The sequence below is a fragment of the Triturus cristatus genome, chromosome 4_1, assembly GCF_964204655.1.
Source record: "Triturus cristatus chromosome 4_1, aTriCri1.1, whole genome shotgun sequence".
NCBI lineage: Eukaryota > Metazoa > Chordata > Amphibia > Caudata > Salamandridae > Triturus > Triturus cristatus.
Window position 1 is genome coordinate 88,546,007 of NC_140585.1, and position 288,358 is coordinate 88,834,364.

Below are 288,358 nucleotides of genomic sequence, written 5' to 3' on the forward strand. Positions count from 1 at the left end.
TGTTGAGCTTGGAGCTCAGCTGGGATGTCGCAAAGCAATAAAGTATTTTGAAGAACATTGCTGTCTTTCAATCTTTACAGATGCGCCTGGTGATGCTCCTCACTCATATGAGGGAGATGCACCTAAGTAGCCATCAATGAAGATGATATATTTTAATTTCCACAGTCAACAAATGATGAAACAGAAGGACATCCTTTAATGTTTTTATCCAATTCAAACTTCTCATTAATAATGCATGGTCTCCAGCTGCCCTCAGTTTGTGCTGTTTTCAAATGTTTGCTGGATGCCTTTCCCTTCCATGTCTTTAGTGCATTTGTGACTTGTCTCCTAATCTCTTGACCATCCCATCTCTTTCTGATCACTCAGCTAAAAGGTTTACCTCATTTTGATATCTTCTAAAAGATGATCAGCTGATTGGGCCTCTCCTTCCTACCCACACCATTATGATGCTTCAATTAATAGTTTGTTTATTTTCACAGTGTTGTCCCTTTGTTTGTATCCATGTACGGCACATTAACAAATGTATTTTATAAAGTTATAAAAATGAAATAAAAAACAAGAAAGCAGATGCAATTTCCATAAAGCGGAATAAATATTAATATATTGAGTAACATTATAAAGCATAACTTTAAAACACACTAATATTACTACTCTCTTGAAAGTGGGGACCGGATTCACAAAGGCAAACTTACAATTTTATATAATTTAAAAAGAAAATTGGTACTCACAAACTACGACTTTAATTTTGCTGATAGTAATTTTATGACTGCGGAAGCCCATCACTCTTAGCTGAGACTTCACACATAAAAAAGATAGGGATGTCCTATCTTTGTATTTGCATAGTCTCCACAATCGTAAAATTACTATTAGTAAAATTAAACCAGCAATTTGTGAATACAAAAAAAGAGTACACTTTTACAAAAGTGTAAGTGTACCTTTGTGAATCAGGCCCATTGAGTCTCCTACAAGCCTCTCCATCCAAGGTGTTCCTGCCATGTATGAATCCCTGCCCACCCTTCAGTCATTAATCTTCACCTGTGTGATCAGGACGCCATCTTAGTGGAAAAGTTCCTTTGTGCAACATGATTCCGTTAATACCACGAGGGATTCCATCTGAGGCAGAGTCTAGTGTTGCGGGTCAGCAAAAGTACACATTTACCACACAGAGACTTTCCTACCTCTGGTTTAAGTCCCTACTGGAAATGGACCTCAAGGTGTGTCTCCTGCTGATGCCTTTCGGGATCCAACCTACCTGGCTATACCTTGTCCTGGTGATGAATCTCAGATACCGAGTTGTGAATGATGCCCTAGGGATGAAGTGAGGGGGTAGTAGTGTGAGGGAAAGAAGACACGAGCAATAAGATCAACTCAGGAAAGCAGTCACAAAAAATAAATAGAATAGGCATAAATGATACAAAGAATAAGAGTTGCTATAAAAATCACCAATTATTTTCTAGGCACTATCTGATTTGATTTGATTTGATTTTGGGTTTTGTAGAGCGCACAGCTACCCTTAGGCATCCCGGCGCTAGTGAACACAGTCCTGTAGGGTGGGAAGTCATGTGGGGGAGTGCTCAGGGGAAGAGTAGGGTCTTCAGTCTTTTCCTAAATCTGAGGTGGTTTTGTTCCAGCCTCAGGGAGAGTGGGAGGGCATTCCATAGTCTGGGGGCATTGTACGAAAACAGGCGACCACCTGTTCTGGACTTCCTAATTCTGGGGACTTTTGCCAGGGAGAGGGAGTTGGATCTAAGTTGTCTGCTTGATTGTTGATGGGACACAAGAGGCCTGAGGATGGGAGGGCCTTCATTGTGCAGTATTCTATGGGCAATGCACAGGGTCTTGAAGTTGACCCGTTCCTTGACTGGCAGCCAGTGCAGACTTCTGAGGGCTGGCTTAGCCGAGTTCCTTGCTGCGGTTCCTGTGAGTATTCTTGCCGCAGCATTTTGTGCGCATTGAAGTCTGTGGGCTACAGAGACTGGGGCCCCCAGATATAGGACATTCCCATAGTCCAATCTGGAGTTCACCAGCCCCTGCATCAAGAGCTTCCTGGATTGAGGGGGGAGTAGATGGAGGATCTTTCGTGCCATCTTCATAAGGCCGAAGCACGTTCCCGCAGTTTTCCTCGCTTGTGTTTTAAAACTGAGATCCTGGTCCAGCCATATCCCTAGGCTTTTTACTTCGGATTTTGGGGATGGTGGAGATCCCATTCAAGGTGGCCAGGGAAGAGGTGTGGGGATTTTATTTGGGTTTCCTAGGAGGAGTATTTCTGATTTTTCTCCGTTCAGTTTCAACCGGGACTCGCACATCCATTGGTGCACTTTTTCCAGACAGCTAAATAAATTGGTGAGGGCGTTGTCTGATTGGTTGAGGGAAACGACGAGCTGAGTGTCATCGGCGTACATTATTGATTTAATCCCAAAAGGTTTGACAACATCCTCGAGGGGAGCCATGTACACGTTAAAAAGTGTGGGGCTCAGGGAGGACCCCTGGGGCACCCCACACTTGAGTGCCTGAGCCTTGGAGATGGAGTGCCCATCTGTCACTTGAAAAGACCTGTCTTCAAGGAAGGATGAGATCCAGGCTAAAGCGGAATCCGCCACTCCTATCAGTTCAAGACGGTGAACAAGGGTTGCGTGGTCCACCGTGTCGAAGGCGGCACTCAGGTCGAGGAGGATCACTGCCACTGATCCTCCAATGTCTAGTATGCCCCTAGCTTCTTCGACCACGGCTAACAATGCGGTATCCGTCCCTTGTCCTGGTCTGAAACCTGTCTGGGTTTGGCGGAGGAGATGGTTGGTCTCTAGGAACTCAGAAAGGTGTTGATTCGCTACTCTCTCGGCGATTTTGCTCATCGCCGGTAGCAGTGAGATCGGTCTAAAGTTTGATGGGTCTGTGGGGTCAAGATGCGGTTTTTTTATGAGAGCCTTCACAGTGGCTTTTTTCCAGTTTGCTGGGACTGTGCCATGTTCGAAAGAGGCGTTGATCAGATTGGTGAGAGGAGGGGCTATAGTGGAAGCAACTTGCTTCAATTTACTGATCGGAGCTGGATCTGACGGGGCGCCGCTTTTGACTTTGTGTAGGACGTTGAGAAACGTTTCGGTGGTGATTTGGGGAAAGGAGAGCAACCTCGGGGTGTCTTGGGAGGCCGGGTGGTAAGGGCCTCTAAGTGCAGTTGGCGCCGCCGGGAGGGAGTTGAGGATTTTTTCGATTTTTTTCGAAAAGAATTCGGCCATCTGGTTGCATTTTGTGCCATCCAGGTCTGGCGGTGGAGGGGCTTCCTGTATTTTGGAGAGGAGTTTGACTATCCGATAGGTCTCTTTTGCGGAGTTGGTCGCGGCTGCTATTTGATCCTCAAAGTAGGCGGCCTGTGCCGCTTTTAATGCATTTTTGTAGAGCCTAATGTGGGCTTTGTATCCACTTCTGTCTTCTGTGTTCCAGTGCTTTCTCCATTGGCGTTCAAGCCTTTTGCCTTTCCGTCTTAATTCACGTAGTTCCTCAGTGAACCACGGTAGTTTGGAGGATTTCCTGTTGGGAGGGAGGGCTTTGAGTGGCAGGACTGTATTGAGAGAGTCGCTAATCCAATTATGTAATTGAATTTCGGCTTTGGAGGGGTCAGGGTCGATTGTGGGTAGAGTGGAGGACAGAGAGCGTTCCCATAGGCTAGTGTCTAGTTTTTTCCATGGGCGTGACGGGGCCCGGGGGCGAGGAGTATCCGAGATCTTCCCTGGAAGTTGGAGTTTGAGAGGAACCAAGAAGTGGTCAGACCAGGGGAGAGGGAGAGGAGTTTGGACAGAAAGTTTGGAGAGGTTAGAGAAGATGGGATCCAATAGGTGTCCTTTCATGTGGGTGGGATCATTACTGAGTAGTTGTAGATTCAGGGAATTTAGATCAGTTTTTAAGTCTGTGGCAAGTTTATTGCCTTGATCATCGAAGTGGAGATTTAAGTCCCCGAGGATTGTAAAGTTTGGCGTCCCGCACGCCAGGGAGGAGATGGCATCAATGAGTGAGTTTATGAAACTCCCTACCTGTCCTGGCGGACGGTAGATTAACACCCCAGTTAGTGTAGTAGAAGGTGGCAGGTGTAAAGAAAAGAGGACATTTTCACTGTCGAGAATGGGGCTGTCTTTGAATTGACATGCGAGGTTGTCACGATAGATAATCGCGATGCCCCCTCCCGTTCCTGTCGGTCTATTGAGGGTTTTAATGAGGTACCCAGGAGGTAGTGCTTGGATGATGTCCGGGTCGGAGCTCTCGGACAGCCAAGTTTCTGTTAAAAACAGAACGTCCAAGTTTGACTCTGTTAATAGTAGGTTAATTTCAATGTGGTGTTTAGGGAGTGACCTGCAATTCAGCAGGGCCATCTCCAGACAGGCAGGTTCGGAGTGGGATAAGGGCGTAGCCCTGTAGGCGCAGATAGGGCATCTAAGAAGCTCCTGTTCCGGGGTAATAAGTCCGTTACATCTAGTGTTTAACGGATCTCTGAGTTGGTACAGAGTTTCTTGTGAGTATTTGATTCGGGGCGCATCAGAACCGGCCAGGGGTATGGGCTCTAGGCTCGGTCTGGCGCGGACGGGCGCAGACGGGCTTGCCTTAGGCGCGCCTTAGGCGCGCAAACGGCGCTCCCGCTGCGCTCGTCCGCTGCGCTTCCGCCATAGGCACATTTTATGGAGGTTGATTGAGGGAGGGGAGAGGGGGTTGTGGCCAAACAAGTGGGCGTGGCCTGAGTCCTCGCGCTGCAAGCGTCCGAGGAGTGGAGCAATTTAGGAGTCAGCTGGCAGCGTTAGAGTCCGCTACGTGAGCTGGGTAAAGTGCTCGATTGTTTAGCAATTGCAGGGTGCTGTGGTGAGTTTTCTAAAAGCTAGCACACGTTATTCAGTGACAGTTTTTAAATTTTAAAAGCAAAAGCAATGCGCTGCGCGCTCTCCCGGCTTCCGCCTCAGGAGTGTGATCAATGGCTACCTGGCGCTTTTATTCAGCGTTTAAGTAGTCGTCTCGGGGGGCGTGGCCAAACAAGTGGGCGTGGCCTGAGTCCTCGCGCTGCGAGCGTCCGAGGAGTGGAGCAATTTAGGAGTCAGCTGGCAGCGTTAGAGTCCGCTACGTGAGCTGGGTAAAGTGCTCGATTGTTTAGCAATTGCAGGGTGCTGTGGTGAGTTTTCTAAAAGCTAGCACACGTTATTCAGTGACAGTTTTTAAATTTTAAAAGCAAAAGCAATGCGCTGCGCGCTCTCCCGGCTTCCGCCTCAGGAGTGTGATCAATGGCTACCTGGCGCTTTTATTCAGCGTTTAAGTAGTCGTCTCGGGGGGCGTGGCCAAACAAGTGGGCGTGGCCTGAGTCCTCGCGCTGCGAGCGTCCGAGGAGTGGAGCAATTTAGGAGTCAGCTGGCAGCGTTAGAGTCCGCTACGTGAGCTGGGTAAAGTGCTCGATTGTTTAGCAATTGCAGGGTGCTGTGGTGAGTTTTCTAAAAGCTAGCACACGTTATTCAGTGACAGTTTTTAAATTTTAAAAGCAAAAGCAATGCGCTGCGCGCTCTCCCGGCTTCCGCCTCAGGAGTGTGATCAATGGCTACCTAGCGCTTTTATTCAGCGTTTATCTGACGTTCTCTCACTAGTTCTCATACTACATAAAGTGTGACCCACGTCCAGAAGCAGTTTTCACCAACCTGTGTAATAAACAGTAGTAACAATGGGATCTGCAAGTGAAGCTTGATAAGTGTATTCAAACAGAGAAATAATATGAGACCTAATGTAGAGAGATTAGTAAAGATATAGTATATTGTAGACGTACACTTGCAAGAGAAAGAAGATGCAAAGACTATATAGTCATGAAGCACCTGAAGGGGAGGAAAGGTGAGATAGGGTGCAGATTAGAGATGCAACAGGAAAGGGGACAATGTAATATGCAGTATTTTCAACAGGTGCTGCAAGACTTATTGCACAGGAAAAAAAGGTAGCTACCAAGGTCAAAGCATGGCAGATGTTGTGAATCCATTTGCTCGTTGCCTACCATAACCGTTGAATTTCATTTTTTTAATGAATTTGCCTTCTATTAGCTGAACCATAACTACATGTAACTTTACAGTAACTTAAATGAAAACTCAGAAATTCATGGAATAAACACATGTTAAAGTGATGCTATAGTTAGGTGACAATGTCAAATTCAACTCATGACATGTTTAATGACCTCCTTGCTGAACTATTTGATAATATTAGTAGTAGGTTTCACATCTGTATAATGCATGCATAGATGCAGATAGACACACAACATCCACATGCACATTGACATAGATAACATATGCATGCAAATATGCGGACAGGATAGCAAACTTAGATGCCCATTTACATCACTGAAAACAATTAATACAGACCTGCAGACAATCATGTATCCATATGCAGAGATCTACATCGACCCACTTATACATATCGCCAGACAATCAGTCCCCTATTTACATATATGATAAGAGGTTATGTTAGTTGCATATAAAGCACTTTATGGTGCTGTGAAGCTAGATGTGGTAGGACTGTGACAAGCAGGAAGCATTGGAATGAAGAGAAATTCAATTAGTCATAATGTGTTCTAGTATTCTGCATTCCATATCTTCTCCCCCTTCTCACCCCACTTGTGTAGCTTGGCCTATCGTCTGCTTCAGGAGAGGGCCCAAAATGCTATGTGGAAACATCAAGTTTTCGGCTACAAAATTTACCCATTTTGGCGATGCTGTCACTGTGGTGTTTTTTTGTCAAAATTGTATTTATTAGCAACAAACCGAAAATAGAGGTCATGACACATGTACTACCACAGAATGGACCAGCAAGCGAGGAATAGAAGAGCAAAAGGTACAGACCCAGACCCAGACGTAGAAAGGGCAGGCTTCACCAACCATAATGAATGCTAAAGTAGGGGTACAGTAGTGCGGAATATGAGGCGAAGCAGTCCTTGAAACTACGCCCTGGGCATCACCCACGGGCACAGCCGACAGTCCAATAGACCGGTGTCCGCAGTCTGTGTAGAGAATAAGAGTCCATTCAAGCCGCAGCCTCTGTGCCATTGAATATCAAACTTGTTTTATAGAAAACCCAACTCCCCACAAACCCTCCCACCCCCCACCCCCCATTAGGAAAAAGAGAGAAAGAACAGAAAGAAAAGCGAAAGCAATAGAGAGAGAGAGAGAGGAGAGTCGCAAGGAGGGAATCCGGAGATCCAGGGCCGGAGGCACAACCATCAAGGGTGGGGATCCGGGTATGGCCCCATCCAGGCGGCGCCATGCCCCCTAGTTGGACTACCAGGGAGGTCTCACTAGTGGCGACTGCAGTAGGCTACAATTGGAATAGCCGCAGCCCCCTAACCTGGGGTGGGCAAACAGCCGCCGGCAATCCCCGAGAGAGGAATGTCACCAGCGGGCCCCAGTTAAGTTCAAAAGCAGCATAGGCATCCCTAAAAATATCCGCCATTCTCTCCAGACTTAGAAGCCTCCAAAGGCGGGAGTGCCACATCGAGGCACTGTGGTGTTTTGACCCAGGGTCAGCTGCCACGGATCAAATCCTGCCAATCCCAGTCATGTCTAAAATCTAAATGCCCTTTGGAGTCCAGGGATGTGTGGCTTGCGTGTAACCCACTATGTTTTCTTACCCGGAATGGCTGCAAACGTCAAACTTCAGCTAAATTCGCACATTTTCCTCACATATCTGTGAGGGTAAGTTCTGGAATTTGTAGGGATCCACAAACGTCCATCCACCCATCATTCCCACAGGTACGGTGACTGATGTGCCAAAGGCTGGATAGAAGTCCGGCTATGAGTCACCTGCGCTCAGAGTTCAGAAGTAATGTTAGGCTGATCAGGGAGCAAGGTGCAATCTGGTGCCACACCGCTGAAGATGGGCATGGAAGGACATTTATTTTGTCTTGGGCAGGGGAAGACCGACATCATGTTTTATTTATTTATTTATTTATTTATTGCAGCTTTATAATGCGCATGGCTGCCACAGCAACGAGGCGTCCCAGCGCAGTACAAGGACCAGAGATGAGAAACTAAGAAAGAGTCGAGGCAATTAGATGGTAGAAGTGGGGAAAAGCCATGTCTTCAAAGCTTTACGAAATGCCAGGTGGTTGGGAATAGTTCTAGTAGGGGTCGGAAGTGTGTTCCACAGTTTTGCCACCAACCAGCGGAAAGAACGCCCCCCTCCCCTATCCCTCCACACTCGGGCAGTGCAGACCATAGCTAGGTCGGCAGATCGCAACGGGCGCTTAGGCACATAGGCCTCCAACAGATGAAAAAGGCCTGGCGGAGCTTGTCGTGAGAAGATCTTGTGTAAGATGCACAGTACCTTGAATTGTATCCGTTTGTCCATTGGCAACCAATGGAGTTTAGGGAGAACCTGCGCTACTGAGCAGTGTTTAGGTAATGAGACCAGAATCCGTGCTGCCGCATTCTGAACCCTCTGGAGGCGCTTGACGCTGGCCCTTGTCGCTCCCAGGTATAGGCAATTGCCGTAGTCCAGTCTTGACAGAACAGGTGCCTGGACAATAGTCTGGTGCACCGAGGGAGGGAAGAACCCGAGCAGAGGTTTTAGACCCCGCAGGAGTCCGAAACAGACCCCCGCAACAGCTTTTGTTTCTCGAAGGTCAATCCATGGTCAAACCATACCCCAAGGTTTTTTACAGTTTCCTGAGGAAGTGGGGCAGGTTTGAGGCGATCCGGCCAATATTGATCGGACCACAACTCCATGTCCTTCCCGAATAACAAGATCTCTGATTTACCGGAGTTAAGCTGTAGGCAATTAGTTGCCATCTAATCGGAGATAGCTAGAAGATCATCCTTAAATTTGTCTAGGTTGGTGGTGCATTTCCTTGAAAAGGATATCACCAATTGGGTGCCGTCAGCGTACGACACCAACGACAACCCCCTCCCCTTAGCCAGCTCTGCCAAGGGGCTGACATACAGATTGAACAGTAGAGGGCTCAATATGGATCCCTGTTGTAGCCCCTGATGCAACGCAAACTCCTGTGAGGAAAAAGGGGGTGCCAAGACCTGAAAAAATCTTTCCGTTAAAAATGATTTAATCCAGGCCAAGGCTAAATCCCTAATCCCAATATCCTGTAGGCGTTTAAGAAGTATTTTATGGGACACCGTATCAAAAGCGGCACTTAGGTCCAAAAGGACCAAGGCCGCTGAGTCCCCTACGTCTAGACTGCTCCTAATAGCTTCCGACACTGCCAAAAGCGCGGATTTAGTGCTATGCCTGGGCCGGAAATCATGTTGAGTAGAGTCAAATATGGCATGTTGCTCCACAAAGTTAGCCAAAGTGGAATTCACATGTGCCTCCACCACTTTGGCCAGGAAAGGCAACTGGGAGATTGGTCGATAATTACCCAGTTCAGCAGCGTCCAAATAAGGTCTTTTTAACAGAGGGACAACTTTTGCATGTTTGCATGCCCGTGGAACTGATGCCGTCAACTAAGACAGTTTAGCCAGATCCAAACTCACGTCCAAAATCGAAGAATAAAACAGGCAGAAGTGAGTGGGGGTCACTGGGTCAGCCAGGGAGCCTGATTTGATTTTTAAGCATAACGCCTCAAACTCCAAAGGCGTTATGAGAGGAACGGGCTACCATATTGCGACCCCCCAAAGCGTCTACCCCTTTTGGACCCACCTCCTCCAACAAGGGAACTGCCTTTGGGAGAGCCAGATAAATCTGTTCCACCTTGTTAACAAAATACTGGGCTAGTTCATCACATTGGTGGTTGGAGGCAATATGAGAAGCCCTAATGGCTCCTGTATTCTTCATGCCATCCAGCTAAGAGAAAATAGTCTTGGCAGGGTTAGAGCTGCCCAGAATTTTACTGGCCACAAACTCCGCCCGTGCTCTCCGGATACCCTTATGATATTGCTTGAGGGCCATTCGATATTCAAGTTTTGCTGTTGCATCATATGAGCGTCTCCAAACACGCTCCAGCTGCTTACAGCCCTTCTTAGCTAGAGAAAGGGCATCGTCAAACCATGGGTTAGATGGCCCGCGTCCTTTCCTTCTCCATTTAGCTGGAATACAGCTATCCAGGCCAGCAGTCAGCCATTCATTGAAACACCGGTTAGCCGCGTCCACATCCGGAGATAGCTGAGGTTGATGGCCAGATAGCTAGGCAGAGAGAAGCTCTGGATCAAGCCTGCGCCAAGGGTGTTTAAAATTTCTAGCGGTGCAAGTAGGGTCTGCCTTATTCTGCAATTGCAGAGAGAAGGAGACCAGGAAATGGTCAGTCCAAATCTGCGGGATTGGAGCACACACTTTTATCCAATGAAGATTGGAAAAAACAGGATCCAGCAAATGGCCGGCCATGTCATTAAATGTATCTCATGGTGGATCTCTTGGAGGGGTGCTAGTGGACCCCCCCCCCACCTTGCTTGTACAAATGTCCTGTACCATCAATAATAAGGGCTCTTTACATTGTCTATACGTGTAACTATGATTCATAAGGGCTTGGTCAAGCATACATGCCAACAGACCCGTTTCAGGTGGGAGATTCCCAAGACAAAAATAGCCTTATTTTAGCTGTCGCCCACCTACAACAATATAAATCAATGGGGAGAATACATTACCCCAATTTTTGTTTCAAAATCTCCCACTTGGCGGTTGTAAAATGTTGGCATGTATGCTTATCCAAACTCTCTGTATCAAAAATAATAAGTGCTCCAGGAGCAGTCAAAAGGGAGAGCAGCTGCATGAAGCCACCAAAAGAGGTTTTCTTTGAAACAGCCAGCATATTGTCTTTTTGGGCACTGAAATGAAGACGGGCATGCCCGTGGCAGCAGTGGGGAAACAACCATTACAACTCAATCATTACAACGCACTACCTTTACAATGCAGTCATTACAACGCGACTGCCTTTACATCTCATGCCATTACAACGCATGTCACTACAATGCATGCCATTACAACGCATACCATTACAATGCATTCTAAGGTAAGTAATGGGTATTTTTTTGTTTTAGGGTGGGTATGGGTTTTGGGGTACATGGGGATAGTAGTTTTACCCCTACACTATCCAACACTTACCCTACTGTTGCACTTACTGGAGAGGGAATAGTCATTTTTACCCCTACACTAACCAACACTTACCCTACTTTTGCACTCACTGGAGTGGGAATAGTAATTTTAACCCCTACACTATCCAAGACTTATCTCACTGTTAACCCAGGAGTATTATGCGTTGTAATGGTATGCGTTGTATGGTATGCATTGTAGTGGTATGCATTGTAATGATATGGATTGTAATGGTAGTTTCTAAAAATGCGTTGTAATGGCATGCATTGTAAAATCATGCGTTGTATTGGTAGTTGCAATGTAAAAACCACGTTGTAAAGGCATGCGTTGTAATTGTTTGCGTTGTAACATCATATATTCCAGCAGTGAGGCGTCAGTTGTCAGCAAATGCCTTCCTTGCTGGTCATGGGGTGACAGAACCTACTAAGGACTTTAAATTAAAAAAGGCCAAAGGGGTGGGAGCATTTAGTGTTCACCAGTTGGGACAGCAGGAGATTGATTGATGTAGCTAGAATATATTAGCTTGTAGGTGTCTTATCCAAGGTCTGTTCTTTCCCCTTTGAGGTCCTGCTTTTCAGATTGGCTTATTACCTGCCCTTCTTCAGAGTATTCAGATTTTCCAGTTTGGTAGCTAGGTCACAGGCTGACACACACGCGGGGGTTACAAAAGAATACATGTTACGTGGTGTGCATTCACTGAGCCTGTTATTCAGGAGATCCAAAACTGATGTCAGGGCAAGTTCCTAAGGGTACAGCTAGGGGAGTCAACAATTCATGGCTACAGTTGTTCTGGCCAGATATTACCTGCGAGTCAGACCACCAGAGGGACACCCCAATTGCCTGGTTCATGTATATGGGGTCCCATGGCTCAGGCACAGTTCTTACGAGCCTTCCAGAATGTCCTGGGAGTGTTGCAGGTACCCACTGTAGGTTTTACATCACACTCGTTTAGGATTGGCGCAGCTACACATGCAGCAGGTATGGAAATGTTGCCATAGGCGATGAAGACTATTGGGAGATGCAAATTCAGTTGATTTGAATGCTACATACAAACTCATCTGGCATAAGGTCAGGATGGATAGGGTCCCAATCCTTCCTTCCCACCTTCACCACTTCTGTGGAGGGCAGTAAGAGGCAGCCTATGTTTGTTTTATTACAGGGATTCAATAGTTGTCAGGACAGCAAGGAGATTTGATGACAGTATCTGGGAGGTGAGGCCTGAAATGGAGCACCATTGGTTGGGTGTGGCTGACCTTAAGTTGCAACCCCTGCCAGTGCTGCTGAGTGAAGCTCTTGAGCTTGACTGGCTTCCCAAACTGGATGTTCTACACATTCATGTCAGAGGTAATGACTGATCCCAGTGGGGAGGTGAGGAGTCCATGAAAGACTGAAATCTATGTTTTTGAAACTGCTCCATTTGCTGTAGGGCGCCCAGTTACTGTGGTCCAAGTGTTGTGTTTTGATTTAGATGCCCGTACATAGGTTTCCCTAAATCATGTCCTTATATAGGCACAATTCGATTTGCCCCTATTTGGACATAGAATACCAGTCCTTATTTAGGCATTAGACATGCTATCCTAATATAGGCATGGTTACCTACATCCGTCCATCCCACGTCACAACGAGTTCTTAGAAACCAGACCCTTAAGCCATCGGGACTTTCCCTAGCTAGGATTATTCATTTGTCAAAGAATTCATCTATTATGCATGAACTACTATTCCTTAGGGGTTCATCCAGGACGTCATCCTCTGCTGAACTTTACGTGAATGCTAGCATTCCTAAGAGCCTTCCAGGTATAAATATACCTTCCATTACCACAGCAAACCACGGCAGGGCTCAGCACGACTTGACTGCATGGTTCGCCATGGCAAGTTCGGAAGAGACCATATCCCGGCCTGACGCACTGACCAGACGCTGTCATCCCTGCTCGCATAGAATCCAGCTTCCAGTGTTCTGACTCCCTTCGTGCGGTGTTAGAGTTTGAGACCCGGAAAGAGATTTCCACCTCTCTCATTCTAAAGGTATGGAGCTGACTAGAATCTAGAGGGACTCTTGGTATACAAACTTAGTATATACCATACTATAGAAAACAGCACCTACTTTTACCTCGCACTACACTTAGGTTAGGTACACCGGGGTAAAAATAGTTAGAAGCATCAGGCGAGTATTCACTTTTTAGCCTATGTTATTTATGTATGTGTATATGAATATATGTCATAGCTAAAAGACAATGCTATTGCAGTATTATTTCTTCTTACTGCTTACGCTGTGCATATTATATCTTGCTTACTGTCTAATGATTGTAACAGCTCATATCTCTTACACGAGAAACAAGACTGTTCAATAAATCCTTTTATTGAAATGCCCGTCTATCTATTTCTGTGTGACTCTGAAGAAACTAAGCATGCACGATTGACTGAGTGAAACTGTTATCTATTGTTTCTACGATTCTGAGACGCGTTCCAAATCTAAGGGAAATAAAGTTGTCATGTTTATGCGGTTGTCAGAAACTAATCCCTTCTTGTTTATTCGAGAAGTTTCTAGTGACCTCTGAGTTAGCTGGCACACACAAGTAATTAAGTTTGATGTACTCGATAGGAGCATACTGACCTTAGTCCTACGCAAAAACTATAGTGTATATTATTCCAATGAGCAGGGAAATAGGAACTACAGCACATGGTGCCCAACATTTGGTAAGGCACTAATTTAACGCTAGATACTGAAGTAACTCAGTCGTGCTTTTCTCAGAGACCCCTACTCATAATACTCCATAAGACCTCTGAAGTGGGTAGGGATAATATCCGCCATAGCCGAGTAGGACGAGAATCCTATGTATTAGCTGTATGGTTTGTTCAACGTTGAAGGATACAGTGTTCCAAAATATTGTGCACCTTATCCTTGTTTCCTTGAAACTTGTTCTATATTTTTCATTCAACAAATGTCTGATACAGAGGCTGTGGCTGACCAAGTCGTAACAGCTTTTAATACTACAGGTAGAAATGAAACCGATGTGGGTGTTATACACATCCCACCAAATTTAAGGAGAGCCATCACTCTAAAACTTATAAAACATGGCCTAACGCCAAGAGGTGGTAGAGCAGTTTTTGTGATAGAGGCACATGAATCTTTTCAGACAGAGGTATTCTCTTCATGGATTACATTCCCAGAATCAAATCCAGTAACACATGTGTTTCACTTCTTTAAAGAAGATGAACCACCTGAGGAATATGTTCCCTTCGAGGATGTTGAAATTCCACTCACATACCAGGAGCATCACCTCAGGTTTAAAGGCACCCTAAAACATTCGATCACATTACCAGGCTCGGTCCACTAGGTAGACCAGGAGCAACATGGCCGATTTTAGCCGGCTACACACCTCATCCTGACATTGAAGCAATGTCAGACGATGAATTACTCACTCAACTTGAAGAGTTAATAAAAGTTTACAGGCAGTTAGTGCAATATGTCATGTGGACTTTCACAGTCCAACCACCATTAACTATTCCGAATCAAACCCCTCACCAGGGAAATACACCAAAAATTACTCCACAGACTTTACACGCAGTCATGGGTAAAATGCCCACAAAATGTGAACAAATTCCATTCTGGATAACTAAAAAATTACTCAAATCGAAGCAGTATTTCCTAATACTAGCCCTTATGAGAAACACAGAATTCTAACAATCTGTTTAAAAATGGGGATCACACCACATCTGGAAGAATGCACCACTTGGGGAACAGTCTTTGCTGCCATCTATACTAAAACACATGGCGTTCCGTCTATTGCGGTAATACCTGATGTACTAAAACAAATTCAAAATGAATACGGGACAGAGCCTGCTCTGAATTTAGGTATGAAATTACTAAAAAACTTCGACCAGGTCTCAACAATAATATTAAAGAGGAGGCAGCATCAGTGGCAATCTGCCAACGCCTAAGGGAACATCAACAAGAATGTTAGAAATGGGATTTCTGGTTGGCTGAGGCTTGCGCCAAAGCCAGACAGAAACCACCACTCTAGTCAGGGCTGGGGAGTTACACGCCAAAGATAACCCCTGCTCACCCCCTTGGTAGCTTGGCACGAGCAGACAGGCTTATCCCTGAGGCGATGTGTAAAGCGTTTGCGCGCGCACCCAGCAACAACACCCAAGGCCCACCACAAAGGAAACTCCACACAAGGTATTCTATAAAAATAGCCTTTGTATTATACACAACACATTAGATAAAAACACACACTCTACAATGTGCCAACAGGCACGGGCAGAATTTACAAGGGATTATATATACAGGGGACAGGGCCACCTGGACCACTGTCAGGAATTAGCACTTTTTAGAACATAGGAATAATACTGTAGTACAAAATAGCAAATGTAGCACACAACCAGTAACTACTGGTAACCAGAAAGTACCACCTACGCAACCCTAACCACCTTAGGAAAATATTGCGCAGGGAATCAGGACCTCACTAGCACCACCTGTGTTAGGGAGAAAACAACCACCTAAGTATCACAATACCTGTAGGGGTCTAAGCACATAAACACATGATGCATAACATTCAGAGGTGTAAAGCAAAGCACATGACGCATAACCACATTCAGAGGTGCAGAAAAGGAACAATAGCGCCAAAACTCACATCAGCCACTATCTGTGGCAGTCCCTAGGCCAACTGGCCTTGAAGGGGCAAGGCTGCCCTGTGTCAATGTCAGGGGAAGACTGCGCATGCAGTCAGGGCAAAAGCGTGAACCAAAACGCAGAGGCCACAACCTAAACGTTGCAGCTGCCCACTAAGTGCTGGGCAGCTGGGAAAAGGAGCAGGGGCACCACCGTGCCTTGAACACGAGTTTGTCCGCCCTTGGAGCCTTCTAGGCTCTGTACAACTATCTGCCCCGTCGTTGGAGTCCCTCTGGACTCGAAATTGCCAAAAGAAATGCCCCCTGGGAGCCTTCTAGGCTTCTAAAGAATGCGCCTGATTGGAGCCTCGTGGGCTCTGAGAACAAGAATGCCCCCGCTGGCTGAAGCCTTCGCGGCTCTTACACCAAATGCCCCCGAGCCTCGCAGGCTCTGAATCGAGATTGCCCCCGTTATGGAGCGCGCAGGGCGCTCTGACCAAGAAATGCGGGGGAGCCAACGTTGGAGCGGCCCACTGCCTTCCGGGGCCGCTCTTGTTCTCAAAAACTGCCCCCCTATGTGGGAGCGCCTCTAGACTGAGGCCTCTCTTGGGGGCGAGGGGCGCTCTCGTTGGTGGGCTCCGTCGGAGCGGCCCGCAACTGCGGCGCCGCTGGGGGGGGAAGAGGGGCAGAGATTCCACTCACCCGGAGTCCCGCTTACCTGGGACTTCCCGCGGTGTCTCTGCTCGGTCTTCCTATCGGGCGCTTCACCAACAGGCACAGGAATACCGGAGCCCGGCTCACCGGGCGTGGCCCGCACTCCTCAGGTCTCGGTGCTTCTCCGGAAGGCCCCGGGGCGCAGGGTAGGCTCCTGCCGGCTCTGGATCCCGCCGCGAGTCTCAGGTGGGAGGCGGGGTAGGCTCCCGCCTACCTACTTCCGGTCCCTGTTGTCCCGGAGGCCCGCCCCCGGCCTGCCTGACTTCCTGGTCGGGTGCCGGAGGGCGCGGAGCTCCAAATCTCGGTGATGAGAGGGGTAGGCTCCCTCGTAACCAGGGATATAGGGCGGGGTGAGCACCCGCCGTGCAATACCACAAATAAGCGGGGTGGGCACCCGCAAACACGCACAGCAATGTCCCTGGCAGGGTAGGCACCTGCCAGCGGACGTAGGAATCGGAAAAGACGGGGCAAATGCCGGGTGGGCACCGGCTCGTGCAAAACAAAGCGCTCCTGAGCGCTGAAGGAAAATAGAAGCGCTTCCAAGCGCTTAGGGACACAGGAAGAGCACTCCCAGCGCTTTAGCCTGAAAAGCACCACAAAGTCCAGCAAAGTTCTTCCCTGCCTACAGCAGGGCAGGGGTGGGGGCAAGGCTGGACCCAGAGCCAGCTCACTGGGCCTCCAGGCAGGGAGGTAGTCCAGGTGGCGGTCCTCTGGTCCAGCAGCAGCAGCCCCCTCAGGTAAGATCCTGGCAGAGAACAGTTTCTGTGGGGACACAGCCCCATTTTTATACAGACAAACCCTTTGTTCTGGGTTCAGGGTGAGGGGGAAAACCAGTCGCAGCTGGTTGGGGAGCACCCTTGATGTGCTCAGCCCCTCACTCTATTCATTGGCAGGGCTAGGGTCGTCAGTCGCACCGCAGGGGGCGGGGCCAGCATTGTGTGTGGAAAACCCTGTCCTATTCAGGACCCAGGTGTACTCCTCCCACCCATCTAGCTGCTGATCTCCCCATTCACCACTGGGTGACTCATCCTGACTCTGGGGAATCCCTAGCCCGTCACATGACATGACCAGCCAATCACGCGACAGACACACTGCACACAGAAGTGCCCACTTCTAGAAGTGGCACTTCCACACCAGGTACATGCACGCCGCACACATCATCGCGCAGCATTCACTCCCACGAGTCCGCACATAACAAACTCGGGCCTGCACACCCCACGCATCAGGAACTACTAGGGACACATACATTCCCCATGCATTCCTATGGGAGGGCAGGCCTATCTCACCACATGCACTCAGAGTGTGCACGCACTTTACCCTGGGACACAGGGAAAGTGCGCAGGAACCAAACAAATCACCACACCAAGTCACCAATAAAAAGCAAAAAGTTCAGGGGTGAACCTGCCAGAAGGGCCAAGTCCAACACAACCCCCTTCCAGCCAAAACGCAGGGCAGCCCAATCACCACCGTGATGGACTTCCCTGCTTGGGGCGATAGAACACGGACGCGGGCCCGCAACTGCAGGGACACCCTCCGGTTCTACGCCATGGTGAACCCATGGAACTCTTTCTAACACCACTGTCTGGACCAACTGGGCTACCCCACTGGTACTCCCAAGCTGTCCGCGGCCAAGACCAGGCCCTAGGCCACCCAGGTGCCACCGGTCTTTGCCTAACCACAGAGTGGGGGGTAGTAACCCCTGGCACATAGCGGCCATTCTCCACTCTTCCTCTCTGAAAGACAGGACTAGACTGCCACTGGTTCTCCAGCCTAGGGTCTACACCCTCAGGCGGACCAGGAGTCTCAGGGAAGGCTCTCCTCCCCCTACCTCTTCTCCTAGGGTTCCTCCTCCTCTGGCGAGGGGTACACCTAGAACGCCATTCCAACCCAGGGTTTAACCCCTCAGATTGTACCGGGGCCAGAGGTGGGCTCTCCCACCCTCTGCACCCCCTTCCAGAACCCTGCTCCCTACCAACTGGGGCGGTACCTCTGGAAGAAGAACCGGTCGGGACGCTGATTACAGACGTCCCACCCTTCAGGTCAGGCTGATCCCGAACCTGGCCTTCCAACCTCCGGCCTAGAACCTTTGGTGGAATAATTGCCTGGCACTCCAGGACTTCTGGGGATTTCCACTCCATCCCTCTGAGGCTATCAAATGACACATATGTCGAGCGACTGTCTGTCTGGCGCTGATCTCCCGTCCCCTGTCCACCTGACAGTGCGCGGAGATCCCCCAGAACAGAAGTGGTGCCACCCTGGTCACTACACGGGATCCTAGCCCAACTGGGTAGTCCCTGACCCACAGGCTCTTCCACTGGGGAACTCATCCCCCAATCACTCCTCACACTGGACTCCTGTACCCTCCCTACCGGAGCGGTACTGCCAGACTCTAGAACCACAGGAGCCCTGGTTACAGGTGCTCCAGGTCCTCTACACACCAAGAGATCTTCCTCAAGTGGAGTAACAGGACAGCCTAGGTCCCCAACTTGGTGTTCCCTCAAGAAACCATCCAAGTCCTGAGGCAGGGTTTCGTGCATCTGGGGACCCTCGGTCACCCTCTCACTCCTGCTCCACTGAGCCAGGCAGTGAGCCCCTACACCCTCCTCGCTATCCTGGGACCTAGCTGGGCTACACTGAGCCTCCTCCACCACGCTGGGCTGGAGGATCTCTGAACCACTACTGTTGGAATTACTCTCTAATGACACTAGAGGACCTCTAGCACTTTCCCAGTGCTCTGCTTCCTCTGCAAGCTCCCAAGGACAAAAAGAGTCGTACCTCTGCAGGTGTTGGCGCAACCCTGGAGAACAACTACTGAGCATCTGCTCTTTGATAATCATTTTGATCACTGCCTTCAAATCCTCTTCCGGGTTAACCATCAGCCATTCCACAAGTGCATCCTGACAGTCATCCACAAACTCCTCCCAAGACTGGTGAGACAGCTTCCTACTGCCCCTGAATTTCAACCTTAACTCCTCCTCCTGGGAAACAGGTACCAGACTGGGGGAACTGGGACTGGGATTTCCTACACTGGAATCTATCTGGCTGCTACCACTGGACTCAACCCTCCCTGAGGAGTCCAGAAAACCACAACAGCGCTCAGGGGATAACCTACCCTCCAGAGCTAGTTTCTCTCTGGCAAAGGCCCTCTCAGCCTCCGCCATCTGTCTTTTGACCTCCAGCTGCGCCATTGCCTGGGCATGCTGCAACCTGAGCTTTTCTAACGTCAGCTGGTGCTCCCTTTCTTTCCTCCTATCTTCCCACTCCTCTGGGGACAGGGAAAGGGATGAGGAGCTGCCTCCTACGCTGGACCCAGCAAGGGACTCCCTACCTATGGGGTCTTCACTCTCTACTGGCGTCCAGGTATTGTCATCCTCTACCTCCTCTTCTGACTCTTCAGGGCTCCCCACAGACCCACCACCCTCCAGGTGTGAGGCCCGGGCCCTTTCCATACTGTGCTCAAGATCCCATGTACCCTTTTGCCATAGGACCAGGTGGTCCTGAAGTTCGTACAGAGTGTTGGACTCTCTCCCTGTACAGGACCTTTCTAACTCCTGCCTCTGGCCAACTGGTACCAACTCTGGGCGCAGGGTGGGGGACAAATGTACTGGACACTATTACGCTGCCACCACTGGATCCCACCCTCTGGTGAATCCAGAAACACAATGCACTAAGGGGGATGATCTACCCTCCCGAGCTAGGGACACCTAACTCACAGTGCACAAAAACACATTTCCAAAGAAATGACAATTAAAAACAATTTTAAAACAATAATCCCTATACCATGTGATTTATCTAAATGCAGAGTTTTGTAGTGCGGCCAGTTGCCGCTGCGGTACAGCGCAAACGCAAGTCCAAATCCCACCGCTGATCACCAATAAAAAGCAAAAAGTTCAGGGGTGAACCTGCCAGAAGGGCCAAGTCCAACAAAGAACTACCCAGAATATTAGAAAAATCCTATGAAGAATTAGGCAGAGATAGTTTGCGTGGAAAACCAGTTAAACCACAACTGTCTGAAGGTCCTGAGAAGGACTCTATTAAACACAATCCTACATCTTCTAAAAAGAAGTGGGAAAATAGCAAACAACATTTAAAAGAGAAACGTTCTCAATCCTGTGGTAGGTCTCCTCAAAAGGAGCCCTCTGAAAGGAGATATACCCTCAGGAATAGGGATAATTTAAGAAAACCTGACCGGTATCAAGATAATGATACACGTTCCTCTCGTACCTCTCAGATATCGTCACAGACATCCGAAAGAAGAGGACAGTCAGATCACAAAGAAGAACGCGTAAAGTTCAAAGACGATCAACACGTTCAGAAAAACAAATCAAAACCTCGATTCACTAAGAAAAAGGTAGCAGGTCTGAAGATCAGACATGCCGAGAATTCTGAGAACACAACTCAAGAACGGAGAATGGGCTCAGACAATGCTGGACAGTGCAGCAGAAGTAACAATAGCTCGCCAGAAGGAACTTCTGGAGATAGTGGACTTGAATGAGTACATCACAGTTGACACTGTAGACACCAGGGTTAGTTCTCCACAAAAGTTATATGAAATAACACTCAGTATGGAGGGAGACATACCAAGAAAAGTGAGAGCACTCTTTTGGGAAAAACTTTCAAGGGGTTATGATATACTTCTAACAGAACAGGACTGGCTACAAAAATATGTCAGGGAGTGCCCACATGGCGAAGACATCATAATGCCTGCCTTCTCCAACCATGTTCCAATACACCTAAAATATACATATGCCAGGAAATGGGCAGTTGCCCAGGCCCCAGCATTATACAAAAATCATGTGGGATGGGATGAGGACTCACCTCACCATAAAATCCAATTAAAATGTCAACCTAATGCACAAAGGCAGTACCCAATTAAGCAAGAAGCTAAAAAACAGGTCAGGGAGATCTTAGATTAACTTGAATACCAAGGGGTGATTGAAACATGTACCTCTTCAATGAACAATCCTTTGTTTCCTGTTTCCAAACCAGACAATACATATCATCTAGTTTTGGATTACAGACACCTGAACACTTGTTCTAGGACATTTGCAGTGCAAAATGCACACAGTACAGCATTAATGAATAACATTGTGCGTAAAAAATATAAAACCACATTAGACATTTCAAATGGTTTCTTTTGTCAAAACATAGCACCTGAAAGTAGGTACTTGACAGCTTTGTCAATAACGGGGACACAGCGTCACTTTTGTTGACTCCCACAAGGGTTCAAGAACAGCCTGGGATTATTCTCAGCAAGAGTAACAGAGTTACTACAAATGTATGATGACGAGGTATTGTCATATGTCGATGATATCTATCTGACAGACGATGACCTGGATAGCCACTTTAACAGGGTGAACACCATTGTACTGGGCTTCGCCTCTGAGGGCTATAAATTCAACTTTAAAAAATCTAGAATTGCTCATCTCAATGTCCTTTTCCTAGGATATGAACTTTCAAGTGAAGGCAAAAGCCTGGCAGCTAACTTTTTAGAAAAATGTGCGCTGCTCCAACCTCCAAAAACACTGAAAAATGTACAGTCGATTCTAGGTTTCCTAAATTTTGGAAGAACTTACATTCTAAATTACGCAGAAAGGGTTAAACCTCTCTACAAATTAATCAAACCTGATTTCATAAACAAAAATTGGACACAGGAACACACAGAAATCATGCGTTCACTTTAAGCTGACATGTTAGCAACAAATCACTTACAAACATGTGTAAATACACACAATTTAGTGATCCGAATAATTTCAGGTCAATGCGGATTCACCTACTTAACTTTTAATGAAGGTGAAAAAGTACCAATTGCATACAAATCACATTTGTATACACAAGCGGAATTGCGCTACACTGCGACAGAAAAAATTCTGACAGCAGTTCAAACCGCTGTAGCAGAAGAAAGAGCTCTAGCTCAGGGGAAACGCATTATTGTCGTGACTCCGGTACCAGCCTTAGAGGCAGTTACAAAAGCGAGCATTCCAAATGCAAAAGCTTTACATCCAAGATGAATACAATAGGTTAATTCTCTTGCTGCAACAGATGTTGAATATGTTTTTGATCCTAATTTAAAAACACAAGCATTCCTGCAATACGAACATGAATGTCCTCTGCCTATTGAGATTCTCCCTCTTGACCAGTATGAATTTATAATTTATACTGACGAATCAGCACAACCCTCTACAGGAAGTAAGCAAGCTTACAGTGCAGCATGCATGATCGTTGAAAGTCGTATGTGTAATGGTAAATTCCGATCGATGGTCACTAAACCACAATCTCTAGGAGATTGTACAGCTCAGCGAGCTGAACTGCAAGCATTCAAATTGGCACTTGAAAATATGGATCGCGAATTCCCCACAATGATAGTGTGCGATTCTTTTTACTGTGTTCAATCATATAATGAATATTTACAGAATTGGCTTCAAAATGGTTTCAAAGATGCAAAAGGTGGCACAATCAAGCATAAAACGCTTTGGGAACAAGTAGTTCAGTTGCGAAACGGACTACAAAACACTCATGTGATACACACGCTGAGTCATCAACGTGATGACGTTCACGTTGTAGGGAATTCATTGGCTGACGAAGCAGCAAAGGGGGCTGTGCAAACGGCTTCCGTAGCTGCGATCACTCGTTCAAAAACGAGAATAGACAGTAAGTTATAGCTGGCTGTCAATGCTTCAAGCAAAGGCAGTGGTGCAGCGTTACCTAAAAAAATTCCACTCAAATATTCGTATATAATTGATGTGAACAACGTTCCGTTGCTCGAATCCCTGGAGTGGGGGATAGGGTAATTCCAAACATGGAACGTAGATTAGGACTAATCCTAGCAGGCACATGAAGGGATAGCCTCTGCCCATGCAGGTGTTTCCGCCGCAGTATCGTTATTAAAACAGAGATATTGGTGGTCCGGCATTAGGAAACAGACCAAAAACTATGTTTTGGAACGTGAAATATGCCAAAAGATGAAAGTCTCTACAGTGAAACGTCCTGCGCAGACGCCCCTGTTAATTTCAGACAAACCATTAGCTTGTGTTTACCTGGATCACTGCGGTCCCTTGCAAAGGGATGGTAACTATAAATATATCATGGTCGCAGTGGATTCGTGCTCAAGGTTCCTATGGATGTGTCCTCAGTGCTCGGCTGACGCTCAAACTGTTATAAAAGATTTGTGAGTCTTTATCGGCACATACGCAATAGGCACGCTACACTCTGACGAGGGCCCTGCGTTTAGCTCTCGGGCTTACAAAGAAGACATGGCCAGTTTGGGCGATGCATTGCGGTATTCCTCTCCATTCCATCCTGAGGGAAATTTGGTTGGGGAAAGGAAATACCGGGACATAAAGCGGTCTATAACAGCTAGGGTATTAGGTTCGGGTGATAGGTGGGTCAAACATCTTTATGAGGTCCAACGCTCATTAAACAATTTGCCAAGAAGTTCTCTAGGAGGGGTCACTCCATATGAGGTCCTATTTGGGACAAGAATGTGGGTTCCTGATCTCAAATGTAAAGGCACATTGGTGGAAAATAAACTATTTGCTATCAAAGATCGTTTGGCTGTTTTACAGGACGGACTTAAATGAACTAAGATCGAAACAAAGCAACGTGTTCCTGAAGCCAACCACCACTGGGGAAAATCCAGCTGTCCCAGCAAGGCCTGTCTGGATCCCAAAGCTTGGGGATGTAGTCAGAGAGAAGATCGCGGACAAGAATGAATTTGGGCCTTCTTACAGACAACCGGTACCTGTCCTAGCAATCCACGGATCAAGAACAGTACTTCTGCTGCCCCTTGCTAGAAAAAAGGAGAAAAGATTTGTGTCCATTGACCTCATCAAACCACACTTTGTGGCCGATACTAAGCAGTAGGCCATGTGGACTCCGACCAAGTAGCAGATACACTCCTCTAGCTACTATCCAAGAGGTTCAAACTAAAAGACTCATCACCATTGAGAAACCAACAGTAAGAAATGAAGGTCTAAGCAACAATGCTATGGAACTTATTCCCCTTGAAACCCAAATAACAGTTCGTCCTGATACACCTGTCTACACCAATGTAGAAAGTGATCCACTGGTTCCAGCGATTTCAACTAATCCTGATGCACTTTCAACCATTGACAGAACTGCCTCTGGCTATTTCATTAACTGTGATACGTTTTCTGAGGATCCCAGCAAGCCTGAAACAACGCCAGCCAAAAAAACTTTCAAAGAACAAGCACAAGACTTCTTTCATCATGTGAAAAAGACTTATCTGGTTTCACCATGGATTGAATTATGGATTATTTCTGCAATATTTTTCTTTCTGCTGTGGCTAGCTTTAGTAATGACTCTGAGCATGCTGATAAATGGAAGATATATTCATTTGGACACAGAAAGTAAAAATGTGAACTTACTTTTGAAACCACACAAATCATCCCATCGTGAAGCAAGAGACTTGTCAGCAGTGAACATCACAGCCGTTCCTATACAAGATGGTATAGTTTCGGACAAAACGGATTATGATATATTCGGTCCGTCAGAACTTTTGAAGATTCCACACTTATTTAAGATATCATTAAGTGACTTTATTACCTCCAGTACCTATTCTGATGATTGGGACTTTAAGACTGTTAATAACATGATGTCTGATCTGGAAAGGTCTGCTGCATTCTCTAACCAAGAATACTTAGAGGGTTCAACAGACTATGAACAGCTTTTTTGTTTCAACCACTATGGTCATCATTTCTTGCATAAATCTGCAACTTGTAGAAATGTATTTATGTATAACCAATGGGAACATTGTCCTACACCACCAAGGGGTAGCTCAAAAACGTTTGAAATGAAGTTTCCATATTTTTCAGGGTACAATACATCCAATCCAGAAAGAAAAATATGTTAACAAATACCAAACAGATTTGTTCTGCAGCCTTTATTGCCCAACTGTCTAGACAGGATTTCGACTTTTGGAAAGACACAATCGACACAAAATCTGCCTGGGGTACAAAAGATAGGCCAGTACAGGGGATAGAAGCTTTGTTTAGAGCCTGCATCATCCCACGGCAGATAATGTTTTTGAATGACACTGTCCAACAAACGTCTTGCCTTGGGTTAGCCAAGATCAAAGACATGAACACACCGTCCATACCTACACCTGCAAGTAATATCACTACACAGGGGGTGATCAACGTACATACTATTTTACAAAACAACAGATCAGATTCCGAATGGAAAAAATGGTTGCTCTGGCCCACAGACACAAACATCTGTCAAGAAAGATTCCTGAACAAAATACAAGGTTTAACCATCAAAAGGCCAGACCCACGCTATGTTCAAAGACTGCATCCAGGGGTAGTAACAACATACAGTGTAGGAAAATTATGCCTTGATTGGCTACAGACATCTACACTAGAGGATGTGAAACAACACTTTTCTTTACTTAAAGAGGCGCAGACCTTAGGGAATTCTTGCTAGGTCCAAGAAAACTGTGTCAAAAATGTTTCATATATGCCGACATCTATGCTGCTTATAATGAAATATGGAAGGTTTCCCAAGCAGACGTTGCAGAAAGAATATGAGAAATTGATCGTAATAATTTAGATAAATCTCTCGCTGTGGTCGACAATGGGTTAACGACTCTGTCATTGAGGATATATTCATTGGGCAACATTGTATCCTCTGCTATAGACATTGTGTAACAAGATTTGGTCCTGCTGCTTCATGGCCAGTCTCAATTAAGTTCTATTCTGTTATTAGGCTGGACACTACAAAACTTGGGCGCAGGCTATGTGCCATGGCGTTTCATCAACACGTCTTCTCTGTTTTCTGATTAGAATCTCACTGATAAACAGATTGAACTGGCACAAAGGGGAGTAAAGTATACAGTGCTGAGCTTTGAAAACCTGGAAAAATTGCCATTTATGGTAGCAGAAAAACCAGCTACAGAATGGAACATACATGGCAAAATAACTCTGCCTGTTACAACTTTCCATTTTCAGTATTGCCTTAAACACAGGCCAGTAGGCAGATATGAAAGGTTGGGTAAAGAATACATCAGTACATCCTGGGATTTACCTTACACACACAGATGTTGGAGTGGGGGGCGTGAAGTGTTTATTAGTGGTACACACTGTGAAAATGCACTGAGTGGTTCACTCATTTGCCGGGATATTAGTTTACACGGGGCCTGTAGCGGTTCCACTGCAAATTTATCCTGCCACTTGCAAGGTTCACCAGCTGCTGTGATTAATCCAATGTTTGGACAACTTTCAAATGAGAGTTACCTCATGTTGAATGATCAGAGCTGTTGTGGCATGTTGCAAGGTATCCCATATCTAGTAACGGTTACTTCCAGGGTCAATTGCTGTATGCAAGTCTTGTTCCCCCAAATAGACACAGTCGGGGAGTCACCTTTATGGCCTTCACTGAACATCTCTTCTATACGAATTGATACTTTAAGCAGAATAAAAGCTATTCTTTTACAACACATCGTGCCTTTGACCTTGGCCAAAGAAAGCTATGATCTACAAGTCTCAAGGACTTCGGCTGAGATACAGGCTCTGTTAAGGACAAATTGCCCTACACATTTCAAAGAAATGTTGGGACGTATCTTAAACATGTCTGATACGAGCGGTATTGTGCATGTATTTAAGACCACATGTTCCGGACTGTTAACACCTTTTCAGGCAGTCCTCAGAATCATTCCAAACTTCATGCACTCTGTGTTTGTCGATCTGCCACTAATTCTAGCAATCGTCGCAGGAATCCTATTTTTATTCCTACTGCTACGCTATGGCAAGCCAATCCACCAGCGTCACTCCCTGCAGAATACAGGTTTTTATGGAGCCCAACTAAGGATAACACATACAGAGAGATTTCCCTTCATCCTCAGAATATTCAGACTCCTTTATGTTTGATAAGGAGTCTTTGCTCTAAAGGAATTAAGATAAAATTACGTTGTTGGGAGATATCATTTTTCCTGAGGAAGGTGGATGTTCAATCAAAGAACCCACCGAAACGCTTCGATGCTATACAGTTTGACACGCTAGATCTTTGGAACATTTCTTAGAACTAGAGAATCAAGTCCAAAAGCACTTCGGTTAGACAGATGATTTGTTACCGATTGGTGTCCCTTTAATGACATTATTAATTTTTGAATGTATTCTCCCGCTATGTTTTGTGTGTTGATGATGTTTTACCAATGATGTTATGTTTCATTTCTCTTTCAATTTACTTGTGTATGGAATGATTTTTTATGCTCTTTTTTATGATTAAATCATGTTTATTGAGAGGAAGTCAAGCTAAAGGTACACAGATTACTGCCTACATCCAGTGGCTGGCAGAGTGAGTCATCAACAGCAAGACACAGCGATCATGCCACAACCCGGAGGCCGGTTGCGTGATAAGCCAAATTGCTGTAGAATAAATTTGCCACTTCCTAATTTTCGTGCAAGAAGCGAAGGAAACCAAAGCAAAAAGTAACAAAAGAGAAACAGTACCCAACCAGAATCCCACTCCCACCTTCACCTCCCAACCTCACCCACCACCGCACCAGTTATTAACCTCGATCTATGTTCTGCACCTCTAGACCTAGGGCGTGCTAACCCACCACATTCACTGCGCCGCTTTCAGATCAGTAGCTGTCTTCTCCAGAGGGAGCAGTTTAAGGATCTGTAGATACTTAGGACAAGTAACTTCCCTCATGTCTTTGGACAACAGTTGTATGACAGGCTCCCATAGCTTTGCATACTCCCCCCCTTGCCCTCCACCACAAGAGACATGCGTTCCAAGGCTAAAAGAGACCAAAGGCGATGCACCCAGGAGAGCACCTCAGGCGTTACAGTCGTGCCCCAGTGCACCAAGATAACCTGTCTAGCTGCTAGCAGCGCTAACGCTATTTGCCTACCATGTAGGGATCTTAATGGAAAAGCCTTAGGGTGCGAGAGGCCAAGAAGGGTGTATTCCGGCGAGCGAGGCAAATGAATACCAAAAGCTTCATCAATATTGTCTAGGACCTCAGCCCAGTAATGCTGGAGCTTCGGGCAATGCCATAGCAGATGAGCTAGCGTGCCAGACATGCCACATCCTCTCCAGCAAAGGATTTGCTTTTGTCCCAACTGTGGATTCGTGCAGGAGTGTAGTACCAATAGAACAACACTTTAAAAGTGGACTCGGCCCCGGGGGTGTTGTGTGCAGTGTGATGTGTTCTGTAAAGTATATGTTCCCATTCCTTAGGGGTTAGTGGCCGGCCTAGCTCAGTTTCCCAGCGAGCCTGCCCCTTTGTGTGCTGTTCAGTGGGGCACGCGGTGAGCAACCATTGTTTTTAAATTTGGTTAGAGGCCTGGACATATGTACATAATTGGAGGGTGCCGTGATCCAATGATACAATTGGTGGTAGGGATAAGCATCAGACGCTAAGAGGCCATAGTCCCGCTTAAGCTGAGCAAACGGAACTAGCCCTTCCGTATCAAAGAGGGACCCCACTCTCTTACATCCCTCCTCGTGCCAGCGCTGGATCACCACCGAGTCCCGACCCGGAGGAAAGTCCGGATTATCTACAATGGGAGTCATAGGTGAAGGTAAGGAGGTCCACCCGTTTTTAAGGGCCACCTTGTTCCACACCTTAAGCGTCGGAGAGGTAAAAGGGGAGGAGTAGAGTCCCCAGGCCCTGTGCTTACAGGGTAACCACAATTCCCTCCAGATATTGACTCCCACTACAGACTGATCCATGAAGTTCCTGTGCTTGCAGGAGAGCGGTCTGTTCCATTCTACTAGGTACCGGAGGCAGGCTGCCTGGTAGTAGCAACTGATCAACTGATCAAAGGCAAGCCCACCCCCCCTGAGCTTTCAGACACGCCATATGGATGATTGAGAGACGCGGCTGTTTCCCCCATACAAACTTATTGATTAGAGTCTGCAATTGCTTAATCGCCCGAGGTGGGGGACCCATGGGAAGCATTTGGAAAATGTACAGGATGCGCGGGAGGATTGTCATTTTCACTGCTGCGATCCGGCCAAACCAACCTAAGCGCAGCCACGACCAGGCGTCAAGCGCCTTAGTCGTTTGTTCTAATAAGGTTGTATAATTAAGCGTAACTGTACAGGCGATGGACGGGGCAAGTCTGATGCCTAATGCCTAAAAACTGTATGTCATCCTGGGACCACTGGAATGGAATTGTTGTCTTAAGGTATCTGTCAGGTCTGGGCGAGAGATTTAGAATATTAGATTTACTCAGATTAACCCTGAACCCAGACACGGCACCAAACGCATTGAGTTCAGCAAGCAGGGCGGGCAGAGGTGAGAGCGGCTGCTCAAGGGAGAGAATCACGTCATCGGCATAGAGACTTATTTTATGCACATCAGCACCAAATTTCAGGCCTACAATGCGCTCATCCGCTCGTACACGCTGGGCCAGAGGCTCCGTATAGAGCGCAAATAAAAGCGGGGATAGGGGGCACCCCTGTCGTGTCCCACGAGAGCTGGGAAAAGGATTTTGATCTGCTACCGTTAACCCTCACAAAGGCCGTGGGCACACTGTAAATGCAGCGAATCCACTAACAAAAGTTCTCTCCAAACCCGTAGCGCTGCAGTGCTTCAAATAAATAAGCCCACCCTACCCTATCAAATGCCTTCTCGGCATCAATAGACAGTAAGAAGGCCTGCCTACCCGACCGTTGTATGCTATCAACAAGATAGAAAATCCGCTTCATGTTGTCGCCCCCCTGCCGAGTGGGTATTAAACCCAATTGGTCAGGATTAATGAGATCGGCCATGAGCAGGTTCAATCGCGCCGCCAAAATACCCACGAACATTTTTGCATCGACATTGAGGGAGATAGGTCAGTAGGAACCACACTCTCGGGGATCCTTCCCGGGTTTCAGGATTACAGAGATCGCCGCCTCAGACAAGGAGGATGTTACTTCTCCCTCTTCTAAAAAGTAGTTAAACAGTTTGGTTAAAAAGGGAGCCAGCTCCCTGCAGACGGCCTTGTAGAATGAGGCCGAAAACCCATCGGGCCCGGCGACTTAGCCAATTTCAATGTAGAGATGGCCGTAATCTCCTCCTCTATATGGATAACGGAATCAAGCTCCTCTTCCATGGCCTTAGGAAGAGGGGAGAGCTCCCACGTATCGAGATAAGCACTCGGTGCCTGTGCCAGCGGGTCTTGCCCCATGTAGAGAGTGCTATAAAATGTGCACAATGTTTCAACAATGTGCGCATCCGCGAACCGTTCTTCCCCAGTTTGGTCCATAATCTACTGGACCAAAGTCACTTGCTCCTTAGCGTGCAACCTATGGGTCAAAAATGTACTGCACTTATCACTGCTAAGGTAGAATTTGTGACCGAGGTGGAGAAGGGCATATTCGGCCTCATCGAGGTCAAGATGCTTCAGCAGACGCCTACGATTCTCCAACTCCTACCACACCCTCGGAGCCCCCTCACGCTTATGGATCGACTTGAGTTCCCCCACTTCTTTCTCAAGTTCGCTGCGCTTCTCCTTACGGAGTTTGTTATGCACTGCTGAGATAGCAATGAATTCCCCCCTAGTGACAAATTTCAGGGCTTCCCATACCGCCGACAATGCTGTGTAACCCACATCGTTTAGCTCTGGATAGTCCTTTATTGTCTGCCTGATGCGTTGCACTTTGTCCTCAGACTGTAAGAGAGTCTCTCGTAGGCGCCATCCGGGGGGAAACGCCCACGAACGCTGCGCGGGGATGCAAACTGTAATAAGGGCATGATCCGAGAGGGAGCAAGGCTCTATCACAGCCGTATGTAGGTGAGGTAGCAGGGATGTAGAGGCCAGGAAGTGGTCAAGTCTAGCGTATGTTTTAGAGGCCGCTGAATAATAAGTGTAATCCCGTTTAGCAGGGTGCTGCGCATGCCAATCATCGTGTAGCCCATTGTCCCCTAACCAGCCCTTGCCCATAGATGAGAATGCCCCTGTGTGGTGTGTTCGGTGACCTGACCGGTCTAAATCTGTGTTCATTACTAAATTGAAGTCACCTCCTACTAAAATCTCCGCATCCGCAGACGAGAGAACCTCCGTGAGAGCTGTGTGGATGAAAGTTTCCCGTTGCGTGTTTGGAGCATATAGTGATGCTACTGTAGGCGTGTGTCTCCCCACTTCACTCTAATCGCTAGTAGGCTCCCCTTTATCTCTGCCACAGTTGCTACAACCTTCCCTGGAAAGTGCGCCCCTATCAGGATGGCTACGCCATTCTTTTTAGATGGGCCTGCCGACCAAAATTGTTGTCGGAAGTGCCTTTCGAAAGGAGGTGTGTCTCTTGAAGGCAACAGATATCCCCCTCGGCATTCTCAAGTAGGATTAGGAATAGCACTGCCGCTCTCTTCACTGGGTTGTTGAGGCCCCGCACATTAAGGCTAATTACCTTAAGGTCCCTTCCCATCCGATACGTGTAGTGAAAGGCTAAGTAGTGCGGCTGCCCAATGCTTACTATGTCTACATCGGGAGACGTGTCCCACTCTATCTGAGAGAGTTAAGCTCAAAGTGTCAACTAGTGCGGTAGTCCCCAACAGAAAACCCAATCAAATTCAACCCCTAAAGAAAAAACCCCATTCAGAACAAATACGACAACCGGAACATGACCAAAGTTCGTCACATAAAAGGAAAGGATCCAAGGAGGCCAGGCTCGAGCAGCCGTCCGGCCCATTGCAGGCCCAGGTCGTGCCTACCCGCCCATGGAGAGGTTGTCAAGAGTCTTTTCAGGACCTCCATCCCAGCCCCCCAGCACCCCTCTAAGTGTCCATCCCCTTGCATTCCACTGAAGACCTCAAGGGGAGGCTGAACGATCCGACGGCTGTGAAAGAGATCACTGCCTCCCTCTCCTTATCCATTGTGACCTGATCAGGTTTCAGGACAGTTGTGGCCTTTCCAATGCGTTGCCATCTTGAGGAGCTGTTGGCGCCCCAATCTCCAGGCCTATTCGCTTGCTCCGTCGTGTGCTCAGTATTTAGACCAAGGACCTCCAATGCCTCAGTCATCGAGCGGATCTGGTGCAACTTCCCTCGTAGCTTGAAAATAATACGAAAGGGGTGGCCCACTGAGTAAGGGATGCCTTGATCACGCAGGTTTGAGGTGACTACCTTAAATTCACGCCTCTTGAGGAGAGTGGGGGCTGCTAAGTCCTGAAAGATGGCCGGTGTCTGACCCCTGAACTGTATCGGATGAGCCTCTATCGCCTTCCATATGATGCGCTCTTTTAATTGGATATCGTGGACACACAAAAGAATGTGCAGTGGCGGAGCTTTGTTACCATGGGGGAGACCGACTCTATGTGCCAGGTCCATTCTGATGTCGACTACCTCGTCCCCACCCACAAAGTAGCGCCGAAGGAGGCACAAGCTGATTCCGGTCAGTAATCTGCAATCTGGTGACCGGGGGATGAGGCTCCTACAAAGCTGAGAGTCGGTGGGGCCAGAGGGATGAGGATCCACGTCCCACCGTGCCACCATCTTGGCCACGCCCCTTATGCTCTTTTTAAACATTGATTATGTTTGGACAAATAATGATTTTTTTATGCATTGTGATTTTGATGAATACACATTACATTTTTAATAGAAAAAATTAGTTGGTACTGTGTGTGTATATATATATACATATATGTATGGTAGTCTTGAAAATAACAGTCACGTGTTGCACCAATTTAAAAGCAGGCTCCAGCGCACCTGGGCGCTTGTAATCCAGTCCGTGAACAAGGCAACACGCCGAAACGTTGGACTAATGGAAACAGGCGCTTGTAAATTTCGAATAAATTCATTCCCATCTGTATTGGGTCTCACCTTGTGTGTCTTGCGAAGAGAATTTAATGGGCTGCCCCGTGCCCATCTGTGAGGCCACCCTGAAGGGCCAGGAGCTCCGGTAACAGGGGAACGCCTTGTGCTTCTTTGGAATGTTTAATGAGGAGCTTGGTCCACTCGCACCCCCCAGCCTACAACAGGAACGCTACTGAGCAAAAAAAGGTTGGTGCGTGGAAGGGAGTCTGGCAGAGTTACATGCTGTCAAGATCGTGCAGTATGTGGGTGACTTTTTCCGAATTGTAAATAACTACATGAGAGCAGCGGCAAAGTTTTATTCACCTGACTGTTTGGCATAATATTTCCACTACAAAAGTGTGCTTGTGCGAAGTGACTGATTATACCACCAAGGATGAGTACAGGCGTGATTTTCACCAAGCAGAACAACATCACGCACAAAGCACTATGGGATTGGTAGTCTTGAAAATAACAGTCACGTGTTGCACCAATTTAAAAGCAGGCTCCAGCGCACCTGGGCGCTTGTAATCCAGTCCGTGAACAAGGCAACACGCCGAAACGTTGGACTAATGGAAACAGGCGCTTGTAAATTTCGAATAAATTCATTCCCATCTGTATTGGGTCTCACCTTGTGTGTCTTGCAAAGAGAATTTAATGGGCTGCCCCGTGCCCATCTGTGAGGCCACCCTGAAGGGCCAGGAGCTCCGGTAACAGGGGAACGCCTTGTGCTTCTTTGGAATGTTTAATGAGGAGCTTGGTCCACTCGCACCCCCCAGCCTACAACAGGAACGCTACTGAGCAAAAAAAGGTTGGTGCGTGGAAGGGAGTCTGGCAGAGTTACATGCTGTCAAGATCGTGCAGTATGTGGGTGACTTTTTCCGAATTGTAAATAACTACATGAGAGCAGCGGCAAAGTTTTATTCACCTGACTGTTTGGCATAATATTTCCACTACAAAAGTGTGCTTGTGCGAAGTGACTGATTATACCACCAAGGATGAGTACAGGCGTGATTTTCACCAAGCAGAACAACATCACGCACAAAGCACTATGGGATTGGTAGTCTTGAAAATAACAGTCACGTGTTGCACCAATTTAAAAGCAGGCTCCAGCGCACCTGGGCGCTTGTAATCCAGTCCGTGAACAAGGCAACACGCCGAAACGTTGGACTAATGGAAACAGGCGCTTGTAAATTTCGAATAAATTCATTCCCATCTGTATTGGGTCTCACCTTGTGTGTCTTGCGAAGAGAATTTAATGGGCTGCCCCGTGCCCATCTGTGAGGCCACCCTGAAGGGCCAGGAGCTCCGGTAACAGGGGAACGCCTTGTGCTTCTTTGGAATGTTTAATGAGGAGCTTGGTCCACTCGCACCCCCCAGCCTACAACAGGAACGCTACTGAGCAAAAAAAGGTTGGTGCGTGGAAGGGAGTCTGGCAGAGTTACATGCTGTCAAGATCGTGCAGTATGTGGGTGACTTTTTCCGAATTGTAAATAACTACATGAGAGCAGCGGCAAAGTTTTATTCACCTGACTGTTTGGCATAATATTTCTACTACAAAAGTGTGCTTGTGCGAAGTGACTGATTATACCACCAAGGATGAGTACAGGCGTGATTTTCACCAAGCAGAACAACATCACGCACAAAGCACTATGGGATTGGTAGTCTTGAAAATAACAGTCACGTGTTGCACCAATTTAAAAGCAGGCTCCAGCGCACCTGGGCGCTTGTAATCCAGTCCGTGAACAAGGCAACACGCCGAAACGTTGGACTAATGGAAACAGGCGCTTGTAAATTTCGAATAAATTCATTCCCATCTGTATTGGGTCTCACCTTGTGTGTCTTGCGAAGAGAATTTAATGGGCTGCCCCGTGCCCATCTGTGAGGCCACCCTGAAGGGCCAGGAGCTCCGGTAACAGGGGAACGCCTTGTGCTTCTTTGGAATGTTTAATGAGGAGCTTGGTCCACTCGCACCCCCCAGCCTACAACAGGAACGCTACTGAGCAAAAAAAGGTTGGTGCGTGGAAGGGAGTCTGGCAGAGTTACATGCTGTCAAGATCGTGCAGTATGTGGGTGACTTTTTCCGAATTGTAAATAACTACATGAGAGCAGCGGCAAAGTTTTATTCACCTGACTGTTTGGCATAATATTTCCACTACAAAAGTGTGCTTGTGCGAAGTGACTGATTATACCACCAAGGATGAGTACAGGCGTGATTTTCACCAAGCAGAACAACATCACGCACAAAGCACTATGGGATTGGTAGTCTTGAAAATAACAGTCACGTGTTGCACCAATTTAAAAGCAGGCTCCAGCGCACCTGGGCGCTTGTAATCCAGTCCGTGAACAAGGCAACACGCCGAAACGTTGGACTAATGGAAACAGGCGCTTGTAAATTTCGAATAAATTCATTCCCATCTGTATTGGGTCTCACCTTGTGTGTCTTGCGAAGAGAATTTAATGGGCTGCCCCGTGCCCATCTGTGAGGCCACCCTGAAGGGCCAGGAGCTCCGGTAACAGGGGAACGCCTTGTGCTTCTTTGGAATGTTTAATGAGGAGCTTGGTCCACTCGCACCCCCCAGCCTACAACAGGAACGCTACTGAGCAAAAAAAGGTTGGTGCGTGGAAGGGAGTCTGGCAGAGTTACATGCTGTCAAGATCGTGCAGTATGTGGGTGACTTTTTCCGAATTGTAAATAACTACATGAGAGCAGCGGCAAAGTTTTATTCACCTGACTGTTTGGCATAATATTTCCACTACAAAAGTGTGCTTGTGCGAAGTGACTGATTATACCACCAAGGATGAGTACAGGCGTGATTTTCACCAAGCAGAACAACATCACGCACAAAGCACTATGGGATTGGTAGTCTTGAAAATAACAGTCACGTGTTGCACCAATTTAAAAGCAGGCTCCAGCGCACCTGGGCGCTTGTAATCCAGTCCGTGAACAAGGCAACACGCCGAAACGTTGGACTAATGGAAACAGGCGCTTGTAAATTTCGAATAAATTCATTCCCATCTGTATTGGGTCTCACCTTGTGTGTCTTGCGAAGAGAATTTAATGGGCTGCCCCGTGCCCATCTGTGAGGCCACCCTGAAGGGCCAGGAGCTCCGGTAACAGGGGAACGCCTTGTGCTTCTTTGGAATGTTTAATGAGGAGCTTGGTCCACTCGCACCCCCCAGCCTACAACAGGAACGCTACTGAGCAAAAAAAGGTTGGTGCGTGGAAGGGAGTCTGGCAGAGTTACATGCTGTCAAGATCGTGCAGTATGTGGGTGACTTTTTCCGAATTGTAAATAACTACATGAGAGCAGCGGCAAAGTTTTATTCACCTGACTGTTTGGCATAATATTTCCACTACAAAAGTGTGCTTGTGCGAAGTGACTGATTATACCACCAAGGATGAGTACAGGCGTGATTTTCACCAAGCAGAACAACATCACGCACAAAGCACTATGGGATTGGTAGTCTTGAAAATAACAGTCACGTGTTGCACCAATTTAAAAGCAGGCTCCAGCGCACCTGGGCGCTTGTAATCCAGTCCGTGAACAAGGCAACACGCCGAAACGTTGGACTAATGGAAACAGGCGCTTGTAAATTTCGAATAAATTCATTCCCATCTGTATTGGGTCTCACCTTGTGTGTCTTGCGAAGAGAATTTAATGGGCTGCCCCGTGCCCATCTGTGAGGCCACCCTGAAGGGCCAGGAGCTCCGGTAACAGGGGAACGCCTTGTGCTTCTTTGGAATATATATATATATATATATAATTATATATATATATATATATATATATATATATATATATATATATATTCACTGAAGAAACCATAGGTTTCAGGGGCGTTATAGTTAGGAATTAGCATTTAAAAAACCTTGGAAATTCACTGAAAAAAACATAAGTTTCAGGGGCGTTATAGTTAGAAATTAGCATTTAAAAAACCTTAGAAATTGACTGAAAAAACCATAGGTTTCAAGGGTGTTATAGTTAGCTGGACATTTCACTCGTACAAAACCATAGAAATTCCTCCGTTATAGTTAGTTCTGCTAACTATAACTCGTGCGCCCGCAATCCACTGCACACCTATTATTAGGTCACATATTACATCATTCATGACATGGTCAGTGACATCACTGATGACATCACTGATTACATCTCAAATGACGTCACTGATGACACCATCCAGTGAATGTGGTTTGGTTTGTTATTTAAATATGTATCATATATATAGCAATCTGCATTGATGAATGAGTGGATATATAAATATCTGGATGGAGGCTTTAGTAGCAGTGTGATTGCCTGTTTACATGACTATTTTATAGCGCCTCACTAAATATATTGGATAGTGACTAATGTGTGAATATCTCTATCACTTTGTCAGTTGTTGTGTATACTGCTGCACCAGTTGGTTACTAGCTACGTGAAAGTCTATATTAGTTATTGATTAGTTAACTGAGTATTTGTATGGGAGAGTGAATGTGTCTGTGGTTTGGTGGATTGTGTGTGACTGCCCAAAGATGTGTGAATAGTTGATTCAGTAGGTATATGAGGTTAAGACTGCATGTTATAACTGTTGTTTGGGTGAGTGAATATCTTTATGGGTGTGGTGTTGAGCAAATATACCTCTCAATGGTACATGTCCAACAAAGTAGAAAAATAAAAGGCAGTGTATGTGACAGTTGTATTTAAATAAGTATACATAACACTCAGAGATTATATGAATGACTGTATGGATAACTGTATACTTGTAATAGTGATTTTATAACATACTAAGTATGAGTTACTATGTACATGAATAATTAAGGTGGCGTTTGTATAAGTGTGTAGCTGACTAAATGTAAGTATGATCCATTGTTTGCATAAATGAGTAGGATAAGTACATAAGTGAATAGGATGTCTGCTGGTGTGTAATGTCGATATAGGTGTTTAAGTATATTTGATAGTGTTCAATTAATCTTTGTCAGCATGTATGAATGAATTTATAGGTATGTGTTTAGATGTGTGTGTAGATCTAGGAATCACTGAGTGGGTTTTTAAAAATGTATATTGGTGTATCAATGGATTCAAATATGGTACTCTGTATTTTACAGTGAGTGATGAAAGGTTATACTAGTGTATGATGGGGTGTATCTGATTGTCACGTGGATGATGTCATCAGTGATGTCATCAGTGATGTCATTTGAAATGTCATTAGTGATGTCATCAGTGATGTCACTGACCATGTAATGAGTGATGTAATATGTGACATCATCAGCAGTGGATTGCGGGTGCGTGAGTTATAGTTATAGTTAGTTGAACTAACTATAACAGAGGAATTTCTATGGTTTGTACGAGTGAAATGTCCAGCTAACACCCCTGAAACCTATGGTCTTTTCAGTGAATATATATATATATATATATAATCCAACAAAGTTGCCTGCTGTAGGAAAGGACCACCATCAGGTAAGTTTATGCCTTCAATTTTATTGCAGGAAGCGGTGCGGGGGACAACCAGACCCGCTGTATATCACACAGCCCTCCCGATGCGTTTCGCGATGTCTCGCTTCTTCAGGGGCTCAGGCTCGAACATGGAGTCATGGAGGCACGCCAACCGGCGTGTCTTGGAAGGACGTTGGGTGCTGTATTGGAGGAGTAATCAGTTGGTGCGGTTCCTGACAAACTGCACACCGCAACCCACTTGGATAAAACTTTAATTAATGAGCAGGACTCAACGGCAGCTCACTTGAGAATACCAACGCACCACAAGTACCACAGGCCACTACGGTAGCCGCGCCCCAAGAGGCGGAGTATTTGAAGACAGCGATGATGCCGAGAACATTGCCGATGACTCCATGTTCGAGCCTGAGCCCCTGAAGAAGCGAGACATCGTGAAACGCGTCGGGAGGGCTGTGTGATATACAGCGGGTCTGGTTGTCCCCCGCACCGCTTCCTGCAATAAAATTGAAGGCATAAACTTACCTGATGGTGGTCCTTTCCTACAGCAGGCAACTTTGTTGGATTGTATTTTGCGGCTTGCCTGAGCCGCGGGAAAGTGACCGGCTGCTGTTTCAGCAGTCCTGGAGGCACGCCAACCGGCGTGTCTTGGAAGGACGTTGGGTGCTGTATTGGAGGAGTAATCAGTTGGTGCGGTTCCTGACAAACTGCACACCGCAACCCACTTGGATAAAACTTTAATTAATGAGCAGGACTCAACGGCAGCTCACTTGAGAATACCAACGCACCACAAGTACCACAGGCCACTACGGTAGCCGCGCCCCAAGAGGCGGAGTATTTGAAGACAGCGATGATGCCGAGAACATTGCCGATGACTCCATGTTCGAGCCTGAGCCCCTGAAGAAGCGAGACATCGTGAAACGCGTCGGGAGGGCTGTGTGATATACAGCGGGTCTGGTTGTCCCTCGCACCGCTTCCTGCAATAAAATTGAAGGCATAAACTTACCTGATGGTGGTCCTTTCCTACAGCAGGCAACTTTGTTGGATTGTATTTTGCGGCTTGCCTGAGCCGCGGGAAAGTGACCGGCTGCTGTTTCAGCAGTCCTGGAGGCACGCCAACCGGCGTGTCTTGGAAGGACGTTGGGTGCTGTATTGGAGGAGTAATCAGTTGGTGCGGTTCCTGACAAACTGCACACCGCAACCCACTTGGATAAAACTTTAATTAATGAGCAGGACTCAACGGCAGCTCACTTGAGAATACCAACGCACCACAAGTACCACAGGCCACTACGGTAGCCGCGCCCCAAGAGGCGGAGTATTTGAAGACAGCGATGATGCCGAGAACATTGCCGATGACTCCATGTTCGAGCCTGAGCCCCTGAAGAAGCGAGACATCGTGAAACGCGTCGGGAGGGCTGTGTGATATACAGCGGGTCTGGTTGTCCCCCGCACCGCTTCCTGCAATAAAATTGAAGGCATAAACTTACCTGATGGTGGTCCTTTCCTACAGCAGGCAACTTTGTTGGATTGTATTTTGCGGCTTGCCTGAGCCGCGGGAAAGTGACCGGCTGCTGTTTCAGCAGTCCTGGAGGCACGCCAACCGGCGTGTCTTGGAAGGACGTTGGGTGCTGTATTGGAGGAGTAATCAGTTGGTGCGGTTCCTGACAAACTGCACACCGCAACCCACTTGGATAAAACTTTAATTAATGAGCAGGACTCAACGGCAGCTCACTTGAGAATACCAACGCACCACAAGTACCACAGGCCACTACGGTAGCCGCGCCCCAAGAGGCGGAGTATTTGAAGACAGCGATGATGCCGAGAACATTGCCGATGACTCCATGTTCGAGCCTGAGCCCCTGAAGAAGTGAGACATCGTGAAACGCGTCGGGAGGGCTGTGTGATATACAGCGGGTCTGGTTGTCCCCCGCACCGCTTCCTGCAATAAAATTGAAGGCATAAACTTACCTGATGGGGGTCCTTTCCTACAGCAGGCAACTTTGTTGGATTGTATTTTGCGGCTTGCCTGAGCCGCGGGAAAGTGACCGGCTGCTGTTTCAGCAGTCCTAGAGGCACGCCAACCGGCGTGTCTTGGAAGGACGTTGGGTGCTGTATTGGAGGAGTAATCAGTTGGTGCGGTTCCTGACAAACTGCACACCGCAACCCACTTGGATAAAACTTTAATTAATGAGCAGGACTCAACGGCAGCTCACTTGAGAATACCAACGCACCACAAGTACCACAGGCCACTACGGTAGCCGCGCCCCAAGAGGCGGAGTATTTGAAGACAGCGATGATGCCGAGAACATTGCCGATGACTCCATGTTCGAGCCTGAGCCCCTGAAGAAGCGAGACATCGTGAAACGCGTCGGGAGGGCTGTGTGATATACAGCGGGTCTGGTTGTCCCCCGCACCGCTTCCTGCAATAAAATTGAAGGCATAAACTTACCTGATGGTGGTCCTTTCCTACAGCAGGCAACTTTGTTGGATTGTATTTTGCGGCTTGCCTGAGCCGCGGGAAAGTGACCGGCTGCTGTTTCAGCAGTCCTGGAGGCACGCCAACCGGCGTGTCTTGGAAGGACGTTGGGTGCTGTATTGGAGGAGTAATCAGTTGGTGCGGTTCCTGACAAACTGCACACCGCAACCCACTTGGATAAAACTTTAATTAATGAGCAGGACTCAACGGCAGCTCACTTGAGAATACCAACGCACCACAAGTACCACAGGCCACTACGGTAGCCGCGCCCCAAGAGGCGGAGTATTTGAAGACAGCGATGATGCCGAGAACATTGCCGATGACTCCATGTTCGAGCCTGAGCCCCTGAAGAAGTGAGACATCGTGAAACGCGTCGGGAGGGCTGTGTGATATACAGCGGGTCTGGTTGTCCCCCGCACCGCTTCCTGCAATAAAATTGAAGGCATAAACTTACCTGATGGTGGTCCTTTCCTACAGCAGGCAACTTTGTTGGATTGTATTTTGCGGCTTGCCTGAGCCGCGGGAAAGTGACCGGCTGCTGTTTCAGCAGTCCTGGAGGCACGCCAACCGGCGTGTCTTGGAAGGACGTTGGGTGCTGTATTGGAGGAGTAATCAGTTGGTGCGGTTCCTGACAAACTGCACACCGCAACCCACTTGGATAAAACTTTAATTAATGAGCAGGACTCAACGGCAGCTCACTTGAGAATACCAACGCACCACAAGTACCACAGGCCACTACGGTAGCCGCGCCCCAAGAGGCGGAGTATTTGAAGACAGCGATGATGCCGAGAACATTGCCGATGACTCCATGTTCGAGCCTGAGCCCCTGAAGAAGCGAGACATCGTGAAACGCGTCGGGAGGGCTGTGTGATATACAGCGGGTCTGGTTGTCCCCCGCACCGCTTCCTGCAATAAAATTGAAGGAATAAACTTACCTGATGGTGGTCCTTTCCTACAGCAGGCAACTTTGTTGGATATATATATATATATATATATATTCATATTCCTTTCTCTCCACGGTCCAATTCTCGGAACCAAAAAAGGCACGAACTACAGTTTAGCAGTGCAATTCTTATTTATCTTTTCAGTGCATGGCCGCCATGACGCGTTTCGAACCTTCAAGGGTTCTTGATCACATGACACACCACATCATTTCTCCCCATTTTTAAAGTGACGAGTGCATTTTTTTCTCCTTTACCTTTCTCTCTTGGTTCACCTTTATTTTTTCTCTCAATGAATCATTATGTAAACAATTTAATAATTTGCATAAATACAGCATATTATATGACCAGAAATATTAATTGTATTTTGTACTGATTAATGTTATTTGTCCAATAATCAGTGCCAATTAAGCTCTATGCGTTCTTACTACATACTGCTTATTCACATACGCGCATAATTCATAAAAATCATGATTAAAACAAGCAAACCATCATCCATTTTATAAAATAAACAATCAGTTTCTAAAAATAGTATAAATACATATTTTTTTACAAAATACATTTTTTTGACGTGCTTTTAATATATCAATAATTAATGATTTTATTATCAATGTGCAAAATGCGCTATTGTATGTAAACATTTCCATTTTCAGTAAACAAACGATTTCATTCATTAGATGAATGTTGTATATGTGCAAGATGTAATAAAAAGTGCTTAGTGCAATTATCTCCACCCTTAATCTGTGTTTATAACTAACTTGTCTAAAAGGGTGTTGTTCACATGAGCCCATGTTTTCCAACTTCACTTAAAAAAAGGAAAAACAAATATGGGGGATTTTTTTAGGTGCAGCTAATTAAAATCGATGGGCCCGATTCACAGAACTAACTTAAGACAAAATCCTAAACTTACTACCATTTTGGTATTCACAGAAGGCACTTACTCATTTTGATATTCACAGAAGGCACTTACTCATTTCGGTATTCACAGAAGTTAGGAGTCCTAACTTTAGGACTCCTAAATGCCGTCTGTGAATACAGAAAGTCTTAAAATTAGGATTTTTCTCAATTTAGTAGTAGTAAAGTTAGGACTCCTAACTTTAGGACTCCTAAATGCCTTCTGTGAATACCGAAAACCTTAAAATTAGGATTTTTCTCAGTTTAGTAGTAGTATAGTTAGGATTCCTAACTTTAGGACTCCTAAATGCCTTCTCTGAATACTGAAAGTCTTAAAATTAGGATTTTTCTCAATTTAGTAGTAGTAAACTTAGGATTCCTAACTTTAGGACTCCTAAATGCCTTCTGTGAATACCGAAAGCCTTAAAATTAGGATTTTTCTCAGTTTAGTAGTAGTAAAGTTAGGAGTCCTAACTTTAGGACTCCTAAACTGAGAAAAATCCTAATTTTAAGACTTTCGGTATTCACAGAAGGCATTTAGGAGTCCTAAAGTTAGGACTCCTAACTTCTGTGAAAACCGAAGTGAGTAAGTGTCTTCTGTGAATACCAAAATGAGTAAGTGCGTTCTGTGAATACGACAATGGTAGTAAGCTTAGGATTTTGTCTTAAGTTAGTTCTGTGAATCAGGCCCATAATGATTAACAGATGAGATCCTGTATGTGTCATTCATGTACCCATATAGATTTCATATGGCCTACAACTAACAGTATTATTTTAAATTTTTAAAGCCAGGTATGTAGATCCTCCGTCGTGTTAAGACCGTGCGGGCTCTTACTCTCCATTTCTAAAATGTATTTTGTTTCTAATCACCTTAACATAGCTTCCCTGTTCCCTCCTCTCCTTGGGGGAGGCACACTTTCAATTGTGTAATACTTTAAGTGGTCCAAACTGCTAGAGTGGACCTCCTTAAAGTGGTGGGCCACCGGATAGGTAATATCTTTATTGGTGATAGCCCACATGTGCTGGAGTATTCTCTTGTGGACCTGCAGTTTTGTGCTTCCCACATACCGCAGTCCGCAAGAGCACTCCAGCACATACACAGCGAACTCTGATTTGCAAGTTAAAATGTATTTATGACAGGGGGCTTGTCTCTAAAAGCTGTTAAAAACGATGTTCTACTCTCGCCATATTTGCATGCCCTACATGTTACACAGCGGACAAACCCTTTGCGGTTAGCCAGCCAGTTGGCACTTGTAGTAACCTCGGGACTGCTGCTAACTAAATAGTCTCCTGTGCTTTGTGCCTTTCTGTATGTTATTAGGGGAGTAGCTGACATTTGATCCCCTATAATTCAGTCAAGTTGCACCAAGTGCCAGTTATCCTTGACTATTTTTCTCAGGTTGTCCTTCTGTTTGTTACATGTAAGTATTAAACGAGGGCTGCTTTCTGTGACAGAGCGTTTCATCTGTTTGAGCTTACTGGCTTATGGTTTGAAGAGTAAATCTTCCTGTGTCTTGGCCCTAGTTTGTTTCATGGCATCGTCAATCACTTTCTCTTTATACCCTCCTGCTAAGAAACGGGTTTTACATTCATTCTGTGCCTTGATTAGATAGACCTCGTTACTGCATATGCTGCGAATTCTTAGCATCTCCCCATAGGGGATGCTAAGAATTGTGTGCCTTGGGTGAAAACTATTTGAGTGCAGTATGGTGTTTCCAGATGTTGGCATTCGATGTACGCGAGTTTCCAGAGTTTTGTTGGTAATATATACTTCTACATCCAAGAAGCAAATTGTGCTATCACTGATTGTATATGTGAGCTGAATATTAACATTGTTGTTATTTAAACATCTTATAAATTCCTCAGCACTTTGTTTATCACCCTGCCAGATCAAAAATAGATCGTCTATGAACCTGTTGCACTTGATTATGTTTTTGACCATATCTCTGCATATTCTTTCATCACTACCACTTCCTCCCACCAACCCATGTGGAGAAAGGCGTAGCTGGGTGAGAAGCTCGCACCCATAACTATGCCTCTCACTTGATGGTAAACCTCTTGCTGAAATAAAAAATAATTATTATACAAGCAAAACTTAGTCAGGTCTAATATATTTCTGTTGTGGGTGTGGAATTCAATGGATCTCTTTCCCAGGAAAGGTACCAAAGCTCTTATTCCATCTTGATGATGGATAGACGTATAAAGGTTGCAGACATCCATGGAGATCAATAAAAAATCTTGTTGCCACTGAAATCCATGTATTTGCCGCAAAAAGTCAGTTGTGTCCTGTATGTACGACGGAAACCCTTTCACTTGTTCCTGTAGAAATGAATCCATATATATTGAAACATTTTCTGTCAAACTTTGAATAGCAGAGATTATTGGTCGGCCCGGTGGGTTAGTACGGTCTTTGTGTATTTTCGTAATGAAAACCATCACCGGCAATGTTGGATAATCATTTTTCAAGAATTTCAGTTCATCTTGGTTAATTAGGCCACTGTTTTTCCATGCTAGTAACGTCATGTGTAATTCATTCTGCGCTATTTTTGTTGTCAATTTGTTGCTGATCCTATAGCAACCACGGTCTCCTAGCTGTTTTGATGCTTCTTCCAAATACATGGTCTTTGGCCAAATGACCACGTTACCACCTTTATCCGAATTGCGCACTACCACATTTTCATGCAATTTCTTGATTAGTTGTTTGTATTTTAATTGGTACGCATTTTGTTTCTTCCTTTTTGCTTGTGTTTTGAAATTCAGAGTTCTCACTTCCCTTATTAAAATCTCATTGAAAGTATCAATTGAATCTCTTGTTGATACTGGAATGAACCTCGATTTGGGTTTGACTTTGGTTTTCGGTGCTATATTGATATTGATTCCTTGACGTGTCATTCATTGTTGTGTGGTATCTGAATCCAAGGACTCGTTATTTTCAGTTTGTAATTCCTGAAGGTCACATAACAAGCTCACATCAGAGGCCGCTAGCCGTCCCTCAGTCTCATGTCTTGATTCTGCTGCTGTGCAGGTGATGTTTTTTTCCTGCTTAAGCTGATGATGTTTTTGCAATTTTAACTTTCTGATGAATTTATATATATCTGCACGTGTTTGTGGATAATCAAAGTTACTCTCAGAACAATACGTGAGTCCTAATGCCAACAGTTGTTTTTCTTCTGCATCCAAATGTACTGTTGGCAAATTAATGACAGTGTTGGCATTTTCATTCATTGGGATTGTTAGCGGCGCCAACCCCTGTTGTTCTTTTTTTGTTGGTTGTTTTGGCACCTCTTTTTCCTTCTCTCTTTTCGTTTTGGGTTCCTCCGTTTTCTGTTCTGGATTTTTCTTTCCGGTGACGTAGGGTCTGTCGTCTTGATTCCCTTAAACAATTCAATTCTTCCCCTATTGTGCGTTTGGGAATATGTTGGTTTGCCCCTAATGTTGATCTCATATTGAGCTCTGTTTCTGACTCTGTTTCCACAGAAGAGCTTAAATCCGATACAGATGTAGTCGTCAATAGATCAATAGATACTTATATTTGTATTTGTACTTTTGTTTTGGTGATATTGGTTGATCCTTGGTTTGAATGCGTAATAGCTGAACTGTTTAGTTGCCCAAAGGGGGCCTTACTTTTTGACTCTGTCTTATTGGTGCCCTAACAAAAGGGCCCCTCCCCTTTTGTTGGGATCATGCGGAAATGCCAGAAGAAGCGAAAAGATATTCTTTGAACAGCTACGTCATGACGTCAGCCCTCCAGCCTCAGTTCACCTTTGTGTTATAGGATAAAACTCATGTGATTTCTATTGCTGTTCAGCCTTATCTTTTGCTGATTTATAACTACCATGATGAAGGTTCACTTGGCTTGTATTTTTATGACCTGGGAGTGTTTTTGTTCTCTGACGCAGGTGCATGATTCAGTAGGAAGTGAGGCAGTGCGAGAGCAGAGACAGAGAGCAGCCGACAGGTGAGACTGAACGTCTTTATAGAACATTTCAAATGATGAATAGTTTTGATCATTCCTATATTCATAATAACTCATATTTATATATTTGTGTGCTTAATATGTATATGCATATCAGTAAGTGTTCGCCAGTGGTCCCAGTGACAACGTCCATAGTGTCTTTTGTAGTTCTCGAGCTCCTGAGGCACGCTGATGTCACGGACCCATCTCCTGGGCCTCAGCGCCCAGAAGAGCGGGGACCCTGGTGCTCTTGTATCTGCTTTATGTTATTTCATCAGGGCTAATAGCTACTGTCATTTCAATAGGTATCCCCAAACCATGTGAGGTCACATCTTCCACCTCAGTCATGTGAGGTCACATCCTCCACCTCAGTCATGTGAGGTCACATCCTGCACCTCAGTCACGTGAGGTCACATCCTGCACCCCAGTCATGTGAGGTCACATCCTCCACCTCAGTCATGTGAGGTCACATCCTGCACCTCAGTCACGTGAGGTCACATCCTGCACCCCAGTCATGTGAGGTCACATCCTCCACCTCAGTCACGTGAGGTCACATCCTGCACCCCAGTCATGTGAGGTCACATCCTCCACCTCAGTCATGTGAGGTCACATCCTCCACATCAGTCATGTGAGGTCACATCCTGCACCTCAGTCACGTGAGGTCACATCCTGCACCCCAGTCATGTGAGGTCACATCCTCCACCTCAGTCACGTGAGGTCACATCCTGCACCCCAGTCATGTGAGGTCACATCCTCCACCTCTGTCATGTGAGATCACATCCTCCACCTCAGTCATGTGAGGTCACATCATCCACCCCAATGAAATGGCTGAAATGTTGCTAATGGTTCTGCTCTTGCTCGATGATGACCATAGAGTCAGGTAGTGGGAGAGCGCTCTATAGATTTGATGACAGATGCCTCAACAATCTGACGGGGTGCCGGGTATTACCGCTGCAGGTCTGGTTTCCCCACCGTTGCACTATACCCCTTTGCAGGATGGCACTCATTCAGATATGGTTCTTTTCGGCACTAACCTGTGTAGGAGCATTCTATGGCAGAATATCGACCGCAAAAATATCGTGGTATAAAAAAAGTAATGATCAAAACTACCAAACCACCTTTATATATAAGTAGGGCCATATTTATTACCCAGTTTGCGACGCTCTTGCACCACACAACGTTGTGCAAGAGAGGCGTGAACATTAAGTCAGATTTTTGAAGCCTAGCAAAGGCCACTTTGCGAGCTTTAAATGACTCCACAAATTGCTTTGTTGCATTACTCTGCCTTGAGTAGTCAACCCATAGGTGTTGCATGGGTGTTCCCATGCAACTCCATGGTTTTTGATCATCCATCCCCAGATTTACAAGTCCTTGTAAACCTGGGAATGCACCAGAAAGATACTCCTCCCCATGTGAGGCTTAACAAGGAGAAATATCTTTATTTCGCCTGTTACTTGCTCTTTCTATGTCTGCTGGATTCTGTAGCATCCATACAAAGAGGAACATGCCACTCAGGATTGTTTTAGTGCTGGAAAATGTCCCTTTTTGCACAAAAATAATCCTGCATCTAACTCAGGCACCATCATTGGCGCTAACCTGCCAAATTGGCACCAGAGCAGGGGTAAAAGTCAGGAATACGCCGTACTGCATAAATACAGTGCATTCCTGGCCTTTCCCTGTGATGCAGAGCAGCGCAGCAAGGGGGCTTGCTTCGCTGCCCTGCGGTTCAAAATTCATAACTATCCCCCGTAATGTACTATTGAACACAAAAATATCATGGGCCAAAATATTGACTCTGCATAGGTATATGCATTTAATTGTATCCCAAAATTTTGTAACTCTGTAAAAAAAGTTATGTTTTTAAAATATGTTATTCATTTAAAAAATAAATAATGTATAAAATAACATAAACAATAATTTACTAAGTTTAAAAAACTAAGGGGCATATTTACAATAGAATGACGAAGTGTGGTCTTAAGCAAAAGTTGCTAACACCATGCTTCATTATTCTGAAATCGCAAGGATGTGCAGTATTCACAAGAATGCAGTGCACCCCTACGTTTTCCCTAGCTCTGGCACTAAATCTAGCTGCCTAGCGCCAGTACAGGCACCCTTGCACCATAGTGCAGGGGTGTCTGTTTGGGGAGGAATGATTGTTTATGTGCAGTAAGGTGCCCATTCCTGCACATAATAAATCCAGAATGCCGATTCGAAACGGCTGTGTGCTGTCTTGTGCAGCACGCATAGAAGTGGTAAATCGTCATTTGTTTAATGATTGTTTATGTGCAGGAAGGCATACCTTCCTGACATACACAATCATTCATGGTGATTTTCTATTTATATGTGTTTATATGTGCTGCAGCCTGACCTTTTGAGGTGCATCAAACTAGGGCTTAGTGAGAACCCTTGGGGAATGCTGCAGATGAATTCCTTTGGGACACAGTGTCGAAGGCTGCCGAGAGGTCAAGGAGGATCAGGGCTTCAGTTTCTCCCTGGTCTAGGAGAGACCTGATGTTGTCAGTGGCAGTGATTAGGGCGGTTTTTGTACTGTGATTTGAGCGGAACCCGGGTTGGGATTGGGATGAGTCCAGGAGGTCGTTGTTCTCTAGGTGGTTGGTGAATTGGCGGTTGATTGCTTTTTCCAGAACTTTAGCAGGTAAAGGGAGCAGGAAGATGGGCAGGTAGTTCTTGAGCTCTTCCGTGTCTGATGTAATGGAGGTGTTGAGGATGCTGGTGAGCTCTTTGCTGATGGTGCTGTTCCGCAGGTTAAACTTATGGTGGGGGCAGGGGTCCGTGGGTACTCTTGAGTGGATGGAGCTCATGATGGTGGAGGTGATCTGCATGGTTAGTTGGTCCCAAGTTGTAATCCTTGGGTCTGAGTGGGAGTCAGTGAGGTTGGGGAGGCTGTGGATGTGGGCGATGGGCGACTGGAGGTCGAAGTGTTCGTAGATGGTGGAGATTTTGCTGAGAAAGAAGTCTGCTACGGTGCCGCATATATCTTGAAAGGTGGGGACGGTGTTCTCGGTTGCTGAGGGATTGTAGAACTGTTTGACAATGCTGAAGAGTTCTTTGCTGTGGTTGTAGCTGGCTTCAAGGTGGGTGGCCAGGGTGTCCTTTTTAGCGTCTTTCAGGTGTTGGTATTAGTTTTTAAGAGCCAGTTTGAAGGTGGCTTGGTCGTTTCGATCTTTGCTTGTGTGGCAGATCCTTTCCATTTGTTTGCAGTTGCGTTTGGTGAATTTAAGTTCCGGTGTAAACCACATATTGTATTTTGTGGGTCTGACTGGCTTGGTAGGTATGAGGGGGGCAACTGTGTCGGCGCTTTCGGAGATCCATAAGTTGAAGTTTTTGATGAACACATTGAGGTTGGAAGTGGCATCCTTGGGAGGCTCTGAAAGTGTTCGATCATAGGTTTTCGGTTACCTTCTTCTAGCTTCTGTGGGAAGTGCTGGTCTGGTGACTGGGGGTGTTGGGGTGCTTGTGATTGGGAAGTGGATGATTGAGTGGTCAGGCCAAATTATTTTGGAGGCATGGCAGCACCTAATTTTGTTGCTGTCTGTGAAGATAGGGTCCAGCGGGTGTCTGGCTATGTGCGTGAGATCGGTGACAAGTTGGGTGAGGCTGAGGTTGTCCATTCTCTTGAGTAGGCTGGCTGTGTTGGCATCATTTGGGTCATCAAGCAAGAAGCTGAGGTCTCTAAGGAAGATGAAGTTCTTGTAGTTGATGACCTGAGGGGCGATATCGTTGGAGATGGCCTCGCAGAAGGTAAGGTGTGGCCCTGGTGGTCTGTATGCGAGGATGCCTCTGATGGTGGTCTTGCTGTCTGTGTTGAGTTAGAAGTTGAGCTGCTCCATGATGGGGTTGGTGTCGTAGTTGGCGGCTGTGCAGTGGATGATGGCTATTCCACCACTGTGTTTGCTGAAGCAGCCCCGGTGTATGATCTTGTATCCATTCGGTGTGGCAGTGGCGATGTCAGGTGCTGATGCGGGGTTGAGCCAGGTCACAGTGAGTAACATGACATCAGATGTGAGGGAGGTGATGGTGTCCCAGATCTCTGTGGTTTGTTTGTGGACTGATCAGGAGTTGTTCAAGAGGCATTGGAGTTCTTCTGGTTCAAAGATGGTGAAGGGGCCTGTGGGTGAGCGATCTGTGTTGCAGGAGAGGAGGCATTGCCGGTAAAAGAAGGGTTCTCCAATTGAGCGCGGGGACGCATGGCTACAGATGTTCCTGCTAGGGATCTTCTGTTCAGGGCTGTTATCGCAGCGCTGATGTAGCTGTGAGTGGGAGGAGATCTAGAGATACTGGCACTGGGCACGGTCCAGGCATGGACCGGTGCAGACGGGCTTGCCTTCAGGGTGCCCACAGCGCTGCAGCCTCCATTAAGTAGGTTCATGGGAGGGGCCTGGGCGGGGTCAATAGTAGGCAGGAACAGGGAGGGAGAGCAGTGCTGAAGGCTCTGAAAACTAGCAGGGAAAGCATGGGAAAAATGCAGTTTACAGAAAACAGTTGAGAGAAAGGAGGCAAAAGTCGGATCAAAAGCGCACAGTTAAGGGAACAAAAGTCAGATAAAAAAGCACAGTTAAGAAGTTGCAAAAAACGGATAAAAAGCACAGTTAAGGGGGAAAAAGGAGGCAAAAGTTGGATAAAAGCACAGTTAAGAGGAGGCAAAAGCCATATAAAAAAGCACAGTTAAGAGGAGGCACAAGTCAGATAAAAAGCACAGTTAAGGACGCAAAAGGAGACAAAATTCAGATAAAGATGCTCAGTTAAGAGTAGGCAAAAGTCAGATAAAAAGGGGGTAAAATTAGACAAATGTCAGATAAAATGCACAGGTTAAGGGGCATAAAAAGGCAAACATCAGATGCAACAAGGGTTAAGAGAACAGGTGTGGAAAAACAACAATGTAAAAAAAACTGGCAGAACAGTGTAGGCTTGAGCAGAGAGTTCAGTCTGCAGCAGTGGTGGGAAGCTTGCCCGGGGACCTGCTCTCCAGCCTGTCGATTAAGCTCTGGTAATCTCAACCCAAAAGGGAAGACCAAAACTTCAGATCCTTTACGACTTTTCCATTGACAAGCTTGACAAGCTAATATATTAACCTATCTTTCAACCTGCCAACTGAACACGCCCTTCCAAATGACTTCAACTATATTTTGGAATACTATGTGAACATCCACACTCCAACTGAAAGACCAACAACTTCAGCAACCTGTATCTGTAAAGACCTCATTGACAATAACCACCCCATAAACAGACAGGAAAGAAAATGAAGAAAAACAGAACTTATTGTGGCCTCGTGATATTGTAGTCCCACTTTGAAGCATGCATACAGCTCATCACATCAGCCAAGAAAAGCCATATGCTAACACTATCAATGAAGCCACCAACAGATGCAGAACACTTTAAGATGATAAAGTACTACATCACCCCCCACCTGATACACTTATCCTACACAGGCATATGTAGTACCGTTAACTTCTTCTTCAGTGAAAAATAAAGGAAAACCAACAACAAGAAATTACAAATGCCATGTCTGCTTTTCCTCTTAAACCTGCCCCTTCTCATAGACCCCACACCAGTTATTCTTCAAAGCCCTGTCTTTCATAGAGCTCACCAATATACTCATCTACCTCAAAGCCACCTTCTCTCAAGATGAAGTCTTACCATCGCCGTTCATCAAAGTTCTCTACAGGGAAGCTCTCTCATCCCTACTTACTACTGTCAACACCTCCCTCACTTAATGCATCTTCTTGAAAGCTCTCAAGATAGGCAAAATCATCTCACTGCTAAAACAAAACCTAGATTAAGCCCTGATGACCTCTCCTATTGCTTACCCGTGACTTAACAGTTATGTTCCAACATCATAATTTTCCTGATTTTGACCCTCTAGTCTTGTACCATAATGGTGACTCATTAGTAATTAGGGAAAGTGCAACTAATACAGTAAATACTTGGATTCATAATTCTCTCTCTCAATCAGAGCTATACTAAACTTTTCTGGATTTGTTGGAATGTCTCTTCATTTTACAGAATTTAGAATAGGCACTGTTCAATCAATCAGGGGATTGTAAGCACACTACTCACCTGTGAAGGTCTCAATGCGCTGAGGGGGGCGGGGGGCCAACAGATCTGTTTAGCCGAAGAGAGGATCCTGCTGAAGGTGTTCGGGGAGGGGGCGCGTCTGATGTCTGCCGGTAGCTCGTTCCACGTCTTGGCTGCAATGTGGGAGAAGGATCCTCCACCTGCTCTGGCTCTGTGGAGGCGTGGAGTTTTGGCCAGTGCGAGGTTGGCAGATCGGAGGTTTCTTTTGTGTATGTGGAAGTTGATCCTGTCGTTGAGGTATTTGGGTCCGTTGGGTATTTGGGTATTTGTTGTGTAAGCATTTGTAGACGTGAGTGAGCATCTTGAAGGTGACTCTTTCCTCCATGGGGAGCCAGTGGAGTCCGCGTAGGTGTTGGCTGATGTGTTCATGCTGCGGGATGCAGAGAATGAGTCTGGATGATTGTCTGGAGTTTGCGGAGTAGGGACCTGTTGATGCCGGTGTAGGGTGCATTTCCGTAGTCCAGTCTGCTGGTGATGAGTGCGTGGATGACTGTCTTCCTTGATTCTGGGGGGATCCATTTGAAGGTCTTGCGGAGGATGCGGAGTGTGTTGAAGCAGCTGGAGGTGACAGCGTTGATCTGTCGGTTAATGGTGAGAGATGAGTCGAGTACGATGCCAAGATTTTTGGCATGGTCTGAGGGGGTAGGTGGATTCCGAAGGCAGTCAGCTACTAGGTGCTGTCCCATGCCGAGGGGGTGGTTCCGAGGACGAGGACTTCTATCTTCTCGTCATTGAGCTTCAGGCAGCTGTTGGTCATCCAGACTGCAACGTCCTGCATTCCTATCTCGAAGTTGAGTTTGGCGTTGGCGGGGTCTTTGGTGAGAGAGAGGAAGAGCTGGGTGCCGTCTGCGTAGGATACGATGTTGAGGCCATGTTGTCGGACGATGGCAGCAAGGGGGGCCATGTAGATGTTGAAGAGGGTCATACTCAGGGATGACCCTTGTAGGACTCCGCAGGTGATTTTTGTGGGATCGGAGAGGAAGGGTGGCAGTCTGATCCTTTGGCTTCTTCCGGTGAGGAAAGATCGGATCACTCCCAGGGCTGTTCCTTGTGTGCCGGTGTCCTGTCGTCTTGCGAGTAGTGTGCGGTGGGAGACGGTGTCGAAGGCTGCTGATAGGTCAAGTAGGATGAGGGCTGCAGAGTGGCCTTGGTCCAGGAGGGTACAGATGTCGTCTGAGGTGGCGAGTAGGGCGGTCTCAGTGCTGTGGTTGCTTCTGAATCTGGATTGTGACGGGTTGAGGATGGTGTTCTCTTCGATGTATTGTGTCAGTTCCCTGTTGACTGTCTTCTCTGTGACTTTGGCTGCAAAGGGGAGGAGCGAGATGGGCCGGTAGTTCTTGAGGTCGGTAGGGCCAGCCGTGGCCTTCTGACTTCTGCGTGTTTCCAGTCGTATGGGAAGGTGCCTGTTTTGAAGGTGGTGTTGATGGTGTGCTGTAGTTCGGGTGCGATGGCGGCTGTGGCTCCGTGGTAGATGTGTGGGGGCAGGGGGGCAGTTGGGGCCCCTGAGTGGATGCTTTTCATGGTTGAGGCAGTGTCTTTGGTCGTGATCAGTGTCCAGTTGGAGATGGCGGGATGGCTGGTGTCTCTAGGAGCGGGGGTACGTTTGTGGCGTCTGGAGGGTGGTCGAAGAGGTTTTTGATCTTGATCTTAATTAATTTCCCACCCTATAATCCTACAAACCCAAGAGCCTGCACCTAAAATGAAACACATATATGATCATTACTCAATTTGCATCATTATTAATCAATTAAGTAATTAATAATACATTTAAAATGAATTGGTAATTATTTATTACCTAATTAATTTTCCACCCTATACCCCTACAAACATAGCAATCTGCACCTAAAATATAATTGAATCAGTATTACATAATTTACATAATTAATATCAATCACATACTTACTTAAAAATTATAAAATAAATAATATTTAATTATTAGCTAATTAACTTCCCAACCTATCACCTATAAAGTCAACTACCTGCTATGATAATATAAATTACTATTAAGAATTAAATAAAAAATTCTAAATCACTTAAAATTACAAACTATATTTAATAGAACATAAAATTAATATATGAAGTAAAGAGCATAAAAATAACTAAAAAAAGATATTCTAATCAACGATATTTTTTAAAATAATTATAACAACAATGATATTCCTAATAACGATATTGCTTATCTGGAATAATATTTCTGCATCACAATATTTTTGTATCAAAATATATTTTTTCCGATATTTCTGTCTAACGATATTAAAAACTTGATATTTCATCCAAATATAGAGGGCTATAGCACCACCTTCCACATGTGAACTATCTTTTGTGTTGGGCTTCAGAAAGGTTCACCATGTGACTTGAGTTGTGCATCGACTGCTGGAGGAAGGTGTGTAGTCACCCTGATGGTGCAGAGTAGTGAGTTGCAATATCCTGCATGATGCACACTTAACTAATACTTAACTATTTGATTACTATAAAGTACAGTACCCTGCCAGATGTTGCAATTGAAGTTGAACATAGGGTGTTGTTTGACTGGTGTGACCTGGATGAGGAGGACAGGGCACTGGGACAATCTGATCTTTTAAGGATAAAATAAAAAATTAATTAAACACCATCTTAAGGTCAGACTTGAATTGAGTCCTGACAACTGCACTGCAAAGTAAATGACAAAAATGATTGCTTACAATGCATGAATGAGATAAAGATGTGACTGTGTGATGACGGAGCTGGTCATGGCATTTGATAGAGCAGATACACCACCATAAATTGGCAGCTCACAAAGCCCGCCATACTCATGATTCCCTGCCCCATTTAGAGGTGAACGAACCACATTGTTTCTACCAATGGATCTTCTGCTACCACTTCCAGTGGAAATCCTTTACCTGATTTTCCAAACATTACAATACCGTTTGCTCCATCATATTTAGGGGCCAATTATGATCTTGTCCGGAAAGCATTCCTACCGAATTGGTCACGGAATGTTTTCCGGACGACTTGAATCATGTGAGTCCGACTGAGCAATTTAGATGTATCCTGATGCTTCTGGATACGATTAGGTTGGACTCCCATTAACTTCAATGGGAGCTTGTGTCGTGAACGAGAACACAGGCACCAATGAGCAAAAGGGGTGGCTGGGGAAAATTGTGCACCCTGTGGCAGGCACCCTGTGGTGCCTGCCACACTGTGCATGGTTGGAAAGGGGGGCCCTTGGGTACCCCCATGGGCCCGATTCAGAGGGCCATAGGTGAAGGGGGCCCCCTACGGACCCCCAAAGACAGATTCCGGCAGCCGATTCGTTCCGAAGGTACCCATTCGGAACAGCTGTCCAAATCGTTCATTGTAATCGCTCGCTCAGAAACCGAGTCCATAGAGCTGTACGATTCAGCTCCGAAAGATGCGACCTGTCAGAATGCCTTTCAGAACCGATTCGGACAGCCATAACAGGTTACGGGCATTGTAATCAATTGTTCGAAAGTGTGTACGATTCAGTCAGAAATTAGGATTTGCCGAATCCGATTCAGATCCCTTCCGAACAGAATCGTAATCAACCCCTCAGTGTGACTCAACCATGGCTAGATTGAGGAATGGTGGTTCCAGCTATGGAAATCGAACAATGTTTCTGAGAAAACTCCTTGTAAGGCAGGACCACTACTTCTTTGATTGTCAAAAACAAACTCCTCTTTGAGCAGGTAGGTATCTCATTACAGAGCAGGCGGATCTCCACCAGGCAAGTGAAGACTCTGGCTTCCTTTGATCTGACTGTTTGGCGGGCAGCCCTTCCATCTTTGAACAAACCTCTGAGGGTTCTCTTCTGTAGTAATTTAGTCATGTATAGTCATATCATGTATTGCAATTAAATCACTTTCCCTGGGGTAGAAAGATACAACTGCTGGCAATAGCATTATAGCTCAGGGATGTTCTAAGATGTAATTGATAAGATCTCAAATCATTAACCCCTTCGCTGCTAGGCCTTCGAACTCCCCGTGCTAAGCCTTTTTTTTGCTATTTGGGGTAGTTCGCGCTTAGGCCCCTGTAACTTTTTGAACACATAAGGTATCCATGCCAAATTTGCGTCCTTTTTGTCCAACATCATGGGGATTCTAAAGGTACCCGTAGTTTGTGCAGTCCCCAGGCGGGGACCCAGAAATTAGCCAAAATACAGCTACATTTTGGTTTTGGTTGGAAAAATGGGAAGAAAGGGCTCCAGATGAAAGCGTCTGTTTTTTTCACTACAAATGGTATTAAAAAAGGGGTTGTGGTGCTGAAATCACCATCTTCCCAGCTTTCAGGGACAAGCAGACTTTTGTCGTCAGAAAAGCACAATTTATTACACAGTTTTGTCAATTTTCTGGGAAATAGCCTATTTTTAAAAATTTGTGCTTTCAACCTCCTTCCAGTTAATGGTAGAAATGGGTATGAAAGCAATAATGATCCTGGGAAACTATACATTTTAGAAAAGTAGACAAAATTCTGAATTCAGCAAGGGTTCATCTGTGTAGATCCTTCAAGGTTTCTTCATAGAAACTAACATTTAAATATAGGAAAACTTGAAAATTAGATGAAAAACACAGCCATTTGTGTTAACGTTTTCAACTGTAACTTCTTCTAATCATGACAGCTGTTTGAAAGCAATATACCGTTACATTTGCTGGACCATTCTGGTTGTGGGGATATATAGGGTTTGTAGGTTCACCAAGAACCCGACAAACTCAGAGCCAATAACTCTGTAGCATCTTGCAATGGTTTTTTATTATGTACCGGGTATATAGCAATTATTTTAGGAAAATGTATACATGGAAAAATCGGTATGAGAGACACCTATGTATTTCTGAAATGGGAACAAAATATAGAGTTTAGAAACAGTAGATATTTGCACATTTCCAAAATTGGGAGTACCCATAGTAGAATTAGAATAATAGGGCATTTTTTTAAATGACTTCTTTTTTACACAGTCTTTCATTTGGAAGGCAGAAATGCATTGAAATAGACTAGGTAATAACAGTTGCTCTACAATTCTGTGTTACCCTATGTCTCCCGATAAAAATGGTACCTCACTTGTGTGGTTAGGCCTTGTGCCCACGACAGGAAAAGGCTCAAAACGCAACCTGGACACACCACATTTTCACAATGAAAAATTACCCTTTTTTTGCAAAGTGCCTAGCTGTAGTTTTTGAACCCTAGCTCTGCCTGCACCTAAGGAAACCTAGCAAACCTATACATTTTTTAAAACTAGACACCCAGGGGAATTCAGGATGGGGAGACTCGACTGGCTCTCACCAGGTTGTGTTACCCAGAATCCCTTGCAAACCCAAACATTTGTCCAAAAAAACATTTTTTCCTCACATTTCTGTGGTGGAAAGTTCTGGAATCTAAATGGATCCACAAAATTCCATACACCCTGCATTCCCCAAAGTCTTCCGAGAAAAATGGTATCTCACTTGTGTGGGTAGGTCTAGTGCCCGCGACAGGAAACGGTCCAAGGTGGACACACCACATTTTCACTGTGAAAAATGACCTTTTTTTGCAAAGTGCCTAGCTGTAGTTTTTTAACCCTAGCTCTGCCGGCACCTAGGGAAATCTAGAAAACCTATACATTTATTAAAACTAGACACCCAGGGTAATGAAGGATGGGGTGACTTGGCTGGCTCTCACCAGGTTCTGCTACCCAGAACCCCTTGCAAACCTGAAAAATTGTCAAAAAAACAAATTTCTGTGGTAGAAAGTTCTGGAATCTGCGTGGATCCACAAAATTCCATCCATTCCGCATTCCCCAAAGTCTTGTAAGAAAAATAGTACCTCACTTGTGTGGGTAGGCCTAGTGCACGCGACAGGAAACGGCCCAAAACGCAAGGTGGACACACCACATTTTCACAGTGAAAAATGACCCTTTTTTTGCAAAGTGCATACCTCTAGTTTTTTAACCCTAGCTCTGCCGGCACCTAGGGAAACCTAGCAAACCTATACATTTTTGAAAACTAGACACCCAAGGGGAATCCAGGATGAGGTGACTTGACTGGCTCTTATCAGGTTCTGTTTCCCAGAATCCCTTGTAAACCTAAAAAAGTGTCCAAAAAAACACTTTTTCCTCACATTTCTGTAGTGGAAAGTTCTGGAATCTGCGTGGATCCACAAAACTCCACCCACCCCGCGTTCCCCAAAGCCTTCAGAGAAAAATGGTACCTCACTTGTGTGGGTAGGCCAAGTGCTTGCGACAAGAAACGGCCCAAAACGCAAGGTGGACACACCACATTTTTACAAAGTGCCTATCTGTAGTTTTTTAACCCTGGCTCTACCGGAACCTAGGGAAACATAGCAAACCTATACATGTTTGAAAACTAGACACCCAGGGAAATCAAGGATAGGGTGACTTGACTGGCTCTGTTACCCAGAATCCCCTGCAAACCTCAAATTTAGCTGAAAAAATCACTTTCTGCACACATTTTTGTGTGGAAAAGTTGTGGCATCACTGGGCAGACACAAATTTCCTATCACCCAGCATTCCCCGGGTCTTCCGATAAAAAGTATGCCTCACTCGTGTGGGAGGCCCAAGTACCCGCGACAGGCAAGGGCCCAAAATGTATTGAGGCGACATCAAAATTGCCTATCACAAAACAACCTGGTTTTGCAAGGGGGTCACCTGTGTTTTTGGCCCCATTCTCGGCGGCCAGCAGGGAAAACTTACCAAACCCACACTTCTGAAAACTAGACACCCGGGGATTCCAGGGAGGTATGGCTTGTGTGGATCCCCCAACATTTTCTCACCCAGAATCACCTGTAAACCTCAAATCTAGCTGAATAAATCACTTTCTTCACATATTTTTCTGTGGGAAAGTTGTAGCATCACCGGCTGACACAAATTTCCTACCACCCAGTTCTCCCCCAGGTTTCCCGATAGAAATGGTGCCTCACTCGTGTGGGAGGCCCAAGGACCAGCGACAGGCAAGGACCCAAAGCGTATTGAGGCGACTTCAAAAATTGCCTATCACAAAACAACCTGGTTTGGGAAGGGGGTTGACCTGGGTTTTTCGCCCCGTCCTCGGTGGCCAGCTAGGGAAACCTACCAAACCCATACATTTCTGAAAACTAGAGGGGTGGGGGCATTGGCATGCCCATCTTGGGCAGCCCCCACTCCTAAATTAAATGTAAAAAAAAAAACCTGGCATCTAGTGGAGTTTCTGCTCCCCCGGGAGGGCAGATTTGGGGGCTACTGCCCCGTCTGCCCCCCAGGGGGGGCAGAAGGACTCTAATTGTGTGGGGGGTGGGGGCATTGGCTTGCCCATATTGGGCAGCCCCCACCCCTAATTTACTTAGTAAAAAAAATCCCTGGTTCTAGTGGGCTTTCTGCCCCCCGGGGGCAGAAAGACTGAGTTTAGCCCCAACAATATGGGAGGAGCAAAGGCCCTTGCCCAAGGGGCCTCTCCCCCTCCCTGGTGCCTAGTGGGTGGATCCCTGCTTTGGGATCAACACCCGGGGCGATCCCCAAGCAGGGATCCACTAGGGAGGGGAACCATTGGAAAGGGGACATTCTCCTCTTTCCAACGATACCTCACCTAAGTGTTTCAGTGCTTGGGGGCTGAGATAGCCCCACGAGAACTGAAGCACTAAAACTGAAACCAAGTTTCAGTTTTATTTTCAATCTAATGACAACAGCGCACCATGCACGCTCGTCATTGGATTGAAAACAAGTGAGGGGCCTCTGGAGGTTGGGGAAGCTCTTCCCCACCTCCTGAGGCCCAGAGAAAAAAGGAAATCCCTCTGCTGTTTGCAGCAGAGGGATTTCGTGCCCCTGTCCTCATGACGGAATGGTTCCAACATGAGCACAGGAGCACCGGTGCTCATGACGGAACCATTCCGTCATGAGCATCAAAGGGGTTAAATTATGGGGAATCACAAAAAAAAGTGAATTGCTGAAGGGAGCTGACCCAAAACCCACTCAATATCTGTACATTGGAAACATTAGTTTTTGCAGACCGCTGCTTTATCATAGCCAACATGAAGAACAGTAAGTGCAATGCTCTAATTACTTTCAGTCACTGGTACTTACTCAGACTGCATTCTGCTCCATAGTTTTTTGCAAATGTCAACATATTGAGGTCAATAACATCAACCTGCACTTATATTGTCTACAGAATATCAACTACCAATATATCTTCAAGCTAGACATACATAGGGAAGTGTAGACAGTTAAAAAAAAAGTTAAACACACATATATATTTATATATATACATATATCTAGTTTAAAAAGTCGTATTAAACTAATAATTGTCATTAATATTGTATTTTTTTTTAATAACGTAATAGAATTATATATATAAGTGCTGGATTACGGAGGGTTAAAAGTTACTATTCCCACTCCAGTCAGTGCAACAGTAGGGAAAGTATTGGATTGTGGAGGGGTAAAATGTACTATTCACACTCCAGTCAGTTCAACAGTAACTAAAGTGTTAGATTGTGGAGGGGTGAAACTCACTATGCCCACTCCAGTCACTACAACAGTATGCAAAGAGTTGGATTTCAGAGGGGTAAAATTTACTATTCCCACTCCACTAGTGCAACAATAGGAGAAGTGTTGGATGGCGGAGGGTTTAAAATATACTATTCCCACTGTAGCCAATGCAGCAGTAAGGAAAGTGTTGGATTGCGGAGGGGTAAAATTTACTATTCCCATTCTAGTGCAATAGTAGAGAAAGTGTTGGATTACGGAGGGTTAAAATGTACTAATCCTACTCCAGTCAGCGCAACAGTAGGGAAAGGGTTGGCTAGTGGAGGGGTAACATTTACTATTCCCACTCCAGTCAGTGCAACATTAGAAACAAACTAATTAACTGTACCATAATAACATATTTTCCAAGACATAGTAAACAATTAAAAAAAGGAATATGTTAAAAGAGAAATATAAATATATATGCATATATTTTAAAATTAATAAAATAAATACGTATTACATTATTAAATACATATCAGAAATTATTACAAATATTATTAAAATTAAAATACAAAACTATATGCTCAAAATAATAGCACCTAATAAATACAATATTATTTACATTTTAAAACACAACACAATTAACATATCCAATAATATATTCATAATTAAAACACAATAATTACCTATTTTAAAATGTATTACTTAAGTAATAATAATAACCCCATATTTGTAAAGCGCAAACTAATCACCCCTGAGGATCTCAAGGGTCTGGGGCCGTCGAGAAGATTAAGCTAGCTATTGCCCCGAGTCACATGGTGCTGTGCTGAGCTGCCGCCGGCCCCGGAGTTCGAGCCGCAAACCACGTGCTTCGGACTCAGCCGCCCTGGCCTCTGTGCCAGGGCAGCTGACTTCGCTATACTCCGTTATGCTTCAACAAAGTACAAAGCACATATCTAAAAGTCATTATTAAAATAATGTTATGTACACATGTTAAATAATGTAATATTAGTTAAAATATTAATAATTAATATTTATTTTTAAAATGTTTGAAGTTAATTACCACCCCACCCTTTATCCAAACAAATATTTCAACACAATCCAAGTATATAAATGTAAAAATTATTAAATTCATCATTTTCATAATTAAATCTTAATTAAACATGTATTATTAATAATTAATGAATAATATATTATTCATATTTAATTAACTTCCCACCATTTACTCCTACAAATTCAACAACTGACACCTAATATATAATAAATAAAACAATGTATTTACATAGTTAACATAATTATTTATCATTTCTATAATTATTTTATTATTTTGTATAATGAATCTCCTACACACACTTTACAAATACAAAAACAACAACTCACACCCCAAAAAAACATTTAATCTATTACAGACTTTGCATAGTTATTTGTCATTTAAAGAATAATAATATTTAAAAATTAATTATTAGGAAAAAAAATTTATTATTAAATAATTCTTATTTAGGGCCTGATTATGATTGAGTAAATTAGTCCAAAACCTTTGTTCTAGCCACAGAATTACCGCCCTCTAAAAGAATCCCATCTTTCCATATTGGAAGTCAAAAAGTGGAAGTAGTGAAGACTTTTCCATACCCAGGGGTATCTTTTGACAATAAACAATCTTGGTCACACATGGTGAATAACAGGGCATTAATAATGGAGCAAACAATGGTTGCGATTTCCAGTTTTATCAAGGAATTGGGCTCAAAAACATCGCCAACATAAAGAAGATCTATACTGCTAAAACAGTCGAGGCCACAACATATGGGGCATGTCTATGGGTAACAGCATCAATAGATTCTCTCCTAAAGTTAGAGGATGTGTTTTTCAAGAAGGTAGTTTCTCTCCCTGGTTCATTTTCTAACTATGTCTGCCACTTAGAATTAGACTTACCCTACGTGACTGACATTATAAGACTTACCCCTATTATGTTATGGCACTCAATATGGAAAAGAGGCACAGTAGACCTAACTCAGACTATCATAATAAATTGTCTGTTACTGGATAAGGTACAGAAAATTGTCTGGTTGTAGTATGTTAAATCTATGCTGTTATCCTTAGATGTACCTGAATTATTTACAAATCGGAGTTCCTGCTCTAAATTTCCAAAAAATTGACCCAAAGTACTTTTTCTAGCAAAGGGAGCTTATGAAAGAAAGGAAAGGTATCATGCAAAATCCATTGTAATGTTGTACCAACTGACTCCGCACCCAATGAAGGGTGAGTAGTTAGGAATTTACAACACAGATTCATTCTTCTGGGGTTTCACATTAATTGAATTCCTTTGATGCTTGATTTCCCTGCTAAGAAGTACTCCTTTAATGATCTGACACCCTGCCTCTGTGATAATTCCTCAGAACAACCTGACCTTCAAGTCCTTTTTTCTGTCACTTTTATAAAGAACAAAGATCTAGATATATTCTACCGCTCTTAAAACGATATATATTTGCACAATGTCGTATTGCCCGGTTTATCTTGAAAAAGCTTAATGATCCCTTTGTCTATTTCTCTGTCACCTCATTTCTTTGGGGTTGTAAGCGAAGGAGACAATCTATAAAATTAAGAGCCGTCTAAATTTAAATAACTAATTAACTGTGCCTTAGGAAATTATGTAATTGACTTAAGAATGAATCTTTGGTTCTTTTTATTGCTTTTATGACTGTGTCAGTCATTTTGGCTGTAATTAATTTTTTGTTATATACTAATTGTGATTTTTGTAGGCAATTGTGATAGTGGAATTTGCACTGTGTTTACTTTACTGATTAACGACATCACATATATAAACTCTGTATATTGGGGAATTGTTATATTTTAAGTGCCACTGATTAGGGTTTGTAATAGGTGCTTTTAATATTCATTTATTTATTTCCCAGTAGATTTTATTGTCAGAAACATTGTTTTAATGTATGTACGTTTATGATCCATGCTTTTTAACTAGATTGAATAAAGTTGTTTTGTTGATTGTTGTCATTGATAGCGGTTGGACTTTTGTCCGACCGCCATCCTGGTGTGAAATGGGACTGCCTGACTAGCGCTCGGAGGTTCCACAATAGTAATTACAATGTGACTGCCTTCAAGGTTGTCGCAAAGTGTATCTTTTGCATTGCGGTGTGTGCTGCGGGCTGCAGCACACGGCGCAGTACAAAAAAGTACACTTTATGCATATCCCTGCACTAAGTTGCAGGCACCATTTGGTGCATGCAAGATGGTTCAGGGATATGTAGGGGGGCACAATAGGTGCCTCCAGGCGCCATGTCATGGGTCCAGAGGGGAAGGAGGGAAGGTGGGCCAGCCGGGTTACCTGTCATGAAACGGCCGGCGGAAAGGGACACAGTAATTTGTACGGCTATGCCTGAGCAGGCACCGCCACTGTTGTAGGGATAAATCTCCCTCCGACACCCGTCGGATGAGTGGCAGTTAGTCTCTCCGACTGCCAGATATCCGCCCACCATCCTAATATGGCGGGCAGTAAACACTATTACGATGGCGGTGGGACTGCCCCCTGGTGGTCTCACCATCATCGTAATCAGCCCCTCAATTACATCCCACCCTATAACCCATGTAAAACCCACAACTCTCTCCTAAGATTTAATATAAGAACAAATGCTTTACTCAATTAACATACTTAATTATCAATTAAATAATTACTATTAATTGAACACTAATTATTAATTAATTATAATTAAATTACTTCCCAACCTGTACCCCTATAAACCCGCAACCCTCTACAGTACTGGAAATCACAAAAATGTATTACATTTAATTGAATAACTACTACAAATTTAACAACTATATTAAAAAACATAAACAATAATTATACAAAACATTTACAACATATGCATTTAATTATAAACCAGAATACTTAACAAGAATTAAAAAACATTATTATTAACAACTATATTTTTGTAAACAATGACTTAAATATTTTCAAAATCAATGTTACTTTCCTTAAATCGATATTCTTGTCAAATCACGATAGTTTTGTTACACAATATTTTTGTTTCAATATTTTGTCTGAATACCCCCTTGCTTAATAAAAGTAGTTTGGTGATTAGATGGTCTCTTTTGTAATAGTAGTGCTCTAGGTAAGAAGGATCTTGTTTAATTGGATTATTTTTTTTTTTTTAAATAGACAGCATGAATTAATTTTCTGTTTACTTGCACTGACTATATTCAGCTTGAGCTGAGCAGAACGTTTTGTATGCAGCCTTGCCAAGTGCCATGCATCCAGTGCTAAACTAACACATATTAGAAATATTTTTACCATTATTGTGTAAAATAAGTCACACACATAAGGTGAGTTGAGCCGACATCCTGAAAGCGCTTTCATTTAATGTCTCCATGCCCCTAACAAGCACATTACCTGCCTCGTAATTCGGGTACTGGTTTGTGGGATCATGCTCCCTTAGTGGGTCTCATGCACTGCTGCTCGCACCAGGTTGTGCATTGTGACTATCTCTCCCAGTGCCAGTCATCGAATAGGACCTTGACTCAGAACCCATAACTCACCACGCACTGCACCAGCTAAGGTGAGGCTTCTCTGATCTCTCTGAGAAACCTCTGACAGCTCAGCTGAGTCATCAAAGCCTTGTAACTTCTTTTTCCTTTCCTCTTTGGGCGTTTGGGCTAAATGCAGACATACTCTCCACTGTGCAGGACCGCAGCAGGTTTCTCCTGGCTTAGCATATCAACTGCTAAGATCCTCTGCTCTCCTTGCCAGCTTGTAGACTGATGTGATCATTTAGAAACAGGTGGTACATCAATAATCATCAGAGAGATCAGCTGGCAAACTAAGTTTATCTGACAATGTGTGACCACAGGCAGCTATTCAGTGCAACAAGCATGTCAACACTAGTGCAAGATGAGGAACTCAGGCAAAATCTCTAGAGTCACTTCAGTAACCACTGTTAATTACTTGGGGCCATATCCCAGTTCATCTTTATTTTGCATACCAAGCAACCTCAGTTTGGACTTAGCCTTATGCAAATCACTCTTGACACTGCTTTAATTGGAACAGTGCAGCCCAAACTGCCAGACCAGTTCCTCTGTGAACCGGAAACGGGCAACTCAAGACTGGTATCCCCTTGATTGAAGCTCTGGAGTGGGGTTAACTTGGTTTCAGTTGAGCAGTGTCAAAGTTAATTAGCATATAGCTGGGTCTAATGTGAGGTGGCCCGAGATTAATTCAAGCATTCCATCTAAAACTTTTTTGATGCTAAACGTTGTTAATTAAAAATACTTTCTGATGTATTCACCGCATGAAAGAGAGAAATGGGAAATACATTATCTATTGCTGAACGACATACATTTCAAGTTACTTTTTAATTTTCCAACATCAGTGACACAAAAGAAATGCAGTATCTAGAGGCTTTTTGGCTAAAGACACTGTGTGAGCGATGGTGGCAGGTCCCTTTTGGGGAAACGTTACCAGTCCTGAAGAATTCGCACTTGAATAATTCTCGCTGTTGAAAAGGCAAGACCTCTGCTATGGGGAAATGATGACATTTTACTGCATGTGTCATTGATTACATTTGCAATTTAGGGCCTCATTATGATGTTGGGCAGAAAGCCACTGTCCGACAGTTGGAATTATGATTACAATGTTCACAGTTGGATTGTAAACCGTGGGGTGCCAGCTACAGGGTGCAGGGTTTTACAGACACACCTCATTTCCCCATTGGAGCCTGCGTTGTCGGGCGGAGCACGGGCTCCCATAGAGAACAATGGGACTCTGACCGAACAGTGTTCGGTCACATTGCAATCGGTTGGGCGGTTCCCAAATCCGAGATGGTGTTGGCTGCAAAGTTTCCGCCCAACATTGTAAGGAGGCCCATAGTGTCACTCAATGTTTTACACCTAAGACTGAGAAATATCACACGTTACCATAATTCATATAAGTGCCACACACATCAGTCTGGAAACCTAGCAGCCCTGTGTGCATACATAAATGTGTGCATTTTGCTCTGTGCACGCCTATCCATTGTTGTTAACTAACCACCTAGGTTGTGAGGAACCAAATACATAAATAGGTTTTCACTAATGTTTTTTATTCCTTTAATAGGATCCTTAACAAGATGGCAGCACTATCAGGCAATGGAGTGTTTGTGGTGACGCAGTACATCCCTGCTGCTAGTTCCAGTCCAGTCCACCAGGGGTCACTGACGAGCCAAACACCATGCTTCCTGCAGAAGTTCATTAAAGGAGAACCAAAGGCTTTGGGAGTAATTTATTTATGATAGCCATAGCTCATTTATGCTTATCAGAAAATGATAGCTAATTTAAATTATTTACAAGGCAAACAACATACTTTAAATTACTGTTTGAAATATGCATGTGAAGCTTCCCCTTAGAAAACGTGGTCCACTGTCTTGAAAGGTACATGGTCTGGGCATGGTAATGTATTACCTTATGTTCTCTTTCCTCCCCTCTTTTAAAGAACAGACATTGAAGCATTAGCTTTAGTCACTCTTTGGTCTGTATCAAATGTGAGAGAGCACTGCAAGTTCTATACACCATTTTAGTGTCATTTGTGTCTTAAGTAGTTGAAGAGCTGGGGATGTTCTGTTTCAGCACTTCGTGCAGTGGTAAATGGTTGCTTGTCTCTTGAACTTTAAAAGATTGTGCTGCATGTAACTGCACATACAACAACATTTGTTGACGTACATAAGTATATAACAGAATATCAAACAACACCATACACACAGCAAAATAAAAACATAGTTAAAACATGATAGGGCAAAACACAACAGGATAGCTAAAACATAAACACAATCACAATACAGTACAACACTGTATTGCATCAATGTGACAAAACCACACAGGAAACAGCAGAACCTACAGCATGCATAATAAATGCAACATAAAAATATGCATTTCCATTATTTTCCCACATTACCACCTCCAGAAATTTGTTTTCATAATACAGAGGCAAAAGGTGTTTGCAACAAGTTCTACCTTAACTTACCACTGAGGAAATGAAATAGCTCCAATCAAAAAAAAAATGTTCTAGCCCCCTAGGTCCTGGTATACGTCTTGGATGCCCTTTTTCTAACCACTTTTTGGCTTACTGGAGAATTGATTACACCCAAGGGTAACTGTACTTAATATTAGCAGTTTTAAAATTGTAATTTCAAATATGACTTTACGATTAAGGGGGAATTTTAATTACAATTTAATAGATTGCGACCATGAAATGCGTATCTATCCCAAGTCAAAAATTAGCACTTATTAAATATAATAACGCAACCCAAAGTTATCCTATGGGGCAGGTAGGCCTCACAGTGCTTAATAAAAGACCTTCACACTTTAAATGTACAGTCCATCTTTTTAGTTACAATGCACCCTGCCCTGTTGGCTACCTATGACTTACCTTAGGGGTGACATATGTAATAAAAGGGAAGATTTAGTTTTGGCAAGGGGTTCATATTGTCAAGTCTAATTGGCAGTTTCACACTGCATTCAGGTTGCAATGCCAGGGCTGGGACATGTTTTAAGGGGCTACTGAAGTGGGTGAAACAAAAAGTGCTGCAGGTCCACTAGTCACATTTAATTTACAGGGCCTGTGTAATGGTATACCACTCTACAAGGGACTTAAAAGTAAAATAAATGTGCCGATTAGTTGTAAGCCAGTCTTACCATGTTTAAAGGAGTGAGCATAAGCACCTTAGAACTGGTTATCAGTAAGAAAATTACACAGAGCCCAAATGCCAACAAAAAACAATTCAGACAACAAATGGAGGGTCAAGGCAAAGCTTTTGGGGGTGATCCTGCATTGAAGGCCAGGTTCACCGTGAACCCATCCAGAATAAAGCGTGGGAAGACTAATCAATACTTTGATGGGCTACCCTGCTTAGGCGTTAGAACATGGACATTACAGAGGCCTGTGCCAGTTCTATGCCCTTCTGAATTCAGTTGGATCCTTCTTTCCACACTTTCCTGAGCTACTCAACTGAACCCTCCAACTTAAAGGAAGTGTAGACTAAACAATACCTTGAGGGCTTAGGGTGATAGAAACTGGACAATGGCCCACTACTGCAGGGAAACTTGCCAGTCCTTCTCCTCTGAACCATGTCTATACTCTCTGGGGCCTCCGAGCTGATCCAGTGGGAACAATTCTCCTTACCTGTGGATCCCAACTGTGTAGCACCTAACTAGAACTTGCTCACAGATGCATACAGTGCATGCAGACAGTTCCACCATAGGCAACAAATTGATGTGGCCCATTCCACCCCTTGGATAAGAACCCAAATCCAAGGAAAGCTCTGCTCATAAGGACAGCAACCAACAGAGGCCACTGACAGCTGTAAGTATCACAAGCCAAGCCCTAGGCCATCAAGGAATCTTTAGCCTCAGATTTCTCAGAGTGGGGGGCAACAATCCTGGGTCTTGGGCAACAATTTTCCTCTCTCATTCCTACCATTCCAGGGTAGTAGTGTGTGACTGGTTACTCAGCTCAGGCTAAGCAGGGGTCAGGGCTGAGTCTTTCCTCCCCGCCCCTCCATCTATGCCTCTGTACCCTCTATTTGGGTGTGGTATCGCCAGAAATTCTCACATTTCAGGGCACCCTGGGTGGCCGCGCCCTCCTAGTGCTTTCACCACCAGTGGCAACTCATTCCCCAGATTACAGTCAATGGGCATCTTGGGGCTAGATATGACCCTTCTCTAGGTCACCTACCTAATCCACTCCAGGGATATCAGGGTTATGAGGTGGAGAAAGTCCTGACATGGGCCTGAGTTACCCTACACTCTTGACCAGTGTATTGTGTCACCATGGTCTGGCTGGCCCCGGTGTCCCTCAGATCAGTGTTAGGGAACCTGGTGGAAGTGATGACTCCCCCCCTCAGGGATCACCAGCCCACCCTCTGAGTTCACCTCCCGAATATGGGAGACTAGGGCATGATCTACTTCCTGCACCTGGGAACTACCTATCATCCCTGTAGAGATCACAAACGTGGGTGGTTTCTTAGGACAGACAGGGTCCCCCTGCTTGTTAGGTAGCTGAGAACAATCAAAGCAGTGGGATTGGAAATGGGCGCTCTAGCCCACCAGAATCTCCCGCCTTCCTCTTAGAAGGGGCATGGAAACCATTTCCATGCCCCCTAGTCTGAGACTTGTCTGGGTCTCCCATGATTTTCCCCTCACCCTGCTGGAGGGTAATCTGACACAAACGTCTTGGGTTCACCCCAGGTACCTTTGTCGATATGCTTTGGTGATCCAGAGGTCCCCCTCCTCAGCAACCTTCCTAGGGTCACTTAGCTTGCTATCTAACAGGTATTGGTGCAGGTCTATAAAATAGGTATTAAGCATGTGCTCCCTCAAGATCAAGTTGTATAGCCCAACATAATCATCAACCTTTCTGCTTTTCACCCAACCACTCAGTGCCTTGCCGGAGTAGTCTAAGAAGTTGACCCAAGCTGGCTTGGGAGTTTGTGGCTGTCCCTGAACATCTGCCAGTATTTCTCTGTGTTCAGGCCAAATTTGGAAATAAATATGGCTTTCATGGGGGCATACTCTGTCTGGTCATCTTACTCATGTGTGAGAAGTGTATTCCTCCCCACTGTAGGCATGTACTTCACTAAGCTACCCCCAGAAGTGTGTACCCAAACAGTGCTTCCTGCCCCATCCAGGCCATCCGCTGAATTAGAGTTGGGTTCTCCTTGCAGCTCAGGACCCAGGACTGGGTAATCAATTTCTCATCCTCTGAGAGTGCTCCTCCCTCATCATTATCATCATTTCCTGAGGTTGATTGTCAGCTATGCACTTCCTCCAAGGCTCTGAGGGTTACATGGAGTCTGGCAGCCTTCCGGCCCTTCTGTTTGCAACGCTTCAGCAGCTTAGCACTGCTGAGGGTGTCAGAGTTCCACAGCTCCATCTCTATGGTAAACAAAAGGATAGAAGGGCTCTAAGCTGGTTGCAGGGACAAAGCAGTGGTGACAAGCCCTTTGTGCAAAGGCAGAGCACAGCCTATTCAGTTGCAAGGGGGGCTGCGCCCAGCTCCACTACAGTCCTGCCATCAGATATCCTATTCAGGCACACCTAATCCCTCTATTGTTTGCTTGTCTTAGAGGAATTAAAAATGTCCTAACTGCCAACTACAACCAGTCATGTGACCCAGAGGAGACTACAGGCACTAAATAGACGAAGGTCAGGAAAATGCCCACTTTCTAAAAGTGATACCAAAGGGGATCATGGATGGAGCGTTTGAGCAAATCAAACACTCACCCCCAGTCAACTGATCTGGGTTTAATCCATCATCATTCTTTATCTCAATCCACCACCCCAGTTCAGACATGGCCATATGCAAATCAGTCTGACCCAGTGCCTCATGGGAACAGTCCAGCCCGAACTGCCAAGCCAGGTCTTCCCTGGGCTGGAAACAAACATCCTGGGACCGAATTCGGGTTCATAACCCACATCAGACAGGCTATCTTGAATCCAGTGGCAAAGTGAGAAAGGGACCCACGTCTGGGCATACCCTGCCAACTTAGGGCGAACAAAGCAATACCAAAGGGGATGATGGACGAAGCGTTTGAGCAAATCAAACACTCACCCCCAGTCAACTGATCTGGGTTTAATCCATCATCATTCGTTAGCTCACTCCACCACCCCAGTTCAGACATGACCATATACAAATCAGTCTTACCCTGTGCCTCATGGGAACAGTCCAGGCCGAACTACCAAGCCATGTCTTCCCTGGACCGGAAACAAGCATCCTGAGACCAGACCCCAGTGAAATGTCCTATGGGACACATAGACCTCATAGTAGTGAAAAGAGAATTTTTGAGTTTTGCACTACCAAGACATATAAAACTTGAAATTGCATGTACAGCCATTTAATTATAGCTGCTAACATCTCAGTATGAATAGCTTCAGCCTGGGAAGAGGTAAGGATTAGGGTTAGACACATTTAATTTACGTATAAGTCCCTTGTAGAGTGGTATAGCATATGCCCAGGGCCTGCAGCACATATTATGCCACCCACTTAAGTCTCTCCGTGAAACATGTCTCAGGCCTGCCACTGCATCCTAAATGTGATTTCAAACTGCAAATTCAACTTAGCAATATAACCCCCTTGTCAAGTCTTAAACCCCTATTTTACTGCATATAAGTCCCCCCTTAATGTAGGCCTTAGGTAGCCCATAGGGCAGGGTGATTGCAATTAAAAGTTTGGATATGTACTGGTAGTGAAGAACTCCTAAATTCATTTTTCTCTACTGTAACGACTATCTGTTCCATAGGATAATATTGGATTGCCTTATTACCTATAATAAGTGATAACTATTAATAGGTAAGCAGTTCATGTTTGAAATATATGAAACTGTAATTAAAAATCTTCTTTAATTGTGAAGTCTGATTTTAAGTTACAATTTTGAAAATACCACTTTTAAAAAGTTAACACAGGGAGATCATAGACGGAGCGCTGAAACTTTTCAGACACTCACCCCCAGTCACAGATCAGGGTTGAATTTATCATCATTCTTTAGCTCACTGTGCAACCCCAGTTTAGACCTAGCGATAGGCAAATCAGTCTTGACCCTGTGCCTCATGGGAACAGTCCAGTCCGAACTGCCACGCCAGGTCTTCCCTGGACCAGAAACAAGCATCCTGGGACCAGTTTCGGGGTAACACCACTCATCAGCCAGGCTAGCTGGAATCTAGTGGCAAAGTGAGCAAGGGACCCATGTCTGGGCATACCCTGCCAACTTAGGGCAAACAAAGCAAACACAAGGAGATGATGTGTTTACTTTTAGAAAGTTGTCATTTGCCTGGCATTTGCCGTTTGATGCCTGCAGCTTGTTCTAGGTCACTTGACTGGTCATAGTTGGCAGTTGGACTTTGTGACTTTCTCCCAGACAATCACACAATAGAGGGATTAGCTATGCCTGACTCGGCCATCTGCTATCAGGATGGGGCGGAGCTGGGCACAGCTCCACTTGCAACTCATATCATTGGGCTGCTTCGGAAGGTGTTTCCGTTACTCCCAGACGCCACAAGAAAGGCCTTGGTGCAAGCGTTAGTGTTAAGCAGACTAGATTATTGTAACGGCCTGCTATTATCTGCTAACGAAGGAGTCATCTCACGATTGCAGGTGGTGCAGAATACTGCTGCCCGCCTTGTACTAAACGCACCTCCTCGAACACCCTCAAAACCTTTGCTGATTAAACTTCACTGGTTACCAGTGAAACAAAGGGTGAAGTTTAAAATATGTTGTATCATACATAAATGACTGACGGGGTCAGGCCCGGCTTACCTGGCCAACAAGTTCATTCCATATGTTCCCACACGCTCCCTTAGATCTGGTGAACGGGCTTTGCTATGTGTCCCCAGAGCTAGGAAAGCAAGACAGGGGTTCAGAGCTTTATCTGTGGCAGGTCCCATGTTGTGGAACAGCCTCCCCATAGCTATCAGAGCGTTTAGAGAACATTTTCCTTTTAGGAAACAATTAAAAACCTTCCTCTTTCAAGACTAACATATTTTCTTAATGTTATAATGTACACGGCCAGTATTTGTCTTGACATTGATGATGCTAAAGGGCGCGGAGATACTCCTTAGGGAGTCGATTCTAGCGCGGTACAAACTTGCAAATAAATAAATAAACTGAACACAAAAGGGGCTTGTCACCACTGCATTGCCCCTGCAGCCAGACTGGAGCCAGGACAAGGTACTTAGGAAATTTCAAACACTTCAAAGAGAAACCTCTAGAAACTTCTCCTTCAAAGAAAGCACCAAGTATAAAAATGAGACCCTCAGAGTCACTCTTCAGTTCACTTTCTGGACCTTTGGACGGACTCTCATAAGACTGTCTGCGGCTGTGGCCTTTTGTGTTCTCCACAAGACTCATTAGCTGCACCAAGAAGAACTGCTTTGCTGCCTTGAGTCTGCCTTGAACCCTTCACCCACTAAACCCACGACAACCAAAGTGACTCAAAGTGATAATTTGATGGCCTTCTGTTCAGAACCATAGGGATATAACAGGCGCAAACCACCTTGAACCTGTACCTGGACCCGAGCTGAGTGAGTCCTAACCCCCCTCCCCCAAGTGCTGACACTTCAGTTTTGGACCCTTGATGGTAGTGCTAAAGTTGGCCAGATTAACAAAATCTAAAACTTAGAACTTAATACTTTTTTGGCTAAAAACTGCTTGGAGAACCAAGGGAAGACAATGACCAACCTGCTTGTCGATTTGCCTGAGGTGCATTGCCAGTCAGACTGACTTTGTGGTAGCTCCCACTACATTTTTATCCACAGCAGTAAATCCTGTTTAGCTGTTCCACACCAAAGGGGATCCTGCCTTCTGGTACTTTCATTGGCTACAGCCTCCTCCCTCATCCCTCTGGATATTTTCTAATTCCATAAAAGTGACAAAGTCCAAACGTAGAAATCTTCACTGCAACTTCCAGTGGCTCCTCGGTGACGAAGCTCTGTCACTGCACAACACCTGCAGCATTGCCCCGCTGAAAGGTACCTTCTCAGAACATTTAGCTTTAAATTTCTTCTAAGTCTAAAGGTAAGTGTCGACCGGGCGCATCTACTTCTTGTATTGACACCACACTCCATTGTGGTCGACCATATATTTTGACTTTGACCCGGTCTAAATTAGATGTCTGCAGTTGGCGCTTTGATCTTTTAGGCACTGCTTTTTGCTAAAAATTTTAAAAATGTATAACTCCTGTTCTGCTGATTGGTTCCTTTTTTCAAATCATTTATTTTCTAAATTGGTGTGGGATTTTTCTTGTGTTCTGTTTTTACATTATTACTGTTTGTGTGTTGCTTTAATACTTTACTCATTGCCTTTAAGTTAAGCCTGACTGATTTTTGTGCCAAGCTACCCAGGGTTAAGCACAGGTTCATTTACTGACTTTCTGTGTTTCACCCTGTTAGGGATTGTGGCTGTTGCTTTACCGGGGTTCACAACCCAGTCAACTAAAAACACAATTTCTCACAGATAGATATTTCCAAATTTCGCTGCACCCACCACGTTTGAGAAGCCGAACCATGACCTTGGGGTGTCCTGCTAGGTTCTACCATGTATCTACTGCTATTCAATCTCTTTATGACCCTATTTTAGATGTGTTTTATATGGCGCTGGCTAGACCTGGAGTTCTCAGAGCGCTTTACATAAGGATCTACAAAATTACATCAGTTACAACAGTTCCAAGAAAACTTTTCAAGAGTGTCGGAAGATGAGGTAAATGGAGCTTAGACGGGTAAGGGGGTGGGGTAAAGGTATAGGAGGGAGAAAGGATGGAGATAGACTGGATGGAGAGACGAGGGAGAGTCTGCCCAAAGTCCGGCTGGGTAGGTGACGGCAGAGGGGGAAGTCCACAGCCCATCTCATCTATAGCTATCAAGTAGTTCCACCGGGCATCGGTCAAAAAGTTAGGTCCCCACGGTTAGAGGTAGGTTCACAGATTCTGTAGCATTTTACCACAGGATCGTTACGTTACAAGTTACATCAGTTATAGGATCATAGTAGGGTACAGTAAACAAAAGCAGAGTAGTGAGAATTTGTAAGAGGGAGGGGGGGAAGGAGTCAGAGCAGGGAGATGAAGATGATAACTGTGCCCAATGTCCGTCTGGGTGGATGACAGTCGAGGGGGAATCCAGGGCCAATCTCCTCAATAGCTGTCTAGCAGCTCCACCGGGTATCAGCCATGTTGCTCAGGTCTCAGTGTTCAGGAAAAGCAGTTTAGAGTAGAAACAGGGGCTACAGTTGCATAGTCAGGTAGCGGAGGAACATGTCCCCCATTAGGAGCAGAGGTAAAAAGGAGCTGGGGAGGGGTGTGGGGGAGTAAACCAGAGAGGGAGATGGGGCTGCCAAGGCTGCGGAGGGAGCAAAGGCATAGGCGACTTAATGCAGTGGTTTTGAATCAGCCTTTTCTATATGCTGATGGTACCCAAATAATTGATAGTGTTGCTGGGTATACTCACCACAAGGCTTGAGAAATGTCTAAGTGCCTCTCTAAAGTGGAATGTTTGATGTCATAGCCACCTAAATAGTGACAATAGCAACATATTCTGTCCTATGAAACCCCTACTCAAATTGTGGCCTACATCCCTAAACCCCAAGCCTACACTTGTGCTGGTTGTTAGAAATGTTAGGCATAAAAATTGACTCAGCCTTGATCATGACCATGAGAGATCCAATTACAGCAGTTTTCAAAGCATGTTTATTCCAACTTCATTCAGTGAAATGAATTATTTTTCTTTTTTATTATTTTTTATAATTTGCGTAATAAAATACAGCTTTAAAATGAGCCAACAAGTCTGAGCCACTGCAATGCCATCTGCCATCTGCCTCTGGGATGATGCAGTGATATCACTCACGTTTGATCCTTAAATTGGAGTTTATGCCTGAAGAATCAAGCAACCGCTGCTCTGATTCTTCTTCATCAGCTGTCAATAAACAAATTGTTTTTAAGTCTATGTACCTGGGACGAAAGGTGTTTTTACTCCTCATCAATCACTAATGAGCCATCACTGATACTGTCCTCGCCATGAACTGAGTTCCAGCAGTACATTTCTGCTGGATGTACCTAGAGTTCCTTTAAAGATAGCCTGTGGTCAAACCTTCTCGGTGCCAGGAACTATGAAGTGGAATTCATCCTGTTCCCTTTTTCAAGGGTTGACTCTGCCTAAACCGTGCAATCAGAAACAATAAACGTCATCTCTTCAGGAGGTTATGGAGATTATGTGTGACAATTCTGCACATATATCTTCCAGACTGACACAGGCATTGATAAGTAGACCTGGGGGTCATGCGGCAAAGCTTAATGCTCTGTGCTTTGGTAATGGGTGATGGACACCCATTGCATGCTTCTTCCAGAAATCATCAGGCAAGGAGGAATCACTGGAAGTATAGCACTTTGGTTTTGACAGAGGCTGGTCCATTAGGCAAAGCAGCAATACAAACATATAATTATATTTAAGAAGCAACTGAACAAAAAAAAATCTCTTTTGATTTTGCATAGAATCTGAGAGGGGTGCTCGCATCAAAAGGATTTTCTCCACTTGCGTGGAGGATGAAATGTTCTCACTTTCAGCATTGCAGTGGCAATGCTCAGAATGTCAATGTCTCACCCTCAACAGTCAAGTGGTTAAAACGTTACAAGAACGTAACTATATGTTGGAGCAATTTGGTCTGAATAATGAATTTAATACGTGAACAGTACACCAATCATGATTTAAAGTTGCGGTAGGCACTCACCTCAATAGGCACAGGATATATGCAGACATAGTCCTGTGTCAGGGCCAACGTACTTTCAGTTTGTATCACCTCGGATTTCACAATACTTAAGCTGATCCTTATCAGCCTGTCCCATAAAGCACATCATATTAGCATGACGTTTAGGTTAGGTATTCTGCCATTTCTAGAGATTACCAGAGTTTGTGCTGGAATTAACAGAGATTGCAGAATCTGTAGGATGTGTTAGATGAGGGTGGTATCATCTAACCATATGACAACAGATTTCTCTTCTTTTTCAACCTCTAGAGAGTTGCCCTCTCTAGAGAAGGGGGCGTGCAAGCTTCTGTAGACTCTTCTATACCACATTACTGTAATGCTGTAGAAAGCAGGTACACACATGTTCGTCCCCCGGGACACTTAGTGTAATACGGTCCCCGTGCATTATTTGGTCATTGTGTGCAAATCAGATCTGCAATCGCTACACTTCTTTTCACATAGACTCTCAGGATACCTTGAGTAATTGCCTTGCCCAATAAAAAGATGTTCTTATTTCACAGATCTCACCAAATGTGCGTGCTGTGTGCATTCCAGTGTTGTAGTTCCCCAACAAAATGTGTGATCCTAAATACAGACACAACACATTGGGCGCATGGTTTGGACCTTGCTATATCTCTAACGCTCCCTTGTCTTCTCTCATAGGTTGTGCAGATCATGATTGGAATAGTCAGTATCTGCTTGGGTGGCATTCTGTCCTCCAGTTTTGTGGCGGTTATGATTTACAGCGGTGTACCATTCTGGGGTGCTGTGTTTGTAAGTATCTTTCCACCAGAACCTATGTTAAGCTTCCTGAAATAAATTCTTGAAAGTTAAATGTTTGTTTTGAGTGACCCCTACCACCAAAGACTGTTGATATCAAAATGGTATATTAATTATTTCCCGGCAGACCTCTGGTCTGTAATTGGTGTGAAAGTAGGTAAAAATTGTCCATAATGAGTGGGAACTAATTAAGGAAAATGGAGACCCTGGAGAAGCTGAGCTACAAGGTCCCAGGAAAGGTTTTCTTGAACACAATAGGGTCCTTTAGGAGTCCATAACCCCATGGGAACTGAAAAAGGTGTATATAACAAAGTGTTAGAAGCAAGATAATAGTGCATACTCATAAATAGTACTCACAACAACCACAAAATATTGTCAAACAGAAAACCTGGCCCTCTTGTGGCCTGGAAGTGCTGCCTGTCATCCAACAGCACTGTGCCATGACTCTGTCTACCGCTCAAACCCTCCATGGCTCCAATAGCCGTCTTGACCATCAGCTGGGACCTCTCGCTCACATCGGAATCCATGGACTCATGTGTGAATGTGCGCTTGCTGATGGTGCGGACATGTCTCTGTTGCCCAGCACCATCCCGCCTCTATTCATGTAGGACAGGTCAGCTGACTTTCCGCCCCTATCTGAGATCTCCTGAAACTCTTTTTTGATGCATGTACTACCTTCAAACCTTTTAGGCACTGTTTACACTTTTGAGCTCTGTGTTTCATAACCTTACACTCCCTACACACAAGCATGCAGTTGCGTATTCCAGCTTCCTGCCCCATTTCATTGGAGTGTCATCTGCTGACTCTTAGAGCTAAATCTCCTCTCCTGCAATCAAAACTGTGAGTTTTCCCTTTATGAGATTCCTACATTTACTACTGTGATCTCATACTACTCCTCCCCACCCCTACACTTCCAAGAATCAAGGAATAATATATAATATGCATCGCCTTCATGGTAGCCCTTTTGTGATCTATGGTATTAACTCAATATTCTCATTATCTTCATATACAGAGTTTCTGTGAACTTTCAGCTGATTGTGTTCTTATGTAATTGTTGGCTACTCTGTAACCATTTCTACTTAAAATGTATTATGAAAATACTACATTAGGTACAGAGCATCCTTTGTCAATTCTAAATTTGCTACCAGATGCAAAATTTATCATTACGTGTATTGCAGAAGGTTTGCAGCCTCTTTGCAATAAAGAAAGCATTAATACCATTAAAATAATTCCATCATAATGGTGAACATTGCTCTCCAGTGAAAGGTAGACTTCAATGTGAAGATTAATTCAACACAGCTTTACAGTGAAAGTATACTAACAGAACTCCACATAGAAGAGTTGTTACCACAATCACCACCAATGCCAATTCATGATTCTGGCCCACGCCTACAAAGCCCTACACAACTAAGGACCAGCATACATCAACCACTGTCTGAGCTTCCACCAACCCTCCAGGCCCCTGTTCTCCGCCTCCGTCTCCCTCGCTCACACCCTCCACCGAAGCAACAGTGGAAGGCGCTCCTTCTCCTTCCTCACTGTACAGTCCTGGAATAGCCTTGCCCTCCATCCCCAGACCTCACCCTCTTTACAGGAATTCAGAACAAAACTCAAGACCTGGCTACTCAACTGATGCCACCAGAGCAGCTTGGCTCTCAGTGCATGGATACCCTCATGGGTGAGTTGCTGCACTTTATAAATCCTGTTTGATTGATTGATTGACCACCATTACATCCACCATCATTAATAACACTATTACCACCATTTAAATTACCACCACAAGTGGCATTGCAACTATCAGATATTTTTATGAAGAGTACCACTAGCAATATCACTATCAGATCTTTGTAGTAAAGACTAAAGTAGCAGGAATTCACAGTAAAGAACACTCAAATTACAGTGTTCTCCAATAGAGCTTGGCAGTGAGGAATATCCTAAGAGAGCTTTACAATGAAGCGTACCCTAAGAGATCTGTTCTAAATAAATAACCAAGCCTGGGCGTAGTGGACGTAGTGGGGCTACGTGGAGCAGCACGTAGTGTGCCCAAATCTACGCACACATGTGCGCTCCGCGTAGCCCCACTACGCGCCGCCCGCCTCCCGCCCGCCCTCCTTTTAAAATAATGAAAACTATTATAAAAACATTAAATATAATGCCTTACCTGTAGCGCGGCGTCTCCGGGGCTCCCTCTTCCTAGTTGACAACTTCTTTCCAAAAATGCGCATGCACGGGTGTCCGCGCATGCGTATTTCTCGTGAGAAATGCGCATGCGCGGGCGCATGCGCATTTACGGAAAGAAGTTGTCAACTAGGAAGAGGGAGCCCCGGAGACGCCGCGCTACAGGTAAGGCATTATTATTTAATGTTTTTATAATAGTTTTCATTATTTTAAAAGGAGGGCGGGCGAGAGGCGGGTGGCGGGCGGCAGGCAGCTCTGCTTCGCCCTGGCGTGTGCGTAGCGCTGCCTGCTACGCCTACTTCAAAAACTGCGAAGCAGGCAGCGCTACGTACACTCCGTGGGCGAAGCGGAGTACTAAGCCCGGGATTATAAATAACGCCTGGTGAATGTAGATTTTAGGTTGGTTTATTAAAAACGATGTTATCATCTAGAGCCCCACTAGGAGCAGCCTTCCTGCTGCTCAGCCCATCCTCCAACTGACTCTCTCACTCACCAACATTCCGCAGCATCCTCACTGTCAGGATCACTCAGCTCTCCCAAGAGGAAAGGCTTCTAAGTTAGTGTAATTAGCCTCAAGGCTTCTTTGAAGGCAAGGAAAGCCTGTTTCCTGCATAAATTCGGGACGAGTAGTACCTCGAAAATGGCCGCCAGGAAGCGACCTCTTGAGCAGCATACTAGCGTTCAGACAACCCTTAGCACTTTGGAATGTCCCGGTGAAGCGCCCCCATTAGCACGCACTTCACCTGAAGATTGATGAAAGAAGGACGTGCCTTAGAGTTGTGCGGTGAAAGATTTAGTCAGGGGACTTTCGTCGCGTATACCTCAACGTTAATTCGACGTGTATCAGTTCCTGAGCCTGAGGGAGAGCAGTTGAGTCTTCATGAAGCAGTCTGTAAGCAAAATATCTGTGTTAATCGGGGCATGCGTAGTTGAGAACAGAAGGGACTCTCGGTTCCCAGCCTTGCGCATGTCCACGCAACAAGTTGTTTATTTAAGCATTTGAGTAGCGTTTGGAATAACTGGGCAGTGTCAGCACAAGTTTCACTAGTGTTTATTTTACACTTGTGAATTTAAAGCAGTTCCATAGTCAGAGTTTGGAGTTCAAGGAGTAGCTTCTGTACTAATAAGGTGAGAAACTCTATAAGAAGAGAAAGAGAACAAACAAGAAATTAGCCTAAAGAAAAGAAGAAAGAACTGAACAAAATTAAAAGTAACATTTCTATATTGTATTGAGTTACTGTAAGCAAGAAAAATAAACATCAAAAGAAGAGAGGCAGGAGGAGCCTAGCGCTCAACCAAGATGGCCGCGTAGGCTTACGGCTCTCGAGGGCCTCCGCAACCTCCCACGTCTATCCTGACTTCTTCCTGATTTCTTTGAAGGGCTTTTGCAGATGAACTTGCGCTGAGGTGCCACACGTTTTCCAAACTCGGATCGGACGCCGGGAACCGGAATGGTTGCACTCCGAAGTTTGCGGCCTGCTCTTGCCTTGGTCCCGATCTCGAGCTGGTGAAATACCCGGGTACGAAGTGAACAACAGCGGCTGGCTGGGCTTGACCTGCCACGGACCCCGCACTTTCACTTTCGTTTTCAAGCGTGTTCTCTGATATCGGCTGAGAGACTTTGGTGTTTCAGAGGGGCGCGGACGGCGAAGTGTTTGGCCTGACTCTCGGACTATACATGGGCTGCCTGTCGGTGACGGCTGTGTTCCATTGAATTAGCTACCTGGTCCCTTTTTCCCTGGTGCGGGCGGGTGCTGGCCTTGGTGGCCTCCGGACGATGGCGGTGAGACTAGACGGAGACAAGTCGAAACCCAAGTCAACCCGGAGGGGTGCCTATACCCAGGTCAATAACATGGATCGATATGCGCAGACAAAGGGATCCCCTGGTGGATCGCATAAATCGCCTGAAAGGTCTAAGGAGGTCTCAGGCCCATCGTCGGAATTGACCCTGCTGGACGTCATGGGCGCCATTGAGGAGATGAAGACCGCTGTGGGTCAGCAGTTTGATACCCTGGCTCATAAACTGGATGCGGTCCTGATCGATGTGAATTTGGTCAGGGCAGACCTGTCCAAAACTAACGAGCGGGTCGACTCCTTAAGTCAAGCGGCGTCGAGCCTAACTGTGGACGTGGCTGCCCTGCAGACGGAGGTCCGTAGGTTGCGGCTAGCCAGTGATCTGACGGACCGTCGACTTGGGGACTCCGAAAGCAGGGCTAGACGGAACAATGTTCGTATCATTGTAGTGCCAGAAAGATCGGAGGAATCTGCTGCGGATCTTTTTGTTGAGGATCTGGTGACCAATCGTCTCGCGCCCAAGGGACTGAGCAAGTTCTTTGCGGTGTAGCGGGCCCACAGGATTCCGGGTGGTGCGCCCAAGGTGGGTGCTCCCCCGCGGCCTATCATCGCCCGACTCTTTAACTTTCGGGATAGGGATGCTATCCTTCAGGCGTCGAGGGTGGCCGGGCCGCTGAAGTTTGAGAACTCCAATGTCAGCTTTTACCCGGACTTCACACAAGCGGTCCAGAAACAACGGCTGGGATTTTTGGGCGTCAAACGGCGCTTAAGGGACATGGAGCTGAAATATGCAATGTTGTTCCCGGCGAGGCTGCGGGTTGAGTTCCAGGGTCGTTCCCACTTTTTCGACCGGCCGGAGGCGGTTGGAGACTGGTTGGATGCCCTGCCTCGGGGACAGGATCGAGACAGTCGGATGGCGGAGAGCGGATTTGGTGGAGCAGGACTAGAACTTGGTTCCTGGTGATGAACTGGACTGGTGACGTTTTGTACCTTGGCTCAACTGGACCCTAGTTTGGCACAATATGCCCTCCAAATGCTTGGGGGTTGTGGGGAGCTTATTGGGGTCCTTTCCTCCTTCTGGGGTTCTTTTTGTGGTATATGCTAGGGCGACAGGCACACTGCGAGTTGGGGGGGCTGTTTGGGCTCAAGCAGGGGTGCAGGGAGGGGGGAGTTGTGGTTTTGGGATTGTGGGGGAGGGGGGTTGTTGGGGATTGTTTGTTTGTTTCGCAAGGCAATGTGAAGTTCTCTGCTGACTTATCCGGGTTGTGCTTTCCGGGATGTGGGTATCATGCACGGGAGTGGGATGGGGGGTAGGGGATTGAGAATCCTTTCGTGGAATGTGAATGGACTGGGGGACAGGATCAAGCGCGGGGTGGTGTTGCAGTTTCTGAAGCGGATTTCGCCCGACATTGTTTTCTTGCAGGAGACGCATTTGATTGGGAACTCCTTCCATGCCCTAAATAGGAGGGGCTATCGCCTTGCCGCTCACTCTGGTTTCACTTCTGGCTCTAGGGGAGTGGGCATTCTGGTTAGGGCCTCTCTCCCATTGGAAGTGGACGAGGTGCTTCACGATGATAGGGGGCGCTATGTGGCACTAGTGGGGAGATGGGAGGGTAGGACTATTTCGCTCGTGGCTGTTTATGTGCCTCCGGGGTTACAGACGGCTTCATTTGCTGATTTGGGGCGTTTGGTCCTGGGACTCCCTGGGGGGGTTCTGGTGTTGGGGGGTGATTTTAATGCCGTTGTCTCCGGGTTGGAGGACCGTCACCCCCCCAGGGATCTTCCTAGGGCTCAGGCCTGGTTGGGTGGCTTTTTGGACACTTTGGGACTTGTAGATTGCTGGAGATTGATGCACCCGGGACAGGCGCAATATACCTTTCACTCGGGGGCCCATGGGAGTCTCTCGAGACTTGACTACATGCTTATGCCGGCGATCCAAGCTGGGATGATTGGGGAGGTGCGTCATTTAGCCCGAGGTATTTCTGATCATTCCCCTATATGGTTGCAACTGAGGGTTGTCCCTGGGCGGAGGGGAGAGTGGCACCCATCAGCCCCTGGTATCTACGTAACCCTAAGATCCGCGCGGGACTGGTCAAGTCCACTGATTGCTACTTCAATGATAATGTGGGGTCGGTGCCGTCGGCCGTCTCCCTATGGGAGGCTTATAAAGTGGTGATCAGGGGGCAGGCCTTGTCCCTTATCTCCCATGCTAAGAGTTGCGAGAGAGCAGAGGTGGTTCGCCTGCAAACTGAAATAGCTGAAAAGGAGGAGGACTTGGAGCGGGGAGTTACTGATGAGAAATTGCATGTTCTCAGCCTCAAACAATCAGATTATAGAGCGCTAGTCACGGAAGCCGCTAAAGGGATGAGTAGAGAGCAGCAAGGACGACTGTATGATGTGGGGGATAAGGCCGGAAAGTTGATTGCCTGGTTGGATAAGAAGGAGAGAGCGAGCAGGGTGGTGCCCGTTGTGGAGAGACTGGATGGAGTGCGTGTGACTGATCCGGTGGAGATCGTTGACTGCTTCGCGGCTCACTTCCGCGGGGTCTACTCTCCAGTTTCTGTGCGTTCGGAGGAGGATTCCCATCTGTTGCTTAGAGACATTGCATTGCCAACCCTATCGGAGGCTGAGGCAGTATTGATGGAGGCGAAGTTGTCGTCAGATGAGATCGCTCTGGCCACTCGCTCGATCGCATCGGGTAAAGCTGTGGGTCCTAATGGTCTTCCCATCGAACTATATAAGTTGCGTCCCGATAAGATAGCGCCGTATCTTCGGGACATGTTTTGCGCGGCACGTGCGGTGGGCTTCCTCCCCCCTGACCAACGCCTTGCCAACATAGTTGTGATACACAAAGAGGGGAAGCCGCGAGATCGCTGCGCCTCCTATAGGCCCATTTCGCTGTTGAACGCAGAACCCAAAATTCTGGCTAAGGTATTGGCTAATCGACTGGTTCGGGTCGTGGGCGACTTGATTCATCAGGATCAGTCCGGTTTTATACCCCATCGGAATACCGCTCTAAATCTGAGGCGGTTGCACGGCGTGCTTGCTAGAGCGGAATCTATACGTGAGCCGGCCATCTTGGCATCTTTAGATGCCACTATGGCGTTCGACACTCTGGAGTGGCCATATATTTGGGCCGTGTTGGCGAAATTTGGGTTCGGCCCTGAGTTTATTGGTTGGGTAAAATTACTCTATGCTGACCCACTGGCTCAGGTGGTGGTGAATGGTAGGGTGTCGGCTCCCTTTGCACTGGGGAGAGGTACGCGGCAGGGAGGCCCGTTATCACCCCTTCTCTTTGCACTCTCTTTGGAGCCTCTCGCCGCCTGGTTGCGTTGGGAGCCGTTGTTGCGAGGCATTAGATGGACGCCGGAGTTTGAAGACCGTGTCTCCCTTTACGCGGATGACATCCTTCTGTATCTCACCTCCCCCCGACAGTCGCTAATTGTATTGGTGGACGTACTGAGTTCCTTTGGTCGCAACTCCGGCCTGGTCATCAACTGGGCCAAGTCGTGTGTTTACGTCCTCACGGGTGAGGCCCCCCTCTTGCCACGGAATTGCCCTATCCAGATTGCTACCCTGGGGTTCAAATACTTGGGAATCTTTATCTCACTGGATCCCGCGGTTCGCTATGAGCGAAACCTTCTCCCTCCCCTCCAGCGATTGAAGGCCGACGTCGCGAGGTGGCGACGACTTCCGCTCTCACCGCTCGGACGGGCGGCATTGTTTAAAATGATGTCGCTACCTCGCTTCTTGTACGCTTTGCAAAATACTCTAGATGTCGTGCCAGCCCGTTATTTCCGGGAGGTGGAGGGTCTTCAGCGCCAACTGTTTTGGGACGGGCGGCCGCGGATTGCTCTCGCAAAGTTGACACTCCCTTGGTACGATGGGGGGGTCGCCCTCCCCGATATTAAACGATACTATTGGGCGTCTCAGTTGGCGGCGGTGAATCACGGGATATACAGTCCTGCCTTGAATCCGGCCTTCGAGATGGATAAATTTCTGCTCCCGGGTGGGGACTGTAATAGGGCGCTGTACTCGGTGACCCCGGACACGCGGTTGACAGGTCCCACGCAGGTTGCGGTACGTGTGTGGCACGTGGCGAATGCTGCGATGGGGTGGAGAGATCGCTTGACTCGGGCGACGCCGTTGTATGCCTCTGGGCGATTGGGTTGTTTGTGGAGATCGAAAGGCTTTGAGAAATGGGATATGATTGGTATATGTAAGGTGGGTGATCTTTGGGCGAAGGGGTCTTTCAAAACGTTTGAAATGCTTAAAGCTGAATATAAATTAAACGATAGAGAGTACTTCCGGTATGCTCAAGTCTACCATGCGCTGTGTTCGGTTTTTCCGGACATTGCTGCTATCCCCGAGTATTCCCCACTGGAGGATAGAGTGTTGGATGGCTACGTGCCCGACAGCACTATTTCTCTGATTTATAAGAAACGGATCACTGACATAATATCGACTACAAAAATATAGACTTACAAAAATATCGATGCCAAAATATAGAATACCAAAATATCGACTCCCTATCTCCAAACAGGAAAATACAAAAATATAGAATCCAAAATATCGTTGTAAATAATAGTTAGTCAAAATATCGAATTTTTTAAATGTTTTAAAAGTAATGTAAAATTAATGAAATAATACATATAATTAACTGACACATACTTAAAAATACTTAAATAACATTAAAATTAATAAATAATTAATGTAAGTAAAAAAAAATTTTTAGACATATATATTAACGTAATATTTATTAAAAATATTCAATATTTTCTGCGTAGGATAACAGGCGGGTAAAATTTACTATTACCACTCCAGTAAGTGCAACAGTAGGGAAAGCGTTGGATAGCGGGAGGGTAAAAATTACTATTCCCACTCCAGAGAATGCAACAGTAGGGAAAGCGTTGGATAGCGGGAGAGTAAAAATTACTATTCCCACTCCAAAGAGTGCAACAGTAGGGAAAGCGTTGGATAGCGTAGGGGTAAAAATTACTATTCCCACTCCAGAGAGTGCAAACGTAGGGAAAGCATTGGATAGCGGGAGGATAACATTTACTATTCCCACTCCAGTGAGTGCAACAGTAGGGAAAGCGTTGGATAGCGTAGGGGTAAAAATTACTATTCCCACTCCAGAGAGAGCAACAGTAGGGAAAGCATTGGATAGCGTAGGGATAAAAATCACTATTCCCACTCCAGAGAGTGCAACAGTAGGGAAAGCGTTGGATAGCGGGAGGGTAAAATTTACTATTCCCACTCCAGTGAGTGCAACAGTAGGGAAAGCGTTGGATAGCGTAGGGGTAAAAATTACTATTCCCACTCCAGTGAGTGCAACAGTAGGGAAAGCATTGGATAGCGTAGGGGTAAAAATTACTATTCCCCCTCCAGAGAGTGCAACAGTAGGGAAAGCGTTGGATAGCGTAGGGATAAAAATTACTATTCCCACTCCAGAGAGTGCAACAGCAGGGAAAGCGTTGGATAGCGGGAGGGTAAAAATTACTATTCCCACTCCAGAGAGTGCAACAGTAGGGAAACCATTGGATAGCGTAGGGATAAAAATTACTATTCCCACTCCTGAGAGTGCAACAGTAGGGAAAGCGTTGGATAGCGGGAGGGTAAAATTTACTATTCCCACTCCAGTGAGTGCAACAGTAGGGAAAGCGTTGGATAGCGTAGGGGTAGAAATTACTATTCCCACTCCAGTGAGTGCAACAGTAGGGAAAGCATTGGATAGCGTAGGGGTAAAAATTACTATTCCCACTCCAGAGAGTGCAACAGTAGGGAAAGCGTTGGATAGCGTAGGGATAAAAATTACTATTCCCACTCCAGAGAGTGCAACAGTAGGGAAAGCGTTGGATAGCGGGAGGGTAAAATTTACTATTCCCACTCCAGCGAGTGCAACAGTAGGGAAAGCGTTGGATAGCGTAGGGGTAAAAATTACTATTCCCACTCCAGAGAGTGCAACAGTAGGGAAAGCATTGGATAGCGTAGGGATACAAATTACTATTCCCACTCCAGAGAGTGCAACAGTAGGGAAAGCGTTGCAAAGCAGTAGGGTAAAAATTACTATTCCCACTCAAGTAAGTGCAAAAGTAGGGAAAATAATAAATTAATATTTTGTTAACAATTAATTAATTATTAATACCAAAACAAGTATTACAATTAATTACCAATCACACAAGATTTAATAATTGATTATTTATAAATACCAATATATTTTTGTTTAATTAATTACCTATTAATAATTAATTAACAACCAATTGTTTTTCAATAAGAAACATTAATAAATGCTAATAATACCAATTAATCATTAATTAATAATATATTGATTAACGATATACACAAATTATTTAAATAATTAATTTTTTACAATTATATTACTTCCCACCATATTCCCCTATAAACACACTACCCACTACAAATATTAAATAAATACAATTAATATAATTATCAATTAAACAATTAATACAAATTAATTACCAATTAATACAAATTATTTACCAATTAATAATTAATCAACCACCAATTAATTTTCAATACCAATTAATAATTAACTAATAACAATTAAATTACTTCCCACCCTATTCCCCTATAAACCCACAACCCGCTACAGAAGTAAAACGCTAAATTAAATTAAAGATATATTAATTAACAATATACACAAATCAATTAAATAATTAATTATTTACAATTATATTACTTCCCACCATATTCCCCTATAAACACACTACCCACTACAAATATTAAATAAATACATTTAACATAATTATCAATTAAACAATTAATACAAATTAATTACCAATTAATACTAATTATTTACCAATTAATAATTAATCAACAACCAATTAATTTTCAATACCAATTAATAATTAACTAATAACAATTAAATTACTTCCCACCCTATTCCCCCATAAACCCACAACCCGCTACAGAAGTAAAACGCAAAATTAAATTAAAAATTATTAATAATTCCAATAAATTATTATTTAATGTATTATAATTAAATTACTTCCCACCCTACTCCCCTATAAACCCACAACCCGCTACGGAATTAAATTACACAAAAATAAAATAACATAAAATTAATTACTTTAAAAATATTCTAACATACATTACAATATTAATACATACTTTTAACACATATACTAACTCTTAAAACACTATAAAAAATTCGATATTTTTAACAACTATATTATGACTGTCGATATTATTTACTTCTATATTATTGCAATCGATATTTCTTACCTGTTTTTCGATATTCTTCACCACTATATTTTGGTAATTCGATATTCTGTCCATTCTATATTTAAAACTCAATATTCTGTCCACTCGATATTCTTTTTTTCGATATTATGTCTATTTACCATAAGAAACTCATTAATGATCGCGCGGACTTGCTGCTCCGTCTGCGGGAGGCATGGACGGGCGATGGCCTGGAACTGGACGATGAGGACTGGGTATCGGCGGTGGCCTCCCCGAAGGAGGTGGCGATCCCGGCCCGCTTACGATTCGTACAGCTGAAGATCCTTCATAGAGTGTATGTCACGGGGCTCGGTTTGCTGCGTATGGGTTACTCGATGGAGGGATTGTGTAAGCGTGGATGTGGCCTGCCGGGTACCTTTCTTCATATCTTATGTGAATGTTTGGAGGTTGCGCGATTTTGGAACGGTATCCACACCGTAATGGAGGAGGTCACGCACGTTGCCCTTTTGCCAGAGGCTAGGAGGTGTTTGTTGAATGTCTGGGAACCGAATGATTGTAATGCGGCACAGACGCAGTGGGTGACCTTGGGGTACATGGTGGCTAAGCGTAACATTGCACAGCTGTGGGGCTCCCCGAGGCCGCCCACGATCGAGGTATGGAAGGAGAATATGGACTGGTGTATGTTTCAGGAAAAGAAGACGGTGTATGTGGCGAGAGGCAAACCCGGGAAATGGACTAAGGTATGGGGTCCATGGAATTTATATCGTGGACGTATCTGCACCCCGCCTCTGCCGTTAGAGGTCGATATTTCTTTGTCCCCCTAGACACACATTCTGCGGGATGGTGTGAGGTGTGTTCCATGCTTTGCTTTCCCGTTGCCCCCCTCTCCCGCTTCCAGACAAGAACTGCTTTGGACACTGTACGTTGTTCCCCGTCCTGGGAAGAGCACGCTGCTATTTCGGACTCTCATTGCCTTGAGTGTTTTTTATATTTAATAGAAAATGAAACTGGTTTTTCCGATTGCTCCTGGCCTATGGCCACAGCCTGTTACATGTGCTCACGAACTGCCAGGAGCTTTGCCTCTGGTTCATTTGAATGTGTGGCGTTGCATTGCGGGCCCTCGGGCTCTATAGCGGCCGGCCCTCGTGGTTGTAGGCCCTTGTCTGTATTTTATTGTGTACCAACGGTTTCTAATAAAAAAATATATAAAAAAAAAAAAAGAAGAGAGGCATAGGTCAAACGAAAACTGGGTCGGTACATTTAGAGTGATTTTGAGACATATAAATTTACTGTAAGTTGTTTAATGGCATTTTTTCTCACAGTTCCACTTCCAGCTAAGACTAAAATTACAAGAAATGAAAAGCAAGAAAGATCTAATTGTTGGAGGAAGAATTAGAATTATATACTGTGGCTGTCTCTTCTGGTCCATGCCCCCCTGTGGTTTCCGTGGTGGTTCACGTGATCATACTACGTGAAGACTGGGAAATCATAGTGGGACATTGGGAACTGATACTGTTCTGCTTCCGTGCATATTTCTGTAAGGCACCCTTGAAACTCACACACTAACATTCCACCACCACGTTCACACTGGTCTAGCAGCAGGTATAACACATCTCCTTTCTTTACACAGAATAACTTTGGAACTCTTGAAATAGTAACATTAGAACTCTTGCATGCATGTATACAATGTAGCAAAAAACGAATGCGTATGCATGAAAATAATAGGTGGAAACATTTCACGCACGACATGTTGTAACACAATAATTTCAAATGTGGATACAAAGACAGATGGATAATATTGAATACAATTTGCATAACATATCATAAAATAATGCTTGAATACAAACCACAGTAAATAGAATACACTCATATACATCATCTCCCTTTCTAACCAAACAAAAAACACAAGCTACCACACCACAAAACCTCAATCCAAACCCTGATACCACAAAAGAATGCCAGCTGGCCAGGTTAACATAAATAGCAGTATGTAGGGTACCGACCACAGGGCGCCTTAGGGATCCATCCAAACAACAGCAAAAATAAAAGAGAGGTGTAACACCATATAACATCTACACTGCCTTTCACCCAAACACGTAGTAAGGGTGGTAAGTGTGGAACACTACTCCACACCAACTAAATGGCATCTCTGCTGCCCTTCACCCAAACCTGTAGTAAGGGTGGAAAGTGTGGATAACCACTCCACACCAACCATATGGCATCTACATTGCCCTTCACCCAAAACCGTACTAAGGGCGTAAATTGCAATCACAGGCAATATGGCTTCACTCACACTTCAAAATTTGGCTTCCTCTCTGTCCTTCACTCCATAGGAAGGGTGGAAAAACTTCAAAATTTGACCCTCCAAACACCAGTCATTCTGCATCTACCCTGCCCTTCACCCAAACCAGTAGTAAGGGTGGAATCAATTTCTAATAGCACACCACCTTCAACTCCAAATCATCACAAACGTTACATCAAAAGTGAGTGATATTACTGCATCATCCCACGGACTCCACAGTAGGTGGTTTTACTGCACCATCCCACAAACACCACGGTGGGTGGTATTACTGCACCCTCCCACAACCACATGAATGTGGTATACAACAACACAATAGCAACAGTGGGCGGCATTACTGCACCATCCCACATATTCCACAGTGGGTGATATTACTTCACCATCCCACATCCCAGGAGACGTGCTCTCCAAACAGTCATCTCACTGCACACCAACATAACAGATAATGGTAGATGTACCATTTAAAATGAACGACTCAAACACCATGGCTGCATATTAATAAGCACTCAAACACTATCCAGTCACGCTCCCCCACCTCAAACACAGTCATACCAAAATTGCCAGCAGCACACCATAGGCAGATCAGGATACTCAAGTGTAAAATCTTCGTTGTTCCATCAACTTGACAACAGAAGTCTCAAGAAGTGTAAATAGACCACAATACTCCTCCAATAGGCAGCAGGGAATCACGTAAAAGTGGGGATGGTACACTGCTTACAAACCCCCAAGTCAAATCATTGCCTTACTGAAAAACTCCACGATGAACCGAAACTCGTTTTTTTAATGCAGAGGTTAGCGCATGCAGAACACATGAAGAAGTGAACATTAAGCGCCTTTCGCTGAGTTGATCATCCAAATACTAAACGGCTCACCAAATCCAAATGCTCACCGGCGTATGGCACAGCAACATTTTCACCATGACTCGAACGATGAAGGGAAGCTCACCGGCAAAAGGGAACACAGCCCCTCATCATAGAGTGACGTACAGGCGGAAAACAGAAGAATATGGCAGCACATACAGAAGATACAAACCGAGTGGCTCTAGGTGCTGCTAAACGTCCTTGAGCAGCTTGTGTTCCTTGATGCACTGTAGACACCACAGTGTTCTCCGCAGCACCTTCACACGACATCGTTGACGAGGTAAGGTGTGTGCGAGCCCCTTTCAAATGCTGCATCGAGTAATGGCCTCAATTTTTGCACTTTCAGCATTTTTTCTGTGGGACAAACATCACTTTCAAAGATGGAACAGACTGTAGTAACCTCTCCAGATAACATAGATGAATTGCGGATGGGTCGAGCCTACTGTTTGACAAAGTAAAGCTGCTTCGCTTTCAAGATTTCACTGCTTACATAGCTAGGACCCATAAAGAAGATGATAAGCCTAGCCACCTGCTGGCATGACTGGTGATTCCTCACCAAAGGGAATCTATACCTCTAGCCATCTCTTTCCCATCAGGGGACTCTGGACACACCAATTAGACCAGTAACTCCACATTTCATTTATTACAGTGCAGTCTATGCAGCTCCACCGCCAATATCAGACAATCAATTTGTTATTCATATTCCCCTTCCCCCCTTAGCTCAAGAGTCCTGAACATCACTGGATGCTCCAATCACAATCCAAGCATCACCTCAGTTTTGAAGGAACTTCCCCATGAGAAGGTCCCAGGGACATTCGTTTTACCAGCCAAGTTTTATGCCCAGTTCACTCACACCCTTGCACCCAAACTGGAGTCACTCTACAACACCATTTACACGATAGGATCTTTTTCCCAACCCTTAGTTTCTGCACTCATGTCCACCTTATTGAAATCACATAAAAACTCAATAGACGTAGCTGTGTATCACCCATTGTCCATTTGAAACATCAACTATAAGATCTTAACTAAAATATTTGCCTGTCATTTGCTCCCTGAATTACTGGACCAATTTCACGAGAATCACACATGTTTTGTTGGGTCAAAACACTTCTTTCACACTTTGGCAACTGTGGCACATTAAGGGCGAATCTGCAATTCAATTTCCCAATGCAGTCTGTATCGCATTGGACCTAAAGAAGGGCTTTTATTCCCTGCAATGTTATTACATTTTCAGAGTGCTGTGATTATTTGGCATACGCCCCGCTGGAGGAAGTAGATACAGATATTATGTTCCACAGCCAAAGCTAGTGTAAAAGACGACAAAAGCATATGTGCTCCATTGCCCATGTGTAGAGGCACAAGACAGGGTTAACCCCTCTCCCCATGCAGTTACCAATAACATGCCGACTTTGCGGGAATGGCAAAGAAAACACAGTACATCTCATCGTCATCTGCAGCGAACTTACTCAAGAACGTCGCTCCGTCTTGAGACCACTTTTCAACAACCGCAGGATATGGACCTGCAGGCAAGCGGCGCTGGCCTGCTTCAAAGGTGACGACATCCAATTAAGCTGCCGAATGGTAAAACTCCTTGAAATAGCGGAAACCAGCTTCAAAATGCTGAAGGATACCCAAAAAAACCTAGCAGCACCATAGAGGACAAGAGGATCAATTCACTCTTATCCTCAAAGAACAAGCATCAGTTGGCACTGGCAAAGAAACAGGCAGCATTATGTCGGCACGTGGGGCGTCCACATACTCCTAAGTATCCACAAACCAATTTTAGGAGAACGCGGCCCAGGCAGGGAATCTGACAGGCCCTAATGTTTACTGCTTAAACCATTAGGTAAAATAGTAGTAGCACCTAGAGAGAAACACTCTTGCAGCCCACCCAAGATGCAAGTGGACATGGATCCAACAAATGGATTATCCAGCTTCCTTTAAACCATCTACTGAGAATGCTCAGGAACACCGCACCGCAGTTATTGCACCAGCTCCTTGAGCAACGAGTTCCAAAATGCACTTGCTCTAAGGTTGAGCCAGAGCCAGACATTTGGAGAGGATGAATAATGAGCTGCATCTCCTGGCCCAGCTCAAGCAGAAGGGCCAAAACCAAGGTCCGTGAATGTTACCAAAGCCTCAAGTTGCCATTTGCCAAGCTATGACTCTCACTAGGTGGAGGACAATACCAGAAGCAAACAGCCATTTTGAACTATGCTGAATAGCGCTGACCAGATTACAGGGAGAGCTCGAACTGTCACCATAATTAATCGCTTTTTCTTTTTTAACGCAAACACGTTCTTACTGAAGTGACATTTAAAAAACAAAATGTTTTAAATGTTCTTATTGCATTGGTATTTCAGTACATTATCCCTCGGCCTGCAACAAGGACTAACTTACTGCACATCTTATCACGATAAACACGCTGCCTAACTGAAATCCTACTTCATTTTAACTCTGCTGCTGCTACTTCAGTATGTGGTTTTTTTTTTACTGAAGTATTTATTGTCTTAATATGTATGGATTTGACCTTTGTTTTATACTGAATTTTTTTCTACATTGTAAAAGTTTTAAATAACCATGTACAATAAAGCATTACCTTACCTTACCCTCTCCCCTTTGTTATTTGCAATGGCCATTGAACCTTTGGCACCTGCTTTCATCTCCATGGAGCTAATTGAGGGATACTGATCTGGGGTCTTTTGCACGCAATATCACTATATGCTGATGACCTCCTTTTGTGTGTTTGTGACATGGATTCAGACTTGCCCACTCAAGTCTGTGCAACAGTAGGGAAAGTGATGAACTTCGGAGTGATTACATTTATTATTCCCACTCCAGTCAGTACCACAGTAGTGAAAATATTGGACTACGGAGGGGTTAAATTTACTATTCCCACTCCACTCAGTGCAACAGTAGGGAAAGCGTTCAACTTCAGAGGGGTAAGATCTACTATTTCCACTCCAGTCTGTTAAACAGTAGAAAAAGCATGGGACTTCGGAGGGGTAAGGTTTACTATTCCCACTCCAGTCTGTGAAACAGTAGTAAAACTGTAGATTTTGGAGGGGTTAAATATACTATTTCCACTCCAGTCTGTGCCACAGCAGGGAAAGCATTGGACTTTGGAGGGTTTAAATTTACTATCCCACTACCGCCTAAGCTATAGTAGGGAAAGTACATCACTTCAAACACATTACATATTTGAAAAACCATATAAATTTAGAACAAAAATAATTTTTTTAATATGAAGATTAACTTACTATCCATTAAAAAAAAAATATATATATATATATATATACCTTAAACAAACAGTTGCCCATTAGGAAACGCCACACAGGTAAGTATCTCCATCTTTTAATGTGGGTACAGAAGATCGTGCTCGCTCCTCCACTCCAAAGTACCATACATGTTTCGGGCCGACGGCCCTTGATCACTGGCAATGAGCGCAGCTGCACAGATTTCAGCGAACTTAAAGCAGTAGGTCCCGCCCCAATGGGTTTTCAGGCTCTCAGCATTCTGGGACATATAGTTCATAGTGCCACAGTGGGTACTGCAATAACTGCGTTCATTTAATAATCCTTTCCCCAAGTGGGTCGCAATGGAGGGCAATTCAACAAAGTCCTGCAACTACACAGTCCCACATTGTAGGAATTATTACCTCCACATGGCCCCAATGCTTCGGAGCCGTGGTCCGCTGTATCAGCGATGGGGCGTCTCCGCGACGGGGCGCGCCGCAATTAGATTCCTTAAACAAACAGTCGCCCATTAGGAAACGCCACACGGCCCTTGATCACTGGCAATGAGCGCAGCTGCACAGATTTCAGCGAACTTAAAGCAGTAGGTATGAACTATATGTCCCAGAATGCTGAGAGCCTGAAAACCCATTGGGGCGGGACCTACTGCTTTAAGTTCGCTGAAATCTGTGCAGCTGCGCTCATTGCCAGTGATCAAGGGCCGTCGGCCCGAAACATGTATGGTACTTTGGAGTGGAGGAGCGAGCACGATCTTCTGTACCCACATTAAAAGATGGAGATACTTACCTGTGTGGCGTTTCCTAATGGGCAACTGTTTGTTTAAGGAATATATATATATATATATATATATATATATATATATATATATATATATATATATATTCACTGAAAAAAACATAGGTTTCAGGCACGTTATAGCTAGGAATTAGCATTTAAAAAACCTTAGAAATTCACTGAAAAAACCATAGATTTCAGGGGCGATATAGTTAGCTGGACTTTTCACTCATACAAAACCATAGAAATTCCCCCGTTATAGTTAGTTCAGCTAACTATAACTCGCGCGCCCGCAATGCACTGCTGATGACGTCACATATTACATCACTCATGACATGGTCAGTGACATCACTCATGACATCACTGATGACATCATCCAGTGAATATGTGTTTTTCTGAAAATTATATATGTTTTATATATGTATATCTCAAGGTCGATGGAAGAATAAATGGGTATATAAATGTCTAAATGGATGATTTGTTTTTGAAAAATTAATTGTATTACTGACTGATTAAGTGTATCTTAGTGAGTAATGTTTAAATATGTAAATATCTGTATCAGTCTCTCACTTTGTGTATAAGTGGCTGCATGGGTTGGTGAGTAGCTACATGAGTGTCTATATAGGTTATTAGTTGATTTTTTGAGTATCAGTATGAGTGTCTGATGTCTGTATGGTTCGGTGGGGGGTATTACGTAGTGCATAGGTGCATGAATGAGTGACTCACTGTTTGTATGTGTTGAAGACAGCATGTGTGCAGGACTGTATGGGTGGATGAGTGTGTGCATGGGTGTGTTAGTGAGTGAATGACTGTCTCAATAGTGTCTCTATGAGTAACTACATATGTTTTAAACTAGTATATGTGACTATTGGTGTATATAAGTGAGTATCTGTGAGAGTGAGAGATTGAAAGAGTTCCTGTATGAATAAGTATGTGTTTCTATAAGTGATTGTTTAAAAGACTAAGTATGTGTAAGTTTCTGTAGAAGTAAGTGTGGTGGTGTGTGTATAACTGAATATGCAGGTAAACGGATGTTTGATTCTTTATTAGCATGAGTGACTACGTGTGTGAGTAACTTTATGGATGAGTGGTGTTGTGTAACAGAATGTATAGGTGTATTAATACATATGATGAGTGAGTGCATGGATGAGTGACTGTATAGGACTGTTGGTGAATGAGTGGATGTGTATGTGGATCTTACAATTACTGAATAGGTTGTTGTAACTGGTATTGGTATGTCCATTGTTTTGAAAATTTTAATTTCTATTTTTGAATGTGTGTATAAAGGTTATATTAGGGGGAGAGGAGGTCTGCCACTCTATCACAAGGATGATGTCATCAGTGATGTCATGAGTGATGTCACTGACCATGTCATGAGTGATGTAATATGTGACGTCATCAGCAGTGCATTGCGGGCGCGCGAGTTATAGTTAGCTGAACTAACTATAACGGGGGAATTTCTATGGTTTTGTACGAGTGAAAAGTCCAGCTAACTATAACGCCCCTGAAACCTATGGTTTTTTCAGTGAATTTCTAAGGTTTTTTAAATGCTAATTCCGAGCTATAACGTGCCTGAAACCTATGGTTTTTTCAGTGAATTTCAAAGGTTTTTTAAATGCTAATTTCTAACTATGCCTACAGAGATAGGACATGTGAAGAAAGAAGGAAAAACGCTCAGAAAGAAAAAAAAGAAATGCAGAAAGAAGCAACAGAAGTCCTCAAAGACGAAGAAAAGTGCAGGAAGAAATATTACGTGCAGAAAGAACAAACAGAAGAGCAGAAAGAAGCCTTGTTGCAAAATCATCCTGTACCCTCAACTTTTTCAGACGGATACTGGTGGTAACTGAGTCTGCCTAAGCAGTCCTAGAGCCAGTGCTATGTTAAAAGACACTCAGAATACAGTGAAAACACCTACATACACTAGGGCACACTATGCGTTGGGGTCCCCCTGTGATTAGCATGACCTCCTCTGTAAGCCCCTAGTATATAATAGGGCAGGGGATTAAAACTACCTCTTAAAACACACCACAGGGCGTGTTTGAACACGTCACCTCATGCCCCGTCCCCTCCTTTCCCCACTGTGTAAACACACCCTGTAGCCATTTTAAGTTGGGAGATTAAGTCCCCTTGAATCCTGAGGGTCCCTAGGGTCCAACTAGACCACTAGGTACCTCCAGTAAGCGCCACAGAGCTGCGTTGCAGAGAGGTGTAAAAAGTGGCACAGCCTGCACCACCTCTCTGCAACGCAGAGCAGTGGTGCTTACTGGAAGCACCTGGTGGGCTAGTTGGACCCCAGGGTCCCTCACGATTGAAAGGGAATTATTTCCCCAACTTAAAAACGCGCCACAGGGCGTGTTTGCACACGTCACCTCAGGCCCCGTCCCCTCCCTTCACCACTGTGTAAACGCGCCCTGTGGCCGTTCTGATACAGAGATTAAGTCCCCTTGAATCCTAAGGGTCCCTAGGGTCAAACTAGCCCACTAGGTACCTCCAGTAAGCGCCACAGAGCTGCGTTGCATGGAGGTGTAAAAAGTGGCGTGGCCTCAGAACACCTGTCTGCAACGCAGCTCCCTGGCGCATACTGGAGATACCTGTTGGGCTACTTGGCCATCAGAGACCCTCAGTATTGAAGGGGAATTAATTCCTCAACTTACAACTGGCCAGGGGGCGCGTTTGCAGAGTGCTGCAAGGAGGGGGCATGGCCTCCGGCGCGATGCCTGTCTTTTATTTATTTATTTTAAAGAAGGAGGGCTGTGTGGCCCCCTTTCTTTTTCTAATTTATTAGCCCTGGGGACCCCATCCCCTAGGGCCTGCACCCTAATTTTTTTTCGTTGAAAAAAATTAATTTGGCCCTCCCAAGGCCTTAATCGGCCCCGGGGACCCCAACCCCCGGGTCATGGCCTTTTTTTATTTTTTGTTTTTTTTATTCTTTAGGAGGGGGGCTGTGTTGCTGGACAAACCGTATGTACCTATCACCATAACGATTTGCGTGATATTCATTAAAAGGCGACTATGCATACAATGAATCCACGTAGAATGTATTCACACTGCTAGTGAAGCTCTGACATGTCAGACACCCTACCGTGCCTAATCCCGGCGCCCCCGCTGGTGGGTACTCTCCAAGTAGACACCCTTGTCGTTTATTTATACAAACATGGGTAGCTATTGACGGGCACATTTAATACACATGCACACCAAGCCATTCAAAGGGGATTCGACAAAAATTCGACCAAACTATGCAAGAATCCCCCTCACGGTTAATAAAACACACATCCACCGACGGATGTGTAATACTTTTTATTTTACTCTCTGGAAAGGAGACAAACCTCACTTGAGAGTCACAGCGTGCTCCTGGCTGAGCCCAATGCTGTGTTACACCCACCATTGCCTGCCGAGTGCCACACACCTCTGTGTTGTATTCCACCATCTAGTGCATATGCTATGACACTCTCTATAGCCCATGTGCACTGTAACACCACCCCGTGAATATGTCATGCCACACTTGCCTTCGCACGGGTTATATTGCCCCATCTAACGTGCCTTCCTCGATGCCTATGTTATAAAGCACAGCGCTATGCCATACTTATTACAATCTGGGATCCATATCTTTGGCACAGTGCATATGCAATGTTACACTACCCAGCACATATTTTATATTACAACTTTAGAGACTACTTAGGTTACACAACACTGCCCTGTGCATATTACACTCCAAGGCGCATATCACATAGCAAGCGCTAGTGCCTGTGCTATCTCGCGCTCTCCAATGAATCTGTCATTGCGCACAATGTATTGCATATTATATTTCACGCCCCGGTTCATCTTATATCACACTTTTTGGTGCATAGTTTATACCATATACTATATCTAGTTTTCATTTTCAATCGTGCTCTCAGGACTATGTTCTATATAACACTGCGTCCACCTACCCTTTTCACGGGCATTACATTTTGCGATGGGGGGTGGAGGGTCAGGGGAAGTTTCTGCCAAGTGAGCCCGGAGTCACAGTCCCAAACGTCCTCTTCTTCCTGAATAAAAGTGACTTTATGCTGCATACTTGTTCATATATTAAGTAGTTCGCACAGACACACATTTTAAAAACAATAAAGTTCCTAATACCCACCTTCTATGAACAGTTAGCTTGCTGCCCCATCCACCTCCTCCCTATCCTCTGTTGTCCGAATCCATGGACTAGCCTCCTCCCTCCTGCCATGCATGGTCTGATGTGCTGCCACTGCCCTCCATTTAGCATGATGTACCAGTCCACTCCTCCTGCCCTCCATTGCCCAATTCTATGGGCAATCATTGACCTCCTGCTTAGCCTCTGTGCTTAGCTTGATGCCCCTATTCTCCTTCCCCCTGCCCTCCGATGTCTTTGTGCATGCCCCTGCTCCATCCTTTTTGACCACCATGTTCCATGGACCTGCCACTCCTATCTACTCTGAGTGTTCTGTTGAGCTGCGACTCCCCTCCCACCTGCCTAGCATTGTCAGATGACTGTAACCTGTCTCTGCCATCTCCCCCCTGCCTGTCCACATGCCATGCCCCTATCCCCTTCCTCCTGTCCTTCATGGTCCATTTTACTGCCACACCCTTCTGCCCTCCCTGGTCTGTTGTGCTGCAACTGCTCCTCCTGCCTGCCCCGCGCGGCCTGTTGTGAGGCCCCTTCCCCTGAACTCTCTTGTCTGTGCCCAGGTCCTGACGCTCCCTTCTATCCTCCATGGTCCTTTGTGCATGCCCCTGCACCCTCCTTCTTGCCCATCATAGCCATTGTGCTGCCACTAACCCTCCCGCTTGCCATGCATGGTCTTCTGTGCTGCCATGGCCCCTCCCACCTTCCCTGTGTGGTCAGCTAGCTGCTCCTGACCCCCTCCCACCTTCCCTCCATGGTCTGTGGGTATGCCATCAGTCTCACTGTTGCTCTCCATGGTGTGTCTTGTTTCTAGTGCCCATCCTGCCTGACCTCCATGGTCATCTTGCTGCTCCTGCCCTGCCCCCTTGCCCCCAGCCCTCTGTTTCCATGTGCAGACCCCTATTCCCTCCTTCCGGGCTTGTCGGTTCCATTGTAATGCCCCTGATCCGTCCCTCCTGCCCTTTATGGTCTGTTATGCTGCAGCTTTCTCTCCTGTCTGTCCATTATGGTCACCTAGCTACCATTGCCTCTTTCCCCTGTTGTCTGTTGTCCATGTGCATGGTCCTGTCCCCTCCCTATTGCTTTCTATGGATTGTTGTGCTGCACTCCCGTCCCGCATGCCCTGTGTGGTGTATTGTGCTGCTGCAAACCCTGATGCCTGCCCTGTAGGGTCAGTTTGGTGCACCTCTCAATGTCCCTCCTGTCCTCTGTTATCCGAGTCCATGTCCCTACCCCAATCCCTCCTGCCTACCATGATCCAATGTACCATACTTGCGAACATTTTGAACTTGGTAAGAGGGAGATTTTGAAATAAAACTGGGGTATTGATTTTCCCCTTTGAGTTACATTGAAAAAGAGAAGATTGTAGACAGGAACCAGATCAAGTAAAGCCCATTTGAGCTTAAAAACATTGGACGTTTCCTGGCTGAAACGGGTCTGTTGGCATGTATGGTTGTATGACCACTGCCTCTTCCTTCTGCCCACAATGGTCTATTACATCACCACAGCCTCTCTTGCAAGTCCTGTATTGTTGGTTTGTAGCCCCTGCCCCCCTTTCCACTGCCCTCCATAGTCTGTTGTGCTGCCACTGCCCTTCCTGCCTGCCTAGTGTGGTCAAATTGTTGCCTCTGCACTCTCCTACCTAACTTCAATTTTCAGAGTCCGTGCTCCTGGCCTCTGCCTCTCAACAGTATCCCAATGAACAACTAGATTGCTAACATTCTATATTTATTACAAAAGTGTGGAACGCCTGACGTCATCTTGATGTAATCAAAACTGTAATGCCTAGAGCATTTCCTTTAGAAATTACATATATGAGATGGTCTTATTTGCATCAAAACTATGGTTAGTGCTCTAAAAAACTAAAATGAGGACATATTTTCTGAGTTTTCAAATAGCGACAAAGAACTTTTAAATTATTTGTAATCTTAGTTTTTTTATCCAGTTGACCACTTGGTTAAATGTTGCATCCAAGGGGAGAGGGTGTGGTGTTACTTCCAGAGGTGCAGACTTTGCAACTGGGGAACCAGGTTGGAGTTTCTGCTTCAGCACAACATTCTGTGATTCTGGTCAAATCACTTAATCTCCCCATGTCTACAACCAAAATGAATTGGATCTTGTGTGATGTAACCAATGCTCATGTAAAGCACTCCAATACCTGACAAGTCTGCACTACATAAAACTGCAAATACACAAAAAATAAGAGTTTTGCACACTTCGGTCATTGGGCTACATTTGGGCTACATTTGGGTGATATTTGGGCTACATTTGGGCTCTTTTGTCTCTGGTGGCCATTTTAGGAGATTTATTTGTTATGAAGTTTCCTAATTTCCTCATTTACTGCAGTCTCCTCAGTAGGAAATACTTTCAATTTTTTACTTTGATTCCATCGAGAAGGTATTCAGATATGTCACACATTTGCCATAAATTCTGAATGTTAGCACTCTAGTTGCTCATTAGATCACTGTAGTAAAGCTACTGCTCACAACGGAAGTCTGCTGCTAGTATTAGAAGTGCATGTTTCAGTCTGCATATCAGAATTTTTTAATGAAATAGAAGAGGATTTGAGAAGTCACTCAAAATATGCCCTAATTTTTCTTTCTTCAGCACTAATCATAATTTCTATGGCAAAATGAACCCCCTCATTGTGTTCCTTTTTAAATTAAATGTTTTAAGTGTTACCAGTTTATTCCAATCAAGATGGCTTCAGGTATGCCATACTTTTGTCATAAGTAAGACAGTAAGCGCTCTAGTTGATCTTAAGAACACTCTGGGACGTTCTGTCATTGGGCTACATTTGGGCTACATCTGGGTGATATTTGGGCTACATTTGGGCTCTTTTGTCTCTGGTGGCCATCTTGGGAGATTTATTTGTTATGAAGTTTCCTAATTTCCTCATTTACTGCAGTCTCCTCAGTAGGAAATACTTTCAGTTTTTTACTTTGATTCCATCAAGAACGCATTCAGATGTGTCACACATTTTCCATAAATTCTGAATGTTAGCACTCTAGTTGCTCATTAGATCACTGTAGTAAAGCTACTGCTCACCGGGCAAATCTGCTGCTGGTATTGAAAGTGCATGTTTCAGTCTGGATGTCAGAATTTTTTTATGAAATAAAAGAGGATTTCAGAAGTCAAAATGTGTTTTTCTTTCTGCAGCACTAATCATAATTTATATGGCAAAATGAACCCCCTCATTTTGTTCCTTTGTAAATTAAATGTTTTAAGTGTTACCACTTTATTCCAATCAAGATGGCTTCAGGTGTGCCATACTTTTGTCATAAGTAAGACTGTTAGTGCTCTAGTTGTTCTTTAGAACACTCTGGGAAGCTGCAGTAGAACACAAAGGAATCAACTGACAGTCACTGCCCTTGTTGGATGTACATGTTTTACTGAGAATGTCAGACTTCATTCTCACATGACTGAGAAAGATAATGTGAATTTACAGAAAATATGCTCTCAGTTTAGCTTATAGATCACCTTCCAAACCTCTGTGGGAAAAGCATGAGAAAATAGTTTTCTCTAAAACATGGTTCATGATATCACAGCAGAAGGCTTTTTCACATGGTAAAATCACCTTAGAACACACCACAATTCCTTAAATGAGTATGGTACCATCAACAAATGATTTATAATGTAACTAAAGTCTTAAAACCTTCTATTAACTGCAATGCTTTTTAATGAGGTGCTATCATGTATATTGGTCCCAAGATGGCTGCCAACACTTCTTGGATGAAGTGCTGACAGCCAATCAGATCTCAGGATGAGATGTGTGGTTAGGCTCCGCCCAGATATATATATGATTTTACTTTTGATTTTCTCTGGAACTACTGAACAGATTGACTCCATATATGCAAAAGGCACATCCCTGAGCTGAGGACTACCTCTTTGCCAAATTTCAAGTAATTCTGTTCAGCCGTTCGGGCTGTACCTTGGACTAAAGGTCCCTATGGAAAATTGCATGGTGAAAACGTGTTTTGGGACCCCCCTTTTTTCTCAGCCCCCGCTTGACGAATCCCCCCGAGACTTTCAGGGTAGGTGCAGAGCGGAGCGCCCCACCTATTTTGAAAATTTCGCGAGGATTCGTCAACCGGCGCTAAAGTTATTCCAAATAGAATGTTGCGGATTTCCTATGGAAACAGGGTCCTAACTATAACTATCCACTGGCGACCGCCAGTAGATAATATATATATATATATATATATATCACACAAAGAAATTGAGTAAAGCGCACACTCAGGAGGTGTAAGCTTAATGCAGGTTTAATCACCAGAAAGACTGGTGATTAAACCTGCACTAAGATCACATCTCCTGAGTGTGTGCTTTACTCAATTTCTGAGTGTGACATTACGTCAGGCTTGTTCCGCCGGCTTTGTGCACCTCCTGACCACGGGCCTAGGATCCTGGAAGGAACATTGTGTGTTTTGTATGTGTATATGTATATATATATATATATATATATATATATATATATATATATATATATATATTCACTGAAAAAACCATAGGTTTCAGGGGTGTTATAGTTAGCTGGACTTTTCACTTGTACAAAAGCATTGAAATTCCCCCGTTATAGTTAGTTCAGCTAACTATAACTCGCGCGCCCGCAATGCACTGCTGATGACGTCACATATTACATCACTCATGACATGGTCAGTGACATCACTCATGACATCACTGATGACATCTCAAATGACATCACTGATGACATCACTGATGACATCATCCAGTGAATGTGTGTTTTTCTGAAAATTAAATATGTTTTATATATGTATATCTCAAGGTCGATGGAAGAATAAATGGGTATATAAGTGTCTAAATGGATGATTTGTTTTTGAAAAATTGATTGTGTAACTGACTGATTAAGTGTATCATAGTGAATACATGGCTTAGTGAGTAATGTTTAAATATGTAAATATCTGTATCAGTCTCTCACTTTGTGTATAAGTGGCTGCATGGGTTGGTGAGTAGCTACATGGGTGTCTATATAGGTTATTAGTTGGTTTTTTGAGTATCAGTCTGAGTGTCTGCATGGTTCGGTGGGGGTATTACGTAGTGCATAGGTGCATGAATGAGTGACTCACTGTTTGTATGTGTTGAACACAGCATGTGTGCAGGACTGTATGGGTGGATGAGTGTGTGTATGGGTGTGTTAGTGAGTGAATGACTGTCTCAATAGTGTCTTTATGAGTAACTACATATGTTTTAAACTAGTATATGTGACTATTGGTGTATATATGTGAGTATATGTGAGAGTGAGAGATTGAAAGAGTTCCTGTATGAATAAGTATGTGTTTCTATAAGTGATTGTTTAAAAGACTAAGTATGTGTAAGTTTCCGTAGAAGTAAGTATGGTGGTGTGTGTATAACTGTATATGCAAGTAAATGTATGTTTGATTCTTTATTAGCATAAGTGACTATGTGTGTGAGTAACTCTATGGATGAGTGGCATTGTGTAACAGGATGTATAGGTGTATGAGTACATATGATGAGTGAGTACATGTATGAGTGACTGTATAGGACTGTTGGTGAATGAGTGGATGTGTATGTGGATCTTAGAATTACTGAAGAGGTTGTTGTAACTGGTATTGGTATGTCCATTGTTTTGAAAATTTTAGTCTCTATTTTTGAATGTGTGTATCAAAGGTTATATTAGGGTGAGAGGAGGTCTGCCACTCTATCACAAGGATGATGTCATCAGTGATGTCATCAGTGATGTCATTTGAGATGTCATCAGTGATGTCATGAGTGATGTCACTGACCATGTCATGAGTGATGTAATATGTGACGTCATCAGCAGTGCATTGCGGGCGCGCGAGTTATAGTTAGCTGAACTAACTATAACGGGGGAATTTCAATGGTTTTGTACAAGTGAAAAGTCCAGCTAACTATAACACCCCTGAAACCTATGGTTTTTTCAGTGAATTTCTGAGGTTTTTTAAATGCTAATTCCTAACTATAACGTGCCTGAAACCTATGGTTTTTTCTGTGAATTTCAAAGGTTTTTTAAATGCTAATTTCTAACTATGCCTACAGAGATAGGACATGTGAAGAAAGAAGAAAAAATGCACAGAAAGAAACAAAAGAAGTGCAGAAAGAAGCAACAGAAGTCCTCAAATACGAAGATAAGTGCAGGAAGAAGGATAACGTGCAGAAAGAACAAAAAGAAGAGCAGAAAGAAGCCTTGTTGCAAAATCATCCTGTACCCTCAACTTTTTCAGACGGATACTGGTGGTAACTGAGTCTGACTAACCAGTCCTAGAGCCAGTGCTATGTTAAAAGACACTTAGAATACAGTGAAAACACCTACATACACTAGGGAACATTATGCGTTGGGGTCCCCCTGTGATTAGCATGACCTCCTCTGTAAGCCCCTAGTATATAATAGGGCATGGGGATTAAAACTACCTCTTAAAACAGGCCACAGGGCGTTTTTGCACACGTTAACTCAGGCCCCGTCCCCTCCATTCACCACTGTGTAAACACGCCCTGTGTCCATTTTTAGTTGGGAGATTAAGTTCATTTGAATCCTGAGGGTCCCTAGGGTCCAACTAGCCCACTAGGTACCTCCAGTAAGTGCCACAGAGCTGCGTTGCAGAGAGGTGTAAAAAGTGGCACGGCCTGGACCACCTCTCTGCAATGCAGCTCAGTGGCGCTTACTGGAAGCACTTGGTGGGCTAGTTAGCCCCCAGGGGCCCTCAGTATTGAAGGGAAATTATATCCCCAATTTAAAACGTGCCATAGTGCGTGTTTGCACACTTCACCTCAGGCCCCGTCCCCTCCCTTCACCACTGTGTAAACGCGCCCTGTGGCTGTTCTAAGTTGAGAGATTAAGTCCCCTTGAATCCTAAGGGTCCCTAGGGTCAAACTAGACCACTAGGTACCTCCAGTAAGCGCCACAGAGCTGCGTTGCAGAGAGGTGTAAAAAGGGGCTTGGCCTCAGAACACCTGGCTGCAGCGCAGCTCCCTGGCGCATACTGGAGATGCCTGTTGGGGCGCGTTTGCAGAGTGCTGCACGGAGGGGGCATGGCCTCCGGCACGATGCCAGTCTTTTATTTATTTTAGTTTTTTAAGAAGGAGGGCTGTTTGGTTCCCCTTCTTATTCTAATTTATTGGCCCTGATGACCCCATCCCCCAGGGCCAGTCTCCTAATTATATTTTTTTGACCCCAATCCCCAGGGCCGGCCACTGTTTTTTATTATTTTTAAAAAATATATATTTATAGACACACCTAGGACATGCTGGACAAACCGTATGTACCTATCACCATGACGATTTGCGTGATATTCATTAAAAGGCGACTATGCATGCAATGAATCCACGTGGAATGTATTTACACCACTAGTGAAGCTCTGACATGTCTGATGCCCTACCGTGCCTAATCCTGGTAGACACCCTTGTCGTTTATTTATACAAACATGGGTAGCTATTGACGGGCACATTTAATACACATGCACACCAAGCCATTCAAAGGGGATTCGACAAAAATTCGACCAAAACTATGCAAGAAACCCCCCCTCACGGTTAATAAAACACACATCCACTGCCGGATGTGTAATACTTTTTATTTTACTCTCTGGAAAGGGGACGAACATCACTTGAGAGTCACAGCGTGCTCCTGACAGAGCCCAATGCTGTGTTACACCCACCATTGCCTGCCGTGTGCCACACACCTCTGTGTTGTATTCCACTAGCTAGTGCATATGCTATGACACTCTCTAGCCCATGTGCACTGTAACACCACCCCGTGAATATGTCATGCCGCACTTGTCTTCGCACGGGTTATATTGCCCCATCTAACGTGCCTTTCTCGATGCCTATGTTATAACGCACAGTGCTATGCCATACATATTACAATCTGGGATCCATATCTTTGTCACAGTGCATATGCAACGTTACACTCCCCAGCACATATTTTATATTACAACTTTAGAGACTAGTTAGGTTACACAACACTGCCCTGTGCATATTACACTCCAAGGCGCATATCGCATAGCACGCGCTAGTGCCTGTGCTATCTCGCGCTCTCCAATGAATCTGTCATTGCGCACAATGTATTGCATATTATATTTCACGCCCGGTTCATCTTATATCACACTTTTTGGTGCATAGTTTATACCATACACTATATCTAGTTTTCATTTTCAATCGTGCTCTCAGGACTATGTTCTATATAACACTGTGTTCACCTACCCTTTTCACGGGCATTACATTTTGCGATAGGGGGTGGAGGGTCAGGGGGTGTTTCTGCCAAGTGAGCCCGGAGTCACAGTCACAAACGTCCTCTTCTTCCTGAATAAAAGTGAGATTATGCTGCATACTTGTTCATATTTTAAGTAGTTCGCACAGACACAATGTTTTAAAAACAATAAAGTTCCTAATACCCGCCTTCTCTGAACAGTTAGCTTGCTGCCCCATCCCCTTCCTCCCTATCCTCTGTTGTGTGAATCCATGGACTAGCCTCCTCCCTCCTGCCATGCATGGTCTGATGTGCTGCCACTGCCCTCAATTTAGTATGATGTACCAGTCCACTCCTCTTGCCCTCCATTGCCCAATTCTATGCCCCATCATTGACCTCCTGCTTAAACTCTGTGCTTAGCTTGCTGCCCCTATTCTCCTTCCCCCTGCCCTCCGATGTCTTTGTGCATGCCCCTGCTCCATCCTTTTTGCCCACTATGTCCCATGGACCTGCCACTCCTATCTACTCTGAGTGTTCTGTTGAGCTGCCACTCCCCTCCCACCTGCCTAGCATTGTCAGATGACTGTAACCTGTCCCTGCCACCTCCACCCTGCCTGTCCACATGCCATGCCCCATCCTCTTCCTCCTGTCCTACATGGTCCATTGTACTGCCACACCCTTCTGCCCTCCCTGGTCTGTTGTGCTGCAACTGCTTCTCCTGCCTGCCCCGTGTGGTCTGTTGTGAGGTCCCTTCCCCTGAACTTTCTTGTCTGTGCACAGGTCCTGACCCTCCCTTCTATCCTCCATCGTCCTTTGTGCATGCCCCTCCACCCTCCTTCTTGCCCATCATAGCCATTGTGCTGTCACTAACCCTCCCACTTGCCATGCATGGTCTTCTGTGCTGCCATGGCCCCTCCCACCTTCCCTGTGTGGTCAGTTAGCTGCCCCTGACCCCCTCCCACCTTCCCTCCATGGTCTGTGTGTATGCCATCACAGTCTCACTGTTGCTCTTCATGGTGTGTCTTGCTTCTAGTGCCCATCCTGCCTGACCTCCATGGCTATCTTGCTGCTCCTGCCCTGCCCCCTTGCCCCCAGCCCTACTCCCTCCCTCCTGGCTTGTCTGTTCCATTGTAATGCCCCTGATCCGTGCCTCCTGCACTTTATGGTCTGTTATGCTGCAGCTTTCTCTCCTGTCTGTCCATTATGGTCAGCTAGCTACCATTGCCTCTTGCCCCTCTGTTCTCTGTTGTCCATGTGCATGGTCCTGTCCCCTCCCTCTTGCTTTCTATGGATTGTTGTGCTGCACTCCCGTCCTGCATGCCCTGTGTGGTATATTGTGCTGCTGCAAACCCTGATGCCTGCCCTGCAGGGTCAGTTTGGTGCACCTCTCCATGTCCCTCCTGTCCTCTGTTATCCAAGTCCATGTCCCTATCCCATTTCCTTCCATGATCCAATGTACCATACTTGCGAACATTTTGAACTTGGTAAGAGGGAGATTTTGAAAAAAAACTGGGGTATTGATTTTCCCCTTTGAGTTACATTGAAAAAGAGGATATTGTAGACAGGAGACAGATCAAATAAAGCCCATTTGAGCTTAAAAACATTGGCCGTTTCCTAGCTGAATCGGGTCTGTTGGCATGTATGGTTGTACTACCATTGCCTCTTCCTTCTGCCCACAATGGTCTATTACATTGCCACAGCCTTGAAGGAGGGTAGATTTTGTATCACAGGGGGCCCCTGGCCCGTTCTGTCCACACCTGAAGTATGAGACCCTTGTCCTTGCCCTGCCAGCTGCATTTGTAGGCCGTATTAAATTGACCAGCGGGTCCTGTGTTGCTATATAATTATCCTGAGACATCCTTACCACTCAGCCAGCATAAAACCCCTGTGTAGGCCCTTCTGTTCAATATGTAGGCCTCTTTGTTAAATTGACCATAGCTCTGCAATTTTAGTGTATAGCAGTCTGAAGGCACGTCTGCGAGGCCTTCTGATCCAAACTAGTAGCCCCCACCCTACCCGAGTGCTCCGTGCTCGGTATCAAAGTTCAACATCCCCCTGAAGCTGTCGACATACAGTAGGCTGCATCCTGGACTGGTACTTGCTTCCTGGGCAGGTTTCCCTCTTTTAAGGAAGTGGCAACCGCAGAGCGTCAAGTTAGGAGAACTGAGGAGATTTTATACATGAATATATTGAATTCCCGTACAATACCCATTATTTTCTGCTTGCTCTATGGAACTTACGATAAGCGATTGGCCTGAGAGACTGACCTTTTCACCCAGTCCATTGTCAGCATTAAGTGGGTAAATGACGAAATGTCTGGTAAAATCTGCAGACGAAGTTTTTGGGTAGCATACGTAGGTAGATGTAGCGTGCCAAGGAGCCCACAAAATGATATAAAAAGGGAGCACCCACAGATATCGACGGACTACCTCGCCGTCTGTATGTAGGTTAACAGGCAGTGCAGGTTTTCCCCAAGAGCTGGGAGCTCTTGTCTTCCTTTGCTTAAAATGTCTTGCTCTGCTTTGCTTGAAGTATCTTATTCTATTTTACCTATATGAAATGTCATGTTATGTTTAACCATTGTTCTCTTTACTTTTGCATTTAAAAGATTTTGTATTGTAATTGCAGGAATGCTTGCTCTAAGAGTAAACGTGAGTGTTCCTAGGTAACATTTTCCTTGGTGTAACTTGTTTCTCATGATGCATTTATAGATGTGTTTTCTCTCTCTCTCTGTCAGTACATTAATTGAGATACAGAGAATATTATGACAGCTGTATGATTATCTGGATTCTGTATTTTGTACTTTATGTCTCTATTCTGCGGTTTCTTTGAAGTTGCATCTTCTCATTAAACTGCCATTGTATTTTGCCTCCAATTCCATGTCTCATATGTCTGTTTTCTTCATTTTTGGAGCAAGCGTTCCTAGGCACCCCGGCTCAAATTAAGGTGCCCCTTTTGTCCCTGACTCACTCTCCTGCTCAGTTCTGTGGTGGCTCCCGGGGATCTGGGGACTGCCCCTAGCTTCCTTGACCCGTAATAGATCTTCCCTCCAACAGCCTCTCTTGCAAGTCCTGTATTGTTGGTTTGTTGCCCCTGCCCCCCTTTCCACTGCCCTCCATAGTCTGTTGTGCTTCCACGGCCCTTCCTGCCTGCTCAGTGTGGTTAAATTGTTGCCTTTGCACCCTCCTACCTGCCTTCAATTTTCAGAGTCCGTGCCCCTGGCCTCTGCCTCTCAACAGTATCCTAATAAACAACTAGATTGCTAACATTCTATATTTATTACAAAAGTGTGGAACGCCTGACATCATCTTGATGTAATCAAAACTGTAATACCTAGAGCATTTCCTTTAGAAATTACATATATGAGAGGGTCTTATTGGCATCAAAATTATGGTTAGTGCTCTAAAAGACTAAAATAAGGACATATTTTCTGAGTTTTCAAATAGCGACAAAGCACTTTTAAATTATTTGTTATCTTTATGTTTTTTTATCCAGTTGACCACTTGATTAAATGTTGCACTTAGGGGAGAGGATGTGGTGTTACTTCCAGAACTGCAGACTTTGCAACTGGGGAACCAGGTTGAAGTTTCTGCTTCAGCTCGACATTCTGTGATTCTGGTCAAATCACTTAGTCTCCCCATGTCTACAACCAAAATGAATTTGTTCTTGTGTGATGTAACCAATGCTCATGGAAAGCACTCCAATACCTGACAAGTCTGCACTATATAACACTGCAAAAACACAAAATAATAAGTGTTTTGCACACTTCTGTCATTGGGCTATATTTGGGCTACATCTGGGTTATTTTGGGCTACATTTGGGCTCTTTTGTCTCCGGTGGCCATCTTGGGAGATTTATTTGTTATGAAGTTTCCTAATTTCCTCATGTACTGCAGTCTCCTCAGTAGGAAATGCTTTCAGTTTTTTACTTTGATTCCATCATGAAGGTATTCAGATATGTCACACATTTGCCATAAATTCTGAATGTTAGCACTCTAGTTGCTCATTAGATCACTGTAGTAAAACTACTGCACCATGGAAGTCTGCTCCTGGTATTAAAAGTGCATGTTTCAGTCTGCATGTCAGAATTTTTTAATGAAATAGAAGAGGATTTGAGAAGTCACTCAAAATGTGCCCTCATTTTCTTTCTTCAGCATTAATCATAATTTCTATGGCAAAATGAACCTCCTCATTGTGTTCCTTTTTAAATTAAATGTTTTAAGTGTTACCAGTTTATTCCAATCAAGATGGCTTCAGGTGTGCCATACTTTTGTCATAATGAAGACAGTAAGCGCTCTAGTTGTTTTTAAGAACATTCTGGGACATTCTGTCTTTGGGCTATACTTGGGCTACATCTGGGTGATATTTGGGCTACATTTGGGCTCTTTTGTCTCTGGTGGCCATCTTGGGAGACTTATTTGTTATGAAGTTTCCTAATTTCCTCATTTACTGCAGTCTCCTCAGTAGGAAATACTTTCAGTTTTTTACTTTGATTCCATCAAGAAGGCATTCAGATGTGTCACACATTTGCCATAAATTCAGAATGTTAGCACTCTTTTTGCTCATTAGATCACTGTAGTAAAGCTACTGCTCACCAGGGAAAACTGCTGCTGGTATTGAAAGTGCATGTTTCAGTCTGCATGTCAGAATTTTTTAGTGAAATAGAAGAGGATTTGAGAAGTCACTCAAAATGTGCCCTAATTTTTCTTTCTGCAGCACTAATCATACTTTTTATGGAAAAATGAACCCCCTCATTTTGTTCCTTTTTAAATTAAATGTTTTAAGAGTTACCACTTTAATCCAAGCAAGATGGCTTCAGGTGTGCCATACGTTTATCATAAGTAGGACTGTTAGCGCTCTAGTAGTTCTTTGGAACACTCTGGGAAGCTGCAGTAGAACACAAAGGAATCAACTGACAGTCTCTGCCCTTGTTGGATGTACATGTTTTACTGAGAATGTCAGACTTCATTCTCACATGACTGAGAAAGATAATGTGAATTTACAGAAAATAAGCTCTCAGTTTAGCCTATAGATCACCTTCCAAACCTCTGTGGTAAAAGCATGAGAAAATATTTTTCTCTCAATCATGATATCCCAGCAGAAGGCTTTTTCACATGGTGAAATCACCTTAGAACATACCACAATTCCTAAAATGAGTATGGTACCATCAACAAATGATTTATAATGTAACTAAAGTCTTAAAACCTTCTATTAACTGCAATGCTTTTTAATGAGGTGCTATCATGTATATTGGTCCCAAGATGGCTGCCAACACTTCTTGGATGAAGTGCTGACAGCCAATCAGATCTCAGGATGAGATGTGTGGTTAGGCTCCGCCCACATGTATATATGCTTTTAAATGCTATTTTCTCAGGAAATACTGAACAGATTTACACCAGACCTGCAAAAGGCACTTCCTTGACCTTATGGCTACCTCTCTGCCAAATTTCAAGTAATTCTGTTCAGCCGTTCGGGCTGTAGCTGTGTCTAAAGGTCCTATGGAAAAATGCATGGGGAAAACGCGTTTTGGGACCCCCCTTTTTTCTCGGCCCCTGCTTGACGAATCCCCCCGAGACTTTCAGGGTAGGAGTGGAGCGTAGCGCCCCACCTATTTTGAAAATTTCGCGAGGATTCGTCGACCGGCGCCAAAGTTATTCCAAATAGAATGTTGCGGATTTCCTATGGAAACAGGGTCCTAACTATAACTACCTACTGGCGACCGCCAGTAGGTAATATATATATATATATATATATATATATATATATATATATCTTCACTGAAAAAACCATAGGTTTCAGGGGCGTTATAGTTAGCTGGACATTTCCCTCGTACAAAACCCTAGAAATTCCCCCGTTATAGTTAGTTCAGCTAACTATAACTTGGACATCTCCTGTAAACAGTTGAGTAAAAGCGTTTTGGTTACATTCGTTATTTTTAAGGAATATTATTGTATTTTAAAAGTTGACACTTAGAAATTTTTTCACATAGAATCACCAATGTTATCCTATGGCAGAAAAGTCACTTAGCAGATAAGTAGTGTTATCGTTACTTTTTCTTACTCAGTGGTGGATCCTGGATCCAGCACTGACCAACCTCCTGTAAACAGTTGAAAGAATGTGTTTAAGTCATACAGATGATTTTTTAGGAATAGTTTATATAGTTTGTGAAAATAGACACTTAGAAACTTTTCTGCTGAAAACCACACAATGGATTCCTATGGAAGGAAATACAAGTTACTGGTAAGTACGCTTATAATTACTTTTCAGAGTCAGTGCTGGGCTAAAAGATGCAGCCCAGGGTTCTCTCCTGATTACAGGTGAGTAAATCAGAATTTGTAGTTCGGCTGATTTTAGAGGAATATTTGTACAATGGTGAAGGAAGGGGGCGGGGCCTGAGGTGACGTGTGCAAACACGCCCTGTGGCGCGATTTAAGTTGGGGAATTAATTCCTCTTCAATCCTGAGGTCCCCTGGGGGCCAACTAGACCACCAGGTACCTCCAGTATGCGCCAGGGGGCTGCATTGCAGAGAGGTGTTCAGAGGCCACGTCCCTTTTTACCACACTCTGCAACGCAGCTCCGTGGCGCTTACTGGCGGTATCTGGTGGGCTAGTTGGTCCCCAGGGACCCTCAGGATTGAAGAGGAATTAATTCCCCAACTTAAAACGCGCCACAGGGCGTGTTTTCACACATATCACCTCAGGTCCCGCCCCCTACCTTCACCACTGTGCAAACGCGCCCTGTGGGGTGTTTAAAGTTGGGGGATTAAGTCCCCTTGAATCCTGAGGTCCCCTGGCGTCCAATTAACCCACCAGGTACCTCCAGTATGCGCCAGGGAGCTGCGTTGCAGAGAGGTGTTCAGAGGCCACACCCCTTTTTACAACACTCTGCAACGCAGCTCCGTGGTGCTTAGTGGAGGTACCTGGTGGGCTAGTTGTCCCCTAGGGGACCTCTGGATTAAAGAGGAATGAATTCTCCAAATTAAAACGCGCCACAGGGCGTGTTTGCACAGTATCACCTCAGGCCCCGCCCCCTACCTTCACCACTTTGAAAACGCGCCCCGTGATGCGTTTTAAGTTGGGAGATTAAGTCCCCTTGAATCCTGAGGTCCCATGGTGGCCAACTAGCCCACCAGGTACCTCCAGTAAGTGCCACGGAGCTGCATTGCAGAGGTGTAAAAAGGGGCGTGGCCTTATTACACCTCTCTGAAACGCAGCCCCCTGGCGCATACTGGAGTTTCCTGGTGGGCTAGTTGTCCCCCAGGGACCCCCAGTATTGAAGGGGAAATCGTTTCCCCTCTGCAAACGCGCCAGGGGGTGCGTTTGCAGAGTGATGAAAGGAGGGGGCGTGGCCTCCTCCCGATCCCGTTTTTTTTTGTTTTTTTTGTTTTTAAGAAGGGGGGCTGTGTAGCTCCCCTTCTTTTTCTTATTTTTTGGCCCTGGGGACCCTATCTCCCAGTGCCTGTCCCCTATTGTTTTGTTTCTTTTAAACTGTGCAGGGGGGCCGCGTGGCCCCCTCCCGAGGCCTTAATTTGCCCCGGAGACCCCATCCCCCGGGGCATGGCCCTTTTATTTATTTTATTTTTTTTGGAGGGGGGCTGCCTTGCCCCCTCCTGTTTTCGCATGTTTAGCCCCCCACACACTACATCTTCATTGTCGACCCTCTCTCTACCATCTCTTAGCGAACACTCCGTGTATTTCCCAGGAGCTGTTTGCTTGTGAGCGCCGTCTTTACCGCCACACCAAGGATAACTGCATTATAACTAAATTACACTTGGATTGTATTTTATCTTCTTAATTTCCAAATTGACATTTTGACAGTTCTCTTTGCGTTGCCCAATCGTGGCGTTAAGGGCAAGATCCCCGTCCTCAGCTAAATCATCGTTCCCAAAGAAAGTTAATCTGCGCGTCTTCGACGTTGTTGTGGAGCCGGTATGAATGAGTGTGTTTGAAAACATTACACGTCACATTAAAAGAGATGCGAAACACTAGCTGTTATAACCAGACGTGCAAATACATTACTATGCGCAAAAAATAAGATTCTCCGGCATTGACGGTGACAGCTTGCTGAAAAATAAAACTACGCAACAGCTGCACTCAGACGCGACCAATTAAGCTGTTTTTCTTACTCTCTCTTTTCCTGCCCAGGCGTAGAATAAAAGGACAGTGTGCTGCACAGTGCGTTTGAGAATCGGGACATGCTGTTTGTGGCCTCGGGGGGAAAGGGACTCAGACACGCGTGGGAACAGAGGTTGCTATTAGTGTTTAGTGGAAGCTACCGTGTGACATAGATGTTAAACTTTGTCCCTACCGGGTCAGGACCCTGGTGCTGTAGGTAGTGCTGGCTCAACATGACAAGAACCGTGCAAGGGGGCTACATAAAGATAGCAAGGGATATGAGGGCTGCTTGGGAGATGGGGAACAGCTGTGTACAGATACGGTCACCAAATGAGAAAAGGCGAGAAATGCCCTGCATAAAGATGTCAAGGGTTTTGAAGGGCCTGCATGAAACTGTGAAGGTGGGTCCCAGGACTGCATAAAGGGTATGAAGGGGAGTGCAGAACGGGGTTGCAGAAGCTGCATAGAAGATTAGGCAAGTGGTATATAGGGGGTGCCTTCTCCTGGGTGGCACGTAGGCAGGAGCTCCATATAGATTTGATGGGGTGGTCAGGGGCTCTGTAGAAGCTGGGGAATGGCTTTATGCAGAATGTGAGGCAGAGCTCTATGCAGAACCTGTCTCACTCAGCATGATACAAATTGTGCAGACGCTGTGTAAAGATCTGAAGAGGTTTGCATAGCCTGCACAAGTGGCATAAAAATATGAAGGGAGGCACTGGCCACCACTGCGCAGATTTGCAAAAATTACAGACCCATCTCACTCCTTCCAGGATGCTCCAAAATCATGGAGACGCTGATAAATCACCAATTGTCGGTCTATCTAGAGCAGCATGGACTGTTGGATCCCTCGCAGTCGGGCTTCCGGTCTGGGTATAGCACGGAGACCGCTTTGGTGGAGGTAACAGATACCATCAGGTGCCTAGTGGATGGGGGGACCCTGACTGTGCTGGTCCTGCTTGATCTGTCAGCAGCTTTTGACACCATCTCGCACAGAATTCTTTTGAAGAGGCTGCGGGAGATAGGTGTCACTGGAGGGGTATGGGAGTGGCTACAGAGCTTTCTGTCTGACAGATCACAGTGTGTACGGATGGATGGCTTTGACTCGCAGACTACAGCCGTAGAGAAGGGGGTGCCGCAGGGTTCTATTCGGAGTCCCACATTGTTTAACATCTATGTGGCCTCGTTGGCTACCATTATAGAATCCTGTGGTTTTCAAACCATCTCCTATGCGGACGACACTCAGGTGTTAATCCCCATAGAGAAGGACCATCTGTTGACCAGAGAGAGATTCAGGGGCTGCATGATTAAAATCGCTAGTTGGATGAAAAACAACTTTCTCCAACTTAACTCCAATAAGACTGAGATCCTACTGTTCGGCAAGGCAGAAGAACTCTGGTCGGATGAATGGTGGCCCGAAGCATTAGGCTCTCCCCCCGTCCCAAAAAAATGGGTAAAAAATTTGGGTGTGATTATTGATAACAATCTGTCCATGGAACAACAGGTTAAAACTTTAATAGGAAAGTGTTTGGCATGCTGCGCACATTGAAGAAAATCTTCCCCTGGTTTCCTCTCTCTGCGAGAAGAGTTCTGATCCAGTCGCTGCTTGTCAGCAGACTGGATTATGGGAACGCGCTTCTAGTAGGAGTGAGGGAGGATTTATTGTCGAGGCTACAAGTCGTGCAAAATACGGCGGGCAATTTTGCACTGAATAAACCCCCCCTCTCATCATCTGCCCCGCTTTTGAGAGACTTACACTGGCTGCCGATCAGAAAAAGGGCTCTCTTCAAACTTCTCTGCCTACCCTTTAAGGCACGGATAGGTCAGGGACCTGCTTACCTAACAAGGAAGTTGGTCTGGTATGCTCCGGTCCGTTGCCTTAGATTCAGTGGCCAAAGGTTTCTCCAAGTGCCCAGAATCAGGAAAGTGAAGATCGGGGGGCGCGCTTTCTCTTTCTTGGCACCCAAACACTGGAATCTGCTGCCCTTACATCTGCGCTCTTGTTCAGATCTTACCATCTTTAAGAAGCATTTGAAGACCTGGCTATTTAATTGAGCTGCAGGGTCGGGCGAAGCTTGCCTCCATTAGCGCCGAGAGATCCCCTTGGGGATGATTTGTGCGCATTACAAATATAAATAATAATAAATAAGTATTGGCACGCGTTTACAGAGGTGACATAAAGATGAGGAGGGCAGAAGCTGTACGGGGCTGGGTAAAGGTGGAGGCTTTACGTGTGCAGTAAAAAATGTAAAGGGGTAGCGGTTCTAAGAACGGGGTGGGGGAATGCCCCCTTTGGCTACAGCTGTCTCTGGTAGTAAATTCAGCAACTATCGGGGCTCAATGGGCTCCTTAATGGTTCTGGTTCCCGCCCAGCACCATTGTACCTGCTACAGTAATGATAACAACCCCCTGAACTCGAGGGGGCACGTTACATGGGTTAGACCTGCTTCGCCTGCACCTCTCTCTTCTCCATTGTTGCCTCCTGCCAAGCGACGGGTCAAGGGAAGGATGCCATGGAGCATGTCGGGCTGGAGAGGGATGTGAAAGAGTTGTTAAAAGAAAGCGAAGATTGGACTACGCATGTAGTGACAGAATGAATGACAGGGGGTGTGTCTGGCAAGAGGGGAGAAAGGGTGATGCCCAGGGCGGTGGTGTCCCTACCGATTGGTGGGGGCGGTGCTGTTACCTAGCAACAGCGCCCGGCGCAGGGCAGACCAAGAAGCGGAGCAGCAGCTGACAGGCAGAGTCCGGCGAGGAGCACGGCCGCCCCCAGCGGAGCCCCTGCAGCCGGGCATGGAGAGCAACACAGCTCGTGGAGCACAGCACATAACTCCGGGTCTGGAGACGCAGCAACCGCTGCCGCCGATGAACGCTGCCAGGCTGCAGGACGCACGGGTGCTGGATCACCGCTGAGCCGGGCGCCACCGAAGCAGGAGCCGATGACTGCCTCGCAGGGGCATGGTGCATCGTGCACGGCGCTCCTCCCCACGGGTGCCACCTCCTCGCCGGGGACCCTCCTGTGACCGGCAGCCGGAGCTCGCGTGGACTAGGGCTCCGCGCTCCTCCCGGCTGCTGGGATCACGTCTGCTCGGGGGCAGCGTCGTGGCTGCCATGCTGGCTCTGCTGTGCCGCTGGACGTCCCTGCTGCTCCCGGCCTGGGCGCCGACCCTGCTCCCTCCAGATGTCCTGAACGCCCGCGCCCTGAACCCACCGCGGTGAGTGAGTTCTGCGCTTGGGGCTGGGACCTGCGTGCGCCCCCAATGCTGACACGCTCAATCAGCGGGATCAGTGGCCTGCTGAGTCTATGTGTGGGCGAGGCTCTCGCACTAAATAAGCTGTCACTGTCAAAGGCGATGCGAGCTATACTAGCGCCTAGTGAGAGCCCAGGCACACTTGTTACTGCCGCAAAGCATCACTTGATGTGCGCTGGCAGCACCACCGGCCCTACTGCACCATAATACATGTGCGTCAGGCAAGTGCGGCACCTACATCTCCACAGGCCAGTACTACACCTTCGTGAGTGTGACTATGAAAAATTGCCCCCGGGACTTGGCCCCCCCGGGGGCTAATTGCAAACGAAGCGCAGGAGCCCGCGCTTCGTTTTTTTTTTCCTCAGCGGGGTGCGCGATTTAAAAAAAATAAATTTGGCCTTGGGGGTCCTTGTGGGACCCTCTGAGCAGGCCTAGGGGGGTCAGGGTGTTTCTACCCTGCCCACTTGTCGCATTTTGCGCCTTTTTTTCGGTTTTCTTGTGCCTCGGTTCTACCGAGGCACAAGATGGCTGCCAACACTTCCTGATTCAGAGTGTTGGCAGCCAATTAGCATTCAGCTCGTGCTCGGGAGGGTTCGGGGAGGGTGCACGGATCCTCCCCGGCCATAGATATCACTAACTTTTAACTCTAATTTTCTCAGGAACTGCTGAACGGATTTACACCATTTAAGCAAAAGGCACGAGTCTGAACTGAGGACTACCTCTTTGCCAAATTGGGTCTAATTCTGTTCAGCAGTTCGGGCTGTAGCTGCGACAACAGGTCCTATGGGAAATTGCATGGGGAAAACGCGTTTTGGGACCCCCCTTTTTTCTCGGCCCCCGCCTGACGAATCACCGCGAAACTTTCAGGGTAGGAGCGGAGCGGAGCTGGCCAAAAGTTTCAAAAATTTCGCGAAGATTCGTCAATCGGCGCCAGACTTATTGGGAATAGAATGTTGCCTCCTATGGAAAATAGGTCCTAACTATAACTAGCTACTGGCGACCGTCAGTAGATTATATATATATATATATATATATATATATATATATATATATATATATGTATATATATATATATACATATATATATATATATTCACTGAGAAAAACCATAGGTTTCAGGGACGTTATAGTTAGAAATTAGTATTTAAAAAACCTTAGAAATTCACTGACAAAAACCATAGGTTTCAGGGACGTTATAGTTAGTTGGGCATTTCACTTGTAAAAAAACAGAGAAATATGCCCGTTATAGTTAGCTCAGCTAACTATAACTCGTGCCCCCACAATGCACTGCTGATGATGTCACATATTACATAATTCATGACATGGTCAGTGACATCACTGATGACATCTCAAATGACATAACTGATGACATCATCCAGTGACTGTGTGTTTCTATAAAGTTTAAATATGTTTTATATATATATGCCAAGGTGTATTAAAGAATGAGTGGGTGTATAAGTGTCTGGATGGATGATTTAGTAGGTGCGTGACTGACTGTATAAGTGAGTGATTAAATGTGTCTTACTGAATGCATAGGTTAGTGACTGATACAGACATGCACACAGTTTAGTTTGTCAGTTGGTGTGTAAGCGGTTGCATGGGTTGGTGAGTAACTAAATGAGGATCTATATGGGTTATTGATCGGTTGTCTGAGTATCTGTATGGGTGCCTGAGTATGTTTGGGTGGGTGGGATGGTGTGACTGTGCATAGATGTGTGAGTGGATGATTCACTGGGTGTATGGGCTCAAGGGTGTATCTGTGAAGGGCTCTATGGGTGGGTGAGTGTGCATATGGGTGTGTTGGTGAGTGAATGGATGCCTCAGTGGTACATGTGTGAGTGACTGCATATGTGAAAGGCAATATATGTGAGTGTTGGAGTGTATAAATGGCTATATGTGAGAGTGAGTGATTGTGAGAGTGGCTGTATGGATCAGTGTGTGCTTGTATTAGTCATTGTATAAGAGTGTAAGTATGTGTTAGTATATGTTTGAATAAGTGAGGTGGTGTGTGTATAGCTGTATAGGTGAGTAAATGGGAGTGTGATTGATTCTTTGCATGACTGACTAGGTGTGTGAGTAACTCTAAGGATGAGTAGCGGTTTCTGAGTGTCTGTATAGATATCTGAGTGCATATGGTAATGCCGTATTGATGGTTGACTGCATGCATGAGTGACTGTATGGGTGAATGAGTGGATGTGTGTGTAAACCTAGGAATTAGTGAGTGGGTATGGACTAACTGGTATTGGTGTGTCTATGGAAAATGGTAGTCTGTATTTTAGAGTGGGTGTATCAATGGTTATATTATGGTATGAGGAGGTGCATCAGATTATCACATGGATGATGTCATCAGTGATGTCATCAGTGATGTCATTTGAGATGTCATCAGTGATGTCACTGACCATGTCATGAATGATGTAATATGTGACATCATCAGCAGTGCATTGCGGGACGCGAGTTATAGTTAGCTGAACTAACTATGACGGCCGAATTTCTCTGGTTTTGTACGAGTGAAATGTCCAACTAACTATAACGTCCCTGAAACTTGTGTTTTTTTCAGTGAATTTCTAAGGTTTTTAAATGCTAATTTTTAACGATATCGTCCCTGAAACCTATGGTTTTTTCAGTGAATTTCAAAGGTTTTTTAAATGCTAATTTCTAAATATGCCTACAAAAGGTAGGACATGTGAAGAAAGAAGAAGAAAAGTGCAGAAAGAAGCAAGAGATGTGCAGAAAGAACCAACAGAGGAGCAGAAAGTCCTCCTGTGCCACCAACGTTTTGCTGACGGGTACTGGTCATAACTGACTGAATAACCAGACCTAGAGCCACTGCTATGCTAAAAGACACTTAGAATACAGTCGAAACAGCTACATACACTAGGCAACACTATGCGTTGGGGTACCCCTGTGATTAGCATGACCTCCTCTGTATTTGCCATGAGTTAATGCCTGGGTCATCGCATGAGTACATGAGTAGTGACTGGATGATTAGTGTGCGACAAGGAGAGAGCATGGTGATTTTCTAAGTGATTGGATAAGTACATGGTGCTGGCTAGCTGATTGGAGAAGTGCATGGGTAGTGACTAGGAGATGGCTGGACTGCATCAGTAGTGCTCAGGGGATTGTAGCAGTGCATGTGTTAGTGCCTGGGTCATTGCAGGAGTACATGGGTAGTGACTGGATGATTAGAGTGCTGCAAGGACAGTGCATGGTGATTTTATAACTGCTTGGGTTTTGGCGGAATGATTGGATAAGTTCATAATGATGGCGGGTGATTGGAGGAGTGCATGGGTAGTGACAGAGGGATTTCTGGAGTGCATGGGTACTTCCTGGGTAATTGGAGGAGGGAATCAGTAGTGTGTAGGTGGCAAGAGGTCTGCATGGGAAGTGCTCAGGGGATTGTAGCAGTGCATGTGTTAGTGCCTGGGTCATTGCATGACTACATGGGTAGTGACTGGATTATTAGATTACTGCAAGGGTAGTGCATGGTGAATTTAGAAACGCTTGGGTTTTGGCAGACTGATTGGATAAGGTCATGGTGCTGGCAGGGTGATTGGGAGAGTGCTCAAGGAGTGACAGGGGGATTGCTGGACTGCATGGGTAGTGCTCTAGAGCTTTTAGCACTGCATGAGTTAGTGCCTTGGCCATTGCATGAGTACATGCGTAGTGACTGGATGATTGGAGTGCTGCAAGGACACTGCATGGTGAATTTATAAGTGCTGGGGTTTTGGCAGAGCGATTAGATAAGTATATGGTGCTGGCAGAGTGATTGGAAGAGTGCACAGGGAGTGACAGAGGGATTGCTGGACTACATGGATAGTGCTCTGGGGATTGTAGCAGTGATTGTGTTAGTGCCTGGGCCATTGCATCAGTACATGGGTAATGACTGGATGATTACAGTACTGTAAGGAGAGTACATGGTGAATTCATAAGTGCTTGGGTTTTGGCGGACTGATTGGATAAGTACATTGTGCTGGCTGGGTGATTGGAGGAGTGCATGGGTAGTGACAAGGAGATGGCTGGACTGCATCAGTAGTGATCAGGTGATTGTAGCAGTGCATCTGTTAGTGCCTGGGTCATTGCATAAACACATGGTTAGTGACTGGATGGTTAGAGTGCTGCAAAGGTAATACATGGTGAATTTATAAGTGCTTGGGTATTGGCAGTGATTGGATGAGTATACAGTGCTGACAGGGTGATTAGAAGAGTGCTCACGAGTGATAAGGGGAATGCTGGAGTGCATAGACACTGCTCTTGGGATTGTATCAGTGAATGTATTAGTGTCTAGGCTATTGCATGAAGAGTGCACGGGGAGAGACAGGGGTATTGCTGGACTGCATGGGTAGTGCTCTTGGGATTGTAGCGCTGCATGAGTTAGTGTCTGGGCCATTGCACGAGTACATGGGTAGTAACTGGATGATTAGAGTGCTGAAAGGAGAGTGCATGGTGAATTTATAAGTACACATGTACTCATGCAATGTCCAAGGCACTAATACATTCACTGCTATATTCGCTAGAGCAGTACCTTTGCACTCCAGCATTCTCCCTGTCACTCCGTGAGCACTCTTCCAATCACCTTGTCAGCACCGTGTACTTATCCAATCACTGCTCCCATACCCTAGCACTTATAAATTCACCATGTACTCTCTTTGCAGTACTCTAATCATCCAGTCACCAAACCATGTACTTGTGGAATGGCCCAGGCACTAACAGATATAGTGCTACAATCCCTTGAGGACTACCTATGCACTCCAGCAATCCCCTGTCTGTCTTTGACCACTATAGCTGCTATAGTTGTTTGGATTCGTACATGATAATGGATGGGTGACTGGAAGAGTGCACGGGGAGTGACAGTGTGATTGCGGGTCTGCATGGGTACTACCTGGGGAATTGAAGGAGCAAATATGAAGTGTGTAAGTGATTAGAGGATTGCATGGATAGTGCATAGGAATTTGTAGCAGTGATCAGTTAGTGTCTGGATCATTGCATGAGTACATAGCTACTGACTGAAACATTAGAATACTTTGAGGAGAGTGCCTGAGTGAATTTATAAGTGCTTGGGTATTGACAGAGTGTTTGGATTAGTACATAGTAGTGGCTGAGTGACTGGAGGAGTACACAGAGAGTGACAGTGTGATTGCTGGACTATATGGGTACTACTTGGGTAATTGGAGGAGTGAATCAGTAGTGTGGAGGTGATTAGAGGACTGCATGGATAGTGCACATGTGATTGTAGCACTGCATGTGTTAATCCCTGAGTCATTGTACAAGTACATGGATAGTGACTGGATACTTAGAGTGCTGCAAGTTGACACCAAGGTGAATTTATAAGTGCTTAGGTTTTGGCTCAGTGATTAGATAAGGACATGGTACTGGCTGGATGATTGGAGGAGTGCACGGAGAGTGACAGTGTGATTGCTGGACTGCATGGGTACTACCTGGGGAATTGAAGGAGTGAATGAGAAGTGTGGAGGTGGTTAGAGGACTGCATGGATAGTGCACAATTGATTGTAGCACTGCATGCGTTAATGCCTGAGTCATTGTACAAGTACATGGATAGTGACTGGATACTTAGAGTGCTGTAAGTTGACTGCATGGTGAATTTATAAGTGCTTGGGTTTTGGCGCAGTGATTAGATAAGGACATGGTACTGGCTGGATGATTGGAGGAGTGCACGGAGAGTGACAGTGTGATTGCTGGACTACATGGGTATTACCTGGGGAATTGAAGGAGCGAATGAGAAGTGTGGAGTTTTGAAATCTAAAGATATTCTTTAAAAATCATGTGAATAACCAAAACATAATTACTTACCTGTTTACAGGAAATGTCCCAGTGCTGGATCTAGGTATCCAGCACTGAGTTAGAAAAGTAAAGTGAAGTGTAAGCCCGGCAGTAACTTACCTGTAATTTACTGAAAACGCCTATTCATTTCAATGTACTGCATCCCCTGTAAATCAAACAAAGTACAATTTCTATTGCATTTGCAAACTGTTCTATATCCAGTAACTTATTACTGAAAAGTATTTAATGCTTACCTGTGCCAGGCTTGCTTGGTTCTAAAAATAAAACAGTATATATTTTTATACAAACACAATTGGCCTAGAGTCGAGTTATTGAGTGTGTTAATTCATTTGATGACTGAGTGTACATCAAATGCTTAACACTGTCCTCTGATACTGCTTTACTGCTTGACCACTCTACCACAATTGGAGAGTAAGGTTCTATCTACCTTTAACCTCTGCCTACCTCTGCGGTCACTTGTACTCTATACACACTATACCTCATTTTGGTGTAGTATATTTAGAGCCAGTTTCCTACACACGCTCACTGAAACAGAGCCGGGAAGGGGCCAGTGACTGAGGTGAGGGGCCACTGGCGATTGGGAAGACTTGCTCACCAGTGCAGCCAGAAGAGCGACTACCCCGCAGCATGAGGTGAAGCGCGCCACTTCCAGTGCGTGTGGCCTGACAGAGGACTGCGGAGAACCATACAAAGGTTTACACACCTTAATCCACAGGCACTTCAAGTCTGACTCTGCTTTCACTAACGGGAATAGCTGTCACTGGTGCAGCAGGTGCAGTGGCACCGGAGTCCTGAGGGTGCCTACTGAATCCTGAATATTGCTGCACTTCAGAGTTCAACCCGCAGCCAGGAGAGACATTTGCTTCCGAACTAGGGCCCATGTCACACTGGTTATGCCACTGCTTCACCAACATTTCGCCATTTCCTGAACCAGATAGATGTGTAACAATAACAAATAATGCCCTTGATTAAAAACATGCTTAAACAGATTCCCAAAGGGGATCTGCGCTTTTAGAAGTAAAGCCACATCAGCAGTGTTACATTTCACCATAATACTATTAAGTGATTCGCTAGCACTGTTCGATTTGGGTCTTTTAATTTTACTAGCTCGTGACTTAAATTAACTGAGTTGCTGCTTTTCGTTTTTTTGTAAATAATTGACCCTTTTACTTCTTGTGATAGTATTTTATTGTTTTTGGATATGTGGCTTATTTTTTACTTTTGGTAATTAACCACATTTTTACTATTGGTGACTTAGGACTATTACTTTTACTGCTGGTTCTAGCTTCCACTTTAATCGACTATAATTTTCACTTGCTTTATGGCTTCCATTTATATTGCTAGTCAATTTTACATTTGAATGAATTGTCTTTTATAGTGATTTACGTTTGGTTTTCTTTTTACTACAATGCTGCTTATACTTTACGCCACTGTGGTTGTTATGTGCTTGATCTCCATTCCGAGTGTTTTTTTAACTTGGTTTCAGCCTTTACAGTGCATAAGTCCTACTCTGTGGCTTTCAACTCTTGCTACAACCTTGTAATATTAAGTATTGTCATAGGCTAAAAGGATGGAACTGTTTAGGTAATGTGGTTGTTGCGTGAGTGTTCGTATGAAACAATGGAGCAGCAGCGAATTAGGACCCTTTAGGGAAACCGCGTAGGTAAGTGTTAACAAGCATTTGCAATGCAATAGGTCTCACATTGTTGCAGGGATTCTGCTTTTGCACAGAACTATGCGCAGGAGACCAGGACCTCAGAGAATTGTGGTGTACCAGAAAACTCCACTCAGAACCCCTTATCCGACTAGCTTAGTATCCCATTCGTTAACCTAGATCTAGCTAGGTGGTCCCAATGTATAGACAAACCAGAACAAGCGACTTAGATATTTCTCAGGAGTGGTGGGAATCTGAAATACCTGTTCGTACTTATTTATTAGTCCACAACGGAATAATACAGACACGGTAAAGTTTAAAGAGTTTATTTTATAAACCTCGCGTCCTAAGATGCAGTACTTTGGCTAACACTAGCAGACTAACAATACAGATCAGAATCATGAGCATTATTACAATACCATATAGAATGAAAGGAGCAATCATACTATTAATGACAGTGGTATACGGCCACACTCCTTTCACTATAATCTAATACATTATTATTATTAGACTATTAGAAGGACTCTTAGGCTAACAGGGGGGACCCCATACCGTATAGATCAGCTTAGTCGAATCACATCAAAGGATCAGCTCTCACAGCATGCATCAGCTCTTCTTGTTCAAATGAATGTAAAACCAAACTGTTCTGCAATATTAAAGACGCTTGTCCTTCAAACATTGGCAGCTGTATGCATGATATGTCTAACAAGTGTCTACGATCAATCTAAACACAACACTCTGTACCTTCTAGTGACCCAGACGCGTTCTTTGCATGATGTACAGACCAAGGGCACATTTCACGGTTAAGAATGTATAACAACCGTTTGTTATTCTGTAAGGCAAAGTCGAGTAAGCATTTTACAAAATGAATAACACCTAACAACAGTGTCGTGTGCAGCGCAGCAGAAACAACAAGCTAGCTTGTTAACTATGATCTTGGTTATGCTAACTTAGTGTTGTAAATAGGGCGTGGCTTAGTCCATCTCACACCCCCCCATGATCGGAGCACTAACCAATAGGGATACATTTATCAAGAACGCAGAGTTCAAGTGATTTAGAACGGACTCAAGGGCATATAAGATAAGTGTAAAGTCCGAGAATAAAAAAATGTTCGTTTAAAAAATGAAAAAATGATATGATAAAAGGTAAGCTAAATTTTCGTAGAAATTTAACAACTCCGGATGCAAGCTGCATTGACAATGTCAATCAGTCAATCCATATAGGTATATGCACCGTAAGTTGCGACTGCTTCCAAGAGGAAATCATTGGAGCGTCCCGCAAAAGTATCAGCCATCCAGTTGAGCAAGTGAAAGGAACATACATGATTCGTCAATTATCGGAGCATCCAGCACCATGATAGGACAACTGTCAGTCTCCTCAATATAACTCCTTTCAAGGAAATCAATAGCTGCCTCTCCGATATCCCAGTTTCCACGGACTCCGTGTGCCGCACCCAAAGCCATAAACGCGACACCAGAACAGTCGAATTCATGAGCCACTAAGGGACACATTAGTTCATCAAAATCCGAGTCAGGCGACGCCAAGTTTGACAGGCACAAGTCCAGAGCCCATTGGAAGGGACAATCTAGGCAATGAAAAACAGGTTGCACACACGTAAAAAAGGGAAACCGGAAAGACAATCCATACTTGACGCTTAATACCGCCAGTGGTAAGGTGCCGTAGAAATCAAGCATCCGGCTACGAAGATGGAGCAAGCGCAGCATTCTGTCTTGCAGCTCCCGGTGTGCAGCCATAGCGAAGAGCGCAAATCAACAAAAGGATCCCAGCCACCAAAGCGAGGAGCACGGGGACACTCGAAAAAATAGAATGTAAAAATGCGGGGATCACACCAAAAACAGTCTGGAAAGATGTCACGAGGCCGGAGCCCACAATTTTAAAAAAATGAACAAGGCCAGTCGTAGACGAAGCATTAAAGATAGTTTGAATCAAAGTTCCAAAATGGAGGGGGAGGTCAGTATTTAAAAGCGCTTGTACCTCAGTGCGTGTGTTTGCAACATTAAGAAGAAATGTTTCACGGGATGAAGTTAACGCAACCTCTTTTTTAGACAAAAGAGCCCTTATTCTGTTCATCCTATTGAACTCTGCGTTCAAGGTTGGAATCGCTGGCCAGATGGATATATCGAGGCGGCCTTGCGGGGGTGGGAAAAGGACGTTATTACAGCAAACTACTTTTTGTGAAACAGTCACTATGTAAGGAATACCCACTAGCATCCCACAGCAAGCTTCACTATTTAAAAGCAAATAACTACCGTTGGCAAGCAGCTTAAATGAAGACGTTATAACTGGCATTGGAATCCCCTTTAGGACACAAGCTAAATTAGGAGCGTGTATATTGCAAGCGCCATGTAATTGTATATGTCTGCAAACCACAGAGTGATCAGGAGCTGAACTGCATTCTTCACCTTTTAAGTAAACTTCCTTGCCATCCCTCACGCATCTGTAAGTGAACGGATGTGACCAAACTTCATGCAGAAACACATCACCAAGTTGTTCGTATCTGCCGATAGCATAATGTTTCATGCACGAACTAAACTTGAACAAACTGAACTGTAAAGTTACTAATCCGTGTACTAACCACACGGCTGAATTTAACTCAGCTACAGAAAAAGGTAAAGGTTCTAATTTTTCAATGTGGAGCAATGCATAAGTAGCATCTTTCATGGACATGAACTGCTGTTTGTCAGTCAAATTAAACGGAAGGAACAACGATGAAATATTCATGTAATCCCAAGGGACTTTCCCTGCCTTTAACGTTTGCAATGTCCATGCAAACTGCATAATTGAACGCAATTGATTTTGACCATGATACAACACAGATACATCATCTTGCACAATGTCTACGACAGAAGAAACAATATTATCTAATGTATAAATTCTTGAAGACAACGTGTTAATACTATTATCTATCACAGCCAATACTTTTTCCATATTGGCCTGGTCAATAGCACGAAGTCTAGAAGCAGCCTCAATTTGCGATAACTTCCAAACTTCATTGTAAATAGCATAAGCCCATCGTTTAGACCTACCATTAACAGGACCCTTCATGAAATCATTCAAATCTATTTTTTCATTTAAACGTGACAAATGAAGTTTAACTGAAGTTAATGTGGAATGTTGCAGCCATGACTGACATAACTTACCTACAGAGTAGGTAGTCACCGTGTGTGAAGATGTGAAACGAGGGTCAACCCTAAGTTGTGTATACCCCGGGGTCAAATCTAGAAATCGACGTTGGCAGGAATCTGAGCTTGTTTGCCATACCAGCCAACCCTCAGGATTCAATGTAGAAATATTGAAGGTGCCATTGGAAACAAGCGACTGCAACCCAGTAAGGGACAGATCTGAGTGATTTTCCCAACCAGGATAAGCACCCAGATCAGGGATCGAGGGGGAAATAAATTTTTTAGATATAGCCAATCCAAAACAGGTTGTCTGAAAAATAGATGAATTTAAAAATAAAATATGGTTAGGGATAAGACAGGCACGATGCAAAGCTTCTGTTCCTTGTACCTGCCACGGTTTAGTTCCCCAAACCGATTTAAGATCGATAGTAGCTTTCCATACGTCATAACCTCCAATAGCCAATTCCTCCATAAAGGCTTTGGAATATAATAATTTTGTGTGTGTCAGTCTGACTTTAGAAGAGGGTTCTTCCGTTACCTTAAAGTAAAAAGATTCAGGGGTTGACACACTAAAATCCGAAAAGTATGTGAATTTTTTAAATAAAGTGGCAGAGCTGCCAGGCATAGGGACAGGACAATGTTCCCATTGTGTGAAATTAACAAAATTTCTGAAAGTATTTGCTCTGTGTAGGAAATGTGTGCCGTAATGTTGAAAACAAAACTGGTCCTCATAATCTGCAGTATTTAAATACAGATCCTCAGCATCAAATGCAGCATAATATTTTAAATCAGAAAACAGTGCTTCTATTGCTTGTACATCCCAATCATCTGAGCGGATGTTTTGTTTAACTACATTACCCATAGAAACACGAAAAACAGTTGGCACATTAATAACTTCGGTGGGACCATGAATTTGAAAGTTCACTGCATCCCAAGCAATCCCATCACGTACAGGCCAGGTGGTGATGTTCACAAACGTCTGGTCTCTTTTCATGATGTGTGATGAAGAATGGGGGGCCAAAGTTCCATCAATTAATTGAATTGTAAAACGCTCATTCAGGTAGTGTCCATTGATAAGTCTAAAAAACACTACCACAAAGCCAATTGTCATGAATAAAAAAATACAAATCAGCACCAACCAGATGTAACTCCAAGGTGCAACCAAAAAATGTCTCTTGAACCAGGCAAAAAATATAGAGATTTTGGAAGGGACAGTGGAAGTCAATGATTCAGTTTCAAAGGAAGACTGGGACTGGGCAAGTGTTGTTGTATTTAAAAGGGGCAAAGCAACTTCTGTAGGATAAGCATACTCAGGATCAGCGGGCAAACCACCAGCAGTAGGTGGCGGATCATTAACTGTGATCATCTCAATGGATACTTCAGGCACGATGACAGAGGGTGGCACCACAACAGAGTTTCTCAGCATTGAAGGGCAGGAAACCGAAGGTGTCATACTATGGAGAATCGGCCACCCTGTGTAGCTTGACATTTTCAATTGAAATGTACCTTTTTTCTTTGCGACCAGGAAGTGGTGGTAAAACAACTGTACGTGTACCAATACTCCAAGCACTGGGACTGGTGCACGATAAGAGGGGCCAAACTCCTTCTTGTTCTCCACCTTCTCACGGACCAGATCACCAACTCGAGGCAGCCAGCCGACCACCGGAATCAGGAGCGCTTCTTCTGATGCAGGGGGCACGTGTTCTTTTGCCAGAGTGTCTCTTGCTTCTTGTAGATTCTGCAATACAGCACAGTGGTCATCAAGGTCAAAAGGGGCGGCAGCCGCCGCCATGTCTAGACCATCAAGGTCCGGAACAAACATTCTCACTCCAAAGAGCATCATGTAAGGGGTCCTCCCACCCAGAGACCTTCTAGGGAGATTATTAAGTGCACGTTGGACGTCATACAAGTGGGCAAGCCAGTTCCGGCCTGTACCTAACACCTTGGCTGTCAACGATTGCTTTAGGTCACGGTTCATCCGTTCCACAACACTATTGCCCTCAGGCCGGTATGGAGACGAAAATTTGACTTAGACCCCCAAACTTCTCATAGCCTCTTTGTAAGCCTTAGAGGCGAACGCCGGGCCCTGATCAGAGTGAAGGGTACCACACGCAAAACTCCCTATAAAGACACGCAATGCTTTGATGACAGTCCTGGCATCAGCACTCCTTTGTGGCCACACCCACAGAAAACGTGTGCACGAATCCACTGCAACCAAGATGTACTTGTACGCAGTATCAGAGGTAAAAGGACCGCAGTGATCTAAATAAACTCACGCTAGTGGTTGATTAGATATATGCAGCTGCGTTGGAGGTGGACGCGCAACAGAAGAAGGCTTGATTTGCTGGCAAATGTCACAATTAAGTACATAAGCCTGCGCTTGTTTATACAAACCGTACCACCAATAGCGTTGCTGCAAAAGAGAGACAGTTGCTGACACTCCAGCATGCGCAGAGGCAACACCTTCGTGGGCAGCTGTTATCAGATTTGGTCTGCAGTCCGCGTTGGGAATCAATCTATCACCAACGTCGTTAATCCTCACTAACGGAACGTTATCAGGACTTAAGTGATAATGGTATCGAGAAGGGAAACCTCTAGGGAAGTTTTTCCCTGTCTCTGATGCCGCAATAGCTGCTAAGATGTCTGCATCTATCTTTGATTTTGATCTTGTAACTGCTGCTACTAAATATGTTGCCACTGCTGTTTTAGCTGCCTCGTCAGCCAAACTGTTACCGACAGCATGGACACCAACTCGTTGGTGACCAAGAGTGTGAATTACATCCACAAGTGGCAAACTCCCTTTGAGTTCTGACACTCAAGCCCAAATTGTCTTATGCTTTACTGAGCAACCTTTGGAGTCACGAAAACCATTCATAATCCAAAAAAGTATATTGTCGTTGTAAGATTGAACACAGTAGGAAGAGTCACTCACTATAAGAGTAGTGACTCTGTGATCAGCAAACTCAAGTGCAAGCACCAGAGCACGGAGCTCCGCCAGTTGCGCGGTACAATCACCCAATGACTGCGTATGCACTGCATCAGATTTGAACTCGCCATTCACGACAGTACCGACTACAATTGCGCAAGCCGCTGAATAAGCGTGCCTTGATCCAGTTGCGGGTTGCGCCGACCCGTCAGTGTATATGACACAATGGTATTCCTCGATGGGGCGCAATGACTGTGGAGCTGGATGAACGAATTCATACTCCAAACTCTCTTGAGTCTGCAACGCAGCGTCAAAGATGTATTCGACGTCGGGCGAAGCTAAGGAGATCGCCCATTGGGCGCCATGTTGCAGGGATTCTGCTTCTGCACAGAACTATGCGCAGGAGACCAGGACCTCAGAGAATTGTGGTGTACCAGAAAACTCCCCTCAGAACCCAGAACCCCTTATCCGACTAGCTTAGTATCCTATTTGTTAACCTAGATCTAGCTAGGTGGTCCCAATGTATAGACAAACCAGAACAAGCGACTTAGATATTTCTCAGGAGTGGTGGGAATCTGAAATACCTGTTCGTACTTATTTATTAGTCCACAATGGAATAATACAGACACGGTAAAGTTTAAAGAGTTTATTTTATAAACCTCGCGTCCTAAGATGCAGTACTTTGGCTAACACTAGCAGACTAACAATACAGATCAGAATCATGAGCATTATTACAATACCATATAGAATGAAAGGAGCAATCATACTATTAATGACAGTGGTATACGGCCACACTCCTTTCACTATAATCTAATACATTATTATTATTAGACTATTAGAAGGTCTCTTAGGCTAACAGGGGGGACCCCATACCGTATAGGTCAGCTTAGTCGAATCACATCAAAGGATCAGCTCTCACAGCATGCATCAGCTCTTCTTGTTCGAATGAATGTAAAACCAAACTGTTCTGCAATATTAACCCCTTCGATGCGGCGCCGATTCCCGCTCAGCGCTGACCGTTTCTTGCGCGGGCGTGGTCATGACGGAACGGTTCCGTCATGAGCACAGCTCAACCGACGCTCATGACGGAACCGTTCCGTCATGAGCGCCGAAGGGGTTAAAGACGCTTGTCCTTCAAACATTGGCAGCTGTATGCATGATATGTCTAACAAGTGTCTACGATCAATCTAAACACAACACTCTGTACCTTCTAGTGACCCAGACGCGTTCTTTGCATGATGTACAGACCAAGGGCACATTTCACGGTTAAGAATGTATAACAACCATTTGTTATTCTGTAAGGCAAAGTCGAGTCAGCATTTTACAAAATGAATAACACATAACAACAGTGTCGTGTGCAGCGCAGCAGAAACAACAAGCTAGCTTGTTAACTATGATCTCGGTTATGCTAACTTAGTGTTGTAAATAGGGCGTGGCTTAGTCCATCTCACAACATTTACGCGAGTTTGAGCTATTGACATTGCAAATGACAATGCCTTTTATTTTTGTTTTCATTTTTAAAACATAACTAAAAGGCATTGTCATTTTCAATGCCAATAGCTTAAACTCGCGTAAATGCGAGACCTGTTGACTGCAGGTTGAATAATTTGATGCCACGGGTAGCTGGAGAAATGGCTGGTCTTCAGCCCACGCGACGTTTGCTTTGGGGACATATTTCAAAAGCCTACACATCTGGCCTTCGAAATGAGGCCTGACGTCTTGTTGATTCTTTCACGTCACGAAGTCAAATCTGACTATTAGCCCCTAACATCCATAATCAATGATGTTATATTGTTCACTGAAGCGTCTGGGCAAAACGAGAGAACTTGGGGTGAGAGTGGGAATTGGACCCTACAGAGTTTCGTGCTCATCTCTACTATTCCCACATTTTAAAATCAATGGTTTGCTCTGAGCCGTGAATAGCAGCACTTCATTCACTACTGAGTATCAGTTTGATCATTGTTTAAGCAACACACAGTCAGAAACTATTGCATATGTTCCTGGTGCGGAGAAAAGAACCACACTAACACAAGATGTGTCACAGGCAGGATTTTTGTGGCGGATCACCTGTTCTGGGTGATATAAATCAGTACTTCGGGTACTGAACGCGATGGTTTGCCAGCGCCAATCTTAGCTCGGTTTAACTGTGACGTCTAAGTCTAATATACGCGTCATGTAGAGTCAGACGAGCATTTTACGCAGGCTTGGAATTGCAGCCCGAATTTCAAGACACCATTATATAAAGTTCACTGTAAAACAAAAGCCTCTCAGGCATCTGAAAAAAGAGTGGGGGTTGGGGGGTGGCTGAGCCAAATTGAGCTGCCTGTTATCAGGAGGACGCTTGCATGTTATAACAAGATAAGCCCGGCGGAGCGTGCGGCGCGCGCTTGGCGGGGGAGGGCATTCCAGGCGGGGGAGCGGACCCTTTGAAGTACGATGCCAAAAGCGGATTGCATGGCGGCACGATGCACGTGATTGTGTGCGTGCTCGCCATGCAATCCACTTTTGGGAGCACTTTTGGGAGCCCCTTACTAGAGTCTCGCTGAGCGATCGCTTACGCGATAGCCAGCGGGACCTAAAAACCAAGTGTGGGTAACATCAGAAGCAAGTGGCTCCTACAGGGACAGTAAACAAAAAATATTTTTGTGTGTTTTTTTCACGAGCTTAGTTCTTTACAGAGGGCATATTTTTACAGGAGGGGATGGGGGTGTAGCAAGGATTAAACCGCCTACCTCATCCCTGCTATGCTCTTCATATTATCGCCAACAGTGTGTCCTTGTGTCATCAAAACAAGCTCGGCCTCCCTGCCAAGTGACAAAAAAACAGCTTGACTGTTCATCCTTCCAGTGTCAATTGTACGCCTTTTATCTAAAGCACTCCAAAGCTAAAAAATAAACCACGAAAACCCTATATACAGTTTGACATTTATTTAATACATTTATTGATTTTAATTAGGATCCAGTATTCAGCTTAAAACTGGGTCGAAGTAGGCACCTAGAAAGTTCTTGGCATGTGCAAGAATATTCATAGCAGGTCGGGGTGACCAAATTCAGTCTCTAGACGGGAACTCTAAATACGTGTTAGCCCCAGAGACACAGGTGTTTCTGGCAGCAACCCCAGCCTTAGTGTGTGGGTAAATGCCTAGCAGCCCAGGAGACATATCTATCTAAGGGGATTTCTGCATGTGCGGATGGGGGGGGGCAAGGAAGGTGAATATTGTTCGGTGTGCCATGAACTGTCTGAGGGAGGGGATGTGGTAGACAGTGGGGTTTAGGTTCCGAGGTGCCCTTGTTGTTATGAGAGGGTAGAGTCCATGAGGTGCTGGTTTTGGTGGGGGCGGGGCACGGTGTCTGCTGAAGCTGCCTTCAAGTACAATATAGTGTGAGTGAGGGGAGGCACAGTGTAGGGAATATGGACGGGCAATAGATGCTATAGTATAGAGGCGGGGGTTTCCTTACCATACCTTTCATGACCACGTTCAGACACATGCTGGCCCCTGCCTCTGCTTGCTTCATAGAGGAGCGGATCCCATGCGCCAGGGAGCTGCATTACAGGACATGCGGAACTGTGCCGAGGGCACCTCGGCTCCCTGGCGATTCTAGTGGGGTATAAAAGAGCCTCAAAACATGCCGAACCATGCGAAGAGAACCCTGCATCCGTGAGGACGCTAATGGGGGTACAGTACATGCTACACCATACCGAGGGCACCCTGCCTAGGAGGCGTCTAAAGGAGCTAAGGTACCTGGTGTACCATGTCGAGGGTACCCTGCTTCCGTGAGGAGTATAATTACAATACAGCACAAGCCGTACAAAGCAGAAGGTATCCTGCCTCCGAGGGTATAGTTTCGTTGGCATACAATACTAGCTGTGTGTACCCTCCTTCCGGAGAAGTCTAATGGGGTATAATGGTGTAAAATGGTGCCACAGTGCATGCAGTACCTTGGCGAGGGCACCCTGCCTCCGTGAGGAGTTGACTGAGCCGGCGACAGTGGCGCTGCAGTGCATGTTTCACCGAGTGAAGCATGCTTTAATTCATTCAGCGAGGGAGAGTGTTGCGGAGTTTGGCGGGGTACAGTGGTGGCGGGAGAATGATGGGGGGTCCTCCTACTCAGTACGTTACACCGTGCCGATGCTGGCATCTGTGAAGAAGGTATTGGGGAGTACGGTTGGGTATAATGACATTGTGACAGATGCTGGTGCTACAGTGCGTGCAACAGCATTCACCAGACTCCCCTCCTCCCTGGCACCTTACAGAGCACATTCCCCTGGCCCTGTAAGAGCAGTACCACAGGAGGGCATATTACAGAGTATGGTACTGTTGGATGACAATTACAGAATAGGTCACATAACTCTGGGCACCTCTTCTTACCTTGCTAACCACGTTCTGCCACAGGCCAGCCCGTATTGGGTAGCTCCATTCGTGGCACTGGCAGTCCTCCCCCCAGCTGAGGGTCCTCGGCATGGCCAGGGTGCTCCAGGAGCCAGCGGCTGTTGCTCAGGTTGTGCAAGGGGGCCATCCTGGGGCCCCCGTGGGCCTGAGCAGGCGGTGCGCCGTGATGTATGTAATGTCCCGCAGGGACAAGGAACACAGACACGCTGTGTGTTATGGAGTTTCTTTATTTGCGACCCACGCAGTACCCCGGACACCGGCTTACTTCCGTTCCTGGTCCCTGGCTCCTCCCTTTTCCCCCGCCCTCGTTCTCCCTCGGCAGGGTCCTAGTGCCCCTTACATCATTACATCTCCCCCCCTTGTAAACAAACAAAATAGAAACAACAAAATAAAGTATTTTCAACTTTACAGTTCTTCAATCAGGCAAGACAGTTTCTTAATCGTACGATGGGGGCGTGATTGATTGTCAGTACTGCCTCGCTCATGTTCGCCAGTCATTTCCATCAGGGCCTGACTGCAGCGGGACGGTGTCTCTGGTTCTCTTTTCTCAACTCGCAGCTCAGTTAGTAGTTCCTTGACATTCGGGCTGCACTTTTTGAAGTATGTCACATTCCTGGTGACTCGTCTTCCGTCAGTTTCCGCAGTGATCATAGTCCCTTTCTGTTGCACCACTTTCAGTGGAGTTTCATGATATCTGCATCAGTCTTTCGGTGTTGCTCTTGTCATGCTAACACCCAATCTCCTTTTCTGATCTCAGCGGGAGAGGCATGTCGCCGTTCATCCGCGTAGTCCTTCATTTTCTCTTTTTTCAGCCTGTCTGTGGCTGCAATATCTTCATGGTCAGAGTCACGGTATTGTTCACTCGCTGAGACACCTATCATTGGTAGTCTAGTGCGCACGGGCCGTCCTAGCATGAGGGCGGCCGGACACTTGCCCGTGGTGGAGTGGGGTGTGTTTCGATAGGCTCTTAGTACCTCGTTCAGTGCTGTCTGGATGCTCTTTTGAGTGAGTTCTGCCTGTTGTATTGCTTTCTTGATCGTGGACATGAAGCGTTCAATCATTCCGTTCGCCTGCGGCCATAGTGGTGTGATCTTCCGGTGTTTAAAGTTGAGGTGTTGGGCAAAATCAGGAAAGTCGTGGCTGTTGAATGGGGGCCCGTTGTCGGATTTCACCACTTGCGGAATGCCCCACGCAGCAAAAACTTCCTCTAGTATTGATATGGCGCTGGATGCTTTTGTGGATGTGCATAGTTGTGCAATGGGGCATCTGGAATATTCGTCCATGATGACCAACACATATTGACCTGACTTGAATGGCCCAAAGAAATCAATGGCAACGTTTTGCCAGACGCCCCCCGGTAGTGGAGACATTTGTAGCAGTGCCGGGAGATCTGGACGGCTCACCTGTTGACATTGTGGGCAGTCCTTCAGTGTTGTTTCCACCATTTGGTCCAGTGTTGGAAACCAGACTCTTTCGCGGAGTGCTCTTTTCGTTGCTACTATGCCTCGGTGTCCTTCATGTGTTAAGTTTATGACCCCTTGTCTTAGTTGTCGTGGGATCACAATTTGCATGTCCCTTAAGATGAGACCGTTGGTCGCTTGGACAGTTCTTCATGGACGTGCTTGAACGCTGCCATCTCTTGGTCATTTTGTTCCTTTGTGTGCGCCTGTCGCCAGCTGTTCGTTTGTATCCTGCTCTTTACTTCTTGTAGGGTGACATCAGATTGTGTCGCTTCGCAGATGGCTTCCAGCGGGACTGCAGGGGGTCTAGCCTGATCTACCACGAAATGAATGTATTCGTCCGCAATCGATTGCTCGCATCGGCTCGTCTTGGTCGGGTGTCTGGACATATAGTCGGCAGGGTTTTCAGCTTTTCCGGGCTTGTGTATGATGGTGTACGTTTATTCTTGTAGCCTGAGGCCCCATCTCTCTATCCGTGGCGGCATTTTTGCTCGAGGGTTTCCAAATATTGTAATCAGAGCCTGATGGTCAGTGACCTGGGTGAAGTGTTTTCCGAAGATGAATATGTGGAAATGTTCACACACCCATACGACAGCCAAGCTTTCCTTTTCTGGCTGGGAATATGCTCTCTCTGTGTCTGTTAGACTCCTGCTGGCATATGCTACAATGTGCCGTCGGTCCTCCTCTCTGTCATATTGCGCTAAGATGGCTCCTAGCCCCACTGGGCTGGCATCCACTGTAATCTCTGTCTTTCTTGTTGGATTAAAGTAGACCAAGTTGTTAGCCGACTCTACCGCTTTCTTGATCTCTCTGAACGCCCCTTCGCAGTGAGTGGACCACAGGAACGGCTGCCCTTGTTTGGTGAGTGTTCTCAGGGGGTGACTTATTGTGCCGTAGTCTGGTATATATCTGGAACAGTAGCTGGCCATGCCTAGGAACGAACGTACGTCGCCAACGTCCTCTGGGCTCGGTGTGTCATTTAGCGCTGCTACTTTTTCCGGATCTGGCTTCCTGCCATTTCCGGAGAATATGTGTCCAAAGAATTTCAGCGTTGGTTTGTGGAATTCACACTTGTCCATGTTGAGTGTGAGGTTTGCCTCCGTCAGTGCATGACAAACCTGATCAAGCGCTCTGTCATGTTCTTGAGTTGTTGCTCCGTATACCAGGATGTCATCGCTATAATTTAGTACATGGGGCACATGATGAATGGTTCTTCTTATTGCTTCTTGAAATATTTCTGCTGCTGAGGACACCCCAAAACGGAGTCTTTTGTATCGGAATAGCCCTAGGTGCGTCGAGAACGTCGTGATGTATCTGGACCGCTCGTGCAGCTCTAATTGGTGATATCCTTTGTTGGGGTCTAGTTTTGAAAATATTTTTGCTCCGTTGAGTGACGTGATCATGTCGCTGATGTGGGGGCCTGGGTGTCTCTCTCTCTCTATCGCTGTGTTAGGTGCTCTCATGTCCACACACAGGTGGACTTGGCTTGTCTCTCCTTTCTTTGGGACTACTACGACAGGGGAGACCCATGGTGTGGGCCCATCAGTTCTCTCTATAATGTCAGCCTCTAGTAAATCCTGTAGCTCCTTCTCTACTGCTTCTTGCAGGTGGAATGGGATCTTTCTGTGGTGTTGGGCCACTGGTGTGATTTGTTCATTGATGGGCAGTCTGACTTGGCAGTTTTTCATTTTTCCGAGACCTTGGAACAGTTTGGGGAACTTTTGAATGACATCTAGTTTGTCATCCACTTTGTATAGTATGTCGATCAGCTTTAGTCTTTCTGCAGTGGGCAGACTTAGCAAACTGTCTGCCTCCGGCCCTTCAATAACGTGAATGTAGGCTTGTATCGTGCGATCGCGATACAATAGATCCGTTGCGAACTTCCCAAGACATGATATTGGTTTCTTTGACATCCACGTGTACACCTGCACATGGGCGTCGACTAGTTTGGGAGGCGGTTGCATTCTTTGATATTCTGCTACTGGTAGGTAGTTTAGTGACGCCCCACTGTCCAGTACGAACTTGGTGCAGTGAGAGCCAACTCTGAGGTCTAGACGAGGGTATACTTTTAGCCGGTCAGGATCAGCCACGAAGTGGATATATTCGTTTCGGTCTTGGGCGATGGGTTAGAGGGAGCTGGATTCTCTCGATGACGACCGTCGAGATTGCCAGGCCCGGAAGGAGTGACAGCTGGATTGTGACGACCCTGTGGATGAGTCTCGTCTATCCTGAACTGCTCTGACGTGATGACGACTACCCGAGGGATGATGTTGCCGGGGCTGTCTTCATTGGTCATCCTTGTGTGATGTGCCGCACATGCTTTCAAAATGGTTGCTCCTGCCACATTTCCGACATTGTTGTCCTAGTGCCGGACAAGCGTCTGCATGTGGGAAGTCGTAGCCGCACCTGTAGCATTTCAATTGTCTTTCCGATCGTTTCTGAGTGTGGTTCGCGCTTTGGCGTGAGTTGGTTGACGAGTGGTATTGCTTCTTGGATCTGGAAGAGCGCACTTGAGGTGAGGACCGTCCATATGCTTGTCGAGACTGCATTCTGAATGCCTGTTCACGCTTTTCACTTCTCCCAGCTTCCATCTTCTTTGCGTGTTCATCTGCTTGCTCCTCGACTCTTGTCATTTCTTCAATTTCTTCTAGTGGGTAGCTTTTCTTTAGCAGTTTGCGCCTCAGCGGTTCTGATAGGCAGCCTTCTATTATCCTTAGTCAGAGTGCATCTTCGGTGGAGAAGTTGTCAAACTCACAGTATCTTGCCAGACGTCTCAGACGTGTGACAAACACACCCATTTGTTCGCCTCTTTCCTGTGAAGCTAGGTTGAAAGTGTATCGCTCATAGTCGACATTTGTTTGTGTAGGAACTTGTGGTTAAGTGTGTCACGGACTTTGTCATATGAGCTAACGGCCTCAAGAGGCAGTTCTTTTATGATCTGTCCAACTTCTTTGCCGACCAGATTCTTGAGGGCAATCATTTTCTGTTCCAGATACGTTACATGAGACCCTTTCATGAAGTCCGTGAAGTCTTCTAGCCATTCTTGCCACTGCAGGCCCATGCCCCTGCCCGATTCAAGAGTGAGGGGCTCTGGAGGGCGTAGGAATGAAACTCCCAGCACACCCATGGGAGCCGCAGCGACATCCATTATCTCGTTGTTTGTTGCGCTTGTCGGTGCTTGTTTATATTGTTTGTTGCACTCGCCAGTGCTTGTTTGCTGTGTTCGTTGCACTCGCCAGTGCTTGTTTGCTGTGTTTGTTGCACTCGCCAGTGCTTGTTTGCTACGTTCGTTGCACTCGCCAGTGCTTGTTTGCTATGTTCGTTGCACTCACCAGTGTTTGTTTATAATGTTCGTTGCACTCGCCAGTGCTTGTTTGCTATGTTCGTTGCACTCACCACTGCTTGTTTGCTATGTTTGTTGCACTCGCCAGTGCTTGTTTGCTATGTTTGTTGCACTCGCCAGTGTTTGTTTGCTGTGTTCGTTGCACTCGCCAGTGCTTGTTTGCTATTTCAGGTTCTCTGCCTGACTTCAAAATGGCCGCCAAATATCCCTGACAGGGGATTGGATAATACTGACTGACTTCAAAATGGTCGCCGCAAGAGTCTCGTGTGCAACGAGATTTGGCCGTTTCTTCACCGGGGAACTATATTATTTATTCACGCTCTCTCTCACTCACCGCTTGTCAGTTTCGATCGGCACTTTCTCTGGCCAGGCACCAGGTGAGGCAGCTCTTTCTTCGGCTCTCCTTTTTTTTTTTTTTTTAATGAAGTTACCGCCGGGGTGGGCTCCCGGCGGGTATGCAGGCAGCAGGCTCTAACCCTCAGTATGTGCCACACGCACACGCGGTGTGGCGGGGCGAGCTCTGGGCAGTTCGACACACTCCCGGATGGCTGGGGTGGGCTCCCAGCGCGCGAGGACGATCGCACTGTTCATTACTTGCCACGCGGTTTCCGGCTCCACCACGCAGCTAGGTGCTTCCCTTTCCAAGGGGCCACACCAGGTTAGCCTTCTTTCACGTGTTGCGTCTCCCAACGTTCGTCGCCAGATGTAATGTCCCGCAGGGACAAGGAACACGGACACGCTGTGTGTTATGGAGTTTCTTTATTTGCGACCCACGCAGTACCCCGGACATCGGCTAACTTCCGTTTCTGGTCCCCGGCTCCTCCCTTTTCCCCCGCCCTCATTCTCCCTCGGCAGGGTCCTAGTGCCCCTTACATCATTACAGTGTAGTCCCGGCATAGGGATCCAGGTGAGCAGTACCAAACACCTCATGCAGGGCCCCAAGCCGCCCACCACGGGCATCAACTCGTGGTCGAAGTCCAGCAGCAGTGGGCTGTTGGTCTCTGCCGCGGATCCTCTTCTGGAGCCGTGCCCCGGGAAGGAGGCGGCCAGCACCGAGCCATTCTCTTCCAGCCGCAGGAGCTCGGCTTCTCTCCGCTCTGTGGCCATGCCGCCGCCGGACACTCACATGTAGGGAGGGCCGCTCTGCTGCACGAGGACTCCCCCTCTGAGAGATGCGGCACCGGGATCACTCGGACGACAACAACCGGTGCAGTGTCAGCAGAGCCCCGGAGACCGGGGGGCCGCATCTGGAGGGGGCTGGACAGCTGCACCCAGGACTGGTCACTGCGCCTGTAGCCTGTGGAGTACCCCCGTTTATGTTTTTATTTTTAGAGTTTTAATATAGCGCGAACTAGGCCCGAGGGCCTCAGAGCACTTTACAAGGGTTAGATATACACAGCAATTACAGGTCATATACAAAACAGTAGTACACAATATATAACAGGGTAGAAATGTACATTGGGTTGAAGGAGAGGGTTGCCAATGCAGTTCCAATGTAGTGACTTCTGGTTCCTTACTCCTGGTGACGCCATACAGAATGCATCACATTTCCCACTCATCCTGGGGTTAAGCAGCTTCCGCATAAAGTCTGCGTCCTTCCAACCTCTTTGGATAGGACCCTGCAATGTATATACTTCATGCACTACACAACACTGACTATATCTTTTACTGGGCCCTCACTGCTCTCCCAGTGCATACAGTACACTGAGCAGCACCCCCAGGGGTCCTGGAGGCAGCCTGGCATCATTATGTACTGTTGTGCATAAAATGGGTGGTGACGCGCATGCGCACTCACTGAAACAAGGCAATAATTAATAGTAAAGAAATAATAACAAGAGATATGAAGGTTTCATGGAATTAAATCATGCAAGGTAAAAACTGGCGTGGGCTCTCACAAAGGGGCTACCACATATGACAGAGGTGGTTTGCAGGCGCCCTACCACAAACCACCTTCCGCAGCATTTCATGAACATATCAAAACAGATCACTTTAAAAGCGTGCTTCCATATATCATCTCGGTGCCGCCCATGATACGCTGAACAGTTACCCAGTTATGCGGCTATCATGCCTCAGCTATGCAGCCCACACAGTGCATGTGCGGATAGCCTGGTGCGGTCCACGTGCCTTGCTTCTGCTTGTTGCAGTCATTTCACATTTGTGACATCACTACTAACCATCACGAACACCCAGGAGTGAACAGATACACCCCATCAGAGGAGCTCCGATAGGGGGTGCTGTCCTTAAGTAACCCAACTTCGAAACAACCCGCCCCTGCCGTCATATGATCCCTTCTGAAAGGGCCCATGACAGACAGTGAAATATCCACTGCTGACACTTGGCCTGACAGTCGGGCCCATGACACTTGGCCTAACAGTCGTACCCATGCCAAGTGCACTCTGAAAGACCAACAGTGGGCGCATGATGCGTCACTGAGGGGCTACCTCCAAGGAGAGCTGAGGGGCGGCCCCCACAACAAGCAGCAGCCCAGGCTGTTTGCGCTGAACCTGCCTTCACTCCCTCATACATCCAATTCCTGTCCGTTTGAATCATCTCCGAGTGCAAGGTCGTCCGGGTGAAGTCATTCTGCACAGAAGGACCTCGGGGAGCCCCGGCCCATATGGAAAGCACAGTGAAAGCTGATCTTTTCCACAGATCTCGCGCATGCTTTGGAGAGCGCCTGCCAATCCTTTGGCCTGGCTGTCAGTGACTCCACCTATTGTAACGGAAAACACACAGCAGCCACCAAGCACACAGGCTACCTCATCGGAGAGGAAAACGGTGCCACTGCCCCGCAGGCACAAACAATCACAATATTAATATTCAGGAGAAATAAAATGCACTCGGCTTCTAGTCATGTGTCCTGTCGCTTTGCTGGAAGCAGCGGTGCTTTACAGGCGGAACCAGATCGGTTTAATAATACCCATGAATCATTTGTAACAGACAAACTGTAGCTGCTGCCTGTGCCCAAAGTCCACGTCGTTATCCAATATCACCAACATTGCGACAAACACGGCAGAACGTGTACCAAAAGGCAGACAAGAACATCCCCGAGTTAAGGGACTGGGGGGGTCCCTTGGCCATGTTCCCTACATAGAAGGAGTAGGTCTGGAGTACAGGTGACTCGAGCCTATATTCCTGCCCAGTGACACAGTATCCTGTGTCCTGCCTGCAGCGCCGCCTGGAATAAATAGTCCGCTTGGGCGGCAGCTCCTGTCCGCAGTAGGGAAGAGGCTTTTAAAGGGAGGGTGTCACTGGGTGTCACCTGCGCCTCAGCCGCCCACTTGGTCTGGAGGTGTATGGGAGTTGTGCCTGCCTGTATCTGCCTGCTCTGCCATGGCTGTGATTGCTCGGGGTGGCTGTGTCCGCTGCCCCGCTGGCCATATACCATGACACCTGTTTATAGGGACTTTTTTAAGGCAAGATGCTGCCTCCGTCAGCTGCGCTGCTCTGCTCCTTCCTTCATCCCCCCCAGCCTGGTGACACCCCCCTTCCCCTACCGTACCGTAGCATCGCTGTGAAGAGGACCACGGCTTCACTCCCTGGGATGTTAAGCCACTGCTTATTTCCAATGCACGGGGTCTGTCACAGGGCCGGCGTCTGCCTCTGGGCTCACCGAGGCATTGTGCTTTCCTGCCACTCACTGCTCCTTTCCAATTCACGGGGGTCTGTCACAGGGCCGGCGTCTGCCTCTAGGCTCACCGAGGCACTGTGCTTCCCTCCCGCTCACCGTCACTGCTATTATTCCGGGGACGGTGCCTGATACTGAGCAGTGTACGTGTTGTCAGCAGCCCGCGGATACTGCCTGTACTAGCCTGTTCTTGTACCCGGCCACTCCGCTGCTTAAATACTACATAATTCCACAATGCCCCCAGGACCTGGCCCACCCAGGGGCTTATAGAAAACGAAGCGAGGAGCCCACACTTTTTTATTTTTTTATTTTCACATCCCGATTCGCGCACCCCCAGCGCGAATTCGGGCGATTTAAAAGAAAATGCTTTTTTTGGGCCTGGGGGGTCAGGGTGTATTTACCCTGCCCCCTTTTCTTGTTTTTAATATTTTGTTTGACCTTTTTCCCTCTCCCTCAGTCTGAAGCACAAGATGGCTGCCAACACTTCCTCATTTGAAGTGTTGGCAGCCAATTAGAGCCAAGCTCGTGCTCGAGGGGTTAGGCTCCGCCCACATATATAAGGATTTTTTTCCTTTAAGATCTCAAAAACTACTGAATGGATTTACACCATTTAAAAAAAAGGCTCTTTCTGAACCATGGACTACCTTTTTGCCAAATTTGGTGTAATTTCGTTCAGCAGTTTGGGCTGTAGCTTTGTGTAAAGTTTCCAATGGAAAAAGACATGGGGAAAACATGTTGAATCACCCCAAAACTTTCAAGACAGGAGCTGACCGGAGCAGTCCACTAGTTTTGAAAGTTTTGCGAAGATTCGTCAACTGGTGCCAAAGATATTGAGAAAACAAAAAACGCTTTTCCTATTGAAAGTAGGTCCTAACTATGACTACCTACTGGCAACTGACAGTAGGTAATATATATATATATATATATATATATATATATATATATATATATATATACGTTAACCACAATCCTGCAGATGATCCCGATCTCGATCACAAAAACAGGTACGGACCCCAATATGGAGATAAGTTCTTCTTTATTATTGCAGATTTTAAAAAAATGCATGTGCAAAGTCTCTAAGAAAGCAAGTGCCCAGCCTGGCGCGTTTCGTCTGCCCAACGGCAGTCTTGATCACATGACGTGCTGGACCTATCAGTGCGCATATATAGTTAAAGTAAAGAAAGCACATGATACATTTTGTCCAATTGATTTAAAGACAGAGTGCGAGCATAAACAGAGGTCCACCGACTCAGCCACAATATGTAATAATAAAACACCTCATATATACTTATTTTGTATTACACGGAACATAAAATAACAGCATAGTGCTCCTAGTTCCTTGGTGTTAAATTAACGAATGATCAGCTCATAAATTTCAATTTAGTCCTTTAGACAAAAAAATAACATACTAATAGCCTAGTGCTATTATTTAATTTATGATGGCTTGAGTCAACCATTAAATATAAAAAAATTACAGATATCAATAACTGGCCTTATGATATTTTAAAGCTAGCACTCATAAAATGAGTCTATTTAATCACTAAATGATAATTCATTATGTGCAAAATGTGCATAAAGGTGCTATCGTGAAAGTGCATAATTATAAACTTAAACTATATACTGTCAAAATACATAGCAGCATAATTACAGATGTCCCTTAAATTATCTCTTCGTTTCGATCTCTTAGTCAATTTCACAGTTGCATTGTGTCATGTCCCAATCTTCAGATTTTGTAACCAGATGTATCTAATGACAAAAAATTATATATATATCAATAAACATTTGCAAATCAGGGCAACCCATATTTAAAAAATATAACAGCAATGACACTACAAATGTCCCATATATACATTTTAGATTCCCCAAATATGGGCAAATGTCCTGGCTTTCTGATGTTAATCTGGTACATTGATGATAAATAGCTGGCAAAAGTCCCGTAAAACTCAATAAAATCGAGGAAACCTCAGATAAAATCAAGTAAAAAAGGAAATACCACCGAATAAAATCACCAACCAACCCGTTAACACGTGGTATACCAATATAGACCATAAATAGAAAACATAAATATAGCAGCCATCAATTTTAAAGTGCAGTAACAATAAAAGTATTTGCTGTGGGGCAATCTCTGTCTGCCTCTTGCTCGTTTGACAAAAGTACTTGATATTTATTAGGGGACTCCATTGAGGACAGAAGGGAAGATGATATGGCTAAGGGTGTTTCTGTAGAGGACAACATTTCTGATACTAATATTGGGTTGCTTTGTATTTTGAAAAAAGAACGCAATGAGGGTGTAGTTTTGATAAAAGGGGCCGTCTTCAATTGGTCCTTTGTTGCTGTTTTGGCGGCCCTTGTAGAGACTACCGCTGCTTTGGCTCCCGTATTTTGGGTCCTCTGGTTCTTATTAGTTTGTTTAATGGGGCGCTTTGGAATTAAATGTATTAGGTCCCAACCATCTTCTGTTTTTTTTTCTAAAGAAGGAGGAGGGTTCTCATCCAAAACTGGAGAAGACCCCCCAGTTAATACTGGGAACAACGGAGCAGAATCCCTATGACTGTCGTTAACCCCAGGGAGATCAGTTTGATAGAAAGTAACAGGCTCCTTAGGATCTAAAGGGACCACGATTAATTTAGTGTCTAAGGTAGTACTTTTATCCTGTAATGATACTAGTGATGTCTTAGGTTGAGAGAGCCCCTTCTTATTACCACGACCCTTTTTCCTGAAAGAATTCATGCAGGCAAAACCTTCCAACTCGTTTTTAGGGAGGTATGGACAATAAATGAGATCTGTATAATGAGGTTTCGAATCTGGATGGTTAGAAGACTCAGGAGGTTCGGAGTTCAGAGTACACCTTAAAATACTTTCGTAATTATGTTGTTTGGAAACTTCGTGAAATTTATAGGTGGGGCCTCTAAATATTTGCTTAGACGCCAAAACTCGCGTTTGGTGGTAAGATCTTGCCGCTTTAAACCAGAAGTCCCTCTTAATTAAATGTTTAACAGTTTTATCTGCCAGCCGGTGACTCATGGAAAAAACCCCTCCTCAATGCCCCCACGCGAATCAACACAAAAACGCACCTCCGGGAATCCGACCCCCCCACTCACGCGAACCCAAGGGAAGCCAGCGCTATTCCTCCCCTTTGGAGAGAAACGGCAACACGGAGGAAACTCGAGCTCACGTAGTGCCGGAAACCAGGCAATCGAAGAAACAACCTGGCCGAGCGAGAGTTTGAGGTCCCACAGCAATCCAACCAACCTCTCGTGTGTCTTCCCGGACCAATACTCCGTCCGCCGGCAGCGCTCCGGATTTCCCTCTCCCATTGGTACCGATGCCCCCTCCAGAGACGCCGGCGTCGGCAGCCCCAAACACGCCGATACGCCGATCGGCAGCAAACAGCAACAACGCTGACTCAACGTCCCCACAGTCCAAAAGAACATACAAGAGAACAGCACAGGTGAGCCATTAATGCGAAGTTAAAATGAGGTAATCGCCATCGGTTTAGCGGTGCTCGCGACTCGGGCTTTCAGCCGGCCGCCATGTTCTCCTTCCCACCAATCAAAGCAGGTAGCTCAGCCTTCTCAGATGGAGAGCCATATATCCTCACCAATCTCATACTCTGGTATCCCCTCACCAGTATTAGACAAAGACTATCCCATGAGCAGTGGTTTGGGGGGTGATATTGGAGGTCTAGTGGCAACACTTTTAAATGAGATGAAAATAGGTTTTGCTAAATCAGAAAGGAATCAACAGAAAATTCAGGCTACTTGCGAAACATTAGAGGGCAAATTTAATGCATTATTGGAAAGAGTAGTAACTGTAGAGACGGCCCTGGAACAGATCAAAGAGGAAGTGAGACTCTGCCAGAGTAGCAACGAAAAAGCCTCGGTCACTGAGAAAGAGCTACGTGACAAAATTGAGATCTTGGAAAATAATTCAAGGAGGAACAACATTCGAATAATGAATGTTCCAGAATTCCAAGAAGGGCAAAATATAAGGTCTTTTGTTATAGACCTTTTGAAACAATTCATTCCCGAAATAGATGAAAAAGATCTAGATAACGACATCCAGAGGGTCCACAGAGAGCCATTTAGACTGAACAAGGATAGAAAAAATCCACGAAGGATTTTAGTAAACTTCAAATCCTATACAATAAAAGAACGCATTCTGAACAAAGCTTTAGTCCCTGGAGTCCTGACCAAAGATGGCTACAATTATAAAATTCGTTCCGATATCTCTAAAGCTACATCAGATAGGCAATGGGCTTTAGGGAAATACATGCAAGACATAAGGGCAGAAGGTGCCACGGTACAAATGAAATTTCCAGCACTCCTCCGCATAATGTGGCGCAATAAAACATACAATTTACGAGATCCACTGGAGGTGGAATCGTTTTTGGAACGTATGAGATCCAATAGAAACGCATAGCCTAATGAGCCAATTTGTAAATAAAGCCTCAGTGGCGGTTCTCAAATAGGGCAACTAGGATTGCCCAAGACAGTGGGGAGGGTTCTCCAGGGAGGGCACAGGGCAGGGGTGCGCACTTAAAATGTAATAAAACAAGGCTTTTATTAGAACACTGGGTGGGGGAGCATGTGGGAGAAAAACAAAAAAAAAAGTCCTCATTTGACAAGGTCAATTAAAAAATCTCTAACCTTTTTTCTTTTATATATACAATTTCTTAATAAAGGCAATTATATAAAAATCTATGCCTAAAAAAGATGGAGCTAAAGACCTGGGGATCATGTCATGGAATGTAAATGGATTGAGGGTTCCCTCGAGAAGGAAAAGAATATTAGAATATATAAAACTATCAGATTGTAAGATTTTCCTTGTTCAAGAATCCCACTTATTGAAAGAGGAATGGACTATGATATTAAAACAACAGAAATGGATTGAATACTGTATTTGCACAACACAATCTTGTACAGTGCAAGGTGTAGCCATCCTAGTTAAAATAACAGCATCAGCAATATTGGGGGAATGTATAGTTGATACGCAGGGGAGGTGGGCTATTGCCAAATTGAAAATTAATGAGGTGTGGATAACTTTTGCAAGTTATTACGGACCAAATGTGGATGATCCAGCCCCCTTATATACTTTACTTCTACAGTTAGCCGAAGTCAGTGACTCTATAGTATTAGGGGGTGATTTTAATCTGGTTCTAGACCCAGGCCAAGATTCCACCTCACGTAGAGGAGCCTCCAACACAAAAAAAATGAGAACAGCTATAAGACAACTAATGACTGATATAGGATTGGTTGACATCTGGAGGGAGATGGCTAACAGATATAAAATAAATGGAGGGAAATTTACATTTCATAATAAAAAATGCGGACATCGGTCAAGAATTGATTTTTTCTTAGTGGATACTGTAGTGAGTAGGAATGTTATTCAAATAAGTCATGCTCCTGAGCATATGTCAGACCATTCGGCAGTTATTTTAAAAATAGCTATACATAACGCTCAATTAACACGGAGGTGGACTATTAACAGGACACTACTATTAGAAAGCACTATAATCGAAAAGCTAAAAGCAGAGACTAAAGAGTTTTTTGATATAAATCTTAACTCTGCCCCAATACAAACAGTCTGGGATACATACAAGGCTTTCTTGAGGGGTCTATTAATAGCTATATCCTGCTCACAGGCCAAGAAAACAAAAGAAGATATTAAGAAATTAGAAAATGAGATACAAGGATGTCAAGAAAACTTTGAAAAGGAACAGGGAAATCTAAACATTCTAAAAAATTTAATGAATGCAAAACATAAACTCGCTGACTACCTAGAGATCATAATAAAAAAAAAGTGGGATGCTAGTAAACTAGCTCACCATGAATACGGAGAGGGGTGTAGCAAACTTCTCGCCTGGAAGACAAAAACTGACCAAATGAGAAATCATGAGAATGGTACTGGCTACTTGTCCAAAATGGAGAAGAGGAGCAAGTCTTTTTCATGGAGACATGGAAGAAAGACCTACCGGATGAAGACCTCGAAAATATTAGGCAAGTATCTATGTCTTCTTTATGGTCTTGTATAAATGCTGCTCCCTTCAAAAAGAACCATCTTTTCACAGTCCATAAGGCTTATTGGACTCCTCGGAGATTATCGAAAATGGGAAGCCGTGAAATCAAGAAATGCCCTAAGTGTGGAGAAGACAGGGCAAACGAGGTCCACATGTTCTGGAGTTGCCCGGTAATACACGTTTTTTGGAATAATGTGGGTAAGATCATATCAGATATTATGGGTTTGGATATCAAATTAACAACTATGTCGGTCATTTTCGGGTTATTCCCAAGGGAAGCAGTTGGAGGGGTAATAACAAAAAGTCATCAAGCCTTGTTTTTTACTTTGATTCTACTAGCTCGAAGGGAGCTTTGAATTAAATGGATTTTGTCCTGCCCTCCCACGAAGGAGGAATGGATTCATTCCATTCAGAGGGTATCTTCCCTAGATCAAGCTGGTAAAAGTACAAAAAAAACAAAATATTGGGAAATCTGGGATAAATGGATGGAGACAGAGTTAGCTATATATAAAGTTCCTTTTTTTTTTTTTTTCTTTTCACTTTACTGTTTTTTTATTGTATTATCACGACATCTGTTCTTGTTTGTGATCTTTGGGTCCAATGATTAAAAATATGCCCCACAAAAAAAAACCCTAGGGAAGGAAAAAAAAAGGTTTTTTTCCCTGAGGAGGGAATTGTGGCTCTGTCAAACTCTCAAGATAAAGGTTGAGACCCATATGAGTATTTGAAGGTTCGGATCTGGAGTTTCAAGTCATCCTTTCCTCCCCTCGGGGCATGACCTGACCGGTAAAAACTTGCCTTTAAATGTTCTAAAATTGGGTCAAAAAAAAAAAAAAAAAAACAATAAAAGTATTTAATCAAGATAAAATCCCAGGGCTCCAAAACCGGCAAGATCCTCTGTCACTACCAGTTAAAATCTAGATAAAACCAGACTAAAACTTGGCCATAAAAAAGGGAATAAAAACCCGTTCAAAAGCAAATCTGAGTTCCACAATCAAATACTGTTGAACCCAACTGTTCTTAAAGAAAATTATGCAAATCATCACTGTTATTGAGGCCATTCAGCATTTTAGTATCAAGTAGCATGATAAATTCAGATTCTACATGTCTCAATCTCTTTTCTCTATTGCCCCCTCTGATGTTCTTGGGCACTGAGCTGATAACAAAATATTTAAGATCATTGAGATTATTGTTATGTACAAGTTTGAGATGCCGCGCCACAGGATAGTTAGGATCGGAATTAACCACCGCTCTGAGGTGTTGTAATATCCTGTTGAAAACTTGCAGTTTAGTACTACCTACATACAATAGATGGCAAGTGCATTCTAAGATGTATATAGCTAAATCTGTTCTGCAAGTATAATATCCTTATATTTTAAAAGGTTCCATGCTAAAGGCAGTGACATATTCTGAAGTGTTTTTTCCAAATTTACATGCACGGCATGAACTACATTTGAAGTTCATTGATCTTGTTGAAAGCCAGGAATTAGAGACTGTAACTTCAGGGCTATTTCTTACAAGTGCGTCCCTCATAGAGGGTGCCCTTCTAAATGTTAGACTAGGAAGTTTTGGCAAGATAATTGGCCAATTTTTATAAAGGATCTTGCGGACCTGTCTCTCCTGTCTGCAAAAGTTAGTTATCAGTCTTATGTTGTCAATTGATTCAACAGTAGTTATATCAGTATCGTCTTCAATCTGCATGGATGTTATTGGGATCTCAGATACTTCATGTACACAACTATTGTCACTAACACTGTTAGCTTTATCTCTTGCTTTTGTTAACTCAATAGCTTTATATACTCTAATTAAAAATCTTTTAAAAGCCTCACTTTGGCACTCTTTGAGATCCACATCATGACTTAAGAATTCACCATAGGAAATACTTTCTATAAGATGTTGGGGGTGTGCACTGGGGGTTCGCGCCGTACATACACGGGTGGGGGTACGGTCCGTACCTACACTGGTGTACATACACGGGTGGGGGTACGGTGCGTACGTACACGGGTGTACATACACGGGTGGGGGTACGGTCTGTACGTACACGGGTGTACATACACGGGTGGGGGTACGGTCCGTACCTACACTGGTGTACATACACGGGTGGGGGTACGGTCCGTACCTACACTGGTGTACATACACGGGTGGGGGTACGGTGCGTACGTACACGGGTGTACATACACGGGTGGGGGTACGGTCCGTACCTACACTGGTGTACATACACGGCTGGGGGGGGTTCGGCGCATACATGCGGGGGCTGGGGGGGTTCGGCACGTACATGCGGGGGCTGGGGGAGGGTTCGGCGCGTACATGCGGGGGCTGGGGGGGGTTTGGCGCGTACATGCGGGGGCTGGGGGGGTTCGGCGTGTACATGCGGGGGCTGGGGGGGGTACGGCGCGTACCGGGCCCCCTATTCCGCTGGCAACGCGGCGTACTTAGCTTTTCCGGCACTTTTTGGGTGCCGTAAAAATATTGCGGTCCGGACTGCTGTCGGTTCGAATCGTACTTCCTGGTTCGTGAAACGCAGCCGGAATGCGTCCCGACGTCACGTCGGCGCTTTCCCGGATCACATTTGTATGGATATTTTCGTCGGTCGGTGCTTTTTACGGTTCGTACGGAAATGGTGTTTCCGTGCGAATCGTACTTGCATGTTTGTAATTTTTTTTTCCCGGGTACGAGTCGGACGGAGAAAACACTCCGACCGACGGTTCGTACCCGGTTTTTCCAGGATCGGAATCGGCACCCTCATGTATACTTTTTTTGAATTACATGGAACATGCCAGTAGGTAACATATATACATATATATATATATATATATATATATATATATATATATTCACTTAAAAAAAAACATAAGTTTCACACATGTTATAGTTAGCTGGACATTTCACTCGTGAAAAACCATTGAAATTCCCCCGTTATAGTTAGTGCAGGCAACTATAACTCACGCGACCGCAATCCTCTGCTGATGACGTCAGATATTACATCACTGTATTTAGACACTTATTTACCCATGTCTTCTTCCATTAAATTTTAGCCATACATATATTACAAATATTTTTTTTTCAGAAAGACACATATGTCATCAGTGATGTAATATCTGACGTCATCAGCTGAGGATTGCGGTCGCGTGAGTTATAGTTGCCTGCACTAACTATAACGGGGGAATTTCAATGGTTTTTCACGAGTGAAATGTCCAGCTAACTATGGTTTTTTAAATGAATTTGCAAGGTTTTTTAAATGCTAATTCCTAACTATAACGTGTGTGAAACCTATGGTTTTTCCAGTGAATTTGTACGGTTTTTTAAATGCTAAGTTATGTTTTTTTTTTATTTTGATTTTTTAAGGTTTTTCACCGTGCGCGCACCGTGCGCGCGCTGTGGGCGCCCACGTTACGCAGTTCGCGGAATTTTTCCGTTTCTACCGTACGCGCACGCTACGCATACTCCACGATTTTTCGCAAAAAAATTAAAGGCAATTTTGGCCCTTGGGGATCCTTCTGGGACCCCCTGACAAAGGCTAGGGGGTCAGGAACTGTCCACCCTGCCCCCTTTTCACGTTCTCCACCTTTGTTTTTCACCCCCTCAGACTGCGAGAGACAAAATGGCGGCCGACACTTCCTGGTTTCGACCGATTCGAATGTTTACTAAGATCTAACAACCAATCAGAATCGCGCTCGCGCACGGCAGCGTGCGCGTACGGTAAGTTTTACCGTACGCGCACGGTGCGCGCTTATAGATATATATATGCTTTTAAATGCTATTTTCTCAGGAAATACTGAAGAGATTTACACCAGACCTGCAAAAGGCACATCCCTGACCTGAGGACTACCTCTCTGCCAAATTTCAAGTAATTCTGTTCAGCCGTTCGGGCTGTAGCTTGGACTAAAGGTCCTATGGAAAAATGCATGGGGAAAACGCGTTTTGGGACCCCCCTTTTTCTCAGCCCCCGCTTGACGAATCCCCCTGAGACTTTCAGGGAAGGAGCGGACCGGAGCGCCCCACCTATTTTGAAAATTTCGCGAGGATTCGTCAATCGGCGCCAAAGTTATTCCAAATAGAATGTTGCGGATTTCCTATGGAAACACGATCCTAACTATAACTATCTACTGGCGACCGCCAGTAGATAATATATATATATATATATATATATACATATATATATATATATATATATACGTATATATATATATATATATATATATATATATATATATTACCTACTGGCAGTCGCCAGTAGGTAGATATAGTTAGGACCTATTTTCCATAGGAAATCCGCAACATTCTATTTGGATTAACGTTCGCGCCGATTGACGAATCTTCGCGAAATGTTCTAAACTTTTGGCCATCTCCTATCCTGAAAATTTCACGGTGATTCCAAAAGCGGGGGCCGAGAAAAAAGGCTGGTCCCAAAACACGTTTTCCCCATGCATTTTCCCATAGGACCTGTTGACGCAGCTACAGCCCGAACTGCTGAACGGAATTACACCAAATTTGGCATAGAGATAGTCCTCAGTTCAGACTCATGCCTTTTGCTTAAATGGAGTAAATCCGTTCAGTAGTTCCTGAGAACATTAGAGTTATAAAGATAGATATATCTGGGCGGAGCCTAACCACACATCTCATCGTGAGATCTGATTGGCTGTCAGTACTTCATCCAAGAAGAGTTGGCAGCCATCTTGGGACCAATATACATGATAGCACCTCATTAAAAAGCATTGCAGTTGATAGAAGGTTTTAAGACTTTCTTTACATTATAAATCATTTGTTGATGGTACCATACTCATTTTAGGAATTGTGATGTGTTCTAAGGTGATTTTACCATGTGAAAAAGCCTTCTGCTGTGATATCCTGATTCAGGTTTGAGAGAAAACTATTTTCTCATGCTTTTCCCACAGAGGTTTGGAAGGTGATCTATAAGCTAAACTGAGAGCATATTTTCTGTAAATTCACATTATCTTTCTCAGTCATGTGAGAATGAAGTCTGACATTCTCAGTAAAACATGTACATCCAACAAGGGCAGAGACTGTCAGTTGATTCCTTTGTGTTCTACTGCAGCTTCCCAGAGTGTTCCAAAGAACAACTAGAGCGCTAACAGTCCTACTTATGATAAACGTATGGCACACCTGAAGCCATCTTGCTTGGATTAAAGTGGTAACTCTTAAAACATTTAATTTAAAAAGGGACAAAATGAGGGAGTTCATTTTGCCATAGAAAGTATGATTAGTACTGCAGAAAGAAAAATTAGGGCACATTTTGAGTGACTTCTCAAATCCTCTCCTATTTCATAAAAAAATTCTGACATGCAGACTGAAACATGCACTTTCAATACGAGCAGCAGACTTCCCTGGTGAGCAGTAGCTTTACTACAGTGATCTAAAAAGCAACTAGAGTTCTAACATTCTGAATTTATGGCAAATGTGTGACACATCTGAATGCCTTCTTGATGGAATCAAAGTAAAAAACTGAAAGTATTTCCTACTGAGGAGACTGTAGTAAATGCGGAAATTAGGAAACTTCATAACAAATAAGTCTCCCAAAATGGCCACCAGAGACAAAAGAGCCCAAATGTAGCACAAATATCACCCAGGTGTAGCCCAAGTATAGCCCAATGACAGAATGTCCCAGAGTGTTCTAATGAGCAACTAGAGCGCTAACAGTCTTACTTATGACAAAAGCATGTCACACCTGAAGCCATCTTGATTGGAATAAAGTGGTAACACTTAAAATATTTAATTTACAAAGGAACAAAATGAGGGGGTTCATTTTGCCATAGAAATTATGATTAGTGCTGATGAAAGAAAAATGAGGGCACATTTTGAGTGACTTCTCAAATCCTCTTCTATTTCATTAAAAAATTCTGATATGCAGACTGAAACATGCACTTTGAATACCAGCAGCAGACTTCCCTGGTGAGCAGTAGCTTTACTACAGTGATCTAATAAGCAACTAGAGTGCTAACATTCAGAATTTATGGCAATTGTGTGACACATCTGAATGCCTTCTTGATGGAACCAACAGTAGCGGCCCGTGGTGGGAGTGCTGCTGGGCGCTGACGTGGGGCGGGGGAGGGGCAGGATGGGGGGTAGTAAACTACGGATTATGGCTGATAAGAGGTAAATAAACATATAAATAAATAAAACGAAGTTCGTTGTGTGCGCTGCATCGCATTTGGCGATGCAGCGCACGCAACGAAATTCGTTTTATTTATTTATATGCTTACTTACCTCTAATCAGCCATAATCCGTAGTTTACCATCCCCCACCCTGCCCCTCCCCTGCCCCACGTCAGTGCCCAGCAGCACTGCCACCACGGGCCGCTACTGGGAACCAAAGTAAAAAACTGAAAGTATTTCCTACTGAGGAGACTGCAGTAAAAGAGGAAATTAGGAAACTTCATAACAAATAAATCTCCCCAGATGGCCACCAGAGACAAAAGAGCCCAAATGTAGCCCAAATATCACCCAGATGTAGCCCATGTATAGCCCAATGACAGAATGTCCCAGAGTGTTCTTAAGAACAACTAGAGCGCTTATTGTCTTACTTATGACAAAAGTATGGCACACATGAAGCCATCTTGATTGGAATAAACTGGTAACACTTAAAAGATTTAATTTAAAAAAGAACACAGTGAGGGGGTTCATTTTGCCATAGAAATTATGATTAGTGCTGAAGAAAGAAAAATTAGGGCACATTTTGAGTGACTTCTTAAATTCTCTTCTATTTCATTAAAAAATTCTGATATGCAGACTGAAACATGCACTTTTAATACCAGCAGCAGATTCCGTGGTGAGCAGTAGCTTTACTACAGTGATCTAATGAGCAACTAGAGTGCTAACATTCTGAATTTATGGCAAATGTGTGACATATCTGAATACCTTCTTGATGGAATCAAAGTAAAAAACTGAAAGCATTTCCTACTGAGGAGACTGCAGGAAATGAGGAAATTAGGAAACTTCATAACAAATAAATCTCCCAAGATGGCCACCAGAGACAAAAGAGCCCAAATGCAGCACAAATATCAACAAGATGTAGCCCAATGACAGAAGTGTGCAAAACACTTATTTTTTGTGTATTTGCAGTTTTATATAGTGCAGACTTGTCAGGTATTGGAGTGCTTTGCATGAGCATTGGTTACATCACACAAGCTCAAATTTATTTTGATTGTAGACATGGGGAGATTAAGTGATTTGACCAGAATCACAGAATGTTGAGCTGAAGCAGAAACTCCAACCTGGTTCCCCAGTTGCAAAGACTGCAGCTCTGGAAGTAACACCACATCCTCTCCCCTAGGTGCAACATTTAATGAAGTGGTCAACAGGATAAAAAAAACATAAAGATTACAAATATTTTAAAAGTTCTTTGTCGCTATTTGAAAACTCAGAAAATATGCCCTCATTTTAGTTTTTTAGAGCACTAACCATAATTTTGATGCAAATAAGACCCTCTCATACATGTAATTTCTAAAGGTAATGCTCTAGGTATTACAGTTTTGATTACACCAAGATGACGTCAGGCGTTCCACACTTTTGTAATAAATATACAATGTTAGCAATCTAGTTGTTCATTGGGATACTGTTGAGAGGCAGAGGCCAGGGGCATGGACTCTGGAAATTGAAGGCAGGTAGGAGAGTGCAGAGGCAACAATTTTACCACACTGGGCAGGCAGGAAGGGCAGTGACAGCACAACAGACTATGGAGGGCAGTGGAAAGGGGGGCAGGGGCAACAAACCAACAATACAGGACTGGCAAGAGAGGCTGTGGCAATATAATAGACCATTGTGGGCTGAAGGAAGAGGGAGTGTTACAACCATACATGCCAACAGACCCGTTTCAGCCAGGAAACGTCCAATGTTTTTAAGCTCAAATGGGCTTTATTTGATCTGTCTCCTGTCTACAATCTCCTCTTTTTCAATGTAACTCAAAGGGGAAAATCAATACCCAAGTTTTTTTTCAAAATCTCCCTCTTACCAAGTTCAAAATGTTCACAAGTGTGGTACATTGGATCATGGTAGGCAGGAGGAATTGGGGTAGGGACATGGACTCGGATAACAGAGGACAGGAGGGACATGGAGAAGTGCACCAAACTGACCCTACAGGGCAGGCATCAGGGTTTGCAGCAGCACAATACACCACACAGGGCATGCGGGACGGGAGTGCAGCACAACAATCCATAGAAAGCAATAGGGAGGGGACAGGACCATGCACATGGACAACAGAGAACAGATGGGAAAGAGGCAATGGTAGCTAGCTGACCATAATGGACAGACAGGAGAGAAAGCTGCAGCATAACAGACCATAAAGGGCAGGAGGGACGGATCAGGGGCATTACAATGGAACAGACAAGCCAGGAGGGAGGGAATAGGGGTCTGCACATGGAAACAGAGGGCTGGGGGCAAGGGGGCAGGGCAGGAGCAGCAAGATGACCATGGAGTTCAGGCAGGATGGGCACTAGAAACAAGACACACCATGGAGAGCAACAGTGAGACTATGATGGCATACACACAGACCATGGAGGGAAGGTGGGAGGGGGTCAGGGGCAGCTAGCTGACCACACAGGGAAGGTGGGAGGGGCCATGGCAGGACAGAAGACCATGCATGGCAAGCGGGAGGGTTAGTAGCAGCACAATGGCTGTGATGGGCAAGAAGGAGGGTGCAGGGGCATGCACAAAGGACCATGGAGGATAGAAGGGAGGGTCAGGACCTGGGCACAGACAAGAGAGTTCAGGGGAAGGGGCCTCACAACAGACCGTGCGGGGCAGGCAGGAGGAGCAGTTACAGCACAACAGACCAGGGAGGGCAGAAGGGTGTGGCAGTAAAATGGACCATGGAGGACAGGAGGAAGGGGATAGGGGCATGGCAAGTGGAGAGGCAGGGTGGAGGTGGCAGGGACAGGTTACAGTCATCTGACAATGCTAGGCAGGTGGGAGGGGAGTGGCAGCTCAACAGAACACTCAGAGTAGATAGGAGTGGCAGGCCCATGGAACATGGTGGGCAAAAAGGATGGAGCAGGGGCATGCACAAAGACATCAGAGGGTAGGGGGAAGGAGAATAGGGGTATCAAGCTAAACACAGAGGCTAAGCAGGAGGTCAATGATGGGCCATAGAATTGGGCAATGGAGGGCAGGAGGAGTGGACTGGTACATCATGCTAAATGGAGGGCAGTGACAGCACATCAGACCATGCATGGCAGGAGGGAGGAGGCTAGTCCATGGATTCAGACAACAGAGGATAGGGAGGAGGTGGATGGGGCAGCAAGCTAACTGTTCAGAGAAGGTGGGTATTAGGAAATTTATTGTTTTTAAAATGTGTGTCTGTGCGAACTACTTAAAATATGAACAAGTATGCAGCGTAATCTCACTTTTATTCAGGAAGAAGAGGACGTTTGTGACTGTGACTCCGGGCTCAATTGGCAGAAACACCCCCTGACCCTCCACCCCCATAGCAAAATGTAATGCCCTTGAAAAGGGTAGGTGGACGCAGTGTTATATAGAACATAGTCCTGAGAGCACGATTGAAAATGAAAACTAGATATAGTATATGGTATAAACTATGCATCAAAAAGTGTGATATAAGATGAACCGGGGAGTGAAATATAATATGCAATACATTGTGCGCAATGACAGATTCATTGGAGAGCGCGAGATAGCACAGGCACTAGCGTGTGCTATGCGATATGCGCCTTGGAGTGTAATATGCACAGGGCAGTGTTGTGTAACCTAACTAGTCTCTAAAGTTGTAATATAAAATATGTACTGGGGAGTGTAATGTTGCATATGCACTGTGACAAAGATATGGATCCCAGATTGTAATATGTATGGCATAGCGCTGTGCGTTATAACAAAGGCATCGAGGAAGGCATGTTAGATGGGGAAATATAACCCGTGCGAAGGCAAGTGTGGCATGACATATTCACGGATGGTGTTACAGTGCACATGGGCTAGAGAGTGTCATAGCATACGCACTAGCTGGTGGAATACAACCTAGAAGTGTGTGGCACTCGGCGAGCACTGGTGGGTGTAACACAGCATTGGGCTCAGCCAGGAACATGCTGTGACTCTCAAGTGAGGTTTGTCTCCTTTCCAGAGAGTAAAATAAAAAGTATTACACATCCGGCTGTGCATGTGTGTTTTACTAACCGTGAGGGGGGTTTCTTGCATAGTTTGGTCAAATTTTTGTCGAATCCCCTTTGAATGGCTTGGTGTGCGTGTGTATTAAATGTGCCGGTCAACAGCTACCCATGTTTGTATACATAAACGACAAGGCTGTCTACTTGGAGAGTACCCACCGGCAGGGGCACGGTAGGGCGTCAGACACGTCAGAGCTTCACTAGCGGTGTAAATACATTCCACGTGGACTCATTGTATGCATAGTCGCCTTTTAATGAATATCACGCAAATCGTCATGGTGATAGGTGCATACGGTTTGTCCAGCATGTCCTAGGTGTTTCTATAAATATATATATATTTTTTAAATAATAAAAAACAGAGGCCGGCCCCGGGGGATGGGGTCACCGGGGCCATACGTAGCCTGAGGAGGGGGGCAACGCAGCCCCCCTCCTAAAGAATAAAAAAGAAAAATAAAGGCCATTACCCGGGGGTTGGGGTCCCCGGGGCCGATTAAGGCCTTGGGAGGGCCAAATTTATTTTTTTCAACAAAAAAAATCAGGGTGCTGGCCCTGGGGGATGGGGTCCCTAGGGCCAATAAATTAGAAAAAGAAGGGGGGCCACACAGCCCTCCTTCTTGAAAAAATAAAATAAATAAAAGACCGGCATCGCGCCAGAGGCCACGCCCCCTCCTTGCAGCACTCTGCAAACGCGCCCCCTGGCCAGTTGTAAGTTGGGGAATTAATTCCCCTTCAATACTGAGGGTCCCTGTGGGCCAACTAGCCCAACAGGTATCTCCAGTATGCGCCAGGGAGCTGCGTTGCAGACAGGTGTTCTGAGGCCATGCCCCTTTTTACACCTCTATGCAACGCAGCTCTGTGGCGCTTACTGGAGGTACCTATTGGGCTAGTTTGACCCTAGACCCTTAGGATTCAAGGGGACTTAATCTCTCAACTTAGAACAGCCACAGGGTGCGTTTACACAGTGGTGAAGGGAGGGGACGGGGCCTGAGGTGACGTGTGCAAACACGCCCTGTGGCGCGTTTTAAGTTGGGAAATAATTCCCTTTCAATCCTGAGGGAACCTGGGGGCCAACTAGCCCACCAGGTGCTTCCAGTAAGCGCCACTGCTCTGCGTTGCAGAGAGGTGGTGCAGGCCGTGCCCCTTTTTACACCTCTCTGCAATGGCGCTTACTGGACGTACCTAGTGGGCTATTTTGCCCCCAGGGAACCTCAGGATTCAAGGGGACTTAATCTCCCCACTTAAAAAACGGCCACAGGGCGTGTTTACACAGTGGAGAAGGGAGGGGACGGGGCCTGATGTGACGTGTGCAAACACGCCCTATGGCGCGTTTTAAGTTGGGAAAATAATTCCCCTTCAATCCTGAGGGCCCCTGGGGGCTCACTAGCCCACCAGGTGCTTCCAGTAAGCGCCACTGACCTGTGTTGCAGAGAGGTGGTCCAGGCCGTGCCACTTTTTACACCTCTCTGCAACGCAGCTCTGTGGCGCTTACTGGAGGTACCTAGTGGGCTAGTTGGACCCTAGGGACCCTCAGGATCCAAATGAACTTAATCTCCCAACTAAAAACGGCCACAGGGTGTGTTTACACAGTGGTGAAGGGAGGGGACGGGGCCTGAGTTAACGTGTGCAAACACGCCCTGTGGCGCGTTTCAAGTTGGGGAAATAATTCCCCTTCAATCCTGAGGGACTCTGGGGGCCAACTAGCCCACCAGGTGCTTCCAGTAAGCGCCACTGCGCTGCGTTGCAGAGAGGTGGTCTAGGCCGTGCCCCTTTTTACATTTCTCTGCAACGCAGCTCTGTGGCGCTTACTGGAGGTACCTAGTGGTCTAGTTGGACCCTAGGGACCCTTAGGGCTCAAGGGGACTTAATCTCCCAACTTAAAACGGCCACAGAGCGTGTTTAAACAGTGGGGAAGGGAGGGGACGGGGCCTCAGGTGACGTGTGCAAACACGCCCTGTGGCGCGTTTTAAGAGGTAGTTTTAATTCCCTGCCCTATTATATACTAGGGGCTTACAGAGGAGGTCATGCTAATCACAGGGGACCCCAACGCATAGTGTTCCCTAGTGTATGTAGGTGTTTTCACTGTATTCTGAGTGTCTTTTAACATAGCACTGGCTCTAGGACTGGTTATTCAGACTCAGTTACCACCAGTATCCGTCTGAAAAATTTGAGGGTACAGGATGTTTTTGCAACAAGGCTTCTTTCTGCTCTTCTGTTTGTTCCTTCTGCACGTTATCCTTCTTCCTGCACTTTTCTTCGTCTTTGAGGACTTCTGTTGATTCTTTCTGCATTTCTTTTTTTTCTTTCTGTGCGTTTTTTCTTCTTTCTTCACATGTCCTATCTCTGTAGGCATAGTTAGAAATTAGCATTTAAAAAACCTTTGAAATTCACTGAAAAAAACATAGGTTTCAGGCACGTTATAGTTAGGAATTAGCATTTAAAAAACCTTAGAAATTCACTGAAAAAACCATAGGTTTCAGGGGCGTTATAGTTAGCTGGACTTTTTACTCATACAAAACCATTGAAATTCCCCCGTTATAGTTAGTTCAGCTAACTATAACTTGCACGCCAGCAATGCACTGCTATTGACGTCACATATTACATCACTCATGACATGGTCAGTGACATCACTCATGACATCACTGATGACATCTCAAATGTGGGACGTCGTGCTGGGGGTGGTGTTTTAGGGTTTAGGGCATTGCAGTGGTGTTCATGCAGAGTGGGGCGTCGTGCTGGGGTAGTGTTTTAGGGTTTATGGCAGTGCAGTGGTGTTCGTGCAGTGTAGGGGGTCGTGTTTTAGGGTTTAGGGCAGTGCAGTGGTGTTTGTGTAGTCGTCAGCGCATGCGCTGCATCGCTAGGCGTGACCTAAAAAAGCATTGCACCAAGATGGCTGCCTACACCTGGATTGAAGTGTTGGCAGCCAATTAGAGCCAAGCTTGTGCTTGTGTAGTTAGGTCCTGCCCAGATATATAAAGGCTTTTTTCCTTTAATATCTCAAAAACTACTGAACGGATTTACACCATTTTAAAAAAAGGGCGTTTTCTGAACCAAGCACTAACTTTTTGCCAAATTTGGTGCAATTCTGTTCAGCAGTTTTGCCTGTATCCGTGTCTAAAGATTCCTAGAGGAAAAATGATTTTCCGACCTCTATGTTTTTAATTTCTCAGAAACTACTGAACAGATTTACACCATTTAAAAAAAGGTCTCTTTCTGAACCAAGGGCTAACTTTTTGCTAAATTTGGTGTAGTTCTGTTCAGCAGTTCGGGTTATAGTCGTGTCTAAACTTTCCAATGGGAATTAAACAATTTTTGAATAAAAACAAGGTCCTAACCAAGGCGGCAAGTCCGTCGAAATGCGTTTGGCTTTGGTGTGAATTAAACACATTTTTCTTGACGAAATCCCCCACGGTGTCAGCGCCTTTTCAATATTGTTTGAATTGGATCATCGAATATATATATATATATATATATATATATATATATATATAACAACAAAGTACTGTGATAGCAGCAACAGTACACATCCCGTCTTGATAAGTTTCATAAGTTGTATTTATTATTTCTTCAAATTCATTTTTCATGAAAGTATAACATCGTATCAGCCTCAAAACGGCCAACACGTGTTTCGCGCTCCGCTGCGCTACCCAAGGGCTGTCACAAACATAGAATGATACAAATTAATATCTAAATACAATCAAAAATCCTAATGGGAAAAACATATATATTATTCCTATTTCACAACACAATTTACAAAATTAAAAAAACACAGATAATCATCAGTTATAGCCAAGGCTACAAGGAGTATATAAACTACATGATCTTCATTGTCTCCTTTACACATTTCCTATGTATTTGTTCCATCTCATGTTATTAGGTAGATGGTTCATTGCAGCAGTAGCCCCCATTTCATCAAGCCCCAAAATTAATCATAATTTTGAATATCATTCTTGTATATTCTCTAAACATTCCATTCCTATATTCTTTCTCTTATTCAAGAGTATAAAGTACCTCAATCCCATACAATCCATGAATTACTCTGGATATAAACTTCCTATACTGGTTTAGCTTATTAAGCTGTTTAGAGCAACTTGACCCAATACATCATATCTAGTGCGCATCCTCTGTTTTCTTTTTCTAATATATACTAAAGCATAGGTCTTGAACTCTAATTACCTTTAGATTGTGCTCTTGGATTCTCATTCACTCTTTACCATTACTCCAATTACATATTTAAGCTTCATCAGTTATTTTTCTCTGTGGTAAAAAGAAAAAGGGATAATCTTGATGTATATTAGGCCTGGGCGAAGCACTACGCTACGCTCGCGTAGTTTGCGAAGTTCGCGCTACTTCGCACTACGCGAACTGCACGTAGCACAGTGCGAACACGCGTAGCGTAGTGTTGCGTAGTGCTGCGGTCATTTTTTGCTTGCTCGCGGTCCTCAACGTCAAGTTGGCGACCGTGAGCAAGTAAAATGACATCCTGGCGAGACTTTTTCCTTGTTCGCGATCGCGAGCATGGAAAATAAACCTCCCGGCGAGATTCCCAACGCGAGGAGGTCAGGTTTCTCATTGCGAGGGGTCGCGTATGCTCGCGACCGCTCGCGATGAGAAACTACCAGTTCGCGTTGAGAAAGCTGCAGCTCGAGTAAAAATCTACTCGAGCAGCAGAAAACTACAGCTCGCACTGTGCAAGATGCCATTTTCAATGATTGCACAGTGCCGGTTGCTTGTCCGCACTGTGCAATCATTGAAAACAACATCTTGCACAGTGCGAACATGTTACTACGCAGTTCGCGAAGTGCTACGCGTAGCTCGCGTAGTGCGAACTTCACTTTGCGTAGCTTCGCGAAGTGCTACTTCGCGAACTACGCCCACCCTTAATGTATATACACAAGAAATTAATTGACCTGTTATTTTCACATTCTAATTGCTCTCACCTCCTTCATTCATTAAAGGCTTGTAGTTTATCATCTGTTGTATCCCCTCAGGTTAATATATTTCAGCATAAAGCTCTTCTGATCACCCCTTGATATGGGTCTTAAACATTGAAGACAACATTGAGGAGAACTCTGTGCTCTCTCAACTAGACCCGCAGTTAAGTTATTACCACAACTTATACCTTCATAGTCAACCCCTACTGTTGTATAACCCAGTCAGGCTTTCCCCAAAATAAGAGCACTCTTCCAACTGCAATGCCAGTGCTCCCCGGGATTAGCTGCTGCTCGTAAAGTCTCATTGCTTACCTATTAACAGCTGGAAGCCTCCTGATCTGTCTCCTTCTGTTTCCATACGCTAACTGGGATCTCTTACCAACGTCTTTTTATACCGTAGCAGCACTTAATGCAAGACACCTGGAACGGCGCGAAGATTATCCATTTGAAAAAAATAACCAAGAAAGCAAATCTGCGTGCATCCTCCGCTGAATAAAATAAACATAAATATCCACTCCAGATAAATAGTAACAGAAATACAGCAATCAAAAATTATTTTCAAATTAATTTGAATCTTCAATCAAAAATGTCCCACCTGGTCAGGATTTGAACCTCTGTTCTCCACATCAATCAGCCTTGGTTCAACACTATGCAGCAACACTCCCTCACGTTACACGTATGCAGAAGAACTCGAATACCTAATTCCTCCATGTCAGATTTAATGTAGAAACACCAATACTTTTTTGCCTCAATCTAAAATGTACTCACTTAAGTTAAATCTTCAAACAACAATTATGAACGTCACGCCTGGTGGGGATTCAAACCTCCATTTTCTACATCAATCAGCCTCCACTATACACTCTGCTCCATCGCTCCCTTCCATAATTTTTTCCCCAACGAACTCCAATCACTAAACCAATGTTATGCTTCCTACACACTTCTCATTACACCCTCAAAAAAACTTACATTAAATCAGATAATTACTGTTGAGATACTGTAGACGCCCAAAAACCAATATAAAGAGTATTAATTTGCAAAGTTTCCCAGAAAGGCCAGACCAAGACTCGAACCTGCGTACATCACCGCTACATTAGTCTCTCTTAATAGCTTATGCTATGGCATCCTGTTGGCTTATCCTCCGTTATGACCTATACTTCAATATTTACTCATCTGATCAATAGCCTCAGGCCGTAACATTCTCATTAGTCAAAGATGTTAGTCCCTGGTAGATTCATGTAGCTATTAATCACTTCTTCTAATTAGTACTCTTGTCATTGGAGGTATTTCAGTCACTATTACTCCCCTCTGCTGTGAAGCTTTAACGGATCCAATATAAAGTGTTGTGTTCTACACACCCAATATCAACCTCACACGGTATATACCCTTTATTCCGCTAGCACGAATACCTATATTAAAAAAAAATTCAAAATTTAGAATGTAAAATACATTATATTGTTTTATTCTCTTTTATTTTTGCAAAAACCTCATTGGGATTCATACCCATAACCTACAGATTCCTATCCATAGCACTTAACCATTGTGCCACCATTCCCTCTCCTCTCCCTACAGTATATTTCTACTCTTGTCACTCAAAAAAAAATCAGTCATTCACTATGAGCTTTCCCTGTCTATAAAGCATTCATTGGTTATCGGCACACCATTCATATCTTCTCATAAATTAAATACTGACCACTACTGCTTAGTTGCAATCCTAAACTGACTGTCCCACACCACTCTGGTGTCTATTAACTGGCATCTAGGAGGAGGTGTATGGTTAGACGTTCTATACTTTATCTTATTGAATATCAATTTAACAATCCCAACTCACAAATTGTCCCTATTCCAGAGGGCACATTTCACAAATGTCTACTGTTCAATAGTAGTCATTTAGAAGTTCCCTTCAAACAAAGATAAATCTAATTGCATGTAGCTTCGCTTTCATCCTAGCCGATTCTAAATTACAGTGTACAATTCCCTATCTATATTCAGACCATATTGTACCGTCAATAATGTATTGATCCAAAAGGACTCCCTAGTGTGCAGTCTCCTTTCCAGGTACCCACCTCTCCTGCCTAGTGCAAATTGTTCCAATCCCATAAACCGGATTCTTCCTACTTCTGTAATTTTGTGGGTATCCCTGGAATGCATAGCCAAAGGGTATTTCAAAACACAGTTCTTGATGGCACGTAAATGTTCCATCCATCTGATTTTCAGTTTCCTCACAGATGACCCTACGTACATTTTGTCACATATTCATGTCAACATATAAACACAATTGTTCGTGTTACAATTAATAAATGAACCAAGACTTATGATATTTACTATCATGGAACACCTTTGTCTTATCATTAACATGTTTACAACAGACACAATTATTGCATCGATATGAACCCGGTGGTAACATACTTCCTGTCCTAGTCATCAGTTCACTACTTACTTTGGGAATTTCATAATTAACTGTATCACTGGGGCTCAAAAGGCTCCTCAGAGTGGGTACTTTCTTATATATAATTGTAGGCTTGTTTTGCAGTATTTGTGCCATTTCTTTACTAGAGGTAACGCATCCCAATGTTTACAAAGAGTGTTAAACACTGTTATTTCCTTCACTATATGTAGCAATATAGCGTACTTCATCATCTTTACTTAATCCAACCTTATTACTGTCCTGAAGCAGTTCAGTCGTTGTGACTCTAAGAGCCCTTTTTCTCACACTATTCTTGTCATATCCTCTTCTCAGAAATCTCTGTGTAATGCCCTCTGCTATCACATCATACTGCTTGGATTCACTACAGTTTCTTCTAGCAAGTAGGAATTAACCATACAGAATGTTATCAATTTGCCTCCTGAGCTGTCCTGAACTTGCATGTAATATTGCGTTTGCAGACGTAGTTTTTCTATGTAGCTTTGATTCCAGCTGTCCCTCTCTAACATATGTTTCTAGGTCTAGAAAAACAATACTCTTTCTACTGTATTCTAAGGTTAATGAGATGTTGTACTCATTATCATTGAGATATCCATGAAGTGATTTTAGTTTTTCCTCATCTCCCTTCCAAATCATAAAAATGTCATCTATGAATCTTCCCCAATATGCAACATTATCCTCATATGCTTCACCAAATTTCCATGCGTGTTCCCTCTCATAGTGCCCCATGTAAAAGTTAGTGTACGATGGGGCGAATTTTTACCTCATCGCATTACCTCTGAAATGATGGAATAGGTCATTCCTATAGTTAAAAAAACTGTTCTCAAGTACTAATTCCAGCAAATCTAGGATCATATTTGAATGCTGTAAATAACTTGCTAAAACAACAGTTGATGGACAGAATGCAGAACAATGTCATACATTCACCCCAGTACAGAGATCTGGGCCCAAATCCATCGTTTTTTTGCTCACCATGCCGTTCCAGTTTGAACCCAGCCATATGCAAATCAGTCTTGACCCTGTGCCTCATGGGAACAGTCCAGCCCGAACTGCCAAGCCAGGTCCTCCCTGGATTGGAAACAAGCATCCTAGGACCGGTTTCGGGGTTTCACCCCTCTTCAGCCAGGATAGCATGATTCCAGTGGCATGGAGAGCAAGGGACCCACGTCTGGGCATACCCTTCCCACTCGGGGTGACAAATGGAAAAACAACAATTGATGGACAGAATGCAGAACAATGTCATACATTCACCCCAGTACAGAGATCTGGGCCTATATCCATCGTTTTTTTGCTCACCATGCCGTTCCAGTTTGAACCCAGCCATATGCAAATCAGTCTTGACCCTGTGCCTCATGGGAACAGTCCAGCCCGAACTGCCAAGCCAGGTCCTCCCTGGACTGGAAACAAGCATCCTAGGACCGGTTTCGGGGTTTCACCCCTCTTCAGCCAGGATAGCTTGATTCCAGTGGAATGGAGAGCAAGGGACCCACGTCTTGGCATACCCTTCCCACTCGGGGTGACAAATGCAAAGACAACAATTGATGGACAGAATGCAGAACAATGTCATACATTCACCCCAGTACAGAGATCTGGGCCTAACTTGCTGACTTGATTTCACAGCCTCTATTCCTTTCACATGTTCTATGCTGGTATATAAACTATTTACATCCATTGTTACCATGAAAATATTTTCTTCCCAACTTATGTCTCTCATTTGTTTAAAAAAATCTTTGGTGTCTTTACTATAAGAGGTGAACATCTTGACAAATGGTGCCAGGTACATATCTATATATTTAGAGATATGCTCTGTCATACTTTCTATTTCCGATATTATGGGTCGTCCAGGAGGCATCCTCCTTCACTTGTGAATTTTCAGTAGAAAATAAATTATTGATACCTTGGCATTTTCAACCCATAAGTAACTGTATTCATCATTATCTAGCAGTTGTTTCTCTAGATAAGTTAACAATCTTTTCTTTATTAAGTCCTTTGAAGTTACTAACTGTGTCATGGTTACCTTTGCATAACTCTTATGGTCTCTCAATTGTCGCAATACTTCTCTTTTAATATTTGGATACAGTATTTAGGGCAGAAAACTTGTTTGTAGCAAGGAGTTAGTAGCCATATAACCCAGTAATAAAAAAGACTTCGAAATGAAACCAAATAGTATTCCTAAAACCAGCAAGATGTTTATTGCTTGGGCGAGCCAACATCTGTAGTTTTGGTAGAAAAAAGGCAAAGTACGCTTTAAAACCTACTTTTGTATATTATATAAGTGTCTTTGCAGAAGAACCAAACATTATTTCCTACTATACGCCTCATAAACAAAGCGGCCTATTTGTCAGCATTCAACTTCAGCATGTGAAATACCTTTTTATAATAAAATCACTTATTTCTATACACCCTAACAAAAAGCGAACTGTTTGTAAACAGTATACTGTCCGAATTACCCATATACTATTACTAATTAGCTGCTCTGCAACCACTATGCAAGTAAAAGCTACATTAAAATATGCCGCTATTGCAACATAGAGCATAGCCTAGCACACTCAGGCCTTAATTTGTAAACACTAAATGTCGCACCTCATATAAATAAAAAAATAAAATAAATAAACACATTACAAGCACGAAAGAAGCAGAGTTTTAAATCCTACTCTGCAAAAACGACTTTCCAAACTATTTGCTCCAAAAGCAAATTTTGCTTTGTACAATGACCCCCAGAACAAACTGCTATATTTTTGAGCGTTAATCTTCTCCACATACTATCCTTGTTTAGCTGCCCTAGAACAATTATTCAACTAAGAGCTGAATGAACGTAAGCACATATTGCAACATAGAGCCCAGCCTTTGCCATCCATGCCTTAATTAGTACAACGATCAAAGGTGGTGTTCACGTGAAAAGTAAACAAAAAAAATCACATTACTATCGGAAAACCAAACAATACCTTAAATCCTGATTTATTATAAAAGTACTTCTTTCTATACCTCACTTCCCTATGTACAAATGTACTATCTCTGTTTAGCTGCTGTGCAACCATCTTGCAATTAAAAGCTATATTCAAAATGAACGCTGTTGCAGACTAGAGCATAGGATTCCACACCCAGCACTGCACAGAAATGTATGATTCATTTTGAACCCAATAACGCAAACACGGTTGATTTGGAAATGTTCTTCTTCTTCGCGTACTATGACTGTGTTATTACTGAGTAATAATATGCAGTAGAGCTACATTTATATAACCAATTATTGCAACATGAAGCCAAGCCCTTCACTTCCCAGCCTTGAATTTGAAACACATCAATTGCCGGAACTCAAATTAAAAACGACAAATAACAGCACGTTACACCTGTGAAAGCTAGCACTGTAGAACACATTTTGCAAACTACAAGTCACACAGTTTAAGTGGCAGGTCTAAATGGTCACTTGCAATAAAATATTTTAAATATATGAGTACATAGATTAAACATTACATGTTTCCATACACCAAAAATAAAAACAACGTAGAATAATTTTACCTCGCCACACACTATCCCTATGTAGCTGCTCTGTAACAATCATGCAGACGAAACCCAAATATAGATATATCAGCTTTACCAACATAGAGCAAAGCCTTCCATCATTATGCCTTAATTTGTAAACATTCATGCTGGAGCTCAATTGACCCCCACACCCCAAAAAGTTATGCCTGTAAAAGCTTGCCCAACTTTCAACCCTCCCTTGTAATAAATCCTTTGCTATTACCACTTAAATACAAAATTACATTTTGCCATACCCAAAACAATCAAACGGGACTGTATAAAATATTTCATTTCGCCACTTTGTATCCCTACGTAGCTGCTTTGCAACAATTATACAACTGAAAGCTACATTGAGATAGGCCCCTATTGTACCATGGAGCACAGCTTTTTACACCCTGCCCTTTATTTGTAATCCATTAAATGCGGGGGTCATGTAAAAACATAGAGAAATAAAGCACATACTAGCACTGTTTTGATGCTTTCAATAATGAGGCACCTAAAATCAACATTAAGATATCAGTAAAAAAAGTCACTTGTGTTGGCAAAAGCTACACGTACTACTAAACTTTCTGTAATACACGCTCGCTTTGCACCTGAGTAAAAGGAGATGGCAGCAAACTCAACAGTGTGAAGTGAAGCCAGAGAGCAGACTAAGAGAGGCCAGACACAGTGTTTGTAATGCGCGCTCGCTTTGCACCGAAGTAGACGCAGATGGCAGAAAGACAAACAGTGTGAAGTGAATGTATAGAACACAACAAAAAGAAGGCAGACAAGATCGTTATCAACATAGAGGCCACATGACTTACTAATTCAAAGTGGGCTGTTAGATGTTAGCCATCAAACCCATAGAGAAGGCTTACAACCGAAAGAAAACAGTATCCTTAAGGGAAGCAAGTTATTTTTCGCTTGGGCAAGGCAACATTTGTTGTGTATTCTCTTAGTTTGTTGCCGAACAAAAGCAATGTAAGCTTCAAATTTTCTTTTGTACTAAAATAAAAGCTATTTTTGAACATTACACTTCCTCAGGTAACCATGTAGTATCCCTGTTTACCTGTTATGCAAGAAATATGTACCCAAAAGCGACATTTAAATATGCCACAATTCCGACATGGAGCATAGCAATGAACACGGTACAGGCCTTATTTTGTAAAACATTAAGGGGCATATTATCAAGCCAGGCGATAAAATTATCGCCGCTTTAGCAGCAGAAAACTGCCGCCAAAGCGTTGATAATGGGCTTGATAATATGCCCTTGAGAATTTCCACAGAAGCCCATGTTGACACTAGAACATGGGCTTCTATGGGAATTCTCAAGGGCATATTATCAAGCCCATTATCAACGCTTTAGTGGTAGTTTTCTGCCGCTAAAGCGGCGATAATCTAACGCTGTTTCTTGATAATATGCCCCATAGAGCGCATGTTTTTACACACCGCCGGTTTTTTTATAATACATAAAATAACGTGGTTCACATGAAAACATAAAAAATAAATGCCCCATACTATCACTGTTTGAAGTTTGAAGTTTATTTATTTGCAAAGTTACTTAAAACCAATGCAATACATGCTAAATTAAAAACCATATGTATAATATAATATACGACCTCCGTAAAATATCACCACTCTGTTAATAAAAGCGCTTCTATTATCTTTACAAGTTAAAATACAAATTTAAATGTACAGTAGCCACCTTTGCAAGTATCCCAGATGCCTACATCAATTGGATCACCCCCAACAAAAGCTGATGGGCCTAAGGCTGTGGTACCCGAAGATCTTGATGTCAGTTTGGTATTTTTACCCGGGCTGCTTCAAGAAATTTGATTAGTCTAATGTTCAATTGTGGGGATGCTGGGTCAAAGCAGGCCAATACAGCCTGCCTCTTTGACCGAATCCCCCTTTGATTAAAGGGAATTTTTAACAGTTGCCTCCTTTCTTGAAGTGTTTCCGTGCAAGAACAAATGGTATGGGTAATGTCCCCCTGTCCTTTTTTACATAAACTGCATACTGTAAAGGTCGTGTCCCTTTTCCATGGGGGGAGATGCTTTTGAATATCCCAAATTAAAATATTGTTGAGGGGCTAAAGTCCTGCACGAATTCAAAGTCATCCATGAATGCGCTCTGGCAGAAAAGGCAGCTTTGTCCTCCACCAATGACTGTATTTTCAATGCCTTCCACACTAATTTTTTAAAAACTGAGTGGTGACTGTGTGTATCCCATAGCGGCAGTAAACCAGTGTTGGCCAGAGCCTCCTGCAAGTAACGTCTAGCTGGCGAGTTCTCCCTCTGCTGTAATTCTTGCCACAGCAGGTGGTTTAAGGTTTTAGGGTTTGATGTTCTAATTTTGTTCCAACAGTTAATATATACTCCGTAGCTGGCCCAAGTTTGCTTTCTAAGGCCGAACTCCAATCGAAATTGTGCCTGGGAGGTATAAGTCGGGAGGCTGAACATAGTTCTGTAGGCTTTTACGAGCGTTTTGTCCAAAAGGTTGGTGTCTCTCCCGCGCAATGCTTCACTGCCATAGGTAATAGTGGGAAGGATTTTAGCCTGTGCTACCACCAAGAGAGGACTCAGCGTAGGGCCCAGTAGTTTGGCTGATAGGCCTTTCATGGTTAGAGAAAGAATCATCCCTTTCCATTTAATCTCTTCCTGTTGGCGCTTGAATGATCCTTCTTTGTCAAAGTAGACTCCCAAGAACTTATAAACCTCCGCTGATTCAATGTGTTTGTCACCCAGGTACCATAGATGGTTCTTTTTTCATTTACTGTTGAATGTCATGGTCACTGTTTTTATGTTTTTAATAAATATGCAGCTCTAATCTACATTAAGATATCAGTAAACAACGACACTTGTGCTCGCAAAAGCTTCATATAATATAAAACTGTTTATAATACACGCTCGATGTTCATCCGAGTAAACTGAGATAACCCAAAATAAAAGTGTGAAGTTAAGGTAGACAGCAGACTAAAGAGAGGCCATACAAAGTGTTTGAAATGCGCGCCCGTTTTGCCTCTAAGAAGACGCAGATGGCAGCAAGACAAATAGTGTGAAGTGAATGAAGTCAACAAACTAAAGAGAGGCTAGACAGAATATTTGTTACGCCCGCTTGCTTTGCATGTAAATAGAGGGAGATGACAGCCGAAGGAATAATATAACGCAACTGTACATAACAGACTAAAGAGAGGCCATACAAAGTGTTTGTAATGCGCACTCGCTTTGCACTGAAGTAGACGCAGATGGCAGAAAGACAAACAGTGTGAAGTGAATGTTGACAACAGTCTAAACAGAGGCCACTCAAGATCCTTATCAATCTTGCCTCCACATGACTTACTAATTCACAATGGGCTGTCAGTTACTAGCCATATAAACCAGTAATAAAAAAGACTTAGACAGAAACCCAAACAGTATTCCTGAAACCCACAAGATGTTTATCTAATTATTGCTTGAGCAAGGCAACATCTGTTGTTTTCACTCTTAGTTGCTAAAAAAAAAAGAAAAAGGCAAAGTAAGTTTTAAATACTCCTTTGCACTAACTTATTTAAATGTATTTGCAGAAAAAACACACATTACTTCTTACCATACACACCAAAAACAAAGCGGCCTATTTGTAAGCATTTAACTTCAACACATCCAATCCTTCTTTGTTATAACATAATTTCTTTCTATTTCTTAACATATATTTTCCCCGAAACCCATATACTATCCCTGGTTATCTGCTCTGCAACAACTAGGCAACTGAAAGCTACATTTAAATACTACGTAATTACACCATGGAGCAAGGCCTAGGACACTGAGGCCTTAATATGTAAAACACTAAATACCAAGGCTCACAATAACTGTAAAAAAAAACACATTGCGAGCACAAAAGGAAGCAATCATTTAAATCACCCTTTGGAAAATATAATTTTAAATCTCTTTGCATCAAAACCAAATATTACTTCGTACAATGAGTCCCACGACCAACCTTGCATTGACCGTCTTGTGGCGTGGTGACCTGTGTGCTGACTCTCTGCCCCTCAGCGGTGTCCTTTGCTTCATCAGCCTGGTTTGTTTGTGTCTCCCTCCAGCCGCCGCGCTTGTCAATCTCGCGGCCGCGGTCTGGAGGGAGACTTTATTTCCCAGATACACCTGCCTCTGAGGCCGGAAGCCCCCGCCCACCACCCGCACCTGGAGGCGACTTCAAAAACAACCTTACCCCCCGCGTCGCGGGACCGCGCGCGGGTGGCGCCGGGATAAGCCCGGGCAAAGGGTGGGCCCTCTGTGGCCCTCGGTGGCCGGAGTAGGCTGGGCTGGGCCATCCTCCTTGGCTGGAAAATCAGGTACCGCGGAATATTTGTGTGTAAATTACAAACATTCTACTCTCCAATTGGGATTGGTGGACATAGTACATTAATCTTATAAGTCGGACAATGGACTGCTCACGCAGGGGATTTTAAATGATTTAATTTATGTGTCCTAGAATGTTGGGCTGTTAAATATTATCTAACCATATTGTTGTGAGCACATCGGGAGATAAGGGAATATTGATACAAACTGCACTATGGCCACTAGACCAAAAACACGCTCTACTAAGAAGAAAGCATGAACCCCGCTTATTACTACACAAACAGGGCCTGATACTCTAGTAGGACACACAGCACCACCAACTGCAATAGATTTAGTGTTAAGGAAGGTTATCGGGTCGGTTAACGGGGAGATTGAGCGTACTCAGAGACGCTTATAAATGACACCTACAAACACTTCCCACATACAAACAAAAATTAGACCTCCACAAATCCCAGACATAAATCTCTGTGAAAGTTTACAAGATGATTGTCCTGACGTCTCACTTGAAACTGTCCCATGTGGTCAACAGGTAATAGATACTGGGTCACCCCTTGGTAGGGCAGAAAAAAGACCAAATAGAACAAAAAATAGATTGTATAAACGGGGTGGAAAGAACACATATGCCAGGAAACTGAAACCAACTAGTGGGGGTGGGAAGATACATTTAATAGAGGATGAGGTTATGGAAATTGAAGCACAAAGTCCGTTAATTCCTCCAGGGTGGCTCCACCCGGTAATCATTGACCTCCAAAAACACATTGAGACCTTCATTACTTCCCAAATAAAACCACTAATTAGCAAATTAGATAAAATTGCTAATGAATTACAAAAACAGGCTAGGATGAAGGAATCTATAAATCCAAACCCTATTGGAAACCCAACATCATCAGTGACTCCCTCGTTAAGGCAAATTCCTGCGAACAACAACTGTACAAGTAACGAGCCATGTACTATTGTACAAGTCCATGCACCACCTAAAGTTGCAGCGCATGAGGAGGATAGGATTACCAAAAAAAGTGGGAATTATTACAATCACAAAAACCAGGTGCAGCCTAACCCGACCCAGACTCAGATAGGGCATGTTGCCACTCATACCCAGAACGATAGTCAGCAGAAAGGATATGAGCGCAAGGATAAAACTCACTTCTCCCCTCCATGAGTAAATTTACCCCCTCAAGCAAGCCCCTATGTTGTGGTGTTTGCAGGGGTACCCGAACTTAGGACAGGGCAGAAGGAGTCACATACGGAACTAAAAAACAAGATTATCAACTGGTTAAATATACATAGGCAATTACAAGGGCAGGAAACTGGAGAAATTATACATGTGAGAAGAGTACCTTGGTTGGGAAGTAGAGGGAAAGACATTGAAGGGGATTGTATCATTGCAAACTTCAGGAATCCGAACCTAGTAGAGTATATACTGGGTAATTACAATAAAAACATAACCAGTACTATACGATCTATGCCACTAGGCTATTTCTATCCTAGAAATGGTGTTATCCATCCCTTAACTTTATTCAGGGAAGAAAGGAAGGAGGAGTAGACGGATACAGGGTAAGGAATCTTGAATATAGTGGCCCACCGTCAATAAATCAGGGTGGCCTGCAATGGACGAACAGATTCAGTCCCCTTCAATTTTTGGATGAAAATGACTGACCACCTAATTTAGAGACACAATTTGAGGGGAAGGAAAGAAGGATGCCTATAGATATCATTGAATTACCATCTGAGGGAAGGCATACATTGAATGGCTTGGAAGAAACCCCGCTAAAGCAGGACGGGGAGATACAAGATCTCCTGCCAGAGAGGAGGGATGTAGATAAGCTAAATGCCCAGGGTTTAAGTGTGACAGGGGTGCTGGGGGGAAGGGTGAAAATAACATCCTGGAATATAGCAGGATTAGCTGGAAAATTCGAAAATGCAGACTGGAGGAACCAATTAAGGGGCTCTCATATACTAGCCTTACAGGAGACCTGGGCGGTCGAGCCTGATCTCTACCATCTACCAGGAGAGCAGGGTAGGAAGGGCAAAAGGAGGCCTAATACTGTATGTTGATATTAACCTTAAGGGGAGATGGACATTGCCATCTTGGACCTCATATAATCTGCAAGCAGTAACATTCCAAGGACAAGGGTTGAAGGTACAGATATTTAACATTCATAACTCAGGTTCCGTAAACGGCAGAAATGCCGTTTTTGAGGAACTAGATGTCAGACTGAACCAGGAAACTGATCTAAGGAAAGGGGGGGGGAGACCCATTTGTGCTATTAATGGGTGATTTAAATTGTCACCTTTGTTCAAATCTGATACCGGTAACTGCAGACTGGGATCTTTGCCCAGTTATGAAGGGGCCACACTTTGAGCATAGCACTGAGGGCACATCACTAACTAAATTAATAGGTACTCATGCACTAGTACACACCATTGATTTGGTGATTCCAGGGCCAGAGGGTACTCTTGTACCAACTTTTAAAGGCTGAGGATGTTCGTCTATTATAGACTATATATTGATATCCCCCTTTGCAAAACAATGGATCATAGAGGTTAGCACCAAATGGAGTACCTTTAGTGATCACAATCCCCTGATTATAGAATTACCCTATAATGGCCATTCCGAAATGAATAAGCAAGTGGGTATTATCTTACGGCCAACAGACCAGGGAAGGCGTTTAAGGTGGGCGAAAATCAATGCCCTGAATTTTATACCACACTGCTTGTAAAGGGGAAAAAGTACGTTGAGGACTGTTTAGATTTTAAGATAGAGGGAGTTGACCTAGTTGCTGCTTTCAGGGAACTAACCAAATTAGCCGAAAAATTATTAGAAGCAAAAGGTCCTAGGAAGTTAGGGACACAGCCTAGATGGTTTGATACCAATTGCTCTCGAGCATTAAGAAATTTAAAATCAAGCCTCAAGGCTAACCCAAGAGATAAATTGGAAGTGGCAAAATATAGACAAATTTACAAAATTAAGATTAAAGAAAGGAAGGCCACCTTACAAGCAGAAGTTTGGGCCGATTTAAGAGAGGCAGGAGAAAACAGGGATTTTACAGAATTCTGGAGGATTATTAATAGGCCCTGTTTTCATGATAGTAGTGCTCCGGTCCTTAGCACAAACATCCTCCCGCAGCAATGGGTGACCCACTTTGAAAGTCTCTATAATCATTCTAAAAACACAAAGCAAGAAGGGGGCTGGGATGGCATAAGGAGTCTGATATCAGATTTTAAACTTACTGAGATTATACAGGCAATTAAAGGGTTGACACCAAATAAAGCTCCAGGGCCCGATGGTACTCCCCCAGATTTGTATCGAAGTAACATTGACCTGTGGGCGCCAATTTTAACGAGGGTGCTAAATGCGGCTATTAAAACAGGACTCCCGAGATCGTGGTCTACCGCTCTGATTGTGCCCATTTTTAAGAAAGGAAATAGGGACAATCCCCAATGTTACAGACCAATATCGCTGATCGATGTTTCAGCCAAAATACTTGGGCGGGTGGTTCTGAATCGTCTTATGACTTGGACTGAAGAGCACCATACAATAGCCGACATACAGTATGGTTTTAGAGCGGGAAAATCGACCAGTGACCAATGTCTAAATCTATATTTATTGGTTGCCAAGTATACTAAAGCAAGCAATGGCACCATCTATATGGGTTTTATGGACCTGGCGGCGGCCTTTGACAACGTGAACAGAAATAAACTGTGGGAAAGGATGAATACCTTGGGTATAGACCCGGGCCTTATAAACATCTTGAGAGAGTTGCATTGGAACACCACAGCTAGGGTCCGCTTTAGCACGGAGGGGGGGCAAACTGACTCTTTCCCATGCACTAGTGGAGTAAGGCAGGGGTGCATCCTTGCTCCCTTTTTGTTCTCATTATACATTAACGATTTGGAGACAAGCCTCATTGCTCAGGCTGTAGACTGTCCCAAAGTAGGGAAGCGTCAAATACCGGTACTCTTGTACGCGGATGACGTGGTCCTGCTTGCACGGACCCCGAGAAGCCTCCAATCACTAATCAATGGATTTGTAGAATTTATGGAAAATTTAGATTTGTCAGTCAATCTGAGCAAATCCTTTACGTTGATTGCAGGCAAAAAAAACCCTAAGAAATCTGTGTTTAAAATCGGGACTCACACAATGGGCACTGTAAGCACCTTCCCCTATTTAGGCCTTCTGTTTGATGGTAAAATTCAGTTTGATGCATTGATTGAGGAACACTGTACTAAACTGGGTTCCTCATGTGGTGCAATTATAAATTTTGCCCAAAGGTTGGGACGCTGGTCCCCAGAACAAATAATGAGCTTATACAGCTCAATAAGTACCGCCAAGGCATTATATGGAGCCGAGGTGTGGGGCTTTAGGGATGCTAAACATTTACAACAAGAGGAAGACAAATTTCTCCGTAGAATCCTAAAGATCCCACAGTCAATCCCAGCAGAAATTGCACATTCAGAACTCGGGATCCCATTTATAACAGATCAGGTGAAAATTAGGCCGGTTATGGCTTGGCTCAGTATTTGGGCCAATCCTGAGGCGGAACTAAGTAGAGAAATTTTCACTGACTGTATACAAAGGGATAAAGGGATGCAAATCCCTTGGCTGAAATATGTTAAGACAACTCTAGAGGCTATAGATCAGCATATCCTCTTCAGCAATCCGGCTCTAATTTCCAGGAACAGTAAAACACAAGTTAAAAAATTGCTGCTGGAAAAATTGGAAATGGTCAGAGCAACTAAAGCTTTAACATTAAAACGGTCAGTAGTAGCGCATTGTTTAGTTAAAGACGTAGAGGGAATGGAACCCTACCTATTTTTGATGTATAATCAGCAGGATAGGTTTTTAATGTGTCGTTTTAGGCTCAATTTGTTACGGAATATTTTATCTTATCCATCTGGTTTTACTGTAACTATGGAGCAGAAGGGTGCCTGCGGCTGCGACAATAAGTCTCCGCAGGACACCCTTCATTTTGTATTATTGTGTCCATTTTATCGTTTCCCTAGGCGCATGTTTTTGGTTGACATCTTAAAAGATGGAAAATTCCGCCATGCTAAATCAGCTTTGTTGTTCCTTCAAAGAGCAAGTGACATGCACACTTTATGCTCAGTAATAAGTTTTTTAAAAGTAGCAGTAAGATTAAGGAACACAAGAGATTAAGCAATTATGTATGTAACATTGCACCTTACATGAATTGTATCAGTTTGGTTGATGGTTGTTTTTTATGCTAATTTAATGTAAAATCATGTGTGTTGTTTTGCTTTTTATAATATGGATTGTTATGATGATTTTTAACCATCGAAATAAAGAATAACTGAACTGAACTGAGTCCCACGAAAACTGCCCTATTTGTAAGCATAAAACACCCCCACATACTATACCTGTTTAGCTGCTCTGCAACAATTAGTCAACTAAAAGCTAAATGAACGTATGCAGACATTGCAACAGAAAGACTTGCCTTTCACAACAATGCCTTAATTTTGTACAACATCTGATGCCGGGGCTCACTTGAAAGTAAAACAAAAAGTCGCATTACCACCATAAAAACAAACAAAACAGTAAATCCTCCTTTGTAACAACATTACATTTTTCTATCCCCCCCACCCATCAAAAAGCGGACTATTTGTGGACGGTATACTTCTCCATGTACAAATGTACTATCAAAAAATCCCAAAATACGGCACAAAATCGTTATACACATTGCGCGCACATGATTTAATAATTCCCAAACTATTAGTTATACACATTGTGTGCACACGACTTAATGATTACCAAAGTGTTTGTTATACACATTGTATGCACATAACTTAATAATTCCCTAAGTGTTTGTAATGCACGCCCGCTTTGCCTCTAAGTAGACAAAAATGGCAGCCAAACGAAAAGGGAAAAAGTAAATGTAGACAGCAGACTAAACAGAGGTCACACAAAACCATCATACACATTGCGTGAACGTGACTTAATAGCACATAAAGTGTTTGTAAGACGCGCTAAATTTGCAGTATATTACACGGAGATCCTAGCTAAACGTAAATACATTTGCTCGATTTGCATTAAAGCACACAAAGATCGCAGACCAACGTAAATCCCTTAGATAATGAAGCAAACAGAAGCCACAGCAAAATGCGAAAGCAAAAAAGGTTCACCCAAACAAATAACAGCTGAACGTAAATACCTTTGGGAATGAAATAAACTGAATCATTAAAAAAAATGTGTGCTCAATTTGCCTCAAAGTACACAGAAATCGCATCCAAACTAAAATACCTTCACTCAATTTGCATTAAATTAACACGAGATCGCAGCCGAACATGAATACGTGGGATAATGAAGCAAACAAAATTCATCACAAAAATGCGCACTCGGTTTGAAGTAAACAAAGATCGCAGCCAAACGTTAATCCCTTAGCTGGAGTTGCTTTAAAGTAAACAGACATCGCAGCTAAACGTAAATCCCTTTGATAAAAAAAAATGTGTGCTCAGTTTGCATTGAATTACACAAAAAAGTACTTGGAGATCGCAGCCAAAGTAAAACACCTTCGCTTATTTTGCATTAAATTAGACTAAGATCACAGCCGCACATGAATACGTCTGATAACGAAGCAAACAAAATAAATCACAAAAATGCGCACTCGGTTTGCATTAAAGTAAACAAAGATTGCAGCCAAATGTTAATCCCTTAGCTGGATTTGCTTTAAAGTAAACAGACATCTCAGTCAAATGTAAATCCCTTCGATAAATATAACCAACGAAATCCCATTACAAAAATGCGTGCTCGGTTTGCATTGAATTAGACACAAAAGTACACGGAGATCGCAGCCAAACTAACACACCTCCGCTTAATTTGCATTAAATTAGACAGAGATCGCAGCCGCACATGAATACGTCCGATAACAAAGCAAACAAAGTACATCACAAAAATGCACACTCGGTGTGCATTAATTAAAGTAAACAAAGATCGCAGCCAAACGTAAATACCTTCGCAGAATTTACATTAAAGTAAAGAGAGATCACAGCTGAACTTCAATCCCATCGATAACGAAATCCATAAGAAAAGTGGAAAGCAAACAACGTGCCTAAAAAAAAACACGAAATGCATTGCCTTCGGAAACCAACCAAATCAAAGCCAGAAAAAAAGTCCAATGACACGTATCTTTTCAAACAACGAAGTAATACGAGTAAAGGGGCCAATAGATCTAGGCGTGAACAAGTCTCAAAAAGGAGGGACTTATAACACATTTCACCAACCACAATTCAAGACGGTTTAAGTGACATACGAACTAATGAATGGAAAGTTCGGAAAAAAAAGAGGCGGTTACAAACATCGTATAGTGTATACAGCATCTTTCGACGAGACAGCGCATGCGCTGCCTAGGCGAGACCTAAAAAGGGCTCTTTCTGAACCAAGGGCTACGTTTTTTGCCAAATGTGGTGTAGCACCGCCTATTAAATAAGCCAAAACGCGTCTCTTTGTGGGCAGACTGGATGCATTTTCTCTCGATGCGAGGCACAAGATGGCTGCCAACAGTTCCTGGTTGGAACTGTTGGCAGCCAATTAGAGCCAAGCTTGTGCTCGGGGGTTAGGCTACGCCCACATATTTAAAGGTTTTTTTCCTTTAATATCTCAAAACTACTGAACGGATTTACACCATTTAAGCAAAGGATGCTTTCTGAAGCAAGCACTACTTTTTTGCCAAATTTGGTGTAATTCCTTTCAGCAGTTCCAGCTGTAGCCGTGTGTAAAGTTTCCTATAGGAAATGCATTTTTCAACCACTTTTCTTTTAATTTCTCAGGAACTACTGAACGGATTTACAACATTTAACAAAAAGGGCTCTTTCTCAACCAAGGGCTACCTTTTTGCCAAATTTGGTGTAATTCCGTTCAGCAGTTCGGGCTGTAACCGTGTCTAAAGTTTCCTATGGAAAATAGCATGGAGAAAACACTTTTTGGGACCCCACTTTTTTTCTTGGTCCCCACTTGGTGAATCACCCAAAACTTTCAATATAGGAGCTGACCAGAGCGGGCCATAAGTTTTCAAAATTTTGCGAAGATTCGTCAACCGGCGCTAAAGTGATTAGGAAAACAAAAAATAAGTTTCCTATGGCAACTAGGTCCTAAATATAACTACCTACTGGCAACTGCCAGTAGGTAATATATATATATATATATATATCCAACAGCAAAAGGGTGCCTGTGAAGGAAGGGGCCACAGCAGGTTGGTATCGCTTAATTTCTTTATTGGGAGTTGCCGCCTGCAAGAGAAAGCCGCTGTCACTCAAATTTGCCAAAAGTCCGACGCGTTTCATGCTCATCGCATTTCTTCAGGAACTGAGGCTTTTGACTGCGAAAATGGCAAACGCTGAGTTCGAGCACCTGTAAATAGTTCAAGTCCCCGCCTCTGTGGGCGTAACCACTCCTGTGGCTTTCTGGTACTTGTGGTGCCATTCTTTTACCCCAGTGGGTCGTGCGCCATCTGCAGTGATAACAAACAATGTTTCCCAGTGGATTGCGGCACACAGCTTCCTCTTAGAACCGGCACCTCAACACCCCCAACATCGCTCCTGCTCCGTGTGCCGTCATGTTGTTTAACATAACAGCCGCTCTGTAAAACAGCAGGGCACCTTCCGCGGCTCAGGCAGGCCGCTAACATCCAACAGCAAAAGGGTGCCTGTGAAGGAAGGGACCACAGCAGGTTTGTATCGCTTAATTTCTTTATTGGGAGTTGCCGCCTGCAAGAGAAAGCCGCTGTCACTCAAATTTGCCAAAAGTCCGACGCGTTTCATGCTCATCGCATTTCTTCAGGAACTGAGGCTTTTGACTGCGAAAATGGCAAACGCTGAGTTCGAGCACCTGTAAATAGTTCAAGTCCCCGCCTCTGTGGGCGTAACCACTCCTGTGGCTTTCTGGTACTTGTGGTGCCATTCTTTTACCCCAGTGGGTCGTGCGCCATCTGCAGTGATAACAAACAATGTTTCCCAGTGGATTGCGGCACACAGCTTCCTCTTAGAACCGGCACCTCAACACCCCCAACATCGCTCCTGCTCCGTGTGCCGTCATGTTGTTTAACATAACAGCCGGTCTGTAAAACAGCAGGGCACCTTCCGCGGCTCAGGCAGGCCGCTAACATCCAACAGCAAAAGGGTGCATGTGAAGGAAGGGACCACAGCAGGTTTGTATCGCTTAATTTCTTTATTGGGAGTTGCCGCCTGCAAGAGAAAGCCGCTGTCACTCAAATTTGCCAAAAGTCCGACGCGTTTCATGCTCATCGCATTTCTTCAGGAACTGAGGCTTTTGACTGCGAAAATGGCAAACGCTGAGTTCGAGCACCTGTAAATAGTTCAAGTCCCCGCCTCTGTGGGCGTAACCACTCCTGTGGCTTTCTGGTACTTGTGGTGCCATTCTTTTACCCCAGTGGGTCGTGCGCCATCTGCAGTGATAACAAACAATGTTTCCCAGTGGATTGCGGCACACAGCTTCCTCTTAGAACCGGCACCTCAACACCCCCAACATCGCTCCTGCTCCGTGTGCCGTCATGTTGTTTAACATAACAGCCGGTCTGTAAAACAGCAGGGCACCTTCCGCGGCTCAGGCAGGCCGCTAACATCCAACAGCAAAAGGGTGCCTGTGAAGGAAGGGACCACAGCAGGTTTGTATCGCTTAATTTCTTTATTGGGAGTTGCCGCCTGCAAGAGAAAGCCGCTGTCACTCAAATTTGACAAAAGTCCGACGCGTTTCATGCTCATCGCATTTCTTCAGGAACTGAGGCTTTTGACTGCGAAAATGGCAAACGCTGAGTTCGAGCACCTGTAAATAGTTCAAGTCCCCGCCTCTGTGGGCGTAACCACTCCTGTGGCTTTCTGGTACTTGTGGTGCCATTCTTTTACCCCAGTGGGTCGTGCGCCATCTGCAGTGATAACAAACAATGTTTCCCAGTGGATTGCGGCACACAGCTTCCTCTTAGAACCGGCACCTCAACACCCCCAACATCGCTCCTGCTCCGTGTGCCGTCATGTTGTTTAACATAACAGCCGGTCTGTAAAACAGCAGGGCACCTTCCGCGGCTCAGGCAGGCCGCTAACATCCAACAGCAAAAGGGTGCCTGTGAAGGAAGGGACCACAGCAGGTTTGTATCGCTTAATTTCTTTATTGGGAGTTGCTGCCTGCATGAGAAAGCCGCTGTCACTCAAATTTGCCAAAAGTCCGACGCGTTTCATGCTCATCGCATTTCTTCAGGAACTGAGGCTTTTGACTGCGAAAATGGCAAACGCTGAGTTCGAGCACCTGTAAATAGTTCAAGTCCCCGCCTCTGTGGGCGTAACCACTCCTGTGGCTTTCTGGTACTTGTGGTGCCATTCTTTTACCCCAGTGGGTCGTGCGCCATCTGCAGTGATAACAAACAATGTTTCCCAGTGGATTGCGGCACACAGCTTCCTCTTAGAACCGGCACCTCAACACCCCCAACATCGCTCCTGCTCCGTGTGCCGTCATGCTCGAACTCAGCGTTTGCCATTTCGCAGTCAAAAGCCTCAGTTCCTGAAGAAATGCGATGAGCATGAAACGCGTCGGACTTTTGGCAAATTTGAGTGACAGCGGCTTTCTCTTGCAGGCGGCAACTCCCAATAAAGAAATTAAGCGATACAAACCTGCTGTGGTCCCTTCCTTCACAGGCACCCTTTTGCTGTTGGATGTTAGCGGCCTGCCTGAGCCGCGGAAGGTGCCCTGCTGTTTTACAGACCGGCTGTTATGTTAAACAACATGACGGCACACGGAGCAGGAGCGATGTTGGGGGTGTTGAGGTGCCGGTTCTAAGAGGAAGCTGTGTGCCGCAATCCACTGGGAAACATTGTTTGTTATCACTGCAGATGGCGCACGACCCACTGGGGTAAAAGAATGGCACCACAAGTACCAGAAAGCCACAGGAGTGGTTACGCCCACAGAGGCGGGGACTTGAACTATTTACAGGTGCTCGAACTCAGCGTTTGCCATTTCGCAGTCAAAAGCCTCAGTTCCTGAAGAAATGCGATGAGCATGAAACGCGTCGGACTTTTGGCAAATTTGAGTGACAGCGGCTTTCTCTTGCAGGCGGCAACTCCCAATAAAGAAATTAAGCGATACAAACCTGCTGTGGTCCCTTCCTTCACAGGCACCCTTTTGCTGTTGGATGTTAGCGTCCTGCCTGAGCCGCGGAAGGTGCCCTGCTGTTTTACAGACCGGCTGTTATGTTAAACAACATGACGGCACACGGAGCAGGAGCGATGTTGGGGGTGTTGAGGTGCCGGTTCTAAGAGGAAGCTGTGTGCCGCAATCCACTGGGAAACATTGTTTGTTATCACTGCAGATGGCGCACGACCCACTGGGGTAAAAGAATGGCACCACAAGTACCAGAAAGCCACAGGAGTGGTTACGCCCACAGAGGCGGGGACTTGAACTATTTACAGGTGCTCGAAATCAGCGTTTGCCATTTCGCAGTCAAAAGCCTCAGTTCCTGAAGAAATGCGATGAGCATGAAACGCGTCGGACTGTTGGCAAATTTGAGTGACAGCGGCTTTCTCTTGCAGGCGGCAACTCCCAATAAAGAAATTAAGCGATACAAACCTGCTGTGGTCCCTTCCTTCACAGGCACCCTTTTGCTGTTGGATGTTAGCGGCCTGCCTGAGCCGCGGAAGGTGCCCTGCTGTTTTACAGACCGGCTGTTATGTTAAACAACATGACGGCACACGGAGCAGGAGCGATGTTGGGGGTGTTGAGGTGCCGGTTCTAAGAGGAAGCTGTGTGCCGCAATCCACTGGGAAACATTGTTTGTTATCACTGCAGATGGCGCACGACCCACTGGGGTAAAAGAATGGCACCACAAGTACCAGAAAGCCACAGGAGTTTTTACGCCCACAGAGGCGGGGACTTGAACTATTTACAGGTGCTCGAACTCAGCGTTTGCCATTTCGCAGTCAAAAGCCTCAGTTCCTGAAGAAATGCGATGAGCATGAAACGCGTCGGACTTTTGGCAAATTTGAGTGACAGCGGCTTTCTCTTGCAGGCGGCAACTCCCAATAAAGAAATTAAGCGATACAAACCTGCTGTGGTCCCTTCCTTCACAGGCACCCTTTTGCTGTTGGATGTTAGCGGCCTGCCTGAGCCGCGGAAGGTGCCCTGCTGTTTTACAGACCGGCTGTTATGTTAAACAACATGACGGCACACGGAGCAGGAGCGATGTTGGGGGTGTTGAGGTGCCGGTTCTAAGAGGAAGCTGTGTGCCGCAATCCACTGGGAAACATTGTTTGTTATCACTGCAGATGGCGCACGACCCACTGGGGTAAAAGAATGGCACCACAAGTACCAGAAAGCCACAGGAGTGGTTACGCCCACAGAGGCGGGGACTTGAACTATTTACAGGTGCTCGAAATCAGCGTTTGCCATTTCGCAGACAAAAGCCTCAGTTCCTGAAGAAATGCGATGAGCATGAAACGCGTCGGACTGTTGGCAAATTTGAGTGACAGCGGCTTTCTCTTGCAGGCGGCAACTCCCAATAAAGAAATTAAGCGATACAAACCTGCTGTGGTCCCTTCCTTCACAGGCACCCTTTTGCTGTTGGATGTTAGCGGCCTGCCTGAGCCGCGGAAGGTGCCCTGCTGTTTTACAGACCGGCTGTTATGTTAAACAACATGACGGCACACGGAGCAGGAGCGATGTTGGGGGTGTTGAGGTGCCGGTTCTAAGAGGAAGCTGTGTGCCGCAATCCACTGGGAAACATTGTTTGTTATCACTGCAGATGGCGCACGACCCACTGGGGTAAAAGAATGGCACCACAAGTACCAGAAAGCCACAGGAGTTTTTACGCCCACAGAGGCGGGGACTTGAACTATTTACAGGTGCTCGAACTCAGCGTTTGCCATTTCGCAGTCAAAAGCCTCAGTTCCTGAAGAAATGCGATGAGCATGAAACGCGTCGGACTTTTGGCAAATTTGAGTGACAGCGGCTTTCTCTTGCAGGCGGCAACTCCCAATAAAGAAATTAAGCGATACAAACCTGCTGTGGTCCCTTCCTTCACAGGCACCCTTTTGCTGTTGGATGTTAGCGGCCTGCCTGAGCCGCGGAAGGTGCCCTGCTGTTTTACAGACCGGCTGTTATGTTAAACAACATGACGGCACACGGAGCAGGAGCGATGTTGGGGGTGTTGAGGTGCCGGTTCTAAGAGGAAGCTGTGTGCCGCAATCCACTGGGAAACATTGTTTGTTATCACTGCAGATGGCGCACGACCCACTGGGGTAAAAGAATGGCACCACAAGTACCAGAAAGCCACAGGAGTGGTTACGCCCACAGAGGCGGGGACTTGAACTATTTACAGGTGCTCGAACTCAGCGTTTGCCATTTCGCAGTCAAAAGCCTCAGTTCCTGAAGAAATGCGATGAGCATGAAACGCGTCGGACTTTTGGCAAATTTGAGTGACAGCGGCTTTCTCTTGCAGGCGGCAACTCCCAATAAAGAAATTAAGTGATACAAACCTGCTGTGGTCCCTTCCTTCACAGGCACCCTTTTGCTGTTGGATGTTAGCGGCCTGCCTGAGCCGCGGAAGGTGCCCTGCTGTTTTACAGACCGGCTGTTATGTTAAACAACATGACGGCACACGGAGCAGGAGCGATGTTGGGGGTGTTGAGGTGCCGGTTCTAAGAGGAAGCTGTGTGCCGCAATCCACTGGGAAACATTGTTTGTTATCACTGCAGATGGCGCACGACCCACTGGGGTAAAAGAATGGCACCACAAGTACCAGAAAGCCACAGGAGTGGTTACGCCCACAGAGGCGGGGACTTGAACTATTTACAGGTGCTCGAACTCAGCGTTTGCCATTTCGCAGTCAAAAGCCTCAGTTCCTGAAGAAATGCGATGAGCATGAAACGCGTCGGACTTTTGGCAAATTTGAGTGACAGCGGCTTTCTCTTGCAGGTGGCAACTCCCAATAAAGAAATTAAGCGATACAAACCTGCTGTGGTCCCTTCCTTCACAGGCACCCTTTTGCTGTTGGATGTTAGCGGCCTGCCTGAGCCGCGGAAGGTGCCCTGCTGTTTTACAGACCGGCTGTTATGTTAAACAACATGACGGCACACGGAGCAGGAGCGATGTTGGGGGTGTTGAGGTGCCGGTTCTAAGAGGAAGCTGTGTGCCGCAATCCACTGGGAAACATTGTTTGTTATCACTGCAGATGGCGCACGACCCACTGGGGTAAAAGAATGGCACCACAAGTACCAGAAAGCCACAGGAGTGGTTACGCCCACAGAGGCGGGGACTTGAACTATTTACAGGTGCTCGAACTCAGCGTTTGCCATTTCGCAGTCAAAAGCCTCAGTTCCTGAAGAAATGCGATGAGCATGAAACGCGTCGGACTTTTGGCAAATTTGAGTGACAGCGGCTTTCTCTTGCAGGCGGCAACTCCCAATAAAGAAATTAAGTGATACAAACCTGCTGTGGTCCCTTCCTTCACAGGCACCCTTTTGCTGTTGGATGTTAGCGGCCTGCCTGAGCCGCGGAAGGTGCCCTGCTGTTTTACAGACCGGCTGTTATGTTAAACAACATGACGGCACACGGAGCAGGAGCGATGTTGGGGGTGTTGAGGTGCCGGTTCTAAGAGGAAGCTGTGTGCCGCAATCCACTGGGAAACATTGTTTGTTATCACTGCAGATGGCGCACGACCCACTGGGGTAAAAGAATGGCACCACAAGTACCAGAAAGCCACAGGAGTGGTTACGCCCACAGAGGCGGGGACTTGAACTATTTACAGGTGCTCGAACTCAGCGTTTGCCATTTCGCAGTCAAAAGCCTCAGTTCCTGAAGAAATGCGATGAGCATGAAACGCGTCGGACATTTGGCAAATTTGAGTGACAGCGGCTTTCTCTTGCAGGCGGCAACTCCCAATAAAGAAATTAAGCGATACAAACCTGCTGTGGTCCCTTCCTTCACAGGCACCCTTTTGCTGTTGGATGTTAGCGGCCTGCCTGAGCCGCGGAAGGTGCCCTGCTGTTTTACAGACCGGCTGTTATGTTTAACAACATGACGGCACACGGAGCAGGAGCGATGTTGGGGGTGTTGAGGTGCCGGTTCTAAGAGGAAGCTGTGTGCCGCAATCCACTGGGAAACATTGTTTGTTATCACTGCAGATGGCGCACGACCCACTGGGGTAAAAGAATGGCACCACAAGTTCCAGAAAGCCACAGGAGTGGTTACGCCCACAGAGGCGGGGACTTGAACTATTTACAGGTGCTCGAACTCAGCGTTTGCAATTTCGCAGTCAAAAGCCTCAGTTCCTGAAGAAATGCGATGAGCATGAAACGCGTCGAACTTTTGGCAAATTTGAGTGACAGCGGCTTTCTCTTGCAGGCGGCAACTCCCAATAAAGAAATTAAGCGATACAAACCTGCTGTGGTCCCTTCCTTCACAGGCACCCTTTTGCTGTTGGATGTTAGCGGCCTGCCTGAGCCGCGGAAGGTGCCCTGCTGTTTTACAGACCGGCTGTTATGTTAAACAACATGACGGCACACGGAGCAGGAGCGATGTTGGGGGTGTTGAGGTGCCGGTTCTAAGAGGAAGCTGTGTGCCGCAATCCACTGGGAAACATTGTTTGTTATCACTGCAGATGGCGCACGACCCACTGGGGTAAAAGAATGGCAATACAAGTACCAGAAAGCCACAGGAGCGGTTACGCCCACAGAGGCGGGGACTTGAACTATTTACAGGTGCTCGAACTCAGCGTTTGCCATTTCGCAGTCAAAAGCCTCAGTTCCTGAAGAAATGCGATGAGCATGAAACGCGTCGGACTTTTGGCAAATTTGAGTGACAGCGGCTTTCTCTTGCAGGTGGCAACTCCCAATAAAGAAATTAAGCGATACAAACCTGCTGTGGTCCCTTCCTTCACAGGCACCCTTTTGCTGTTGGATGTTAGCGGCCTGCCTGAGCCGCGGAAGGTGCCCTGCTGTTTTACAGACCGGCTGTTATGTTAAACAACATGACGGCACACGGAGCAGGAGCGATGTTGGGGGTGTTGAGGTGCCGGTTCTAAGAGGAAGCTGTGTGCCGCAATCCACTGGGAAACATTGTTTGTTATCACTGCAGATGGCGCACGACCCACTGGGGTAAAAGAATGGCACCACAAGTACCAGAAAGCCACAGGAGTGGTTACGCCCACAGAGGCGGGGACTTGAACTATTTACAGGTGCTCGAACTCAGCGTTTGCCATTTCGCAGTCAAAAGCCTCAGTTCCTGAAGAAATGCGATGAGCATGAAACGCGTCGGACTTTTGGCAAATTTGAGAGACAGCGGCTTTCTCTTGCAGGCGGCAACTCCCAATAAAGAAATTAAGCGATACAAACCTGCTGTGGTCCCTTCCTTCACAGGCACCCTTTTGCTGTTGGATATATATATATATATATATATATATATTACCTACTGGCGGTCGCCAGTAGGTAGTTATAGTTAGGACCCCTTTTCCATAGGAAAACCTCAACATTCTATTTTGAATAACTTTGGCGCCGGTCAATGAATCCTCGCGAATTTCTCAAAATAGGTGGGGCGCTACGCTCCGCTCCTACCCTGAAAGTCTCGGGGGGATTCGTCAAGCGGGGGCTGAGATAAAAGGGGGGTCCCAAAACACGTTTTTCCCATGCATTTTTCCATAGGACCTTTAGAACGAGCTACAGCCCAAACGGCTGAACAGAATTACTAGAAATTTGGCAGAGAGGTAGTCCCTAGGTCAAGGAAGTGCCTTTTGTAGGTTTGGTGTAAATCTGTTCAGTAGATTCTGAGAAAATAGCCTTTAAATCAATATATATATCTGAGCCCGCTTACGGTACGCTTACCGTACGCTTACCGTAAGCGTACGGTGGCGTGCGCGAGCGCGATTCTGATTGGCTCTTAGATCTTAGTAAACATTCGAATCGGCCGAAACCAGGAAGCGGCGTCCGCCATTTTGTCTCTCGCACTGAGTGTTGTTTATCAAACATGATGACCAAAAACATGTTACGGGGCTGTTTTGACAACTCCCTCCCACATAGTCATGTTGAGGGAGTCCCCAAACATCCCCCAAGAGCAAAAACGGTTTAATTTTTTTTTCGGCAATTTCGCCGAGTACGCTTACCGTACGCTTACCGTAAGCGTACGGTAAAAAATAAAAAATAAAAAAAACACTTATCCCTACCCCAAGCACTGTACATTTGGTGGCCGTAGGCCACCAAATGTACAGTGCTTTTTTTAATAGGTAGAAATAACTTAATTTTGGCAACATGAAATTATAAAATCCAAATAAAAAAAACACTATCCACATTGACCCCACCCCCTGTGCTTTTGGTGGCCGAAGTCCACCAAATGTACAGGGCTTATTAAATTTGATAAAAACCGTGCACGGAACGAACTGCGTTAAGTGGGCGCGCACGCCTCGAATGGCGTAAAGTAACTTAGCATTTAAAAAACCGTACAAATTCACTGAAAAAACCATAGGTTTCACACACGTTATAGTTAGGAATTAGCATTTAAAAAACCTTGCAAATTCACTGAAAAAACCATAGGTTTCACACATGTTATAGTTAGCGGAAATTTTACTGATAAAAAACCTGTGAAATTGCCCCGTTATAGTTAGTGCTGGCAACTATAACTCACGCGACCGCAATCTTCTGCTGATGACATATGTGTCTTTATGAAAAAAAAATATTTGTAATATATGTATAGCTAAAAATGTATGGAAGAAGACATGGGCAAATAAGTGTCTAAATACAGTATTAGCATCAGCAGAGGATTGCGGTCGCGTGAGTTATAGTTGCCAGCACTAACTATAACGGGGCAATTTCACAGGTTTTTTATCAGTAAAATTTCCGCTAACTATAACATGTGTGAAACCTATGGTTTTTTCAGTGAATATATATATAGATATATATATATTTTCAAACAAACTTGGCACGGTCCCCACCAGAGTATCCACGGCACAGAGGGAGTCCACAGTTGTTTCCTTTAAGGTACTTTTATTCTTTAAACACCATCAGTGCAAAGCATGAAAGGACGGTCAACGCGTTTCGGCAGATGCCTTCAACTGGACCATAGAGTCCCACCGTCTAAACTGTCTATTTAAAGTGACTAAGTGCATGAATCCCTTGTTTGTTGCTATTAAAAAAAACAGACTAGACTATTAACCCATGTTTAGGAATGGTTACATTTGGCTTTTGGCAGCTGCCATTGTTCCTCTTGCATTTTTACATTTTTTACATTTTTGACATTGCCGGTAAAGTACCTAAGTCAAACAAGAAACTAGTTATAAAAACAGCCTGTTTGAAAATAACTGTATCATGTTTTCTGCTCAAATGCACAGGGAAAGAGAGTGGAGCAAAAAGACCGGGAAGGGCAAGAGGGGAAGAAGGGAGGAAAAGGAAGGTTTTGCTAGTTTGAAAGAAGGAGGGGGAGAAGAGAGAAAGAAAGGAAAGAGGCGGTCAGAAGTTTTTTGGGGGGGGGCGGTTTTCAGGTGGAGAGAGACCTCTTCAAGAGCAAGGCAGAAGAACCTTAAATATATTACTTGATAAGCAAGATCATTTCATCTCTGTGAAGTACCTTTTATACATGATCTTAAAAATCCAGATTCTGTCCAATATTAAGCGGAAAGCAGGTTAAAGCAACATGCAACTAAGAACCGAAGTCCCAAAATTACATTAGCTACCCCCAAGGATTTCTAAGTTTAGGTTCTTATATGGAGAGTAAAGTGAAATGTGCTTTGTGCAAAATATATTGTGCAAATTAGTATTCCAAGAGTCTATCTCCAAGATCATAATTCTTCTGAGATATTTTTCAAAGTCAGGAGAAATAGTGACAAATGCATTGTGCAAATATATTGTGCAAAGTCGCAGTTCCAAAATGTCTCTCTCCAAGGTTTTTAATACTTCTAAAGTAGAATTTAATACATACTCAACCCATATTCCATTGGGGGGTCTAAGCAATTACTTCGATTGTTCTTGTTGAGTCCATGGCCCTGGCTGTATATAAATCTTTTACTTTTAGTCTTCTCCTTTGTTGCAAATTCTCTTTAAAACTCTTTTCTCCACCTGTCTGCCAATAATACCAACTTGGAATTCTTCCTCCTCTATTCATTCTTGTTGTGTATTGTAGATCTTAAGATTACTTGATGGATTGTCCAATAGATTTGTCAGGGACCATCATGGAGATGTTTTTCCTACGTTTTTCTTTTTGATTTCCTCTTATCAGGTTTGCACTGTAGATTGATCTTCTTGTTCTTATAAATGGACGTGCAGTTCAGCATCCAAGTTGTGCCCAAATGGTTTTTCTGTTCCCAGCACTAAAATAAACCTTGACTCATCTCTTCTGAGGTTCTGTCCCCTCCTCTTTCATTTGTTTTATATATATATATATATATATATACATACATATATATATATATATATATATATATAATTTGCTGAAAAAAACATAGGTTTCAGGGGCGTTATAGTTAGCTGGACATTTCCCTCGTACAAAACCCTAGAAATCCCCCCGTTATAGTTAGTTCAGCTAACTATAACTCGCGCCCCCGCAATGCACTGCTGATGACGTCACATATTACATCACTCATGACATGGTCAGTGACATCACTGATGACATCACTGATGACATCTCAAATGATATCACTCATGACGTCATCCAGTGACTGTGTGTTTCTGTAAAGTTTAAATATGTTTTATATATTTATAGTGAAAGGCCTGTGGAAGAATGAGTGGGTGTATGATTTTCTAGGTGCGTAACTGACTCTATAAGTGAGTCATTAAATGTATCTTACTGCAGACTAGTGACTAAACTGTGTGAATGTCTGTATGTGTCTGTGTGTTGGTGTATAAGTGGCTGCATGGTTTTGTGAATAGCAATATGAGTGTCTATATGGGTTATTGAGTGGTTGTCTGAGTATCTGTATGGGTGCCTGAGTGTTTGTGTGGGTAGGGTATGTGTGACTCTGTGCATAGATGTGTGAGTGGGTGATGCTATGGTTGCATGGTTTTAAGAGTGCAACTGTGATGGACTGTATGGTTGGGTGACTGTATGTAAGGGTGTGTTAGTGATTGAATGTATATCTCAGTTGTACATGTGTCAGTAACTACATATGTGAAACGCTGTGTATATGTGTGTAAGAGTATATAACTATCTATATGTGAGAGTGTGTGATTGCGGGAGTGGCTGTATGGATGAGTGTTTGCTTGTATCAGTAATTGTATAAGAGCATCAGAATTAGTTAGTATTTTTATGAGTAAGTGAACTTGAGTGTGTTTAACTATATAGGTGAGTAAATTGGACTGTGATTAATTATTTGCATGACTGACTAGGTGTGTCAGTACCTCAATGGATGATTGGCGGTGTGTGAGTGTCTATATAGGTGTATAAATGCATATGACAGTCCTGTACGGAGTGACTGTAAGTATGAGTGACTGTACAGGTGAGTGAGTGGAGATGTATGTAGACCTAAGAGTCAATGAGTGGGTATGTAGTTATTTGTATTGGAGTATCTATGGTTTTCAAAATGGCCATCTGAAATTTTGAGTCGGTGTATCAAAGGTTATATTAGGGTGTGAGAAGATGCACTAATTTATCACATGGATGACGTCATCAGTGATGTCATCAGTGATTTCATTTGAGATGTCATCAGTGATGTCACTGACCATGTCATGAGTGAAGTAATATGTGACGTCATCAGCAGTGCATTGCGGGGGCGCGAGTTATAGTTAGCTGAACTAACTATAACGGGGGAATTTCTAGGGTTTTGTACAAGGGACATGTCCAGCTAACTATAACGCCCCTGAAACCTATGGTTTTTTCAGTGAATTTCTAATGTTTTTTAAATGCCAATTCCTAACTATAACGTGCATGAAACCTATGGTTTTTTCAGTGAATTTCAAAGGTTTTTTAAATGCTAATTCCTATCTTTAACTTATCTCTGAAGATATCATGTTTAATTATTTTGAATGGATTTCTATATTTTTCAAATTCAGTGTGTCAATTTCATTAATTTTTCTTTTTTTAAAATACTTTTTTATCACCAGTTTTTTAAACTTGTTTTTTCAATTAATTCTTTTAAAAATTAAAAAATATTATTTGAATATCATGGGTTTTTCAAAATATTTTTTTATATTTTTCAAAATATTTTTTTAACTATATGCTCAAAACTTTATTTTATATTTTTTTTTTCCATGTTTTTGGATCCGCGCACCCTAAGCGCACCGTTCCCGATCCCTATACGATAGCATCCGTGCATGGTATGCGTCGGGTACGTGTTTAGTGCGCGATTGCAATGCGACCGGTACGACTCCCAGCCTATATGCGACACGTTCGATGTACGTAACGCAACGTTTACGCGCTTCCGCGATGCGTCATCTGCGTCTATGACGCGGTAGGTGCGCGGATCCCGCGAAATATTTTACATTTTAAATAACATATATATATGTATTTCATGTGAATATTAATTGAAGACAAACTCTAAAGTAGTCTTAAAACTAATATATTTTTACATCTAATCCTATAAGTTGTTTTAATTCAATTTCGCGGATGCGCTCTGGGTGCGTGCTGCGTAAGCGCAGGGTGCGCGGATCCCATGTGACCTGCAAAAAAAGAGATTTGATTGGTTCATTACACTTCCTCTTCTAACTATTGGAAGACCCCACCCAATTCAATCATTCTTCTTTGACCTTATTTGGAGGAGCATCTCTTTGCAGAGAAGAAGATTTTTTAGACTAAGATTACACTTAGCTCTAATTTTTTTCAACAAAAAATGGCTTCAGGGCAGCAGGCATCAACTGCATCTCCTCATACATCTGAGGATTAATTTTTGGAGGAGGCACCACGCAAAGAACGTTTTTCTTCAGTGGTGTGGAAATTTTTTACTTTTCCCGAGGGGCAGAATAAGACCAATGCCACCTTGGTCGCGTGCAAGATTTGCAAAAGAGTGCTGTCACGAAGGGATCCTAACAAGAAATACTCGTGCGGCACGGCAAGTATGATGAAGCACCTGAGGACCCTTCATCCAAACAATCTTGAACGACAAGAGTGCAAACGGATGAGAAACACTCCTGCTCCTGCGCCTTCCACCTCATCGCAGCCGAGCACCTCAAGAGTGCATCCATCAGCCCAAAATTTGGACATCCGTCCTCAATTTCAATATTTAAAAATACTCTAAGTGCAATGCGACTTTGTGCTACGGTGAGCAGTCGATCGATCTGAACTGCCGCTAGCAAGAAAGTCACATTTGCTAGTGTTTTTTGTTGTTTTTTTTATTGTTCCCTGAAGTTCATTGTTTGGTTCCTCCTGTTTTGTTTTTTGGGGGGTTTTTTTGCAGAAAAACCAAAAAAAATTAAAAATTGTTCAGAAAACCCCCAAAAAATATAAAAGAAGAAAGAAGAAAAAAAAAAGTTCTTGTAAGAACTAACTTTCCTGGTTTAAAAAAAGAGCTAAATTTCTTTGTTAGTGTGTGAAAGTTTAGATGAATGTATGTGTAGTACGTAATTGACTGAATTAATGCATTAGTAGCGTATGGTGAATGTATAAGTGCAAAACTATGAGGATGTGCTGCAGCATCACACAGTAACCTCTTTAACTGCAGTGTGCTGTAGTACTTCCGAAGGACAGGGATGCAACATATGTACATAAATATGTTGCAAATCTATGCTTCTCTCTGCATGGCTGCTTAAACTGCAGCCATGTGGTGACACAGGCACCCTTGCACCATAGTGCAAGGATATCTGTGTCATGTGCTGTTTGTTTTTCTACAGGAAGACACACCTTCCTGCACAAAAACAATGAGAAAATGCATTTTTCTCCTTCAATGTATGCTGAACATTTCAGCATGCATTGAAGATATAAAAATGTGGAGAAATTAAAACAATTCTCCTTGTTGTGCTTTCCTACACCAATTTTAGAATGGTGCAGCATTCACACACATATCGAGATTTATGATTTCTGATAAATCTAGACATGTGTCTTGTTCTATGAGTATTAAGTGCAATCATGCACAACAACACTTATAGAACACCCTTTCAACACAAAGTGGTGTGCATGATGAGGTTGTATTTACATGGAGTATAAAAAGTGCACAGAGTGCCTTTTCCTCTCTTTGTAAATATGTAAGAGTGTCTTGCGCAATATCTATGTTACAAAAAGTGACATATTTCCATTTTTAAAATTCCTTGCGAATGATAGAAGGTAAGCACAGAGTTTTGTCTGCAAAGATGTTCAAAGAAGAATGATTGAAATAATTGCGGTCCTTCAATAGCTAAAATGGGAAATATTATGAACCCCCCAAATCTCTTTTTTTGCAGGTCACATGATATCTGATTATGGTCATATTTCAAAACTACATAGGTATAAACAGTGTTTTTAGAAACGTGTTTCAACTTTGTAGCTTCTTGCAGACCTCCTCATTCTGCATATTGAGACTTAGTTAAACTTACCTTCACAGTAATAGGAATAAAAAATGGTATACATTTTATTCAGATTTTCATTCCAATCTAAATTCATATAAATTGCTTATTTTAAAATCTGGATCTGTGAAAGAAAAGGAAAAAAAAATTATAACATGTAATAATACATTTTTTACAACACAGCATAATTTCCACAAAGTAATTTGTTTGCCTTTTTTGCTGTTCTCAGAATATATTAAATTTCACTAAAAATAGTGATTTCAATCGTACTCATCACTTAACAGCAGGCAAAAAAAAAACAATCACAAAGATTGTTAAAAAAAAAAACCACATGCTATTCTCAACAACATACCACAAGATACAAATCACAGATATATAAAATGCTTACAGCTAACAAAATTTTATAAGTTTAACTTACAAAAACTGTAAATGTTGTCGCTTTAAAATATTCACTGAATCTAAGGATGAATTTTTGGAGGACGCACCACGCCCACAACGTTTTCCTGCAGTGGTTTGGAAATTTTTTACTTTTCCCGAGGGGCAAACAAAGACCAATGCCACCTTGGTCACGTGCAAGATTTGCAAAAGAGTTCTGTTGCAAGGGGATGATAACAAGAAATACTCGTACGGCACGGCAAGTATGATGAAACACCGAAGGACCCTTCATCCAAACAATCTTGCACGAGAAGAGTGCAAACAGATGAGAAATACTCCTGTTCTGTATCTGTAAAAAAGAATCACAAATAAATGTATATTAATACCTTTCAAATGTATACTATTCCATTACTGTACAAACACATTTTATATAAAAACTGACTAAGAAACTATAGCCCTGAACCACAAGTGTGACGATCGTTAAAACACTACTTGCATAGTGCATACTACTTTGAAGCAGTTCATGCCCTAAAGCCTACCTCACTAAAAGACTACATGCTAACTGACTAAATGATTACAGTACTATAAGGAGGCACACTGGGTGAGTGACAGGGTGTTTGCTAGAAGTGTATGAATACTGACTGGGGAATTGAAGGTGTGAAAGACTACTGTGTAGGTGGTTAGAGGCCTGCATGCATAGTGAATATGCATTTGAAGCAGTCTATGTGCTAAAGCCTGGCTCATTGCATGAGTACTTGGGAACTGACGGAATGATTAGAGTACAGCAAAGAGAGTGCCTGAGTGAATTTATAAGTGGTTGGCTTTTGACACAGTGAATGGATTAGTACTTGGTACTGAATGGGTCCCTAGAGGAGTGCAAAGGGGGTGACAGGATGTTTGCTGGACTGTATGGATACTGACTAGGGAATTGAAAATGTGAAAGACAAGTGTATAGTATGTTAAAGACTGCATGCATACTGCATAGACATTTGAAGCAATCTATGTGGTGATGTATGGTTCACAACATGAGTACTTGGAAACTGACTAAATCATCAGACTACTGCTAGGTTAGTGCCTGGGTAAAACTTTAACATTTTGCGTTCTGGCACAGTGAAGAGAATAGTACATGGTACTGCACTTTAGTGTCAAACCCTGACTCATTTTATCAATGCATAAGCAAAGAATAGCTTCTAAAGTTATTAAAACTTGACAACATGACCGATTTTAAAACAGTTATCTGTCAGCAAATACACTATGTTACTAAATGCTTCTCTCACAATCCTTACCCAAATGTACACAGACTCACAGTGTGATTTTAGACAAGCAACACTATCCCTAGCAGTTTACCAAAACTCATTCACTAGTCTAGAAGAGGTAATGGTACTGCACACAATCTACATATTTAAGTACAGCACATTAGTGTCAAAGCATGACTAATTTAATCAACGCATAAGCAAAGACTGGCTTCTAATGCTACTAAAACTTGACAACATGACAGGTTTTAAAAGAGTTCTCTGCCCAAAAATACACGATGTTACCAAATGCTTCTCTCATAGTGGTTCCCAAATGCACACAGACTCACAGTGTGATTCTAGACAAGCAACACTATCCTAGCAGCTTACCAAAACTCATTCACTACTGTGGAAGGGGTAAGGGGACTGCACTCAATCTACATATTTCAGTACTGCACTTTAGTGTCAAAGCATGAATCATTTTATCAATGCATAACCAAAGACTGGCTTCTAATGCTACTAAAACTTGACAACATGACAGGTTTTAAAAGAGTTATCTGTCACCAAATACACAAACACACATTTCTATTAGTTAAACATTTCAACCCTTTCCAACTGAAATACATTTCAACCCTTCCCCCAATCTGCCTTCTGCCTGTTACCATAGAAACAGGTCATGGAGCACTGCACTGAGCACACAGGTCACAAGTTCAGCACACAATGTTGCTAAACAAGACAGCAAGTGTGCTTGACTTTTCAACATATCAGCTTATCATATATAATGTTCCTTACAATCTGTTTTTGTTAACCAATAAGAATCATACCTTTAAAAAACAGAAATATACACCCTACTCATAGTACGGCCCGCGGGCCGCCAGCGGCCCGGCAAGCCTTCCTTGGCGGCCCGCGGAGCTTGCAGACAATATACCTTTGTTCTTTTCTTTTTAAAAGTGTCAGCAAACACTGCCGTTGCAGCAGCCTGGACTCCGAGAGGGGGCCGGCAATTCCAGCGATAGAAAGAGTGGAGCTGCGGACACTAAGAGATGAAATACAACAAAGGCTTGTTAGCAAGTGAATGGTCTTTTAAAGACCTGTGAAGTACTGGGGGCGGCTGTGTGTGTGCCTGGGCTGCCACACAGGTGGGGGGTGGGTGGAATATGCACTGCCAGCAGCAACCTGCCAGGCCAGTGAGTGCACAACACTTGCATCACCCTCTCTCTGCCTGCCATTGCCTCCATGCTTCTGAAAGGTAAGAACAAAATGTGCATTTGCGTTTCAAATGTCCGTTCCTGCAGCAGCACACTTCCAAGGCCCATACATGACAGTAACCCGATTCAAGGCCCCATTCTCACGATTTTTTTTAAAAAAGAATCTCCCACTTTGCTCTTCTGAAATGTTGGCATGTATGGTAATACAGTGATTAATAAATGAGCGCAACAGGAACCACCTGCACCAACAGACTACGCATTTTTCCATGGGTGCCACAGATAGAGACAGAGAGGCAGGGACAGATAGAGGCAGGGACAGACAGATAGAGGCAGGGACAGACAGAGAGGCAGGGACAGACAGATAGAGGCAGGGACAGACAGATAGAGGCAGGGACAGACAGATAGAGGCAGGGACAGACAGATAGAGGCAGGGACAGACAGGGAGAGATAGAGAGAGAACGCGAGAGAGAGAGAGAGCGCGAGAGAGAGAGAGAGAGAGATGTGCATGCCGGGTCTGGTGGCTCAGTGGACGAAGGCATCCGCTGCAGGGGCCTGTGTTCAAGCTCATGGTCACAGTTTTTTTTCTAGCCCCGCCCCCTCCCCCACTGACCCCGCCCCCACTGGTGCGGCCCTCGGCCACAAACCACACTCTAAATTTGGCCCCCGAGAGAAAGTTTGTGAGTACCCCTGTGCTAAAGTGTAGGGAGTATTTTTTTTCTCTACAATCTTATTGACAGTGTGTGTGCATGTAGAAACCATTCTGTGATAAGCATTTGTGTTTTTCATGTGTTTGCAGACAGATAACGGTGCTGTTTTTATATTTTGGTAGAATTAGAAACCAGTCATTGTTTATGAATTTGTGAAATGAGTTATGTTTCTATATTAAAATGTAGTACTCCTTCTAGATGAAGAAATGTGTTTTGGTATAGTGCAAGGGAAAGTGTTGTTTGTCTAGAATCACACAGTGAGTATGTGTGCATTTGGGAACCACTGTGAGAGAAGCATTTGGTAACATCGTGTATTTGCTGACAGATAACTGTTTTAAAACCAGTCATGTTGTCAAGTTTTAGTCATGTTGTCAATGCATAACCAAAGACTGGCTTCTAATGCTACTAAAACTTGACAACATGACAGGTTTTAAAAGAGTTATCTGTCACCAAATACACAATGTGACCAAATGCTATTTCACTATAAATTACAATAAGCAATTACATTTAAAATTATAAATCACTTAAAATGAGAGGCTATGTTTAAGAATATTATTAACAATTATTCAAGCAATATTGACACATAAAATTAATATATATTAACTAAAACACATGAAGATAATTAAATAACAATATTTTTACAAATATATTAATGAAAACGATATTAATAACAGCAATATTCTTAACAACAATATTACCTGAAAAAAACAATATTCTTGACAACGATATTTCTGCATCACAATATTTTTGTAACATAATATTTTTTCCCAATTTATTTGCCTCCCGATATTTACAACTCAATATTTTGTCTAAATAACACAACAGACCAACAGGTCACAAGCACCTCTTAGAACTGCTTGGGAGGGAGACTTAGCTAAACTGCTTCATGACACGGACTGGACTAAAATACTGTAATACCCTCATAAAGTATCTATGGGGGTCCTGTTTTAAATATATTCAATATATTCCATGTAATATTCTAAAGAGGACATATCTTACACCAGCTAAGATCAGCAGACTTCTCCCAGGCTCTGCAGCAGGCTGCCCCGTTGTTCGCTTCCTAGCTCTGACCTCCATCATATCCTGTGGGTTTGACCCTTGCTCTTGACTACTGGTCCCAAATATTGCAAACATTGACCACCACGACTGGCCTTTCAATACCAATCTCACCTGAACAAGTGCCTCCGAGTCTCTTCCCTCACCCTTCACTTGAAAGATTCCTAGACCTCGACCTGCTCCTCGCTGAGCGATCTATCACAATGCATTGGAAACAGTCCTCTGCTACTACAGTGGCTACTTGGGCTGGATCAGTGGTCTCCTGGACAGGCTAAGAGTGCACTGCTTTACAGGGAGGAACAAGCAGGCCTGAGAAAATATTTAATTGCCCACGTTTGGGACATGCTCCTAGAGAAATTCAAGGATGGCACCAAAGACAATATCCACCCGCCATGATCGGCTCCTGACACAAACATCTATTCTATCACTTCCATTTCTATTATATAGTAATTGTTGGTTATAACCAGTGGTTAATTTGTAAAAACATAAGTGCTGGGGCTTTCCTCAGGAGGCTGCTTGCACAAGCCCATTTCTCCTGTTAGCGCCGCCTAAACCTGAACCAACTACTAACCATGAAAGTGGGGAGAGGATGTGTAATGGCCAGAGCTGGCCACTTTATAGCTGGGGAACCAGGTACAAGTCTCGGCATCGGCTCAACACTGTGTGATTTGGGCAAATCATTTACTCTCCCGGTGCCTGCCGTAATAGAATGTGTCCTTAACTGGTGTTCATGAAAACCCGGTGTTGATGATTAAGTGCCGGGGATGAGCACCGGAAACCAATGGCTCAAATTAAGCAGTGGTTATAACATCCACCAAACAGACTGAGATATGATGATGGGGGTACTTCTTTTGTCCATTTACCTAAGAGTTACATAAATGAGTACCTACTGATGACAAACATTGGCATCTGAGCATAAATGCATTCATCTTAGCACATCAGACAGATGGAAGGGGCAGGGCATTAAAAAGTTCACAGTTTGGCTTCTTTGTTTAAATAAAGAAACTGTACATAGAATTGTTATATTGCTGATTCTACACACTTTTTACTGAGCTGATGATTCATATGTAACGGTGTATTTACTATGTACATGCCACATGAATTTCTATGTGCAAATACTGTCAATTTTTTGCGACCAATTCCTACTGGGTTGCAATTCGACCTACCTCATGAATATTATTCGGGTAGTTCGCAAATTGTGACTCACTAGGAATTGAACCCTTCACAGGGTTGTTTGCCTGCTGTGATCAGCAAATCACCATGCCTGTGCTAGCTTTTAAATTAAGCAGTTTTCTTTAAAGGAAGTTTAAAAACAAAAAATGTAAAGTATAAGTTTCATTTTTTAAGAGTAGGCAGTGATCTATTGGACCAATAATTCCTACACTTAAAAATGTTTTGGACAACTTCCCATTTGCGAATGTCTTACCACCTCCTGTGAGAAGGTGGTAAAAGATTGTTTTTTGGTCGTAATTTAAATTGCAAAACATAAATACATACCATTACATTTCAGTATTTGAAGGGACAGCCTAAAAAACTTCCCTTCCAAATACCAACCTGGTAATGGACCACAAACCCAAATTGCAATTTGTTAGGCCTGAGCGGAGTTCGTGGAGTTTTGCTACGTGGAACTCCACGAAGTTACAAAAAAACTCAGCGAAGATCCGCGAGTGGCGGAGTGCAGTGTGAACTGCAGTTTGTGCTGGTATTCATGCCGCTCAGGTAGAAATTCTACCCAAGCGGCAGCTCGCGCTCGCGAACTTACCGTTCGTGATCGCGAGCGGAGAAAAAACTCTGCTGCACACGGCAATGCGGAGTTTTCTGCACTCCGTGAGCTCCACGGAGTGTGGAGTGCAGAAAATTCCGCAAACTCTGCGAACAGAGTGAAGTTCACCATCCAGGCCTCAATTTGGTACCTTGTTACTGAATCAAAATTTAAGGTTTGTACACAAGAAAAGGCATTTTTGCGACCGAATAAATGCTTTGTACATCATGCCCATGATGTAAATAGTCACCTCGTTTTGAGTCCCACATTTAAAATCAAGGGAATGATTTTTCCATTCTCTGCAATATTTCAGGGTAGCTAGGAATTTGCTTACAGATTGACTCTGTGGGAGTTCAGAAAGAAACAATGCATAGCTTCCCTGTGCGGCCTCAGAAATGAACAAAATAACAATTGTATTGCAAAAATGTGATGGAATCCCACTTCCTCCTTGAACACAAATTGATTAAAAATGTGAAAAAGACAGTAGCGACTGAGGAGAAATTACAGGTAGCTGGAGAGAAGCTAAAAACAGGGCTCAGGTTTGAGGCCTGTTGGCTTTTAAGGTATGCAGGAAAACTACATGACTGAGCAAATATGATACTTAATTTAATTCAGCAAGCTGTGCACCGACTTAATTTAATAGAATTGTCAATTTCACTAATAGGATTAATGATTGTGTAGATGCTTACTATTAGTGCGATCATTTTTATTCATCTGATTTACAGGAGCATAGTACACAATACAATAGAATACATTAAGCAATAACAGAATGTGTATATGTATTCATTCTGGGGTTTAGACTAAGGCTTTGTTATTGCACTGCAGAGGTAAGAGATTCTCTGTTAGGCCTTCCCTGACTCCTACCTCCCCAGGAGCATCACTCAGGGGTAGGGCTGAGAGACACCTGCCAGTCTTTCTTCTTTTCTGTAAATAGGTCTCAGCTTCCTTTTGGGGCTTGGGGAATCTATCCGGAGTGACCACTAAAATATCCAGGTAATGTGACATGATGCTGAAGAGTCGGTGGTGGATAGTCACCATTTGTACAACCAGTGATATGTACTAGTTTTTAATAGATGACTGGAAAATAAGAAATTACTCAGCAGCCACTGACTGATAATTGTTGATTGCTGATATAAGGTATGTTTTCTTCTTCCCTCAGTACTTTATCTCCGGAGGCCTGTCCATCTCTGCCGAGAAAAGGGGAACTCGCTGTTTGGTGAGTAGTGTTTTAACCCTAAATGCTACCTAGGGCAACAGACCTTTTTCTGCCATCTTATGTTGCTGCCTATTCACTGCAGACCCCTTGACCAAGACTGCTCCCATTCACTGAATATAGTTAGTTGAGTATTTATATATTTATTACACACATAACCCGCTTATTTAAGTTGAGTATGACAAATGCCTAATACCTCACGCTTCAATTTAGGTATGATGCTATATAATAAATGAGGCATCAACTGTATCCACCGATTTAACCCGTAGAACTTGCACTGAGGAGCTAATACTGCACCAGCTTAAAACTAAACCAACCTATTTCAGTAATTTAGAATGTCATATGACTGCTTCATGTAACGTGGACCCATAGAATAAGGCCCTACATACAATAACTTCATATGACTAGCAAGTACCTACTAATGCTCCTGTAAAACACTACAAGCCAGAATGCTTAGATGTATCAATAAACGTTGAAATGATTAATTTGCATCAGTAAACCTACATAATGCTTTGATGCCTATTTACAGGTAATGGGAAAAAGAAAAATATATTTTTGATCTAGTGACCCTTGTTGAATTTATGTTATAGAATTTCACCTCACAATGCTTGTATATAAAATAAACCTTTTTCCATGATTCAGAACTTTTTTAATATTTTGGCCCGAAATTACGATGGCAGTCGTCCGTATCGGGCGGTGACTGTCCGACAATGAGTTGGTCGTTGCATCTGCTCTATTATGATAGAACCGCTGGTACAGGCGATCGTAAAGTGCTCTTTTCAAGTGTGACTTGTGCTGTGGCCCAGGAAAAGGGCTGCAGCACAAGCCGCAGTAGAAAAAGTTGCTTTGTGCACATCCATGCACTGTGTGCCAGGCACCATGTGGTACCTGGCACGTGGTGCATGGATGTGTTTGGGGGCACTACATGGGCCTCATTGGCTACTAAACTGTAGAGCCCCCAAAGTCCCTTTTCATCTACCTTTTCATGGCAGTGAGACTGCCATTAACAGGCAGTCAGAAAGGGATATCCTAATCCCTACGGAAGTGCCTGTGCAGCCACCGCCTCCATTGAAGGGTTAGGAATATGACTGCCATCCCAATAGGATCTTTGATCCTGTCAGTGGTGGGCATCCTACCCCGACCTCTGTGGTCTGCATTGTAGTGAAGTCCTGTCGGTGGCAGTCTGCCCACCATCGTAAGGAGGGCCTTTTTATGAGGAAGGCAACCAATCATTACTTTGACTCCATATTAGGTTGGATTGGGAAGCAGTCATGATTATGGTAAGTTATATCAAGCTGTTCAGACCATACCTCATACCCTTATCATGAGTTGATCATGACATCACTGAGACAAGTCAAATGACACCTTTGAAAGCAATATTCATGACTGCCTAGGGTGACACATTACCCAAAGTAGCCCGTATGTGTTTCTCACTGGTTGGTAGTGAGAAATCAGCTGAGCATAGCATTTGGCTATGCGCAGGTGCCCCAGATGATTTTCACAGTCCTGAACAAATGTGAGGCATCAGTTCCAACCATGCATGGCACACAAATCCTATCCCATCCTCTGTACCTCTCTTTTCACCTGCCTACAGCCATGCACAGATGGTTAGAGACGGAAGCTTCCTGGGGTAGCTGAGCACATCCTTTATTGTGTGTAGATGACCATTTTTTCACTTTACTTACTGTCTGCTTCTGCATCTGAAAGGGGCAACCACTGCCAGACAAAAAGGTTTCTGTCAATCTGAAAACTTCTGTGATTGCAGTTCCTCCAATAAAGCACACTCATAGTGACCATTTCACTGATGATCACAATGATCCGTCTCCTTCCCTACCTTATGGAACTTAATATTATGGCTCAAAATGGTCTCAACTTCTGCTCTTCCCCACCCTCACGCCACTCACTGCATGATAAAGTTGATAACTTAATGGCTCACTATTATCTAAGCCACCTTGTGTGGTTTCTCCTTTTTCTTGTGATTTTTTTTTGTTGTGCCCGGTCCCATGCCTCCAATGGCTGTGGGCAGCTGATGGTGCCCATACCTCGCTGCTCTGCCAGCATCCGCGTGTGTGAAGCTGCGGCAGCTGGCACCTTCTATTTCTCTGTCTGCTCTGCAGGCAGAGATCTCCTTTGTTCATTGTGGCCACCCTCTTCCCCCAGACATGGGTACAGGGAGCAGGGTGGGTCTCACCACTATGGGGGGCGATGACGCTCTGCCTTTTCCTCCTGCTCATGGAGGCTGAGAATGGGGTCCCTGGCCCCCTCCTTGGTGACTACAGCCAGCAGGATGAGGTAATCGAGCCACAGAAAGTGTCTGGGGAGAGTGCCTTACGCATGCCCCCTCCCTGGAAGAATAGAAAGCGCCAGCCCCAGAGATGGGGGTCCCATTCACACCCCCCTCCCTGGGTGTAGATAAATAAATAATCCTTGCCCCGACTTCTGGGCCCTAGCCCACCCCAGTGATAGTTGTAGGAAATACAGGTGAGCCCCACGCGCTCTGTTCGGTAAAAAAAGGTGAGGTCACCAATATTCAAAATGTCATAACTCTGGCCCGTTGGTCCAATTCGGACGATCCTGGGCTCATTACTCCTGGTGGTGAGCTCTAGCCATCAGGAGCAGTTACAGCAGACCTCCTCACCTCCAAAGCAGTATAATCTACAGAGAGCTGGTTCTTCTGAATCCCTGCACCAGTCTTCTTCCTGGTCTTTATCTCTTGGTGCAGAAGTAGAGGGCTTTCCCCAACTGGTCCTCAGATGGTGTTAGGGGGCCAGCCTCACAGGGCCTTATGGCGACCCACTGCTCCTGGGGTCGACTAGGCAGAGTCGTTAGGCTTTTCTGGGCTTCAGGGGGTTCCTCCTTCCAGTTGTCCATGGCAGCCCCAGTGTCCAGTAGCTAAGCGCAAAAATACACTAAGCAAGAGAAAGCCTCCCCCTTGTGTAAGAGTTTTTAAAAGGGAGTGGAAGGTTCCAGAAGCCAGGCATCCCCGGCCAATCCTAGGTTTCCACGTCACATCTCCAACTCTATCCCAACCCTCCTGCACAGCATGCTGGGACAGTTCAAAATTGACTCATCAAGGAGCTACTTGTAACATCTCCTCTGGAAGCCTCAGCTCTGCCCCTCTCAGACATCACTTCCAGGGCCTTTCTGACTAAATCTTTAAAAGAGAGCCAACTGCTGTGTTGGCTCCAGAGATCTGGGCGTCTTCCTATGATCAGTGGGCTTGGACAAGCCCATCCTGTGTACAGTATGACAGCTGGTTGATTGATGCAGATCCTTGAGCCCCACCTCTTTCCTCCTCAGGAGCTCAGTGAAGCACTGTTAATTGCTCCCTTTGTGTGGGGAGGCTTTTGTTCCTGCTGCTGGAGAGAAATGTAAATTACCTGGCACAGCAGGGGTACAAAAGGCCTGGACTCTGATCCTGAGCTGCGCCCGGGAAATATGACACTGCTGGACGGCCCATATCCTATGAGGTGTTGTAGGAGCTAGCTGGTGATCAGGCCTTGGACTTGACAAATCCAGGAGTCACTAATTTAGGCACACCCATAGAGCTACATTTGCAATGAGAATGGCCAAAAACACAATTTGTTTGTGTGAAACACTGAGGGCCTGATTTAGATCTCGGCGGACTGGTTACTCCGTCACAAAGGTGACGGATATCCCGTCTGCTGAAATATAAATCCCACAGGATATTTTGGGATTTATATTTTGGCGGACGGGATATCCGTCACTGTTGTGACTGAGTAACCCATCCACAGAGATCTAAATCAGGCACTAAGTCACAAAACAAGATGCTATATGACTTTCCATTGCAAATTCAGCTCCAGTTGGGAGACACTCCATCATCCCTATTCCAAGCTAACCCTCAGGAGACAGGCATGACATTGCTTCACATTGTATCTCTCCCTCTCCTCTATAATTTATTTAAGTGCAAAACATCATTTCCCTTTCAAAACAATATCTCAGTATTAGGAACATTGCATCATGTACCATTCCAAATTTCCACCTAGGACAGGTAATTGTCATCACTTACTACTTGCTAGCTCTGTCTCCAGAAACAAGACACTGCATCACTGTACATAACAATTCTACCTTCGGCTGAGAATCACTGCATCAACTGTCTATAACAAGGTGATGTCAAGCTGAGAGTCACTGCATCACCCCCCATTCCAATGCGGCTCCCATTTGAGATCCATTGAATCACCATCTATAACAATTCTATCTTCAGCTGAGAGTCACTGCATCAGCTCCCAGTCCAATGCAGTTTCCATCTGAGACTTACTATTCTAACTTGGTCTCAATCTTAGTCATACTGCATCAGTTACTATTAAAACTCTGTCTCCATCTGAGACACACTGCATCACATACTATTTTAACCCGCTCCATCTGAGATTCATTGCATCACAAACTAATCTAACTCTGTCTTCATCTGAGATCCTTTGCTTCACCTACTATTCAAACTCCATCTCAATCTAAGGCACATTGATTTGTCTCTAAACCCTACCCTGCCTCCATTACAGATGCACTGCATCACCTGCCATTCCAGTTCTGTTCCCATTTTTGATACACTACTAGCACTACTTGTTCTGTCCATTTAGTAGACAACACTCAGTGGCTGCCTTTCTGTTGCCGCTCTACTGAATAACCAAAACCTTCTGCATAATTTGGCATTCTAACAAAACCTCTGTGAAGCATCCCACTGAAATTACACCTTTAGTTGAGGGACATTCTAGTTTTGCGGCCACCTAAAGCATCCCATTACAATCACACCTTCAGTTGAGATACACTTTAGTGAAGCCCAGCCCAAATCATGCCCCTGCTATCACACCTTCAGTTGTGGGATACTATAGTCTAACTCACACCCAAGAAATCCCATTGCAATCACACCTTCAGTTGAGGGACACTGTAGTCCACATCAACTCCTTTTCATCTCTAAGCTCAAAGTGCGGACATGGCTTTCCATGCCAGCTCTTCCTCCAAGTCAAGACACATGCTATGACATCCCCTGTGCAAACAGTCAAACCTTGTTTGATGCCAACTGCACATCTTTCTCAGATCTTATACTTACTCAATCAAATACTCTTCCAACTCTACATCTTTTTTCTCTTCAGGTGGTTGGCAGCCTGGTGATGAATATCTTCAGCTCCATCGCTGCAGGAATCAGCATAATTTTCTGCTTAGTGGATTTCGGATATTATTATGATTATAATAACTGTTATAGTGATGAAAGCAGTTACGAGTGCTGGCGTTACAAGGATGCTTTCGATGTAAGTATACAGGACCTTGAGACGCAGAAAGAATGCCAACTATCCTGTGAGACCAGAAAGAGATAGTTGTATACACAAAAGACTGTCAGGCCACGCTTTAGAGACATTCCCTTAGCTGTGGTAAGGGCTATTGATTTGAGATGCCAAGTTTGTTAAATTTAAGGGTGTACAAACCTCCTCATCCAAATCAAGGATTAATTTAACAGAGAAATAAGCTTTGTTGTCTGCTATAGATCCAAAAGAGTAATGCAATATATCAGTACATTATTATGCCACAATATTCATCACCTAGATTTTTAGGAGGTTTCAAATTAACAGGTAGCTAGTACAAGTTACAATTAACTATTAACAATACACAACAACACACACCAATGTTAAAACTGGTGTAAAAATCAAGACTTACTTAAGACAATGTTGTTTCTTTGTTACTCGTTTTACCAGGCGGTGACAGTGTGCATTGCAAATAGTACAGAAATTAATTACCTATCTAGAGGCTGAAATCTTGAGCAAGAATATAACCAGTTAAACTACTTACAAACCGTATGAAAAGGAACAGACAATCATAGCTAGGCTGATGTGGATAGCTCACATTCCTGGGTGCCGGTGCCACTGAACCTACTGCACATTTGACAGCTGCATTTGAGTTAATTGTCAATAGCGTCATGATACTTCATTGGGGGTGAACATTAGCTTTATTTTTTTAATTTAAATCTTTTCATTGTATTTGTTTATAGATGATTGCCATAATAAGCAATACATTCACAATACCAGCTGGCAATGGTATATTCTGAGATGGTGAGTATAGCAATATCAGGACAAACTGTGCTGGCAGTAGTGTAGTGTGAAGACCACTAGCACAAAGCACATTATCTGTAGAGCCGAATTAGTAGTGACGGGTAGAAGGCATTTATACAGTCTATCGAGGTGGATGCATCAATACAAAAGAGAGTCTTTATCAATAATTGTGTGCAGTGTACACAGGAAACAACAGTTTGCAATATCAGATATAACAATCAAGTATTCCAAACAAACACAACTGATAAATCAATAAAGTAGTAATATTAACTACCATGTTAGCCCTAATATCACATCCCATCCCCACACAACTGGTGGAGAGCATCTAGGTACTGCATCTGGTTCATGCATACGTCACCATGACCGATACCATTTGAGGTGATGCTAGTTGGGGGTGCACAGCATCTCAATCAGGCCTATCAGGGTTTGCCGCAATGAGAGTCGTATTCCACATCCCCCCATCTCTCCACCACAGGTCAGCTGCTCATCTGGTGATGTGGAAGCATCAGGTATATGAGTGTGTAAATCAGCCATAATGGAATCCCAGTTGCTGGTGGGTATGTGGTGTCTGCAAAGTCCTAGGCTGTCCTCCCTGTGCAGGGCAGCGCTCTCAGCCTGTGCCCAAGTTGTAAACCACAGCCTCCAGGCAGCGAGGTGCATTGGGTCAGGTGATTTCCACCTGCAATTGATCAGTTGTTTGGCTAACAACAGACCCAAGTCAATGAACCGAGACATGAGCTTCTGTTTCTTGCTCCTGGGATATCATCCCAGAACGCATGTCTTTATAATATGCTAGGCAGCTCATCACTCCCCACCAGTAGGTGAACATTACGCTTTATAAATACATTTTATGTTATGGGGCAAGTTCTGTTTCTGTTTACATGAAGTGCCAACTATGGACCCACAGAAGAGGAGGGGCAGGGTCGAACTGGCAGATAGGGCAATACAGCAGTGCTCAATGGGCAGGTCTAACAGGTCCGTCTGTAGGCCGCTTTTTTGACTGTATGTGGACCTATTTTATAGTCTGCTGGGCTGGTGATTTCCCTGATATTGAAACAAACATTGCCTGTAGCAAGCTCAAATCCATGCAGTCTCCAAAAACTTGCAAAACACTTACACAGCATGTATTTAGAAGCTCAAATGGTACCAATTTACAAGTGTTAGCCACTTTCTTAGCTATTTAATTCACTAGTGGGGGCTACTTTTATTTTGGTGTCTGGGTCTATTTTCAATCTCAATCCGATGTGGGGAGGGATGAACGTTCTGCTCCATCTGTCTTTGCCTGCCAGGAGGGTTTCCCCATCGAACTCTCTCAGGTTTTGACTGATCATATCTCATACTTCCTCACTCTGGATGGTTCTCTGTGTGGGTTAGCTAGCTTTGATGTTATAGCTCAGCAAGCTGCCAGTCACTCTTGCTCGGGATTCATCACCTCGGGATGTGGGACTGCTGATATAGGGGGTCACTTCTGGAGCTAAATTACCACCGTCTGCTAAAATTGTTTTGCCTCTTCACTAGACTTTTCACTCCAAGAGAGATTCCTTCTGGCTGGGATGCAGGCTGAGTCCTTGGTGACTAGGAGGATGCACGGAGTTGCAGACCTTGAAGAAGCAAAGGGACGAAGATGGAGCAGGAATCTTCCTAATGGAGCAGTCTTGTCTTTGTTCCTGGCTCAAAGTACAGCAGAGTTACAGTATCCACCAACGGAATAGTCTTTGGACAGTATTCAGATGAGAGGCAGTCAGATCTAGGAGTTGTTGTCGGGAGGAATCTAAGGAATTATCCTAACGGGAGATCTTAAGTAACCCTAAAAAGGGGAAGGACCTCTTCTGTGGTGACCCACCTATCAGAGGGGGTCAGCAACGCTAATCAGCTGTCCTAGCCAGACAGATGCTCCCAAGGGACAAGATTTAACATGACACATTCAAGTGACCACCTGGAGGAGCTCTGGGCACCTCCCTAGGGTGGAGCTGGACAGCGGGATGGACACTCCCCTGTCCTTTGTGTGGTTTCTCACCAGAGCGGGAGCCAAGGGCTCCTGAAATGGGCAAAACTGGTTTATGCATAGAGAGCACTTCAATGCAGTATGGTGGCACTCTGAAGCCCCCACCCAACCAAATCCTAAAGAAGAGGTGGTCACACCTCCCCTTCACAGGAAATCCTTTGTTCAGCTTCCCCTGCCCGAATTAAGCTCATCAGCACAGGGACAGAACACTTTCAGGGTCAGCAGCAGCACAGACTGGCAGGCAGACCCTGTAAGGCTGCATAGGTAGGCATTGGAGCCTTCTCTAAGGAGCCCCCCAGTGCATGGTATCATGCAATTAACACTTGAATCAGTGTAGTTGTATGATTCCAACATGTTTGATACCAAACATGACCAGGTTTGGGGCAGCCATTAGGTGTTGGGCATGTCAAATTGCCAGTGACCACTACATGCCTTATAATGACTGCCCACACTTACAAAGCCCAGAGAATGGAATCCATAGTTTGTAGGGATACCTTTGCTCATGCAGGAGTATCCATACACTTAGAACCATGCACCCTGCCTTTGGACTGGTGGGCCTACCTTAGTGGTGACTTATAGGTTAAAAGTGCAGTGACCGGGATATAAGGGAAACCTTATATCCATAGTGAAAGGTGCAGGCATCATTTCACACAGACTGCAATGGCAGCTCTGCAGACACAGTTTGAATGGGCTCCCAAGGATGGTATAATATATGCTGCAGTCCATGGGAGAACCATGGGTACCTCAGTACCGTATACTAGGGACTTATAATGGTACTCCAGTATGCCAATTGTGGGGCGTACAAGGTACTTACCAGAGAATTTAGAGGCAAGAGCACTGCCCCTGGGGTCCTGGTTAGTAGGCTCCCGGTGAACTATAAAACACACTGACACCAGAAAAAAAGTAGGGGTATCTATGCCAGAAAGATCCAACTTTCCTACAATGGTGAGGGAAGGATATGTGGTCAAGGGGGACTGGAGAACGTAAGAAGCGCAAGAAAGGTAGAATCAGGTTCCTGGACAGGCCTATGAACCAGGAGCCTAAAATACAATAAAGATAATGAAAAAGCCAATGGGAGATTGGTGGGAAAGGAGGTACACATTTGAAATGGAGAATTAATTTAGACGCACGGAGAGGAGGGATGGAGATTTAATGAGTGGGTGAAAGTTGGTTTTAAGGGTGCAGGATGAGAGATGGATACGTAGGATGCAGAGAAGACTGGGGAGAGGGAAGGTATAGGGAGGAGTATGCGGGTAAAATGAAAGAGGTGGGGGATGATAAAATTCTGGGAGAGAGGAGAGGTATCTGGGGAAGAAGAGAATATTTTACAGTTGGTAGATGGAGACTGAAATATCAAATGGCATCTGGCAACCTGGTAAGAGATGCTGATTACCAAGCAGAACAGTGGAAACAAACCAAACGTCTTCAGTCAGGTTGAAAGTGACTGTCCATCAAGAGATTATAAGGTAAGTATTTTTGTGGCTTCAAATGGAAGTACTTCCTGGTCTGTTGTGCTTCAGTCCACTTCTGGTCATGCAGTGCAGTGTCATACTACAACATAGGCTGTTTTCCATATCACAATAGAAAAAGGTACTTATTTCAGCCAAGGTCTCTCTGCAACTTATCTCATCCAGTGTCTTTGTAGCACCATGGTCTACCAGTTAATTCTATTGAGAACTTTAGTAGAGAAAGGGCCTGATTTGAATCTTGGTGGTTTATGTGCTCCCTCACAAAAGCAATGGAGTATACATACTGTCAAGACTGTGGCACTCCTGCAAAATTTAAATGCAGGCAGGCCATTGGTTTAATCATGACAGAGACCACTTTGTCTCCGCCATGATTAAATCCCTCTAACAGCCTGCGGGGTCGGGGCCATTAGAGGCAGACCTCTCATTCTGACCCTCCTGATTTCGATGGATGGAATTAGAGGTCAGTTTTCGCTGCCCATCACTGCCAGGAAAGCACTGGTGGTAAGAGGCAGTAAAAACTGCTAAATGCTCCCCTCGCCATGGGAAAGGACTAATGCAGCGAGGGGAGCATTTGATTTCACGTTGGGTTTTCTTTTTGAAACCCACCAAACTTCAAAAAGCATTGACAGGAACCACCGTGACAGCAGTTCCTGCCAGTGCTTTAAGAAATTTCTCAGTTTGGCAGCTGGCACTTCCGTCATGGCAGCAGAGTAATTTACTCTGTTTCCCTGATGGAGAAATGGGCCGCCCACCAAAAAATAAATCAGACTCAAAGTCTCTACTGATGAAGAAGGTAAGGTGGTCAATGTTTGGAACGCCTCAACCTTATGAGCACCCATCCTAAGTGGGGCAAGGTCAAGATCAAAAGAATGAGGAATGGGACTGAAAAATAAGAACGATATTTCTCTCCTTTGAATAATTGCACTACTTAAAGTTAGATCTTGCCTGAAGACTGTTACATCACATCACTTGGCTAACTCTTCCTTTGCTCTGCATTGCCTTTTGTAGATTTACCGAGATGGTCTTTTGGCCGTTCTTCTGCTGCTCTCATTCCTGGAGTTCTTTGTTTCTGTTGCTGTCTCTTGTTTTGGTTGCAAATCGGTATGCAATTCTTCCTCCCCAAGTGTGGCCCAGGTAAGCCAGTGTTGACATCCATTTATTTCCTCTCTGCTCTGTGGGTCAGGTAGATAATGTGTGCTCTCTTGTTGCCCAAAGCAGTGATGCTCATAGTGCTTGGTGTAGATTATCTGTTTATTTGGGCGCTGTATATTCACCTCATTAATATTTGAGCATGAAGAATCTACATTGCTAAAGAGGGTTTGACATTTTGAGGCATTGAATAGTATGGTGGATGATATTATCAGTCATAAACAATGCTATTCTAGGGACACTAAGGTGGTTTGATGGGCGTGATGTTCATGGTGCTTTTTATAGCCACTTTGTGGTTAATGCTGTCAGTCTGAAAAATTGTTGGTTCTGTTTCAAATCAGTGATTGTTTTTTATTAATATACCCTTCTTTTCTAGCCTTTGTTTGTGGTTCAAAATGCTGGCACTCAAGACCCAAGAGTCCTTCCAATGCAAGCAACAGGCGTACCACTGGCCACAGGGCAAGGGATGTCCTTGATGCAAGGAATGCCAATGCCGTATGGACTATCGACCGCGCCAGCTGCACAGGGAGTGACATCAGCACCCACCGCTGTACCACCTCCATTGTACTACAAGGATGTGCCTGGTGATGCCTTTCAATCATAAGAGAATGATACACCTAAGGAATCACCAAGGAAGATGATATATTTAAATTTCTACAGAAAACAAATGATGAAACAGAAAGACATCCTTGAATTTTTGTATCCAATTCAAATTTCTCCTTAATAATGCAGTCACCAGCTGCACTCGGCTTGCTCTGTTTTCAAATGTTTGCTGGATGCCTTTGTCTTCCCTGTCTTTAGTGCATTTGTGACTTGTGTCCTGATCTTTTCACCATTCCATCTCTTTCTGATCCCTCCTTCAAAACGTTTACCACATTTAGCTATCTTCTATAAGATGATCAGCTGACTGGTCCTCTCCCTCCTACCCCCCAGCATTATGATGCTTTAATTCATATTCTGTTTATTTTCACAATGTTGTCCTGCTGTTTGTATTCATGTACAGCATGTTGACATTTTAAAAAAAATGAAATAAAAAGCAAGTACACGGATGCAATTACAATAATATTGAATAAATATTAATGTATTGAATAACATAATGAGACATTACCGTAATACCTGGGCAGGACTGGCCGTAGCGGGTAGAAGGCATTTTCCCATTGGGTCGGAAGTGTGGGGGCCGGTTTTTGACCCGTGGGGGGCGGTTTTGTTACTGGGGGCCAGTTTTGCAGCAGCGCTGCAATATTGCCCCCCCCCGGAACAATTACAGCAGCAGTGCTTGACACTAGCACCCCGTCCCTCCCCCTGAGCTTCTCAGTAGCATATGCCTCATCCCCATGCCAGCCCCGCTGCCCCCACACCACTTCCCCCCCTCCCCAGGGCCACTCAGATGGAATTGCCAGAGCTGGTTTCTGTTTACAGTCTGGCGCTGCTTGCTTAATACACTCTAAAATTACTACTCTGTTGACACTGGGGACCTGTTTCACAAGGGCAAACTTACAATTTTGTGTAATTTTTTTTAAAATATTCAGGGGCGGCTCCTCCATTAGGGCAGAGGAGCGTCGCCCCACTGCTTTCTCACAGTGCGAGCAGCAGAAACATAAAATGGTATTTTAAATACCATTTTATGTTTCTGCTTCTCGAGCTGCAAGAAAGCAGGGTATGCCAGGTTGGGGGCGGGTGGGAAGGAATGCCTGGCTGGGGTCGGCAGGTGGGCGGGATGGGGAGGAGTGGCTTGCCCCACTTTGAGTACCCTGACTGTTTGGTTGGCCTTCTGGGGCCGACCAAACCAGTCATGTGCACTCTACATTTTCTCTATGTAGCAGCCTACATAGAGAAAATGGCCTCCCTACAGGTGCCTGGCCGCACCAATCACAACGCAGTGTTGTGATTGGCTTAGAGGAGAGGAGGAAGGATGCCTGTTCCTGTTCTGTTTCTGGAAAGAAGCAGGGACCGGGCCACAAGCGGAGGCGGTGCGGGACCCGGTCAGGTAAGTTTTAAAAAAAAGAATTTTAACATAGCACACGAACGTCGATGGAGCTGTGGTCCAAAAACCATATTATTGACTGTTAATTCACGTACTAACCGGGATGGCTCAGTGAGTTAAAGGCATGCCTCTGAGAGGTGGAGAGCTGCAGGTCAGGGCTTCGAATCCTGGCAGGGGCCCACTCCACCGCCCATCCTTCTGAGGGTGGAAATTAGATAAAATAGAACTAAGTAATAATAACTCACCTAATAGTTACTGTACTTCAAAACAGTGAAAAGCTAGAATGAAGTTCTATATGTTAAGAATATTACTGTTGTATGAATGACCTGGGAAATCACTTTCGGGGTGATAAACACACCCGACTGTGATTTCGGAAATGCACTCCGGTAAGTTTCTTCCTTTGTTTGGAGACATTTTGGGGAATCACCCACAATCCCAGGGGTAGCCTCGAAAACGTATAACAGTTGTAGATTTCTGGGGTACTACCACTTCTCAAAATGTATTCCTGAGTAAGTCATGCCTTGATGTGCACATGTTTAGATCACTCTTTTCCATTCTCCTACACAAAGAAATAATTTTTCACTTTGATGAAACCTCTTCCCCCACACTATCATTCAGTGTGGAGGTGTCCACTCCACTTTTTCACCATGGGAAAAGGAAGGACAACTAACTCCTAACATTGATAGGCGTCGTGTTACCTGCTTTTCCATGTTGAAAAACTACCTGCAAAATGTGTGTGCAATCTGGCAAATGTTTGTGGCTCTTTACTGCAATTTGCTGGTTTATCACCCCAACATCACACACTTTCCTGCTTCTAGCCCTAAACTTATTCTAGTAGAAAACCGACCATACCATCAGATTGTCTGGTATTCGTGCTTTGAATATTCCACTAAGCACTCTAAAGATGTCTGTAAATCGACCTTAATAGGCATTTCACTCAAAAGTAAAAACAAATTCGATACAAATCGGCTTCCGTTTTTCACTCACACAGTAGAGACTCCCAACTATTGAACTGTTTGGGCGTCTGGCCTTGTTTTAGAGTTCGGTTTCCAGTGCTTTCAAAGAGGTCACTTTTAGTAGTGCTAAAACAAACCCCTTATTTTGATCAGCCAGCTTTATTTTTCCACAAAACATGTTATTGTTCCTTTCTTTTCGAAAATACAGCTCAACGCATTGTTAGGTATCACATGAACATTCAGAATCTCTCATCTTGTCACAACACCTATTCACCATCAACATTGTATAAACCTCATTGCCTTCTAAGTATGGTCTACCCAAGGAGACTGCCCCTTGGCCTGTATTCCTTCCATAGGCTGTGAGGCGTTCCTGCACCTCTTCCTGGGCATCAACTCCTGCCTCTTTTCTTGCACTTCATGAGACATCCATGTCCTACATAGCCCACTACCTCTGCTACTACACACCAAGGGGCATATTATCAAGCACAGCGTTAAAATTATCGCCGCTTTGGCGGCAGAAAACTGCCGACTAAAGCGGCGATAATGGGCTTGATAATATGCCGCAGAGAATTCCCATAGAAGCCCATTTTCACACCAGAACATGGGCTTCTATGGAAATTCTCAAAGGCATATTATCAAGCCCATTATCGCCGTTTTAGCGGCAGTTTTCTGCCGCTAAAGTGGCGATAATTGTATCGCCTGGCTTGATAATATGCCCCTAAGTTCCTACTCCTCTTATGTACAGATAGCATTGTACGGCAACTCCACAGCTGAAATATGTCTTCACCGACCACCAATATTGCAATGTTACAGAAGAAGGTATTGCCCTTGGGGAGGTCTATGCGCCACTCCACTGGACTCTCAGTAATGCCAGCATTTTGTATGGAGTCTCGATCATCCTGAAACGTGGCCCCTCGTCTCCTCATCTTGTTGCAGAAAGGTTGTGTCTGTGGACTCTCCCATAGCGTAGGAATGAAACTGTTGGTACTCTCTGATTTAAAGTATAGTTGTCCTGGATTATAGCAACCTCGCTGTGAAGTACTGCTACTCTCTGAAAAGTGCAGCACCCCACAGAGACGTGTTGGCACTCTCTGATTTGAGGTATATCATCCCTGGTAAGAAAAGTTGGTACTGTCCGCTTTAAAATATAACAGCCCTGGTGAGAACGGTTGGTACTGTCTTATTTAAGGTAGAGCAGCCCTGGTAAGAAGTGTTGGAACTCTGATTTAAAGTATGAAATTGCACCATTTGTGCACTCTTTAAAAAAAACTTTCTCAGGGGTAGGACCCCGCCCACCAAACACCCTGTAAGTTGTTAGAGCTCACTCGCTACGCTTGCTCGCTGTAGGGCAGTAAGACAATTTTACGCTTCACCACTTTCAAATGTTACCAGCCGCTACAGAATTTTTGGGTATTTACAAACTACGACTTTAACTTTCCTAATAGTAATTCTATGACTGCGGAAACTCTGCACTCCTGGCAGAGAGGGCGCACATAGAAAGATAGGCCTGGCCTATCTCTGTATGTCTGGAGCCTCCACAGTCGTAAAATTACTATTAGTAAAACTGAACTCGTAGTTTGTAAATACAAAAAAAAGAGTAAACATTTAAAAAAGTGTAAGCTTACCTTTGTGAATCAGACCCTTTGAGTCTCCAACAAGCCTCTCCATCCAAGGTGTTCCTGGCATTTATGAATCCCTGCCCACCCTTCAGTCATTGATCTTCATCTGTGTGATCAGGACGCCATCTTGGTGGAAAACTTCCTTTACGCATCATGATTCTGTTAATACCGCGAGGGATTCCTAGTGTTGAAGGCCAGCAACAGTACACATTTACCAAACAGAGACTTTCCTCCCTCTGGTTCAAATCCCTAGTGGAAATGGACCTCAAGGCTTGTGTCTGCAGATGCCTTTCTGGGTCCACCCTACCTGGCTATCCCTTGCCCTGGTGATGAATCTCAGATACCGGGCTGAGGGTCATGAGGGGGTAGGAGGTTGTGGGAAAGATGACACAAGCGATCAGGCAGGAAAGCAGTCAAAAATAAATAAATAGAATAGGCATAAACTATCAGAAAATTGCTATAACAATAGCCAATCATTTTCTAGGCACTACCTGAAGTTCTCTGACTTGTACCACAAAGACCTCATAGTACATAAAGTGTGATCCACACCCAGAAGCAGTGTTCACCAACCTTTTTAATAAACAATAGTAACAATGGGGTCTGTAGGTGAAGCTTGATAAGTGTATTCAAACAGGGAACTAATACGAGGCCTAATGTAGAGAGCATGGTAAAGAGAGAATATATTGTAGAGATGTGAACTTGAAAGAGAAAGATGATGGAAAGACTATATAGTCATGGAGCACCTGAAGCGGAGGAAAGGTGAGATGGGGTGTAGATCAGAGATGCAGCAGGAAAGAAGTCAGGGTAATAGGCAGTAGCTTCAACAGTTGATACAAGTCTCTTGTCTGTCATACCAAGCTTACAAAGCAGTCTACTGCCACATTGGCACCTGCTATTATTATTAGGTAGCAGTAATTGTGGCAAACCTCCAATATTTAACAAAAGCTCTGCACTGAAGTTCTGTCTGGTGTGTTCACTGTATAGTGGACATGACTTAAATTGGTATCCATATTTCGACCCCTGCAAATGGATCCACAAAAGCAGCTTTGGGATAATTTTCAATGTCACATAAGTCACTGAACCTAGGTAGTGATAAGAGAGCATATACTGCTCTGATTCTGTATTTTGCTTCCCCTCACTAAAGACTGTGGTTAACTCCTGACATTGATCTGTCACTGTGAAAACATGACCTGCTTTCGATACCAACCTAGAAATCCAAGAGGTCATGAACTCTCCCCTTCCAGCAACCTGCCAGTCAAAGCAGCTTAGGTAGTCGTCTGCTTGAAGATGTGAACCACTTAAACGAGATGAAAGTGCATGACGGGCTACAGAAGTACAGAAGACGTGTGTAAGGGGGTGCAACACCAAAGTGAGATTTATCAAGCCACCTTGTGACCCCTGCATGGCTTGATAAATCTGGATAACCCAAGGCAGCACAACTCACGTTACCTTGCCCCATGGAGGCATTCCATAGGTTGGGTGTGGATGTTCTCAAGCATCCACTCAAGGATTGTGGCACATTCTCAGATTTGCCATTAGTGGTAGACCTGTGGAATCCATTTTACTTCAGGCTCCATTTTATGAGACTCAATAGGAGCAAGCCTACAGGAGGTGCCCATGCCGTTGGCCTTTAAGTGAACTTAAACTGTCTGTAGCTTTGATGTCACCGCAAGGTCTTGAGAAATGACCAAGTCACAAGTGGATGTGACAAGCTATTGTTATGCTTCTCTTGCATATTTCATACGTTCATGCTCTTGGATAACTAAGTACCGTTTTCTGATTAATGATTGGATAAATTAGTGGAACCCCTACTTTTTTGCTGATCAACTGGTTGTCTTTGGCTGTGTATTATTTGTGCAACACCTCTGTATCATTCTATGATCTATAAAATCCACATGCAACTTCTGTATTTCGAGTTCAGTCCACATTGGCACCTGGCTCCTCGCAGCTGTTGAATAATAATTTACATTACAAATCTAACCTGCCTAATGTCTTCATTTATTTTAGACCTCCACAATATTACAGAATACGGACAGATACACCAACAATCAAGTCAAGTCAAGTCAAAGAGATTTATTGAGTGCACATATCACCCAAGGGTCTCATGGCACAAGTGTAAAACTCCTGTGAGGGCTGAAGACCAATTGAACAGAGAGGGCCATTATAGGTGATCAAATAGCCAGGTTTTTAATTCCCTGCGGAACAGTCTGTAGTCTGTGATAATACGGAGCTGTAATGGAATCCCCGCTTTAAGGTTATTTAGTAGAAATACCTACAGAGAGTTTACTTCACTTATCTAGTGTACATAACATTTATCACATTCTATTGAATAAATGTCCCATCTAGTGTAGTAATATGTTGTTGCTGCTGGAACACTGTGGTTAACAGGCTAAGGCAGGTAGTAGTAACATGGTTGCATATTCTCTGGATCATTGTATCATTGGACAACATCCCATAACTAAATAATAAAATGAGTTTACAGATTTGTAGCCTTGGGATTGTTGATAGCAAAATGTAATATAACAATTCTAAGTGCCCATGTGTTTGAGAAATGGTAAAAAGTGGTAAATGAATGGGCAACGGGGGAGGAAATAATTTGTAAAGCGCACTACATACCCGGTAGGGTTTCAAGGCGTGGGGGGGGTGCTGTTACTGGTCGAAGAGCCAGGTCTTGAGTTGTCTCCTGAAAGTCAGCAGGTCTTCGGTTTGTCGCAGTTCAAGGGGGAGGGTGTTCCAGGTCTTGGCGGCGCGATGGGAGAAGGATCTGCCTCCGGAAGTAGTATTCCGGATGCGTGAGACCGTGGCCAGGGTGTGGTCAGCGGAGCAGAGTTTCCTGTTGGGTACGTAGAAGGAGAGTCGACTGTTGAAATAAAATTGGATGGTTTTGTGGAGTGCCTTGTGTGCGTGGATCTGGAACTTGAAGGAGATTCTTTTGTCGACGGGGAGCCAGTGCAGGTTCCTCAGGTGGGGGGTGATGTGGTCACGGCGCGGGACGTCGAGGATCAGGCATGCGGAGGCATTCTGGATTCTCTGTAGTCTGCTGATGAGCTTGGACGGGTCTCCGGCGTAGAGGGCGTTTCCGCATTCGAGTCTGCTGCTGACTAGGGCCTGGGTGACTGTTTTCCTCGTGTTAGTCGGGATCCATCTGTAGATCTTGCGGAGCATGCGGAGGGTGTTGAAACAGGTGGAGGAGACTGCGTTTACTTGTTTGGTCATGGAGAGTTTCGAGTCGAGGATGACTCCCAGGTTGCGTGCATGGTCGGTGGGGGCCGGGGGGGACCCCAGTGATGTGGGCCACCAAGAGTCGTCCCATGCGGAGGGGTTGGATCCGAGGATGAGGATTTCCGTCTTGTCTATGTTCAGTTTGAGGCGGCTGTCCTCCATCCAGTCGGCGACGGCCTTCATTCCCCGGTGGAGGTTGGATTTGGCTGTGAGGGGGTCCTTTGTGAGGGAGAGGATCAGCTGAGTGTCGTCGGCGTAGGAGATTATGTTGAGGTCGTGCTGTCAGGCGATGCGTTCTAGTTTTGCCATGTAGACGTTGAACAGTGTCGGGCTGAGGGAGGATCCTTGAGGGACGCCACAGATGATCTTGGAGGCCTCGGATCGGAACGGGGGGAGGCGGACTCTGAGTTCTGCCAGAGAGGAAGGAGGTAGTCCAGTCCAGGGCCTTGTTTCGGATCCCTGCATCGTGGAGGCGCGTGCGTAGTGTGCGGTGGCAGATGGTGTCGAAGGCGGCGGAGAGGTCCAGGAGGATGAGGGCCACCGTCTCGCTGTTGTCTAGCAGGATCCTGATGTCGTCTGTGGCTGCGATGAGGGCGGTTTCGGTGCTGTGGTTGCTGCGGAATCCTGATTGGGACGGGTCAAGGATGTTGTTGTCTTCGAGGTGCTGGATGAGCTGGGTGTTTACTATCTTCTCGATGACCTTTGCTGGGAATGGAAGCAAGGAGATGGGCCGGAAGTTCTTGAGGTCACTCGGGTCCGCCTTGGGTTTCTTCAGTAGGGCGTGGATCTCTGCGTGCTTCCAGTTCTCTGGGAAGGTGGCGGTCTCGAAGGAGAGGTTGATGATTTTGTGCAGGTGGGGTGCGATGGACTTGCTGGTTTTGTTGAAGATGTGGTGCTGGAGGGGGTCGGATGGGGAACCGGATTGGATTGTTTCCATGGTCTTGATTGTGTCCTCGATGCTCACGTCTACCCAGGTTGTCAGAGTGTCGTGGGCGGTGGGGTGCGGTGGGTTCGGTGCGGTGTGGTCGGCAGGGGTCGTCCGGGGTCTGAAGCTGTCATGGATGTTGGTGATTTTCCGGTGGAAGAAGGTGGCGAGGGAGTCGCACAGGGCTTGCGATGGTGAGATGTCGTTGGCGTTGGAGCTGGGGTTGGAGAGTTCCTTCACGATGGTGAAGAGCTCCTTGCTGTTGTGTGCGTTGTTGTCAAGGCGGTCTGTGAAGGAGGTTCTTTTGGCGGTCCTGATGAGGTGGTGATGGTTGTGGATGGCGTCTTTGTGGGCAGTGCGGCTCTCTGGCATTTTGTCGCTGTGCCATATGTTTTCCAGTTTCCGGCAGGTGCGTTTGGAGTTGAGGAGTTCCGGGGTGAACCAGCTGACTCTTCTGCTGGTGTCTCTGTTGGTGGGGTTTTTCAGCGGAGCGACGGTGTTGGCGCAGTCGTTCATCCAGCGTTCGAGGGCGAGTGCACCTTCATCCGGGTTGGTTGGGGTCGTCGGGGGGTTGAGTGCGAGGTTTGTCTGTAGTTGTTCTTCAGTGATTTTGCCCCAGCGGCGGTAGGGGGTCTGTAGAGTGCGGTGGTGTGTGGGTGGTTTTCGGAAGGAGAAGTGGATGCAGTGATGGTCGGTCCAGGTGAGTTCGGAGGCGTGGCTGAAGGTGACGTGGGGGCTTGAGGAGAACATGACATCTAGCGTGTGGCCGGCGCTGTGGGTCGTCGTCGTGACGAGCTGTTTCAGTCCGAGGTTGGCGAGATTGTCGATCAGAGTGGAGGAGTTGCTGTCGTTGTTGTTCTCCAGGTGAAAGTTCAGGTCTCCGAGGAGGATGTAGTCGGTGGAGGTCAGCGCGTGTGTGCTGATGAGGTCGACGATGGATTCGCAGAATTGAGGCCGGGGTCCTGGAGGTCTGTAGACGAGGGTGCCTCTTAGGGTGGTCTTTGGGTCCGTGTGGATCTGGAAGTGCATGTGTCCGGCGGTGCTGAGGGTGTCGTTGGCGTTTGTTGAGATTTTGATGGTGTTTTTGTGGACGATGGCGATTCCTCCTGCTGGTGCGGTCTCTGCGGGTGATCTTGTACCCATCTGGGATGGCTATGGCGATGTCTGGCAAACTTTGTTGACCCTGTAGTATCAGTAAATACATCTCAGATAATTCACAATTAAGATTAGAGTAGACTATTTGTGATCATAGTTGAAAATGAACATGTGATTTCCAAAAAGTACTTTGTAACAATAATTAGTTGTCGTTTTTAGGGCTCACCTGCGATAGTGCATGCAATTCATTCCATCATGCTTGCAGGAGATATATACACAACGGCTTTAAGCCCGCCTTTTGCTTAACTTTCATTGGCTAATTTCCTGCCTCCCAATTGGCCAGCGTGTGCTGGCTTTAATCCCTCTTCTTTCCCTGGGAGCATGAACCAAGTGCAGATAGCTTCATCTTGATTAAGGTTCTTCTGCTGCTGATACTTTGACTGAGGTACTATTTTTGTGTTGCTTCTTTTTTTATTTGAAACATCCAGTCATCTTGCTTTGTGTTGCTTCTTCATTCCCTCCCAAACCCCCACATGTCTATGTTGCTTCTTCCCTCCCAACCCCACTCTTCCTTTGTCTGTGTTGCTTTTTCTCTGCTAACCACCCCCTATCCCTGGTTTTCATTATTGCCAATTAGCCATCACCCTTCAGTTGTCTGTGTAGGTCTTCCTTCCCACCCTCACACTCCCATTGTCTGTGTTTCCTCCTCCTTATCACCCACTCTCCTGTTGTCTGTGTTGCCACACCACCCACCCACCATACAGAAAACAAGCATTTGCAATACATTCGGTCTCTCCTTTGGGACCTTATATGTATTTAGCTATGCAGCACATTAGCCTGGGTGCTGAAATGTCTACTGTTCTTTAACATGGAGGGAAATTAAGCACCAAACTGCGTGACACACCAGGTATGGAAACAAATGGAGAGAAATATTGCCTTTCAGCGGGAAATGGTATAGTACAAAGCTCTGTTTTTAATATAAAAACTGGGCCATCGGTGGTCATATCACTGAAAATACAAGATTTAAAAAACATATTATTGTCTACGGGTGCTTGTGGAAGACAATTTCTATGGAATGGAATCTAGAGAATGCTAAAGTAATTATGGTATTTTCCTAACATCATCTGGTCATTTTCTATCAAGAAAGTTAATTAGAGGCAGTTGCCAGGAAAATAAAAAAAGAATGTCCCTCATCAGAAAGCAATTCTGGTATTTTACTGACCTCTGCTGGTCATTTTCTATCAAGACAGTTAAATAGGGGCAGTTGAACAGAAAAGAAAGTCCCTAAGCGGAAGCAGACATGTCCTAGGGCTAATCTCCAGAGCCCACAAAGTACATACACATATAAGCATATACTAAAGTATTTACTAATAAAGTATATACTAAAGTATGTACAAGAGGTCTTGAATGCTTGACCTAAAAAAGCACTATGATGCGGCCAGCCCAGGCCACGTCATTGCGCTTATTTTACTTTCCTGCATCATGACACTTTTTATATTAATTTTATAGCACAGAAGCCACACTGCCCTACAATGCAGCTAAAACACATAGCCAAAGCCAATAGTCTTTTGATATGTTTTACTTCTGAAAATAATAACATATATACAAAAGTCAAAGTATAAGCCAGCACTAGAGCTGGATAGGGACAGAAGAAGATTTATTTGGGCATATGCATGCTCAGTACATAGAGCAACAGGTTGTGTAAGGAAGTGACAGAAAGCAAGCAGGATTTGTCCAAATCCCCGAGAAATCTGTATGTAATGGGCTTATGATTGTTTACCAGTACAAAGTTAATCCTAAATCCAAAAATGACAATGTTTTCTCAGGGAGCTTAAGTGAAACCTGGTGACTAAGTGATGCCAACCCATGAGTGATCGTGATTGGATCGATTTCTCGGCTAGGCCTTCTGACTCAAAGGCTAACAACAAGAACAATATGCCCAGAGTGTGTTACCAGGAAACAGCATCCAGCAAAATGAAACGTCACGCTCACTTTGGCCTGAAACACAAAGATGTAATTTATGCTGAATTGATAGCCCTGTAATGATTCTAAGATACTCTGCCTTATGCACAGACCTCTACACCATCAGGTTTCCCTCAGCATCCATCGGTTACAAGAGTAATTGAACATAAAGATGTAAGACCATTATTCAACTGTACAAAAAGAGATGCTAAAATCTCACCCACCGACAGTCTATTGAGCTTGGCGATTTCCTTACCCATCAAACATGTCTCCTGTAAAAGGGTTAGGTCTTTTTCTATTTTATGCAAATGCATCAGTGTTCTCTGCATCATAACTTTCGCAATGCCTTGGTATTCAAATAAACAATTCTCAGCACTCAATATGCAAATCTTTTGCTTCCTAAGAATATAATACAGTAAATACCAGGAAAGAAAATGAAGACAAAAAATTAAGAGAATGAAAAGCAAACCTAGAAGACTCCTGAATATTGCCAGTTATGGTATTGAACAAACACCATAACTCGTGCAACTCGCCATGCTCAATACACCAGTTTGCCAAAGGCACAGGAAAAAAGGTAGCTAACAAGGTCAAAGCATGGCAGGTGGTGTGAATTTATGGGCTCATTGCTTACCATAGCTGTTGAATTTCATTGTTCTTATGAGTTTGCCTTCAATTAGCTGAACCATAACTACATATAACTTTACATACCTATGCATTGCTATAATTATGTTTAAATGTAAATTGTTGTCTACGTGTGTACATATATATGTATATATATATATATATATATATATATATATATATATATATATATATATATATATATATATTTAAAACAAATAGTCTGTAGCTGATGCACTCTTGTATAGCGTGTGCCGGTGTCGAGGTCAGACAATACCTCGTAGGTAATTCTTCAAACAAAAAGATGCACCGCACTCCAGAGAATGATCGTGAACAAGAAATGTTCTTTCTCACGGTATATACCGTGAGAAAGAACGTTTCTTGTTCGAAACGTTGGTGGGTGGTGAATGGTGGCGGGATTTGTGCTTGAAATAAATTAAGCTATCACGATCATTCTCTGGAGTGCGGTGCATCTTTTTGTTTGAAGAATATATATATATATATTACCTACTGGTCGCCAGTAGGTAGTTATAGTTAGGACCTATTTTCCATAGGAAATACGCAACATTCTATGCCTAATAACTTTGGCGCCGATTGACCGAATCTTCGTGAAATTTTCAAAACTTTTGGCCAGCTCCGGTCCGCTCCTATCCTGAAAGTCTCGGGATGATTCATGTAGAGGGGTCCGAGAAAAAAGGGGTGTCCCAAAATGTGTTTTCCCCATGCAATTTCCCATAGGGCCTTTAGCCGCAGCTACAGCCCACCGGACACACCGAGAAAATTACACACACAGGATATTGGCAATTGGGTATCACCTTCGCTTGCCCGGCATCCCGCGATTCCATTTGGACCCCCCTGCAGCACCTACCGGGAGTACAGATGCATCCTGGGACCCGTAGTTCCTACGAAGGACGGATCGGTGAGCAAGCATTCGAGGGGTGGAGTGGGTCACCACCAATGGTGAAGCTGCTGGACAATTATTTTCAGGTGTTCCCATGCCTCCTGGGATTTAGGCATCCGAAGAAGGCCGATCAAGGGCCGAAATGCATTATGCCGCTTTTACTTCAATAAAGGTGTTTCCGCACAGTCCCCCGTGAGGCCTCTGCTCTTTTCTTCGGAGGAGATGTTTGGGATATTTTTCACGTCAGCCAGCGACGTGAGTCAGAGGGCCCCGCTTTGTCAAGTTGGCCACGGACATATCTGGCGGCTGCTGTTGCAGTATTGTTTGGGCACCGAGGGATCAGTAGTTCCGTGGCACGCCTCACCTTCCAGAACATCAGACGGCGGCGAGATGTAGGGCGGGTTGCATTGTCACTCCTGCCTCCACCATCATTGATTGCCTGGATTGCGGGGCTGAAGCGGTGTTTGGGGACCCGAGGACACACCGAGAAAATTACACACACAGGATATTGACAATTGGGTATCACCTTCGCTTGCCCGGCATCCCGCGATTCCATTTGGACCCCCCTGCAGCACCTACCGGGAGTACAGATGCATCCTGGGACCCGTAGTTCCTACGAAGGACGGATCGGTGAGCAAGCATTCGAGGGGTGGAGCGGGTCACCACCAATGGTGAAGCTGCTGGACAATTATTTTCAGGTGTTCCCATGCCTCCTGGGATTTAGGCATCCGAAGAAGCCCGATCAAGGGCCGAAATGCATTATGCCGCTTTTACTTCAATAAAGGTGTTTCCGCACATTCCCCCGTGAGGCCTCTGCTCTTTTCTTCGGAGGAGATGTTTGGGATATTTTTCACGTCAGCCAGCGACGTGAGTCAGAGGGCCCCGCTTTGTCAAGTTGGCCATGGACATATCTGGCGGCTGCTGTTGCAGTATTGTTTGGGCACCGAGGGATCGGTAGTTCCGTGGCACGCCTCACCTTCCAGAACATCAGACGGCGGCGAGATGTAGGGCGGGTTGCATTGTCACTCCTGCCTCCACCATCATTGATTGCCTGGATTGCGGGGCTGAAGCGGTGTTTGGGGACCCGAGGACACACCGAGAAAATTACACACACAGGATATTGGCAATTGGGTATCACCTTCGCTTACCCGGCATCCCGCGATTCCATTTGGACCCCCCTGCAGCACCTACCGGGAGTACAGATGCATCCTGGAACCCGTAGTTCCTACGAAGGACGGATCGGTGAGCAAGCATTCAAGGGGTGGAGGGGGTCACCACCAATGGTGAAGCTGCTGGACAATTATTTTCAGGTGTTCCCATGCCTCCTGGGATTTAGGCATCCGAAGAAGGCCGATCAAGGGCCGAAATGCATTATGCCGCTTTTACTTCAATAAAGGTGTTTCCGCACAGTCCCCCGTGAGGCCTCTGCTCTTTTCTTCGGAGGAGATGTTTGGGATATTTTTCACGTCAGCCAGCGACGTGAGTCAGAGGGCCCCGCTTTGTCAAGTTGGCCACGGACATATCTGGCGGCTGCTGTTGCAGTATTGTTTGGGCACCGAGGGATCGGTAGTTCCGTGGCACGCCTCACCTTCCAGAACATCAGACGGCGGCGAGATGTAGGGCGGGTTGCATTGTCACTCCTGCCTCCACCATCATTGATTGCCTGGATTGCGGGGCTGAAGCGGTGTTTGGGGACCCGAGGACACACCGAGAAAATTACACACACAGGATATTGGCAATTGGGTATCACCTTCGCTTCCCCGGCATCCCGCGATTCCATTTGGACCCCCCTGCAGCACCTACCGGGAGTACAGATGCATCCTGGGACCCGTAGTTCCTACGAAGGACGGATCGGTGAGCAAGCATTCGAGGGGTGGAGCGGGTCACCACCAATGGTGAAGCTGCTGGACAATTATTTTCAGGTGTTCCCATGCCTCCTGGGATTTAGGCATCCGAAGAAGGCCGATCAAGGGTCGAAATGCATTATGCCGCTTTTACTTCAATAAAGGTGTTTCCGCACAGTCCCCCGTGTGGCCTCTGCTCTTTTCTTCGGAGGAGATGTTTGGGATATTTTTCACGTCAGCCAGCGACGTGAGTCAGAGGGCCCCGCTTTGTCAAGTTGGCCACGGACATATCTGGCGGCTGCTGTTGCAGTATTGTTTGGGCACCGAGGGATCGGTAGTTCCGTGGCACGCCTCACCTTCCAGAACATCAGACGGCGGCGAGATGTAGGGCGGGTTGCATTGTCACTTCTGCCTCCACCATCATTGATTGCCTGGATTGCGGGGCTGAAGTGGTGTTTGGGGACCCGAGGACACACCGAGAAAATTACACACACAGGATATTGGCAATTGGGTATCACCTTCGCTTGCCCGGCATCCCTCGATTCCATTTGGACCCCCCTGCAGCACCTACCGGGAGTACAGATGCATCCTGGGACCCGTAGTTCCTACGAAGGACGGATCGGTGAGCAAGCATTCGAGGGGTGGAGCGGGTCACCACCAATGGTGAAGCTGCTGGACAATTATTTTCAGGTGTTCCCATGCCTCCTGGGATTTAGGCATCCGAAGAAGGCCGATCAAGGGCCGAAATGCATTATGCCGCTTCTACTTTAATAAAGGTGTTTCCGCACAGTCCCCCGTGAGGCCTCTGCTCTTTTCTTCGGAGGAGATGTTTGGGATATTTTTCACGTCAGCCAGCGACGTGAGTCAGAGGGCCCCGCTTTGTCAAGTTGGCCACGGACATATCTGGCGGCTGCTGTTGCAGTATTGTTTGGGCACCGAGGGATCGGTAGTTCCGTGGCACGCCTCACCTTCCAGAACATCAGACGGCGGCGAGATGTAGGGCGGGTTGCATTGTCACTCCTGCCTCCACCATCATTGATTGCCTGGATTGCGGGGCTGAAGCCTTGTTTGGGGACCCGAGGACACACCGAGAAAATTACACACACAGGATATTGGCAATTGGGTATCACCTTCGCTTGCCCGGCATCCCGCGATTCCATTTGGACCCCCCTGCAGCACCTACCGGGAGTACAGATGCATCCTGGGACCCGTTGTTCCTACGAAGGACGGATCGGTGAGCAAGCATTCGAGGGGTGGAGCGGGTCACCACCAATGGTGAAGCTGCTGGACAATTATTTTCAGGTGTTCCCATGCCTCCTGGGATTTAGGCATCCGAAGAAGGCCGATCAAGGGCCGAAATGCATTATGCCGCTTTTACTTCAATAAAGGTGTTTCCGCACAGTCCCCCGTGAGGCCTCTGCTCTTTTCTTCGGAGGAGATGTTTGGGATATATATGTAGATATATATATATATATATATATATATATTACCTACTGGCGGTCGCCAGTAGGTAGTTATAGTTAGGACCACGTTTCCATAGGAAATCCGCAACATTCTATTTTGAATAACGTTGGCGCCGGTCGACGAATCCTCGCAAATTTTTCAAAATAGGTGGGGCGCTACGCTCCGCTCCTACCCTGAAAGTCTCGGGGGGATTCGTCAAGAGGGGGCTGAGATAAAAGGGGGGTCCCAAAACGCGTTTTTCCCATGCATTTTTCCATAGGACCTTTAGACAGGGCTACAGCCAGAACGGCTGAACAGAATTACTAGAAATTTGGCAGAGAGGTAGTCCTCAGGTCAAGGAAGTGCCTTTTGTAGGTTTGGTGTAAATCTGTTCAGTAGATTCTGAGAAAATAGCCTTTAAATCAATATATATATCTGAGCCAGCTTACGGTGCGCTTACGGTACGCTTACCGTACGCGTACGGTGGCGTGCGCGAGTGCGATTCTGATTAGCTCTTAGATCTTAGTAAACATTCGAATCAGCCGAAACCAGGAAGCGGCGGCCGCCATTTTCTCTCTCGCACTGAGAGTGATGATGAAAATACAAAGCAGAAAAACATGTAAAGGGGCTGTTTAGACAGCGCCCACACACATAGCAATGTTCAGGGAGTCCCCAAAGATCCCCCAAGGCCCAAAACGGAATTTTTATTTTTTCGGTAATTTCGCCGATTACGCTTACCGTACGCGTACGGTAAAAAAATATTTAAAAAAAAAAAATATCCATACTCTCCCCACCCCGTGTGTAAATGGTGTCCGAAGAACACCTTTTGTGCATGGCTTATTACTTCAACGAAATACTGAAATATAAAAAAACCAAATATTAAAAAAAAAAAGTATCCACACTCTCCCCACCCCGTGTGCAAATGGTGCCAGAAGCGCACCATTTGTGCATGGCCCATCTATTGTAACGTGGGCACGCGGTGCGCGTAGCGCACCGCGTGCCCACCGTGCGTGCACGGCACTAACTGCGTAAAGTGGGTACGCGGTGCGCGAAGCGCACCGCGTGCTCAATGTGCGCGCACGGTGCGCGAAGCGCACCGTGCGCGCACGGAACGAACTGCGTTAAGTGGGCGCGCACGCCACGAATGGCGTAAAGTAACTTAGCATTTAAAAAACCGTACAAATTCACTGAAAAAACCATAGGTTTCACACACGTTATAGTTAGGAATTAGCATTTAAAAAACCTTGCAAATTCACTGAAAAAACCATAGGTTTCACACATGTTATAGTTAGCGGAAATTTTACTGATAAAAAACCAATGAAATTCCCCCGTTATAGTTAGTGCAGGCAACTATAACTCACGCGACCGCAATCTTCTGCTGATGACATATGTGTCTTTATGAAAAAAAAATATTTGTAATATATGTATAGCTAAAAATGTATGGAAGAAGACATGGGCAAATAAGTGTCTAAAAACAGTATTAGCATCAGCAGAAGATTGCGGTCGCGTGAGTTATAGTTGCCTGCACTAACTATAACGGGGGAATTTCATTGGTTTTTTATCAGTAAAATTTCCGCTAACTATAACATGTGTGAAACCTATGGTTTTTTCAGTGAATATATATATATATATATATATTTAAAACAAATAGTCTGTAGCTGATGCACTCTTGTATAGCGTGTGCCGGTGTCGAGGTCAGACAATACCTCGTAGGTAATTCTTCAAACAAAAAGATGCACCGCACTCCAGAGAATGATCGTGAACAAGAAATGTTCTTTCTCACGGTATATACCGTGAGAAAGAACATTTCTTGTTCGAAACGTTGGTGGGTGGTGAATGGTGGCGGGATTTGTGCTTGAAATAAATTAAGCTATCACGATCATTCTCTGGAGTGCGGTGCATCTTTTTGTTTGAAGAATATATATATATATTACCTACTGGCGGTCGCCAGTAGGTAGTTATAGTTAGGACCTATTTTCCATAGGAAATACGCAACATTCTATGCCTAATAACTTTAGCGCCGATTGACGAATCTTCGTGAAATTTTCTAAACTTTTGGCCAGCTCCGGTCTGCTCCTATCCTGAAAGTCTCGGGATGATTCATGTAGAGGGGTCCGAGAAAAAAGGGGTGTCCCAAAATGTGTTTTCCCCATGCAATTTCCCATAGGGCCTTTAGCCGCAGCTACAGCCCAAACTGCTGAATGGAATTACACGAAATTTGGCAAAGAGGTAGTCCTCAGTTCAGACTCGTACCTTTTACTTAAATGGTGTCAATCTGTTCAGTAGTTCCTGAGAAAATAAAATTTAAAAGTACATAGATATCTATGGCCGCGATGGATCTGCGCACCCTGAGCACACCCTGAGTGCACCCTCCCGATCACGCGTTGAATGCTAATTGGCTGTCAAGTGGTTGTCAACATTCAAAATTAGGAACTGTTGGCAGCCATTTTGTGCCTCGGTAGAAGTGAGGCTGAAGAAGTCTGTGGAATAAGTGTGCAAAACGTATAAAGGGGGCAGAGTAGAAATACCCTGACCCTCTAGACCTGCTTAGGGAGTCCCAGAAGGACTCCCAGGACCCCCCAATTTATTTATTTTTTTTAAACGGAAAGTGCGCACAGAGTGCGCGGATCCTGCCGTAAAAAAAAACAGAGCTTTTTTTATAATTAGACCCCGGGGGGCCAAATCCCGGGGGCAAAATTATTAAATTTAAAGGGGGCCCAGAGGGGCCCCGGGGACCGCCCCCCCCGGGGCTACAAAATAAATTGGGAGGGGCCCGAAAGCCCCTCCCAGTATAATTTGTGGGGGGGCCTCGACGCCCCCTCCCCAAGCCCTGGGAACCACCATCCCCCGGGGCTTTATGTATTGAGGGAGGGGGGCTGCGTGGCCCCCCTCCTGGAGCCCTCGAGGGCCCTGGGGACCGTCACACCCCAAGGCCGGCTCCTGCAATGTCCTGGGGTTCCCACCCCCAGGACACTGTTGTTTGCTATGAGAGGCCGGGAGTCTCCCGCCCTCCCATAGCAAACTTGGTTTGGATTTTGAAAGAGAGAGCAGGGAAACCTGCTCTCTCTTTCAAAATCCAAACCATATTGCTTTTCCACACGGGGAGCTGCATGTCAGCAGCTCCCCATGTGGAAAAGAAATGCCGGCTCCCGAAGGATGCGGGGAGCCGGCTGGGACTGTGGGGGCGTTGGGGCTCCCCCCACGGTCCCCAACATTTTTTTATAAGCCCCGGGGGATGGGGTCCACGGGGATAATAAAAATTAGTGATAGTGGCTATTTTTTTTTACGGTAAAATTAGGAGTGGCACATCCAGCGCGGCTCTCAGCGCGGCCCCTTGGTGTGCATGCGTTGGATGCATGACTACTAACCTGTAGGGTGCGCGACTCCAGCTCGTTTGGTGCATGACGTCTACGCGTCGGATGCACGATTCTAACGCGTTGGGTGTCACATATTAAATAATTCATGACATGGTCAGTGACATCACTGATGACATCACTGATGTCATCTCAAATGACATCACTGATGACATCATCTAGTAGATGTAATATGTGACATCATCAGCAGTGGATTGTGGGCGCGTGACAGAGGAATTTCAATGGTTTTGTGTGAGTGAAATGTCCAGCTAACTATAACACCCCTAAAACCTATGGTTTATTCAGTGAATTTCTAAGGTTTTTTAAATGCTAATTCCTAACTATAACATGTCTGAAACCAATGGTTTTTTCAGTGAATTTCCAAGGTTTTTAAAATGCTAATTCCTAACTATAACATTTCTGAAACCTATGGTTTTTTCAGTGAAAATATATATATAGAGGCGTTAGAGAAAATGTGTGTTAGAGAAGAAAATCACTGCATTATTGCCATATTTTGCATTTACATTCAATGTGTTCATTGCTGCTCTTTTTTGTATTTTAGCCATGTTTTTGATTTCGATCTGATTTTGGCCCACGGGGGCGTTAAGCGAATGGGTGTTTATATATAAAAAAACATCGCTGTACTATTTAGCAGACTGCCACATTCTGTATTCACCCGTAATGTGTTAATTGTTAGCTCAAATGTGAATATAGGAACACACATCAGAATTTAATGTCTCCAAAGATAATGTAGCTATTGGTCTGATGCACACCTGATTTTCGCCCACTGGGGCGCTTAAATTAATATGTTTTATCATTGAGCGGACTGTCACTTCTTGTGTCTACCATAAATGTGTCAATCGCCAAGATGAACTAACCGCATGAATAGGTAATCTATGTCACTTATGTGAGATTTAAAGTTTATGTTGAAAAACAAAGCGATGTAATTAATCACCGCAAAGTATGTTTTCACTCTCTATGATGTTGTAACCACGTGATTTTGTTGTTTTAAACTCTTCCTGGTCTCGGTACACTTCACTCGTGAGCAAGGGATTTCCATCCCGAAACGCGTTGAGTCGGTCGTTCGGCTGATGCTCTAAATAAAGAACTGTGGTTCGAAGTTCAAGAGTTGTCCGTGGTTGCTGTGTTTTTCAAGTACCAAGTACAAAGGAATAACAGCGTTTATTCGATGTTTGAGGATTGCCACCTCGCCACGGACCGCCATCGGAAGTGAGTGAGGGGGGGAGGCTAATAACAGCGGAAGCTGTTTTTTGCGGTATTGATATATATATATATATCACCTGACAGACCTCCTGAGGCGGAAGCCGGGAGTTAGAACTAACGCTCAATTGTTTATTTAAAACTGTGAATTGCTGCTTGTTTTTTAATTATCCCACTTCCCCTCTTCCCTTCCCTCACGTTTTCAGGGCACCTACCTGCCTGTGGAGACGCCACGCAGCCGATCTGAACGCTGCCGCGGTCCAAACATCTAAGGGAATCTTGCCACCATTGCCTGCTCGATCGCGGAGGCCACGCCCCCCTTGAGGCCACGCCCACCTCGATCTAGCATTTAAAGCACTGATTACTAGCGTTTCATTTACACCTGACAGACCTCCTGAGGCGGAAGCCGGGAGTTAGAACTAACGCTCAATTGTTTATTTAAAACTGTGAATTGCTGCTTGTTTTTTAATTATCCCACTTCCCCTCTTCCCTTCCCTCACGTTTTCAGGGCACCTACCTGCCTGTGGAGACGCCGCGCAGCCGATCTGAACGCTGCCGCGGTCCAAACATCTAAGGGAATCTTGCCGCCATTGCCTGCTCGATCGCGGAGGCCACGCCCCCCTTGAGGCCACACCTCTCCCCCCCTGGACGCTAGTCACAGCCTTATAAAAATGTGCCTTCCTTGGAAGCGCAGCGGACGAGCGCAGCGGGCGCGACGATGGCGCGCCGAAGGCGCGCCTAAGGCAAGCCCGTCTGCGCCCGTCCGCGCCAAGGTAGGGCCATGGGCCCCATATGCTGCCGGTTTCGATCTTTACATCAGGGTCAGCTTCCGTCAGGGCCTCCTTACTCTAGAGAGGTGCTGATCCAAATAGGTAAACAATTTGCCGACAAAGGAATACTGTCTTTATCACCCTCCTCTTGCCCCCGAGCTGTTCTTTGTGATGATATTTTGTATTGTGGGCTACTAAACGTCAGGTCTCTGCCCAAACACTGCACAGAGATCCAGCTTCTGATTGACTCACATGTTCTTGACATCCTCTTCATGACAGAAACCTGGACGCGTCCGGATTGTCTGATTGATCCGGGATTCGCCTGCCCCTCCGGGTTTAAATTTATTCACATTCCTAGGCCCACTGGCAGAGGCGGAGGCGTGGGAGTCATTTTCAGAGCCTCTTGCAGCATCAAAATCCTTACTCTTGACCCGATTGTGGGCACCGAGCTATTAGGACTCTCAATTCAGACCCACGCCGGAAGCATCGTCACAGGGATTTTGTGCTATCGTCCACCAGGGGCTTTCAGCCTTCAGCAGCAACAAGCGCTCATCACTACCATAACCAATATCGCCTTATCTCATCAGAAGCTGCTGATACTAGGCGATTTTAATTTATGGCAAAACGGCTGCCTTGACTTGGCTCTCAAGAACCTACTTTCTACCTGTGACAGCTTCGGCCTCTCTCAGCTGATCCCTAATGCAACCCATAGAGCAGGGCATAGGCTTGACCTATTATTTGCGGCACCTGACTTGGTGGTTATGGGTGAAACCCTTCCAATGGATTGGACTGACCATTCACTGGTTAAATTCTTACTCCACAAATCGACTGACCCTTTCAAGGCCCCAGCTCCGGCCAAGGAAATTAAATGCAGAAACTGGAGGGCTCTCTCATGTGCTCATCCGTCTGGGGAACTGTTCCATCTGCAACATCTTTTTGATGTGAACAAAAGCACAGTCAACAACTACCAGTCTCTCGTCTCTAGGATCTCTAGGGTGGTCGACACCCACGCCCCCCTTAAAAACCGGACCTGTAAGGGAAAAGACTCTGCCCCCTGGTTCAATGCCGATCTAAAACTGCTAAAACTGGAATGCAAACAAGCAGAGAGAAGGTGGAGACGTGATTACAACAAAACTTGCAAAGACACGTGGAAAACCAAGGTCCACGCATACAAAACCCTCATTCAAAAATCTAAAGCTGACCACTACGCCTCCCTGATCTGTAACACCACCAACAATGCCAGGAGCATCTTCAGCATCCTAAACAGTGTCACTAATCCGGAGTCCTGCAAAAATGCGATCATCCCGTCCCAAGATCTTTGTGACAATCTGGCCATCTTCTTCAAGGAGAAAATCGAACTTATCCTTAATGATCTGGATACTCCTCTTAATGCTGGAAACCCCCCTTCCTCGAACGCTGTCACTCTGGAGAATCCAGCACCTCACTTAAATGTGTCTCCAGAAGAATTCCTTTGCAAGTTTCCACCGCTAACACTCGAACTCTTCACTAAGATAGCTAGAGGGATCGTGTCTGGGTCTCCACTGGACCCGGTACCCCCGAAAATCTGGAAAGAATTCGAAACAGAACTTTTCCCCCCGCTCCATCTAATTTGTCAGCAATCCTTGATGACCGGCTCTGTCCCTTTCCACTGGAAACGAGCGCTAATCTCCCCTCTACTGAAGAAACCTTCCCTGGACCCTGACTGCTCAAAAAGTTACAGGCCCATCTCATTGCTGCCGTTCCCTGCTAAGATAGTGGAACGGGTGGTCAGCAACACCCTTTCCAACTACCTGGAGCGGCATACACTATTGGATGGGGCCCAATTCGGTTTCCGGCCTGCTCATGGCACCGAAACTGCCCTTATTATCGCCTTGAACGAACTTCAAAGGCGAGCAGACAGAAGTCAGGCATCATTTTTGATACTGCTCGATATGTCTGCCGCCTTTGACACGGTGAACCACAAGGTCTTACTGAGTCGCCTCTGGGAGGTGGGAGTGAGGGATACGGCACTGCAGTGGTTCCACTCTTTTTTGCAGGACAGGCAACAAGCAGTTTCTCTACCTCCTTTCCAATCTACTTTCTCCCAGGTAACGCACGGAGTCCCTCAGGGCTCGGCCATAAGTCCTATACTTTTCAATATTTACCTTAGGCCACTTATTCTCTTGATCAGGAGCTTCGGCATCCAAACCATTAACTACGCTGATGACACGCAGATGATCCTCTCCTTGGAAGGAGAGGACTCTATCTCCATAGAGACCTTACACAATTGCCTGCGGGAGACATCAAGGTGGCTGAAGATGAATTCACTTCAGTTTAACGCAGGGAAAACCGAGGTGCTTTTTAACAGTGGCTCGAGGACTCCCTGTCCGTTCCCCAGCAACTTCTGGCCCCCGGAAACAGCTTCTAAGGTAAAGCCTGCAGTCTCTGTCCGCAATCTAGGGGTCATGCTTGACCACCAGCTCAGCATGGAGACCCATGTTCAAAAAACCTCTGCCTGTTGTTTTGCCATTCTGCGCTCTTTAAGGAAAGTTCTACCCCTCCTACCTACCCAGGCCCGCGCTCAAGTAGTCAGATGCACTATCCTGAGCAGGTTGGACTACTGCAATGCCCTCCTGCTCGGGGCCCCGGAGTATCTATTATATAGGCTACAAAGAGTCCAGTCTGCGGCTGCGAAACTTGCCTTGGGGCTCCCGTCAAGATCCCATGGACCATCCGCCTTGGCACAACTACACTGGCTTCCCCTTAGACAGAGAGTGCAATTTAAGGCCCTCTGTATTGTCTTTAGGGCTCTTCACGGTTTCGGTCCTGCCCCTCTTCAATCCAAGTTTGTGTGGTACGTTCCTACCAGAAAACTCCGCTCCTCGGATGCCAAACTGGTGGTGACCCCCAGATTCAAGAAGGTCAGATCTGGAGGTAGATCTTTTGAGGTGACTGCTGCTAGACTCTGGAACTCCCTCCCCGCCGACATTAGACATACCAATGACCTTCTTCCTTTTAGAAAAAAGGTTAAAACTTGGCTCTTCCCGGGCTAGCCCTGGCCTCCCTGTTTCCTCCCCCCCTCCTCCTCAGACTCTGTCAGCGCCAGGATGCCTGCCACGGCGACAGTTCGCGCTTTACAAATTCTTAAAATAAATAATAAATAATATATATATATATGTTTTCACACAAGTTGTCCCACTGCGAGGACGCACTCAAAGTACAGACGAATCCCACTGTTTGGAGTAGAATTCTTTATTAACAGCAAACCGGCAGCAATGTCCTGACAATCCTACAGCCCTACGCGTTTCAGAGCTCCTTGCTCCTTGTTCACGGGCAATTTACAAGTCAATTAGGCATATGTGTCTTTATGAAAAATAAATATTTGTAATATATGTATAGCTAAAGATTAATGGAAGAAGACATGGGTAAATAAGTGTCTAAATACAGTGATGTAATATTTACGCCATCAGCAGAGGATTGCGGTCGCGTGAGTTATAGTTGCCTGCACTAACTATAACGGGGGAATTTCATTGGTTTTTTACGAGTCATCAGTTGTAACTATAACTTGTGTTCCTGCCAAATACTACTTATGACATCACATATTACATCAATGATAACATGTTTAATGACCTCCTTGCTGAACAATTTGATGACACTGTTAGCACGTTTGACGTCTTTATACTTCATGCATAGATGCAGACAGACACACAACATCCACATGCACATTGACATAGATAACATATGTATGCAACCATGTGGACAGGACAGCAAACCTACAGACACCCACTTACATTTACACCTACTGACAACAATGCATACAGACCTGCAGACAATCATGTATCCATATGCAGATATCTACATAGACCCATTTATACAGACCACCAGACAATGAGTCACCTATTTACATGTATGAAAAGAGGTTATGTTGGTTGCATATAAAGCACTTTATGGTGCTGTAAAGCTAGCTGTGGTAGGAGCGTGACAAGCAGGAAGCAATAGAATGAGGAGAAATGTAATTGGTAATTGATAATAACAAATGTTCTAGTATTTTTTATTCCATTACATCTCCCCCTTTTACCCTATGTGTTGACTACAACAGGAAAGACCCTTGGACTCATTTGGTTGATGTGATTCGCTGCAGCAATTTGACCCGGGTTCAGATACCATGGAGGAAATCCTATCAAACCCAGACATTTCTAAAATCTAGATGCCCTTTGGAGCCCAGGGAGGTATGATTTGTGTGTACCCCATTATGTGTTCTTACCCGGAATGGCTGCAAACATCAAACCTTATCTAATTTTGCTAATTTTCTCACATATCTGGGAATTTGTAGGGATCCATAAACATCCATCCACCCATCATTCCCACACTCCTCTCAATAAAAACAGCACCCAACATGTGTGTCTGTACTCATAGCCCATGAGAAGAAAAGGCCCAAAACGTAACACAGAGACATCAAGTTTTCACCTTGAAATTTGATCCCGACATAGTAATATATTCTTGACTGCTCCATCTACATAAAACTTTGAGTATATCCTGGACCTTTGTTGCTTTGCAAACCTAAGCATTGCACTAAGTGTATGCTGCCCACTCAAAAGGGAGCAAGTTAGCTAAACAGTACTTACTTTCCTTGTTCCTGCTTTCAAATGAGAAACATCCTGATAATTCCGATTTATTTTGTTATGGAACTCCTACGGAGGTCCACAAACACACACCATCAGATTAAAAAAGACAAACTTTACATACAATACAAAATTCTTCCTTATACATTGCTGTAAAAATTCTTATATCAAACATACTGAGAGGTGTGCAATTACTAGTGCTATAAATACATGATGCAATCAAATAAATGACCAATAAAATTCTTATATCGACATATTGAGAGATGTGCAAATAGTGCTATAAATACATGAAGCAATCAAGTGACCAACCAATCGATATTATGTCATGTCAATAGAATTACTGTTAAAAAACATTTCCTAATAAATAGGCAGAAATGTTTTAAAAAATTGATATATCTTAAAACAAACCATTTCATTCAGAGGGGACAAAACCAAAGATTGTGCCCGCTGGGCAGAGTGAATATTAAATTTGATAAAAACTGGCTTTAAGAACACTCGCCTGGCACTTTGCAGCTTTGGGCATACAAATAAAACATGATCTAGATCTTGGATCTGCAGCTGGCACAATTCACAAATTCTCTTCTCTCTAGATGTTTTATCCCAGTTACCAGTGACATCTCTTAGAGACAGCAAATTAAATCTCAGTATCTGCCTTCTAATCCCGTGAGGGATATTCCAAGTTAAATAAGGCTGTGGTTTATTCCCCAAAGCACTCCCTCTGACCACCTCATTACTGGACCTGAACTGGCTAGAGGCAGTGTCTCTCACCAAACTGATAGGGGATCTAGAGTTCTTTAAAAGTTGTTTCAGTACAGATTTAGACATAGGAGAAGCGGAATTCAAACTAAGACCGAATGTATCATTTGCACATACAAAAGACCTAAAAAACGTTGATTGTTCTGTTAGCGTGCCAAAAATGTCTATTCTCAGGGCAGCCCTAAGTGTACCCTCCTCCCCCAAAAAGAGGGAGTTACCCCACCTAATAACCGCTTCCAGGGATAAAGTGAAGGTCGAGACTAATACAAATTCAAGGCCCAGTACATGTGAGGCAGCGAAAGAGTTTAAATTGCAAATTTGAACCAGGATTCGTCCTTCCGCCTTATCGAAAGAAAGCCAATAATTCATGTCCAACACCTCGGCAGCATATATTAACGAGGGAGGGATTTTGACCTTAAAAACAGATAAAACAGAACGGTGTCTCCCGCAAGATTTATAGAATCTGTTTAATGCACTTGGCTGTGAGACAGCTTTACTATCAAAGTGTTTAATATGCTCTCGGCCAGTTTTGTAAAAAACCTTCCCTAGATATAGGCACGAGTCAACCAGTTCCAGTTTTTCAGAACCAAGCATCATCTTAGACATCTCTTAATTCTAAGCCCCTTCTTACGAAAAACCAACATTTTGTTTTTTGTGATATTAATTTTCAAGAAGTGAGCCTCTGCATATTTACTAAGGGCATCCAGCCAATGTTGCGGGCCAATTGGCGTTAGATCGAATATTGCAACATCATCTGCATATAGCAGAGAGCCAACAGGCATTGTACCAACTTTGGGGGCATCCCCCCTTACAGAATTCAGAGCGCTGGGGAGATCAGAAATATACAAAGAAACTAAGAGTGGTGTTAATAGGCAACCCTGCTTGAGCCCATTATGCATTCTAATTTTACATGATAACCCCCGCGAACCTCCCATCAGAACCTGGCACCAGGTGTCTGTATGCAATTCCATAATCATACCCAAAAGATGATATGGTATGCCAAGGAGGACAAGTTTTGTCCACAGAGTCTGGTGGTCCACTTTGTCAAATGCCATGGAGAAATCAATAAAAGCTGTATACATTGGCATACCTCAGGAGAAAACATATTTCTCTACAATTGTCTGAACAACCGCTATATCATCCAAGGTGCCATGGTTCTTTCTAAAACCAGCTTGTTCCGGTGTAAGAATATTCTGATCATAAACCCATTGTTGTAGATGGCATAATATGCTTTTTGCAAATAATTTGTCTGAGGAATCCAGGAGGGCAATCTGTCTAAAACTACTCGGCGCCGTTTTCGGTCCAAGAGGGGGGGATTTTATTAATAAGAAAGCAATATTTAAAAAGTGGCTCTAAAAAATCACCCCATGCTTCTTGCTCCTTTTTAAATAGTGCAATCGGGATTCCATTCGGCCCTTGTGCACCGGGGGTTCTTGATTCATTATATAACTTACCACTTCCTTTCCTGACTGGGGGCCAAATTCAATAAATTCAGTAAACGCGGATTAACCCCATCAGTCATTACAAGAGAAACCATGCTATTATTTCCATATAATAGGGAGATGTAATCCACCCAATCCTTTTCTGGAATTGGTATGGGTAGAGCCCTCTGCCTTGAGTCTCAGTATTCCGCGATCAAGTGCCAATACTTTCTTGAGTCTTTGGCCCTTGCGGCTTCCCTCAGCCCAATCCACTTAACATCAAGCTCCCTTCTTTTTTCACTGAGCATAAAACATCTTCTCACTCGCTTAAGGTGATTGATTTCCTGCTGCCGACCAGTGAGGAAATGTATATGCTGTTTTTGGACGAGATAGTTAATTGCTTGTTTTAAAGATGTCATATGGGACATATCCTGTTTATACAGGCGAGGTTCAGAAGATGTAGAGCTTACATTACAAATCTTCTCCATTAGAGCCTCAAAGAAGGGTATAATATTGGAGTAAGTAAAACCCTGCTGTTCCACATAAGCCATCTTCACAATCGAGCCTACTTCAAAGATATTTTTTTGCATCCAGAAGGACCGACCATTTGCTTTGTTAAAAGTGGCATGCCCTAACCAGCATTCCCTGAATCCAGTGTGGGTAGATCAAAAGCCACTGTCATACCCACTATGCTATGGTCGCTTCATATCGACGGGCAGACAAAGAGACTATCACAAGCCCCAAACATTTGGTAGGACACAATCACATAGTCTAAAAGGCTCTGAGTGTGTTGAGAGTGAAAGATAAAATGTGCTGTTTTGTCAGTAGGCACTCTCCCATTTAGACTAACAAGATCTAGGGCCATATGTAGGTAAATTACATTTACCGATTCTTAAATACCGAATTTTACCGATTCGGTATTTATGAATCGGTAAATGTAATGTAGGTAAAAAAATACCGAATCGGTAGTGTCGGTATTTTAGAATCGGTATTTACCGATTCGGTAATGGCAACTGGCTTCCCATTCATTCCTATGGGCCTGGAGGCCCATAGGAATGAATGGGAAGCCAGTTGCCATTACCGAATCGGTAAATAACGAATCGGTAATGGGGGAGGCATCATCATGGGTGGCAGGGTGTCACATTGACACCCTGTTGCACCCCTGATTCGTCCATGTGTGCACATGTGGCGCACATACATGCCCTAAGGGCATGTATGTCTGCCACATTGCACACTTCAAAGTGCACAACAATGCTTCTTTACACCTATTCGTCATTTACCACCAACTTTTAGTTGGTGGTAAATAACGAATCCCCACACCCACGACACACTCCCCCTACATCTCATTTCAGGATTCGGTATTTACCGAATCGGTAAAATTACCGATTCGGTAACTTTACCGATTCGGTAAATTACCGAATCCTGAAATGATCCCCCTACATAGCAAAAGCCTAAATACCGGTCGGTAACGGTATATTTACCGAAAATCGGCCGTTACCGATCGGTATTAGGCTTCCTACATATGGCCCCTAGTCTTCTGATGCTATCTAGCAAAAGAAACCGCCGCTGATCTGTTTTTATTTTATTTGTTAAAAAAATCTCGGGAATGTGCCAAATTTCCTCTTTGTGAGTATTGGCATAAATCCCCGAGGCAGAGTTCGAAATTTTAGCACTTCAGTCCCCCACTAATGTCACTAGGGGGCATTCTTCCCTAATAGCTATATCCTGAATAAAACAGAAAAATACACGCAAAAGATTATCAAATTTTTTCCCAGGGGGATATACAAGTTTGCCACAAGGAAGGAAGTGGACCTGCCAGAATCTCCCAGACATGCCAACTTCACATATATACAGAGGTTTGAAGGGTGGCAGAAAACCTTCTGATTCCAATTAATGAAGTTTTTAAGCAAAATAGAGACCCCCAACGAGTGTGTCCCCTTTCCGAATGCTTAGCATAGCAAGAGTAAACAATATAGACATTACATTCAAGCTCTTTACAGGACCATGTTTATTGTAAGCATATAATTAAAGGGTTCATAATTTTCAAAGAATTCAATTTTGTTTCATTGGGTCCCAAACCGGCCATTTTCCAGGACAAGAGTAGCCCAACTAGGATACCTTAACGGAGCACTCCTTACTGCTTCCGAATTAGTGTTATTTTAAGGGCTCTTGCTACACAACTCCACTGGGCAAATTCATCTTCTATGTCTGGAGTCTGAGGGGCGACTGGCACATTGGGTACAACGTTTATTGAACGCCCCCTCCAGTCCACGGAAACCACTATATCTTTGGAATTGCCCACAGAATACTCGGTATCGGGCCCAATGTATCTAGCGCCACTGAATTAGTAGCCCTAGAAACTTTCAAATAATCGGTTTTTGGGCCCGCAGTTTGATATTCCTCATATTCATTAACAGGTGTTATATCAAGCCCTCGTTTAAAAAATACTCACAATTTTTCAAAACCAAGTTGGCCACTATCAGGGGCAAAAGGTGACCCTAGAATATGGAACAGTGTAATGTACATTTATCATCACATTTAAAATATCCTTGCTTGCTATCAGCTTTAATGCCTCTGATTCCGAGAATAAGCTAAGAATGTATCCTCTGTTTACCGGAGTGGATTCATTGTCAAATAGCCAGATAAAGTCCGCCATGGGAGATAAACTGGTCTGTACCCCACTCATTTTCTTTGGGGCATCTCTCCAAGGAATCCACAAAGGGACCCTATCCGTAAAGCTGGCAACTTGTGTCCCACCATGGTGTTGAATATTCGAGTATGAAACCGTATTAGGAGTTGGGGCCTCAATGTTTCTATCAGATGGAGATGAGGCCCCTATATGGGTTCTATTCGACCCAACCTGTGGAATATTTGGAGCTTGGGGCACTCCCTCTAGGTTACCGTCCACCCTGGGATCAGTGGAGGCAATGGCCCCAGTCCCTGTCTGCAGTGAGGGGACCCCATAACCCATTTGTATTTCCCCTCCCGATGGATCCGCTAACTCATTAGAGGAGGGATGGATTACTTGGAGGGACTGCGACAACCGGGTTCGAGGAAATACTCCCGGTCCAGAGTCTCCCAAACTCCCAGTTAATGCCATGGGCACTCTGATGGATTCTCTTGGGTTGCCACCTGCTAATGATGTTGTAGGGCCTCCCTTCTGCGTTATTAAATGGGTATCACTCTGGCTTTCCAAAATCCGGGAAAAGTGCAATTTTGACACTTTCCGTTTGGAGAATCGTCTCATTTTTTAATGTTTCTTTTAACCCCTTCGCTGCTAGGCCTTTTCCCCTCCTGTGCTAAGCCTTTTTTGGGCTATTTGGGGTAGTGCGCACTTAGGCCCCTGTAACTTTTTGACCACATTAGGTATCCACGCCAAATTTGCGTCCTTTTCTTCCAACATCATGGGGATTCTAAAGGTACCCAGGGTTTGTGGATTCTCCTAGAGGGTTCCCAGAAATTAGTCAAAATACAGCAAAACTTTGTTTTTTTTGTGAAAAATGGGAAAAACTGGCTGCAAATGAAAGCGTCTGGGTTTTTCTCTGCAAATTATATCAAACAAGGGTTTGTGGGGCTGAAATCACCATTTCTCCAGCTTTTAGCGAATGACAGATTTTTGTCAGCAATCCAACATTTCTTACACAGTTTTGACATTTTTCTGGGACATACCCTATTTTTGCTATTTTTTGTGCTTTCAACCTCCTTCCAGTTATTGGTAGAAATGGGTACAAAAGAAATAATGGATCCTGGAACGCTATACATTTTTGAAATGTAGACATAATTCTGAATTCAGCAAGGGGTCATTTGTGTAGATCCATCAAGGTTTCTTTATAGAAACTAACAGTTAAATATAGGAAAAATTAAAAATTAGTTGAAAAAAGCAGCCTTTTGTGTCAACGTTTTCACCTGTAACTTCTTCTAATTATGACATCTCTTTGAAAGCAATGTACCGTTTCATCCGCTGGACCTTCCTGGTTGTGGGGATATATAGGACTTGTAGGTTCACCAAGAGCCCAACGAACCCAGAGTAAAAAACTGAGCAGCATTTTGTAATGTTTTTTTTTTTTGTTCCGGGTATATAGCAATTATTGTGGGAAAATGTATACATGGAGAAATCGTTATGAAAGACACCTATGTATTTCTGAAATGGGAACAAATTACAGAGTTTAGAAACAGTGCATATTTGCACATTTTCGAAATTGGGAATACTCATACTAGCATGAGAATTATTGGTCATTTTTCAAAATGACTTTTTTTTTACACAATGTCTTTTATTTGGAAGGGAGAAATGCATCAAAAATCAATAGGTAAAAACAGTTGCTTTACAAATCTGAACCACCCTAAGTCTCCTGATAAAAATGGTACCTCACTTGTGTGGGTAGGCATAGTGCCCACGACAGGAAGTGGCTCAAAACCTAAGGTGAACACACCACATTTTCACACTGAAAATGTACACATTATTTGCGAAGAGTCTAGCTGTAGTTTTTGAACCCTAGCTCTGCCGGCACCTAGGGAAACCTAGCAAACCTATACATTTGTGAAAGCTAGACACACAGGGGAATCCAGGATGGGGTGACTTGACTGCCTCCCACCATGATCTGTTACCCAGAATCCCTTGCAAACCTAACAATTGACAAAAAAAACACTGTTTCCCCACATTTCTGTGGTGGAAAGTTCTGGAATCTGAGTGGATCCATACATTTCCACCCACCCCGCGTTCCCCAAAGTCCTACGAGAAAAATGGTACCTCACTTGTGCGGGTCGGCCTAGTGCCCACGACAGGAAACGGCGCAAAACGCAACGTGGTCACACCTCAATTTTGCAGTGAAAAATTACCCTTTTTTGGCAAAGTGCCTAGCTGTAGTTTTTGAACCCTAGTCCTGTCGGCACCTAGGGAAACCTAGCAAACCTATATATTTTTGAAAACTAGACACCCAGGGGAATCCAGGATGGGGTGACTTGACTGCCTCCCACCAGGGTCTATTACCCGGAATCCCTTGCAAACGTAAAAAATGGACAAAAAAAACACATTTTCCCCACATTTCTGTGATGGAAAGTTCTGGAATCTGCGTGGATCCACAAATTTCCACCCACCCCGCGTTCTCCAAAGTCCTACGAGAAAAATGGTACCTCACTTGTGCGGGTCAGACTAGTGCCCGCGACAGGAAACGGCGCAAAATGCAACGTGGTCACACCTCAATTTTGCAGTGAAAAATGACCCTTTTTTGGCAAAGTGCCTAGCTGTAGTTTTTGAACCCTAGCTCTGCCGGCACCTAGGGAAACCTAGCAAACCTATATATTTCTGAAAACTAGACACCCAAGGGAATCCAGGATGGGGTGACTTGAGTGCCTCCCGCCATGGTCTGTTACCCAGAATCCCTTGCAAACGTAAACAATTGACAAAATAAACACATTTTCCCCACATTTCTGTGATGGAAAGTTCTGGAATCTGCGTGGATCCACAAATTTCCACCCACCCCGCGTTCCCCAAAGTCCTACGAGAAAAATGGTACCTCACTTGTGCTGGTCGGCAAAGTGCCCGCAACAGGAAACGGCACAAAACACAACGTGGTCACACCTCAATTTTGCAGTGAAAAATTACCCTTTTTTGGCAAAGTGCCTAGCTGTAGTTTTTGAACCCTAGCCCTGCCGGCACCTAGGGAAACCTAGCAAACCTATATATTTTTGAAAACTAGACACCCAGGGGAATCCAGGATGGGGTGACTCGAATGCCTCCCACCAAGGTCTGATACCAAGAATCCCTTGCAAACGTAAAAAATTGACAAAAAAAAAACATTTTCCCCACATTTCTGTGATGGAAAGTTCTGGAATCTGCGTGGATCGACAAATTGACACCCACGCCGCGTTCCCCAAAGTCCTACGAGAAAAATGGTACCTCACTTGTGTGGGTCGGCCTAGTGCCCGCGACAGGAAACGGCGCAAAACGCAACGTGGTCACACCTCAATTTTGCAGTGAAAAATGACCTTTTTTGGCAAAGTGCCTAGCTGTAGATTTTTTAACCCTAGCTCTGCCGGTACATAGGGAAACCTACCAAACCCATACATTTCTGAAAACTAGACACCCGGCGGCTTCCAGGGAGGTATGGCTTGCGTGGATACCCCAACGTTTCCTTACCCAGAATCCCCTGCAAACCTCAATTTTTGCTGAAAAAATCACTTTTTTCACACATTTTGGTGTGGGAAAGTTGTGGCATCACCGGGCTCACACAAATTTACCACCACCCATCATTCCCCCCGGTCTCCCGGTAAAAATGGTGCCTCACTTGTGTGGGAGGCCCAAGTACCCGCGGCAGGCAAGGGCCCAAAACGTAGTGAGGCGACATCAAAATTGCCTATGGCAAAACCATCTGGTTTTGCAAGGGGGGTGACTTGGGTTTTTGGCCTGGTGCTTGGCGGCCATCTAGGGAAACCTACCAAACCCATACATTTCTGAAAACTAGACACCCGGCGGCTTCCAGGGATGTATAGCTTGCGTGGATCCCCCAACGATTCCTTACCCAGAATCCCCTGCAAACCTCAATTTTTGCTGAAAAAATCACTTTTTTCACACATTTTGGTGTGGGAAAGTTGTGACATCACCGGGCTCACACAAATTTACCACCACCCAGCGTTCCCCCAGGTCTCCCGGTAAAAATGGTGCCTCACTTGTGTGGGAGGCCCAAGTACCCGCGGCAGGCAAGGGCCCAAAACGTAGTGAGGCGACATCAAAATGGCCTATCGCAAAACCACTTGGTTTTGCAAGGGGAGTCACTTGGGTTTTTGGCCCGGTGCTCGGCGGCCATCTAGGGAAACCTACCAAACCCATACATTTCTGAAAACTAGACACCCGGCGTCTTCCAGGGAGGTATGGCTTGCGTGGATCCCCCAACGTTTCCTTACCCAGAATCCCCTGCAAACCTCAATTTTTGGTGAAAAAATCACCTTTTTCACACATTTTGGTGTGGGAAAGTTGTGGCATCACCGGGCTCACACAAATTTACCACCACCCACCGTTCCCCCAGGTCTCCCGGTAAAAATGGTGCCTCACTTGTGTGGGAGGCCCAAGTGCCCGCGACAGGCAAGGGCCCAAACATTTTTTTGATAGGCAATGTTGATTTCGCCTCACAAAGTTTTGAGCCCTTGCCTGCTGCGGGTACATGGGGTACACCACAGACTCACCACCAACTATTTCCCTTGCTGCCTCGCCTCTCCCGGCCCGCTCTTGACCCGCAACTCCACTCAGCAGTTTTGGCAGTGTATAACAGTTTCAGTCCATGGGGTAATTGCCGTGGTCGGCCAGGTCCTTGCAATCCCTTCTCCCTCTCCCGATTACCATCAAAAGGTGTTTGCCAAGCGATCCGAGAAAATCGCTGCCAATTCCCTGCCGCTCCCGCCGTCACTTCCGTTCCGTTCTGCTCCCCTCTGCTGCAGCTGCACTCTCAGGCTCGCTCAATCAATCCACTCTGATAATTCACAAGATGAAAAGACAGAGGTACACAATTAATTGAGTTTATTTTACTCTGCTAACCATTCCTTTGGTGTTCATAATATCCCTTTTTTCATTATTTCACACCTGCTGATTATTGTTGCCTATTACAACTGCTTTAAGAATTACTTTAATCCATTTACGAGGTCCAGCTGCCTGCATCTGGTAATTTTATGTTCTCACAATTCTGAGCCATGATTCTTGCTTAATACTCTCACTTAACCAATTAGAAAGCAATTCCATAGACCATCACCCCTTATTCTCTCATGTTCTGTGTTGTATGCAACAGTATATTTTGAATGGCACAACAAGAATCATACGTGAAAAGGACAAATGCAGAACTTTGGACACAATAGCTCTTCAGGTGACAATGAAGCGTGGAGCTTTCATCATAAGGTGGGAGGTATCAGGACCTGCTCCATGATGCAGAAGACAGAGGCAGGAGTAAGTGGATTAAATAACTGTCATTGAAACCGAGGCACTGGAGGTTTGGTAACTGTGTGATAGGAAGCATGAGGTTTGACACAGCTGGAAACCCAAAGGCAACTTGGGACGTCCGTGAAGAGATAAACAGGGAGGACCGAAAAAAGCTTCAGTGATATTTACAAAGACACAAAATTAGTGATTTGCCCCGCCTTCCATGGCTTTGTAAATAAATATATCGCAACCCGGCTGCTTGAGCAACGTTATATTTCATTTTCAGCGGGGAGGCATTACCTCTACGTCCCTCGTCCTCGACCCAGTCATCACTAATGAGGTATTCCACAAAACAGGAAACGCTTTTTAGGCTCCACCCACCCTCCCGTCAGGGGCTATAAGAACCTAGCCAACCAAAAGCACAACCTGTTTTGTTTCCTGACGGTGGACCTGACGGGGACGCTGGAGTGGGTGCCGGGCACTTACCTGCTTCATGTTGCTGTTGTCCTGTGGTGTCCTCCTCTGCTGGGCTTTGGGGGCGCTGCTGGACCTCCGTGGGACTTCATTGAGTCGGGCTGCTGGGCTTCCTGGACTCTTCGGGTTCCTGGTTGCTGGTCCTGCTGGGCTGTGCTGGGCTGTGCTGGCTTCCTCTGGTTCCTCCTCCTGCTGCTCCTTCAACTCTCCTTGGACAGGTTTGGTTGTTCTTCATTTTTCTTGCGCTGTTGGAGCGCCCGTGTTGGGGTCCGGGCGCTCCCTGTTGTCTTTTTTGTTCGTGTGCTTTCGCTGGTGGAGCGCCCGGTTTGTGGTCCGGGCGCTCCGTGGGCTCCTCTCCTGATTGTCAACCATGGCGGGGCCTTTGTTGCTGTACACCCGCCGATGGGAGCGCGGGTGTTTCTTTCACCGCCTTATGTTGGAGCGCCCGGGTTGGGGTCCGGGCGCTCGGTTACCTTGCTTGGCCTTGCGTTGGAGTGCTTGGGATGGGGTCCGGGCGCTCGATGTTTCCTTGGCCCGCCTTCAGTTCCAGCCTCCGGGATGGGGTCCGGGCGCTCGTGGTTTCCTTGGCAGGCCTTCAGTTGGAGCGCTCGGGATGGGGTCCGGGCACTCGATGTTCCTTGGCCCGCATTACGGTAGGGCACCCGGGATGGGTTCCGGGCGCTCGTTGTTTCCTTGGCCCGCTTTTCGGTTGTAGCGCCCGGGATGGGGTCCGGGCGCTCCGTGTTCTAAATTCTCTGGGCGCTCGGGGTGGGGGCCGAGTGCCCTTTCTTTTTGATGACGGTGGTCGCGACACCCGGGTGGGCTCCGGTTGCGCTGCTGGACTGTTCTGCCTTCGGCGGCTGCGCACTGCATTGATTTCAGTTGTCCTGTTCTGGCCACGCCCCCTTTTGCCTCACTTTTGGTTCTGTTGGGTGGTGGGGGGGCGGAGTTGTCTTGGTTCTTTTTCTTCATAAGGAGGAGGGTTGGTCATTTCTCTGCTTCTGTGCTGCCGTGTAGGTCTTGCTGGATTGATTGTTGTTCCTTGCTCGCTGCTGCTTCTTTATGGGGAAACATCATAGAAAGCGGAGGCATGTGTCTCCCCTGTCCTCTTCTTCTTCTCCTCCGGACAGTGGGGATCCTGCACCTGCGGGGAAGCATCCCAGGTTGGATGAGGACCGGTTGAAGCGTCTGATTTTGGAGACTTTATCTGACCTTAAGTCCTCCAAGAAATCTGCTGGCGGTCGTTCTGGTGGGGGTGCGGCCCTTTATTCTGACATTTCATCTTCTGGGTCCTCTGATGACGCTTCTTTGGGTGCGGTGGATCTGAAGGGGAAGTATATCTCCAGAGAGCTGTTGCCGGACTTAATTTCTCATGTGCGTGAGAACATGGGGTTTCCGGATGACGCTGTGGCCAGTACTTCGTCGGATGCTGTTCTGCCGCAGTTTCGGAAGCCTGTTGCGACTTCGCTTCCTATTCATCCGTTTGTGATGGATGTGCTCTTGAATGAGTGGAAGGACCCTGATCATATTATGTTGCCGTGCTTCATGTCGAAGCTTTACCCTTTGCAGGACATGGAGGAGTCTTTTCCTGAGTCTGTACATGTGGACTCCATTGTCGCTAGTTTGGTTGGCCGTCCTTCCATGGCTGATGATAACATTCTTCGCGATGGAGTGGATAAGAAGATCGACTCTGCTTTACGCAAATCCTCTGCTGGTTCTCACCTTGCCATCCGTTCTGGTATCTACGGTGCTTATGTGGCTCAATCACTCTTGACTGACTTTAAGACTTTATTTTCAACTATGCAGGAGGGTGGCTGCTGTCCGGATATGCTGGAATCGATGGAGCGTCAGGCTGAATTCCTTTCGGATATTGCTTTTGATTCTGTGCGTGCTTCTGCTCTGTCTTGTGGTTCCTCTATCACTGCTCGTAGGAATCTGTTGTTGAAGGGTTGGAATACTGATGCTGCCCAGAGGTCCATGGCCTTACGCTTGCCCTTTACCGGCCCTCGTCTCTTTGGGGACGCTCTTGAAGATAGGCTGCATAAAGTGTTCAAGGAGCGCAAACATTCTTTTTCCTTCCGGAGGCAGCCTTCCCGTAAGGATTTTTCCTTTTCTCGAGCCAAGACTTTTCGCCAGCCTTCCAGGTTTCAGCAGTCTTCCTTTAGAGGTTCCAGGGGTGCTGGACGTGGTTTCCCTCGGAAATTCTAGAAGAAGCTCTGGACCTGGGCCGCAGCGTTCCTGACTATGCCTCTCCGGTCGTGGCGCCCGCGGTTGGTGGGAGATTGAGGTTTTTCCTTCCAGCTTCGCGTCTGTCGACCTCCGATCAGTGGGTGCTGGATGTCCTGGACCGGGGTATCGGATCGAGTTCCTGTCCCGTCCTCCTCCCTCAGGTGTGGTGTGGACTCCGACTCCTTTGTGCCGCTCCCGTCGCCAGTCCTTGAGGGACGGTGTTCAGGCCCTGTTTTTGAAGGGCGCTATTGTTCCCGTTCCACGGTTGGAGTGGGGTCTGGGGACCTATTCGATTGTTTTCCTGGTTCCGAAAGTCACAGGAGGGTTTCGGATTGTCATCAATCTCCGGAGTCTGAACCTGTTTGTGAGGAAGATCCCGTTCAAAATGGAGACTTTGCAGTGGGTGGTTCCTCTGATTCAGGCGGGCTGGGTGTTCGCTACTCTGGATCTCCAGGACGCCTACCTTCATGTGCCGGTGGCTCGGGAGGATCAGATGTTCCTGCGTTTCTGCCTGGAGGGTCATCATTGGCAGTTCTGTGTCCTTCCGTTTGGTCTCCGGTCCGCTCCCCGGGTGTTCACCAAGGTGGTTGCTCCATTGGTGGCCCTTCTTCACCTCCGGGGGTGTTGGTGTTCCCCTACCTGGACGATTGGCTGCTCGAGGCTCCTTCCCCGGAGGTCATGTCTCAGCACCTTTCCTTGACCATCCTTATGCTAGAAAGTCATGGTTTCCTGGTGAATTTTCCGAAGTGCCAGCTCCTTCCTGCGACTCGACGGACTTTCATTGGGGCCGTCTTCGACTCGGTCCTGGGCAAGGTGTTCCTGCCGGATTCACGGATTCGGCGTCTTCAGTCCCTGTTGTGGATCTTGTTGTCCTAGGCTGCGGCCCCCCTTCTTCAGTGGCTCGAGGTTCAGGGTCATATGGCCGCTACTGTCTTCACGGTGCCCTGGGCCAGGGTTCATCTTCGGCCTCTGCTGTGGCATGTTCAGCGTTGGGTGTCGTTTCCGGTTTGGGACTATGCTATGTCGGTGCCAGTGTCTTTGGGGGTGGTGTCAGCTCTCCAGTGCAAATCTCTCGAAGGGGATGTGGATTCGCCTACCGCCTCCTTTGGTATTAACGATGGATGCCAGTGTGTCCGGTTGGGGGGCCACGATGGGGCAGTGGTCTGTTCAGGCTCGTTGGCTCCGAGTGGAGTCCCGTTGCTCGTCCAATTGGAGGGAACTGTCTGCTGTGGCCAGGGCTCTTCGTTTCTTCCACTCCCGTCTGCTGGGGTGCAATGTCCTGGTGAGGTCGGACAACTCCGTGACTGTGGCTTACATCAACCACCAGGGCAGTACTCGCAGCCCTTCCTTGAATTTGGTGGCCTGTGCGATTGCGGGTTGGGCGGAGTGTCATCTTCTGGCTCTCTCTGCTCAGCATATCCGGGGGGGGTGGACAATGTGGTGGCGGACGCCTTGAGTCGCAGGTTTCCATCTTCCCTCTCCCTGTGTCTCTCCCCCAGGGGGTTCCGGTTGATCTGTCGGAGGTTTGGGATTCCCCTGCTGGACTTGTTTGCCTCCCGGACGGATGCTCAACTCCCCCTGTTTTGTTCTCGGACCCCGGAGTTGGGTGCTTGGGGGGTGGAGGTGTTGTCTCTTCGGTGGCCCCCTTGGTTGCTGTACGCCTTCCCCCCCTTCCCCCTGATTCCTGCCTTCTTGCTGAAGGTCCAGAGGGTGGGTGCCCGGGTAGTGGCGGTCTTGCCTCACTGGCCGCGGAGGTCCTGGTTCCCGTTGTTGTTGAGCCTGGCGGTGGGCCCTCCTTGGATTCTTCCACATTATCCGTCTCCCCTGAGGTCCCCCTCCCCTTCCCTCCTGGTCCCTCTCACCTTGGCGGTTTGGAGGTTGAACGGTTGTCGCTTGGGGTCCGGGGTTTGCCTGATCACCTCATCACTGTGATGCAGGGGCCCCGTAGGGGTTCCACTTTGTCCTCCTACTCTAAGCATTGGGCTTCTTTCTCCTCCTGGTGTGCGGGTCTTGGTCTCTCTCCTGTCTCTTGTCCTATCGCTGCCATTCTGCAGTTTTTCTTGGATGGGTTTCAGAGGAAGTACGCTTTATCTACTCTGAGGGGGCAGTGGGCTGCTCTTCGGGCTTTCCGGGATCCTGATTCTCTTCCTTCTTCGGATGGTTTGTTGGTTTCCCGTTTGTTCCGGAGTTTCTCTCTGTCCTCTCCTTCTTCGCGCTCTCCGGTTCCTCCTTGGGATCTCTCTTTGGTCTTGGGTGCTCTGCAGTCTGCTCCTTTTGAGCCCTTGGAGTCGGTGGACCTTAAGTTCCTCTCTTTTAAGGTGGCGTTTTTGGTTGCTGTAACTTCTGCCCGGCGGTTGAGTGAACTCACTGCCTTAGGTTGTTCTCCTCCCTTTTTGCGTTTCTTGGATGACGCGGTGGTCCTTTCTTTGGATCCTGGGTTTGTTCCCAAGATTCGTTCTCGGTTTCATTGCTCTCAGGAGTTGATTCTTCCTTCTTTCTGTCCTTCTCCTTCTTCGCCTGCTGAGTTATTGCTTCACTCTTTGGATGTGCGGCGTGCTTTGTCCCTTTATGTTGCCCGGTCTGCGGGGTTCCGTTCTTCGGACTCCCTTTTTGTGACTTTTGGTTTGGCTGGTCGGGGTAAGGCTGCGTCTCGGCTTACTCTAGGTCGCTGGATCAAGTCTGTTATTTCTTTGGCTTATCAGGGTTCTGGTTTGCCTTGCCCTTCTGGTGTTCAGGCCCGTTCCACTAGAGGTGTTTCTGCTTCCTGGGCTGCTTTTCATGGGGTTTCCCTTGATGAGATCTGTCGGGCTGGGATGTGGGCCTCTGAGTCTACTTTTGTGAGGCACTATCGCCTGAATTGTGCTCTGTCTGACCGGACCAATTTTGGTAGTGGTTTGTTGCGTGCTGTGGAGGTTGTCCCACCTCCCTGATTCTGTGTTTTTCAATAAAATGTCTTTTGCTGCACGCCTCTTTGTGTTCGGTTTCTGTTTTCTGTGTGGTTTGCCAAAGGACTGTTGCTGGGGGTGCTTTGGTATGCCTCATTAGTGATGACTGGGTCGAGGACGAGGGACATAGAGGTAATGCTATGATTACTTACCGGTAATCCCCATTCTCTTAGTCCTACTGGTCCTCGACCCAGTCATACTTCCCGCCCGCCCAACCTGATCAGGCCTTTGTTGCTTGGTATGTCAGGATGTGCTTTTGGTTGGCTAGGTTCATATAGCCCCTGACGGGAGCGTGGGTGGAGCCTAAAAAGCGTTTCCTGTTTTGTTTCCTGTCTTGTGGAATACCTCATTTGTGATGACTGGGTCGAGAACGAGTAGGACTAAGAGTAATGGGGATTACCAGTAATCATAGCATTCCAAGGTAGCGCATGGGAATTCCAATGCATCCACCCATGGATCTTGGAGCATTCCAAAATGTACTAAAGTTTGCAAACCTGGGAATGCTTCATAACGCTTTGCCTTCCCCGGGGAGACGGAACGAGGATAAATATCTATATTTCTCTTCATTATTTCCTCTTGCTACGTGTGTTGCATTTTGGAAAATGCCTCTAACAATTTTTGGTGTGTTTTTTTAGTGTCCCTTCTTGCCTGTAGCACAGGCACACTCGCAATATGGCGCCGGGGGGGCTGTGTTGGCGCCAGGCCGCACAGAGTGTGCCAGCACAAGGGGAGAGCAGATAGGCTCCAGGAGGCATATTTACAAGCTCCTTGAGCCAGTTTTGCGTCACTTTTCCCATGTTTAAAGTGACACAAAAGTGGCGCAAGGGGCTTGTAAATCTGCCCCCATATCCTTGTAAATATGAACAGTCCTGCTTTCTCCCTTTCACCAAACGCAGCACAGGAAGCGTGCTTGGTGCCCTGCACTGCATAAAAGGTTAGAAAATATGCCCCCTAGTGGCTGGAAATAGCATGAGAAAACCACTTATTTTGGACCAATATTCATGAACTTACGGACATGCAGCACTGGATGGAGACAAGGCACTACTTGAAGCCACGGACGTCATGGACTGATGAGACTTTTAGAGAGCAAGATAAGCACCATCACTGCTCTGGACACTACAAATACAATATTTCACCTGGAACCGGATGTATGTTGACAAATTGATATCCTGGCTCACAATACATCTAATGTGAATTAAGTTTTAAGCGGGGCAAACATTTTACTACTGTGTGTGCATCGGTTCTCCTTGGCATACTGTAAAGGAGTCAGGAGGCAGTGAATTAGAGTCACCAACTTTACTTCTTCTCCGTCCGGCAGTAACTGCTGCTCCCTCTAATCCCCGCTCCCACACCGCATTCCACGCAGGGAACTCCACGACCACATTCCAGCCCAACAGATCCCCCTTACTACTGACAAAATACACAACAAAATGAAATTTACACAACCGAAATGCATGAGATGAGAACAAGGGAATTAAGCAGGTGCAAGAATATGATAACAAAAAGTGTAAGGAAGAAAACAGGGGGGAACGAGAAAGTAACCAAGTAAGTACAGACAAGAAATTAATGAATCAGAACATTTCATAATCGCTAAGCTTTGCAGGATGTGCCCTGGTCCTGACAGATGCTCTAACGGAAGCACTCAATGTAGTAAGTCTTGAAGGGTGTGCCACAACTCTGTCCGCAGCACATCCCTTGCCCTGAGAAAAATTAACATTAGACTGAGAAGAATCAACAGGCACACCCATCTTCCTCCCAACATATTCTGCCTTTGATCTGGGTACAAATGCAAAAAGAACAGTTGATGGACAGAATGCAGAACAATGTCATACATTCACCCCAGTAAAGAGATGTGGGACTAAATCCATCGTTTTTTTTTCTCACCATGCCATTCCAGCTTGGACCCAGCCATATGCAAATCAGTCTTGATCCTGCGCCCAATGGGAACAGTCCAGCCCGAACTGCAAGGCCAGGTCCTCCCTGGACTGGAAACAAGCATCCTGGGACCGGTTTCGGGCTTTCAGCCCTCATCAGCCCGGATAGCAGTACTCCAGGGGCATGGAGAGCACAGGACCTACGTCTGGGCATGCCAGTTTCCGGTCCAGAGAGGACCTGGCCTGCAGTTCGGTCTGGACTGTTCCCATGGGGCACAGGTTCAAGACTGATTTGCATATGGCTGGGTCCAAACTGGGGTGGCGTAGTGGGTAAAAGAACAATGGATTTAACCCAGATGTTTTGACTGGGGGAGAATGTTTGAATTATCAGCATTCCGTCCATCATTTGTTTGCTGTAACACTTTGATTTGGGTACAACAGAAATAAAACACTTGTTCTTCCCATTCTGTAGTATCACAACATGCTCCCTTTCCTTCTTTAACCGAATGGGTGCAGAAAAACATGACCAACCTTTGTGAACAAAACCTGGTCTTTTAACCAGTCACCCACCTGGACCGACAGACCCCGATGACGTTCATCTGTGGAATCATACCTCTCCTGTACCACAGCTCTCACATCCGGTACCTTAGCCAACCTTGCCACATCAATAGTTTTCCTTTCCATCCATACTTATTGAGTTTGGAACCTGCAATCCTCCCCCTTAACAAGATAAGAAGGGACATTTCTGTGCTTATATGGGGGGCAGTTCTCATGGCCCACATGTCATTCATTGCTTCTTTCCAGTGTAACCATTATTGAGTGCAAGTGGCAATTGGTCTTTGATGCAACGATTTACCCTTTCAATGAGACAGTTGCTGCGGGGATGATAGAGAGAAGTTAAAAAGTGCCAGAATTAGGAAAAAAAATTGCATTTCTCTAGATGTCATCTGGGTTCTATTGTCAGTTACCAATTCCTCGGGAAGGCCTTCCCTAGAAAATATCTCCTTGAAGAATCTAATGATGACATCCGAGTTTATACTGTCCATGAATTTTACCTCTGGCCATTTTGACATATACTCCATCATGACCAATGCATATTTGGGTGTACTGCCCCCGACACCAAAAGGACCAGCTACATCAAACGCACATTACCCAAGGCGTGTTTTTCACCATAATGGGGTTGACCGGAGACGGACAAGTCACCTGTGACTTGTCACTGAGGACACACATACAACAATTCCTAACGTAATGTTCGATCGCCCTGTCAACACCAGACCACCAGAAATCTTCCCTTATCCTTCTTTTCATAGCTCAGATTCCAAGATGCCCTTCATGAGCTAGGACCAGAAGTCTCTCCCGAAGGCACTCTGGGACAACTAGTTGCCCACTCCGGTGCAGAATGCTCCTCTCAATTGCTAACTCTGTTTCAATTCTACTGAAAGGAACTACTGCCTCAGGGGTATTCCTGACTGCAGGTCAACCATTCACCACGCACTTCATCACTTCCTGAAGGGTTTCATCATTTGATACAGCGTCTAACCATTCTTGCTCAGACAATGCTCTTTTTGTGGTGTCACTAATCGAGCTCATCACACATACAATTTCCAAATCATCTGCATCCTCTTGATCTACATCATTGCCAACTAAAGGCAGCCTCGAGAGACAATCAGCAACATAGTTTTTGGCACCGGGCACATACTCCAACCTATACTGATATTCTTGTAGTCTACATTGCCATTTGGGGATGTGCGGGGTTGCTCTATCCCCACCCATGGTGGTAAACAGATCCAACAAAGGTTTATGATCTGTTCTCAAGGTAAATTCTTTTCCCCACACAAAATGTTTGAAATACTGAACACCCCACCACGTGGCCAATGATTCTTTCTCTATCGTGGAGTAAGATGATTCTGCCCCTTGTAACGTCCGGGATGTGAATGCAATGGTCTATTCTTTCCCATCAGCCCGTATCTACATAAGTACCCCAGACCCACATTGCTAGTGTCAGGGGTTATGATACATGAGTCATTAACATCAAACATTTTGAGAGGACCAGCATTTACAATTTTCATTTTGATGGATTCAAAATCCCTGTCACAATCATCGTCCCACACATACTTCATGTTTTTCTTCAGGAGATTGCATAACCCACACGTTTCGTCTAAAAAATTCCTAACAAATTTGGAATAATACTCCACCAGCCCGAGAAATGAATGGAGCTGGTCCTTATTTTTGGGTTTTGGTTCACATTGAATAGCATCAAGGATTTTTACTTTGGGCTCAATTCCCTTCCTGGATACATGATGACCCAAATAATCAACAGCTTCTTGAGCAAACTTACACGTCTCCTTGCTTAGGGTTAACCCACTTCCCTCGATGATGTCCAGGACTGTCCTCACCCTGCCGTCATGCTCTCCCATAGATCAGCAAAAATCAAGATGTCGTCTTGAAAGAACATGACACCCTTGACGTCTTTGAAAAGTTTATTCATCAACCGCTGGAATACAGCAGATACTGACGCTAACCCGAACAGCATTCGCATATACCGAAATACCCCTTCAGGCGTAACAAATGACATCAGGTGCCTGGAATCTCTACTTAACTCATTCGGGTGGTACACGGAAGATACATCAAGAGAGGTAAAGTATCTAGCATTGCCCAGAGTCGATAGTATCTCATTTATGTGGGACAATGGTTGGCGATCTACCCAGATATTAGAATTAAGGTCCCTGAGATCCCACAAAGTCTCATTGATTTGTCTGCCTTTCGCACCAGAACAATGGGTGCCAACTACTCTGAACCTTTGATGGGTTCTATTATTCCTGCAGAAAACAATTTGTCTAGGACCATTTTTAGTTCACCCCATTGACTCAGTGGTACCTTGCTCACCTTGTGAGCTACAGCCTTCGTGTTGTATTTCAGTATTATGCAGTGTTGAAAACCCTTGAGTTTCCCCAACCGTTCACATAAAATTTGAGGGTAAAGTTTGGCCCATTCTACAGCTCCCATTTGATTAACAATGCTGGAATTCTCAGGATTAGTTAATGGGTGGCCACTCGACCAAAGTCCACATTCTGTTCCGACAGTACCATGTCGGGGTGATTGGGGTCTAAAAGAATCCCTACTTGCCCTGTTCATCCCACTCTAACAAATATACACCATCCTTGACAATGTATACAGGTCCCACAGCATGCTTGCCATCAAATTGTAAATTTGCATCAAATCTCCCTACAACCTCTACCGTCTTACACCCATAAGCATACATTTTAATATGAGATTCATGCACAACACTGTTCTTAAAGTCACTAAAATCTTTTTCGTTCAGCAAAGTAAAGGGAGAACCAGAATCTGCTAAGAATTGTATGTCTCTCTTTTTCACAGAGATCATGCAAGATGGTGGCTTTCTTTTGCGTAAACCAGCAATGGACGATGTCTCTACCACTGCACTCTCCTCCAGGTCATTTGAGGACCGAATTAGAATCTTGTTATTCTCTTTGTCAGAATCATAGAAATCTTCCTCAAATTTCTTGACCGACTGTTAGGGAGCAGATCGCTCACTGAGGCTAACTCTGCACACATGTGCAAAATTTCCTTTTTTCCACACACTTGAAGCAGGTTTGGGTTAATGCTGAGCAGAATCTGGCATTACCCAGATGGGACCTGCAACCACAACGGAAACATGAGTTCTCACACTTTTCTGTCTTCTCATTCTTGGGTTTAGATGATTGATTATTGCCACTCTGCGAAAGGCTTGTGTTGGTTCCTTTGATGACTTGCTTGGCGCTGGTTCTGGTGTTCAAATATTTCACCTCCGCAGGTTTGGTATCTTCATTCATTTCTTTAATGCAGACTTGTGAATGTTCAATACTCCTCGCTAACTTTAGCGCTGATTCTAAATTAGGGTCATCAGTAGATAAAAGTTTTCTCTTGAACTTTCCTATTATTAGTTCTTTCTATTAATTGGTCCCTGATAATTTCATTCTTGAACTCTCTATAGTTGCATATAACAGCCAGTGTTCTGAGGCTGACGACAAAGTCCCCAATAGATTTGCCTAGAAGTTGGGAACTTTGAAGAAATTTGTGGCGTTCAAGAACAGTGTTTCTCTTTAGATTAAAACGTGTGTCCAGGGTACTAATGATGGAGGCATACTCATCAATCGCTGTTGAAGAATTGCAGTTTTCTCCACCCGATGTAAATACACTTACAATTTCCAATGGCAAGGTTTTCAGAATGTTCCGACCTTCAGTGCCCAAATTATAAACAAGTGAAGCTTTTTTTTCTTAGATGTGAAGGTATCACCATCAATTGCCTTCCGATAAGCCTCAAAAGTTTCTTTCCATTGTTGCCAGTTCAAAAGGGGAGTGCCAGGAGCTTGTATAAAAGGTGCTGGTGCAACAATTCTCTCCATGAGAAGTTTGGTAGAGTAGTACATTTGTTGCAAAACTGAGCACAACCAGTTTCCATTTTTTTTAACAAGAATACACTTTGAATATAAGTTTCTTATTGTTATAAAAAAATAAAGTGTAATCACATTATTATTTCCTTGTTGTGGTGCAAATTACACACAAATGCAGGTGAATTCCATGTATATTTTCCTCTTGCTCCATTAAATGCAGGAAAACCATGCTGTACATTACAAATGTGTGCCAGTCACCAGTGAAAATGCAGGCAAAAGGACAAAACAGGTGATTTTTACTCAACCAAGATGGCCAACATGTTCAACACATGATGTGTGTGTTCTCTTTAGCAAATAGGGCTTGTATCTTGACATGCACATTGCAAATGAATGACGTGCGCTATGTCCCGAAAGTCTCTGACTCGCAGAGTCGATGCCGTAGGCCGCAAGTTGACTCTGATCTCCTCTGCCCTTCTCCAGCAGCCTCTATTAACCTCAAAGGCTGCGTGAGGGCTGGAGCTGCCGACAGAGGCACCGGTGCTCTGCCACCGCTGAGCTCAGGTTCTGGTGAGTGACTCCGGGGTAGTCACGGCAGTGGGAGAGGTGCACGATTGTGCTCCGCAGTCACTAGTGCACCCTTGTCAGGATTCCCACGCTGCCCTGCTCCAGATTGTCACCACTGTAAAGGAGGTGGTTATGTTATGTTACAGTGCATTTTTATAGCGCTCGGCTACTCTAAAAGAGTGTCCCGGCGCTTTCCACAGGCAGCTACAGAGTATAACAACATAGCAAGAAGAACAGAACCCAAAAGAGAAAGAAAGAAGCCCACCTAAACAGAATGATTAAAAAGCCAAGTCTTCAAATTCTTCCTGAATTGAAGCAAGTTGGGAGTGCTGCGGAGTGCCAGTGGAAGCGAGTTCCACAGCTGGGAGGCCTTGAGGCTAAAAGAGCGTCCCCCAATGCGGGCCTTCCTCACGCGTGGGACCACGGCAGTGAAAAGGGATTCCGAACGCAGTGAGCGAGCAGGGCGATAGAAAGCCAATCTTTTCTGCAGATATCCTGCGCCTGAGCCAAACAAAGCTTTGTACACCAGCGTCAGGGATTTAAAAATAATCCGCTTCCTGATCGGCAGCCAATGAAGCGTCTGCAGCAGCCCAGAAACCCGTGCTCGTCTATGCAGACCAAAGATCGCACGGGCTGCAGAGTTCTGTGCCACCTGCAAACGCTGGACCAAGTAGTCCGGAAGGCCTAGGAAAAGAGCATTGGCATAGTCTAGCCTAGATCCGATGAGCGCCTGCACCGTAATCCGTCTGTGCTCCGCAGACAATAAAGGAAGAAACTTGCGGAGCATTTTCAGGATGCCGAAACAGGTGCTGGACAGGCCAAGGACATGCGCTCTCAAAGAGAGCTTGTTATCGAGCTTCACACCAAGGTTCTTGGCAACCAAGGAGGATTGTGCCGGAGGACACATGGCGGCCGGCCACCACTGCCGCCACTCGGGATCGATGGCACAGCCGAGGAATAAAACCTCCGACTTACTGGAGTTGGCCTTCAGGCTATTCCGCTGGACCAAGCCGAAGACCCTGTCCAGGCAGTCCCGAATTCTCTCCCCATCAAATGTCTGGTCTTTTCCACATGTGAAGAGGAGTTGCGTGTCATCGGCGTAGGACACGATCTGGGCTCCGTAAGCCTCAACCGCAGCCGCCAGGGGGGACATAAAGATGTTGAACAATGTCGGGCTCAACACAGAACCCTGTGGAACCCCAACTCCCAATGGCGGCATCTCGGCGGAGCTCTGGGAAACCCAGACCGTCTGGCGGCGGCCCTCCAGAAAAGATGTAAACCATCTGAACACCGTCCCCCTTAGGCCGATGTCATAAAGCCTGGCAAGAAGCGCCTCATGGGGGACGGTGTCGAAGGCCGCCGAAAAGTCCAACATGACTAACATGGCCTTGCCACCCACATCCAAGGTCTCCCTGATGATCTCAGAGACCTCCACCAACGCCGTTTCCGTGCTAAAATTCGGACGGAAACCGGATTGGGATGGATGGAGCAGATTGTTGGACTCTAGGAAGCTCGACAAGACGCCATGAACATATTTCTCAGTGATCTTAGCCAAAGCCGGGAGAAGTGAAATTGGCCTGTAATTGGCCAAGACCTCGGCATCAAGACCAGGCTTTTTCAGGAGGGGGATCACCATCGCCCTTTTCCAGGTGCGTGGGACACTCCCCTCCCTCAAGGAGGCATTGAGGATCGGGTTGACCAGGGGATTCACCACTGCCGCCATCCCAGTCAAAAATTTGGCGGGGCAGGGGTCAAGTGGGGAGCCAGATTTGAGACTGGCCAGCAGAATCCGGGACATGTCACTGGAGACAGGAGGAAAGTTCTCCAGGATAGCCGTAGGCATGGACGATGTTCCAAGTCCTGCCCCGGGGTCACAACAACCCTCGACAAAGCTCTCCGAGAAGGAGGCCTGAATTGCCTTAATCTTGTTGGTGAAAAAAGTGGCCAGATCACACGCCCACGCATCAGGAGATACCGGCGGGGGTGAATAAGAAGTAGGGGACGTGAACTCCTTCACAATCGTGAAGATCTCCTTGCAGGAGTTCGCCGACGCCTCAATCCTCCTGGCAAAATATTCCCGCTTGGCACCAAGAATGTCACGGTGATAGGCCTTCACCGCCGACCTATAGGCGAGTTTAGCCTCCCCATAATATTGATGGCACCAGGCCCGCTCAGCGACCTTACATTGGCTGCGAGCCATACGTAGCGCCTCCGTAAACCATGGCGCTGATTGCCGTATCACCGAGGACCGGGGGGTTGCCCTTGGGGCAAGATCATCTAACCTCTCAGTCAACCATCGCTGCAGGGCCTCAGTGTCTCTTTCCGGATCCCCCGAGAGAGGACAGGGATTTTCCGTGAGCGCCTGCTCCAGCATAGCAGGCGTCACTCTGTGAAACGCTCTCGAGGCCGATCTGGGCACCGTGGGGGCGCAGGTGTCAGACCGCCCATTCTCCAACACAGAAAACCCAATCAGCCTATGATCCGACCAGAGCACCGGCCGCATTTCAATGTCAACAATTGGGATAGAGGAGAACACTTGATCAAGGGTGTGTCCTTTCTCATGTGTAGGCCCTGATACAAACGGTGCCAGGCCAAGCGGAGATGTAATATCAAACAATTTAGCCCCATCCAGGTCGTCCGTGACATCAAGATGAAAATTGAAATCGCCTGCCAGCAGACAATGCTGTGCAGACAGCGCCAGCTCCGAAATGGCTATCTGTAGGTCCTCCCAGAAGGAGCCCACCGGGCGAGGAGGCCTGTAGACCAACAGGCCCTTAAGCGCATGGCCTGGAGACAGTCTCAGCATAAAACCAAGGGATTCAGAGCCCTCAATGGAGTTCACGGGAAGAACTGAACAGGAAATGTTCTTCCTCACCACCACAGCGACTCCAACCCCCCTGCCCTTAGCTCTGTCTTGGCGAAAAATGTTATAGGTTGGAGGGATCGCAGTGAAGATGTCCGGATTGGACGCCTCTCCCAACCAAGTTTCGGTCAGGAACAAACAGAGAGGATTCTCCCTGACAAGAAGATCGTAAATGTGCAAAGCATGTCTTCCTACCAACCTTGTATTAAGCAGCAGACAGAGATGTTTCGCATGCACCTCGGTTGTCCTAAGGGCGCTACTCTGCGCCCCAGTGGGCGACCAATCGCAGGCCGGGCAGCGTCGTTTACCCTTGTGTCGACCAGGAAATACTGAGCGACACAGGCTAGATGTAGTACGCATGGCGCGGAGCGTCACCGAGGTATAATGGATTATCCTCGCCCACGCCTGACCAGAGTCCTACGCCGCCCCGCCGCCTCCGGGACGCTGACGGGCGCAGATGGGCAGGACTCCGGCACGACTCAGACTACGCGAAGGCGTCCACCTGCGCGTTCCGCTGCGCGTAGGGAGCGACTTTAAATAGGCTCTCCAGTGAGCCCTTGGCGCGCGAGACCGCTCCAAAATGGCGGCCGCCGCCGGACAAGAAGCCCCAATCAAAGATGACGCCTGAAATGGAGCCCAGGACCCGGACCCACCAAAGTGGTGGTGCTTTAGAGGCACAAAGGTGCACTTTTTAAATGCGGTAAGGGGAGCGGGGCGAGAGCTGCAGACAGCAGAGTTTAAAAACAAGGGTAAATATAAAGCAAGCAGTAACCCAAATACAAAAACGTGGAAAGCTTAAAATTACACAGCGCTAGTGCAGCGCAATCGCAGCAGTGTGGTAGGTGGTAGAGGTCGCCACCCCACGAAGGACCGCCTTAAATAGGCTCTCCAGTGAGCCCTTGGCGCGCGAGACCGCTCCAAAATGGCAGCCGCCGCCGGACAAGAAGCCCCAATCAAAGATGACGCCTGAAATGGAGCCCAGGACCCGGACCCACCAAAGTGGTGGTGCTTTAGAGGCACAAAGGTGCACTTTTTAAATGCGGTAAGGGGAGCGGGGCGCGAGCTGCAGACAGCAGAGTTTAAAAACAAGGGTAAATATAAAGCAAGCAGTAACCCAAATACAAAAACGTGGAAAGCTTAAAATTACACAGCGCTAGTGCAGCGCAATCGCAGCAGTGTGGTAGGTGGTAGAGGATGAATAAGGGTAACCAACTTTATTCCTTTAACATCCGGCAGTAACTCATGCTTCTTCGAATCCCCGCTCCCACGCCACATTCTGTGTTCCACGCAGGTAACTTCATGACCAGATTCCATTCCAACACACTACTTGCAGCCATGGATATCATGGACTGATGAGACTTTTAGAGAGCAAGATAAGCACCATCACTGCTCTGGACACTACAAATTAAATATTTCACCTGGAAGCAGATGTATGTTGACAAATGTATATCCTGGCTCACAATACGTCTAATGGGCATTATGTTTTAAGCGGCGCAAACATAGCACTACTGTGTGTGCATCGGTTCTCCTTGGCATACATTCTCAGATGGGCTGATACATTAATCTGCAAAAAAACAATGAATTTAGGCCCAGATCTCTGTTTTGGGGTGAATGTCTGACATTGTTCAGCATTCTGTCCATCAATTGTTCTTTTTGCATTTGTCACCCCGAGTGGGGCGGGTATGCCTAGAAGTGGGTCCCATGCTCTCCATGCCACTAGAGTCAAGCTAGCCTGACTGATGAGGGGTGTTACCCCGAAATTGGTACCAGGATGCGTGTTTCTGGTCCAGGGAGGACCTGGCCTGTCAGTTCAGCCTGGACTGTTCCTATGGAGAAGAGGGTCCAGACTGATTTGCATATGGCTGAGTCTAAACTGGAATGGCATGGGGAGCAAATAAAATATGGTTTAAGCCCAGATATCTGTACTGGGGTGAATGTCTGACATTGTTCAGCATTCTGTCCATCAATTATTCTTTTTGCATTTGTCATCCCGAGTGGGACAGGTTTGCCCAGATGTGGGTTCCGCGCTCTCCATGTCCTGGAGTCAAGCTAACCTGGTTGATGAGAGGTGTTACCCCTTAAACCAGTTCCAGGATGCTTCTTTCCGGTCCAGGGAGGACCTGGCCTGGTAGTTCCAGCAGGACTTGTTATGAACCCCAATAAAGACCTAGGTAGTTGTACGACCTTTTACTTACATTTGTCCTACCATTGTTTCACATAACCGTTCTGGTGCTAACCATTTACCTAGTTAGGTGCCAAATAAATGTCATGTGGTTTTCTCCAAAAACTAGCCTCATTTGTTATGCACGAGGATTCTTAGTGCAAAAAGAACAATTGATGGACAAAATGCAGAACAATGTCATACATTCACCCCAGTACTGAGATCTGGGCCTAAATCCATCGTTTTTTGGCTCCCCATGCCATTCCAGTTTGAACCCAGCCATATGCAAATTAGTCTAGACCCTGCCCCCAATGGGAACAGTCCAGCCTGAACTGCCAGGCCAGGTCCCCCCTGGACTGGAAACAAAGATCCTAGGACCGGATTTGGGGTTTCACCGCTCATAAGCCAGGATAGCTTGACTCCAGTGGCATGGAGAGCAGGGGACCCATGTCTGGGCATACCCGTCCCACTCGGGGTGACAAATGCAAAAAGAACAATTGATGGACAGAATACAGAACAATCTCATACATTCACCCCAGTACAGAAAAGTTTCAGTGCTCCGTGCATCATCTCCTTGTGTTTGCTTTGTTTGCCCTAAGTTGGCAGGATATGCCAAGATGTGGGTCCCTTGCTCACTTTGCCACTGGATTTAAGCTAGCCTGGCTAATGAGGGTTGTTACCCTGAATACGGTCCCAGGATGCTTGTTTTCGATCTTGGGAAGACCAGGCTTAGCAGCTTGGGTTGGACTCTTCCCATGATGCACTTGGTCAAGACTGATTTGCATATAGATGTGAGCTAAAGAACGATGATGGATTCAACCCAGATCTGTGACTCGGGGTGAGTGTCTGAACAGTTTCAGTGCTTCGTCCATCATCGTGTGTTTGCTTTGTTCGCCCTAAGTTGGCAGGGTATGATCAGATGAGGCTCCCTTGCACACTTTGTCATTAGATTCAAGCTAGCCTGGCTGAAGAGGGATGTTACCCGAAACCGGTCCCAGGATGCTTGTTTTCGGTCCAGGGAAGACCTGGCTTAGCAGGTCGGGCTGGACTGTTCCCATGAGGCACTTGGTCAAGACTGATTTGCATATAGCTGTGTCCGAACAGGGGTGGGAAGTGAGCTAAAGAACAATGAAGAATTCAACCCAGATCTGTGACTGGGGGTGAGTGTCTGAACGGTTTCAGTGCTCCGTCCATCATCTCCTTGTGTTTGCTTTCAGGATTCTTAGTATCACAGCAGGATTACCATCTTCTGCATAATAACTCTGTACAAGGGTCACCAGTATCATCATCCTTGGTCAACATGCCCACAGCCCCATGACACACCTAGGTAGGATTCCTGAGGGTACCTTTCTGGTATAAAAGTACCACATCTTCTCTGGGGAAGACAGAGGAGAAAACTTCCATGCTGACATGAGACACTCTAGCATGCAGCGGTCTGACATCCCTCGTGAGGTGTCCAACTCGAGACCAAGACAGAGTCTTTCATTCTCTACATCAGGTAATGGTGTTGGCTTTTTTCTAGGGCTATACACATACATACATGCTAGGTACACTACACTTGGGTACATCTAATTAGGGTTTGCATCGTAGGATGACTCATGATTGCTGCCATGTATCTATACACCTGCAAATATTCACTGTATTAGCACCATGGTAGAATTCTATCTATTATTTACTCTGTTGGTGCTTGTAATCATATATATATATATATATATCTGTTTCTGTCTAATGGTTGTTGCAGCACACGTATTTTATACTAGAATGATGTTGGTTCAATAAATGCTTATTCAAGTCAAGTCAAGAAAGCTTTATTCGACGATTGTCATAAAAGCATAAATATACCATACATTTACAAAATAATACATTTTAAGATATTTTAAGATGATTTAAAACAATAAATAAATAGAGATATTTACAGAATGATTGAGCAATTCACGGAGAGGAAAATTAATCAAGACAACATTTTGCTCCTAATCACCCATGCCCTGCCGAGAAACTTTGCAACAGATATATAAACAAATGAAGTTTCAGCAGATCGTAAGATACGAACTGCCACCTTGGTATTCCTGGTACCCAGGGTCCGGCACATTGGTTTAAGCCAGGTCTGTCGAGGGATTATATAAGAAGGGCATTGGAACAAAAAGTGATTAACAGATTCAATAGATGCAGTACAACCAGGACAATTGAGTACATTTTCTGTGGACCATCTAGATGTAAACTCTCTTACTGGGAGACTGCCAACTCTGAACTGAAAATAAAGCTTTCTGTCCAAAGGACTGGTTATATCATCCCAAAAGGGTGCCAAGGAAATGGTGTCCTTAAAGTCCAAGAAGATGCCTGATAGTGAAAGCGGTGCTGTCGATCTGAAAACTCTGGATGCTACCATTTCCCAGTACAAGGCCTTCAGGACTTGTTTGGTGGGGAAACAAGCATTTTGAGGATCATCCCACAGGTTTTTTAGGCCCAGGTCCCGAAGCGACTCATAGATCCTACGGAGCCATTTGACCTTTCGGCAAATGTCCAGTTTGATAATGTCCATGAGGCCAAGAGCAAAAAGCCTGAGTTCGGGGGTGACCCATAAACGCCGCCAGTATAGAATAGGGCGGAAAGAGGCAATTAATGCTATCGGTCTCATGCCAGGGTCATAGAATAGGGGACAAAGGGGAGTACTCTGAGGTAGACTAGTTAAATTTCGAAGGAAATTATTTTCAGAGGTAGATAACTTATGTACATTTTCAAAACCCCACAGTTCAACTCCATAAAGTGCAGCTCCAACCACTTTGGCATCATACACCCGAAGTGCAGGATCAATGGGTTTGGTCAGAGATTTGGCATGTTCTTTGCTTAGAGCACCAGAGAGTTGGGAGTGCTTAAGAGATGCCAAATTAACCTGCTTTTTCCAACTCAAATCATGCTGGATACAAATGCCAAGATAAGTAAAATCTTGGACCTGGTCCAGTAACAAGCTATTCATAAATATCTTACATTTAAAAGATTTTGGTTGATTAAAAGACATGAATTTAGATTTTAAAACATTAATTTCAAGCCCACGGGCTAAACAGAACTCCTCGAACAATCCTAAGGACCTCTGTAGGCCACTCGGGGTTTTTGAAATTATAAGGCAATCGTCGGCAAACATTAAAATAGGAATTTTCGCACCTACCAGAGAAGGGGCATCCACTTTCGCATCTATTAATAGTTTTGCTACGTCATTGATATACAAGGAAAATAAGGTTGGTGCGAGGACGCAGCCCTGCCTGACCCCCTTTTGAATAGGGAACTGCCTGGTCACTTGTCCAACACCACCCCATCTAATCTGCGCAAAATTGTCTAGATGGAGTCTAGCAATTAGAGAAACTAGAACAGCTGGCATCCCCAGGTTGTCTAAGACAGCCCATAGGGTATTCCGAGGGACTAGATCAAAGGCTGCCCTAAGATCAATAAAAGCGGCATATAGGCTGCCTCCCCCCAGGTAAACCACCTTCCAATAGAGCATAGCAAAATGCAGCACCTGATCGATGGTGCTTATTCTTGCTCTAAAGCCGGCTTGTAGATGGGAAAGGATTGCATTGTCTAGGGCCCAATCCAACACTTTGTTCAGGATCAACCTGCCTAAGATCTTTTGTGTGGTATCAATCAGGCTGATAGGACGGTAGTTAGCAGGGAGAGACTTGTCCCCCTTCTTGAACACTGGAATAATTTCTGCTCCCTTCCAGGACGTCGGAATCGGAGCACCTCTAGCAATCAAATTGGCTAAAATTAAAATGTAGTTACCCCATGACTCACTTTTACAGAAGAAAATATCAACAGGAACTCCATCCATCCCAGGAGCCCTCCCAGGAACCAATGACTTGAGGGCAATAACAACATCACCCAGGGTAAAGGCATCTTCATTGTAAAAAGTATATTGATAATTTGAAGATGGGCACGTGTTTTCGTCAATGGCATATAAAGATTCAAAATGCTTAACCAATCATCTTGTGACACCCAATTTTGTGGTTTATCAGGGTTACCTCCAGCCCCCCATTTAAAAACTGACCAGAATCGTCTCATGTCTTTATGGGCACCTGCTTCCCTGAGTTCCTGCCATCTTTGGAGGTCCCACGCTCTCTTGGCTTTAAAGATAGCTTGCTTATATGCATATCTAGCGGGACGAACTAAAGAGATGTCACCAGATTTCAATGCGGAGCCCAAATTAGCACGAGCTTCTCTACAATCGGTAGAATACCAACGTAGTGGGGAGTCGTCATTGGGTTTAGTTTTTTTAATGGGTCTTACAAAGATATCTTTAAGTTCTGAGAAGAAGGTTTCATGGATCGAAGTTCCCAGATTACAATGAGATGCCAAGGGGCACTGGTTAAGTACGGCCCCCATATCCTGAATGGCAAGCACTAATCTATTAAAAATATGAATAAGACATTCTTGACTTTGAGCAACCTTTGCCCACTTTACATGACGCATATCATTAGAAATAACTACGTCTTGATGGAGCTGAAGAGAAAAATTACTATGGGCAATGGGAGTCACCCAAAACGAGGTAGTTAGAGAGAGAGGGTTGTGATCACTCTCCAATCTGGCTATTACTTCCATGCCCTTCAGGGATTCCCATAGATCTAAGGATAATAGGATGTAATCTATCCTGCTTGTACGGGAACCACTCTTAAAGGTGATTGATCCAGATTTATCCTGTTCAGTCCTGCCATTAGTTGCACGAAGCCCCTTGCTAAAACAAAGGGCGTTGATCTGGATTGCCAGTTCAGACCAACGAGTGACAGGTTCAAGATCTAAGCATGGGACACCCCATAAGCCATCCTCAGCCTCCATGATACTCCAATCAATACCAGAAAGGGGTTCAAAGGTTACATTAAAATCACCACCTATGATTACATAGGAGTGGTGGGAGTGGAGAAGCAAGAGTTCCTCCAAACGAGCAATAATATCAGATTTCTTGCCCCCAGTACTTCTAGCATAGACATTGTAGATATCCAGCGATTTACCGTTACTAAGCTTAAGCTTAAGTAGCTGGATATCTGGGTGAGAGGTGGGGAGCTCCTTAACAATAATACCTAGATCCTGTCTAATCCAGGTGGTTAGACCACCTGAGGGACGCCCCTTTTTGCCCTTTACGGCCAAAACGTTAAAATTCAAAAAACCCGGTACAAACTGAGCCTCCAGTAGCCAGGTCTCTTGGAATAAACAAATGTCATAAGAATTAATAAATCGTACCCAGTTAGGATCATTCAACTTAGATTTCAGTCCTGCGATATTCCAGGACAGGAGTGTACCATGCTCAGGGAGGGTTACACTGTCTTCTTGGATAAATTCCGGAATATCATTCAGTGGAGTGATCCCTATCGGGTCTACAGAGAAACATTGCTTATCCGTACTACCCAAGTTACCAATGTTAGGGACTTTATTAGTCTCTGGGATGCTGTTCAGTGAAGTAATCCTGACAGGATCTATAGAAGCATATTGTTTATCCATACTAGCCAGAGTACCGATGTTAAGGACTTTGTTAGGCAAAAAAGAAAAAACAGGGGAAACCACTAGCCTAACTTCTTTACAAAGTCAATCATTTAAATCTAGGCAGGACTCTCCCAAGGACTGAGGCCAAACACCACCTGAGCTGGAAGATTGAATAGGGGAAGACTTGATTTGGATTGTAGAATAGTCAGGAGGACAACTTCTGAACTCCAGATTGATAAGATTATCTGCTATGGTGGGATCATAAAAAGTGACCTCTATAAGGTCCATCATATTACCATTCTGAGAAATCCTTCTAACTCCCTCTATGTCAGCTCTGATTACAGAGCAGCAACCCCTTACATGCCTGAGCCAATGTATGACCTTGTTAGTCAGAGATTCACTGGTTTCAAAATGGGACCCAGAGGACAATCTTGGGACATTTACCATAAGGACCTTTCGTGGATGAAAAATACGACTGTATGGCCCACGTGTTTGGGTTTGTCGGTAAGGATTACCTCTAGGAGTGATTCCAGTTCTCTCATTAATAAGGGAGGGTCTTCCAGCACGTGATAATACCTGAGGCATACCAGGAGAGGCTCTGGTAGGATGTCTAACCAAGGGTGGGGTGCGAGCAACGGCAAAGTTATCCCTTGGTTGTGCTAGGAGACGAGACTGAATATTCACGGGGTGAGCAACATGGGGCAGAATCTTAGCATTAACGTTAGATGTTACTGGTGGCCCTTCAGGCATCTCTACAGGGGCCTTTACCAAACCCCTCTCCGGGTTAACAGAGTTTAGTTTAGAATGAATATCAGTAACCATCTTAGATTCACCCAACTTCATAACAGTAGTTGATAGTATATCAATCTTAAATTGCATAGTCTCAATCAAGGAGTGCAAGTTTTTCACTAGAACCAACAAAGATTTTATATCATTCAGGATTCAGTCCCTATAAATCCCTCGGGTAGGTTAATGGTAGAGCTATCTTGAGATAGAAGAGGACCTATATTTGTATCCAAACGTGCAGGAGAAAGCAGAGCTGGACAACTAGCATCAGTATCAACATCGCTCAGAATGGAAAACCTGTTGCTACATGCAATACCCGGGGGACCGTTGAAATCAGAAGGGGATTTACCAGAGTGAACTTGGCTCGCAACCGTTATTACTGTGGGGGTGATAGGGACCAAAGCTTCGCCCCTTACCCCATTTGTTTGTTCCTCCCCACCCTTTTTCGAGAGGAACATATCCGGAACTGTAACAACACCTTTGGTAGACACACTTCTACCACCAATAGCCGGCAAAGGGGTGGCATTAAGTATTTCCCCGCATTCATCGACTATAACCTCAATGCGGTCCATTACACAGTTACTGGCTGCATGTTGGCGAGCTTTCTTAGATCTAGACTTCCTTATCTTAGAATTCACAGGCAGGGAACGTGAAGAGTCAGATTCTCCCTCGGGAGTTTTCCTTTTACCCATGTCTGGAAGAAATGATGACAGGTATACGGACCTTGGCGAATCGGGAACACGTTGTCAAGGACCGGGCCGACCCGACCCAGTTCGTCCCCGGACGGCCACAGACGGCCCGCCCTCTGCCCGGGCTCTGCCCGGCGCCGCCCGCGCGCGTCCCGCGACGCGGAGGGAGCCTCGCTCTAAGTAGCGCCTCCGGGCGCGATGTCCGGCGGATGTGGGCGTGGCGGGGAGGGATGCTGGGTCCTGTAGTTTCTCTCCCGACTGCAGCCTCGAGTGGTAGGAGGCGGCGGGGAGAGCTGGCGACCAGGAAATTATGCGGGCTGCTGACGTGAGCCCAGGTAGGAGCAACGCTGAGACTCTGAGATGACCCCCGCTTATTAAAAACGTACACATCGTTTATTCTGTGTATCTCTCTGAGACAAAGTGAGCATGAGTGACTGAGCAAAAAGTATTGTATAGTTTCCACTATCCCATGTTCACTCTTTAGTAAGAGGGGCACATAGTGGCACTGTGAGCTAGCTGGTCTACAGGCTAACATATCTGGTGGGGGTAGATCCTATATAGATTTGTAGTAACTACATGACATGGTGCTGTCAGCATTAGTTTGGTTCTCATTTAACTGTCAAATCTGAGTAGTTCAGTTGTGGTTTCTCAGAGACCCCTACTCACATTTACCCAGAGATGTCTGGAGTAGGGAGGGAAAATCCACCACAGCTGATTAGGCATTTCCTATGAATTGGCTGTAGGGATATACAAGCTTGAAGGATTATAGTTTCTCACACTGTGCAAAACATTATCTCTTTTTCTATAAAACTTCTACCCATAATGTCTTAAACAGCAGACATAGGTGATAGAGGTACTAGTGGTACTAGTTGGGAGGAAGCCTAGCAAGATGGTGCTATAAACATTAAAAACAATTGTAGAAATGCACTTGCTACAAAATAGGAGAATTTTGGGCTCTCGGCATTAGGTGGGACAGTAACCTTCGTGATTGAGGCCCACAAGGCATACAGAACAGAGGTGTTCTATTCGTGGGTCAAATTCCCACCTGGAGATGCACACACACATACATTTCATTTTTACATTCTGGATGAAATACCATATGAATACAATCCATACGAGGACATAGAAGTCCTGTTAACATACCAGGAACAAAAAACTAGTTTAAAGGCGCCCTCCCACATACCAAAGAAAAAGTGAGACTCAGTACGCTCAGCAGAGATGGAGTGACTTGGCCTGTTCTAGCTGCTTACACACCGCACCCAGAAGTTGACACATTGCCAGTAGCAGACTTACGTCCACTTCACGAAAAAATAATAAAACTTTACAGAAATCTAACACAGTATGTTATGAGAACTCTTACACTTCAACCCACAAGGGTCACTCCAGCAAGTCAACTACAAGGGAATACAACAAAAATCATGACACAAATGCTGAACGTGATTATGGGAAGAATTCCCAATAAACCCGACCAAATGCCATTCTGGATACCACAGAAAATAGCACAGCTTGAGGCAGTGTTTCCACACACAGGCCCAGAAGAAAAACACAGAATCGTGACAATTTGCTTGCCAATGTGGATAGCTCCCCCGATAAAAGAGTGCACCACATGGGTACAGGTGTTGCTGCTGAATAGATGGTTCCCCTTTATAGCAGTTATACCAAAGGTATTGAAGCAAATACAGAATGAGTACGGGGCAGAACCTGCCCTGGATTTAGGGATTAAATTGATAGGCACATTTTCCCAGGTATCAACAATCATGTTAGCAAATATAAAAGGGGAGGCAGCTACGGTAGCCATACGCCAAAGCCTGAGGGAATGCACTCCTGCACAACAGGAGCGAGAATAACCTAAAATTATCTAAGAGACCTATGCTTCACTGGGTAGAGATAACTTGGGTGCTAAACCTGTGAAACCACAATTTATGGGTACTCTTAAAAAGAACAACTCAAAGCAAGCACTTAATTATTCCAAGAAGAAATAGGATAATAATTAACAATCAAAAAATAAACAGAATACAGCAAAAGCAAGTTGTGGGTCTCCTCAACAGGAGTCCTCTGATAGGAAATATAACCTTAGGAACCGTGACAATATTAAAAAACCTGATAGGTATCAGGATACTGATACACGTTTCTCTACTTCCTTTCAGGGTACATCAAAAAACTCAGGGAGAGGGAAAGACGGTGAGAACACAGATCAGAAGAGCGTCAAGAGACACACATCACACTTCGGATTATATTATCAAAAAAGAAGATAAACATAAATCTAAATCTCAATTCAAAAAGAAGAAGGTAGCTGGCCTTAAAGTAAGAAATGCCCAGGCTACTCAGAACTCAACTTCTGAATGGGTTATAGGCTCTGACAGTGCGAGACAGTGCAGCAGAAGTAACAATAGCTCACCAGAACCTGATGGAATTTCTGGTGACAGCAGCGCTGAATGAGCATATCACGGTGGAAACACCTGATACAAGGGTAAGCATCCCACATGAGTAACATGAAATAACACTCCAGATGGAGGGGGACAAACTAAGTAAATGAAAGTATTTTTTGGGAGAACCTGACTTATGGATATGATATCCCTTTGGCTGAAAAAGATTAGCCACCTGAGTTCATTATGGACATCCCAAAAGGAAAGATAGTAATTTTACCGGCTTTCTCCAACCTCGTTCCAGAATCACTAAAACATTCATATGCACAGGAGTGGGTGGTAGCACTAGGTTCTGCATTATACCGCAGCCATGCAGGTTGGCGTGCTGAGTTTCCCCACCATGAAATCCCAGTAAAAACTACTCGAACTCCACAGAAACAGCACCCAATAAAAAATTACAAGTCAGGGAGATCCTAGATCAACTTGAATACCAAGGTGTGATAGAGAAATGCACCTCTTCAATAAATAATCCTGTGTTTCCCGTAATGAAACCTGACAATTCATACCATCTAGTTTTAGACTACAGGCATTTGAACACATGCACAAAAATATTTGCTGTACAAAATGCACACAGTGCCACACTAAAGAATAACTTTGTGTAGAAGAAGTACAAAACAACATTAGATATCTCAAATGGATTCTTCTGACAAAATATAGTGCCTAAAAGCAGATATTTAACAACATTTTTGGCCCTCGGATCTCAATATCAATTCTGTATATTGCCCCAAGGCTATAAGAATAGCCCCGTGTTGGTTTCAGCAAGGGTAAAGGAGTTAATTCAAAATTTTGATAAGGAGGCATTGTCCTATGTAGATGATATTTATCAGATGGATGAAGAACTATTGGATCATTTGACCAGGGTGAACAACATCATTCTGGGGTGCGCCTCGGCGGGCTACAAATTCACTTAAAAAAATATACAAAATTGCCCACCTCAATGTCCTGTTTTTAGGATATGAACTCTCAAGTGAAGGTAAAAGCCTAGCAGCTAATTTTCTAGAAAAATGTGTGTTACTCAAACCTCCCAAAATTTTGAAAAATGTGCAGTTTGTTTTAGAATTTCCAAAATGTTGGCAGAACATACATATTAGATTACGCAGAAAAAGTAACACCTTTCTACAACTTAATTAGACCTGATTTCTCGGTACGAAATTGAACACAGGAACACATAGAAATCCTTTGTTCCTTACAAGCTGACATGATAGCTTCCAAACACCTACACACGCATGTAGAATACCACAAATTTGGTGATGAGTGTAATCGCAGATCAATCGGGTACACTAATCTAACCTTCAATAAAGTCAAAACTGTGCCCATAGCATACAAATCACATCTGTACACAAATGCTCAAATACGTTTTGCGTCAGCTGAAAAAATACTAACAGCTGTACAAACTGCTGTAGTGAGGGAAAGAGCACTAGCTCGGGGGAAACGCATATTTGTTGTGACTCCAGTTCTGACCCTAGAGACTGTTACGAAAGCAAGTGTTCTGAATGCAAAAGCACTGCATCCGTGATGCATACAATGGGCTAATTCTCTCACTGCAACAGATGTAGACTACAATGTTGATTCCAGATTAAAAACGCAAGCATTCCTGCAGTGCGAACAAGAATATCCTCTCTTGAATGAATAATGCTTTTAGATCAGTATGAATACATCGTTTTCACTGATCGATCTGATCAGCCTGCCATAGGAAGTACACAGCAGTACAGTGCCGCAAGTGTGATTGTAAAGGGGCATATGTGGCATGGTAATTTCCATTATAGCAATATGCAGACGCAGTCTCTAGGAGATTGCATGGCACAGCTAACAGAACTAAAAGCCCTGATACTGGCACTAAAAAATACGGATCGGGAATCCCCCACACTTAGAGTGTGCAATTCATTTTACTTTGTCCAGTCATACAACGAATATCTTCACTCTATTGGGCCCAGAATAAATTTAGAGATTCTAAAGGGTGCACAATAAAGCACAAGTTGCGTTGAGAACAAGTGGCTGTGCTGAAAAAAAGCTTGCCACAGGCTCACGTGATTCATACACTGAGTCACCAGCATGTTGGCGTGTATGTTGAAGGGAATTGATTGGCTGATGAAGCTGCCAAGGCAACAGTGAAAACTGCTGCAGTTCCTGCAATAATGAGGACGGACGGACAGATGATAGTTGTGAACACTATGCGTAACAAGAACTCAGCCTTGCTGAAAGGTTTTCCACTCAAGTACTCCTACAAGTTAGATGCACAAAACATTCTGTATGCTCAAATTCCAGGAGTGGGGGATAGAGTAATACAAAATATGGATCGCGGTTAGGTTTAATACTAGCTGCACACAAGGGTCTGAGTTCAACACACACAGGTATTACTGCGACAGTTTCCCTATTGAAACAACATTATTGGTGGCCAGGTCTCCCCAAACAGACCAAAGGCTTTGTCCTTAAGTGCGACATCAATCAGCAGATGAAGGGTTCACCGTAGCACATCTACCACAAACACCACCACTGATATCAGGCAGACCGGTCGCCTCTGTCTATTTGGACCACTTGTTAGCAGTGGATTCATGCTCTAGATTCCTGTGGGTTTGGCCCCAGCACTCGACTGATGCTAAAAAACTGTTATAAAGGATTTGTGAGTCTTTATAGGGACATATGCAATTGCCACTTTACATTCTGACCGTGGCCCCACGTTCAGCTCATAGGCTTACAAGGAAGTCCTGGGAAGTTTGGGTGTTGCATTGCAGTACTCCTCTCTGTATAATCCAAAGGGAAATTTGATTGTGGAGAGGAAAAACCAGGACTTAAATCAATCCTTAACAGCAAGGGTATCAGGTTGGGAAGGTAGTTGGGTCACCATATATGGGGGCCAAGAAGTTCCCTAGGAGGCTGTACTCCTTATGAGCTCCTGTTTAGGACTAGAACGTGGGTACCTGTGCTCGATTGTGGCAGCACAGTGGTTGATGGAAAAGCATTTGACAATTTGACATCACTGTTCGTTTGGCTGTTTTACAGGAACTAAATAAATTCCGGGCATTACAAAGCAATGTCCAAGTAAACGCAATGCCACTGGGGAAGTGATAGCTGTTCCGGCAAGACCTAACTGGCTCCCAAAGATAAGGGATCTGTTCAGAGAAAAGATTGTGGACAAAAAAGAATTTGGGCCATCATACAGGGCCCTGTACCTGTCGTGGCTGTGAAAGGAACAAGAACAGTACTTCTTCTGCCTCTTGCTGGCAAAAAAAAAAAGAGATTTGTCTCCATTGGTCTGATCAAACCACACCATGTGGCTGATACTGAATAGTAGGCCACGTGGGCTCCTGGGTAGCCGCCCATCTCCTCTGGCTACCATGCAGGAAATTCAGACAGAAAGTCTAATAACTTTGGAAGATTCTACTCTGCAAAGTAATGGAGTTACCAATAATGAAATGACACTCATGCCCGTTGAAATTGAACAGGAACAAAATATAAATGAAACGCAGATATCTATTGGGCCTAATACTGACATGTATATCAATGTGCCTCTACAGGAGACATCTACCATTTCAACAAAACTTGCTGAAGATTCTCTCTGCAAAGTAACGGAGTTACTGATAATGAAATATAACTTGTGTTTGTTGAATTTGAACAGGAACAAAATTAAAATGAAACGCAGATATCTATTCGGCCTAATACCGACATCTATATCAATATGTCTCTACAGGAGGCCTCTACCATTTCAACAAAACTTGCTGAGCTACCAAAGATAGATCAAACTGCATCTTGCTATTTCATCGATTTTGACACCTTTTCTCTGGATCCAAGTAAACCTGAGTCGCCGCCAGTTCCAGTTTCCCACAAACAACAACTTCAAGAATTCTACCTTAGGCTGAAAAAAGACTTACTTTGTTTCACCCTGGCTACAGCTCTGGATAACAATTGGTCTACTGTTCCTAATCCTCTGGCTAGGTGTAGTGACTATCTTTTTCTTGCTCCTGAATGGACATTAGCTCCCAAAATGGCCGCAGTACAACATGTGAACTTGGTCCTGAAACCACATACGGCATTGCATCGTGAACAAAGAGACTTGTCCTTTGTGAATATCACAGCAGTTCCGGTTCCTGAAGGAATAGATTGGGATAGGGTTTCATCAGATATATTTGGTCCCACTGAACTTTTAAAAATTCCACATTTATTTAAAATTTCATTAAGTGATATCATCACCTCCAGTACATTCTCTTATGATTAGGACTTTGAAACAGTAAATATTATGCTGTCTGATTCAGAACAATCTGCTGCATTTTCTCAAAATGAATTTTATGATGATACGTCTGATTTTGATACCATGTACTGTTACCAACACTATGGTCATCATTTTTTGCACAAAGCAAGTATCCCACGCAATGTTTTCGCATACCTCCAATGGGAACATTGCCTAACACCGCCAAGAGGCAGTTCATAAACGTTTGCACAGAAGTTGGCTTATTTTTCTGGGTTTAACACATCACACCCGCTCATATTATTATAAGCTTAGACCTACACCTGCAAAGAAAATATGATTACTAACACAAAATAGATATACTCTTCATCCTTTATTTCCCAACTGTCTGAATAAGGTTGCGACTTATGGAAACACACTATAGACATAAAATCAGTCTGGGGGACTAAAGAATGGCAGGTTCAGGGAACTGAGGAATAACTTAGAGCATGCCTCATACCACAGCAAATTGTCTTCCTAAACGACACTGTGCAACAGACTTCCTGTCTTGGGTTAGCCAAGATAAAGGATTTGAATACACTTTGAATCCCCTCACCTTCACACTTTGAGGGATGGCAGAATTACACACAACACAGTGAGGATAAACTTAACGACATTTTGCGTGATGGTTCATACAATTCATCAGACCCCAATTGGAAGGGATGGCTGGTTTGGCCTATGGACACAAATAGGTGTCAGTCAAGAATCAGGGGTACAACCAAAGGGTTTCGTATCCATAGGACTGACCAAAGCTATGTACAATGAGAACATCCGAGGGTGGTAACATCCTACAGTGTTGGCAACTTATGCCTAGAGTGACTAAAAACCTAAACACTGTCCCAGGTGAAACAACACTTGTCCTTACTCTCAGACAACATGGATCTTAGGGATTTTTTGTTAGGTCCTCATAAGCCACATCTGGAATGCTTCTTATTTGCTATTTACAATGAAGT

General features: G+C 45.0%; 1 protein-coding gene across 2 annotated transcripts; it reads left to right on the forward strand.

The window, feature by feature from the left end:
- The first annotated feature begins 46,697 nt into the window (after positions 1-46,697).
- Positions 46,698-220,775, forward strand: LOC146839623 (membrane-spanning 4-domains subfamily A member 15-like). Of its 2 annotated transcripts, XM_085651700.1 has the most exons (7): positions 46,698-46,804; positions 67,417-67,576; positions 78,241-78,351; positions 208,980-209,036; positions 214,142-214,297; positions 219,575-219,700; positions 220,092-220,775. In XM_085651700.1, exons 1-7 carry the CDS (start codon positions 46,713-46,715, stop codon positions 220,317-220,319), a joined length of 930 nt encoding a protein of 309 aa, XP_085507826.1. In that variant the 5' UTR covers positions 46,698-46,712; the 3' UTR covers positions 220,320-220,775. The 2 variants fall into 2 exon arrangements, with proteins under 2 accessions (XP_085507826.1, XP_085507827.1); XM_085651701.1 differs by lacking the exon at positions 214,142-214,297.
- The last annotated feature ends 67,583 nt before the right edge of the window (positions 220,776-288,358 follow it).

Bases quoted from the DNA above. Each gene is read 5' to 3' on its own strand.
- LOC146839623 (XM_085651700.1), top strand. From the start codon at position 46,713: ATGACCTGGGAGTGTTTTTGTTCTCTGACGCAGGTGCATGATTCAGTA. The intron at 209,037-214,141 runs GTGAGTAGTGTT...TTTTCTCTTCAG, and splicing joins AAAGGGGAACTCGCTGTTTG to GTGGTTGGCAGCCTGGTGAT. The intron at 219,701-220,091 runs GTAAGCCAGTGT...CTTCTTTTCTAG, and splicing joins CCTCCCCAAGTGTGGCCCAG to CCTTTGTTTGTGGTTCAAAA.